General features: G+C 36.0%; 18 protein-coding genes and 2 long non-coding RNA genes across 27 annotated transcripts; 10 read left to right on the top strand and 10 right to left on the bottom strand.

The window, feature by feature from the left end:
* Positions 1–11,269: 11,269 nt before the first annotated feature.
* Positions 11,270–12,483, top strand: LOC140752423 (uncharacterized). Its single transcript, XR_012103436.1, has 2 exons — positions 11,270–11,636; positions 11,814–12,483. It is a non-coding gene; the product is annotated as an uncharacterized LOC140752423 (long non-coding RNA).
* Positions 12,484–15,131: 2,648 nt separating this feature from the next.
* On the top strand, positions 15,132–71,001 carry CSP9 (chemosensory protein 9). 2 transcript variants are annotated; one of them, XM_073086411.1, is made up of 7 exons: positions 15,132–15,359; positions 33,634–33,992; positions 57,334–57,540; positions 59,614–59,687; positions 59,739–59,797; positions 63,237–63,371; positions 69,541–71,001. In XM_073086411.1, the coding sequence occupies exons 2-7, from the start codon at positions 33,788–33,790 to the stop codon at positions 69,734–69,736; spliced, it is 876 nt and encodes a 291-aa protein (XP_072942512.1). In that variant the 5' UTR covers positions 15,132–15,359; positions 33,634–33,787; the 3' UTR covers positions 69,737–71,001. The 2 variants fall into 2 exon arrangements, with proteins under 2 accessions (XP_072942512.1, XP_072942511.1); XM_073086410.1 differs by having other exon boundaries at positions 59,614–59,797.
* A 2,647-nt stretch (positions 71,002–73,648) lies between these two features.
* On the bottom strand, positions 73,649–74,889 carry Dhpr (dihydropteridine reductase). The gene has a single exon (XM_073086482.1). It carries the CDS (start codon positions 74,569–74,571, stop codon positions 73,867–73,869), a length of 705 nt encoding a protein of 234 aa, XP_072942583.1. The 5' UTR covers positions 74,572–74,889; the 3' UTR covers positions 73,649–73,866.
* Positions 74,890–75,830: 941 nt separating this feature from the next.
* Positions 75,831–81,507, bottom strand: LOC140752509 (ninjurin-2). Of its 6 annotated transcripts, none has more exons than XM_073086844.1 (3): positions 79,819–80,102; positions 78,529–78,705; positions 75,831–76,068 (listed from the first exon to the last, which is right to left on the bottom strand). In XM_073086844.1, exons 1-3 carry the CDS (start codon positions 79,936–79,938, stop codon positions 75,889–75,891), a joined length of 477 nt encoding a protein of 158 aa, XP_072942945.1. In that variant the 5' UTR covers positions 79,939–80,102; the 3' UTR covers positions 75,831–75,888. The 6 variants fall into 6 exon arrangements, with proteins under 6 accessions (XP_072942945.1, XP_072942947.1, XP_072942943.1 ...); XM_073086846.1 differs by lacking the exons at positions 75,831–76,068; positions 79,819–80,102 and adding exons at positions 76,231–77,052; positions 81,206–81,507; XM_073086842.1 differs by lacking the exon at positions 75,831–76,068 and adding an exon at positions 76,231–77,052.
* Positions 81,508–82,889: 1,382 nt separating this feature from the next.
* On the top strand, positions 82,890–87,311 carry LOC140752229 (uncharacterized). Its single transcript, XM_073086445.1, has 6 exons — positions 82,890–83,284; positions 83,530–83,647; positions 84,424–84,710; positions 85,199–85,374; positions 86,106–86,238; positions 86,581–87,311. Exons 1-6 carry the CDS (start codon positions 83,162–83,164, stop codon positions 87,226–87,228), a joined length of 1,485 nt encoding a protein of 494 aa, XP_072942546.1. The 5' UTR covers positions 82,890–83,161; the 3' UTR covers positions 87,229–87,311.
* A 428-nt stretch (positions 87,312–87,739) lies between these two features.
* LOC140752592 (uncharacterized) lies at positions 87,740–90,095 on the top strand. Its single transcript, XM_073086936.1, has one exon. It carries the CDS (start codon positions 87,815–87,817, stop codon positions 90,005–90,007), a length of 2,193 nt encoding a protein of 730 aa, XP_072943037.1. The 5' UTR covers positions 87,740–87,814; the 3' UTR covers positions 90,008–90,095.
* A 1,869-nt stretch (positions 90,096–91,964) lies between these two features.
* On the bottom strand, positions 91,965–108,151 carry TER94 (Transitional endoplasmic reticulum ATPase TER94). Its single transcript, XM_073086650.1, has 15 exons — positions 107,996–108,151; positions 107,594–107,699; positions 102,814–103,067; positions 102,168–102,360; positions 101,439–101,649; positions 100,200–100,412; positions 99,603–99,796; positions 98,693–98,857; positions 98,067–98,274; positions 97,533–97,660; positions 96,783–96,948; positions 96,025–96,194; positions 95,217–95,354; positions 94,218–94,372; positions 91,965–93,296 (listed from the first exon to the last, which is right to left on the bottom strand). Exons 1-15 carry the CDS (start codon positions 108,010–108,012, stop codon positions 93,197–93,199), a joined length of 2,418 nt encoding a protein of 805 aa, XP_072942751.1. The 5' UTR covers positions 108,013–108,151; the 3' UTR covers positions 91,965–93,196.
* Positions 108,152–111,673: 3,522 nt separating this feature from the next.
* LOC140752532 (meckelin) lies at positions 111,674–120,642 on the bottom strand. Its single transcript, XM_073086870.1, has 18 exons — positions 120,483–120,642; positions 120,032–120,202; positions 119,427–119,668; positions 119,136–119,253; positions 118,794–118,864; positions 117,645–117,760; positions 117,092–117,245; positions 116,433–116,567; positions 115,902–116,027; positions 115,616–115,703; positions 115,170–115,297; positions 114,474–114,697; positions 114,188–114,265; positions 114,061–114,095; positions 113,879–113,934; positions 113,486–113,634; positions 112,941–113,052; positions 111,674–112,399 (listed from the first exon to the last, which is right to left on the bottom strand). Exons 1-18 carry the CDS (start codon positions 120,640–120,642, stop codon positions 112,331–112,333), a joined length of 2,232 nt encoding a protein of 743 aa, XP_072942971.1. The 3' UTR covers positions 111,674–112,330.
* An 803-nt stretch (positions 120,643–121,445) lies between these two features.
* LOC140752531 (uncharacterized) lies at positions 121,446–123,293 on the top strand. The gene has a single exon (XM_073086869.1). The coding sequence runs from the start codon at positions 121,446–121,448 to the stop codon at positions 123,291–123,293; it is 1,848 nt and encodes a 615-aa protein (XP_072942970.1).
* A 6,793-nt stretch (positions 123,294–130,086) lies between these two features.
* Positions 130,087–166,655, bottom strand: LOC140752312 (atrial natriuretic peptide receptor 1). The gene is made up of 20 exons (XM_073086562.1): positions 165,938–166,655; positions 162,401–162,566; positions 156,499–156,582; positions 155,463–155,625; positions 154,881–155,000; positions 153,761–153,870; positions 149,466–149,654; positions 148,410–148,545; positions 146,507–146,598; positions 142,116–142,257; positions 140,292–140,376; positions 139,795–139,921; positions 138,119–138,298; positions 137,494–137,670; positions 136,920–137,076; positions 136,186–136,333; positions 134,070–134,214; positions 133,494–133,646; positions 133,041–133,161; positions 130,087–130,512 (listed from the first exon to the last, which is right to left on the bottom strand). The coding sequence occupies exons 1-20, from the start codon at positions 166,159–166,161 to the stop codon at positions 130,244–130,246; spliced, it is 2,988 nt and encodes a 995-aa protein (XP_072942663.1). The 5' UTR covers positions 166,162–166,655; the 3' UTR covers positions 130,087–130,243.
* A 13,143-nt stretch (positions 166,656–179,798) lies between these two features.
* Ric (Ras-related protein interacting with calmodulin) lies at positions 179,799–184,882 on the bottom strand. The gene is made up of 5 exons (XM_073086648.1): positions 184,383–184,882; positions 183,891–183,964; positions 182,961–183,155; positions 181,859–181,999; positions 179,799–180,094 (listed from the first exon to the last, which is right to left on the bottom strand). The coding sequence occupies exons 1-5, from the start codon at positions 184,519–184,521 to the stop codon at positions 179,978–179,980; spliced, it is 666 nt and encodes a 221-aa protein (XP_072942749.1). The 5' UTR covers positions 184,522–184,882; the 3' UTR covers positions 179,799–179,977.
* A 132-nt stretch (positions 184,883–185,014) lies between these two features.
* Positions 185,015–189,395, top strand: LOC140752374 (WD repeat-containing protein 91). Its single transcript, XM_073086647.1, has 4 exons — positions 185,015–185,369; positions 187,513–187,662; positions 188,063–188,268; positions 188,656–189,395. Exons 1-4 carry the CDS (start codon positions 185,126–185,128, stop codon positions 188,884–188,886), a joined length of 831 nt encoding a protein of 276 aa, XP_072942748.1. The 5' UTR covers positions 185,015–185,125; the 3' UTR covers positions 188,887–189,395.
* A 305-nt stretch (positions 189,396–189,700) lies between these two features.
* LOC140752376 (uncharacterized) lies at positions 189,701–193,066 on the top strand. Its single transcript, XM_073086649.1, has 3 exons — positions 189,701–190,000; positions 190,847–191,028; positions 192,787–193,066. Exons 1-3 carry the CDS (start codon positions 189,845–189,847, stop codon positions 192,995–192,997), a joined length of 549 nt encoding a protein of 182 aa, XP_072942750.1. The 5' UTR covers positions 189,701–189,844; the 3' UTR covers positions 192,998–193,066.
* Positions 193,067–198,424: 5,358 nt separating this feature from the next.
* Mau2 (Mau2 sister chromatid cohesion factor) lies at positions 198,425–206,544 on the bottom strand. 2 transcript variants are annotated; one of them, XM_073086657.1, is made up of 12 exons: positions 206,297–206,544; positions 205,933–206,112; positions 204,767–204,889; positions 204,207–204,335; positions 203,030–203,138; positions 202,333–202,497; positions 201,705–201,914; positions 201,076–201,185; positions 200,703–200,804; positions 199,949–200,052; positions 199,331–199,533; positions 198,425–198,842 (listed from the first exon to the last, which is right to left on the bottom strand). In XM_073086657.1, the coding sequence occupies exons 1-12, from the start codon at positions 206,519–206,521 to the stop codon at positions 198,661–198,663; spliced, it is 1,842 nt and encodes a 613-aa protein (XP_072942758.1). In that variant the 5' UTR covers positions 206,522–206,544; the 3' UTR covers positions 198,425–198,660. The 2 variants fall into 2 exon arrangements, with proteins under 2 accessions (XP_072942758.1, XP_072942759.1); XM_073086658.1 differs by having other exon boundaries at positions 202,333–202,494.
* A 578-nt stretch (positions 206,545–207,122) lies between these two features.
* On the top strand, positions 207,123–207,990 carry LOC140752310 (uncharacterized). The gene is made up of 2 exons (XR_012103428.1): positions 207,123–207,190; positions 207,369–207,990. It is a non-coding gene; the product is annotated as an uncharacterized LOC140752310 (long non-coding RNA).
* A 1,529-nt stretch (positions 207,991–209,519) lies between these two features.
* RpL12 (ribosomal protein L12) lies at positions 209,520–211,577 on the bottom strand. Its single transcript, XM_073086440.1, has 4 exons — positions 211,402–211,577; positions 211,240–211,313; positions 210,197–210,377; positions 209,520–209,742 (listed from the first exon to the last, which is right to left on the bottom strand). Exons 1-4 carry the CDS (start codon positions 211,436–211,438, stop codon positions 209,540–209,542), a joined length of 495 nt encoding a protein of 164 aa, XP_072942541.1. The 5' UTR covers positions 211,439–211,577; the 3' UTR covers positions 209,520–209,539.
* A 420-nt stretch (positions 211,578–211,997) lies between these two features.
* On the top strand, positions 211,998–213,613 carry TSG101 (tumor susceptibility gene 101). Its single transcript, XM_073086406.1, has one exon. It carries the CDS (start codon positions 212,149–212,151, stop codon positions 213,340–213,342), a length of 1,194 nt encoding a protein of 397 aa, XP_072942507.1. The 5' UTR covers positions 211,998–212,148; the 3' UTR covers positions 213,343–213,613.
* Positions 213,614–216,733: 3,120 nt separating this feature from the next.
* On the bottom strand, positions 216,734–221,695 carry SerRS (Seryl-tRNA synthetase). Its single transcript, XM_073086404.1, has 8 exons — positions 221,290–221,695; positions 220,739–220,955; positions 219,864–220,024; positions 219,390–219,571; positions 218,776–218,866; positions 217,815–218,071; positions 217,317–217,443; positions 216,734–216,963 (listed from the first exon to the last, which is right to left on the bottom strand). Exons 1-8 carry the CDS (start codon positions 221,608–221,610, stop codon positions 216,829–216,831), a joined length of 1,491 nt encoding a protein of 496 aa, XP_072942505.1. The 5' UTR covers positions 221,611–221,695; the 3' UTR covers positions 216,734–216,828.
* Positions 221,696–222,228: 533 nt separating this feature from the next.
* Rme-8 (receptor mediated endocytosis 8) lies at positions 222,229–257,120 on the top strand. The gene is made up of 39 exons (XM_073086407.1): positions 222,229–222,399; positions 222,711–223,060; positions 223,148–223,494; positions 224,479–224,614; positions 225,153–225,271; positions 226,224–226,370; positions 226,649–226,748; positions 227,425–227,463; positions 228,119–228,291; positions 229,439–229,646; positions 230,014–230,169; positions 230,565–230,816; positions 236,396–236,572; positions 237,136–237,327; positions 237,844–238,052; positions 238,581–238,740; positions 238,823–238,923; positions 239,069–239,243; positions 239,843–240,045; positions 241,255–241,375; positions 241,488–241,652; positions 242,030–242,181; positions 242,793–242,994; positions 243,397–243,588; positions 244,042–244,177; positions 244,907–245,097; positions 245,694–245,882; positions 246,637–246,816; positions 247,193–247,354; positions 248,162–248,377; positions 248,549–248,681; positions 249,237–249,497; positions 249,913–250,025; positions 250,525–250,730; positions 251,174–251,402; positions 251,806–251,973; positions 252,897–253,043; positions 253,429–253,654; positions 254,348–257,120. Exons 2-39 carry the CDS (start codon positions 222,722–222,724, stop codon positions 254,422–254,424), a joined length of 6,699 nt encoding a protein of 2,232 aa, XP_072942508.1. The 5' UTR covers positions 222,229–222,399; positions 222,711–222,721; the 3' UTR covers positions 254,425–257,120.
* Positions 257,121–257,612: 492 nt separating this feature from the next.
* torso (tyrosine-protein kinase receptor torso) lies at positions 257,613–270,358 on the bottom strand. The gene is made up of 15 exons (XM_073086403.1): positions 269,892–270,358; positions 267,782–267,815; positions 266,915–267,054; positions 266,346–266,625; positions 265,891–265,967; positions 265,203–265,341; positions 264,696–264,853; positions 264,396–264,510; positions 263,927–264,072; positions 262,953–263,145; positions 262,545–262,710; positions 261,449–261,880; positions 260,831–260,968; positions 259,649–259,849; positions 257,613–259,031 (listed from the first exon to the last, which is right to left on the bottom strand). Exons 1-15 carry the CDS (start codon positions 270,087–270,089, stop codon positions 258,962–258,964), a joined length of 2,487 nt encoding a protein of 828 aa, XP_072942504.1. The 5' UTR covers positions 270,090–270,358; the 3' UTR covers positions 257,613–258,961.
* Between the last annotated feature and the right edge of the window lie 5,924 nt (positions 270,359–276,282).

Genomic DNA, 276,282 nt, shown 5'->3' with positions numbered 1-276,282 from the left:
CAAACATGATTTATATACTAATTGGTATTTACTAAGATTTCAAGTATTAAATTGTGTATGTAAAGAAATTGAACAGGCCTCTTAAAACTCTACATGCCGATCACATTCTCGATATAAAATATAAAGAATATTAACGGTTATTTATTGAGGCCTTTGATACAACGTCGTAAAGTTACTTAATACATAACGGGGCCTCATAATTTTTTGGAAAATATGAGACGTCTTTGAAATATCTCACATCCGATCTTTCTGGTACATCATTTGTATGCAGGTCGTTATTGTTACTGTAGTAAATTATAAAAATATAAAATGTCGATGATTTTTTTATTCCATTAACGTTGTTCCTTTTCATATCATGATTTTATTGGCATTCTACGTCAAGTTCTACTGATCTAAGTTTGAACCATTATAAATTCAACTGAGGGGGTCCGCCGCTAAACGTTTTTTTTTATAATATAGGTGTAGCAGACGAGCATGCAGTCCAACTGATGGTAAGTGGCTACTGCCGCCCATGGACATCTGTAATCAACCCCAGATAGGATTATATATTCCTACCTGAGGTCGGCCACAGATGCGCCGCTACCCCTGAGGACTAAGCTGGAACGCCTCGGAAAAGTCTGCCTCCTTTATCACACCCTTCAAACCGGAACACAGCAGCGCTTAACACTGCTGTAATTAGGTAGAAATAGGTGTGGCGGTGGTGCCGCCGGAGTCGAACCACAAAGGGTTCTACCACCAGTAAAATTTAGTGGCGTTCTACGATAAGTTTTAATGTTCTAAGTTTGAAAGGTAGAGCCATTAAGTTTCGACCGAGGTTGTACCACCGCCAAACAAATTTCTAGTGTGAAGCAGTTCTGCAATTCGGAATAAGGGTAGATTTCATATCTAAGACTTACATATGAGGGGACCGTTTTAGTCTTCAGCACTGGCAATGCAACAGTGATTGCCTTCAGATAGAACCTGGTCTGTATCGCCGTCGGGAACGTGGACGAGTGCTATAAGCTATAAGCCCGACAAAGAGCATCCAGAGGAACATCGTGGGGTTTTAGCCGGTAGGAGTCCGGCATATCCTGTCCGCTGCCCCCACTGCTGAGAGGAACTTATAACAGGTTTCCCAACGAAAACAAGAAGCTGTTCTATTAGGTTATTTAGTCTCAGATGTCCATGGGCGGCAGTGGCCATACCATCAAGGGATATAAGCTTCGATGTACACACGATCGAAATACAACATATTCTGCTAATTAATGCCGACATCAGTGAAATTATAGACAAAAGAGAATGAATATTAAATGCTCTCCCATGAGTTATTAAGGAGCGTATATGTCAAAAATAATATCGTTACAGTAATTTAAATCCATAATCAAGACAGTGCAAATATGCGTGCAAAAATGAAAATGATGGATGGCTGCATGGTGTCGACCTTGGGAAGTCGTTCCACGGGATTCCATTCATAGATAATATATATAACCATGCCAAGCTTTTAACTATGGAAATAAATTTTGGAGTGTCTGTTTGTAATGTCAAACTGTTTTTAAGGACGTTATTAATAATCAAGCTATCCATTCATCCATCCACAAAAGATCGAAATTTGACATTGTCTAACATGAAGAAACTTTCAAATGTCTGTCTTGGGTAGGCAAAACATTAGATGGATTGATTATTAATAATAAGCGTTACTTAATGAGCGTGAAATTATAAACGGTACTTACTTATAAAATAAAAATCATTAATTAAATTTTTGGTTTGTCTGTCTGTCTGTTTCGGCTAACTTCTGAAACAGCTGGACCGATTTTGACATGACTTTCAATGGTAGATAACTGATGTTTCAAGGAGTGACTAAGGCTGTTTTTTTATGGATTCCCTGATATATATTAAAACCCATGAAATCTACTGCGAGGGAACCCAATTTAGTTAAATATACATATCGACGACGAATTGGCAATAACTCGTAACTCAAAAAACGCTACTTTACATAAAAGAAGAAACGCTACTTTAAAACGTCAGAACGTATTGCCACACTTTAATATTTTGCTCAATTTTGAACCTAAGGACCTGATGTCTTAAGGACGACTTGCGATACGTCATTTAAATATGCATAAATCGCTTTTTCAAAAAAAAAAAAATGAGACGAGTTATTGCTACTACAGCGTCGATATGTCATTTCACATTATTAAATGGGGGCGAAACCGCGGGCACAGCTAGTTATCCACAAAATTCTCTTTTTATTCCCATTTTCGAATTATGGAAAGGTTAACTTCATGGATGAAACACAATCAATGGTATATATTGTTGTTCGTTTCGATGACATTAAAGTATTTTTTATACTTAATTAGTAAGGAAATACTGATACGTGGAATACAATTATGTTAATAAAAATACAGGCCAATTATTAATTAATATCTACATTGCATTGTTAAAAACGAAATCGTTAAAAGGTTTATTATTATTTTGTTTTATAAGAGATTTTAACACAAAGTTATTTTTATTATTAACGTACTCATTTTAATAATTATTTAATTACCGTTTTCAATGAAATAATCTAGGATAGCTATTAAACTTTTTAATTTTTTTTAACACGATATTTTTAACATTTCTTGTAGCTTGCTTCGGTTAATTACTATTCCCCTAGCACCCAGACTTGCTATGATTAAACTAAAATTGTAAATGAAATTGACAATATTTAGTATCTTCTAACAAACGTTAAATGTTTAGAAAATATGTCATATTAATCAAGTAACCCTAAATCAGGTATTAAATTAAATTTTAAGTAATAATCTACCAATCTTGACATTGTATTCTTTATTATTTTATTGCTTTTGACATTGTATTGTTTATCATTTTAATGCATTTGAAATTGTAACTATAGCTAGGCATCACCATACGAAAATGTAAACTGTATTATTAACGGATCCTAATTGAAAATGTTATTATTGTTACATTAGCTTAGTATGTTTACTTATAATTAATTTAAATTGCTACACCCTTACAGGGTTTCATGCCAATGTATCAAAATTTGTAACACCTTTATATGTATGTGATAACTGTATGATGCAATAAAGATTATGATTATGATTAGGTTGTAAATAAACCTTCCTTCTTTACTATCGGCCATAAAGAAGATAAAGCATATCAATCATTTCATTCATTTCTCATATATTATTATAATTGGCATGGCGACATGGTGTCGACCTTGAGGTAGCTAAAAGGATCCAACGCCATGTTCATAGATCTCATAAATAACAGGCACGCCTTTTTAAAGTTATTGTTTTTGTTCCCGGCAGCAAACATCGGCTAAAAATAGTTTCCATGTCTCTACAACATGACTTTGTAATATATGGGTACGCTCCTCATATGAATAATTTACTCATATATTTTCTAAAATAAATCAAATTTAAATGACTCTTAAGCCTCCCCAAAATACAATAAATAAATAGATTTTAATTTATATGAATTTTGTAATTTGGAAATAAACTATGCCGAAATACAAAAGACCCGTTTTATTTATTTTAATTTAGAAGTAGCAGACGAGCATGCAGCCACGTAATGGTAAGTCGCTACTGTCACTAACGGACATCTGTTATCAAGCTAAGTAAGATGTTGCTAACGGACATGATGTCGCTAACGGACATCTGTTATCAAGCTAAGTAAGATGTTGCTACCTTTCAGAAACTAAGTTGGAACCCCTCGGAAAAGTTATCAGTTAGTGGCGTCGAGGGGTCCAAGGTTCAAATCCCAGGGCACGCACCTCTGATTTTCAAATTAATGTGCGTATTAGAAATTAATTATCACTTGCTTAAACGGTGAAGGAAAACATCGTGAGGAAACCTGCATACCTGAGAGATTTATAAAAAAAAAATTCTTAAGGGTATGTGAAGTCTACCAATACGCACTTGGCCAGCGCGGTGGACTATGGCCTAATCCTTCTCATTCTGAGAGGAGACCCGTGCCCAGCAGTGGCACAGTAATGGGTTGATGATGATGATGATGATGATAGTGGCGTCAGTAGTAGGATAGTAGATACCCCCGTAGTCGAACCATAAAGGGTTCTATCATCTTCAAGAAAATCAGACTCTTTAGAATCATCATTTCCATTATACCTAAGCGAGTATATAATGGAGTGTTAACTCACAGATGTCAGAATATCAATAATGATACAACGGTAACATATTATTTCTTTGTAATAACAAAGTGTATTCACCTTAGAATAAATCATATTATAAGTATTAAGCATGTTTCCTATATAACAACAGTGTTTTTCAATATACACTTATTTTACAAAACAATTGCATTATTGCCCTTTGTATTCTCGTAACCACAATACTTAAGGGTGATTTAGACCTTACAACAAACTTTAAAAGTTCTATTTTGCACTGAAAATTGCGTTGCACGGGTCACAATGGCCACTGGTCTGCTAAGATAAGTGTAAGATTTCAGTTTTTTTTTTTTATATTTTTTTTTATAATATAGGAGTAGCAGACGAGCATGCAGTCCACCTGATGTCAAGTGGCTACTGCCGCCCATGGACATCTGTAATCAACCCCAGGTTGGATTAGATATATCTACCTGAGGTCAGCCACAGATGCGCTGCTACCCCTGAGGACTAAGCTGGAACGCCTCGGAAAAGTATGTCTCCCTTACCACACCCTTCAAAACGGAACACAGCAGCGCTTAACACTGCTGTTAGTTCCAGCTTAGTCCTCAGGGGTAGCGGCGCATCTGTGGCCGACCTCAGGTAGGAATATCTAATCCTATCTGGGGTTGATTACAGTTGTCCATGGGCGGCAGTAGCCACTTACCATCAGGTGGACTGTATGCTCGTCTGCTACTCATATATTATAAAAAAAATAATACTCGAGATTTCCACCGAAAGTGTCGGTAAGGTCTAAACCGTCCTAGTTTTAACATGCTATTAATAACTACCTGCCTGTTCTAATGAACGAAACCGCAACCACAATGACATCTGTTTACGTGTTTACACGACACATTAGTTATCTTAACGTTACTATGTGTATTAACATCTCTATATATATATTTCTTATGTGCGTGTGTATGTCACTGAATTCCTCCTAAACGACTGGACTGATTTTGATGAAATTTGTTGTGTGTGTTCAAGGGGACTTGAAAATGGTTTAGATTCACAATTTAGTCCGTGGGAAAGGTTTTTTTTATTATTTTTTAATTCGTAAGTAGTTATTGATTTTGGAATGTTTCACATTGGATTTGACAGACTTCGCTACCATCGCAGTTTCAAATATCTATATTTCAAATCCGTAAGTGATAAGGGTTGTTCACCCTTAACATTTTTTTATTTATATGGCAACACAACGTTTGCCGGGTCAGCTAGTACACTGTAAAGTTATAAAAACTGAAAGTTTACAACCATTTAAAATACAACGAGTGTTCCAAATGCGTCAAGTATTAACGATGGTAATTTTAATAGTACTACTACTAAAAATACTACTACTACTACTACTAAAAATAAAGCGTGTAATTACCATAACATTAGCATAAACACAAAAAAATATTAAGACTGAAGTAATAAGGGCAAGGGCTCTATCTGAAGCAGTACCCTTACCAGGAGTTTTTTACGTTTTGACAAATATGGCTGTTGGTTGGCCCATACTATTTCCAAGTTCTGACACAATCCGCTAGGGGCGCTGATTGGAATTTGTATGGGCAAATACGTATACAAATACCAAAACAGTCATATTTGTCGAAACGTAAAAACTCCTGGTAAGGGTACAGAGCACAGACGCGTAGCCACTCCTGAATACTGTCCTAGCGTCAATTATTATTAATAATCCAATCTTTGAATACCAAAATTGGAATTTTGACTTTTTTGACCTACAAAGTGTCAAATTTCGATCTTTTGAAGACAAAAATGGAATAGATAGATTATCCTTGGGGCATCAAAATATTATAATCAGCGAAAAGAGGACCCAGTAATTATTTTTTTTCCACCCTTTCAACAGTACGATCCTGAGCGGGCCTCCGTCGCCTTCAAGACGCATTTAGCATCCCTTATTATATTTAATCTACTTATTAACCTTACCAATATTGAAATTCGATATTTTTACTATAGTCAAATGTCCATCTTTAAAGGCAAAATATTCATTCCATTTATATGAATCATATAGAAAAACTTAAGCATTATATAAAACAGTAAATTCTTACAATGTTCTCGTATCTACAATTATCTCCAGCACGTTGCTTATTTATGGAAAACATTACATTTAATGCATTGAACAGCAATTATTAGAATTACATACGATTTGAAAATCTGACGTGTTGTGCCTAACGATGTCCATTTATTTATATGTGATGCGCAGAAAATTATACGTTAACAGGCTATTTGTAATAATATATGTGCATTTTGCAAGTATGCCTTTATATAAACGGTAACCTTTATAATTTTAAACCTTATTTAAATGTTAAAGGTGATAAAACCCTTGAGGGTCGACTCCGGTGGCTCCATCGCCACACCTATTCCTGCCTAGTTTTTTTTTTTTTTTATAATATAGGAGTAGCTGACGAGCACGCGGTCCACCTGATGGTAAGTGGCTTCTGCCGCCCATGGACGTCTGTAATCAACCACAGATAGGATTAGATATTCCTACCTGAGGTCGGCCACAGAAGCGCCGCTACCCCTGAGGACTAAGCTGGAACGCCTCGAAAAAGTCTGTCTCCCTTACCACACCCTTCAAAACGGAACACAGCAGCGCTTAACACTGATGTTATAAGGTAGAAATAGGTGTGGCGGTGGTGCCGCCGGAGTCGAACCACCTTCAATCAAGTTACAACAGTCTTCAAAATAGAACACAGTAACGCTCACACTGTTCTGTTTTGAAGGGACGCATACTTATCTGGGGTATATGTGACCAACCTCAGAAGCCTCAGTGGTCAGATGATTTATTTCGAATATGAACATAACTTCAAAAAATCAAAAGTAGGCACGTGCTTGAGATACGAACATCAGACAGACAGAGGAGAAATCTATCTCACACTATATTCCACACACAGTTTACTTCCAAAAATGTTTAATTAACGTCGTTTAACTAATTAAAATATCTGAAATACTAAGAATGTTTCATATGTTAAGTTATTAAGCTATTTTTCTCGAGATAATTGCATTAAGAATTTTACATATTTCTTTTGGTTTATTAAAAGAACTGGGTCGCATGACAGATGAATGCGAATAGATATCATATGGGAACATTTTACTGTTTCTTTTGTTATTCAATGCAAAACAGATCTAAGTTTAAAAAAAAAAGGGTTCATTCATCTTGCTTTAGGGATGCCACAATATAACAAAGGCATAGGGCTAGAAGTATAGTCAAGAGAAGATGACTAAAGCTAAGGCAGCGATGATTACATAGGAAATTTCAATTTAGTTCTCAGGGTGTGCGTATTTAGGAGATCTTAGTTAGGTTTTAATTCTCTTTAGGTTATCACAGAGGTCCATGCATGTCAATTACCGCTATCCTTGGACAAAGTATTTCAAATTCATCCAATTAATATTAAAGTGCTTCGAAAAACAGAGGATCCTACCACCTACCGCGTAATTTATAATAACTACCAAAACAAGTCGTAATTTGACACAAGTAAAGCTGTGGACAAATCCTAACTTTACAATAAAGCAACGGGTGTGAAAATATTGGGTAAAGAAAGAAATACGGCGAATTTCAACCATTTTTATTTGATCGTGTTCTTACGTCTCATAAATATAAAATGGGGAATAAATTTTGTCAAAATGTGCTTTTAGTTATTCGCGAATTATTCATTGTAATGCAAACATTGTCAGAATTTTAATGAATTGCATAATCATTATGTACTTTGTGGTGTTGCGTTGATCATATCATTGATTTTATCCAACAGTTTTCAATGAATTATGATGTGTTTAACCGATTATTTGGCTTTATCGAGTGTTAAAGTAAGATTTATGGACAGTATATATCGTATAATGTACATGCAGGTCTTGCGTTGGAATTTTAAAACATAAATACGAAATTATGAATAAGGAATAAAGGTAAGTATGTAGGAAAATGTGTATAAAGGAATGTAACATTTGAATTATTTCCAAATAGGTAGGTAATGGCATAGGAAAAGATATACTTTCCTGTTTTCACTATCTCCCCAAGAGGGTTCTATGTAAAATGTGATTTCACCCTCTCAACGAAACGAAGTCAGTAAGTCAGTCAGGTAAGGGTAAAAAAGGGTCTGTTTATTTTTTCGATATGAATATATTTTTTTAATTCTTTTATTTTTTATGATAGATATATATCTAATACCAAGGAACTATATTAAGTAATTAATGTCGCGATCCGCAGAGGGTTTCGGATTTGAGCCCCGGCCAACTAAATATCTAAGTGATATTAGACTTCTGGGTCTTAGTATATTAGATATTATATATTCGTCTTTATATGAGTCTATGGTACCCACCACTCTGTATTCTAGTGTGAAGCTGTGAGTGTAGAAGGCGTCTTCCTCAATCCAAGCACAAACACAGGCAGAGCCGCGTGCAAAAGCGCTGCTCCTAAAATAAACAAATGAATTAGCATGTCAGGTTATATCCTAATTAAGTTCCACTCGCCTTTGTTACTCCTCAGTGTTTACATTCCACTGCTTACCGTTTCAAAAACATTTGCGATGTCCCGAATAAATAAAACATTGTGTTACTTCGGCTTTGGTAACAGGTCGCACTGTGAGGTATGCGCGAAAGACGATAGATAATTATCGCTATATTTATATATTTTTATCAAATAAATATATCATTATTACCATTAAACAGTACATAAATCTGTATTAAATATGTAGCAAGTAGATTGTAATCCTAACTTGAGCATTAGCGTTAGTAATTTAGTATCTTGTGTCATTTAAAGCTACAGCTGACAGAAATAGGAGTAGGAGTAGTGCCACTGGAGTAAGCCATATAAGGATTTTACAATATAAATTAATATTCTGTTATATAATAAGAATAATTCATTCCATCCATTTACGATTCATTGAAATATGTTATAGTTACAAAAATAAAACTGCCTTAGCTAATGCTATAAGTATTTCCTGCCAATAAATATATTTACACTTACTCATTCTTACTCATAGATATGAAGTAACCAATTAAGCCTTCTGCAAAAATTAAACTCTTTATTAAAATAGATCTATATTACTTAGACTAAAAAATCAAAAAGTATGCCTGAATAAGTCATATTTATCACATTATTGTCAAAGCATTCGGGATTAGATATATACCTCTACCAGAACTTCGGTTACTTATGTTTGTTTGTCCGTACCCGTTCTTGCGTCCTAATAGTTATTGCCGTTGTTAGATACCATAGCCAGACCTATTTCTGTCTAATAATGGCAGTGGTAAGCTGTTCAGTTGAAGGTTGTCGTGTGAGAAATATAGTTATCTGTCGTATTCCAATTTAATCCTTAGTAGCAAAGCATTTCTAATCGATTTCAGGTAGAATTCTAATCTGATTTTGGGTAGATTAGATGTCCTGACGTGGCATTTCCCAGCAGGTGGACTACATGCTAATTTGCTACTTTCATCATGTATATGATGAAAGTTGTGTTATTGTATAATAACACAGTATCTTATGACTCATACCGACTCTTTTATCGCTAACGGTCAGACAGAGCCCGTGAGTTGCATAGTTGCACAGTACTCAGTGAGCGGAACCGCGAGAGAAAGGTCCTTGTGCCTGCCAAATACTTTCACTGGCTTTCTCTTTACACCCATTGGAGTGATAAATGTCAACTGAGAATGGTCCGATCGAGTTTGTTGTTATTATTAATCAAATACAGCATGACCTAGACTGCCTACTCACACTTTCTATATACTTTAAATTGACTTGATTGTATAGACTTCAAATTGATTCAGATCAAATATAATGAAGGTAAAATAAACAACACTTGAATTTGAGGGTAGTAGAACCCTTTGTGGTTCTACCGACGGCACCACCGCTACACCTATTTCTACCTAATAACAGCAGTATTAGGCGCTGCTGTGTTCCGGTTTGAAGGGTGTGGCAAGGGAGACAGACTTTTCCGAGGCATTCCAGCTTAGTCCAGGGTAGCGGCGCATCTGTGGCCGACCTCAGGTAGGAATACCTAATCCTGGCTGGGGTTGATTACAGATGTCCATGGGCGGCAGTAGCCACTTACCATCAGGTGGACTGCATACTCGACTGCTACTTTTATATTATAAAAAAAATGAACTGAAAAAATAACGAAAATAATAGACGAAACCTAGACCTATTAAAAATAATTTATTAATTACAAACGTTAAAAATAATCTGATCCTTATTACCAAACGCGCCAAAAGAAACATGTATTACTTCAAACACTGATAGCCTACAAGAGCGAAAGTAAATCTACATCAAAAAGAAAGTGGTTCAGTTAGTGTAACATAAAAACATTACCTCTCGTAATACCGTCTCGTACCGAACCGAACTTGGGACTTTCGGCATAAAATTATAAGTCTCACATGGAACATTTACTCTGTACAGTGTACAATCAAAAAAAATCAGTATTAAAGTGTAATCTTCGATTGAGAGCGTTGCATAACACTTGTCATCATATTTCATCTCAATACAAGACACAGGGCATAATAATAAGTAAGTTATGAATGCCAGTACGACAATAATCTGATTCACCTTGGTCTCCTGTCTACAACTCTACGCACATGTTCTCATATTGCGTTACATTAAGTAAGCAATATTTATCCTGTATCTGAATTGATGATCGTCGATGCACCGCAATTGCAAGACGCTAAGTGTCTTATTACAAGCAATTCGCTATTTCTATTGAGATTGCGTAATTCTTAAATTGGCTTCTTAAACGGTGGACCTCTGATTTTCCAAAGTTAGTTTTTTTTGAGGTAAGCGGTAAGTTTAAGTTAAGTTTAATCTGATAGTAAGTGTCTACTGTCGCCTGTGGAAATGTATAATCAACCCTGATTATTCACGTTCTTGGCATCGACAACATACTCGTATGCGTGGAGTCAATTGGAAAACCGAATTGAGAATTGGTTTTATGAGGCAGATGCAAAATTACTTTGTTGATACCCTTTTCTAAAAAACTTAAAATTTAGCAGGCAACATAATGGTATCATTTTTGTAAAAAACTCTTGTCATTTTTCCCAAATACTTCAAAAGAAGTGTATCTTCGCAACTGAACTCTACATTACTAACTCTATGCTATTTCTCTATGATCAAAACCGCCGCACGTTTTACAAATTGGGTACTTGACAGTTATAACAATAAAATATGAAATAAGTTTGATATGATAGCTTATAAGTAAACATAAATTATGCAATATTTCGTTTAATTTTTAATACACTCTAAGTATTTTTATTTCTAAAAAGAAATTTTCAATTTTTTATCTGTGGGTTTCAAATTCCAAAACGGCGATAGTGCTGCTTGAAATGTAATGTGACGTCACTACACGCATAATAAACAAGACAAATAAAAATGATATCGTTTGCTGTTAGAGTTGGTTGAATTTATGTTGTGAACCGAAATGAATCCACAGTATATTAAAGCTGATAGCGTGAATCTGCTTAAAGAAGATATGAATAAAAATGAATACAAAAACTTCCGTGAAATAACCTATGGAAATCACAAATAAACAACGTAAGTAAAATATGCTTTATATTTACATTTAATCATTTCGGACAGTTAAAACATTTCTTAATCGATTTCCGATAGAAGAAAGGTTGTCTTTAAGTGATTATCAAGCTTTTTAAACTATACTTATATTCTTATGTGAACTGCTTCAAGGTTATTTATTGGTTATATTTATATTTTCAGATCTTCGCGACAGTCGTATAGTGAGGACGCTATAGGGTATGTGCAGTTTAAGAGGCAGGCAAGTTCGCGTTTCATGAAAAGTAAAAGTTGTCCTGAATACAAGGTACATCAAAAGTCATGCTCAGTGTCCATGACTGTATATGAAAAACAAAGTATTATTAAATGTGATGACTGTCCTGCCTCCCAAGGATGCAGCAAACATGCAGTAGCATTTTTAATGTGGAGTCATAGAAAGTGAGGAACCAAAAGTTTTGAAGGTGGTCAGCACTCTGAAGTACATAAAGTAAAGGAAATGGGAAATAGTAGTTCTTTACTTGAGTAACCTACCCAACAAGATGAAGGAAGGAAAATGACCATACAGTTGCTGTTATTGCACTACAGATTTCTCAAAATGACAATGATAAAAATTATATATCTAGTAGTTACAGAAAATGATTTTAAAAATGAAGAAAGTACACACTCAAGCAGTACAAAAATTCAGCTTAGCAAGAGCTTCAATATACAAGAAAATAACAGCTTCAAAATGCTTTGAGGTTATCTGTAGTAATTATTGTAAATGTAACATATAATGATAAATATATACAAAAGTTCTACGGTGTGTACTCAATAATAGACCCATATAAACCTAACAAACAAAGCAGTCGGTTAATAAAAGATTAAAATTAGCAAATCATGTATTTTAATTATAGTCCTGTAAGTTAATCCGTGCACAAGTAATAATAACTCAGTCATCGAAATAGTTTCATTGCTTCTTATTAATTACAGAATGGGGCCTTAAAATAGAGAATTCTCGTAGACGTCTTTTAATTCATTTATTCTATTCTTAACTAATACTATTCTAACTCTATTCTTATAGTAGACATCTTTATTATATATTACATATATGAATACTTTAACTTGCTGTTTTGTTCTGATTACATCCGGGTTTGATGATTTAGAGTAGAAGAATCACTCCTTATTCTTTTTTCTCATTAATACTTCTTTTATATGTTTGAATCCTCTGTCTGCAAGTTCTTTTAACGTTTATAAGATTTCGGTTAAGGAACGTGTATAAGCAAATTTGTTAGGATATTTAGCGATCGTACTTGTACACATCGTCACTGCACACGTCTTATAACTTGTCATTTATTTCAATTTTAGTTATAAAAGCTAAATAACTCCCTATTTTCTTCCGAGCGTTGTTTATTTACAGTATAATGACGTTTCGCCACAAAATGACACTTGACCACCTGATTTAACGCGACGTTCCGTTCACCGTAAAGAAAGTTTGTTTTTTATTAATAAATAGCCCTTTTTTCGAAAAAGTGATCAATGAAAGGCATATATAATACGTATACTAATTCATTAAAACAGTTTCCCAAAAAGTGTCAAGTAGCCAATTTGAGTACCCTTACCATGAGTTTTTACGTTTTGACAAATATGACTGTTTTGGTATTTGTTTACGTATTTGCCCATACTATTTCCAATCAGCGCCCCTAGCGGATTGAGTCAGAACTTGGAAATTGTACGGGCCAATACGTAAGCAAATACCAAAACAGTTATATTTGTCAAAACGTCAAGACTCATGATAAGGGTACAGGTGTTGAAACCGAGCGCGGCCTATGTGTATACTATAACTACGATTAGTATATACTATATAATTTCAAGAAATATTAACTTAAGTTTAAGAATGTGCTTTATTCCATATGTTTAAAACATAATAAAGTTAAATAAAGGTCTACGTGACTTCTGTCATTCTGTCACAATATATCACAAATAATCTGGCGTCTTGTTTCCTGGATCTGTTTTATCCTTCTACGGATATAACAAGCAATGCGTGTTTCTAATACATAAATACGAGGAACGTTTACCTTTTAATCTGTTTATTGAATAAGGAGCTTCCATGTGAGAATTTTCTATTTTGACGTGCGATTAATTACGCTCAATCAATCTTTTAAATCTATTGCCTACCAAAGATTGGAATTTGACAATTTGTACCTATACCAGTTATTTATAATCAGTCTATCCAATGCCTACCAATAGTAGATAGACAAAGCTTTTTAAACCAAATAAAACTGCATTTTAAAAACTAAATTCTGTTTATTTTATAGAAATAGGTATATGTAATTCGTTCCACTACAATTTTGTTTGTTATGCTAATAATAATTGATTTATTTTAATAATCTTAATATTTGAAGGTTCTAGGAAAAGGCAAATAAGTTATATGCATTTACAACAGTAAAAAGTCTACAAAGCATCGTCGTCTGTGAAGGTAAGTGCATTGTGCATTAGATTTTTAATTTTTATTATCCTTTAATTATATTAAGCATATAATCTAGCTGCCAGTTTTGTATTCCTTAATTAACTTCTCTATTCCTTAATAAGTACGTCTTAGGGAGGTAACACGTGAGCGATAGTAAACTAATATGAAAGACAGCCCGCGCCGGTCGTCCGAACGTGCGACTGTCGGTGACAATCGGTATATTGTCGGTGGTCATTGCTGGTAGCAACAGTCTGCGATAGAAATCGTTTATTCCCTTTCTTATACGTCAGAGTCAATAAAATAGATTTATTCTAAAAGTACATCATGTCAGTCCGAAATTAAAATTTTCGTCAGGGTACATTGTTGCCAAACTGTCCAAGGTAGATTGTTAGGACAGGTACTTAATATACACCAAAAAAACATATCGACCCCCCTACGTATAATATCGTAACCCATAAAGGTACCTTTTCATTTTTATTGCATCAATTGCCTTATTTTAATGTGCTTTATCGACATAAGTAACGTTATAAAGCGTATAAAATAAAATATATATACCAAATATCATAGACCTGAAGAAATGCAGGTTTTATTCGCATTTTAGCATATTAAGGTGGTAGAACCCTTTGTGGTTCGACTCCGGCGGCACCACCGCCACACCTATTTCTACCTAATAACAACAGTGTTAGGCGCTGCTGTGTTCCGGTTTGAAGGGTGTGGTAAGGGAGATAGACTTTTCCGAGGCGTTCCAGCTTAGTCCTCAGGGGTAGCGGCGCATCTGTGGCCGACCTCAGGTAGGAATATCTAATCCTATCTGGGGTTGATTACAGATGTCCATGGGCGGCAGTAGCCACTTACCATCAGGTGGACTGCATGCTCGTCGGCTACTCTCATATTATAAAAAAAAAAACAAAAAATATTCGAAACTTTGAAACGCTCTCCTGTAAAGTTGTCATTTTGTAGTTACGATATTATACGTAGAAGGGGTCGATATATTGCCTATTTATGATAAAGGACGGATGAGGATTTGTCATACTTATAAACAATAAGTAATATCGTAGTGTAACAGTATAACAACTATTGTTAGGCAGTTGTTGTCGCGATGCGGTAAAACTCGGCCGCTGTTGCGACGTAATTGAAAATTTAACGCATAAATTGTGTTTTTTATCGCATTAATTGATTCAAATGGAATTAATGGATCGTATTAATTGGAATAAAATAAATGTTAGTAATAATTAATAGTTATAATGGTGCGTATATGATTTGCATCGGAATTATGGCACAATTACAAAATATCTGAGTGATTGGTAAGTAAGGAATGTTTTGTTTATATTTTCCTATATTTATGCAGTATGTGATTATGAGAAACGTGATAAATTCAATTTAAATACTTAATTTGTTCTTATTACGACTAATTAGTATCTTAGGAATTATTATTGAAGTATTTGTTTATAGGGAAAATAGTCTATTTACTAATAAACCTTATAAAGGCAGGCAAAAGGCATTAAGGCAGCTGTGGAGTTGTAATCGGAATGTAGCTTTCCGATTACAATTCCAAATTCCAATTAAAACAGTTAAAGAGCAAGGGAAGGGAAAAAATATACAATTCTTATATTAAAAGTTAATATTCATCTAGAACATGAAAAAAATAACTACTAAATGAAGAATGAAGCAAAACATGCTTAAACGTTAATAATATATAAGTAGAGACATTAATTACATGATTTATAATCTTTACAACAGATGTGAGCTATTTTTTGAAAGTGTGAGCCAAGATATTACAAACGGAAGTTGAAATTTGCCGTGTAGAAAATATGGAGCTCTTTTTTTATAATATAGGAGTAGCAGACGAGCATGCAGTCCACCTGATGGTAAGTGGCTACTGCCGCCCATGGACATCTGTAATCAACCCCCGATAGGATTAGATATTCCTACCTGAGGTCGGCCACAGATGCGCCGCAACCTCTGAGGACTAAGCTGGAATACCTCGGAAAAGTATGTCTCCCTAACCACACACTTCAAGCAGCGCCTAACACTGCCGTTATTAGGCAGAAATAGCTGTGGCGGTGGTGCCACCGGAGTCGAACCACAAAGGGTTCTACCACCATCAAAAAGCTCGGCCAAATTTTAAGCAAAGGAGGGTCTCATTCAACCTGCGGGCCTACTGTTGAGCAAATATGTTTTTCTACATCGTTTTGGCCAGTTATTTAAACATAATAACATATAATTGACGACCCGCGTGGCGGAGCGGTCACCATGCCGGTCTGACGCGCAGAGGGTCCCGGGTTCGATCCCCGGCCAAGACAGATTTCTAAATGATGAATTTAGATTTCTGTTTCTGGGTCTGGGTGTTCGTGTATTTGTCTCTGTGTGTTTCCATAGCACCCACGATACAGGGAATCCTAGTGTGGGGCTGTGAGTGTATAAAGCGTTTTTAAAAAAAAAAGAAAAAAAAATACTCATAGTTTTACTATCTTTCATATAATCCATGCGGTTTATTAGAAAAATGATTTACCTATCTCATGGACCTCACTTTTCGAAATTAAAAAATAAATCAGTGCCATTGATATATTTATTGGAACTTCGTATTTCTTTTATTATAGTCTAAGATATAAGGAAACAGACGGTCAACCTTGTTAAATGCTAATTGAGACCCATTACTTGGATAAGTATAGGTAGCGACAAAGTGAATTATCTTGATTGATGTAACTACTATAATAGCAAGAGCTTCGTAACTGACGGCAACTGCGATCATAGGGTTTCGGGTTCGATTCCGAGACAGACAGATTTGGATACATTTATAAAAAAACTAGTTACCAGTACCCTTACAATGAGTTTTTATGTTTTGACAAATATGACTGGTTTGGTATTTGTTCACGTATTGGCCCATACAGTTTCCAAGTTCTGACACAATCCACTAGGGACGCTGATTGGAAATTGTATGAGCAAATACGTAAACAAATACCAAAACAATCATATTTGTCAAAACGTAAAATCTCATGGTAGGGGTAGGTTTTTTTTTATAATATAAGAGTAGCAGACGAGCATGCAGTCCACCTGATGGTAAGTGGCTACTGCCGCGCATGGACATCTGTAATCAACCCCAGACACCTTTGTGGTTCGACTCCGGCGGCACCACCGACACACCTATTTCTACCTAACAACAGCAGTGATAGGCGCTCTTATGTTCCGGTTTGAAGGGTGTGGTAAGGGAGACAGACTTTTCCGAGGCGTTCCAGCTTAGTCCTCAGGGGTAGCGGCGCATCTGTGGCCGACCTCAGGTAGGAATATCTAATCCTATCTAGGGTTGATTACAGACGTCTATGGGCGGCAGTAGCCACTTACCATCAGGTGGACTGCATGCTCGTCTGCTACTCCTATATTATAAAAAAAAACTCAAATTCTATGTAGAATGCATGGTTATTGGCTACTCATGTGAAATAAAAAAAAATATAGTTCAATCTTTGATCAGTTCAATAGACATTTATTGGTAATACTTTAACGACAGATAAAATCATATAGGTTAATAGGATTATTACTGGAATAACTGTATTTTTAGTTGTAGATATTTTTTGTTCCGTTGCTTATCAAATAAATCCTTGAAAGTGGGCATTTTAAAGAATCGGAGATACGAAAAAATGTCGTTTGTTAACATTCATTCACTTTTTGTGCGTTACTTCCTAATTCCCATACAGCTACCTATAGTAAAAGGGTTTCGTGAGAACAATCGATAGAGATTTTTCTTAAATTGTCGTAAAGTACATTTTTAATAACTAAAACATAAATAATACATTACAATAATACATTACAAGCCGTATCTAAAGGAAAATTTTCAGTTTCACTGTTCGTCTCACGACAGCGGACTACGTTCGTCTAGAATTCTCAAAGTCAATATTCCACCGCATAATAGTGGTTTTTTCCAGTGTTCCTTCACAGTACAGGCGATACTACTTTGGAACGCCCTGCCCGAAAACATCAGAAAAGCCACTTGTAGGAACACCTTCAAGAGAATGGTTCGGGAGCATTACCTACGCATGTCCTCCAATACTTGAGTCTTCCAATTTTCCTTAGCTCACTGTGTTGTATATATATATATTTATATATTATATTTGTATTATATATTTATATATTATTTATATTTATTATACGTAGATATTGTATGTTTTTTTTCTCTTACAGTTGTATTTCTTGTTTATGTCTACCACATGTTATCGCCATCACCCAGGGTCGACTGGCAGAGAATGCCATTAGGCATTAAGTTTACCCTTTGTAACCCTTACTTTAAGGTGTAAAAAAATATATATATATAAATAAAAAATACATCTATTGCAAAGTTACATTAGTCAGTGAATGTAACGGTTTAAAAACTAGAGACTTATTACAAAAATAAAAATCGACTGCTTAAAAATACGTTTTTCACGGTTACATTTAAGACCATATACGGTTACGAGTAAAATAAAATATATTAAAATCCGCTGAAAAACATTACATTCCACAGTGAAGAAAAATATTCTGTAAAGTCACGGCACATTTCAAGCACGTTTAAGCATATCGGTCCTAGAGTTTAATTTTCATGTCAAAAGACTTATATTAACGGTTATTTTATTACTTTTTGCAGGACAAAGCTAGTTACTTTCTAAATCTCATACGGGTAAAATAAATTGGTCAGGCAAAAAATAATTCTTAATTACATTTTTACGATAACCCAAATTTATCTTAAAGTTATTATAGACATCATGATAAATGTTCTCATTAACAAAACACACTCAAATCTTAAACCGTTACTAATTATAATATTTTATAAGTTTTAAGTGATGGGTAAGAATATATTTAAAAGAGGTAAAACATACCATTTTTATTAATATTCGTAGCCTGTCAATTCACTTCATTTATTTATCATCAAATAAAACATCAAGGTTTAAAGATCATATATGGTACGTTCTAATTCTATACTAATAAACAAATCTGAAATACAATATTAAAATAAGGTACTCATTATCATTCAAAATCATATTTACATACCCATTAAAACATTGAAGAAAAGTTATAATTTTGTTCAATGTCAATGTCAGACATTACGAATATTTAATAATCAATTAAAATTGTACTTACGATACGATTACAATTTTTGAGGCAGAAGGTAATGCTACTGATCTGAAGGTAGCATGCACCTGTCGCAACATTAGAACCTGGAACTTATAGATGCTAAGTCCAAGGCCATCGCCAAGTCGGCATAGGGTTAACTGTCTAATCCCTAGAGATTCAACGTCTTACACATATGCTTTCTACCGTTTGGCGTCGCCAAGGAAGACACCTAGATCTAGTAATGCTACTACTCCATACGACTGGACTTGGCTTGGCTTTTTCCTTTTTGGGGCTTGGTTACACCCGTGAGATACAGTATAACCACTTCCACTGTTAAGTGGAACCACCTAACATTACGTAAATTGTACAACCATTAACTATTTCTATCGTATAAAAATTTGACACGAACAAAAACAATCTAGAACACACGTTCTCGCTAAAATTAAATTATTATGTGGTTTTTGTTAGATAATCGAGAAGGTCAGGTTAGATCAGTGTTCAGTGTTTTTCAACCTTGCTACGTCCTGGGGACTGGCAAAAAAGACACCATAAAGATCGAAAATATATTTTACTAAGTCACAATGTTAATGCGTATGGCGAAGAAATTAATGTAAAATATGTCTGTGTCAGAATTTACGGATTATTAGATTATTAGTATTAGGTAGATTTATGAAAATTGATAACATTTTAACAGAGTTTTCTTTTACAATAAACCCCAGGAAACCTTTTTAACGGGTTGTTTAGAGTTTCGTTGGAGATGATTACTGCGACTAAACTCTACCTGATAAAATTATGTAATTAGTTAACTTTGTGAACTTTCATATCAAGAGACATGAAAGTACAAGAATAAAAGCAAAATTCTAAAATTTCTTGTAAGCAATTAAGAACACAAGCTTGTGTTATATCTCACAACGAAAAAATAAATCATAAGATAAAAACTGCAGATGGTAGGGAGATCCGAGATAAATTTACATGAAAAAGGTTGAAAACCACTGAGCAAAATAATTAATTTCGAGATTATATCACGTCAGGTTAGCGGAAATCCGTAGACAAGTGAAAGTGGTTTACAATTTTGGTATAACTCAGTACCCTCGGTTTTGAGTATTAGATTAAGGTCCGGAAATTAGCAGACCCTGATCTTAGACCCTGTCCGCATCCGGACCGTGAAGGGTATAAAACTGAACAGACTACTTTTTAGCTATTTCCTTCCATTGATTCCTTTGAACAATTTGAATAATGTGATGAATTATTCCATTTTATTTTCGATCGAGTATTATTTAACAATGTCTAAAATAATTACGCCTTTAATTCTTCTACGCAAGATATGTATAAGTAGGTACCTACACTATTAAAGCTAGATCAGGATAGAAAGTGATTCACAATTTGAAAGTAAGCATTTCATTTAAAATTATTTTTAAAATCCTTTTTAATAAATACCAATTGCTTCAATCTATCTGAGTGCAAGTACAAGATACAAAATCCTAAAATAAAATCGAAAAACATCTTTCAGCATTTTATACGACTCGTATTTAATATGAGATTTTAAATGGCGCACGCGTGGAGCCGATTTTTACTAGTATAAAAGTATTTAAACAATTCTATCCTTGAAAAGTAACGAATTTAGTTCAAGTTTTCTAGAAGGCCACATGAAATAAATAAGGAAGTTAATATTTTAAGCTGAAAACCATTCTTATTACTATTTCTGTTACTTATGTTGATTTTTAAGGAAATGCGAAATTGTCATTTAATATATGCCAAATACTTATGAAGTGTGTTCAGCATCTAAATTTACAACACAAATGGAGCAAAAAACTTAACGGAGGTCCGAACAAACATGCGTTACAAAAATAGATCAACAAAAGCTGTGTAGTGTATTGATCATATACCATAGAATTAAGTACAAATAGAAATTACTCAAATTTTTATTTAATATTGAAGAGGAAAATAAGCACTCAGTCCACCATATGTCAATTGGACGTAGTTATGCAAAATAGATCCAGCTACAAAAACTAGCTTTTGGGAAAATAGGTCTTTCAGTAAAAGTTAAATTGCTTAATTTATAGTTGGTATCACTGATATCTGTATATTTGAAAAGAAAAAAATGTACCATGCAGTTTGAATATTTTTTTAATATGAAAATTGATATGGAGATGTGATTTGTGATAGTAACTAAAAAAATGGTTTTTGTGGGTTGGATCCATTTTGCATAACTACGTCCAATTGGCCTACTCTCACCGCCCATGGACATGTGTAATCAATTGCAAACAATACTAATACTTTAGATTGACCAAAGATGACCTGCCACCCCAGAGGACTAAGTTAGAGCCTCGGATAATCATATAACATATCTCTCGGAACACAACAGCGCTGTAAACTGCTACTATTAGGCAGAAGATGTGGCAGTGGTGCCCTCCACAAACATCCTTCATGTAAAATAAGTTAGGTGCAATTCGCTTTTACACCCAAAATCAAAACATATCTCTCATATTAAGTACGATTGATGTACAATACAAATAGTACACGTGCCGCGACCATGCGTCATTTCTATTTGTCAGTAATTCTATGGATATGCTATCGTCACCTTGGTGACTTCCGCGACTACCGTTCACCTGTTACTGGATTTAGTTATCCTGGCAAGATAAAGCTATCACTTTGTACGGAAATAAAACTATACAACTATCTATTGTATTATCAATACGTTCGTGCATTGATCTAGATTCTAGATCAAATGCAGTTTACAACTGGTTTGAAGGTACTTTAAGACCAGTCTACTTAGAGTCATTCATAGTAATATCTTTTTTTTTTCTCGAGGGGGAAACCTTCAAAAGGTACCCGACGACGTGGGAGCGACGCTGGGTTATGTGGGATTTTTACCGCACTAAAACCCCCCCGGTGGCCGTCCTCAACGCTTGTTGGAGAACTCCGGGATCTCCGACGGAACACAACCGGAGCCCTCCCTGGGGGAGCAGTTTTCGCTCCTCCCACACCATGTAGTGTTTACGACGGTATGCGACCACACATACCGCCGTCCTTCCCGGGGTCGCTTGCTGGACGGTTCGAGCTCCCACTCTTGCCCGCAACCCCGGAAGCCCCCTTTTAGTCGCCTCCTACGACAGGCAGGGGATACCGTAGCCCTATATTAGTCCCGGAACTACAGGGACAATTCATTGTAATACCTACAGATACTTGTCTTATAATAATCGTAAATACTTAGTTCCTGTTTGTATATTTAAGTAGCAAACGATCATAACTATCTGTCAAGTCATTAGTATCGTTTAAAGGTATCTGTAATCAACTCCTTACATGTCAAGAGTCCTATGTGAAGTCAGTCACGGATGCATAAATAGCAATGCATCCATGACTGACTGAAGAAAAAAATCCAAATGCTGAATATGTCGTTCACATCATTCGAATTAGAACAACAGTACTACATTGATGGAGATGAGCTCAGTATGACAGTATGACTGCTGGTGTGTTGGATGGCCGGCAAAATATCAGAGGTCTACCTTTAGACCTGGTTATAAGTTGGGATATTTAGACGTAGTTCTCAAGGGTGGTAACGAATCCTGAGGTATTCCCGGAGCGCTATGACATGGGCCTCTTCAAAAAAGGTGCAAAAAGAGGTCTCATACAAAGCCGGCGATGCATTGGCGACTCCTCTGGTGTCGCAAATGTCCAAAGGCGGCGTTAACTACTTTCCATCAGTTGGACGTAGCACGTCTGCCTAATCGTTAGGTTAAACTATAAAAAAAAAAAGAATATGCGATATTTGGAAAGGCTCCAGTTTAGGGACGTCGATTTGAGATCTGATATCGATCCAAGCATTGATTTGTTGAGCCAAAATGTTTTATATTTTTAAACGGTACTCTTTAATGCATTGGTCGCAGATACCTGAAAATCGACATTCCATTTTTATGGTGTCCTTACATGCAAACCTGCTACTTTTATAAAAGATGGCCTTTTTATCGATAAAGGAATCCAAAATAGATTTAAGGAAATCGATCCTTCAGTCCTCTATATTTTTTAGGAGTTTAAAGAGTTCAATTCGTATCGATATCAAAATTCATCTTAGTTAGAATCTTCATGGAGTACATGAGTTATATTTGGAACTTATTATCATTTACTCGTATCTTATTATTACTTATCAGGCATTGCACGTTCACATGAATAGTAGGAAAAACTTTAGTATGTCGTTCAATTCCGTAACTCAATCAACGTCTTTAATAAGGGTAATGCCTGTTATGTTGTAACCATTTTGATATTAATGTTAATCGTTAGAAACACCGTTATGTTAGAGGCAGAAAGTCAAATCTGTAGTTGCATTAGATTTTAATGCATTATAATTTGACCTCAAATTTAAATAGTTGTTATTAGTAGGTACTGTGTAAATTTACTTGCTAGGAAGTGTCTGAGATTTTGATTAATAAGCAGAATTTAAAATTAAGTTTAGTTTTTGTGATAAAAATGCATATTTATGAGATTAAAAATACATTCAAAAGTAGGTTGTGTTATTGTCGTTATTTTTAATTTATATTTATATGAGTACCAAAATATTTTGCTGTATTAGAGGTAATTTTTTTCATTATTTGAGTCTTTAATATTATTAGAGTAACGTTTATAAGATTAATTAAAAGAGGATTCAAATTATTGTGTCCATTAATATTATAATATGTAAATGAATTGAATTATATTATGATGTTAAATATTGACCTGAAATATACTAACCAGTTATGAAAACAAAAAAAAAATCATTTTTGCGTGTTTTTTGCAAAACAAAAAATGTCACCAAAAACATAATCAGTGCAATTACTTATAACTTGAGATTTTGAGTTAGACATTGGAACTAAACCCTTAGAGCTAGCGATACAGCCATAGCCAACCAGGCAGTACTCTAATAACTATAAATTACCATGGGCAGTAGTCGCCACTTACCATGATGTAGGTAGCATGCTCGTTTGTTTTTTTTTGTAATAAATATTTATTAAAAATTGATCAAAATCATAACCCTCATCATCCTTCGCAGTTAAAAGTTTGTTTTATAAACTATATTTATTTTATTATTTTTTAGTATTTGTTGTAAAAAATCTTCTGTCAAAAATCAAATGTCCATCTATTACGGTTTAAGAGATAAAGCCCTGTCACACACGAACAGACAGCGGAGGGTTTCGTTTTACCCTTTGAGTACGGAATCCTAAAAATCATTCTACAAAAGGGCATTATAGATATGTTACAGAACATTTGAGTTATAGGGAAATAAGATTATTATTTTCAATACTAAAAATCACGCTATAACAGTTACTAAAACTAAAAAGCAATAATTGTTGCAATCTAGTAACCTTCTCTAAGGCGCTCGAACAATCTGGCCTCAAAAATCGATAATCCTGAGGATGTCGATAAGGACAATGGTACAAAATTATTAAAATCGTGTATTATCATCGGTTCTTGATAATTCTTCAAAATTTTGAATTAAACTGAACGTTCAAAGTGGATAGAAATCGGGTCAAAGATTCCGTTACATAGTTACATATATACATACATACATACAACCCAAGCTAATAAAAGCGTGTTGTGATTTGTTCCTATAACACTAGATGCCAAAATGAAACATTTCGCTCCATATGTAGCGTTTGACTATAAATAGTAAAGTCCAGTCCATATATTTACATTAGATTTAATCGATTCTGTAACAGGAACTGACTGAGATATTGACGAACGGCACCGGTAAAGCTTAGAGGTCACTCGACAATCATTTATCGACGTCAAGACGTGAATACAGCGCATCACTCATTACAATTGTGTTGTACTTGTCATCTTGTGTTTAGTTTGAGACGAAGCTACACGATTTTGGGCTTTGTTTTTTATTGGCATAAGCAATTGTTACCATTAAAAATAGAAACATCTATTTGTGTTTAAAATCTGCGATAAAAAATATAATCAGTACAAGTGTGAGTCGGGCTTGAAGTTCTTATCATTCTTTATATGTACAGTATTTTTAAACATTTTTTTCTTATGTTTTCTTAATGTTAACATTAAGGCGAGCCCTACTTACACTTAGATGTGGTTACTTATTGCTTAGTTTACCTTGAAATTCACACTGCCATCTCTCCATGTTTCTAGAGTATGTATGATCGTTATACTAGGATGACGTGAAAACAAAAGAACTTTGAAATTATTTTTTTTTAATTTGTTGTTTTATTATTTATTCCATTACATAGTGTGAAAATTACACACTACTTTAGATAAGTAAGTACTTTACTAAGTAAGTATCAAAGTACCTCCTTTGGATGTTTCGGAAGCTCGCAGTGCCTTAACTACAACGAGCTTAATCATCTCATTACGCCATTGACCAGGAAAATACCAAACAATTAAATAAGTACCTTCTATTAGAAGGCGATGAAATCGTTATTTACGAATTATTAGAACCAACATTGTAAAGATTATCGAAGGTTTACATGTTATTTTATTAAATCTTACGATACAACTGTAGGCATATGTCTCAACATATACCTACAGTTGTATCATATGTGGCTTGAAATTTATGAAACCACACGTACCTATTAGGAATAATAGTTGTAATTATAGTTAGTTATTTTTGTGTAAAGTAAATAACTAATAATCTTCATGGTAAATACGTAATACACAACATTCATTACCGGACAAAAGCTAAGAATTGGTTGAGTTATATTAGGTAAGAAATAAAAAATAAATAGTGATATTTCGCTGTTAAATGTGTATATTTTTTGTTACGAGAATAATTATCGATAAATCATTTGCTCTCATCACAAAACCTATAGTAACGCTGCGCTCACTTAACTGCATAAGTACGTACTAATTGTTTCAATCTTATTATTGTAAATGGCAACAAGTTACACAGTAGACTACGCGAAGTGGATAATTACACATAAGTAGGTACAACCTTACAATAAAACTACTATTATATAGCTATTATGTATAGTTATGTAGATGTAAACGCACGCGATATAGCGTACATTGTATTGAATAACTTTTAAATACAAAGAATTCTCTTTAATTTTACCTATTGTTTATTATTATTTTTAGTGATAATTGTTGCAACGGCTATAGTAATACCCAATATGTATAAAATTTAAATTAATATCTATGATGGTTCAATTGATAGGATTCTGTGACAGATGGATAGACTTCGGAGGGACTGATAGAGTTTCGTTTTTACCCTTTGGGAACGGAACCCTAAAAAGGACAAAATGCTAAGACGGTATTCAAACTTAGCAGCATATTATTCGTATGTTACAGGATTTGTGTTTATATTCTTTTTAAGCTTTCTTCCAACGCATTCCGTACAGTTCATTGACTTCAAGTTAGTGATGACAACGGTTTCCGCGAAAGATCGAATTTTAAATCGATTCTAATGCAAGTCTGAATTCAAAACGAAATCGAATACTAGAAAGTTGATTATTCAAAAGTATTTTTTTGAGAATTACTTTATTTTCCACAATGAGAACACATCTACACTATACTATACAGCTAAAACAGATCTTCAATTCAAATTCTAAAATAATCAGAAAAAATCTCCAGTCATTTTCTGGTGTCTGAGGTTTCATTACTAAATATCGATTAAAAAAATACCTGTAATCCAACAAACCGTATCTTCGATTAATCGATATCACATCGCCATCCCTAAGTCACACCTTAGTGTTTGTTTTATTTTGAATATAGAATGAAATCTCGCTTTTGGCTAACGACTTGCCGGCGCCGAATTTAGTTTCATTTTATAACACTATGATTATTTACACATAAATAAAGTTTTAAGACTGTGATTTTAAAGCTACCATCTTCTAATCTTCATAATTAGCATTCTCTAGCATTGATCTGAATGTTACAAAAGCTACGCGTAAATATTAATTAGATATGATTGATGAAACTTTCATCCAAAAGAATGAACAACTTGGAGGGTATGATCTAACAGCCTTTCATAATTTTATTGTAAACCTATTTAAAATGATTGTAAATTTTAGCTATAATAATAACGAATTTGTTGTCTATAAATTACGTCGCTGTCCTTAAGGTATGTATACTAGTACTTGCTGTCTATCGTCATTGCGCTTACTGACTAACTTGGGGCGACTCTCATTATATTTCTGCCTAATCTTCAAACGAGAACATCAACTTTCCACCGCAGTTGAACCACAGAGTTATAAATCTTATTCATAATAACATACTTACATAATAACTTATACGTAATAGTCAAACAGGTACAAAAACCGCAGAGCACAAAGAAAATAAAATACTTACTCTAAATAGTAGTCTTGTGTAGTTCGCGAACGAACTAGTTCGGAAGAGCGCTCCCACAGATGAACTACGCGAACTAGATCCCCGATTTCCAGTTCCATAGTTCGTTAGCTCCTAACGAACTAGTGAAAAAATATAAAGATAGTTCAAAAAAACTAAAAAACACGCTTTTATGATAAAATCAACTAAAAAGTAGAAAAGTATTCTATTTCATTCTTTCATACATGCAGGGTAAGAAAAGGTTGTATTTTGACCTCTTTCTACTGAAAAACGGAGTTACTCGCTGACAAACATACAAGTGAAGCTAATATAAAGCGTGTAAAAATGGCGGTAACCGAACTAATGTCGTCATATTTAATGAATATTTTATATGAATCAATAGGTGAAATAGAGTTCAAACTTAATTATAAATTTAAAAATATAGTGCAGATTTTAAAATGTTATCCTACTACAATATAATATATTATATACTCGTTTAGCCATATGTATAGTGTATAGCGAACCTACATACCTACTTATTAGTAATAATTATACTGAATTAGACAAAAATTGGTTAATTTTTTGCCTAATAAATGATGAATTCTGAGGTAGGTTGTGGTAGGCAAAAATTGGTAAAAGTTATTTCATTACTTCTAACGGGCGTAAGTTATCTGCTTATATATTCTCCCTTAAATCAAACTTATACAATTAAGGTTATGAGGTCATGTAAAAATAAAGTATTTGAAAATAAATAGGTGTGTCACTATTTTAGAGAACCGCTTTCTAAGCACTACGTTACCTATCAAAAGCTGTATTTTCACATTTGAAAATGCGTAAACTTTGATAAAAAATAATTTGTTAAGAATTATCAGTTTTCGATTTTTGGTACAAAAAATAAGTTAGTTTGAATTATGTATAACGGGCATAGAGCTTTTGAAGTTAATAGCTAATAAGTATTAAAATTATTTTCTAATAACATTGAAAAAGACCGATTTTCAAGTTTGTCAGTAGCAAATATCGCAGCTATATGTTAAGTAGCATAGAATTTAACGGTCATTAAATAATAAATACTTATGTGTGCTAGAAAGTGTGGCTTTTGTATGCTTATTGTGACCCAAAATCTTCAGTTTCATTTCCGCTTCGTCAATATTTAAATTTGCGAAAATAAAAATATACTTCCGGTGAATGCTGATGTTTGGGTAATAGGATTCGTTGGGGTTTTAATCAGTCGTTTAAATAGTAAAATAATAATCATTTATAACTTTCATTTAAATTTTATTTGTATATTAAGTAGTAGCAATTGACCATGCAGTCCACGAGAAGTGACAACTGTCGCCCATGCACATCAACCGTAGGATTATAGTAGGACGAGATTTTACGCGTTACGAAGTAATATTTTCATCCCCTATTTTAGCCCCTTGGGGGTAGATATGATCAAAATTCTTTCTTATCGGATGCCTACGTCATAACATCTACCTGCATGCCAAATTTCAGCCCGATCCCTCCAGTGGTTTGGGCTGTGCGTTGATAAATCACTATGTCAGTCAGTCACCTTTGAGTTATGTATATTTAGATTGTAGTCATACCTGCGTTCGGCAATTCATCGTTTCTTACTACATCTCTCAAAACAAAACACAGCGGCGCTTAACATTGTTATGAGGCAGAAATTGGGTGATGATGCTTCCGAAGTCGACGAAGGGTTTCTACCTTCAAAAGTATGTCATCCTGGTGTTTTCAAACCTTGGCTGACACACTGCCGTACGTCTAGACTCTAGATTATATTATACGGAATCTTATTTTCATCTTGACGTAATCTGCTAGATTGCGATTAATATTTAAATGAGCGAAATATGTTTACTTTGCCAATTAATAAGATTTAAGAAAGCTGTTAATTATTAACAAACCAGTGAAACGAATTTACTTCCATTTGAAGAGCGCGGTGCATATGCATGCGACATGCGGTAGGTGCAATGCATATGTATGCAGTGCATATAATTATGTATGTAGCGAAGGCGAAAATTGTGCAATGACATTAGGCATCCCATTCTGTAGGTCCAGAGTTCGAATCAAAAACCACGCTAGTTCATGATAATAATGTAACATTTAAGTAAATGTTTTAAAGAAATACTCAAAATATATTACAATATTAATGGGCGCCTTTAATTATTTTGACCATGTTTTGACCATGAAACTTGAGACGACATCTTAATAATAATCGGAGCGCAACAAGGAATGCAAGGTCGCCGGTTCTAATCCTTTTCTCTTAATATATAAAATTCTCGTGTCACAGTTTTCGTTGCCATACTCCTCCGAAACGGCTTGACCGATTTTGATGAAATTTTTTGTGCTTATCCGGTATCTATGAGAATTGGCCAATATCTATTTTTCATCCCCCTAAGTGATAAGGGTTGTTCACCCTTAACATTTTTTTATTTATATGGCAATACGACGTTTGTCGGGTCAGCTAGTAATGTCATAAAATTACGGTACAGCTTTGTTACAGGATAAGTTCCAGAAAATAGTAGTAGTATTTTCAAAATATTGACGATTTTCTCCTGAATTATTTCTACAAAATCTTGCAAAATATTACCTATTATTAAAAATACTTACAATTCTTCATAATAATATTTAAATAGTTGTAACCATGGTTATCCTACAAAAACACCAATACGAAAATTATATTGTAGGAAACAACTAAAGGATAAACTGCAGATGAGCAACATCAGCTTCTAAGCCAATCTCAGTGATTATAGAGGCACCTTATTTTAAAAACTATAAATAATTAATCTTTAGAATTTATCTTTAAAGAAAATGGAAACTAATTCCTGGTCTAACAAAAGGTTTCACTTAATTGTAATATTAAAAAAATATATATTTAAATTAAAATATATTATCTTTTCACCATGGAAAATTAGTTTAAGGTGAATCATATTAAAGTACAAAATCCGAATGCCCTTATTTCCTAATAAGATGACATGTTTGTGGGTCTCTATTGTTTTGCAAACGCAAACAATTTGATAAGCCTTTGCGGAAACGGTACCTATGGGTAGTTGGGTACCGTCGCAAAAAGATTATGGCTGTCAACTTTATGAAATGAAAACACTTACAAAGTATGGTAAACAAGATAAAATATGGGTTTTTTAGGGTGCCGTACCCTAAAGATAAAGCGGGACTCTAAACCTCGAGTATTTGTCCATCTGTCACAGGGCTCAATCAGTTACCTGAATTGTAGTAAGTAAAAGGGCACTTGATATTTTTACTAAGTACGTGTTACTATAACCTACAACGGCCTGTATTGAACCGACTGTAATGCTTATACTTATTTACCTATGACAACAAATAAAAAATACAAAATTTGGTGGTACGGAAGCCGCCGTGTGCGTTCACCGAGAATAATTTACGTTTTGAAAGTCAGTATAAATTAATTGAGTTATTTATAAAGACTTAATTATTTTTGGAAATGTAATTTTAACTCTAAAATTAAGTTACAAACTTGAAATGTCAGAACCTAAATGTGTACTAACAAAATCTCTTTTATTATTCGCATATTATGCTATGGATTGAATATTGGCATAAAGAACGCTATATACTTAAAAAAAGAACTAAAAAAAATTTCATTCGCACCTTTCAAACCAAAATCCACCAATTGACTACGTTAAAAAGACTTCAAACATTCTAACAAGAACAGGTCAGTGGCAGCCCTAATTACGGTTCAGTGCAGCGTGTTGCAACGTCACCTTAATGCATGTATAGCAATGCTATGTTCCGAATGGCTGCGTGCCCACAATGGGTCGTGGGCACAAAAATACAATACTAAGCCTAATATGAACATTTCCTTCATAGAACTCATCTTTCATAATGACCTGACAGTATGAATGTGTTTGGTTTTAGGAAATGGTAATGTTCACTTATTATATCTTTATGCATATAAACATAGATAAGTATAGATATCTCACCGCGTTGTAATTGAAGGAAGACATTAAATGGCTGACATATGAGTAAAATGACTAACTGTTTTCCCATTACGTCTCCGACTGTCATAGTGTCATTTACGCGGAACAATGCGGACATGTCCAGTTAAGTGGTGCCAACACGAAATCGAAAAAAAAAGTGCAGAGATATCGTTTCATTCGTAAATGCTCTAAAAACTTCATTTTTTTATATTTTTTAAACACGAAAAGAGATAACACTGATAATTTCTATTGTCAAAACTGGTTACATTTTCTTGTTAGGAGTGAGGAATCTTTACTAATCTATGCATGTAAATATAATGACGAAAACTTTAGTGCCCATTTCTCTTTTTTTTCTGACAGCGGAGGGTAATGTTTTTCAAGCGTATGTATGTATGTACGTATGATTGTTTATGTTTGATTTTTGGCACGTCCAACGACTTAACAGATTTTAAGTTTTAATATAAGGTGTCGTTGAATACATCTAAATTGTGGCAATGATGTGGAATGACTTTGTCTGTTTTTTTTATTGTAATGAATAGGCTCAAAAACTACTGGACCGATTTTAAAAATTCTTTCATCATTCGAAAGCTACATTATCCACGAGTAACATAGGCTATATTTTACATGAAATATATATGATAAATAGATTTTGAGGCGGTACAAAGTTTGCCGGATCAGCTAGTAGGCTATATTTTTCTATTATTCTTTTTTTAAGATTATCTTTTTTGTCTTTGTTATTGACGAGTTTTAGTCTATCTATGCAAAAAATTGAAAAATATATTCATGTGATTGAATTTCGACGACTGAGCACCCCAATACTGACTTAATATCTCTTCTTTTATTAAGACAATATAAATAACTATTAACTTTGATGCAATATCTGCATTTCTAGATTTCATTCATTTTCGTGCCAATAGTATCGATGGTTGCAAAATGGTTGATATTTATAAAACTGCATATAAAATAAAACATGTATCACTAATGTAATCTATACAAAGTGATAAAATTTAAGTGTTTATCTATAGTTTCAAAAGAACACATTTCGTAAATTAATTAATCATTATACTTAACTTTGGTCATTTATTCAACTTTTGCTTTTTATTAAACTTCGAAATAGGTGGAATAATCTAGAGATGATACTGCAGTAGCATTGTAAATAAAGTTAGAACTTTTTACTGCAAAATATTTAGGGTTATAGAGCGATTTTTTTTAGCGAAACTATTTTTATAACTGAAAAACGAAACATGTTGTATTTACATTGAATTTAGCATATTTATATGCTTAGTTGAAAAATAGTTATCTCGTAGAAAGATGAAAAAATCGTAGATTTTTGATCTTTTTAATATTTTAACTTTTCATCCAACAAAAAATATAGAAATGATGAGGTACTAACGAATAATTATGTATTAGTAACAATAATATTATTTAAAGATGGCTAAAATATTGATAAAGAAGGGCAATGCACTGTTTAGTACAAAAAAGATAAAGCTTTTGAAAATTAAGATCAAATATTTTTAAATATGCCAAAGATTAAAGAAACTGGCAGCCGCGACCGGAAACCTGTAATCTAGGTAATTGCATTATTCATAATTAAGTTATTTATAATTTTGGCAAAAACATGTCTTGTAAATAAAAAAAACCGTCTGACCTTGACTTCAAACAATTCGAATCTAAAAAGATCCTTCCGACTAAAAGGTGTAAATTTTGTCTGAAATTATTTTATGTATGTTGCGTTTCGATAACATAATGTGTCCGATGTGATCCTAATAAGATTTAGCGGTCTATTTTATTATCTTGTGTAACGAGTAGGTAATTGGATCTCAAAATGTGTTCCAAATTCCTATAAAAGTCTTTCGTGATCTTTAGTTTAAAAAAAATATGGTCAACTGTGAACGACTCCTAATGGCCTTTCAGTTTGTTTTTTTAAACATTATGAGTATTTATAAATCCAAAATCGTTTGCTCGGGATAGGTACATGATTTTGAAATCAAATCATAATGTTAAAAAACAACGTGTTGTCATAAAATCAATATCAGGCATGAAATGTAGCGCTTGACGATCATCACATCACATTAAATATATAGGCAGAGAGGTCCAGAGTCTAGGCTTTAACCGCTAACGATTCCACTACCTAGTCTTATTTCATTAAACCAAACAGCAACAACAACAATTTACTGTCGCAACACCCAATTATACAACACATGATAATATGTACCCAAAATCAATAATCCCGTAATGGTAATTTTGATAAACAAATGCAGTCCGAACGCCCTTGAAAAGGATCTGTTTGTTTCAGGGCGCAGGTTCCAGCAACTGCATATACTTATACCGCGCTCACCATCCCACCACAACAACACAGCGGCTCGAACAGCGCGCACGTGTTGTTACTGCGCGCGAGATTACACGCGCAAATGTTGTCGAAATAACCAAAATAAGGTGAAACCACCAAAATGCGTGCAGTGATCTTCCTGTGTGTGTGTGCGTGTGCCGTCGTGGGGCAAGACATTAACGCTATGGCGAACATGCCCAAATATGACTCTAGATACGACTACTTAGATGTGGATGCACTCTTCAACAGCAAGAGACTTGTGAAAAATTATGTGGATTGTCTAATTAACAATCATCGGTGTACGCCTGAAGGAAAGGCGCTGAAAAGTAAGTATTGTTAAAAGAAAATAATATATCTTTGCCGGTTTTAATCAGTGGTGTTATTATGTGTATGAATACATTGTAACTGATGCGGTAAAACATTGAACGATGTCATTAATAAAGTGCTCTTATAACTAAAAGTCACGCAAAATTCAAAAGATCATAGAAATTGGATTAAGTCCTGATCACTTTTGATTAGATTGTTTTTTTCTAAACAGTGAGTCAAATACATATAAATAAATAACTTTATTTATCAATTTTAAGATAATTTAGATAAAATTAAATTATTTTCAATATCATAACAGAACGTTTGCGCTATTGTGTTTATTTAAGAAAGTGATAACTGAGAGAAGTACAAGAAACTTATTCGAGTCGTTCCAACTTAGTCCTCAGGGAGAGCAACTGTCTGTGGCCGATCAGAGGAAGGTCACTAAAGTTGGGGTTGATTACAGAGTTGTTTACCATCAGATGGATTACATGCTCGTATGTTTTACTATAAAATAAAAAAGGAACAATTTCACTGTGGTAACAATGTTCAGCCTAGTGGTTAAGAAACTCGGCCTCTCGATCGAGGGGTCCGAGGTTCAAATCCCAGGCACGTACCTCTGATTTTTCAAAGTTATGTGCGTATTAGAAATGAAATATCACTTGCTAAACGGTAAAGGAAAACATCGTGAGGAAACCTGCATACCTGAGATTTATAAACAAAAAGTTTCAAAGGTATGTGAAGTCTACCAATACGCACTTGGCCAGCGCGGTAGACTATGGCCTAATCCTACTCATTCTGAGAGGAGAACCGTGGCCAACAGTGGGACAGTAATGGATTGATGATGAACAATGTTCAGGAATGTTTGCACAATCCTGAAAGCCATAACTAATATTATTTAGAAAGCTTTAAACGTTCATGCAATTACCATCAATCAAATCTATTGGCAACTTGCAGATTTCATTGAGCAATCCTAATATGAAAATGAAGATGCAAAAGTAGATTGTAGTGAAAGTAAGGTCAAAAAACTAAAAGTTTTGTAAATATGTTTAAAATATGCAAATTACGCAATTCTTCCTCGTGATGGTGGGCACTGCCACCCAGAGAAATTAGAAACCAAAACCGTTGTAGACTTGGCAATGTTCACACAACATGTATCACTAATGTTGTTGTGTTGTGTTGTGTTGTTTTCCATGAGGACTGAGTTAGAACGCCTCATGTATGTGCTGATGCTTTATTAATCATCCGCAAAGGCTACAAAAGCATCATTTCACACCGCTGAGTAGCAACCTACTGCGTTTCTTTGTATATACAATAATAAAGGAAAAGTTCTACCACATGTTAGGTGTTTTAATCAGTAGTTACACCGGAGAGATATCGTCACACCTATTTGTAGTGCATATTTCTAAAACATTTCGGCGGAAGATTGAGAATAAGACTGACTTACATATTAGGTGATTAGTCCTCAAGAATAGCAAGGAATCAGCCTTAGGCAAAACTTGGATATGGTTTTAGGCACATCAGTGTCTTAAACCTGATGGTGATTTGGATCTTTAATTTTATTGAAACAACAACCTGCCTAATTCAACTTAATCGACCATAGTAACATGTAATAATACATCCGATCTTACAACCGCAACCTTATTTGAACTTGATTAAAGGTTTTCAATATCAATTTAGCACTTAGATGTGCGAACGGGTATGCATGCCGTCTGATCGTAAAAGGTCATCTCCCATGGACATCTGCTGTCACCCCCAAATAGGATTGTCCTGAGGTCACGCATGAAAACCTTCAATGTGATCAAATACTAAGGTGGAAAACATCTTGAATCTAATTTTTCCCTGTGATAAGACCACATCTTTCAAACTAGAACACAACTGAACACATGTAAATATATATAACTCAAAGGTGACTGACTGACATAGTGATCTATCAACATACAGCCCAAACCACTGGACGGATCGGGCTGAAATTTGGCATGCAGGTAGATGTTATGACGTAGGCATCCGCTAAGACAGGATTTTGATCAATTCTACCCCCAAGGGGATAAAATAAGGGATGAAAATATTACTTCGTAACGCGAGCGAAGCCGCGGGCAACAGCTCGTTTTTTATAAAGCAGAAATAGGTATAGCGTCGGTACCTCCTAATTAATACCAGAGAGGTTTCAACCACCTCTAAATTCAACTTTACTGCAAAAACTGTCCGACAATGTCAGAAATAAAACTAAACAAGACAAACGGATTATTACATCCAACTACGAGTAGTAATGAAATAATAACTAGTAATAAGTAATGAAGGTTGTCACGCTGTTATGACGTGACATTGACTTCTCAACAATGCTTTGTAGGTACTTTTCTTTCCTACTTCTATTTAAATAAGGTTAAGAAAAGGGCCATATCTTTCAAATGAAACGTTCCGACTTGGTTCTAAGTAATTGCTAATTAGACTTTCTATACTTATAGTATTACACTAGGTTTCTGCCTCACATACATACTTTTCCGAGGCGTTCGAGCTTAGTCCTCAGGGGTCGCATCTGTGACCGACCTCAGGTAGGAAAAACTAATCCTATCTGGGGTTGATGGACAGGTGGACGGCATGCTCATCTGCTACTCCTATAATATAAAAAGGTGTTCAAAGGACATACACGAAGATAAGATACAAATACCCAGACCTAGAACAGTAGTCATAATTTAGGTGCGCTCTTGCAAATAAACTGAATTGAATTGAACTGACCTCTGTAGCCTTAGTATGGGATTTTACGTTTTGACAAAAATGTCTGTTTTTGTTTATATATTTTCTCATACATTTCCAATCAGCGCCCCTAGCGGACTGTATCAGAACTGATTGGAAAAGTGTTACGTAAGGAAAGACATATAAAAACATTTATTTTTGGAAAATCGTTAAAACTCATACTGATATTTAAGGCCGATTAACGAATTCACGGGCGACAGTAACGAGTTAACTCAGGATCAGGAAGAATACATAGTGATTAAATATTTACTTATATTTAAAAAGAAACCAGCCAAACAGTTACATATTAGCATATAAAGAATTTAGGTAACGTAAATACCGTTATTATACTGCTAATTGTTAGTAAACATAAAATTCAAATGCAAAGTCGGTCGCGTTACGTAGCGATTTAGGTATTTCTGTATTATTTCTATGATTAACGCTTCCTATATTCATAGCCCCACAATAGGTTTTTTCCTGGGTCGTGAATGTCATGAACCCAGAAAAAAATCTAATTTCCTAATTTAGATATCTGTCTGACCGGGATTCGAACCTGTACCCTTACCAGGAGTTTTTATGTTTCGACAAATATGACTGTTTTGGTATTTGTTTACGTATTGGCCCATACGATTTCCTAGTTCTGACACAATCCGCTAGGGGCGCTGATTGGAATTTGTATGGGCAAATACGTAAACAAATACCAAAACAGTCATATTTGTCGAAACGTAACAACTCCTGGTAAGGGTACTGGAACCTACTGCGTGTCAGACTGGCATTAGCGTTAAATTTATGTCGTGTAGTGCCGGTGTAGGATTGCTGCCGCAACGACTTTGTTGAATGACCGGCGATCGATACATGTTTGGTAGAATTCAATGACATCGAATTCGATTCGATTCGAAATGACCTGCGAACGATGCATGTTTGATTTAATTTAAAAAAAAACATTAATAGTTGATTGTCTACGCATCTACATAATCACCGAGCAACTTTGGACAAAAGCAAAGTAAAGCCGTATCAAATTATAACACAATAATACCGATATGGAGTCAAAACACTAGTATCAATTTGAAAATGATTGCATGTTATATAAATGTGTAATAGCCATAAGCTAACAAGTTAAGAATACCTAAGAAGAGTAAATAAATACAGATTTTCTAATCAATACTATACTCGTACAGTTATAACGAGGTCGTAACTATAATTTTAAAGATAGGCTGATGTCAATGAGAATATTAATATGTGCCGTTTTCCTACTCGTATAAGGTGTGAACGAGTTAAGGACGAGTATAATGAAGGATTTTAATGAAGTATTTATTCATGTTGAAATGTCCTTTAAGTAGCGAGAACTTCGATAAGTATTCTCGTTCAAGAGATGAAATACAAAAAAATATATGAGATCTCAGAAAAAAAAAACTTTTTTATCGTTTCATGATGAATGTTCAGGACAAGAGTACTACATTAGACAAATTGGACTGGTTTAAAAGGGCCGGAAAATCCATTTTTCATTGATTGTCATTGATTTAAAAAAACCAACAACATTAATCTTTATTAGGTTTATCTTTAATTATTCATCACACATCACCAACTCATAAAAATATTTATTAAAACACACGGAAAAAACGTAAGGTTATATAATATTATAAGTTTTATTATAAGTAGATTGCTTATTAGCTTCAAATTAAATGAAAAAGACACTGCTTAGTAATCAATTCGGACTTAATTTCCTAATAACCGTTCTGATTGAAACACTATAATTAAATTTAAAATTAAATTCTTGTGTTATAATATAAACTTTTTAACTCCATCGTAATGTAATATTGCAATACAAAACTTAATTGCAACAAACAATTAAACCTTTTCAATTAGTCAATTAACCGATAAGGTCCATCTCACGAAATCTGTATAATACTTAGATTATCTATGAGATGCCGTATTGTTTACATTTTCACTGATCGAATTCCGTGAGCCGTTCGCTGACATAGATTGCAAGGCCGCCATTACACATTCTAGCCACGACCGGCCATTGATCGTAGCAGGACCCGTGGATTTTGTATAATACCGTCATATTCTAAAGTTAGCTGTAAAGGACTAATTTTAGAGATATCAACAAGTCATTTAAGTTCATCATGTCATTATTGTCCCATTGGAAAATTTTGGATTTGACGACCCGCGTGGCGGAGCGGTCACCATACCGGTCTGACGCGCAGAGGGTCCCGGGTTCGATCCCCGGTCAGACAGAAATCTAAATGAATTTAGGTTTCTGTTTCTGGGTCTGGGTGTTTGTGTATTTGTCTTTGTGTGTGTACATGGCACCCACGATACAGGGAATCCTAGTGTGGGGCTGTGAGTGTAAAAAGCGTTATTGGTGGCAACAAATGTTCTCTCAGAGTGAGAAGGATTTAGGCCATAATCTACCGCGGTACGGTTGACCAACTAGTTTGGTACTTACAAACCTTTGATAACTCTTTCAGAACTCAAAGGCATGTAAGTTTCCTCACGATGTCCATCGTTACGACAAATGATAATAGTACATTTCTTAAGTTATCATAAAGTAAGATTATGGCAATTTATATTTCCCTTAATCATAAACTCATTAATGTCTCATTGATAGAAGACTTAGCGGAAGAAAAAGAGTGTATGAGGCTGCCCAATAACAGATAAATATACTTACATACATACTATACAATAATATAATACAAACTTACAATTATATGATATTAGCTGACCCGGCAAACGTTATGTTGCCATATAAATAAAAAAATGTTAAGGGTGAACAACCCTTATCACTTAGGGGTATGAAAAATAAATAGTAGCCGATTCTCAGACCTACTGAATATGCATATAAAATTTGGCGAAAATCGGTAAAGCCGTTTCGGAGGAGTACGGTAACTAACATTGTGAGACGAGAATTTTATATATAAGATTATAGAGAACTTTCGATTAGGAATACTACAATCCACACATTCAAGGCTACTCATAGAAACAATGTTCTTATTTAAGATAAAATACGTAGTATAAATATTTTTTCTTAACCAAACTCTCCATAATAAACCACAATTACATACACATCGCCGTACAACGAACCACGAAGATTTATATCACATACAAATGTAAGGTACATCCATACCTTCGGAGTAATCTATCAAATCTTTCGACCGTAAATTAAACGTGAGCTACTGTAACAGACATTACTTCTAGCCCATTGTTACATGCACAAGCATGATATCACAGTAAATTGGTATTATGTAATGCTGAGAAGATTATAAATCACCTAATAAAAACGAACGCGCGGAGAAGTGACGTTTTTATAAGGTTTAATTGTTCAATCAACTACAAAAAGTACAATGTTGATACAATAAATGAAATACCTACAAACATTTTAATTTGCTTAAATGATAAATTTGTTACATTTTTTTCCGAATACGCGTGTCGTGTGTTATAAATATATAATGATATTTTTGAACGTCTTTACCCTAACGCAGTGGTCGGCAACCAGCGGTCTGCATTTGGAACGCAATTCTGTGGTTGCAGCCCGCGGGTCTTCCTAGACCCTTTCCTTGTGGCCCACGGGTGTACTTAAAATCAAAATTTTCACCCACGCTATTTCAATTTATAGATACGGTTTGTTCTTGACTAGCTTTTTTCGCTAGTGGGAACTAGAATAGGGCTACGGTATCACCTGCCTGTCGTAGGAGGCGACTAAAAGGGGGCTTCCGGGGTTGCGGGTGGCAAGAGTGGGAGCTCGAACCGTCCAGCAAGCGACCCCGGGAAGGACGGCGATATGTGTGGTCGCATACCGTCGTAAACACCACATGGTGTGGGAGGAGCGAAAACTGCTCCCCCAGGGTATAGCCCGTTGGGCATCACGCTTGGAGGGCTCCGGTTGTGTTCTGTTGGAGATCCCGGAGTTCTCCAACAAGCGTTGAGGACGCCCACCGGGGGGGTTTTAGTGCGGTAAAAATCCCACATAACCCGGCGTCGCTCCCACGTCGTCGGGTACCTGTTGAAGGTTCCCCCTCGAGAAAAAAAAAAAAGGTGGTAAGTCTTGCAAAAAGGTTGCCGACCGCTGCCCCAGAGCGAATATCGTGATGCGCCTCAATTATAGCCGGAACGTGTCAGACAATCTAGAGAATGAACGTGAGATAAGCTGCTTAAAATATAACAAAATATATAATTAGGAACTCACGAAACCTTTAATTGCCAACTATCATAATATTATTTTATCAAAGCATTTTTTGTTAAATCCTTTTACAAAACGTTAAATATCCTTATCATTATAATACTAATCAATCCTTCGTTCCAAATTTGACCCTTATTATCTAAAAAAGTGTCGAATTGTTAAATAAACTCTTTCATGATACAAAAATAATTTAAATTGTGGAAACCGCGCGGCATCTAAAATTTGTTTTATAAATATTGCATAGATAAACTATTACACATAGTTACAAGTTGCGTGTATGATGTGCAATCATTTTACATCTACAATAATCTACATTCTACTTTACTAAGCTAATCTCCATTCAATGACATAGATAATTAAGTATATTTCTTAGGAAGAAGCTCACATAACTGCAATCAATTCCTTTTATCCGCATCTATTTATACAATACATTTGCAATTTGTCTAGTTTATCAACATTTGCATATAAAATATTGTAATGTGATTAGGAATTTACATGCACAATAATTAGTTTTGAATTGAGTTACTTGGTGGATTTATTAGGTGAGTAGGTCAGAACCTATTTACTTCTGCCACAGTAATAGTAATACTATTACAGTGCCTTTGCTTAAAATTGTATGAGAGCTTATCCATTAGCCCCATTGCTGGTAACATAAGGCAGCACAAAATAAATAATTATTAAATGATCTATGTGACCTGGAAAACCTTAACCTACTTAAAAATAGAGCACTAAATAAAAAATAGAGCTATTATTAACGTAACAAACAAGTCAAATATTCAGAACAAACTTCACCTTGAATTTAAATACAAAAAGTAAGATATTTTCTCGATGAAGTCAGGTGCCACACGCTCGTGATCGCATCAGTGCATAGAACCAGAGAATTTTAAATCATATAGAAATGCCTAACGGTATTTAAATCGGCTATATTAATTATATGCGATAAAAATTGTGATTAATATCAAATAATTATGACCAATTAATCACTTATAACTAGTTGCAATTTTAAAGGCGGTAAAATATTTTTTGATAAGATTTTATTACTTAAATATACCATACTAGGTGACCCGGCAAAGTTTGTACCGCCTTTATTTTTTTAATTTCCGCCATTTATCAAATATATTTCATATAAAATATAGCCTATGTTACTCGTAGAAATGTAGCTTTCGATTGGTGAAAAAATTTAAAATAAATTGGTCCAGTAGTTTTTAAGCCTATTCATTACCAAACAAACAAACAAAGTTTTCCTCTTTATAATATTAGTATAGATACATATGCATGTAGACCATATGACCAGCAGTCATTACCGCCCATGGACGTCTGTAGCTATCTCCATATACAACAGGGCTTCTGCCTGATACCTGTCACAAATGAGATGGCACTCCCCAGGACTAAGATCCTCAGGATCACATCATATTAAGTATGTACATAAATCAAATGTTACAAAAATTAGCAAGAGACTCTCGAGTAACTTCATCAAATTATGCTGAATCACACTTACTCGTAAAGCCATTATCTCTAGTTGCAAAGAGATTTCTTGCCTATCAATATTTAACAGATTTTTCCACTATACATTATGTCATTTCTATAAAATCATATGTTTAATGCTTAAACGTATAATGATTTTATAGGACAACTTTTTAAACCACGGATTTTATCTGCACTTCCAAATGTACGTTATATTATTATGTAGTACTAGTTTTTGTCCGCGGCTTCGCCTGCGTTTAAAAGAAAATAATATGACATAGGTACATAAAACTGAAAATTCGTACCTTCATTGGAATGACAGTGGCGCTATCTGGCGAAAATTGGTCGTACCAACTCTGAAACCTTCGTGGGCTCATGGACAACTAGATTTCATAGTCATCCAGATGAAACGCTCAAGAAAATTTACTAATATTAAATCATATGTCACATACCTTATGTGTTCACATATCGAAAATGGTTCTACGAGGTCATTCACTGGGGTAACATCCGAGCAATGAATTTTAATCATATATACAGTTAGTTATTGTCTGTCAGTCTTTTATGATCTCGAAACCGTAATGGCAGTTGACAAAGGTCGAACGATGAGTGAATATTATATCATAGACATTCAAGCCTATCCAAAGAATTTTCTTTGTGAAATTTTATACCTATTTATTATTTATACGTTCAAAATTAAAAATCTTAAAAACTATTAAAATTTTAAGAGAAAAAGTTGTCATCATAGATCCCTATATTGACGAATAAATGAACCTGTTTAAAAACGATTAATTTCATTCCAAGACTCCATTATAGATACGACGAAGTGGTAAGAGATTTAAAAAGTAAAGCTTAGAATTATGATATACCAAAGTAAATTTATATTTTAAAAGTATATAATTTTATGCTATTAACGAGTATGGATGAGCCATTGTTAAAATTTAAATATATAAAAGCAGAAGTTAGTTACATTAAGCAGGCGAGGAACTTAAACAGGATATCAAGGGGTTCTTATTTAGTCTCACAAACATAGGAGGTCAAATACCCTTAGGTGATAATTAATTAATACTAAATGTTAATTAATTAAACATCTCTACACTCTCTACTGAGTAAATAAATTACTAACTGTTATTTCACACATACCATACTGTATTCTATTATAAATAGTTTACTTGGCGCAAATATTTACTTATTCGTTAGTAGCGGTTCTCAAGATGACATGAAGTACTCTTTATATACCTACAACATGTTAAATACATAAACACGATCGCATTAACGTAGTTCAATGACTCCGCGTCGTAATTACTTGTTTTTAATATGAAAATCGACTTCAAAACTTGAATTGTACACATGTACTTTGTGAATAAAATATAATACATGTTTTCGAGTTCCAATACAAATATCTGAATTTAATATGCTTGTTTGAACAAGTTAGGATTTTTTTAGAACTATCATGTAATAATCGTTGAGATTATCAATTCGCTTCGGTTTACTTTATGTCATTAATATATTGATAAACACAAATTTAGCACTTTTAATTATATTGTTCGATCACCATCCATTTTATACTCTACTAATATGTTGCCTTATAGACAGTTAGAGCACACAGATTTTTTTTATAATATAAATCTCCCTTACCATACTCTTCAAACGGAAACACACCATAGTCGTCACAATTTAATAGGCCCATTTTGACACATGCCATGCTAATGTCATTAATGTTTTAAACCAACTATTTAGTAGGGAATTTACGACCACGTGACAGCTAGAGCTTGCGGCTTCATATCATTCGGAAGAAACCATAATCGATTATTTTTCAAGTAATCGAAACATAGAATTACCAATAATTCATTATTTATCCCTTTTTCATCATTAGAACAATAAAATAATCAAGACTTTGTTTCTTAGTGAATGACAAAACGAAAAAAATACAGTTTACGAGCGATGCTTTATTTAATCTTCTAAAAATGATTAAATTTTTAAATTACACTAGAATTTATATTATTTTCTCCTTTTTATTAAAATTTTAAATGATTTAGAAAACTATTAAATCAATTCTGTTATATTAAACTCTGTTTACAAAATATTAAGTAATCTATACAATACGATGTGGGGTCGTAATCGATTTGTCGTAAAAATCGGTTTATTTGGTTATCGATTTGTACATCACATGCTTAGAGTTTAAAGATGGCATGTGTCAAAATGGGCCTATTAGATTGTGACGACTATAGCGCTATTCTATTCTATTCGGAAAACTGAGATTTACATAGAGCAGTTACATAGAGCAGTGAGACATAAAAACTGTTGTAGTCGATAAAAGATAACGGTCTTTGACACAATATTACAACCGCGACATGTCAAGTAGCTTGTTAACCTTAAAACTGCTGATAGGAGTCTGTGCGTGGGTGGTTATTGGTTAGTTAAATTAAATTATTCAAACAAACACAATAGAATTAGTTCATGACATTCTAATACTATGTATGTTAATTTCTATTCATACATTTTTATCTGATGTACAAGGAGAGTGGACGATTGAGCCTCGTAGATGAATTATTAGGTATAAATAAATACTATACATCAATATACTCATTTAATAAAAAATATTTAAATTCAATCATACAAACAAATGTACAAAGATATATTATCTTATATATAAAATTCCCGTGTCACAATGTTAGTTACCGTACTTCTCCGAAACGGCTTTACCGATTTTCACAAAATTTTATATGCATATTCTGATCTGAGAATCGGCTGCTATCTATTTTTCATACCCCTAAGTGAGGGTTGTTCACCCTTAACATTTTTTATTTATATGGCAACACAACGTTTGCCGGGTCAGCTAGTATAATTATATCTACATAATTGTTTACGTGCTCTTATATTAAAATTTTCATAAACGCGTTGAAGTCTTTTATTGCTGACATTTTGTTTCTTAATAATATACTATTAATTTAATATTTTAATCTCCCTATGAATTATATTTCTTATGTACATAGAACAGGAACTACTATGAAAACGAATAAAATTATGTAATATTCATCATATCTTATTTAAGAATATTCGGAACATCAATGTTCTGCTGAATGATTTACTAGGCAAGCCCTACTGGAACTTGATCTACAAACTCCTATATAGCTATAATTACGAATTAACTAATTTAACCTTTTTCTGGGTTTATTTTATATGTATATATTGTGTGTATATCTATATATATAAAAGAAAGTCGTGTTAGTTACTCCACTTATAACTCAAGAACGGCTGAACCGATTTGGCTGAAAATTGGTGGAGAGGTAGCTTAGAACCAGGAGACGGACATAGGATACTTTTTATCCCGTTCGACCGCGTTTCCTTGAAGTCATTTTATAACTCAAGAACGGTTGAACCGATTTAGCTGAAAATTGGTAAAGAGGTAGATTAGAACCAGGAAACCGACATAGGATACTTTTTATCCCGTTCGACCGCGTTTCCATGAAGTCATTTTATAACTCAAGAACGGCTGAACCAATTTGACTGAAAATTAATCGAGAGGTAGCTTAGAAGCAGGATAAGGACATAGGATACTTTTTATCCCGTTCGACCGCGTTTTCGTGAAGCATTTTATAACTCAACAACGGCTGAACCAATTTGACTGAAAATTGGTGGAGAGGTAGCTTAGAACCAGGAGACGGACATAGGATACTTTTTATCCTGTTCGACCGCGTTTCCGTGAATAAATAAGAGTTGAAAGTTTGTATTAAAGTCCCCCAGTTTTGATACAAATCTATATGAAAATTGGTATTTGATAGGATTTCGATAGAAAGTAATTAAATATCTATTTTACGATATTTGCAAAATCAACCCTTAAGTTGGTTAAGTAGGGGTTGGAATTTTATATTAAAATCCGTTAATTTGGAAGCAAAAACTGTAAAAATTTGCATTTGGCTTTAGAAGACACTTCGTTTAGAAATCGGCAGATTTTGAAGCAAAGTCTATGAAAATTGGAATTTAGCTTTTTGATTCAAAATAATAGAACACATTTTTCACCGTTTTTGGAAAATCAACCTTTAGGGCCGTTTAATCGGGTATGGAACTTTAATTTAATATCCGTTAATTTGGAGCACTAAGAAAATTATCATAAGACATAATGAAGCATCTGAGTCACTGTTTGTTTTTTTAGATCAACCCTTAAGACTGTTATAAATCGCCTTTCTATTTACACACCTGTTTCAGCATTTTTAGCTATTCAACAACCCGATTAGAGTACTATAAGTAAATAAACTTTCTTTAAAAAAAACCGTTATTGAAGTTATAGGTACTTCTTTTCGCGTGTTTGTAAAAAAAATAACAAAAAATACAACCGACTTCTATGTCACTACAAAGTAAAAAATAATTCGAACGAAATATATTGAGCGCTGACTTCAGAAATATGTACTAAACCAACATTTATTTGAATTATTTTTTACTATGTAGTGACATAGAAGTCGGTTGTATTTTTTGTTAAAAAATTTTTAACCCTTTTTAGTGATGACATAATAACATTTATATTAATACAATATAAAATTGTATAAACGTGATCATGAATTAAGGTACGGTCTGAATTTACATTGATTGGAACCGCCCGCACGCAGGGCGCTGCCGCGCCCTGCCCGCTTAGTTTTATATTGTCTTATGTGTTCCAACCTAACCTAACTAAATAGTTAATGATTTGCAATTTCATTAGAACCTCCTACACCAAATATCTTCAAACACGACTCAATTATTCCCATCGGTTGAGGAGTTACATATTTTGTCTCCGAGCCACATTATCAGACCCTTAAATAGTCAATGATGAACTGACTTTGCAATTTCGTTAGAACTTACACCAAATATCTTCAAACACAACTCAAATATCCCCATCGGTTGAGGAGTTACATATTTTGTCTCCGAGCCACATTATCAGACCCTTAAATAGTCAATGATGAACTGACTTTGTAATTTCATTAGAACCTACAATAAAAAATAACACAATAAAAAAATAATTATTAAAATCGGTTCACTAACGGCGGAGTAATTCGTGTACATACATAAAAAAAAGATACCGGCCGAATTGATAACCACCTCCTTTTTGAAGTCGGTAAAAAAATAACAGAGTGCAGAGAGGTAGAGTGAATTTTATTTAATTGTATTTTTTATTTTCCTGTTCTCCTGTGGCCATTTCCTAATATTTACCAGTAGTTTATGGACATAATACATAAATTATACGAGTGAAACCACGAGGTACAGATAGTCACTCATAATTAGGTGGTACGAAGTTCACCGGGTCATCTAGTATGTATATATTTTATATGTATATATTATGTATATGTTGTGTTTGTTGTTTGTGTACCTCGTGTGCTTAATAAATATAATTCGTGAGATGACAATATATTATTATAAGCCGTAGTAACCGAAACACTGGAAAAATCCTTACAAATATAATTACCAAATTAGTCGTATACATCGCAGTCTCAAAGATCTAGACAGTCAAATGGTTGTTGGTATTTAAATTACAGCAAAAAATAACAAGTTCAGCCAAAACCTTGTGTTTAGCTCCGTTTTTTGCCCAATTAGTTTTGTGTACAAGTCAATTAATAGTAAAGTGATTCTCAAAAGGCAACGATTATTTCATTATTCTTTTATTTTTTGGTATTATATTAACATATTATTCAATAAATACCTTCAGGTAATTGGAAGCATTCTTTAAATTATAAACACCATTTCTTATCTTCTTTCATTCTATTATAAAAGATTAGAACTATATGTATGGAAAATGTATTACGACCCGCGTGTTGGAATGGTCGCTATACCGGTCTGACGCGGAAAGAGTTCCGGGTTCGATCCCCGGCCAGGCAGGCATATGAATGATGAATTTCAATATCCGTTCTGGGTCTGGGTGTTAATGTCTTTGTATATATTCATTGCAACCATGACACGGAAAATCCTAGTGTGGGGCTGTGAATGTGGAAAGCGTGTGTATCTTAATATCACTATTCAGTAATTTAGGTTATCTCTTCTCTAATGTTTGTCATTTTGCCATTAGTATAATGAAATTACATCGGCACGTAATAATTTTTTTATGTTATCGAAATTTCAATCAAAAACCCTCGACCGCACCCATACATCACTTATACATAATGTACAGAGGTATTTATATCTATCGTAACACGGCCGGTCAAACGCGGGCCGTACCATAACTACTTATTTATTCTAGCGCTATTTCTTTCTAGCGCATTCTCTGTGTGCAGATATAATCTTAAACCATCGGTATAAAAAAATGATGACATAAGCATATAATGCTCTAATTTAAGTAATTATAACACACACGCAAAAATAATTACCCAAAAATTACCTACCTATGTAACTGAGATATTTATAATACATCGTCACAATTTACCAAAATATGCGGATATTGTTCATTGCGCCTACACTTTCCCAAAAGTATTAATGTACCGTTAAAGTGCTAGTTACAAGGACCTACAAACCTGTATAGTTTGCCAAAAATAACACTATATAACCCTGCAGTACTACTGTACGATGTATTCTGTTAATTCGAGTCGTTAATTGTACATGATTCCGTTGAGAATAAGTGTACATTACCTCAGTTGAGTAAATAAGAGGTAACATTTATTTATTACTAGCTGACCCGGCAAACGTTGGCATATAAATTATAAAATGTTAAGGTGAACAACCCTTAGAGGTATGAAAAATAGATAGTAGTCGATACTCAGACCTACTGAATATGCATATAAAATTTGGTGAAAATCGGTAAAGCCGTTTCGGGGGAGTACGGTAACTAACATTGTGACACGAGAATTTAATATAAAAGATATTAAGTATTTATTTTAAATAGAATTAGCATATAATTTAGGCAAACATATTTGGCTTAATGGAAACAAAAAAAACATCTTCGATGTCGATAGTCTCATATAGGAATTATACCATAGTCCACCACGTAAGCCACGTTCATAGGTAGATTTCACACACTTTCAGAACATTTTAATGATCTCTAGAAAAAGATTGAATTGCAAAAAAAAATCAAAATTTCATTTTACCTATCCATGCTTTGTGTAATATTACTATATGCGTGTATATACGTGGAATATTTCTATAGATCGCATGCAATCTTTAAAAATCATTATGTTCACGGAAACTTTGCAGCTATCATTAAAATACAATGACTTTATTTGAAGGGAAGGAAACTAAGGTTTTTATTGCATCAATGAAAGCAAGTACTCAGATACTTGCTTTCAAATCTATCAACGTCTTTAATAGTCTACAGGATATAATATATCGTCATGAACTCATTATCCTACTACTGGGCATGGACCTCATGGGCCTTTACTCTAATAAGGCTTAAGTTATAGTCCACCAAGCTAACCAAGTATCCGTACTTACAAGTTTTATGAAGTCTATTTCCCGCTCCGGTGAGAGATAGACTTCACAAAACTTTGAGAACGTTCTTTACAAAACTCTCAAACGTGAAGGTTTCTTTACGATCGTTTCTTTCATCTTTAAAGCAATGAATATGCAGTTTATTAATTTCTAATAAAAACACGACTACGAAAAATGAGAGGTCCATAGGTATACGAGCTGATATTCGTACCTCAGACAGAGAGAATTGAATTTCAAATCACTAGCCTACTCACTAGATATACAATACCCAATACTCAATTAAAATGAATAAAATTAACAGCTTGTTTCGTACGATCCATTCACATTTTTCTGATTGGCCTCCACCTAATTACCTCTTAATACTGCTACAATAAGATGACATAAATGTATCTAATTTGGCCGTTGGAAACGGAGATAAAAGTGATTACTTATAAGGACAAAGTTGTTTGAGTTTCCTTCTACGTTATCTGATTTAGGCAAGAGGCTAATTTAATTCTTTGAAAAGAGGCTCATTCAAATCCTCATAATTTTAGTATAATGGCCAGATTGCATCAATTTTGTATGAATTTCTTGATATTGATGGGGTTGAAAATTGGATATATAATCTGATATATGCATGTAACATTACATCAGATTGTATGATAAAAAATAGGAGTTGCAATTTGCATTTTAAAAATTACAGATAGCAACTTCATTTACATTTCTGTATCTCTATCTAGAGATCCGAGGTTCAAATCGTACGCAAGGACCTCTGATTTCGAACTCAGTGCGTATTAAATTACATATACCTTTTATATACCTCTTGTTTTAATCTTCAAGAAAATCCTAAAAATATTTGCACACCTTAAAGTTAAAAATAGTGTGCCAAGTCCAACAATTCACACTTGACCAATATGGCGTGGTGGTCATTTTCCTAAATTCCTTTCACTCTGAGAGAAAATATTAAAGATGCGCCCAATAGTGGTTTCACCGAATGACCGAATACCGAATATTATTCGGTTTAACTTTTACCGAACCGAATATTCGGCCGAATTATTCCGTTTACCAATTTATTGTTTTGCCGCGTAAATAGGTTCTAATATTTCTTTTATAGTGTCCATTGTCAATTTGTTGTTGTGTCATTGTTGATTTAAGTTTTAAAAAGAAATACTGATTTGAGGTTTAGAATCTATACAAATAATTAAAATTTAAGTGCCTGTTTGTAATGTCAAAATAACAATATTTTACTAATAGCTAATAACATAAAAGGAAAATATAAAATGTGGGAAAATATAAAATAAACGGATATACGAAATTGGTGGTAACGAAAAAAAAAATTATTTAAATTTTGATTTGTTCTGGCTAATCTTCAAAATGGCTGTGCTGATTTTGACGGGACTTTCACTGGCAGTTAGCTGATGTTATAGACAGTAACATAGGATACATTAATTTTGGAAAGAGAATTAGGGATAAGCTCAAAACAGTTAAACCCCATGAAAACTTCAGAGTATTTACACTTATACCGCGGGTGAAACCGCTGGGCACAGCTAGTAAATAATAAATATGTTCATTCGAGGTTTCAAAATAAATGGTGATTTGAAGATTGTTTTATGTTATTAAATTTGTCATAGGATTTCTTTGACTTATAATATAACATAAATCATACATAAGAAGTTTTGTGTTTTAGTTATGTACCGTGTCGTGTATACACGAAAATAGACATACCTACTCGAACCGAATATATTCGGCATCAAAACCGAATAATTCGGCCGAATACAAATAGCAAAAAAGATGCCGAATACGCCGAATACCGAATACCAACCGAATATTCGGCGCATCTTTAGAAAATATGTACCTAGAAGTGAAACAATAATTTTGTAATGGCAATTTTAGAAAACCTTCATTATTCTTAAAAAGAACGAAATATAAATTTTCTTTATTTTGAACAATGCAGATTCATAGTTATGAGTTAAAGTGATAACAATTGAATATTTTTTGAAAACCGAATACATGTACGTGACTTCACACATGTAGGTCATCATTTCTCTGATACATTTCCGGGTTTTTCCACGGCTTCTATCAAGGAACAATTGTTTTGTTCTAGTACAATTTGTATGCATCGTCCTCACCATTACGCAATTATCTGGAAGAAGCTGATTCACTAGACTTGCCTTATTTGAAACGATTTATATTAAAAAAATAAACACATCATGTCCGCTTTTAAAAGGAAAATCGCTGTCGTAAATTGGGTACACATTTATTTCAATGAACTTTGACCATCAAAACATAATTTGATTTACGTATTCCTTTTATAGAGACATATTTTTTGTAGACACGTAATAACGTCTTTTTTTTGTAAAATTTTGTAAAAAAAAACGTTACAGACCAACAAAAATATTATGGAAAATTCGAAAGTGTGACACTTAGAAAGCATTCGTTCAAAAACATCACCAACTCCCAAAATAGCCAATTTTTCCATCTTAAAACTCTAATATACGTATATAAAACATGATGAAGAATTTGCCATCAGGCTTTCAATTTTCCGACATAACAAAAAACAAAACACATAATCGATTTCTGAGTTTTCCTGTCTAGCCAAGCTATAAAAATCTGTTTTTTAAAAAGGTATAATAAATTAAATCTGAATGTTTTCGCAGAAACCAATTCAATTATCAAAACAGTCGAATGGAATTTTACAATGATATAAATATTACTATATTTAGTATATTATTCGCCAACGGGCTAATAAATTACCGTTTAGATTAGTTACCTATGTATCATACATTTTAATCTTTATACTGCAGTATGTTGTCTTTACGTCGCTGATTCCTTTTCGTTAAATTATGTGACACATAAAAAGTAAATAAATCAAACAACTTACAACAAAAATACAATAGTATTTTTAGGAAGTTATTTGATTCGAAATTCATTACTCATAAACCATATGACGTCACTTTCATAAAATCATAACTGATAGTCTTACAGTAATATTGCCATATTGTTTTTTAAGCGAATAATATATAGTCCTATATAACCTTTGGGCTGCCTGCTGACTTTGAATTAAAATTTTGAAGCTACTATCGTTTGAGCGATAGTTACTTAAGCTACGATATTGTCACTTCAGCTACTGAACAGTTACTCAATCTGCGTCCAAACTCATTGATTAAGCGATCGATGATCTGGATATGTTTGAATTTATTTAGAAATATGTATAGATGCATAAGCTACTATATTTTCGCCGAGTAACTTTTGAGTCGCATTAACTACACCAAAAGCGCTCATTTTTCGTTGCTCACGAATAAAACTACATTCATAACATTTACCTACAATATTCGTATTAATTTATGGAAAAAGCGCCGCAAAAAAACAAATATACTTAATGGTAGAAACAACAATTTTATTACAATTCTTGTAACTACGCGTAAATGGACCAGTTTGAAATGACGCACTTCAAAATTATATGAAAATAAGTGTAACATTTATAAAACGACAAGTGACATTCAAGTGTTCAAGTTCATGACAAATTCTTGAGCTTTAAAATACCACTTTAAACAAAAACAACAAACACAAAAAACTTTAAAGATTGTCAACAACGTTGTAGTAGCAATTGATCGGACGTGGAGAAAAAGTCTCATCTACGACATATTAATAACTAGCTGACCCGGCAAACTTTGTACCGCCTCAAAATCAAACATATTTCATGTAAAATATAGCCTATGTTACTCGTGGATTCTGGAGCTTTCGTATGGTGAAAGAATTTTTAAAATCGGTCCAATAGTTTTTGAGCCTATTCATTACAATCAAGCAAATAAACAAAGTTTTCCTCTTTATAATTTTAGTATAGATTGGTGATAGGTTCGTCTGGAATATTTGTGAAACGCCATTCAATTCGTAGGGGTGTTAATCTTGTAGGAAAGTAATTGAATGAAAATCTTGAGAATATCCACTCTATAGCTCTACATTTAATCTCACTATGATAACGACCGCGTTCGCGTGAATAAAGTGGCATAACAAACAATATGCATTTTTCATGTGAAACATCTATAGCCGCACGTAAAACCGATTTCTGGCGTGGCGACGCATGCCGTGGCATACCATCGTATAGCGTCGCCACGCTATACGATGGTCTATATATACAGTCTATATGCAGTAGTGTGTACGGTGTGGCGACGCGTCGCCATGCGCAAAAATCGTAATATTTTATTTTATCATTATGACATATTTAGTTCCTATCACAATATGTTCTTTTCTGCATATTACTTTTACAAAATAATGTCGATGTTTCACATCTGCCAGGCGTCCCGTGACGGCTCACATTGTTTTTTTTTTTCCGTCACAAATCCAATCAGACCAGTATCCATAACATTTTGCTATTATATCGATAGCATGTACTTCGCCTATTGTTATTTAATTCAAAACAACGCGGAAATTGTTAACATAGTCTCGTGTCGTAGCTACACGATTATATTGCCTTACGTACGTACAACACACGAATAACAAAATATTTTGACGTAACATATACGTAGTGGTCGAAAAATTCATGCTCTATTGCGATTATTTCTGGTATAAACTCAAAAATGGAGTTATTTGTCTTCCCTAAACAAGTACGTGTCATGGTTTTACGTCATAATTACATACTTACGAGTATATCTATGAAACTATGAAAAGGGAAGTTATGCTGAGATATTTGATCGTGCAGGATGGATTATTCTCTTTGTGAAAGAATTGTAGAGCCAATATGGTTCGACCGAAGAGGTACAGCCAACGCGCCTATTTCTAGCGTAAAAGCCGTTCTGCGTTTCGGTGGGTGTGGATGGTGGCTTTTTATAATATGGAGTAGCAGACGGGCATGCATTTCACCTGATGGTGAGTGGCTACTGCCGCCCATGGACATCTGTAATCGACTCCAGATAGGATTAGATATTCGTACCTGCGGTCGGCCACAGATGCGCCGCTACCCTTGAGGACTAAGCTGGAACGCCTCGGAAAAGTATGTCTCCATTACCACACCCTTCAAACCAGAACACAGCAGCGCTTAACACTGCTGTTATAAGGCAGAAATGGATGAGGCGAAGGTGCCGCCGGAGCGAACCACAAAGGGTTCTACCACCTTCTAAGTTAGACGCTGACTTACATTAGAGACGACCATCTTAATCCCCAAGTGTAGCAAAGTACGCTTTAGATAGAATTTGTTCTATATCAAGAAGGTCAAGAGTGTCCATGGATGATACTAGACTATAACCATTAGGAAGATAACAAAGTCGTAAATACTCCAATCTTATAAAAAATATCTATGGAATCCTGGGCGCGGCTCTTCCCAATACTTTCTTCTGGTTTTTCGAAGTTATGTCTGTACTACTAATTTTAAAAATATTCATAACTTTAACGGTAAAATACATCATCAGCAAACCTGTACCCAACGAGTTCTTCATTATCATAATTCAAATAGGAAATATACAAAACATAGTAATATTATGCATTCATTTATTTTTAGAACAATGCTTTTAACTGTGTATGTATCATCGAAATTAAGTAACGTTGATAAAATGTTAATTTTTGACTCATAATAATGATTATCTAATACAAGTATTACAAAATAAGAAAAAATATACATTTAATTAAATTTAAATACAAGTCCTCCAAAATGGTGCGCAAAAAAAATCATTTAAATTAGTTGACGCATTTGTCGTCTCAAAGGTTGTATTTTTTATTTATAGAAGTAGGAAACGAGCATGCCGTCCACCAGATGGAAAGTGGCCTCTACCGAATATGGAAATCTGTAAACAACCTCAGATAATGTAAGAGTACTACCTAAGATCAACCACAGGTCAGAAACAGAGGGACTGCATGCTCATTCGCTACTTAGGTAATAAAAAAGTCAGATCCTGGAGTTCTCCAACAAGCGTTGAGGACGGCCACCGGGGGGGTTTTAGTGCGGTAAAAATCCCACATAACCCGGCGTCGCTCCCACGTCGTCGGGTACCTTTTAAAGGCTTCCCCCTCGATAAGAAAAAAAGGTAATAAAAAAGTTATAACTCACTATTGCACGACTCATGATGCGAAGCATCAGAGAGTGCTTTACGATCGAAAATTTTTTTCGCTTCATTTTGGCGGCTATTTTTATTATTATAGCCTTGATAGTTCACGGAATCAAGATATTTTGCATACTATTGTCGAGATAATTTAATGGAGATTAATTCCATACTTTTTAAAAATTGATTTACTGCAATAGAATTGGAAAAAAACATCAAAATAGGTCAAAAAATTTTCCTGTCCGTCATGTGTGAAACCTGAAAACACTGTAACTTGTGAAAAAATCCATCATTTGAGTTAAAAAAAATTTTAAAAAATTCTAATCGACGATTGTAGGTCACTGAATGCGAATGATTAATTAATTCAGTGTCGTTTAATTGCAATTATTAAAAAACGAAACCTACAAGACTGTATATCTATAGATATTATGTACATTTATTCCACCAGGGGCGCTTGTGCAGTACCTTCTTCCTACTACAGCTGTTTTTTCGGCAATTAATTTTGAACGACTTAAGTTTTTTTTTTTTATATATTTCATAATTAAATGAGCATTATGAGTCGTGCACTTTTGGATTTTCCAAACTTTTTAGCATGCTTTTATGCAATATTTACATTTCATGAAGTGGTGAAGTTCATGAGCTTACGTACCGGTTTCGCCATGACCACTATTCACGCAAAAGGTCGATAGCGTCGTTAAAAGTTTATAAGCAGTTACTTATCCGAGTGTCGGGTACCCGTTACATAATAAAATTAATTCCCCGATTATATTACTTTAACACTGTATGCCTTAGTTGTTTTATATACTTACTTACTTTAGACACTAGTTTAATTACGTGCTTTACTACCAATGTTAAACGAGGGAAGCTAAAATTGTGGTCTAATTTATATCCATAAAAAATAAGCCACAAAGAAATCATTACTTGTAAAGATATTTATAACACAAGTTCAGCGTTAACATGTTACGTAGCTATAATATACTAGCTGACCCTAAAAATTTTGTACCGCTTCAAAATCTATTTATGAAATATATTTCATTTAAAATATAGCCTATGTTACTCGTGGATAATGTAGCTTTCGAATGGTGAAAGAATTTTTAAAATCGGTCCAGTAGTTTTTGAGCCTATTCATTACAATCAAACAAACAAACAAAGTTTTCCTCTTTATAATATTAGTTTAGATTATGCGTGCGCGATAACTTAAGACCTGCGTGGAATACGGCACCTCGTCTATTACACGGTTATACAGTTGTATTAAATCATTTAAAGTTTACTAAACAACTGTACCCTTACCATGAGTTTTTACGTTTTGACAAGTATGACTGTTTTGGTATTTGTTTACGTATTGGCCCATACAATTTCCAAGTTTTGACACAATCCGCTAGGGGCGCTGATTGGAAATTATATGGGCAAATACGTAAACAAATACCAAAACAGTCATATTTGTCGAAACGTAAAAACTCATGGTAAAGGTACTGATAACAGATTTTTCTTTCATATTTACAAATATTCCGACGTGTCATTATGCTCAGGTCTCAGCACAGGGTATCAGCGATCCTTTCACCGAATTAACTGTTTCCTTTATTCCAGGGTTACTCCCAGAAGCGCTAAGAACGAAGTGCATACGATGCACAGAGAGACAGAAGAAGACGGCGGTGAAGATAATCAAGAGACTGAAGTATGAGTATCCGGAGGAGTGGGCAAAGTTGTCCTCTCGCTGGGACCCCACGGGCGACTTCACACGCTACTTTGAAGGGGTTTTGGCGAATGAACAGTTCAACACCATACCTGGTTCTGGTAAGAAATATTTTATAATATAGGAGCAGCAGACGAGCATGCAGTCAACCTGATGGTAAGTGGCTACTGCAGCCCATGGACATCTGTAATCAACCCCAGATAGGATTAGATATTCCTACCTGAGGTCGGCCACAAGTGCGCCGCTACCCTTGAGGACTAAGCTGGAACGCCTCGGAAAAGTATGTCTCCCTTACCACACCCTTCAAAACGGAACACAGCAGCGCCTAACACTGATGTTATTAGGCAGAAATAGGTGGCGGTGGTGCCGCCGGAGTCGAACCACAAAGGGTTTTACCTACTTCTATGAACATGAGACGTTTCAATTTAACTCTTCAATACCATTATCATGCTCTCGATTATTTTGATCGTGTACTCGATTGAAAATTTAGACTTAGGATATAGGAAAATATCTTGCAGTCGTAGCTATAGGTAAAATCAGCACCTAGTCATTAGAAAATCTCATCTATCATTCTTCACAAATCTGCTGAAGAAGCGTAACGGCGTATGGAAGTCTCTTTCCCTATTGTGTCGAAGAAATGAGCACACCGTAATGGTAAAATAATAGCCACATACTTGTAATTAGGCAAATGGACACATTCAATTTTGCACATTCATTTAATTAAGATGTTTCGTGCTCTACTGATCTTAAAGGTCATACTCATGACGAAAATCTCAAGAAATAAATTTCATTAAGCATTTAGTTTAAATTTAAATATTTTAAAGATTTTTTGTTATGGACAGTAATTACATTAAAATACAATAATGCGATTTGAACACTATCTTAAGGTATAGCAATACCATAATAAAGTATGAAGACCATATACAACTTCAAGATAAAAACCATTGAAAGAAGGTCGATACAGACAAAGCCATCTGAGTACGTGTAATTCTAGGCAATCAGAATCAGAAATCAGAAAATTACAAAATAACAAGTATAATATTTAAATCCAAAGTCGAAACATGAAGAGTTCTACGAAGTAGACACTTGTCCAAAGCTAGATTATCTGTTTCCACCATTTCTTATTTCAGTATTTTGGACATAGGATAATTTCTATTAAATATAGCAGTACAAAAATAAATCATTACGTAGTAAACAGGCAATTAGCAGATTATTCTGAATTTTATTATCCTTACTCATAAACATAATTTTAAAAACACAAAAGTACAGGAAATTAATTTCTCAAGATTGTTTAGAGGATTGTGCATTATTAACAGTAATTAGAGTCTGTGAAACTGTTTCTACAATTCATAATACGAGTAATGTATGTAAAAACTATTTCCTTACCACTTTTCGTAATGAATCATTATCATTCGCGTACAATGTTTTTTGTGATGACAAAAATATACTTCACATTATTACACAATATACCAACATACCTACTGTCGTTTAAAAAGGCATAGTGATTCATCTCTGTAAATAAGTGGATTATGAATTCTATTTGTTCTGTCCACGTCTTTAGAAAAAATATTCTTTCGACCGCAGCAATAACACTGAAACTGGTATGAAAAAACACGCTAAAAGGTTTGAGATTAGAAGCCGACAGATTTTTATTAATCACATGGGTAATTCTTGGGAGATAACTAGACTATATGACAGATACATCTTGAACATAACTAAACATAACTAACTAAGCTAGCTCTCTTGATTATCACGATATTGACGGGACATAGAAGACTTATAAACAGAAAAGTGATATTCCTGATCTATCCACTTATGAAAAATGAAGAACCCAGGCCTATATATATGGTATGGTATGGTTGCGTTCCGTAGGAGATCCCGGAGTCCTCTTGGCAACGTAGAGGACGGCCACCGGGGGGGTTTTAGTGTGGTAAGAATCCCACATAACCCCGTGCCGCTCCTACGGCATAGGGTACTTTTTGAAGGTTGCCCCCTCGTAAACAAAAAAATATATATGCTATTAGCAGCGGCCCCATCGCCACATTTGTTCTACCTTTAATCTTGACAGATTAATAAAGTATAAATAATATATTAATTACATAGCCATAGCAATTCTTGTAATTATTAAGTATATGTTTAAAACTCCACATTTACATCTTTATTTCTGTTCCTAGCGAGCAACGAAGTACCCAGTTCGTCGCTCCCGCCACCGCCGCCCATCATCACGGCGACCACGCCGCCACCGCCACCGCCGGCCACCGCCCGTCCCGCCGCTCCCACGCCGCCTCCGCCACCGCCGGCCACCGCCCGTCCCGCCGCTCCCACGCCGACACCGCCACGGCCATTACTACTCAATAGGTAATAAATATACTCAAACCAACAAAAAAAAGGTGGAAAAAATCCTTCTAGCCCCTCCAATTTTCTTTTTCAATAATATAGGAGTAGCAGACGAGCACACAGTCCACCTGAAGGTAAGTGGCTACTGCCGCCCATGGACATCTGTAATCAACCCCAGATAGGATTAGACATTCCTCCTACCCGAGGTCGGCCACTGATGCGCCGCTACCCCTGAGGACTAAGTTGGAACGCGTCGGAAAAGTATGTCTCCCTTACCACACCCTTCAAACGAGAACACTGCACCGCTTAATACTGCTGTTATGAGGCGGAAATATATGTGGCGGTGGTGCCACCGGAGTCGAACCACAAAGGGTTCTACCACCTGCAAAACTTGAAAATGTTTTTATTTGCAGTAGCACCTACTCCATACTTCTGAAGTTAGTAGATATTTATTATGTTTTTGTTTCATATTATTTAATAATTAGTTAATGGATGATTGTAAAAATACTAATGTGATGATGAGCGATTTGTGTAATTAATTTCCTTATTCAATTCTTTATACCTACTGTTTGTAGCTATATGGCCGAAATTGTTATAAGTATAAGTTAAGAATATTCTTATTATTCTTTGTTTATTATGCTTAGACTGCTTACAATGTTAAAATAACTATCTTATATTATTATCATCATACGTGGACCTGCAAAATTTTTTGTCTCGTACAAATTAGACCGCTGCTGACAAACTGCTGAACCGGTTTTGATGGCACTTTCATACAAAGATAAAACATTTAACTATTACTATACGACATATACAGTATACACGGAGAATAAATAAATAAAATAAATTTGGTTTTAAAAGGAAATTTGACCATGATCTATAAACAATAAGTCCCAATGTAAATAGAACATGAGATAAAAATAAAACAACACAGGTAGGTGCTAATTTTGTCGTATGGACCTTGTTAATTCAATTTGCTAAATTTATGTGAGTAAAACATTTACTTTATAACATTGAGATAGATTAAGCCGAAAAAACAGCTCTAGAAACATTAAATCATCCTAACGTTAACCTTACAACACAATTACGCAAATTAGGTAATCACATTCTGTAATCACTTCACTATCTACGAGTAACGGTAAGCGATATTTTTTTACTTTGAAAGCTAGCGAATAATATATACGATAGGTAGAAATAAGCGAAATAGGGAAAGTGAGCGTAGAAAAAGTTGTTTCCTTTTTAATTATTTATAGTGTTCCAGTTTGACGAAGAGTTATGACAAATAGGTAAGGGACTCCAAATCAGTCTACCAATGCATCTGTGATATGTTTAGTCTACCTATATAGAGCTGTTTACAGTTTACATTTAAACAGATTTAGACCGCCTAAAATAATGTATAGGTATGTAAACAAGCTAAGGGTTAAATAGTTCAGTATCTTTTTCAATTTTTTTTGACACACCGTTTTTTTGTTGTTACTAACAAAAACCTTAAAATGGAATTATGATGCTAACTTCTCGTGAACAAATTCCCACTTGAAGGTGCTGCAAAAATAGAAATACTATATTTTAAAAAGTTGCACATGTCTCCGTACAAGCGTCAGAAATAAGCTTATTTGCTATTCTCGCTTGTTAAATCGACCGTAGTATCGTTTATAGCAAATCGCTCGCGATGCAGCCAGTCGAACGCGATGTATTTCGCGTGCGTCCATTTAATAAACCAAAACAATGTGGGTAACGTGTCGTTACCTTAAAACACGGTTTTTCTAAACTGGTTCCTTCAGATTGGCAACAAGCCAGTTTATTTAAATGAACATTCGAAACTGCGGTAGTTTTTTTCGCGCTAAACACTTGGCCTTTAATTTTTTTGTATTACGAAACTAATATAACTTTATACAATATTAGAAGTGGAAAATAATTATGATTTATTTGCATGGAAATAAAGAAAACAGGTCCAATTTACGATTTTAAACCTACGAATCTAATAATTGGAAAGACCCCAATTAAGATAAACACAGATTGGGAATCACGGACTAATTTATAATAATAATTTATGACCTTGTTTGACCATCTACCTATAAGTGTTAAGAAAACTCTAGAATAATTTAAAAAATTACCAAGGGGATTTGACCAATGCTTTTTTACTTCTCATCTCTATCACAGTAAATCATATAATAAAAAACTTATTAATTTCTAACTCACTTGATCTCTACATATTTTAAATATAACTATTTAAATAGATATTTTTTCTTTAGGAAACGTTCATCAAGTCATGATAAAAATGGAATTATGTATCTTCATCAGTTTCCTTCTTTGGACCATGCTTACCTTGATTGAACCACTACTTTAATATGAATGGTCATTGAAAAAAATGTCCTAGAGGTTTAATCACGGCTACGCGAGACATATACTTGTGTAACACTTAAAAATAACAACATATTTGAGACCAAAATATACTTACTAAACCCAAAGTAAAGGGTTACAAAGATTAAACGCTCTTGAGATACGAGATCATAAAAAGATCATTTTTCAAGGTATGCCTTAAAAAGTGGATTGAAGTATGTTTTCATGGCCTTTTTCAACCGAGCACAGTTAACGTGCACACAGACTTCAAATTATGTATTGGGATTATGTCTTATTGTTTAATGTAGTATTACATAGATACACCTACTACTGGACGACTGGACTTCATCAACATTCCGGAATATTATTAAGTACATAGAGAGAAAGAAGGCATAACGAAAGATATTTGAAGGTGGTAGAACCCTTTGTGGTTCGACTCCGGCGGCACCACCGCCACACCTATTTCTACTTAATAACAGCAGTGTTAGGCACTGCTGTGTTCCGGTTTGAAGGGTGTGGTAAGGGAGACAGACTTTTCCGAGGCATTCCAGCTTAGTCCTCAGGAGTAGCGGCGCATCTGTGGCCGACCTCAGGTAGGAATATCTAATCCTGTCTGGGGTTTATTACAGATGTCCATGGGTTGCAGTACCCACTTACCATTACCGTGGATTGCATGCTCGTCTGCTACTCCTATATTATAAAAATAATATATATTAAAAAGTAAAAATAATGAGCATATTTTTTTACATACACCATTAAGCTGTATTTAACGCCATCTATTATTATAGAGTTAGGTTAATAAAACACACGTCTGTAAGGAAGTTATGTGAGTCATATAACGGAATAAATAGTTATAACATTGCCAGAATAAATAGCATTTCTTTGATTTTATCATTCCTCTTATAAACGTAAAGTAACAATTTTCGAATTGTTCTTTTTTAAAACAAAGAAGTATAACTTCTTGCTTGTGTACATAAGTACACAAATATTTACTTACTTTATTTAGTGTGTTTACTAAAAGATAGGAATATTTTTCCAAAAGTCTAAAGTGCTATTTAAAATATAAATAAAGAGAATTAAAGTTTGATCACGGCGGTAAACACTATCATTTGTTTTTTTTCAGATTTGACAATGATGGTGAGCTGATGATGGGCAGTCCGTCCTCCGCAGTATTCACTCCTCGGCCGACCTCACCACCTGCTACCATGAGGCCCTCAATGAGAACAATGCCCACTACATTGCGGTATATACCGCCGAGGTTAGTATCCACTAATCTCCGTATTTTTTTTATAATATAAGAGTAGCATTCGAGCATGCAGTCCACCTAATGGTAAGTGGCTATTGCCGCCCATGGACATCTGTAATCAACCCCAGATAGGATTAGATATTCCTACCTGAGGTCGGCCACAGATGCGCCGCTACCCCTGAGGACTAAGCTGGAACGCCTCGGAAAAGTCTGTCTCCCTTGCCACACCCTTCAAACCGGAACACAGCAGCGCCTAGCACTGCTGTTATTAGGTAGAAATAGGTGTGGCGGTGGTGCCGCCGGAGTCGAACCACAAAGGGTTATACCACCTTCAATCCAATAATCCAGCGATGTTAAGATTCCGTACCCAAAAGGATAAAAACGGGACCCTATTACTAATCCTCGGCTCTCTGTTTGATATTTGAAATTTACAAAACAATAAAATTAAATCTATTGTTCTTACAATTTGTGTTAAACGCTTAAAGAAGCTTAATAATGGAAGGGATTTTTCGCCATACACTAAGATTTTTTCCCTATCATATTCAACATTTACATAAAGATAGAACATAATAAAATTAGTCATGTAATGTTATTATGTTCTATCTTTCCGTTTAGGTACAGCGAAATCCGCACGCCATACCTTGTAAAATAAAGTCAGTTACGAGTTACTGTTGCAGCCTAGATATATATCAACAATTATGTCATTTGTATTCAACGCATTTAACTCGTATTTTTTCTTTACTACTCATTGTCTTCAACATGTAAGTAATTACACATCTTTGATCTGATATACCATGGGTATGACGGCATTTCCTTGTTTTAAATTATTTATTTTAATATTTATAATTAATATAATTACTTACATGTTTTTTCTCAAAGACTCTGGGAACATACTTATTCATCTCTCATGATCTATTGTTATTTATTTACGGAAATAGCACGTTGCTCTACCCGCTTGGACGTCTGTACATCGTGTTGAATTTTTTAAGCAAAAACTTACATTTTGATACTAAAAGTAGCTACTTCTCTTAAAGGCCTGCCTGTCTAAAAAATCATTTCGTAATCTGACGAAAACATAACTTAAATTTTGCGACAATATTCAAGGACGTTAGTAACGGTCTTACTTTGTGGAATTTGTCTCGCGTAAATATTTACATGTTGCTCCCATTCTAGTAGACTTACTCAAGAAATAATAAACATATTTCTGCATTTATGTAATTAAATTAATATATCAATTTATTTGTATTGTATTTTTAATGTACGACAGATTTGTCTTCCTCAGTAGATTATATAATTACATACTATATTTAAGTACCTGTTACAAATATAGTGCTACCCATATTATAATGTCAGGGGACTTACAACTTAAATTGTTAAACTAAAAGCGAATATTTAGTAAACGTTATACAATAATTAAAACGCAATCCTCAGAATATTAAATGACGCAACCTTAATTATAGAAACTGCTTAAATATTTAATCTGTGATCAAACACAGTTAATTCATTTATCTTGTCCGTGAAAGCCTTTACAACGAGCTTTCACGGTGACAGCCAAGGGCGTTCTAGAGTTGTCTATTTAGTTTATTTTAATGTGAAAGGGATTAAATTTATTTATATTTATTAATTGCTGTCCAACGCGTGGCGCAATTATATCCAATTTAGTTTGAATTTGAAAACATGCAGTCCCCTGATGGTAAGTGGCAACTGCCGTCTAGGGACATCAGAAATCAACATCAGCTATGATTGGAATACTACCTTATGTCAGTAACGTATGCGTTGCTACCCCTGTAAACTTACGCTGTTTGTCCACCAACCACGATACCGAGCCGATACCGATAATTCATGACGGCGCCGAAGTAGCGTACATACATTTGCTATAGCAGCTTGTCCACCGAACGTCCGCCACCCGAGCACCGTCATCCCATAGTAAATGTATGTGTACGCTACTTCGGCGCCGTGATTAAATATCGGTATCGGCTCGGTGACGGTGCAGTGGACAAACAGCGTTAGTATGAGTTTTTACGTTTTGACAAAAATGACTGTTGTTGTTTTTGTTTACGTATTTCCCATATAATTCCAATCACTTCTAATACAATCCGCTAAAGGGCGCTGATGAGAAATGTATGGGCAAATATGTAAACAAATACCAAAACAGTAATTTTTGTAAAAACTCGTACTAAGGGTAGGTACTGAAGTCTCCGTATCTCCGTAAGGCCTAGAGTCGAAAGCTAAATGAAGCGCCCAGTCTATGAAGTTGATCTAATTTTAGAAGCTTTTTTTTACCTCTTTTTGGGGTCCTTAGCATCAAATACCCAGTACGTACCGCCCCTGCGCTTAGTCCACCAGTGCCCCGTATGAAGCCCCCGAACCCCCTAAGACATCACGTTCAAAGTCTTTCTTTTATTCCAAAAACAATAATTGTAGTGTTCTTTTAATAATAACGCACATTGTTTTTTTACACCAAAACCCAATATTACGAAAACGTGACTCGAACCGGTCGACATTAATAACAAAATGGCGCAAATATTAAAATCAAATTCAAAAATAATTTAATCCTTGCGTCAGACTTAGTTATATCGCTGTCAGGTAGGTACCCCATTGATTTTCTTATAACATTTCCTTACGACTGAGGAGGAATAAATTAATGTAAATTACTGCATGGAACTGCGTTGTGCGATACTCAGCTATTATCTTAAATTAAACGAGTGAATACACGTATCTTAATCTATCTATCTACATCTTTTCTATAATTAGCATCTTTCATTCACACGTATAGAAACGTTAATCTGTGATACATTGTAGATATAATAAATATGCCTGGATTATAATAACCAGTATACTTGAACAAAAACAAATGCTTTTGTTAACTAAATACTACAGGGGGCCTACAACCATCCCTTAAAACAATATTAGTTTAATCTTACATTGAAATTTCGTACCACGTCGTTAAAGTAGGATTGTTTTTATAATATTACAATAAGCAGTTTTGTATGATATCGGTCGAAGTTATTCATTCTTTTTTGCAGTAAATTTATTTTTTTAAGCAAAATATGACAATTTCAGGTGGTGTTATACAATCAATAAACGAAAAATGAATAAGGATTTAAGCTTACATCGCTCGGAAAGAATAAAACAAAAGTGTTTTAAGGAGGTCGTGGTATGAAACAAAATAATGTTGATGCAATATAGAGCTTTTATAATATTTTAAAAAAATGGTGTTAAACGTTGCTGTGTTTCGTTTTGTGGTTAGGGAGACATATTTATAAGAAGAGTTCCAACTGGCCCTAAGGAATGACATCTATGACCAGACTCAGGTGCGACATTAATCCTATCTGAGGACTTTGGGGTTAAACATAAATAATCCAGGGCGGCTGCAGCCCCTTATCATCAGATGAACGACATAAAATCATTAATGATATAAAAAACGGTTATAATACCATCTGATGTGCAGAGAATTCCGGAGTCGATCTCAGACCAGGTACACACCTAAGATAAATTTTGATTTGATGATTTCTCTGTGCGTTTGTGACACACCATGGCACGTAACCCTAGTATAGAAAGTTAAGTATAAAACACAGGATTTGTATCCATAGTTAAACATTATAATTAATAAATGATGACCTCAAAGATCGCTGTTGTATGAATAAAAGTAAACATACGCCCAATATAATAACTTACTCAAATCATAATTATTAATGTCGGCTACTTCTTAGTCCTTTCTATTATGTAAAACGAACATTAACGCTGTTTATTGCTCATAGCATGATGAGAAATTATTTTACTTTCGTTGGCTTTCACGGCTGAGTAGACGGTAATAAAACAAGTTTTAAATTGTATTATATAATAGTAGCTCTCTGGTTGTGAGGAATTGTTATGTAAATTTCCAAGCTCTATCTTTTTCTTTCTTCTTTTTGGCTATCTTTTATCTATTCTGTTGATAGGTACAACTTATATTTATAAGAAAGATAATGCTCCTGTTTTTGCCACCACTCCCCTTCGAATGTTGCCAAATTACGTGTTACTAGCTGACCCGGCAAACTTTGTACCGCCTCAAAATCTATTTATCAAATATATTTCATATAAAATATAGCCTATGTTACTCGTGGATAATGTAGCTTTCGAATGGTGAAAGAATTTTTAAAATCGGTCCAGTAGTTTTTGAGCCTATTCATTACAATCAAACAAACAAACAAAGTTTTCCTCTTATAATATTAGTATAGATGACGTAGTTATGATCGGGTTATCAAAGACGCATGCAGCCTATCTGATATAAAGAGGAATATTGCAACTTCAGACAATTAGACCGTACTTTTTCGTGTTTGAAAACCTGTGTTTTCTAGAAATCTAGAGGATAATGTGACATTCCACGATACGGATCGTTATACGTTTTTACCCACTTTTTCATATATAAATCGTAAAGTATGTTATTATGGATAACTTAACGATCCTCGGTTCATAACAAAAACATCTTGCTTGTGGAAAACCCTCAATACAATTAAAAGTTATTTTTAACAAATTATTCACACGATATTTTATTTAAGAGAATATGGTCTTATTTTTTGAGCATTACAGCAGCATTTTTCGATTAGCAAAGAGACATCATAATTTTAGAAGGATATGTAAAAATATAAACCGTGAACAAGAATATAACAGTTAGTATTTACCTACACCTAACATTTAACACCTAACATTTAAGTAACAATCAAATAATTAAGACGTAAGAAGGAACTTTTAAAATTCTGAACATTGAATATAAAATCGTAGATTTCAAGATGGCATGATATACAAATTGGCCACGTTATTTGAAAACAAAGATCGATATATCATTACATATCTTTTTGTTGTTTGTGTACTATATTAACCATACTATGTTTAACATTCCTTCCCTAACTTCACACACACTTCCCACTTTCCTCACTATCCTCTTTACCTTTTCCATGCATAGGTTGTCTGGAAGAGATCGCTGCTTAGCGATAAGACCGCCTATTGCATACAATTAACCTATATAGTTGTGTACTATTGTTATGATCTATTGAAGTGTGCAATAAAGAATATCTATCTATCTATCTATTTACGTAACAGTCTTAAAGAATACGTTCACACTCGGCGTTGTTTATTTAGCATGTAGACATGCTCTTCCACACAATAAAAAAGCGAAGTCACTGAACGCAACTTAATGTGTTACAACAAAACTAGTGCTTGTAATATCGAAATAATTGCCATGAATCTAGACCATGCTACGTAAGAACTAATCAATCATTTGTCCGGAAGTGGTTCTACATGACTAATGACTGCACTGGCTTCATTACAACATTTGTTGACCACAATAACATGACAGAAACGACTTGTATGCGGTTTTTCGCGCGCATTTCCGTGCGACGGAAACATAGACAATGAAATTTAGCCATGAAGTCCACAGACAAAATAATCACTTTAATTTAAATAGATTAAATAATAATTATTGCTTGATTTTAATTTATGTGCTTTTTATTATAAACTTGAAAACTTATATCCAATTTTGATTTAAGTGTTATAGATGTAAAGTGTCACAAAACTCACAAAATATAATGATATAATGCACCAGTTAGTCCACCACGGTCAAATTCTTAACATAACCATTAATCATTAGCAGTCTATTCCTTTAGTTATTCTTTGTTCGGAAGCACTTTACTAAACTATTGGGTCCGAGCGGTTATAAATATGCAACAGTTGTTAAACCTTGTCGGATTGGTTAGTTACAAAGTGTAAATACGACATTAATTGTAGTCTACATGCCGCCATTAGACTTAACTTCAGTTTACGATACATGATGTTTTTTTTTAATTGGCAGAATAAAATGAAAAGCAAAGCGTTAAAGGCGCAATGGTGCGGCTACATTTAAAATATGAGTTACATTACACTTATATCCCTACACTAATATTCGTTGTGTAGTGGAGCCTACGGAAAAACTAATAGGTACATTAATACCCTGACCCATGACAGGAATCTAAGATGATCATTAAAATGTTCACCTGGCCGGAGATCGAACCCGGAACCAATTGTAAGGCCGACTGGTATGGTGACCACTTCTAAGTAAAACTAAAAGTGGATCGGAAAACAAATGTCTGTTTATTTGACAAATGTCACAAAGTCAATTCTATAGGCACTCAGTCGTTTCATTTTAAATATATTTCTTTTGCAGACCAACTCCAGTGTCGTGGGCAAGCGTGACAGCAGACACCATGCCAACAAGGTTCTCCGTGCGCCCTACAGCTGAGCTGCCACAGCCCTACTCCACGGCCATCACACTCATCGACCAGATAGGATACAAGATCATAAAGACCACCGAACTCGTCACGGATATACTCAGGAACACAGTCCGAGCTGTCGTCGGTTGATTACCAATACATTCATTCAATGACCGAGTGTCCCGGCACTATTCTAAATTGTAACTTGAAAGGGAAGGGCCGTTTTTGCCACTAGGAGCACGACCAATGTATGCCATAATAAGGTCGTGTTATGAAAGATAATGGTTTGGTTTATAGAGTGATATATTTTATGTATCTAATGTCCAATAATTTAATATTATTATATGGGCTCCAAGACAAAAAGTTTAGCCCTTCCCATTAAAACATTTTAGAGAAAATACTCATAAAAGGATTGAGAATGAACAACAGAATGAAAACAAAAATGACGTGCACTTTCTTTTGATTTTTATAAAGTTTTACATAGTTTCGTAAAATATTAAATTTTTAATTTTCTTGAAATTACTATCGCCGATTTAAATATTGTTTACCTTAAGAGATTATAAACGGATAAATGACAAATAATACGTAATATATCTATGCCTCGTAATTAGTTTTTAATTAAATAATAAATATTCCCAATGAATTAAATATTAATGAAGTGCTCGTAAATATAATAACTTGTTACTAATTATGTTGTAAGAATCAAGATTATGCGTTTAATGTACATACGTACTTTTAAGTATTAGATACTACTAAGCACTGTTGGCCTAAGTCAGCTTTATATTTTATTAATTCGATTTTATTTTACGATAATCTACATTTTATCTTGAGGCATGTCAATTCAAAGGTTTAATTACCTACTAGATAATTAATTGGTGAGCAAGTTAATTCATAGTAACATCATCTCTAGAAATAGCTCTGTCATATTTCTCACTTTGTAATGACGTGCAAATTTATGGTTAACTAACCGCAAAGTTCCATTCTATTTTCCAGCTTCTATTTTCTATATAATATGCTAAGTAATGTCAAAATTTCGTTGAATGTCTTTTATAACAACAAATTAGTCAAAAATTATATTTATGTCAAGGAAAGGTCTAAAGAGGAAAAATGTTTAACTCAAAATTGGGGAAAACTGTTTTTAAACTAATGACATTTGTAAATTTGCTTTTAGATGTAAGTATGAACAACACGATTTCGAATTTATTGTTCTTAGACAAGGACAGTAGGTTAATATTTTAAGGGTTAATTTATTCCTAGTAATAAAATATATTTAGGTACAAAATTCGAATTTGTAAAGATATTGATGACGTATATACTACCTAGGAGATATTTGATATAGTGAACTCGTTTTTATAAGTTTAGTTCTAAGATTTTTATACGAAGTCCAGTGACTTGCAGTAAAATATTAATGAAAACCTTGTATTTTATTTATTGAACTACCCATTTAAAATATTAGTTTTATCATGGCTATTTCTAACAACTCAGTTTAAAATTTCATTTTAATGTTACCTCAAATGTTGAGATTGGCACATCACGCGGGACGGGAGTGCGGGATTCCACTTTGCGTGACCAGGTCTATGTCTCCCTTAAAGAACTTTGTGGATCTCCGCAATTATTGCCTCTGCATTAATCTGATATCTGATAGATCTGTTAATAATAATAAGTGTGATAATGTACTTCGGTGATAGAGGGACTTAATCATTGTAAATAAGTATTTAAAAATTCTAATCCTGAATAGAATCCGCCACCATTGTGCTCCAAATTTTTATAAGTTTTTTTATAATGCACCGTGCATTATAAAAAACTTATAAAAACCACATTACATTACCACATAACATTTTATACCTGACTTTGAAGAATATAAAAATAAGAAATGCAATTATGTTTAGGTAATATTAATTACAATACTGTGTTCTTGACAAACAAAAACAAATCGCAAGCGCCTAGTTAACATATCTTAGCAATTACATCCTCATAAAAACTTTAATTAGAATTACATTTAGGTACGGTCACACTTCGGTCAAGTTTTTTATATGTTTACAGCATAGTAATCTATGGTTTACAGGCAAAATATTACAGAAATAAACAATTCATACCTATTTACCTATTCACTGTAGCCATAGGATGCCAGTTATTATCTTATATTTAAAATTCTCGTGTCACAATGCTAGTTACCGTACTCCTCCGAAACGGCTTTACCGATTTTTACTAAAGTTTATATGCATATTCATTAGGTCTGAGAATCAGCTACTATCTATTTTTCATACCCCTAAGTGATAAGGGTTGTTCACCCTTAACATGTTTTTATTTATATGGCAACACAACTTTTGCCAAGGCAGCTAGTAATAATATAACGAATTCGTTCTTACTAAGAACATGAGGCTTGACGATATTGATTTACAATGGCAGACAGGCAGAGTCCAGATTCAATTTTACCTGACTATGGAAGGTAGTGTTTCTCGAGAATAATTCTCATTTTTTGACATGCACTGTAGTCCCAAACGGCTTGATAGATTTTAACATATGTGGTGCCGTTGGGCATAGGCTAATTTTTATTACGCGTAAATTGCAATAACTAACATAAACTTGACTCTGCTTATCTAAAAAAATATACGTACCTACGGACTATAAGACAAAAAAAGTGAATTTATAATCAGGTATCTGTTGCTATACTTATTACGGAATGAGCAACTTTAGACTACTTTCGATCCAACGAGAAAGTGAAAGTGGATACTGGTTTGTTCTGGTATTAGTATCAAAAAACAATTTGCGTTCACCGTCCATTTGTTTAGTATGTGACAATACAAAAGTGTACTAGAAAAAGTGCATTTGTCGGTCATTATTTTATATTTAGACGTAACATCGGTACCCTGTATATAATAATACTCTATGATCGGTACACTGTACCGTCACATCTTTCGTTGCATAGATTACTATATTTGGTTGATATCAATATGATTAGGGTTGCAGTGCTATGCACAAAATCATGCAACCAAAATACCTATGTTAAATAAACTTTTTCGCTACAACTGTATGTAGGTACCTAAATGTACAATAAAAAGTAGCTAACCAGTTTCCAAAGAATATCTCGTAATCTAGCAGAAGGAAAAAATAGACATCGGGTCGGGGGACATAAAATGCGAGTAAATCGATGGAATGCCATTATATGCAGGCATTAAAAATGTCATTAGGTTTAAATAATTTCTACAAAATTCTACCAACTTAGCGAGTTCGATACGGGCCCTTTACACTTCTTTACCTTTCAAATTTAAAATGTGCATAATTTTATTGGTTTATTTCAGTGACGTAATATTAGCAGATACCTACTAAATCGGATTTTAACAAATTATAATAGTTTTAATATGGACAGGACAATCTATGCTACAGGAAAATTAAATGGAAATAGGAATTTGAGCACAGTAAAACCTATGAGTCATTTTTTTAAGCTTACATGCTTGAGGATTTACCACCATATTCTTTGAAACCTTTAAAATGTATTGGTTTTATTACTTATGTATTTGTTTTTAAAACCATTTTGAGTGATCAATTTGAAAGAAGGCGTTTTTTTTAAGACGCTTTCTACACTCACAGCTCCACCCTGCCATGAACCCACACAAAGACGAATACATAACTACTGGGTAGTTAGTTAGTAATTTAGAATATATATCTGGCCAGGGTCGTACCCCGAACCCTTTGCGCGTCTGACCAATATAGTCGCCGCTCCGCTACGCGGGTCGTGTGCCTAAACAATCCCTTTTAATATCATAAGTAATAGGTATACAATCATAGCATTAATAACACATAAAGTTTGCATCATACAGTAATTATTATTTCAAGGTGACTTAAACAAGTTAGCTATATTAAATATGTCACTTAAGGTTACTATAGGTATACTTTACATACTACACATACCAACATTATTTAAAAAACATAAACCATTACCATTTTATCTCAAAAACGATTGAATAAAATGTATAAAGGTTATGTAAACTTTTAAGAATAAGAGTCTTATCACAGCCAATTAAATACAATGATAAAGAAATCATAAAGAAAACACAAGACCACATTAATATCATTTAATGATTTATCACATCAACATTGTTCAAAAACGCTCATCTAACATACATATCTTGTATAAATAGACACTTATTAATGAGATTGTTCCCTACTTTTAACAATAAGCATGATAACACTTTGAAATAACATTGCATAATAAGTAGTAACTTATAATAAATCTTATAATAATTTGTGTATTCGAGTAGTAATGTATTTTGGCAAGATTACTGAACGATTAGTTCCGTTACATTATCCTTAGTAACAAGGGCCACCAAGCTGCCGCTGGCCGGCCTTTCTTGACCCTTCATCCACTTGTCAAAGAGCTCCGCAACAAAGGTCAGAGGCGTCCATGAGCCGAAGTCGGCTTTAGGCATCCACTTCCTGTTCATTTCAGTGTCCAAAGTGACAGGCATGATAGCCACAGCCAAGGAGTTGTCTGGTAGACCTGAATCCTTAGCGCCAAGAGACTTTGTTAGTTGGTGAACCGCTGCTTTTGCAAGACCGTAACCAATCATGCCGGGTGTTCCTTCTAAGGCTGCTTTGGCACCAGTGAGGGCAAGTAATCCACCAGGGCTGAGATACTTAGAAGCGACAGTCGCCGCAATGGTGGAGCTCCACACCGATTGCCGCCACATGAGGTCGGCTTGCTTGCTGAGGTCCTTGGCCGCGTTCCCACCGGCCCAGCCGCCCGCCACGCAGATCACCGCATTCACTTTCTGGCCCTGAAGCGCGGTGCCGAGTTCGTTCACGACGTGCTCCTCTTGCTGCACCCACGACGCGTCTTTCGGTACCGTGATGTTGACATCTGCGCTCTCGTTAGGGTTCAAGTCGACGCTCGCTACCCAGAAGTTGTTGGTCTTGAAATGCTTGACAACCGCCGCGCCTAAGGCTCCACGTCCACCGTAAACGACAATCCTACCGCTGGCCATGATCACGTCTATCTCCTTTCACTGAATGTAACTAACTGACCACAGTAACGAGCAAGTAGCAAGTACGGTAAGCTATCTCATTACGTGGTAACCTCGACTATCACTTTTTTTAGCGGCACGAATGATAAGTGCACGCTAACGATGATTGGGGTCACGAATTATAAGTAGTTTACGTGGGAAACTTAAAAATGACCACTTTTTATAAGTTAATTAAATATTCAGATTCAAACAGGTTGCTTTACTTTGCTCGAGATCGAGACTGAAAAAACAATCAATAACTTAACTTCTTATCAGAATTATCACACTGACGTCTTTGACAGGTGACATTTATCAATATCATTCATTCATTCACTTAAGGTCGACGTAAACTTAATCTTGCCGAAACGGAGCATAATATAGCAAAAATACAACTGATTATAAAAATACCATAGCTATAAACCCATTTTGTTTAAATTTCATTTGTGTGAAACGCATGCCTTTCATGATTACAATAGTACAAGCTAAGTTTAGTAGGCGAATAATATTATAAATCTGTGAAAAATATTTAGTCCAAAAATCCTCTGTGTCAGAAAATGGAAGTATTTGACCAAATCGTGTTGCCAGGAGACGTGTTCTTTTACTATAGGCCATTTCGGATACAGCTCCGGGGAATATTGTTACTTTTTCGAGGAATTCAATGTCATTAGCACGGTAAATTTATACTTTGTTAAGTTTGGTCATTGCATAAAACCATTTACAAACAGCGTAGGTCTAGAATAAACAAACTTGGCAGTGAACTTCTAAAGAAATATACATATAATTGGATGATAGCTTTCTCTGGTTCTTATATGAAGTAAAAATAATTGTTTCGTTTTCTTTTTGAAACAAAAGATGTATTGAGATGAAACTTGGAAAATAAAACAAATTTATATATATTATTATTTATTATTATATTACTATATAAAGTACATATTTAAATAAAGAAACAAATAATTTACTAAAGCAATACCTCAGAGTTTTTATAATTATTGTTTAAAATATTTTTTATCTAAGAGTTGTATCTATAGTCGAATTCAAAAACTTCGAAGTTAAAATTACAAATAATTATTTTGTCATTTCATAAAACATATACATTACCTATCTACGGCCAAGTATCTTATAGTATTTGGGCAGAGGATGTGTGTATATTTATAATAAAAATATTTATGACACGACATAATATCTTCGTTGTTTAACTTTTCTCCACTATAAATACGAAGGAAAGTGCTTACAAAAATAATAATACCTTAAAATGACTAAGTGCTACGTGAAAAATAATGTGGTCATAAATTATTACATTTAAATAGGTATATTATCAATATTTTGCACAGTAAAAACTGTTATAAGAATATTGACAGGAATGCTGACGCTTTTAAAAACTAATGTCGTATTGTTCAATATCTCGGCACCTCGTTGGTGATGTACGTTGTTAATATCGAGAATTATGCAGAGTATCATGGCCACCACGGTTGATATCACCTAAACAAAACATAAAATAACATAAATAAAAAAGAAAAATAAAAAAACAGGATGACAACGAAAACTGAAAAAATAAAAAAGTATAAAAATGTGTTAAATCATATTAAAGATCTGAAAGAAAATTAAATTAAAGACCTAAAAAAAATAAAAAAAAATCCAAGATAAAAAAAAAGTTAAAGAAAACTAAAAATACCAACGGAATGTGAATAAAAGCTATTGGTTGTCTGAAAAAACATTTAGGTAGAAAAGCTTTACATTAGTCATACATTTATAATGAACTAAGTGTAGGTAAACATTAAAGGTAGCTTACATTTGTCATCAATGTGAAATTTAAGAACGAATGTTTAACTTAATTACAAAACGTTTATAATATTTTGAGAACAATTGTTTTATTTATTAAATTCCCACACTTATACTTTTCAAAATGGGGCACTAACCTTTTGAACCTCAGCAATTAAGTATTATACGTAAATTATCACACAAATGAAGTAATCATGATTCATAGGCTGTATTTTTAACAACAGCATAAAGACGGAAAAAAATAAGTTGCTAATGTGTTCATTGAATTAATAATAATTTGGTGCTAGATATTAATTTAGAAATTTATCTACATTATGTTTAATTTCCTTTTCAATTATTGCTTCCCCAAATCGTACAGTCTAATTACGTGTAATTATTAATTTTAAAATCTCAAAAACATTATGGCCTCTCGAAAATCGCCGCGTTTCGTATATAAATTTTGCCACATTAACATTTCTATTTCTATTAAAACAAGCCCAAAAAACTCGAACTCTTATTCCCATTCAAATCTTGCTGCGAAACAGCAGGATCCAAACCGAACGTCATTTTGATGACGTCACAGAACACCGCTCCGGTCATGAGACCGACCGAAATGTGATAGAGCCAGTCAGCGATCTTCTTTTGTCTGTGGCTGTTATCCGGATCCATAGAGGATATGAGTATAGCCAGGATACCCGCGCCCGCCTGCATTATAAAAAGATTATAATGGGAATAAGGTTTCAAAACTATGACCTTCAACAAAATGTTGAAACGATCAATGTTTTATACAGTCACAATCACAAACATTACAGATCGATAGTTCATTTAACTTTAACTTTTCATGAGGCACCTAAATCTATTAGCTGATTACATTTTTTAAAATATAATTAACTACTATTACAAATGCAAAAATACTGTAGTTATCGTTGGCATTTTACCTGTAATTATCCTATAATTAACAAAAAACAAGTAATGTCAATTCCTTTTCAATAATACATCATTAATTTACGCAATAGTTATTTAACTAAACTAATCAGTATATAGAAATGTGCCAATTTATTACATACTACAATACTGTTAAATTTCCTTTCCTCAAGTATTCGGTGTTGATATACTTGAGTCGCTCCAAGACAAGAGGACTGTTGGAATACTCTATGCCGAAAGCGGATATGACGATATTAGTTATGGAGATGACGAATATGAATATGACAATGACGTCATTGAGGACAAGCGCAGACGGCTGGTCGGCGTGGTCATTGAGGTCCAACCCGCCGATTATTACGAAGAGTAACCCAACCAGAAGCTAAAACAATATTTCCTTGTTACACTTACATTGAGTTTTGGGATGGAATAGTTAACTGTAGTTAGTAGTAGTTAAGTACAATCAGACATTTAAATATAGACACTGATACTGATTATAGTGATTATAAATAATGATGAATGTCTACGTTAAATTTTTTGTGTGTGCGTGTGTAGAATATACGTGTAATAATTATAATCAACATGATGCCAGGTGCAAAGTCTGAACTAACTCTTAGCTCATGATTAGATCTACAAAATGGTCTAATCGACCAATACTCGAAGCATTATTTGCCAACCATTTGGTAAAGATAATTAGATAGCTTCCATTTCGAGATATCTAGCGAGCGAAGAATCGAATGCAGATACTAGAATGTTAAATACAGTGACAAGAAAAGCAGTCGCGGTCGTCAGGTAGTTGATGTTCAGCGCTGATGTCTTGTGGCGGGGCAGGTGGAAACGGCAGTCACGGAGCAGGTTCAGCGAGAGCAGAACAAGACCCATCGCCACCTAGGAACCTTGGGCTTTAGCTGCTATACACATAAAGATAAATTTAAAGAAATTTTCAGAGAATGGATCACGATCTCTCCCTGGCTTATAACTATCCTATGTTAATTAAAACTTAAAAGTACCTTAAAGGTATCACTGAAATCGGTGATGAATTTACTGATGGATGATTTTCGAAATGTCGTTTTCTTACTAAGTTTTGAAGTGTAACATATCTGTGACTGACTTTATTAGTGGGAAGATGGTCCCGTCTGAAGTTACGTTACGAGTACACTTACAAGACCCGTTACACTTACGAGAAGTTGTCCTTAATTAGTAAAAACGTAACAATTTTGGCCACGTCGTAAAAACTAAAGTCCACATTTGCCAACTTACCTGTAATACCATAGAGATGGAAATGAGCGTAACGAGCAGCGTATAAAATTCGTGTTTAGGGCCAACTTGGAGCACATATTTCAATTGAGATGCGTTGGAGGTCAGCAGAGCGATGTCCAGCATGCCCTGCGCCACCGTCTTCTTCGTCGCATAGCGGTTAGCATCCAGCCCCTTGATCTGAAAAATAAACAAAATGGCTGCAGATTATGCCTAGCAAATTGGAGCAAGGACTAAGGACTGACATTCTTGATTAATTTATTTTAATGAAATTGAACTAGAAAATCGCATCCACCTGATGGTATATGGTAACTGCCAGCCATGGATATGTGTATTCCATCCCAAATAAATCAAATCCTTCCTGAGGTGCGGCAAATGTGTTGCTAACTCTGAGAAATATTTTGGAATGACTCATGTAATAATAAGACAATGGTGCTGAGATTGTATTATGAGGTACCTATAGGTAGGTAGTATAGGTGAGGCGGTAGTGGCACCGGAGTGGAAATAATTTTACCATTTAACCTGCTTGAGAGACACCTCTGAATTTCAGAAGTTCCAGAAAGAACGAGCGTCACATATTTATCGCATTAGTAAGAATTTGGAGCCCCGATTCTTCTTATAGTTTATACTATACAGTTAATAAGACACTTCTGGGATAAATAATAAAAATAGCATAATCCTGAATTTAAAAGTAAATACGTGGAAAACTAATAATTGTGTGAGCTCCTTATGGTGTGTGTATGTTGGTTTCACATTTAAATTATTCGTAAATACAGAGATAATATAGTAAAATTGTTCTTTTATTGATCTTTCTTTGAAGTAGATTATTTATATTGAAAATACTTTTTAAGTAACTTTCTAAATGTTATTCGAGGATAAATTGCCGTTATTTGACATGATTTTTTCGATCAATCTTCTGAATTAGTTAAAAATACAAAACATTTTTCATTAATAGACAGTCTGAAATATAAAGAGAGTCTAATGAGGTATTTTGCTATTCTCTAGACCAAAAAACTCAATAAAAATATATCATCAGTCACATTCAAACTTTGCCGTAACGAGAATCGAACTTGGAACCTCCGAAGTAAATTTAATAAATCTCTTTTATGTAATAAATACGAACATGAAAAGATTATTGTGCGCGATGCATTGAATGTCTTGATTATTTATTATTAGTATGACAAAGAAACACGAAAACAAAGAACCAAAAACCGTCTTTGTTACACCGTTGGATTAGGAGGTATCACGATAAACTCATTTCATAACATTAATAGAAAGTTTTAAAATAATTACTTCACCGCCAAACACCTCCGTTGGAGTTTCTTCTTCTTTCTTGGATATAAGATCGTCAATATTAATCTCCTTCACTTCCGACGCCCCAGCCAATTTCCCGCCGTTATTATTCTCAGCCATTTTGTCTCGAATCACTGTGTTCTTAACAAGATCGCGCGTAAACACGTACTGAATTCACACTAAACAATTCACGTACAAATCAAAAGTATCTGAATTAGTAAGAAACCGTTCATTCCATTGAGGGTTTCCTTTTTACAAGGTAAGTAAAAATCGGAAGGCACTAACTACAGACAATAAACAAAGTTAATTACGATTCCGGCTCAGTGGATTGATTTAGGAAATTGATATTTAATCTTTGAAGACGTGACTTTTATTAGTTTTTAAATACAATGCAAGACGTAAGAAGTGTGTTAATAAATGTGTAATGATGTGTTTCATATAACTTTAGACGTGGTAGATATTCAAAAAGTCGAATACACAAACAAACTCATAATAGGCATATAACTGGCTGGGGATCGAACCTGGTACCTTCTCTATGATAGGCGTGCCTTAAATGATCGCTCTGCCAGTACAAGTGGTAACTTAAAGTAAGTTATTTACAAAGATCGCTTTTAGCTTGAGATGATGATTTAAATTAAAAATATGATAATCTTATCACTTTTCCAGAAAATTATCTTATTTCTATCAAATTTAATAATGTTTCGAATACAGCCACACAGCTGAACCTTGAAGTCATAATATTCGTACTTATATCGTCTGTCGTGTGGGCGGAGCCCGACGGGGCACCGCGCTAAGAGGACTCCGGTTGCGTTCCGTTGGAGATCCCGGAGTCCTCTACGCAGCGCCGAGGACGGCCACCGGGGAGTTTATAGTGCGGTTAAAGTCACACATAACCGTGTGTCGCTCCCACGGCACCGGGTACCTTTTGAAGGTTCCTCGTTAACAAAAAAAGACATATCGTACGGCCTTCTTATTCAAATTTTGAAACCTGGTAGAATAATTTGTAGTTCCACTCCGGAGGCACAACAGCCACACCTATTTCTGTCTTATAACTGCACTATTGTGCCACTTATTTTATGGTTTGAAGAGTATAAAGGAATTATCCGTATTTAACTTACCTAGTCATCAGGCAAAGCATCTGTGGCCGACCTCATGTGGTACTCCAATCCTATTCAGGGTTGATTACACTTGTACATGGGCGACAGCGGCCAATTACCATCAGGTGAACTGCATGCCCATTTTGTTCAAATTAATCGTACGTTCAATGAATTATGTACTAAACATTGAAACATATATTCAGGTACCTTTATGGAATTTATGTGTTTTCTTATAAGTAATAGTAATAGATTCATGAAATAGTGCAATACATAAAATATTCAAGTCTTACTCCATTTTGCAGTCCTGTTGGGATGATCGATGCCATCTTTGGTAACTTAACTTTATCTTATTTTTTTTATTTTATGCACAAAATTATCAGCTGACTTTGAACATCATAAGTTAAGAAACGTACACTTAACACCCTTAGATAAAACTCTAGGTTACGGCGACAATTAAAAACGATGTGTACATTATAGAGTAGGAAACCGAATGATTAAAAAATCGATTTCGTTGCTAGACAACACGAATATCAACAATATACCTTCTTATATTATATTCAACATTATATTGACTTGTACTACCAATTTTGAGAGTTCATCGAGTATGCGTGAAGGGGTCGTTGCCTCACGTGTTTTAGTGATTGTAGCGTGCTCGCCACGTATTAATTACAGTCACTGCCTGTGGTCATTGATATCAACATTTACTATAACTTAACATTAATGTACCTTTTTTTTTAAAAAAAAAGCATTAATGTACCTAACTGAAGTCATCTAGATGATATATAAATGAAGTCATCTTTTTAAATGCGCTATTCTCTGACTCTCAGAATTGAATTGTTGAAGACGCGCCAAATCATATTTGAATACACTGACCACTCATAAGGAAAGGAACGCATCGGCAAAATATTTTCTTATTCCCTTTGCTGAGACTTAAAATGTTTTTGCTACCATTACACTATTACTAAAAAAGCTGCTACTCAAATTAGGGAGTTATTTGTAAGTGTCTAAAATATATTTTAGCAAATTTTAGAAAAAAGTACCTACGTAAAAATATCTACCTACCTATGAGGCTTTTCAAAGTGGCGGAGAATCTGCAAATGCAATAATTAAACTCAGTAATTAATAAATACATTCCTACATATGGACAACTTTTAAGGGTAAATTATTGAAGATACTTAAAAATTTGTTCATACTATTAAGCACTACCAAGTACAATCTCCATGCCTATTTTTATCTAATGCACTGCATAATGTTACCATAGTGAAGTGGATGATGAAACCAAATAGGTACACTAAAGCATTATAGAGTAGCACTGCAAGTTAATCCCCAGGATTAGCACTGGTAGCATCGCCTACTTTAGCATGTGGTACTGTTCCTATACGGCAGTTGTTATATCCATGCCAATATAAGCACTGACCACAACATCTATGAGGATTCTGTTGCTAATTCATTTGATAAATACTGACCGACCTGTTTTTATTTAAGTTTAGAAATCGTCTATAAAAGTAAACTTGCTAAATTACAGCCTAACATTAAGTGAAACAAAAACTATGGAAACTTGTGAAATAAGTAGATAATGACTCCAAAGCATTGCACAATACGTAACTCGCAAATAAAATGCTAAATGCTTTTATACTGAAAGATTTTAAAATTTAAATAACATAATTGTTATCATTTTTGTTTCCTCCTAAAATCGTTATAAAATAATAATTATACCATAGTTTAGCCCATTCAGTAATTGCAATTTTATTTTTGAATCGTGCGTAAAACTTTCGAAAAGTCGGCGCGTAACTTTAAGTTAACTATTCAGTCCTATTAATTGAATGGAAAATTAAATATACTATCATTTCTTCACTTCTTGATACCACAATATGTAAATAATGCTACACCAATAAAATAATAGAAGTATATAATAGATACATAAGTATTTATTTAAATCATTCTTTGTTCCTAAAATGAAACGTCTCAACAACTCTACTCGCGCTCCTTCCTCCCGCCGCGCTTTCGCGTCGTTGTGTCTGTCAAACAAAAATATTTCTTTAAACTTTGTTGGTTTTTATTCACAAAATATTTGAAAACATTTAATAATGAGTAGTTATTTATACTTCCTATATTTTTTTTAATTTAGATAATGTTTATACAATGTTTTTACCGTGTTTTGTTTGGTGAACTTTAGAGTTTAGAGAGTGGTAATCGTGTCGATAAGTGGATTTGTTTTGTTAGAAACAAGCTCATAAATCTTCCAAATGTTGCCTTCGATGCCAATTTTATTTACGAGGGAAAGCCAAGATGCCTTTGGGAATAAAATTGAGCCAAGTACAAGCTTTTTCAACCCAAATTCTGTTTCGAAACCCGCCATTAAAACTGAGGTGAGTCAGTTGAGATGTATGCGTGTTAATTTATGTAACTCTTTGAAAACTATTAGTGAACTAGATTTAAGATGATATTTATGTCAGATATCGGGAGTAGTAAGACATCCTTTTGAGTGCAATTTCAAATTATTTTATGCGGTTTTAATGAAGTAAACAAGCACAAAATTGCGCCTTATCTACACGTTAACAATGTCTGCCATTTTTAAGTATAATTTTATAATGTGACTTTGTTTATTTTTCAGACAACTATATGTAAAGCTGAGCAAGGTCCATCTACATTACAGACGAAGGAAAAAGATAAAACCCAGGCCATAAAAAAAGAGGAGCCTCCCAAACCTAATAATAATGCATTGGAAGCAGGTATGGTAATGACATCCATTCTACTACAGGAATGTTATTTTTTATTTTTGGTATTAAGTTATTAATGCCTTAATATTAAGTAAGGTCATGATGCAGTATTCTAGAATTTATAATTTAAGTATTATTTGATATATATTTTCTTTATTAGTTTGAATTCTGAGACCTACTAGGTACTTATATGTTCGAAGACTAGTAAGTCCAGTTTCGTTTGGCATATGACCTTCAAATTGAGATATTGAGTCGGCAGAGCTGATAACTTATGATATTATTCATAGAAGTATAAAAGTAACAAAATATTCAATTAAATTAAGTAAAAAAATGTGTTGTCATTTTTAAACACCTGTTGCATTCGGTCATGGGAATTTTTTGTAACATGTATTTCCAACTCAATTAAGATTAGTGCAATGATTATTCTAAAAAAAAATGATCAGCCAGGATACTGACTGCATGTATATAAGAATACAAGGTTCTCACCAGATAGTAATGAAAAATATTTATCACTAACACATAAAGTGACAAATATTTTGGCCCATAAGTACTCTAAAAACAACTTATACTTGTAATGTTTTTGAAAATACATAACTAATTTGAGATGTTTATTGCGTTTGGTAGTCATTATAAAGTCAGGATTATTATCCTGTAGTATCATATTCAGTAGATATACAATATATTTATTAACCCATTTTATTTATAAATAAAAAACATATGAACATTGCCGTATTAATGGACATATGGAAAAAGGTTATATGTAATTGTGTAAATAACTTTCTTTTCAGCACTTGTCAGATCCTACTATGCAAAAGTGAAATCAAGATTTGGTACAAATCCATCAGCTCCTACCAACAAATTTGTGCAATTCCGCGAGTTACTAAAAACATTTGACCCTACAAAAGAGACACCTGTGGATTTGTACAGAAAGGTGGAGAATTTACTTGGTGAAGAACATAAAGATATAGTAGAGGAATTTCTGCTATTTCTAAAGCCGGGCCAGGCAGCTACAGTTGGCAGGTTAATGGACCATCTGGTGCAGACACAGATTTTAAGTTTTATAGAACTCTTACAAGTAAGTATAATATAAATTATTATTTTATACATTGTTGTTTCATAAGATTGGAGTCCACCTAATATTGAATGGTCACTGTTGTCTATGCACATTTGTAACTTTCTCCATATATCAGAAATCAATCATGTATGTAATGCCGCTTATGAGCAATGAGATGGTCATGTATGTAAGTCAGCTGGCACCTGCCCCCTTTCACAGAAAATCAAGAATTTCTCACTAGAAATAGGTGTGATGGTGGTACCTTGAGCTTTACTGATTCTACCACCTTTGAAAGTCTTTGCAAATATTACTCTGTTCTTATTTTACTATTTGGGTTAGTGAAAATAAAAGCAGGAGATATTTGAATTTTGATTTTAAACATTAGCTATTTTGTGAATAAGTCATGTCATTACCTATTATTATGTTACACGGATATAAATATTAACTAGAAATAAAAAGAGAAATATGAAATTACCAATGAAAGTCAAATTTTTATTGAATATTTCCAGAAATCATTCAGCCGAAAGCCCACAGTGCTACGCAAGGTGCTACGCGCGCTCACCACTGGCATCAACAGTGGCAGCAGTCAGGAGATGAAGACCAGGGTGCTACCACATCTGAGATCCAACCCCCGCCTCACTCAGATGTTCAAATCATTGTTCCCAGATGAAAGGCCGCCAGACAGGTGGGTATCTTGTGACTTTGTAGCTGTAAAGTCAGTTAGAACCAATATTAAATAAATATGGAGGAATGTTAAGAACAGCTGTATTAATATATTTATAGATTTCTATTGTCAACAAAAAATAAATAATGCTTTTATGACATGCAAAAGTGAGGTTGAGGTTACCTGTAAGTGACCTCGAAAGGAATTTAATTTAATCTACAAAAAGATATCCTAGATGCATTGTCTTAGCAGTAAGTCTTTGGGGTTATCCAAAGGCTGACTTGGGAGTTATTTAGTATGCAAGCTCCTAAGCTTTGAGTGGGGCATCGTACAGGGTAGTAGCACTGTGTCAAAAAATGTACCACTTCCATAGCGTGGGGAAACTATGTTTCAAACAAACTTTGCAATAATGTCTATTTCTACATTATGACGTTCGGGTGCCGATTTTGACGGTGCTACACAGCACTGCTTATATGTATGTCGGCTCTAAGAGATGTTGTGTTAAAACTAGCTGACACAGCAACGTGTCAGCTAGTTGTGTTGCCATATAAATAAAAAAATGTTAAGGATGAACAACCCTTATCACTTAGGGGTATGAAAAATAGATAGTAGCCAATTCTCAGTACTACTGAATATGCATATAAAATTTTGTGAAAATCGGTAGCCGTTTCGTAGGAGTATGGTAACTAACATTGTGACACAAGAATTTTATCTATAAGATTAGCGTGTATTAAAATTCTATTTTCTTTCAGTGTATACGAGACAGGGACAGATATTATTAACGAGAGCTTCTTGACGTCTGACAATGGTTGCGACGTCTGGGAGTTTGAAGAGACTAATGATAACAAACGGAAAATTGAAGTGAAGGAGAGTCTTGATACAGTGGTGAGTGTTTATTTAATAAGTATTACCCTTACTTTTTTTTTTTTCATTTATTTAATAAAGAAGACTTACAAAATAAACATAATTTGAAATCTGCCGAACTGTAGGCCAGTTTGTCTGCTTTCTTGCGTTCATTATTTATTAATTTATCAAAAAGAGTGGGAAGAGAGGTGTAGCACACTGATGATTTACCTTTTTACCGCAGTATGAGTTCATCCTCTGCAGCATGCTGCCAAGCGTTTTTAGAACATTTCTCTAAACATAGGATACATCCATCTTTAAAAATAAATGACAATAATGTACCTACTCAAATATGAAGCCTTTAAAAATATGATATTGTTTCAGTATCTCCATGGGAGAGTCTTCCTGCAACACGGCAGGATGCTCAAGACAGCATGCGTCACATATCCATACAGCAAGGAGCCCTACCGGGCCCACGTCAGGCGCCTCGCACCCAACCACTGCCGCCTATCACCCCCAGAGTCTGACGAAGAAAGATCATCACCCAAGAGGACCACAAGGAACACGTGCAAAATTCCGCCTAAAAGAACAAAGAAACAACTGAAATCGCCCACTAAGCAGGTTAAGGACGTAAATGACAACACGAAACATAAGGAAAGTCTACCACAAACGATTAATAAAGCCGTGAAAGGCAAAGCGCACACAAAAACGAAAAATTGTAGAGACAAGAAGGATGAAACCAAAACAGAACAAAAGAAGAAACAAGAAAAGAATATTATTTCGTTGAAGAAAGACGAAGGTAAAGTGAAGCAAGCAGACAAAAAAGTAGAGCCTCCTAAAGTAGAGAGTAGGAGTTGGACCAGAGAAGAAGATAAAACAATGTTGCAAGTACTGAAAGGCGAAGCTAGGTCCGAACAAATCTTCAGGCGGATCAGCGAGTTGTTACCGCACCGGTCTGCGACGGAGATCAAAGAAAGATTCTGTTACGTCATGAACCTCTTACAGCAAATGGCGGTCAGCGAAGTCACATAACATGCGGCGACTGAGTTTTTATTAAATATAAGCGAAAATGGTATTTATAATTTTGTATTAATAAAAGTTATTTTTAACTTTTATTCTGTTTTTATTTTATGACCGACATTGAACGACAATCGAAAATTTTCTTGTTCTAAAACAATTGATCTAGTAAATGTTTAGAGTCTTTTGGGGCTAAAATATATTTTTCAACTTTTATATTAAACGTTTTATATTACGAAATATTCTTAATTGGTGGCAGAATTAAAGCTACGAATAACACAAACTATAGAGAAGTGATCGAAAGATCAATGCATGCATGCAAACATGCATGAAAACGGCAGTACCCTTAATATAGCTTTACAACCCATCACACGATCTTGGCTAACTCGATATCAAAGATAGATTCTAGTGATAATCAACAATTTTGATCGAATAATGTAATTTTGATTGAACAGATGCCATACATTAAATTGACTGACGTCAATAACTTCATCTTGACATTAGTGACCCATTTTTATACAAACCATTTTGCAATTTTGTTCTATCTATTCATATGATTATTTTATAATGTTATTGAATTTTTAATTGAATTATATTTAGTATGGCTACTTTAGACGAAAACCACTACCTCCGTAAATATTATATCAAACATGAAGAAGTACCTACCCAGAGTGTTATGATGGCAAAAATGTCTCCACCCCTCGCTAAAGTGTACTTTAAATCCATGACACCTAAATTAAAGATACTAGCCGGCCTGGAGCCACCCATGAAAGGCGGTGGTAGTGATTGGTTTGTACCACCCAGCGATCTACTCCAGAGTAAAGCAGTTCTTAAGCCGGTCAAAAAGGAATACTTGTCCAAATTAGGTTTCGATGGCATCGCATTTTACGGAGAAACCATCGTGAAAGCACATCAAAAGCAGATGGAAGAAACAAAAAGACAGGTTCTTCAAGAAAACGATTTGAGATGGAAGAGGGACATAGAATTAGCTTGCCGAAAGCTTTGGGAGGATAAATCCAAGGAAGCAGCACAACAAAACACGTCGAAAATAAGACAAGCGTTCCATGAATTTAGGATGCTGTTTTCCACATCCCTCAATAAAATAGAAGAATTACTTTTGGACGCGAGTATCAAGGAGATTCAACGTGTAAAAGAGGCAGCTAGTGATAAAATGTCGAAACATTACGAAATCCTCCTAAAGCAACAAGCGACGATGTTGTATGACAGGTATACAGAGCGATTGGCAAAGGAAAACGAAAGACACAAATCCAAATTTATTGAAAATCTAGAGAAGGCCCGAATTAACATAGGTGATCGCATACACGATATCAATGTTGAAAAACATATAGCCATAGAAAAATTGCGATGCCTACTCGAAAGCCAAAACTTAGCTTGTCAAATATATGTAGCGTTGAAAGAAAGAGAGGAATGCAAGAAGGAAATGAAGCTATCAAAACACGAGCATGAAAAACGAATAAAACTTTTGAATGAAGAAATTGCAATAAAAGGCTTCGAAATTCGCCTCGCACACGAAAAGGAAAAGAAACGTCATGAATTCAATACAATATGGCTAAAAAAGATATGCCACGTAGTCAAAAGATTCCAAGACTTCGTTTGTTATTGTCTAAATGCACTACCGGAGCATGCAGAATTCTTTATAAACATGGAAAAGTTAATGCTACTACAACTAAGTGAAGCCATAGAAAATCCTGAAATCGAAAGTGTTTTTATTCCTGAGGAAGAACCATTTCATACGCCCATTCCTAGGCCACATCCCTTTTACCTTTTTTGTGATAAAGGATACAAACCGCAAGTTGAACAGAATTTATGTCCAAAACATTGCACATCTAGCGCCAGTCAATTGCCTGTAGTAGTCGTAAATAAGCAATGCATTTATTCTGCATGTGACAACTTAGAAGTATTCGCTGACAAGATAAAAGGATTCATCGACGGCCGCCGTGGCGACGATACTGATTTTGAAGATGATCATGATTATACATATGATATACCCGTAAAATACACGCCTTCTCAACAGATGACTGAATTAAAAATGGAAAATTCCCTAATGCAGGTATTGCAAAAAGAATTTCCCAACGTTAAAGAAGTGCCTATCGAGTGTTGTTTAAAGAAAGTACCGTTTTGCTTCTGTAGTCCTGTGCGCCCATCGACAACATCAGTACAAATTAAGGAAGAACCTAAAAAGGTGACACTTATAGAATCTTTATCTCCAGGAGAAACCATTTCAACAAGGGATATCGAATTAGAACATGAACGGCAACCGAAATGGGAAAGCTATTTGAAATACATAAAGCCAAGAAGATGTAAGTGTGCTAAAATTGCAAAAAAACACCTGCAAGAACATTTGCCTTCCTATATGAGAACTATGTCTATGTTTGAGGCTCCAGAGATACCTCATTATGAACCATGCTCGCTCAAAACTTTGAAGAAATTAGTACGCAAAGCCAGAGGTATACGAACTCCACCTCCAGAGCCAGAGAAAGCAGAGTCCAAGACTCGAGATATCAGCACGCAGTATTCAGATCAGGAATTCGATTTCCTCTGTACGTGCTTCTCCGATGATGAAGTAGATAAACTATTCAATGAGATATTAAAAGAGCCGAAATTATTTACTTCCGAAAAGAAATTCAAAGTGGTAGACGGATGTTTATCACCATCAAACTTAACGAAACACTCCAGTACATTCGCTACGGAGAGGGCCATATCTTTGAAGCAATTGCTTGATGATACGCCAGAATTAAAAGAAATATTTAGAAAAGATGACTGTAAATTCTAAAGGGCATATTCCTGGAAATTGATCTGCGCCTCCTAATGTAATATTTTATAATATCATTAATATGACTAAAATTAAACTTCACGCAATATTGTAGCGCTATTAATCTTTTTTAATCATTTCTTTTACAAGTGACGTGCAATATTTTTTTTAGTTTTACTACGACACGGATCTGTCCTTTATGTACGGAAAGAGAACGGAGTCCAACAAAAAAAGTTGTTGGACGAGGTAGGTATAGTGGCCATGTCCCTGTAGTTCCGGGACCAGAATAGGGCTACGGTATCCCCTGCCTGTCGTAAGAGGCGACTAAAAGGGGGCTTCCGGGGTTGCGGGCGGCAAGAGTGGGAGCTCGAACCGCCCGGCCCCGGCCCCGGGAAGGACGACGGTTGGTGTGATGAGCGTCAAACTCACCTGGACTGAGGCCGACGGGGCAACCCGCTAAGAGGACTCCGGTTGCGTACCTTTGGAGATCCCGGAGCCCTCTACGCAGCAGAGGACGTCCACCGGGGGGGTTTTAGTGCGGTAAAAATCCCACATAACCCGGCGTCGCTCCCACGTTGTCGGGTACCTTTTGAAGGTTTCCCCCTCGATAACAAAAAAAAAAGGTTTGGTGGCCAAGTGAGATGTCAATGATTTCAAATGTTTTTTAAAAATTTATAGGTCTATCTGGTTTACAAAAATATTAACATAATATTATGCAAAAGCTTGTTGACCAGTTTCCACCAAAACACAGGAGGGTAGACATGTTATTTTTACATCTTTCTACTTTAACTCTGTGAATACCATTCAAATAGCGAGATTTTTAGACATATTTTTGGACACATTTTTAGACATATCCAGCGGATATGTATGCGGTGAGCACAAGGACGTTTCTTTCTCCGCTGCACACACACTACAACTTGCTTGCTAGAAAATCTTGCCGTCAACCAGCTCCCTTCTAACTAGCTCTGATCTCTGATCAGCATTGGTTGGAATATTCTGTTGTATAGCGGGCGTCTCCACTGTGCTTTGGTCGATTTCATACACGTACATCAGGCTTGGTTGAGCTCGTAAACTTACAATATAACTAGAATTTGGAATTCTCTATTTCCGCCATAGATTAGTAAATATTACTCTCTCCTAACAAGAAAATGTACCCAGTTTTGAGAATTGAAATAGTTGCGTAAAAAAGTTTTGCCACGTCTCCGTGCTAAAATGTCCCTAAAATATTTGAAATAATTATTTATTTATTATGTAAATTACGCAGTATTAGTTATTTATTCGTAAATTTTCTCTAAAAATGTTTTCATTTGTCAAGAATTCAAAAAAGAACTTACTCATAAGCCGTTTGTGGCTTCATTCAATTTCAAGGCGGCGAAGTATCTTTACTAATCTATGATTTCCGCTATAAAGAAATAAGGTGGATGTGGGGCCTTATATCATTGCTTCATTTTAAATACAAATGGTATACAGTACACGAGGTCGTTAAGTAAATCTTAAACGTGCAAACTCACATGCAAACGCATAACTATAATAACTTTCTAGTCCATTTTTTGTGTAGTTATCGCAGTATGCGGGCGAGCGTGTAAACGATCGCACGGGCTTCCCACACTTCCACATGAATTAACTTATCGAACCTCTTCGCAACTAGTATGTATGAAACGACGTGAAGTATAAAATATAGCATCGATATAAGAAAGTTGCACACATGCGGTTGGGACTTACGTGCTATTTATTAAATGTATAATTTCGAGGCTTCTAGAGAAATGCGTAATGGAAGCAAAATAGTATTGTAAAAATAATATGAACAAAATTTTAGTTAAATCAGTTTATTTGGAAATTACATAAGATACTTATATTAAATCGTGACTTTGTATACTGCCACTATATAATTCACAATATTAACTTTATAGTAAATAATTGCTAACATGAGAAATGAATTAATCTAGGGGCGTAAGGTAAAGAAAATGAAAACAACCCGTAGCCTATAAAAATCTTTTATTAAAAATCACTGCGATACTGTGTAACGACGTGGCCTACGCACGATCCGGCAATGCAGGTAACAATTACTCTATCATAGTGTTCATACACGGCCGCCGGCCCGAGCGCCGACGGCGACGTTCACAAACAAGTACAATTACAACTAAACACAAGCGAAACGAACCAAATGCTACCGAATGATCGACTTACAAATAAATACATTTACATATTTATTAGACATAGATCGGTGATATTACTTTTGAATGCTCGCGCAGGCTCACCGGCGGATGGAAGGTTCCGTGCCGGCGGAGCTGCCACCCCGATTTCTGTCCGATGCCCCGTTCGGACGTACTACCCGACCAAGCTAATTAGACGAACGGGTGGAATGCGGTCTCCGTCCTCGAGTACCGCCCCATTCCCCACTCACATCCTAGTACTGTTCGCAGCTCAACTCTCACAATTGACAAATAATTTCTGTATTATATTATTTGTTTAGTTATTGTTTCTTTGTTATTTAGTACGTTATTTATTGATAAGTTTTAACTATGTCGTGTGCTATGACAACATCAAAATGGGGAAAAATAAGACTATTAATAGCGGAAAGCGAACAATAATATTGCGAGTTTTACGTTTTACATTATTTTTTTGTATTCATTAGTTTTCGTAACAGACATAGTATAAACTATTAGACAGAAAGTTATTACAATTTACATTTCATAGGTATAAATCAACATTCACAACAAGTATTTTTGGCAGCGGTACGCATAGTCACGTTTTAGTCTAGTTGGCTTGGTCGAGTAGGACGAACTGCTAATCTTAAGTTAAGATCGTTTGTCCACCGTACCGTCACCGAACCGATACCGAGAACGAGATTATTTGGGGCTGATTTTAAGATGTCGTGACGGCGATAGTTTGTCCACCGCGACCGACAGCGGTTTATTTTGTTTTAGCTGTCATGCGTGTGACAGTGTATGGACAAGTACCAATGTGTTATATTGCCGGCACATCGGCCCGTCAAAAAATCGGTGCCGATCTAGCGGTCACGCCGATCCACTCGAAATACCGGGACGACGGTGCTCGGGTGACGGACGTGCGGTGGACACGCGTCTACAGTAAATGTATGTACGTTGCTTCGGCGCCGCCATGAATTATCCGCCGGTGCCGGTGCCGGTGGCGGTGGACAAACGGCGTACGGGTGTGAGTGAGGGCGGGCAGCGGGGCGGGGCGCGGCGCCTAGCTGTAGAGGTCGTCGTCGCCGCCCTCCTCCTGGAACGTGGGCTGGTCGCCGCCCGACGTGCCCGTGCCGCCCGCCGCGCCGCCGCTCGCCGGGAACCTGCAATAGTCGTAAACAAACAATGCATTTATTCTGATCCTTACCAATCCTTACTAATATTATAAATCCGAAAGTAACTCTGTCTGTCTGTCTGTCTGTCCGGTTGTCTCTTCTTCACGCCCAAACCACTGAACCGATTTTAATGAAATTTTGTACAAAGACAGTCTGAGACCCGAGAAAGGACATAAGATAGTTTTTATCCCGGAAGTCTCACGGGAAGTAGAGATGGCGATCTAAGATCGATTAATCGGAGAATCGATCTTTTGGACCAAAAACATCGATTATTTTAATCGATATTAGTGAGAATTGAATAGGAAACTATGCATTTGATCAAGTGATGATCTTTAGCAAAGTTGTTGTCCATGAGCCCATGAAGGTTTCAGAGTTGGTACGACCAATTTTCGCCAGATGGCGCCACTTCCATTCCAATGAAGATACGAATTTTCAGTTTTATGTATGTTAGTATGTCATATTATTTTCATTTAAACGCGGGCGAAGCCGCGAGCAAAAACTAGAGTGTTATATACATATTGGAAACAATGCAGCTTATTTTTATCCCAACAAATTCTTGCTCTACTATGACCCTGTTTCTATTGACAAAAATTGCACGTGACAGATATAGGCAGGCAGGCACGTCACAGAAAACATAATATTTTGTCTATCGTAGAAAGGCTGCGCAAACGCAAACCATACCTTACAAAATATCATGCTTTCAATGCCTGTAAATAAACCCTAAGAGGTGTCCCATTTATGAAAATAAACAACCAACGACCTAAACTGCCTATTTACTTCCTCTATTGAAAGATAAACTTATGTTTGCACGTAACGTAGCGTGTACACAATCATGAACTACTACACAAGTGTATACTAGTCAAAAACCCACTATCGCTATGTACAAAACACATTGTTCAAGTGTATCACCTGAAGTTGGTCCCGAAGCCGCGGCTCTGCTGCAGCGTCTGCGCGAACATCTCGTACTTGCGGATGTCGTTGTCGGACACTGAGCGGCGCGCGAACTTCATCGCCTCCTCGAAGTGGGCCCGGCTGATCTCCGGCACTGGGTCCTCCTCGTCCATCTACATGTACAACAGTGTTTAACGATGTTTAACTAGTTAATAATAAATAACAAATTAAAACCAGACTGCTTAAAAATATAACCTATGGTCACTCTCCCATTATGTAGGAGATTCCAATGACGCTTCATATGTTAAAATCCATCAGACGTTTGGACTGCAAGGCATGCCAAATAATGGGGCATACATACGTTAATAAACATTACACTTTGCAGTTGGGTACCAAAACGAAGAAGTCACGATATGGTATGCAAATATACAAAATAACTGAATTTATAGTTTTCGCTTCCGTTGAATAAAATATATTCTAATAAATAACTATACAATTAGAAGAAGGACTACAAATAATTATTACATTACTTAGCTCTCAAGTTTTTTTTATCAAAATTATTTTCATAAAGATGGTGGAGCTGTTGTCGAGATATCTTTTGTGACAGGACATAACTAAGTTTCTCTAGTTCAGTATTTCTTTATTTATTAAAGTTTAACCAACATAGCATTTACTTATATAAATTACATTGCAAATGTTTAAATAAACAGGCTGTGTACCGATAATGGGCATGATGACAAATTTTGAAGCCACTTTCTATAATGTAGGTACTTGTCTACTGATTCCAAAAATTGTATTATTTTGGCAATAAATTCAGTATTAACGGAAATATTAGCAGTTTTTATTAAAACTGGGCTATTTTTGAAAATGCTTTCAACATATTGTTTTTAAGTAAATCATTTATTCTTTGATTTTACTACTAATACTGTCATCATGCGCATTACAGGTGAAAACGGCTTTGACAGATTTGACGCTCTAATAAATGAAATCAATACGCTCTAATAATAATAAACTCACGTCCATAACAGCGGCGGCCTGTTGCTGCTGGCGCGCGCGCTCGCGGTGTATCTCCGCCTCGATGGCTTGCCGGATGGCCAGCTTGCACGCGCGCTGGCAGATCTCCGTCAGGTCGGCGCCGCTGAAGCCTTGCGTCACCTGTGTGGACCAAATGGTTTTAATAACTAGTACATAGATAGTATAATTATAAGGTTCCAAAATGGCTCCAATTGCTTCGAGAAAAGAATGGAACGGCCGTGCCGCTTTTTTTTGGCTCGACTTGGCGGAGGCAGTGCCGTGCCTCCATATATAGTTAATACATGCTGGATATTTACTAATACATATTTTTTGGTGTAAAATTTAACAGATCGATTCAAAGTAAATGTTCTACAACAAAATATGGTCACGAATCTACTTAACAGAATTGACATTAAGAATAGGGAGACATTTTTTCTATATACATTATGAGTGCGAGTTTCTTACATCAAATAATAAACAACATACATTACTATGTTTACACTATAACAAAAATCATTTTGTTACTGATATGAAATTGTGGTAGCAATTTTTATAATTTTTTATACAATCGACTAAACATGTTCGTTGCTGCCTGTGAAGACCAAGTTAGAAGTCTTCTTATAATTTCTTTGCCTTTTACCGCGTCTTTCAACGAGATCTCTGTAGCAATACAGCTATTATTAGATAGAAATAGATGTGGTGGTGCCTACTATAGTGGAACTACAAAGGATTCGACTATCTTTAATTTTAATTCAGATGTATGTAACCGCAAACCCTAAATTCGTTATACGATGGATCAATGGTTGGTTACCTTAGCGATGTAGGACAGATCGACGTCCTTAGCGATGGGCGACTTGCGCAGGTTGGCGCGCAGGATCGCCTCGCGCGACTTCTCGTCCGGCAGCGGGATGTAGATCAGCTGGTCCAGCCGCCCCGGCCGCAGGATCGCCGGGTCGATGATGTCCGGACGATTGGTCGCGCCTGCACATTGTGTTATATTCGATAAGAATTAGTTCAGTTTTGATATAGATGTGTAAGAAATATCGCAATATTGTGTGATTTGTTCGAATTTAAGTAAGAAGTATTACTACATTATGTTTAGAGCAATTCGTTTATGACTAAAAAAGTCATGTCCATGTCTTTATTGCCAAGATAGATGTAATCTGTAAGTTTTTAGTTTTTTAAAGTGAATTCAGCCTGATCATTACAGCTAGATAAAAATAGAAAACATATTAGTTTATCTATTCTATCTATTCTCTACCTAATTTCAAAGTTATATGTTGGATTTGTTTACTTTTTCGTACGCCACTATTTAAAAAAAATGTGCACCTACAACGGGGAATCACCTTGGCTTGTCTTTAGTATGCACTATCATAATACACAGGAGGTTAATTACATTTTTTTTTATTTGAGGAATTTGGGTAAGTTAGAAAGGGGAGTATAGAAGTATGGAAAGTAGAGTGACCATTTTTAAGCGTACATGAATACGTGTGACAAAACCAAGTAACATACCAGCCAGCAGGGTACAAATTAACATCCATTTAAATGACATGATGTAATATCACATACCGATAATAAAGACGTTCTTCTTAGCGCCCATGCCGTCCATCTCGGTCAGGATCTGGTTGATGACGCGGTCCGCGGCGCCGCCCGCGTCGGACACGGAGCCGCCGCGCGACTTCGCGATCGAGTCCAGCTCGTCGAAGAACAGCACGCACGGCGACGCCGAGCGTGCCTGAGCAGATCGATAACAACGTGAGTGTAATCTTGTTTTGTGGTGTTTAATATGTAGTTATCATCGTCTGTTACATTAGATAGATATTTAGGTCACATTTAAATGTACCATCGAATAATGTGCCAGTACATCTCCATGACACTCAAATCAGCAAAACCATTGATTGTAACTAAAACTTCATAGCTAAATGTAATATGCCAAACTATTAATTTAAGACCAACATTGTTGTTAAAAACGAGTTTAGGACAAACTGAGACAATAGCGCATGATATAATATAATAACAATCGATAAAATAACAATTAACCATAATATTTTTTTAGACATTAAAAGGGGTAAGTACATCCATATAACTGGTTTATCATTATCTCTCTATTAGTCCATTGAAATGTGACATTTGGATTGAAATTAGCAGAGAATGCAATTTTATTTTTTGGATGTCAAGAGGCGCAAATCGTTTTTATACGCTCTATCATACAAACTCTGACAATTGAAACCCAAAATATACCATTTCAATAAACTACAATAGAATTTACAAAACATTTCACTCCTATGTCAAATAAGAAGACAGCAGCATTGAACTCACCTTATCGAAGATGTCGCGCACATTGGCCTCAGATTCACCGAACCACATGGTCAACAGCTCGGGACCCTTGACAGAGATAAAGTTGGCCTGGCACTCGTTGGCAATGGCCTTGGCCAACAGTGTTTTACCTGTGGACAAACATAATTGCATTTTAAAATTGTAATGTAAACATTCTCAATCATAATCATTAAGTCTCATGTAAACATGCTCAATCACAATCATAAAGTTTCATTCGCGTAGAACACGTATACATCCTCAAAAGTAAGTAATACACGAAAATTCGCACGTTCACACTCAACGTGCACACATTCTCAAATGAACATAACCCACAGACACCCACCCGCACTTACTCAACACACACACCCCGCATATAGTCCGCGTAAAACTGCTAATCCGCTCTGAATGTAGAAATGAATCGCGTCGCCATAGCAAATGATCTCCGATGTTGTTGCGAGCTACACTTGCTCACAACAACATCAGAGCGGACTAGCAGTTTGGCGCGGACTATACAACAGTACCCAACAGCGCACTCACCGCAACCCGGCGGTCCGTAGAAGAGCACCCCGCGCGACGGCTGCATGCCGAACTTGAGGAACTTGTCTGGATGCTCCACCGGGTACTGCACCAGCTCCTGCAGCTCGCGCTTCACGTTCTGCAGCCCGCCGATGTCGCCCCACGTCACGTTCGGCACCTCCACCACGGTCTCGCGGAGCGCGGACGGCGATGATTTCGTCATCGCGTACTGTGGGAACGAGTTACTATTACTACACGTAATATTGGTTGTTGGCGATGTAAATGCACTACTTACAGACTTACACTTATCATACTTCTTTAACTAGTAGAGAATTGAACTCAATATTTTTTTTATTCTTTGCAAAGAGTTGCAAGTTAGCTATAAATTAAATATTAGCTTCTCCAATTTAAAGGAAAACTTCGCGAGAAAAACCCATATGTCCAACCAGGAGAGAAATGATACTTATATGCTTTCATAATATTTTAGACAAAACTCTCAAGTTAGGAAAAAAAATAACTGCTACTTTATGCCTAAATTAGAAATTGAGGAAAATATAGTTGCAAATTTTTTCCTAATCTCACACTAACTTTACATAACAATCTTGATACACAAAAATAAAACAAGTTGTATACAACAAATAACTCACGCGGAAGTTGTCCATCGAGACGGCGAGCGAGTTGAGCACCTCCGCGTCGATCTGGTCGTCCTCGAGGTCGATCAGGTCCATCTTCTCGCGGATCTGTTGCAGAGCGGCCTCCGAGCACAGCGACGCGAGATCAGCGCCCACGTGGCCGTGCGACTCCGCCGCTATCTGGTGGACGGAAAACACATATAAATAAATAATTCGCTATGAAATTAAATTAATTTGCGGTAATAGCGGTCACAATAAGATGTATAAAATAGTTGTTAAGAATCTCACAATACAACATAGTGCTTTTTATTCAATATAGTTGCTAAGAATCTCACAATACAACACAGTACTTTTTATTCAATTTTGCGATGTTTACAGAAAAACACCATATTTTTTCTCATATTACCGTGACAGTATAACAAGGGTAATCTAATTGAAAAAAATGAATACCACCATGCTATGAATAATATTACAATGATGTAAAAAATGGGTAATGTTTCATCCCAATGTTTCACACTAACGTCTAAGGGATTGGCCAAATTTTTCGTTATTATACTGTCATCTACTATCAGGATAAATAACTTATTAATTTAACTTTTGTGTAAAAAAAATAATACTCGCGGTCGAAGCGACGCAACGCCGCGTCGATCGACTTGGGCGGTTGGTAGCCGCCATTACGATGATATTGGATGTATTATGTATCGCTTGTGTTCTAACAAACCTGCTCAAGATCGACGTCGTCGCCCAGCTTCATGTTCTTGGTGTGTATGCGCAGGATCTCGAGGCGGCCGGTGGCGTCGGGGATGCCGATGTCGATCTCGCGGTCGAAGCGGCCAAAGCGACGCAGCGCCGCGTCGATCGAGTTCGGACGGTCGATGGCCGCACTTACTATCACGTGGGATGTATCGTTCGTGTTCTAACAAACCTGCTCAAGATCGACGTCGTCGCCCAGCTTCATGTTCTTGGTGTGTATGCGCAGGATCTCGAGGCGGCCGGTGGCGTCGGGGATGCCGATGTCGATCTCGCGGTCGAAGCGGCCAAAGCGACGCAGCGCCGCGTCGATCGAGTTGGGGCGGTTGGTGGCCGCCATTACGATCACGTGGGACGATTTTTTCATACCTGTCGATAGATACAGTTTAATAACAGAAACAATGTTGTAGACGTGGTGATTTTATTTTAATGAGGTAATGGAACCAGTGTAGTATTCTGGTTAAAAGGGTAGACACAAACTAATTAACTTAACTAAAAAATCATATTTAATGCATGATTGATTAGTTCTAAGAATGGGAGTCTATTTCAAATGCTAACAAAATTTTTAATTAATAAAAAATGTTACATAAGAAGTAGGAAAATATTAATTTTCCATCGATTAAAAAGCGTGGTACACAAACAAAGAAAATAAAATAGACATTCTATTTTTGCCTTATAACGAAATCGATATCACTGTTTTCAGTCCGACATCCTTCATAGTCGTGTACTACACTGATTTCTTCCTTCAATTACATTAAAACCCACAACTCACCATCCATAAGCGTCAGCAGCTGCGACACGATACGACGCTCCACTTCGCCGTGGGTCTTTTCACGCTTCGGCGCGATCGCGTCCAACTCGTCGATGAAGATGATCGCCGGGGAGTTCTTGTCGGCCTCCTCGAACGCCTTGCGCAGGTTCGACTCCGACTCGCCGGCCAGCTTCGACATGATCTCCGGACCGTTGATCAGGAAGAAGAACGCGCCTGTGGGTGTTAAAATTTTGAATTGTTTATTTTTTGAACTTTTTTAATCACAATTGCATATGAAAATATACTTTACTGGCTGAAACACTGTTGTGTAGGATATTATGTTTTACAATCTTTGACCATGAAGAAGAATGCGCCTGTCAATATTAAAATTTTGAATTTGATGCTTTTTGAACTCTTCGAATTACAATTTTATATGAAAATATATTTAACTGGTTGAAACAATATTGAATTTTTGTGTTGATATTCATTTAAAATTTTGATCCAAATTTTCATCAAAAAAATGCTTTTATATCACGGCGTGCGTAAATTGACGTTTTACGCACGCTTCGCGTGCGCAAAACCCCCATTTCCGACCCCGTAATATAAAATTTTATACAACACGCGGACGAAAAATGTTTTTCTGACTCGTGTGATTGCAGTCCTCGCCTGCGGCTCGGCCTGCAAACTCACACTTGTCAGAAAAAAATTTTTCGTCCTCGTATTGTAATGTACTATAAAGCTATTAATGTTAGAGTATATTTTTTATAACTGATTCGATGTATAAATCATTTAACATAATACAATTCTATACTCAAAACCAACATAAAATAATGTACTCTACATATTATTAATAATTGAACCAAAACCAATTACTCAATTAAAATAATTATGGGTATTTACTCTCAAGGGTAAATGTACAAATGGTACAATGTCATTTAATTTGTATTTCATTTAAAGCTTATTAGTTGAATCCACGTGTCTGAAGCAGCTCAGAATGTAAAATGGTCACGAAACGCTTGTGATGCAAACGCCCGAATACAGACGAAAGCATCCTAAAAGTTCACGAGCGTATGTTTCGGCTAAGCCGAAAGTTTTGGCAGATGTTTTCCCAAAACCGGAATTTCTGTCGGTAACACCACACGCCAGTCTCATTGGCGACGCCGCGGGCAATGAGCCAGCTGCTTGCGGCAACCACCGATGTTATAGCTCATCCTTCAGCACCATCTCTACTATTTAACCTTCATTATTTACAACACTCACCAGTCTCATTAGCGACGGCGCGAGCGATGAGCGTCTTGCCGGTACCGGGCGGACCGTACATGAGGATCCCGCGCGGCGGCTTCACGCCGATCGCCTTGAACAGAGACGGGTGGCGCAGCGGCAGCTCCACCATCTCCTTGATCTGAGCCAGCTGCTTGCGGCAACCGCCGATGTCGTCGTAGCCCACGGCGTTCAACGCTTCCTCTTCCTCCTATTATCAATTTTTAACATATGAATCTTATAATTATTGCTGTCCCACTGCAGGTTTTTGTTTGAGAGGGGTCACGAGATGAATAGGATTTAGATCAGTCTATCATTATTACAAAGGGTAGATTGGTAAGTTTTTAGAACATTTTGCAGCAAGTAGTGTTTAATGCTATTCTTACATAAAACATTTTAATGTAAGACATGTTTGTTCTTATCATTAAATAGAAATCTTTTTCTAGTTCTATTCGCATAACAAATGACACTGAACTAGTGATTACAGATAGAGTACATACTTGTTTACAACTTTACACTTCTAAGAAAAATCATTTTTAAATGCATAGATGTCAAATAATTCCTAATAGACACACATAAAACCCAAAATATGTGTTTCTTCGATTGGATCTTGGTCCCATGACTAATTCTACGTAGAAATCATTTCTAAGGTAATTAAACTATTTAAGCTAGTTAGCTGCAACAGACACCTGATCTAGTCCCAGAATTCCTATTAAATCTACTACCCACCTCACGCTTAATCGGCTCTCCCTCGCAATGTATCACTGTATCCGGCGCCACGATGCAGTAGGGCACGGGGTCCGTCTCCACCACCTTGAACTCCACCGCGCGCATACCTCCGCGCACCATGAACGTATCATCGCGATGGATAGGCCGGTAAGCCTCCATGAAGTACGGCTTCAAGTACACCTCGAAGAGGTTTCTGATGGAGAAAAAATATTGATGTTCAATTGTTTGTTGTCAATAAAGGTTAGCGATGCACATGGCCTTACTGAGCCTTAAGGAAAATTTTGACCAATAACTGCACAATCTTTAAATCTTAAATATACTACAAAAATCAAAAAACTACAACTATAAATATCTGCGATTTTGTTTTTAATAATTATTTTGTAAGTTACAGAAAATTCTGGGTTAAACAGGTTGTCCTACATCCATTTACAATAAAAAATAAAACAATAATTTAAAAGATATAATAGTAAATAAATAAATAATTAATGAAGAAATTCTCGCTGTTGAAAGTTGTTCTTAACCGTGAACGTTTTTGTGAGATTATATTTAAGATAGCAATGTTCTTCAAATGTGGAAACGATCACCAAACTCTGTCAAAATCACTATTAAACTGCGAGTATTAATAGCCTCTTTAGGCCCAACTTACCCAGTCAAACCCTCAACGGAGTCATCAATAGGCAGTATATGCACCCGCTTCCCGTACTTGACAGACGGGCAGGGCGCGATGGAGACCACGTCGGAGAGGCGCACGCGCAGGTTGTTGCGCACCACGCGGTTCATGCGGATCTTCTCGTCAGGGCAGTTGTCGTCCGAGAGCACGATGCAGACCGTCTCCTTGCGACGCTTGCCCTTCAACAGCACGGTGTCGCCGCGGAACAACTGGAGTTGCTCCATTTTTGCCTGTGAAAAACAGGAGAAATGTAGGAAGGAGCCTACTGAACTAAATGTACTTTTATATGTAGCAAAATAGGTGACGCAATTGCTTTTCGTGGATAGATTGCTGCGATCTCCCCAGCTCCTCCGACCTATTTTCGATTTGTAACTTAAGTTAAGGCATTTTTGGCAGATTTGTAGAATGGAGTAAGCAATAATATAAGTGTAACTTGGTAATTAGAGGTAGTGTTTCGTATTTAATTAGGTTCATTAACTTCTTGTAGAACTTTGCCTTATTTGGAATCAATCACAAATGTCCATAGGTGACTATTTAATATGGGTGTATTACAAATAAGAAGGTATTTATTCAGTATTCTAAATAAATATGATTTATCTATATTAAAAAAATAAGAAAGTGTTAAGACGTAACACATTTTATTCACATTTGTAAGTATTAAATCAGTAGTATGCTTTTTAGTGTTAACACTTAAAAAAGCTATAAATAATATTAGGTCTTAACAAAATTAAAAAAGTAGAATATAAAGGCGGTTAACATCTTTGCTTGTCCTTTTATGCGCGCTTCTTGTAACTACTTCATTCACGAAACGCTTTAATATATCGTAAAAAAACGCCGCGTGTGACCGCGCTAAAGTGATAATAGATATGAATTCGGTGACGTCTGCTTTTCTAAAAACAGTAAGAATGTATAATTTTTCCATACGTATTCATTAAATGTATTATTATTATCATCACAGACTATGAATCATTCATTTGGGCCTGATGATATGGATTCTAGAACGATCCCCTATTTATACTCATATTGTTATTTAATGTAAAATGTGTATATGACAAAAGATATCTTTAACATTTAACTATAAACTTTTATCCGTGAATTTCAAATAAATATGTTTTGTGCGAATTGTTAAGGCCCCGCCTTCAAAACAGATAAAGACTGCACGCTGATTACTCTTACTAATTAGCTGTCGCACATAACATAACATAACATGTCGCTAATTAGTTTGAAGGTGGTAGAACCCTTTGTGGTTCGACTCCGGCGGCACCACCGCCACACCTATTTCTACCTAATAACAGCAGTGTTAGGCGCTGCTGTGTTCCGGTTTGAAGGGTGTGGTAAGGGAGACAGACTTTTCCGAGGCGTTCCAGCTTGGTCCTCAGGGGTAGCGGCGCATCTGTGGCCGACCTCAGGTAGGAATACCTAATCCAATCAATCTGGGGTTGATTACAGATGTCCATGGGCGGCAGTAGCCACTTACCATCAGGTGGACTGCATGCTCGTCTGCTACACTTATATTATAAGAAAAACATATATCGCGGTATAAGAGTCAGATAAACATATGTACAAAAAATCAAAAAACGTTTTTTTTTTCACAAAACGGTTCACAATCTAGTCCTTTATGAAATGGCAAAACGACGTAACGCTATATTCAATATTTCACAAGTTACAAAAGAAGAAATAACATAAGACCAACTTTCGATTGAACCAGAATAACGTATTATGAGTACCGTTAAATTAATTTTAATTATCATGTTAACTGTTAGACCTATAAGAACGTATTTGCAAAAAATACGTTTTTAATCATAGATTATTGTATGTCCACAATATCATCACTGTATCATCACAATATGATAACTGTAATATAATCTCTATTAATCAGCTGGCAAAGTTTGAAGTGGCGAATTGTCAAACTATTTTTGCTCTCCTATAAAATTGACAAAATGTAGATACGTTCATCTGACTCTTACACCGCGATATAGACATCAATATTATTTCTAAGCCCGCGTATAGTATGTAAATCACAGTTTAAATAATAATTATACTTTAAAAATTAAAACCACGCTAAAATCGTACAAGGAAACTCATTAATCCTGACGATCCTAATGAGGAGATCGGGACACAATTATTAAAATCGTGTATTGTCATCGGTTCCTGATAAGTGTTCAAAATTTTAAATTAATCCGAATGTTCAAAATGGGTAAAAATCGAGTTCAAAGATTCCGTTACATACATACAGGTCAAGCTAATAAAAGCGAGGTAAATACGATCTGTTTAGGAGTGGATTCCTTGATCTAAAATATTTATATAAATGTGGTACTAACATGTAGGTACTCCTGAAAAAACTATCTTGAATAAGAGTTAAAGATATTGACTTATTAATGTAATCTAAGCAAAAATAGAAACTTTACAAGTTTGTAACAAAACAAGAAACATGTCATTGTTAAATAACATAGTAACCTATCGTATGTTACGATAGTAACCTATCGTATGTTACGATAGGTTACTATGTTATTTAACAATGACATGTTTCTTGTTTTGTTAGTAACATACGATAGGTTACTATGTTATTTAACAATGACATCTATTGTATTTAAATATTACCAAAATAATTCTCACGAACAAAAAACACCAGAATAACTTATACTTCTTGTCCTTTATTTTAAATGACGTAGTCGTAAAAAGTATAGGCTAAAGATATCATAAAAAAGACGAAAATAGGGTACAAACATTTGTTTTTACCCGTTCTCCTTTTTAATTTCTTTCCTAATTCCATTACTAATCTATGTCTAATTCTAAAACATCATCCCGCGCATCGTCGCGTATCTAAGTACATATTTATTTAAACTTGCCGCGAATAACATTGCAGCTTCACAAAATGACGTATCGTGATTTGAGACGGCCACGGCAAATATATTAAATCTAATCAATGGAAATTATTATAAGGAAGTAAAATATACGGATAAAATGGCGTAATTATGCCCGTTGGTCCATTGTCCATGGTAATATGACGCAAGAGATACAAAAATTCAAAACAAAATTAAATAACTCATTTGTTGGTCCACAGATTAAAAAAGGGAATACCGTTAGATGCGAAATATTGCGAAGATTGATAACTGTTTGTGGTTAAAAAGATGATAAAACTCTAATTCTATGATTAGCATTCGAAGTCGTATATTTCTATGGATGACAATATCTAGACGCCATATCTGGGTTGAGGTCAAACACCTCACCATACTTTATCATTGTAATCACTATAAAAGCGCGTCCATACAGACGTCAATGATAATTTAAGTCAAAACCTAAGGTCAATTCATTCATAATGTATGAATTTTTACCATTTTTTTTTCCAAACTAGGTTTGTACCAAATTAGACTTTCTGAGACACACTATTACTTTTTTTTTCATTTTAGTGGTACTTGTATATTAAACATATATATTTACAAAATAGAAGAAATAATTCGAAAAATAAATAATTTAAGTGTACCATATTATATTTTATTTTGCAGTAATATATATTTTTTGTAAATAACTGGTTTTAGAAGGTGGTAGAACCCCTTGTGGTTCGACTCCGGCGGCACCACCACCACACCTATTTCTACCTAATAACAGTAGTGTTAGGCGCTGCTGTGTTCCAGTTTGGAGGGTGTGGTATGGGAGATACGACTTTTCCGAGGCGTTCCAGCTTAGTCCTCAGGGGTAGCGGCGCATCTGTGGCCGACCTCAGGTAGGAATATCTAATCCTATCTGGGGTTGATTACAGATGTCCATGGGCGGCAGTAGCCACTTACCATCAGGTGGACTGTATGCTCGTCTGCTACTACTATATTATAAAAAAAAACTATGTTTCTATAACATATCATAGTTATATATTGTATTTCATATGATTGGCAGCATTATACTCTTAAATAAAAGTACCAAATTTCAATGGTTAAAACCTCTGGCATGATAATATAACATAGAAGATGTCTAGTTAAACAAAATGGAGGTTAAAAGTTTGCAAGTCATCATAATTTGATCATGTTTTCTCAACAATAGGTTTTTCAGTGGTTGAGTTAGATGGTTCGAGGAATGTAATTGGGGTTGTACTACCGCCATACAAATTTCTAGCACGAAGCAGTACACCTGACTTACATATGATGCAAACATTTTAGTCCTTTGTAGCGACAATGCATCTGTGATCAAGTTCCAGTAGAATCTGTTGTATATAGACTTGGTCATTAATGGTTGCCAATTATCATGAGGTGGAGATGGCATGCTCTTTTTATATTACAAAAAATGCTTGTCATGAGCCTTTAATAAATTTTACATCTGCCCATAAATAATAGAATTGTTGACATTTATCTAACCCTATCTTTAGTGATGTTTGTAAAGTAAAAAATTCCAATTGAGCTTGGAATTTTCCAAATGTCGACTTCATACAACTTTATATTTAAAAAAATATGTACAGATATTGCACCATCTGACTTTTTATTAATGAAAAGTCATCTTATTTGAATAATATATGTTAAAATTGAGTTCTTAAGATGTGTATGTATAAATTAACTTATATTTGTAATAATGACACTTCTTGAGACAATTATGAAATATGACTAGTAAAGTGCACATACATGATGTGATGCCAAATTATTATTTATAAACCAACATATATTTTTTGAGTGACTGGCCCTCTGTTCTGAATTAAAATCTTAAACGATAATGGCGAGATCAGATGATGCGGCAATTAACCTGATCCTCCATTATAGACAAAGGGGCTCACCTGTGACAAAGACACGACAGAGTTGTCATCGCTGACGGCCTCCTCCACGATCAGACGGTTGGGCCTGTCCTTGCGGCGCAGGATCGCGGTAGACAAATCATCGGGGCTACACAAAATAATTACGAATTAGACGACCAAGGGTACATACAGTCAACATAGCGTCATTCACACAAAGAAACAACATATAATCACACCAAATCGTTCATACCCATCCATTCCCGAACAAATCCATCAAGAAACTCCATTTAATTACTGAACTTGCAAAAAAAATACGAATTCTCATAATGTTAGACATGATGACAAGCCAAATTCGAACACTGGTTTGCACTACACACCACAAACTTCCGCTCGAACAGCCGAAATACAATTCAAATACGTAATTTATAGTAATTGAGTCCTCACCTTTTATTATCTGCCATTTTTATCACTAATTAAAGTTAAAATAAGTAATTTACAAAATTTCTATAATGCCGAATCAATCTCTCAAGTCTCAACTCCACTTCACAGGTGCGTGACGTTGCCGTATTTCATTTGTTCGCTATCGATGACGCCAGTGTTGCCAGAATACTAAGTTGGAAAGCATCTTTGATTTACCGGTTTTTTATCGTTACATTATTTTATAACTATAATAATTAAAATTCATATAAAATAAATGGCGAATATGTATTAGGCGAATATATTAGTACTAGCGCTTATAGTGACTATTATTAATTAACCAACCAAAATAAAATAAACAAAGCTTTCAACGCAGTTAGTGGATACTCTAATGTAAATAACAAAATCAAAACAAAGCTTGCATGAATTAAACACGCCTAATTAATTAAAATGATAAATTTATTATGATTTTTTTTTTATATTTCAGGTAAGCAGGTATATTTAATTTATAACTTATTTATAATTATAAGTTTTACTTTGAGATAATAGTGACACCTAGCGGATTGTAACATTTTATTTTAATACTTCTGACTTCTAGTGATGTTCTTTGCAAAAAATAGTACCTACATGAAATCCATAGAGTATTATTATATACATGTTATAGAGAGGAAACTCTATGTATTTTTTGTCTCCCCTAAAGCGCCCCTAGTGGCCTGCCCCAGAACTACTCATGGGTACATATCTATAGATACCTATTATATATTCATTATTCATTATATGTGTTAAAATTAGGTAAATTATAAGTTGTATCTCCAAAACACGAACTATAAATGACTGTGTTCCAAAGATTCACATTTGCATTATACTTTTTCTTTCTTAATTTGGATACAAGAACAAAACTACATTTACATACTTTATAAAATTTCAGAAAGATACAAAAAATTGTGACGATGTGAATCTTCGAATCACGCTCCTTTACAGTTGATGTTAAAGATACAACTTACGTGGGAGGCATCAAATATGTACAGTTGTCGCAACGGTGTCTCTCTGAAGTGCAAAAACAACTATTTAAATTAGAAACGACTAACGAAGTTGCGGACATTTGACAACAGACACATCATTTTGACGGTTAACTGTCACTCCGTAGTCATTTTAATTTGAAGCTTCCGGGGCGAGTCGTTACGTGGCGCTAGTATCTACACAAAAAGTCATTTTGTATGGAAGTGTGCCCCCCCTGATGAAATCTTATTGTTGATTGGCTACAACAACAATCACTGACACAGTGACAATCTTTATAGGGGAAGTCCGAGGAGTTCATGTACAAAATCCGTCCAATAGTCTACCACCACGACTATTATAGTCGCTAAATATAAGGCCACTTACCTTACATGCCTTACAATAGTGATATGCCTACCTAAATACAATCATAAAGTTGTTTTGATTTCATTGCAATTTGAGACTGTCAAGCAAGCAAAAGTTTATGACGATATTATTTAGAATGTTTACATGGGATTTATTAGGTTATGGTCGCTCTAAATGATTTCTATCAATTACAAGCAGGAATCTGGTTTTATAGGTAAACATTAATTTATAGAGTTGAAAATACTTGTAATATTTTGTAGTCACACATATATTTGTATAATTACAGTACATGTCCGCCGAACGTTTTGCAGTGTTGCGAATTTTATACATAGTACAGCTGACACTAGTTATTCATGAGAAATAAGTTGGAATCTCTTTGCTACCGCGGAGTAGGTCCTAAGTTGGAACACCGAGTAGGCTTCACTACCATACCACACTCTTCAAATCAAAACGCAGCAGATTTGTTATAGAAATCGAGGCTAAGGAATATTTCAAATAAATATATTATAAATATAAATCCAATCCAATCAAATATAGGTACTATTACCTACTATACGACGTAACATAAGTTCTGGCCGCCCAGAGTACAGGTGGAATTTGGCGCACTCTAAGAATAAATAGATCATCAAAAAATAGGTACATAAATAACCTATGCACCTGAATTAACAATTCTTCTATAAGATACCCACTTTGCATGGACAGCTTGCCTTTTTAGTATTTATAAGCAGACAAAAATAAAAGGATAACAAAATTAAAAAACAACTTCAATTACTGAACTTAGGTATATTGTTAAAATACACAATGGATTAAACTTAGATCTATATTTACATCACATTATAACTTTACACATTACTAAGTTACGTACCTCCTAACTTATTTAATCTTATAACTTTCCTTGTCGAAGATGAAGATTAATAATTGTCGATCTTTAAGGATTGTATTAAAGTTAAAACCACATTTAATATTGAAGTTAGTGTTAACAAATTAGTAAAATAGCATTCTATTAGTAAATTAGCATTCTATAAATGATTTAGTATCTATTTTATTTCGTTTCATAATACTTGATTGATTGATTTAGTAATTTTTTACATTCTTAACAGTCTTAAGACGAATATAATACGAATTAATTAATGAATTTTAGCATTACAAATTTAACTGTTTTATTACAGACTTATTAAAAGGGAGTTTTAGATCCGGTCTTGCTGATGAAACTATACTTAATATTTTCCACTTGCACAGATTGTCTCACCACTTATTATACTTACTCAAAATATAGTATTGAATAAAGTGTTACTAATTATTTCTTAAAATATATACCTAATTACATATAAATTGAGAATCTCAAACCAGAACCTACCTACGACTAAAATATCCACCATAATGATAAATAATAATGATAGCATAGCAATGGGCTATGATGGCTTGAAAACTTTGCTATACTAGCTTTAAATAGTTTCAGTTTAGGTCGAGGAATACTCTACTCCCGTAAATATGATTATGAGAGTTTTTTTAATAAAATATTTAACATTCACAGGGATGTATATTCCTTAATAGCTTCTCTTAATTTTTTGAATAAACTCTTCTGATCCCGTTCGCTAGCTTTAAATATACTTCCGACTATAACGTCATTTAAAAGTTTCTTTGTTTCTTCATCAATGTACAGCTTATCTCCGTTTCCATAATCTCGTAAATCGTAGAGATAATCTTCAAAGAGCTGGTTTTCTCGCAATGTGAATATTTCATTCATAGCCTCTATGAATTCTGTTTTACGCGGCAAGTTTTTGTCAAACTCTTGCCTATATGTACTAATCTCATTCTTTAAATCATCGCGATACATTCTAGACAAATGTTTTACATGTTTGGCCAACCTTTTCGTATGTCGGAACGCCATATTCTCGAGATGATGAGCCAATACTCGACAGTACCTGGTAAGTTTACGTTCTGGGAAGGTCGTCGACAGAAGATCCAAATATTTCCTTAAAAATCTTTCGAAAACTCCCTCTGATCTCACGCCTTTGGATAATTTCATACCCGGTAATATGAGAACTGGGTCGTTAGAGTTATTTGGATCGAGTATTCCGTTGATTTGGGTACATTCAGACAAAATAAACACTATCAAGGAATATGTTAAACAAATCCATTTTGAACACGTTAGCATTTTCAGTTGGTTCTACTATTTAGTGAGTCATACAAAGTACCTAATCGAAATAAAATGACTTTTAAATTTCATGGTATGACTTCGGCGAATATCCATTAAAAACCACTTGTGTTATTAAGTACTTTTCCTTCCATATATTCTATGACCGCCAATTTGAATTTGAGCAAAATATCGCCTTTCACAGGTTCTCTTTGCTTTCTAATTGTGTAAAATATAACATAATCGAATACTTTTCGTGTCCATGCGTCGATGTGCTTGACTCTCCTAGTACCATATTTTTTCAGTTGATAGATATAATCATCCATTTTTCTATCTAACGATGAAGTAATAATCGAATTCAGTGCAGAAAATAATTCGTGTCTCTTTGGCTTGTCTTCTGTTATGATTTGTAGGAATTTGTTTACTTGTCCTTTTAATAATTCTCCTCTAAATGCCGACAGTTTGTATAGCTTTTTCGAAAATCTCCGTACTATTTTTCTCATTAAAAAACCTGATCCAAGATGCCTTAGGCTTCTGCTGAGGATTTCGAAGTATTTTGGAACCCTCGAATTGGAAAAATGATTTATTATTATTTTACAAATGTTTACGATAAAATTGTATAGAGACCCAACAGGGGCGTTCGAATTGAAATAGATTTCTGTAGTAGTTGTAAGAACTGTTGTTCTCGTGGTAAAGAATATCGCACTCTCAAAAATTTCACGTTCAGAACTGCTATCACTCTTTTCCTTTCTATTTTCTTCTGTTTCTCGGCTACCAGATAAAGTGCGAAAATTCAGTATCAGAATAAAACTGTAAACAATTGCCATGTACATAATGAATGGCTTATATAACTATTTTTTACATTATACTTCGACTTCGATCTTTTCTTTAATATTTCTGATCCCAAATACTGTTCTCGCCACTTTCATGATCTGAAATCACGCGATAAATATCACAATATTACTACCATTTTTAAGTTATTTGATACAAAGAGTTTGTAGTATGTGTATCTACGTCGTTAAAATCAAAAATTAAAATCACACTAAGCATATTGTATACTCAATCGTAAATTCAAAACTCTAATCTAAATGCATAGGATTCAAATGTAGCGTTGAAAATTTAAATACGTACTTGAATATTTACAGTCGTAATAGTGTTTTTGCTACAATAAAAATATGATACAGGACTTACCAGGTATAGTCCGCGTAAAACTGCTAGTCCGCTCTGAATAAAGAAACGAATCGCGTCACCATAGTAAATTGTATGATTACACCTGCTCGTAACAACTTCAGAGCGGACTAGCAGTTTGTCGCGGACTATACGTCTTTCAAAATATTTTCCCAATAATATCTTGTCTCCGAAATTAAATTATACTAAAATTTTACGTGAGTCAAAAAAAATCGGACCAATCACAATATTCGACTACAGAATTTAAAAATAGTCCTACCATAACTTTAACTACAGAAATTTTACCTGCCACGCGATGAGTGTAGCTAATGCAGCTGATAGAGCATGGTCAGTAGCTAGCAACGCACACCCAAAGAGCATGACGTCAAATGTTGCCAGCGTCCATTCTTCTCCCCACCTATAAGGAATACAAATCACAAGGAACGCCTATTAATAACGACGATTAACATTTATGGACAGAACAGATCCTCATAAGAATTTAAGTTTTAATGTTATTATTTCATAATTTATTAAAACACAATTAATATTGGCATGGTATAAATAATATCAGACGTCTATAATATAAATTATCTGGACCAAATTGAATTATGAATTTTCAGTTACGTCCTCGAGGGAATATGTGGTCTAAATATCGTCAAGCTAGCCAGCTGCATGAATTATAAATTAAAGGTTTCCAATGATGAAATACTAAGAATAATGTACCAAAGAGTACATAGTACCAAAATTGTACCAGTTTAATTCACCGACAATTAAAACTTATCTAATAATGCTAATACTAACGAAAGTTTTTTCTAATGATTTACGTATTTTTAATCTATAAATTCACTTACCAAGTGACAGCGAAACAAGATGGCGTAGTATTGTTGGGGTCGTACAACAGCGCGCTGGTGGCGCCACCTTCCCGCGCAGTTACTTCTACGTCGAACAACCGCTCTACTATCGTTCGCTCACTACCCACCCAATGAAGGCCATCTAACGCCTGAAAAAAATAAACATCGGAAAAAGAAATAAATTGTCAATACTTAGTTACTGATAGATTATCTATTACTTAAAAGATTATTTAATTTCAATTTCAAAGGACAAATCATCTGATGTAGGTTTTAAATATTTTATAGGATAGATTCCGCTAATTTTAAAAAAACTTTAAGGATCAAGGGGTATCGGAGAGCGATAGGGGTTTTGCTATTTGTTTTGCAGTAAGCAACGTTCTACAAAATCTTTACCCTTTCAAAGAATGCAGCCAAAAACCTCGTAAGAAGAATTCTGTTCGGTAAATTGCCTGAAAAATTATATCATATTTATTTTTCTACAAATACTTTTCTTGCCTTTTAAATAACATCAAAAGTGAAATGGAAACCCATGGAAACCATACATTTATCTTACACGATAAACAAATTTTACTAACCGTAACCTGGTGTTGCTAATTTTTTGTAAACAGCCCTGAAAAGATAAACATTTAATTCTTATATCAAAATAGCTAACATAGAAAGGATTTTTTTGTTGTGACCCTTGCAATATCATCTGTAAAGTACCTTAGTTGTGGAGCACAAACGACTCTACACATAGCCAATGGACCTGCCATAGACTTAGAGTCAAATGAGTCATCGTATCTGAAAACAAAAACATAACAGAAATATTATTTTACATATTAATTGAACAACTCCTTACCTAAATTCATAACAAATAATAACTAAATAATTCCTCTTGAAATAGCTACGAAGAACGACAGACCGACCTTCCTGCACATTTTGGGCAGCACACTCGTAGGGGGTCAACTTATCTTGATATATACTTACTTAAAACCGAAACAACTCTCACCGTCCATGCACATAATGCGCATACAGATCCTCTTGGAACACCAGTAACGACAGTCCGACCCCCCGGCACACTTTGGGCAACACACTCGTAGGGGGTCCACGTATCTTGTCATATACCATCTGCACCAGTAAAGTAGTGGTATACGCACTCCACAGCGCTATATTAGCCACTGCCCATTTGTACCCCTCGCTTTTCGGTAAGTAGGACTGCCAGGGGCCCATTAGCTGCAATTAAGGGATCGTTGATTACCGTCATTACGGTTTTATTGTTTTTTCATGACAAAAAGGACTGGCTGCGTTTAATTTCAAATGAACCACCATTTCCTACCTCTTTTTTGTCCACTATAACGAGATATGTTTGAATCTACGATTTATCAAAATAATAACGAGCACCGATTATGTCGAAATTTTTAAAGAAAAATAAGTAAACAACTTTATAAAAATCAAAGAAACTATTTTCTACGCTGAAAATTACTATGGTATAATCATAAAGACTGTAAATTTAAATTATGTACTCATATAGATGACAAACAAGAATGCAAAGAATGTTAAAATACCATTTACATATTGATATCGTATAACTAATCATAATTTATTATGAGTTCTAATTTCAAAATATTTGGAAATAGCTCGAAGCAGTTATTTTGAAACTACACATAAAAGCTCATTTCTATAAACATTTCTAAATATTACTAACATGTAACAAAATGAGAGTCAACGTAACAGTGACTCCGGGTGATGCCCGCCGTCTCGCCTGCATGCTGATCAATTCCTTCGCTAGTAACACAGTCTTCCACTGTTTTGATTGTTCATACACTAATGGGTCTGCGAAAAGGTTATTAAACTTAGTTCTTACGAAGCATAGTTGACACAATTAAGATACTTATTATAATATTTTATGAAAGTTAAGTAGCAAATAAGCTTACACTTGAAGACAAGCGTGCCTGTAATACTCGATTACCGAGAATTGAGGCCACCGATACAAAACGAAGACTGCTTTTATATACGAGTATAACATATAGCAAAATCGTGTCAAAATATCGTGTCACAAATTACGAAGAGCTCTATTTTTTTTAATTTGCTTTATTTTTTACGCATTTTTATATTAAATTTTGTTACCACACATACCACAACACATTTTACCTTTCAATGGAGGGTTGTATTCAGACCAATCTATAAAGAAGATGTCACAGCGACATTGGCACCAATTTATCCATAATACTTTCAAAATCTGCAAAAAGTGTAAAATATACACACACATTATAAGTATACTTACTAATAAATGTGTTTAAAAATGTAAACAAATCTGTATGTCAGCACGCTTTTTAAATGGTTTTAAATATGATATTAAGACACCAAATCATATGATAAACAGCTAGTTTCACGTAAAAAGCATATATCATCTACAATATCTAGAAGTGATACTTACCTTTAAAGATACAACAGTGTAAGCAAACGCTCTGATGACAGTTTCCTCATCGTGAGATAATGGTAGAGCTATTCCAAGAGTTCCGGCTTCAGCTGAGAGCGCGTAGACTGTGGAAAATAATGCTGCCTGCAACATAGAATCAATATATAACTGAAATAATTAAATATTAATAGGAGTTTTTCGTACGTTATTCGCAAAAATAATAATATGCAACTGTGTAGATCAAAAGCTATATTCCTGCTAGGGGTAAGACAGTTTTGGATGCCACGTTAGGCCGTCACCGTATCGGATAATATCACTGGAGAGATGCGTTAAACTTTTTGGAATCCTTTTGGGTAATCAGTATAATCCGACATGGCTGTCGCAAACCCGTAAGTCCCTCCACCAATCCGCATTGGCAGAACATACTCTCCAGACCTCATCCGGTTTTGTGAAGATATCCGTGTCCGGAAATGACACTTAAAAGGCCAATTTGTATAATTGCAGCTAATGTACAAACCCAAAAACTGAGTCGCACTCAATAAAACTTACAAAATAAAGTGCGTCAGCCACAGCGCCCGATAAAATAGGCACCAGGGCAACATGAAGGCCTCCTCTGCGTACGACGCCACGCCACTGCACTGCCGCATACAATAGTGACATTGTTCCAAGCAAACCGCCCCATATCTGTTAAACATACAAAAATTGGGAAACTAGAAATTTTATAATGCGAAATCGCATCGTCGTTAGCAGATTTTTAAAGAGTGGATTTTGTGATTAGTTAATGCAACTCATAATATTTTTTGTAATATAAGAGTAGCAGACGAGCAAGCAGTCCACCTGATGATAAGTGACTACTGCCGCCCATGGACATCTGTAATCAACCCCAAATACGATTAGATATTCCTACCTGACGTCGGCCACTGGTGCGCCGCTACCCCTGAGGACTAAGCTGGAAAGCCTCGGAAAAGTCTGTCTCCCTTACCACACCCTTCAAACCGGAACACAGCAGCGCCTAACACTGCTATTATGAGACAGAAACAGGTGTGGCGGTGGTGTCGCCGGAGTCGAACCACAGATACTACTTCTACCACCTTTGAAACTATTTTTAACTCGAATTTTAATTTGGTCACAAACGTGTGTGATAAGAAGCATGCTTAGTATAAGTACAAAATTTTTAAAACTTATTTTTTTACGTTATAAATATTTACCTCTAGACCACGTAGTACGCCAGCGACAGGCATCTCATTCTCAATCCTAAGTGTCATAGTTATTGTGTCTGAGAGTGGAGATTTCGTTGTATATTGCGCTACAATTGATATCAGTAAATGTAGAGAGCCGACACTGTGTTTATCACGTTCAATCCTGTAAGTAGAAGTAGAATAAAAATGCCACGAATTTGGTAAATCTGTTCTAATTATTTGTACCTTATGAAATTTGACGTAGGAATATGTTCCGAGTACTTACCTACCTAGTATTTTATTCATTTTACCTTATTTGCAGAGTAACTAATATTTACCGAACGTACGTAAAATTTCACTTTTTCTGGAGATCTTTTTGTTTTTCTTTCATTATCCACGATTATTATTATTCGATACGACATTATTCGATACAGCTCTACCATTTATTGAGGTTCTCAATAAAGCATAGGAACTTTATAGATAACATTGCTCTTTATTTTTCTCCAAAACCCTAAAGAATTTCCATGTTAAAATCTATAAACTGAGGGTACTTAGCATCTATAAACAAATAAATATTACTTACTTTACTTGTACAGTAAGAGATCGTAAATATATCGTGTTGGTCACATTGGCAATCGTTGAGAGAAAAGAATCCATTATGAAAAACTTTTTGAATTTACCGGACGACCACGCTCCTTTCTGAAATAACTTTATTTGTTAAATAGTTGATCAATTGAACATTTCTGTTGCTATTTCAAATTTAGTTATAAATGACGCTAAATAAAAATGTACTTTTTTTGTAAATCTGTTCTTATAAAATTATACTATGTTTAATTTGACTTTACATAATTTGGGGGACGAAATTAGGAAACAGTACCTACAAGTATTTTTATGATTATTAAGATATGACGTAGCAATTTTCACTTTTTAAGGTTTAAAAAAGCTTTCACTTATAAAGGTTTGTATTGTTGTTACCTGTACATAGTATCCAGTTGGCTTTAATATTGCTACTGGTAGAGTCCTAAAATCGTCATTTGAGTGAAGGTACAACTCATAAACATCTTTCATATTCGTTGTAGGATTCGAAATATTCACGTGACAGTCCTGCCTGTAGTACACAACGATATGTATTATATAATATGTAATAAGTTCGTGGCCATTATCTTTAATAACTTTCATTTTCACTATTCAATAAGAGATGGCGCTAGTTGTATTGTAATTATACAAAGTTTTTATGATAAGAAGCATCACACATACCTATAAATTTTATTAAAGCTGATTTATAAAGATGTTTCCTATCATACACGATACATAATGTATGTATCGTGTATGATAGGAAACATCTTCGTTTTTAATTTACCATTTTAATACAGAACTGAACTCAAACAATATTATTATACATAGAAACTTACGTCACATCGTTACCTATTGTAACTTGGATCGGGGGCAAACAAGGAGAAACATTATGACCAGCATCTTTTAGAAATCTCAATCCACCTGATTGAGTATGTACCGCCATAACTATTAGTAATGTTTTCTGAAAAAAAATGTGCTTATAAAAAAGCAAGTAAAAATTAAAAAAAGATAATATTAAGAAAACAGTCATTATATATCATTACAGACTCAGTACAGTTTTCCTCACAGTCTAAAAGTACAGCGATAGAAATTGAAAAGGTATCAAGTACTTAAATAAGTGACTTATTGTATGTATGTATTATATACAAATACAAACCTGGCCGACACCTAAAGTTAACTCTTCAGCATTCTTACTGCTTATACTTGGCAAAGTCATCATTGGCAACACTATAAAAGAAAACATTTTTACCTGTGCATACATTTTTAGCGAGTTAAAAATGTTAGCGGTGCTTTGTATAGCGGTACAAAGTGACCTTTTAGCCTTAAAAATGGTATATGTATTAAAAAAAAATATTTAACCACATATTTCGTTTATAACAACGCCAGACTTGAAAAAATCTAAGTAACTTTTTTGTAGAGCCGAAGTAATAGACCATCCTATATGCTTTACATAGTTTATTTCATATCTCAAGCGCGTAGTAAAACTTTAGTTTTTTACCTCCCGATAATGTAAGGTTAGGCTGTAACCAAAGCCTGCAAGGTCCTGCGGCGTCAGAACCATAGAAATTCTTAACACACATCCGAGCCAGAGTTCGACACGCTCTCAAATCATGTTTCTAAAAGAAAAAAATAATTAATTTCAGAATTCGTTTCTAAAAAGGTACAAATTTATTTAACAACTTTGACGTTATGTATGTGCGAAATATTACTATCAGGAAAGGGTAAAATGATGAACACTACTGCCTCATTTAAAATAATTAAAGAAGAAAAATAAGAAAAATTAACATACAGTACACAAATACTCTTGCTTCACTATCTCTAGCAAAGTGGACGGATGGAGCACGCTCTCCTGATACTTCGGTCTGTCATTCACGTACTTCTTGGGCACGCAAACCCCATGAACCACTGCCTCGTTCTTAGTACATAAGCACGCTTCGCACTTGACGCATTTGTTGTCTCTTGCCTTGTAACCCCGCGCGCATTTCACGCAGAGGACTTCTTTCAACGCTGCCCCGTCGAAACCTTGAGTTACTGCCAAATATAGTAATATAGATATCAAAACGAAATTAAAAAGTTGTTAAAAATGTTTTGAACGTTTAGTAACTACAGTTAAGTATCAAATATGACTAAAAAAATAAATGTACGATGCCGAGCTTCTGCTATTCGGTAACAGATGGCGCCACAAGTTCTAAAATGGCGCTAACGGAGTTATTTAAACCTATTGCGTCAATATTAAACATTCTTTGAAGTAAAATTAACTACATCGTTATCACAAAATATCACTGAGCATTGAAATCCATTAATAACTTTGTCAATTATAAACTTTAATTATGATTTAATTAATTTAATAAGTATCACTACCAATAAAATTAATAATGTGTCTAAATAACTAACCTAAAATATAGTCATTAGGACATTTTCTGCATACGATCCTGCCAGATGAGACCTGGCATCGTCTTGGTACACAGGCTAAGCCATCCTCCGACACCATCTCCACAGCATTACATGGCTTACAACGAGCTGAGCCAACTGGTACACTATGCTCTTCGCAACTACATGCGAAACCTAAAAAGAAGGGTAATTCTTGACGAAAAGGCAATAGATCTGACAGGCGCGTTATACTTATTAAACTTCGTTAGATACCAATTCCTTAGCAATATAAGTAACAATTCTTGGTAAAGTAAGTCAAGTAGAATGTACTAGAATCTATTACATTCTACTTGACTTAATTTCAAACAGGTATAATCTCTGTCTTTTATTTCAAACAAACTTTTGCTATTTTGTTAATTTTTTTAAAAGGTTTAACATTTTTTCTTTTTAAGAAAAAATAGAAAACGTTACTCACCATCATCTGATACGACCATTGAAACATTCGCTGGGCAGCTCTGGCACTCCATTGACCCTGGATCAAAGAACTGCTCAGCAGTACATTCGCCGGGCAATTTTAGACCTTGCGCTTCTATACTTACTACAACAATCAAAGAAATTGGTGCCAAAATAAACATTCCGCTTTTATGCCCTACTGACGTACGCTTGTAAACTTTCTTTTGAATCTAAAAGTTCTCAAACAAATACTACTATATTTTATTTACTTTTATTATACCCTTCATTTATTCTTAACACTAATCTTTAAATATATTTTTATTTCTGTTATTTAATCCTTCATTTGTTTTCACAAAATATAAGGCCAGCATAAGCCCACTGTTTATGTAAGTTACGGTTGCTAGGCAACCGCTTAGAGGGGACGATAGAATTATAATGCAAACATTTCTATCGCTTGTATAATTTGGTTGCCATTTAAAATTAACGTCTATGGTATAAAGAATTATTTGCGAATTCAAATTAGTGGAATTGAATTGAATGCATTTAAAATAATGAATGTAGTTTGCACAAAATTACGTAATACGTATAATGGAACGAAAAATTAATATGTGTTAAGCAGTATATTCTTATAGAATCATGAAAATATACTTAAACAGTCAAAATACGTATTTTTCAATATAAATCCTCTTATGAAATATAAAATTTTAACTAATCAATCATGTATTTGAAATCGGTATACCTATTATGTTTGATATTGCATATTTTTCCAATATCTAGATTCAAATCCTTAATGCATTTGTGACAACTATTAGTCAATGCATTAGAGGTAGATAGTAAAAGAACTTTAAAACAAAACATGATTTATAGCAGCCATACATCACTAAATTATTGCGCACAACAGAAACATATAAAAGACCATGTTTGCGGTTAGTTTTAATTACTTAAAATCAAATTTTCATGCTCCTTACTTATTGCAAAGATTAAAATGCGTTTCATTTTCAAACTTATTTCCTTAATTCTTAATTTAATAAGTGCAGAATGTAAAATAAATTATGTGACGAACGAAAACCCAAGAACCGACCACATAATCGAATGCGCAATAGAAATAGCTAATGTTAATTTTAATTACAGAAAACAAACAGTGATATTAACACGAGACGTAGATGAAAGTATTTCAAACAAGTTTTTACAATATTACGAAGGTACAGTCATCGTCGAAATGAAAACAGGCGGACAACCCCCAAGACAACTGGTAATTATTCTTGATTCGTACTATTCTTTCATGAGGATACTGGGCAAGCTGAAACCAGATCTTAAAGGACACAGTCTTCTACACAGCGCTGTCAAAATTCTAATAGTATTATTATCAAAGCCGCATAGACTCGAGCGAATTAATAAAGTTCTATGGGAGTACTACGCAACTGACGCTGTTATAATTATTGGCGATAAAACAAACAAAATATCCATGTATACCTACTTCCCGTACAAAAATCATAGAGATTGTCAAAACGTCGAACCTAAATTCATCGGGTACTGGAATGAAACCGTGGGCTTAGACGTGGAAATCTATCCAGATAAAATGAGAAATATGCAAGGATGCCCGATGTATATTTCCACTAACAAGGTTTTCCCAGCGACAGAACAGAAAATAGCTTTGCAGGTCATAAAGAAAACAATAGTGAGACTGTTGAGAGAGGCGTTAAATTTCACATCGATTATTTCGAGCAGAGATTACGACAGCGTTGACTTTGATCGGCCTAAGAATTGGTCTGATTGCTTGAATGACGTCATAATTGGAGCGACAAACATATCTACATGTAGCCATTCCTTTGGGATAGATAGAATAGGACTTTTAGATTACAGCATGCCGTATTTCAGAGTGAGTCTAGCGTGGATGGCTCCGCCTACATCGCCTGGCCCGATGTGGTGGCGTCTACTGTCACCATTAAACGGATATTTATGGCTAGTCCTTCTTATCGTAATCATATTCGTAAAGTCGCTCCCATTTATAATGAAACTAAAAAAAGTCAAGAGGTTTTGTCGGCAGTACTTCAAAAATATAGACAAATTACACAACGTTGCGATTAGATCTTGGGGAGTTTTGGTGGGGCAGACTATACGAGTTGCTCCGAGACGATTTAGAGATTTCTATATTGTGGGTATGTGGATTTGGTTTACATTTGTCGTGAGAAATGCTTATCAGAGCGTCCTAATAGGTGCCTTAAAGTACGACGGGATAGTTGGTAACTTTCTTGATTTGAAGGAGACTGTTGACGAAGGGTTCACGTTCGGAGGTCGCGCGGACATGTTAGCGCACTTCGAGCATGATCCGTTTATACGAGATGGCTACATAGTTGTTCCTGAGGAGAAATTCGAACAAGTATTCCACGAAGTTTTGGAGGGTAAAAGGAAATTTGTAGTCGCGACGTCTTTAGAATTTGCTTGGACCTACTGTTTGTCTCGAGGGCTGGTCGAAAATCAATGCGGGCACGTCCTGCCTGATTCAATTATGACGGTCCCGCTGTTTGTTTGGACAAGAAGAGACTCCCCCTTTACTCGGCCCTTGATTATCTTGTTGCCAAGGTTATTGGAAAGTGGGTTATTAGAGCGGGATACGATGAAAGAAATAATACCGAAAACATCAAAAGCGTCGGAACCAACGCCATTGACAAGTAATCAGACATTGAGTTGTATGCTTTGCTTACTGCTTGGGTACACGATATCCACAATTGTTTTTGTATTAGAAGTTTTCAACTACAGATCGACTACACTAAAGGAATTAAAGAAAATCCAGTCCATTAAGATTACAGTTGTAAGGCGGGCGCCCAATTGAACACGTATTAGGCTGCTCACACAAGAAATTACAAAAGAGATGCCTCATGTGAATATTATGGAAAAATAAACTAGATATAAAGATGTCTATTCTAATACAAGATGTAGACTTTCTAGGAATATATCAGTCATATACTTAGCTTTATGTAAAACAACGCTTACGAAGACTATATTGAGCTCAATACGTGGGGCGCATATCTAAACCAATCACTGTACGGTTAATACAATCAGTTTTCCGTAATAAAACAAATCAACAATGTTGTTCATGTCAGCCATATACTCGTATAAGTAAAGATTACTCACTCCTAACAAGAAAATGTACGCATTTTTGAGAATTGAAATAGTTGCGTAAAAAACTTTTGCCACGTCTCCGTGCTAAAATGTCCCTAAAATATTTGAAATAATTATTTTAATTATTTATTTATTATGTAAATTACGCAGTATTAGTTACTTATTCGTTAATTTCCTCTAAAAATATTTTTATTTGTCATGAATTCAAAAAAAGAACTTACTAATAAGCCGTTTGTGGCTTCATTCAATTTCAAGGCGGCGAAGTATCTTTACTAATCTATGATGTCAGCAATAAGTAGATACATACTTACATTACTTACCATGCTTAAAAAAATAAATGAAACATTATTTTAAAAGCAACTGTATTCTCTAGATATTGTATAGGTAATTACCTACTTATTATTTTGCATTTTGTGACTACCTGTATATAGAATTATGTGTACTGAGCTATTTATGAATATAATATTAAAATTGCTTATGTACCATACAGTTCTGTTGGTAGACTAACCAACGACTAAAGACCAACAGAACTACATGATAGACCTTATAAATGGTAGACTATAGTTAGTTGTATCATCAATAGTAATAAAGTCAATGCATAAACCGAGTATTATAATGTAATAATATTACGCGTTGAAAGGGTTTGAAATAAAAACACAAATTTGCCTGGTACTAAATTTTATTAAACATTGAAATAAAGATATTAGACAGTAATTGACGTATTACTAGTAGATATAGACCTCTCTTTAATCTACAGATTGGTGGTGTTTATAGATATTACTTATAAACATTCATATAAAAATATATCAAGATATTCATGTTGAATAACACGCCATATAAAATCTTTGTAAATCTAACCACTATATAAACCTTTTTTCATATATTTGACACAAGAAACACAAAGGATCAATGAAAAGTTTAACATATTTCTCTACTCTAATATCTAAACACATATTTTTTAATGTAAACACATTAAAATTTAAATATATCTTTCATATAAATACACATACAAGCCCCTACTCATATTTTAATTTAAATAAATTTCAATTAAAGACAACTATATAACCTGAAAATGCACATGAATCTAAGTGAGAAGACACATAGCTACATATTTTTCATTAAAAAGTCGGTTTTCCTCGAATTCGAATTTCTATCTTTTGGATCCGAAAGGAAGAGATCCAATCTAGGTTGTTTTACTAATTCTTTACCATACTAAATTGACTACAAAACATAGTTTCTAAAAATCATATTTCTTTATGTGGTAGGTACTTAATTATACAATCACAATATATAATGTCACATCTATATCTAAAACTTTATATTTAAAACTTTTAAATGTATATAAAGCACGAAAGCTTTAGCTAAAATACGTTCTTCCCAAAAGGCGCTATTTGAAGTTTTCTAGGGGTAAACTAAATAAGAAAGTCTACATTTTAAATTAATGTTAAAATTGTATATTTACTTATTTAAGTAAGCTAGATAGACATAAATACTCTACAATATAGCACACTATACGCATGTATCTAACTAATACTTTACTTAAATAATGTTAAAAAACGAAAACATGTTTATTACTATAATGAACTTGCTATTTCTTAATTAAAACTTAAGTACCTACTCTTTGTTTTAAAAAGTAGAAAGGTGATTAAAGAATTCCACAAAGCTCCAACAACGACAGTGTTAGTTCAACTTTATTCCTTTGGTCTACAAAGGATCGGTTCAGGATATCGAAAAAACGCGTAATAATATTTTTAAAGCATTTGAATTTTATAACTAAAGACATTTTTAAAGCTCTTGCTTTTAAGTTATTTGAGTATGTAGTGAATAAAAGTAAATATATAATATTATTAAATTGTTAAAAAATATTAAATTTATTATTAATCGAAGTTCGTGGCTGATCTCGTGACTCTCTAATGCTGGATCTTAAATGTCCACATTTAAACATTAATTATTTGACTCTTGTCTAAGGATGAAATTAACAACGCCTTTTCCGAGGCATCAGGCGAGGCGAGGCGAGGTATCAGGTATCTCCTTTACCACATCCTTTATAGGTACAAAGTACTACTACTATAAGCAAAAATACAGAAAGCTGGGGCGTTCCGGGTCAAACCACAAACTGTTATACCATCAAAAATGAACAAAACAAAGTTCAAGTATATAGAAAAACTATATTTTTATAAAAGTAACCTATCACGTTGACATGAACCAACGCTGCAATCAACACACAAAGCGCAGTTAACATTGCAAGCAATTATCTCCTTATGGTCGCGTACATCCGAATGGCGCTACGTTCATTAAGGCTCGCTATATCTCAGGGATTCTCAAACTTTTCAGTTCCCGACGCACTTACAGGTTTTGTATTACCTCTTTGCGCCCTTAACTACTCGAAATACTGGGAAGGTAAGCAAAAAATTAAAACATATACAATATGAAGTTGTTTTTAAAATATTAATTACATTACAACAACTTAATCAATGTCACCAGTAAGCTCGGTGATATCCCCAAATTTTAGTTTAGTCTAAGTTTAGATCCCATAGAAAGCCTAACTACGCTCCTCTTTATTATACGGCACACACTTTGGGAACATCCGCTCTATACAATTAGGCGTCGAAAAGTAAAATTTGGAAGCAGTGGATATTTGGTTATATTTCCAATTACGTATCATATTGTTACACCAAAATAGATTTAAAAAATCAAATTATACGATCATCTCCATATTTTATCAATAAATGTGCATATTTTATGTGCTTATAGAATGTAATCCAAAAACTAGGTAGACCAAATTTAAACTAAGTTTGTATAAAAGTGACCTTTATTCACGCTGACCTTAACCAACGCTGCAATCAAACGACACACAAAGCGCAGTTAACATTGCTAGCAATTATCTTGTTATGGCCGCGTACATCCGAATGGCTCGTTAATTAAGGCTCACTCCATCCCAGGGGTTTTCAAACTTTTCAATTTGCAATGCCTTACAGGTTTATTTTATCTAGGCGCCGCTTAGCTACTCGAAATGCTAGGTAAAGTAGAAAAATTAAAACATACATATGTAATATGAACCTAATCCTATGGATTCCCAAAGTTTTCAGTGTCCGACGCACTTACAGGTTTAGTATTGTCTCGACGTCCCTTAGCTGTTCGAAATACTAGGTAAATAGGCACAAAAATTAAAACATTTGTAATATGAACATAATTTTATATTACTGAAGAAAAATAGGAACTAAAATACAATGAAAACTGTGAGCTTGATTATTTCCAATAATTTTAATTTAGTCTAAGCTTAGTTCCCAGAGAAAGCCTAATGATGCCCCTCGTTACCCTTAACGGCGCTCCAGGGCACCGCAGCGCACACTTTGAGAACCCTCATTCAATCAAAATTTGCACGATACTTTGTGTGACCAAATTTCAACTGAGTTTGTATAAAAGTGGTCTTTATTCACACTGACCTTAACCAACGCTGCAATCAAACGACACACAAAGCGCAGTTAACATAGCTAGCAATTATCTTGTTATGGCCGCGTACATCCGAATGGTTCTTCATTATGGCTCTATCCAATTAGGGTGACATTGAAAACGGAAATTCATAAGCTGTGGACATTTGGTTGTATTTGCCATTAACATTGTCAGGCCGAAATAGATTTGAAATATCAAATTAGACATAACATTTTGCAGATATAGGTGACTAATAATAAATTACAATATTGCAACAATGTTTTATTTATATGACATTTTATTTACTATAAAGTCAGGCGAAAGTACCACAAAAGCACTATAAAGTGGTAGTTAGCCTTTCAACATTTTAGCTTCAAAACAGATTGAGAGTTGGGTTAGCACACGTAATCTTAGTAATTATAATTTACCACGAGTATTACCGTGACCACATGCAATATTTAAAACATTTACAATTACGCGTTTTCTTATTAACTACTCAGTGCCTACAATTAAATGTGTTGGTTTTCTAATATCGTTGTAAAGTAGGATTTAAATTAAGGCGCACCCAAATTCTACTTAAATCGTAGCGTAGCCTTGTAGCCCGTAGCCCGTAGCACATAGCCCGTAGCTCGTAGATCCCGTAAGTCATAAAATGCAAATGGCGTCGCTGTTCCGTTAAACTACTGACAAGATAATCTTAAGGTCGGGTCGACTATACACTGAGGTACAGTTAACTTCCATTGTGATGGAATTGATACGTGAACATACATAAAATTACTGTATGTATTAATATGTTCATACAAACTAGTGGATTACAATAACAAGAATTTATGAATGAATTTAGAATAAAAATGAATTTAAAAAATGCAAGATTCATTTTTTCTGATTAGTATATAACTAATCTTAAATATTTATTAGATCACGGAATTACTACATATTTTATAATTATTATAGGAACAAAATTAGTACTTTAAAACATTTTCGCGCTGAATATTTTGATAAAGTATACATCGTATGTAAACAAAGTACAAAGTTATATGGAGTATGTAAATACTCCATATAACTTTGTACTTGTATGTAAATACTCCATATAACTTTTTGAAGATGATTTCGAAGTTATAATGTTGAATCACTTTTGACAAATGTCTCCTTATATTTCTTAAAGAAGATATCTTCAAGTATTGATTAAATCTCCACTTTATTCAACGTAGATAAAATCTCGTTAGTTTCAATATCCTTGAATAGTAATGGAGATAAAAGAAAACGCCATAACTTAGTAAAAGTATAAAAATGCAAATAGAATTGTCTTCGCGTTAGTGCTAACGAGATATTCTTTACAGAGCTGGCACTTGCCTGCACCGTTTTAATTAAATGCAATGGATTCGTAGAAAGCTATAACTCAGGCTTACTTAACGGTAATATCTCTTAAGACTCTTAAGTAGAATCTACTCTAGTCATTGTAACAATACTGTTTTTTTATAAGAAAAGCAAAGAAAAGATGTAATGTTTTCAATTTACTTTTATAAGAAAGTAGTAGCAAAGTGCATACAATCCAATTTATGGTAAGTATTTACTGCTACGGTCCTACGGATGTATATGGACGTCTAAAACAAATACCTTAAAGAACAGAGGTTGTACCTGACGCCGATCTGACTTACTTTGTGACTCCTGAAGTCCTGGGGCTTAAAATAGTCGCCTTTAAATCAACCGGTAAAATTTCACACATACTTTTTTTTATACATAACATATCTACCAAACATTTCGAACCGGAAGATCATAGCGCCTAGAGCAAAATTGATATATTTATAGAGGTGCTAAATGGTAAGGACTTGGATGTCCACTATCATAAGTTAAAGTAGGTAATATATAATACCATAGTGTTTCATTAGGCGAGTTATACGCACATTTCGGGCCACAATAGATAACGTGATTTTGTGCTGACCTTCTGAATCTTTTGGCCATAGCTAAGAAGAGGCCTATTCTGTACTCTCGTGAGCGAAGTTTCCTATTAATTTGAAAATTTTGCGACATTACGTCGCCGACGATCCATAAATTGTAATTTAAACGTTTTCTCAGTTTAGAGCCATAAACAGTAACACAGATAATAAGAACAGGTAAGAAAGAAGAATTAATCATAATAAGAGTTAGCTATAATAGTTTGCCTGCCAAATTGTTTACTTCCAAGCTCCTCCGCACGGTCAAGATTAAAACCGTATAGTGACTATAGAGTATAGTTCACGCATCATCATACAACATACTGAGAGCACAGTTCTAAGCTGCCCGAAACTTTGCACGAAACTACGGATTCGTGTGACCAGAGTAGACCCTCAAGCTGAGCTCGTCCGCCCGTAATTTATTACGTTGCAATATTTCACACTCGTTCCATCTTCACTTACACGGAAACATTCTACACGCTTGCCTAGCGAATATAACGTGACTGATGTCTAGCTGAATTAGAATTAGTATCTTTCCTCATGTATGTACGAGGTAACACATGACAGAGTTATTCTGTTAGACAATACTTACGTACAAAAAAACAAATAATTGTTTAGTGTTCCATTTTCATTCGCATTACTGGCACTAATAACATTAAATGGTATAACATATTATTTAATGCTGTTTTCTGAGTTAGAGCGTTTAGTAAGTTAATTATAAAGTGCCTAACTTTTTTAAAAGATTGAAGTAGTAGTCTCCTGTCGCCCATAGGCATTTATAACCAACTCAATGTATAAGAGGAATTCTAACTAAGAGGAAACCGATAAGAGAGAGACGCGTCGCTACTTTCGCACTTAATCCTAACATTAAAAAAAATGTAATACTGATAAACATAAAGCACTGCTTAACTCGATGTACTTATAATCATTATTTTTGCTAAAAGGTATAGAGCGATAAGATACAACGATAATAAGCACTAAAGAAAAGATTTCGATAATACATCCGTTAAAATATAATACTGTAGCTTATTTACACAGATCTATATTTAGATATAGGTCTGTGCTTATTTAGTACATTTAAAATACGAATATATCTAAGTATACCTACATAACACTTTCATTTCATATTTACCACTTGAAAGCATTAATAAAATTATATATGAATAATATTGAATAATCAAATACAAATGAAGCAAAACATTTACGATTTTCTACTTTCACGCAACTGACTTACGACATAACTATTCTAATGTCCACGCGACCGATGCCACAATTCCTCCCTCGCTAAACATATCTAAGCAGCTATCGTAGGTGGTTCTACAACTAAATACGGAGTGTGCAACATAGCTGGTTGCAGCGCGGCTGCAGCGGGGAACAGGATGGGGTACTGCAGCGGCGGCTGCGGGCACTGCAGCCGCGCTTCGGGCTCCGAGCAGTGCAGCAGCCAGTGCGTCAGCATCCGCCCCCGGCCCTTCAGCTCCACTTCGCCCCGCCGCTCCACGACGAACGTTCCCCACTGCTCCAGTAACGCTCGCGTGCTTTCACTCAGGTGTATGCGCAGAGCTGTTGACAAATGAATTTTAAAGATTTTTCTGATGATAATAATTGTAAAACTTTGTATAACAAGACATATTTTATTATTGTAGTAGGTACTCGTATTAACGACATTGTATAAACAATAAATTATAGTTTAAAAATTGCGCCGTATAGTTAATCAAACTAAAAAGTACCTACTACTAAAGTTACTGATTTATCTAGGGCATCAGTAACGTATACTACCTTTCTCTGCCGCGTGGAGGGAAAATCATCAATCATGATGAGCTTGAAGACATGTGTCAGAATTATTTAAATCGTTTGTTGACATCAGTTATTAACATTTTTTTTATGATATAACTATTAATTGTGTCTAAGTCTGAATAAAGTCTACGTATACACAGCGTAACGAAAAATTCTAAGTATATGGTATAAATGGAATATTAGCAAGAATATTCATGTGTCTCTTTAAAAAGATCAGATATTGCAAGATTTAATTACTTACCAGCTGTAATTTTAAAATACATTGTTCAAGTAACATTTTAATCAAAGACGTGAAACTTAAAATCAAGCCAAGATCTCAGTGTAGAATCATTTAAATATAGTGTGGGCGGAAACCCACAGGGAAAACGTGAGTCGAGATGAAAAAGATCTGCATACTGAATTTTAAACAGGTTTTAATTAAAATTATCACTAGCTCGGTATTACATGCATGCAATGTGTATACAAGTAAATAACTTGTAATTTTCTACAAACTTTGCATAAATTTGTTACGTGGGTATACTTAGAAAACTTATTTTAAAAGTTATTGTCGACCCACGACTACCTCCGCGATGCTCAACATTCTAATTAGACATTTAGTTATACTTTTAAATGCTATTAAGATATTTTGTTTTTGTATTCTAAAAATACAAGCCACAAGAAAGAAGAAATTAAATGTAACTTGTTTTAAAAGTAAAGGAAAATATAGTAAAAGACCTAACACGCCTGGAGTAATTAAAAATAATTCTCAAAGGTGTTTAAAGTCTACTAATTCGTACCTGGCCTCTTGGCCCTATAGCCTTGATCCCTCTCACTCTAAAAGGAGATATGTATCCAGCAAAGGAATGGATTGACGACTAATCTACTGTTTTGGCTTGTATTCTACTACTACTAGTAACTTACGCCTGACCGACCTAAATGGCCACCATTTTAAATGTGTATTTCTATTTTATTACTTGTCATAAAGCATTCGATTTAAAAGTTTTGTAATTTAAATTATTCGGCAATTTACTTGTGACGGTCTTCCCCAAAATTGTCCTAATTCCAGTATCTAATCCATTAGATAAGATTCTCTAATTTCTTTAGCTAATGACCCATTAGGCAAATGAATCTTAAGGTAGATAGGCCAAACAGAAGCGACGTGCGACGATGTCAAACACGTTATATATTTTTTCATAGTAAACAAACAGTAAGTAACGGAATCATAAAAAAACTAAAACAAGTAAATAAAAGCTGCACCTTCTTGGTCTACTTTTTTATTTTGATGAAGAAACAGACCATTTTCCTACAATAGGCGTTTATCCTATAACCGTTTTGAACCTACTGAATATACGGTATAATGACAAATTTTCAAATCACCAATAAATAATAATTTTAGTTTATAGACTGATATAATTTTCAATACATATTTTTAACATATCCTATGTTAGTTACTTTACTTCACGAATATGTTTACAACAAACAGTCCTAAAACTGACCGAAAGTGCGATTTTACTTAAAACAAGTTTGTTTTAAGTACAATCGCACTGAAATGGGCGTGGGCGCTACGTAGGCAAATTGTAAATAAAAAGTTTCCTTGATAAAACACAAAACTAAACAAAATTTGTTATTATAGACAGAACGATAATGAATGTAGCGAAAAATAATTGTGAATATATTTACTTCTATACAACGAGTCCAACAACTTAGAAACACGTAAAAATAACTTTGAATTACTTTAACTTCTGTCGTGGCGTCAAAATGTCGTTATGTGTTGTTTACTTGGTGAAGTAAGGGAGAAAGGCACGAGGCATTTTAACTATTATGACGAAGGCTACCTTGAGGATAGAAACTGATCTGCTGCCGATCTCAGGTCTTCCCCAATCATATCTGAAGTTGCTTATAGGTTTGCATGGCAGTGATACTCTAGTGGTTGTGGAAACTCGGCTTCCCGATCGAGGTTTCCGAGGTTCAAATCCTAGGCCCACCTCTGATTTTTCAAAGTTATATGCGTATTGGAAATTAATTATCACTTGCTAAACGGTAAAGGAAAACATCGTGAGGAAACCTGCACACCTGAGAGATTTATAAAAAAAAATCTCAAAGGTGTGTAAAGTCTACCAATACGCACTTGGCCAGTACGGTGGACTATGGCCTAATCCTTCTCATAATGAGAGGAGACCCGTGTCCAGCAGTGGGACAGTAATGGGTTGATCATGATGATTATAGGTTTCCAGAGGGTATTTTACATCAAATGGACTATAGCTCATACATGCTCGTTTGCTATATGTATATCGTAAAAACTATTAAAAACTTACGTTGTCCAGTGGACTCCATGCGACTGGCTGTATTCACAGTGTCTCCAAATAGACAGTAGTGTGGCATCTTCACACCGACCACTCCAGCACACACCGGGCCCGAATGTACACCTACTCGTACCTATTACGAATTACTTATTCAATTACATATTGTTAACTTTAATGATAACTTAATAGAGTTCTAATCACTGATCTTTAGGAAAGATTTCGATGATTTTGTTATTTTTTCATCTCAATTTAGCAAAATTAAAAACATACGAAGCAAGTTGCACCGTGCCATAGCAGCTCTTTGTATGTCAATCTGCTAGGCGCTGGCTTAGATTGCCTTGAAATATTTCACCATGTTCCTTAAATGCGAATTAGTGCAAGCTTTTTGAGGTGAAAATCGATTCATTGACTTCTTCTACTACTAACTGATAAGGCTACGTCAGTTATTAAAAATCTATTCCCCACCTCAAGCCGATGAGCAGGTTTGTGCCTCACGACGAAGCTACGTACAGCCTCAACCACCGCGAGCGCCATGAGGCAGATCTCACGCGCGTGCATGTCACCATTCCGCTCCGGCAAACCGGACACTACCATGTACGCGTCTCCTATCGTTTCCACCTGACAAGTTTTGGGTATATCAGAGATTTATCCTGGCTGAAACGTTTTTATATCCCACTGCTAAGCTTCTTCCAAAACTGGGGGAATTTTCGTCAATATAATGCAGCTCTAATGCAACTTGGTTGATTCGTAAAGTCTGAGATTGTAGTTACAGGTGTTTCTTTGTCTATAATTCTCTTAATTTGTAAACGGAATGTTACATAGAAGAGACGTCGGTAGAGGTTAAATGAATAAATGTTTTCTAAAATTGTTTTTTTTTTTTTAATTTGAACTAATAAAATCTTATTATATACGGTGACAAACGACAGATATGATAGAAAATTTAAGTGAGTGACAATAAAATAGAATCTTGAAAATTAAAAATCGATGACTTTTTACGAAACAGACTTCAACAAGCAGATAGGTCTCTCAATTAATATGTACCTTATAAACATCGTAGAACCCGATGATCCTGTCAAAAGTGCTATAAAGATCGTTGAGCAGATCCACAACTTGCATGGGCGTGGAGGCCGCGCACAGCTCGGTGAAGCCGACGATGTCACTGAAGTATACGGTCACGCATTCGAAGCTCTCTGGCTGGACCACTTCACCCGCCATCAACTGTTGAGCTACTGGCCTGGGATATTAAACGTATTCGATTTGTAGGACCTGATTTTGGTTGAAGAATTCTATGGTTAAGTTTTAAATATCTACATTCCACACTTTATGTAACGGTTCCTGTTCTTATATCCACTCTGGATCTACTGCTGGACACGGGTCTCCTCTCAAAGTGAGGGGATTAGGCAATAGTTCACTACACTGGCCAAGTGCGTATTGGTAAAGTTCACACACTTATTAAAAACATTTTTTTCAAACTCTCAGGCGTACAGGTTTCCTCACTGTTTTCTTTTACCGTTTAAGCAAGTGACAAATAATATCTAATTTGCAAGTCATTGCACATAGCTTAGAAAATTTAGAAGTGCGTGCCTGGGCTATGAACCTTGGACCTTCCGAATTTCCTGTGTGTGTGGACATAAAGGCTACTGCGAAGAATAGGGTAAAGAACTCTAAGGCAATCGATCAATTAACGACCCGCGTGGCGCAGCTGTTACCATACCGGTGTGTGCGTTCATGGCATCCACGACAGGAAAACCCTTGTATGGCTATGAGAATAAATCATTATTATATAGAATTCCCTGTCCTGATATAACTATGAATGAAGAAATTGTCAAACATCTTATCAAATATCTCATCAAATTTAAGTGTCAAACATCATACCTTGGAAGAACCTGATACAACAACTCCTCAGAGCGTCGTTTCTCCAGTGATAACTGTTCCGTTTTCTCCTCAACGAGCGACTCCAGGTTATTTGCGTATTGTTCCATGCGACGCAGGAGATCGTCCATCAAGTTGTCACAGTATCCCCTACGGAAAACTATTTGTGTAACTGGTTTCAGATTACGAGAAAGGATTTTGTTGACTCTATTAGATTATATGCTAAAGTGCGTTTGAAGTGAATCAATCTACTTTGGTGATTCCTTTATACAGCTACAAATGTAGAAAAGTATAGGAAGTGAAGAAAATAAAGTTCTACTTAGAACCAATTATATGACGGGAACGTACCACCGGCGAGTCTTTAGTAATTAGTCAGTGATCGATATTCTACAGGCATGAATATACCTATATACCATGTGAAATTTAACAACAGATTAAAATATTATTACATTCGATAACAATAACGATAACACATACATAACCACAAACCTCATGTCATAACATTTTGTAAACTATTTTTTTGGAAGGGGGGGGACTCGCGGACACACGTGGAAGACTGTCTCTGTGATCGATACTCACTTGATGTAGTTAGCGTTGATGGTGTCGAAGCTGGGCCTGTCGTCGGGCACCTCGGCCCAGCAGCGCGCGGCCAGCTCCAGCAGCTCGGCCGCCGCGCCGCCGCCCGCCGCGCTCCCCTCCGGCCCCACCACCGGCCGGAAGGGGGGCGACTCGCGGGCGCACACGCGGGATACTATCTCTATGATCGATAATATCAAAGATCAAAAGGGTAGGATTGTTTAAATGAAGCATTGGAGGCTTAGTGAGAAACTCGCCCCGCCCTTCATATGTAACAGCAGCTAAAAGGAGATGCGCGGACGCACACGCAAGACTCTACTTCAAGCTGTTGATAATTATTATTGTATACTACAAATACTATAATACGTCAGAAATTGAATGTGCCCAATGACTGGATACTATATACTTTAACTTGTGGATTCTGTGGATCCTTAATGTAAACTTGCCGCATACTCTTTCAGAGCGGACACTGCCTTCAAGATCGGTGATTGATGTTATGATCGACTTTTGATGCTTTCAGCAAGAAATTGTTTCTGATAATAAAAATCAAACCATATAAAAACACATCCTACATTAAAATTTGTAAATATCGTGTGAATATTCACAATACCTAAATTTTGGAATTCCTTTTTGCTTAAATTGTATCGATATTTCCAAACTGTGATTTACCTATGTTACGAAGTTACGATCATATTAACCTTTATTAGACATGGATGTGGTGTAGTGATGGAACGGTCCGGCTCGCAGTACGATCTCCTCCAGGATAATGCCAAAGCTGTAGACATCTCCTTTCAGCGAAGCCACAGCGCCGGGGTAGATGCTCCCCGCCACCAGCTCTGGTGCTGTCCATATCAGTTCTACGAGAGAATATACTTAAAAGTAGTACTTTTTAACATGAGTACAAAAGAACTACTAAGTCTACCACAAAAATATTATAAGTTGCGAGATATATTAAGGCAATAAAAAGGAAATAAAAAGATTTACTCTATGTCCCCAAAGTGGAATTTAGGTAGACACATTTTATTGCATTTCTACTTTTTCTCTGTTTATCTTTCTGTTTACATTACTATTTATATACATATTATTTATTTAATAACTTACGTTATTACATGTAAAAACAACTAAAGATATATATGTATTATAATGCTACTTGGCCCTGTGGTAAGAATATTTTTTATCCGTCCATTATATCTATGCTTGCTTGCTTGAGATTCCCAAAGATCACGACATTGAGAGTATTCAAATAAAACAAAAGGTGTTCTAAAAATAATATTACAAGAATTTAGACCTTAACAGGTTAATTGCATTACCGAAAAACCGATACGTGTGCAAACGTGTGGAAACCACGTCCTCGGAATAGAACCTATACCTCGCCAATACCATTACGAAGGGCCCATTACGTTCCTAATAGGGAAGGGATGAAAACACATTATGGATAATTACTGTAATAATAGGTGTCGTCCTTAATCAAGTCTGTGGGAGTGCAGAGGGTGTGGAGGCCGTAGTCGGAGATTTTGAGTACGAAGCGTCCATCGATGAGGCAGTTGGATGATCGCAACTTGCCGTGCGCTCCCAGCCCGCTATGTAAGTAACACATTCCCTGGAAATTCATGGTGTGTTTATGCAAAGTCGTATGTGAATTAGCGTAAAATTTCAGTATACAAAATGTTGATTCAAGCGAAATTTTTTTGTCAATTTGTCTTCTTTATAGGAGAAGATACGAATGGGGAATTACCCACCTTTGAGAATTTGTCTTTTAAAGTACTCCAGCTTTCTTCGCGATGTTTTCTTTTATCGTTAAAGCAAGTGATAATTAATTTCTAATATTTACATCACTTTGAAAGATAAGAGGTGCGTGCCTGGGATTTGAACCTCTGACCCCTCGAGTTTCAACCACTATACTAAACTTACCCATCTGTTTAATAAATTGAAACTATATTACCTATATCAAATTTAGTATACTAAAAATATCACGACATGACGACATTATTGGACATATATTATATTTTCGGTTTACCTGAACGATATCATGCACGAGCGACGTCCTGAAGTTCCAGTCGAGCTGCAGTTCCTCATTCGCTAGAACGTCCTTCAAGGAGCCCTTCGGACAGTACTCCGTCAACACGAACACCAGTGGACAGTCCACACAGGCGCCAATAAACCGCGCCGTGTTCTCGTGCGATACATTTCTAGCCTAAGATCACGAAAATGTCAGTAAAAAATTACTTTAAGCGGTAGATATCACGGAGGGCTTTTCTTCTGCTTGCGCGCGCTGATGCGGAATTGCAACATGCGTAGAAATATGAAAATGTATGGAAATTACAGTTGAAGTACGAGTATTTCTACTGTGACGTGATTGTCGACTGTTTCAACTGCGACGTTGAGCAATATATATCGATCTCTTTCCATTCTACAGCTACTACATTACCGCGGATCCTACTGGATCGTAGAAACCTGCGGTCTCATATCTTTTCAAACAAATAGCTAATCCGCGTTCGCGGCGGAGGCGGAAGAAAAACTTTCCGTATGCTCTCACAATAAATCATCACATTCATGACAAAAAATGTTAGTTGACAACTAACATGTTTTTAATATTCACATTGAAGATTAAGACATGACGACAAAGTTATTCAAGTACTCGCCTGTTTTATCTCCCAAAGCAACTTTTTGTTTAAATCCAACTTCTTCCTGTGTATCTTCTTAACAGCGACTCTATTGCCTTTGTACAGGCCGACGGTGAAGGCCGACAGAGTGAGGGACGGCGTGCTGCCGAGGCCTGACGAGGCACTGGTACTGCCACGAGCACTCCATCCCAGTGACAGCTGTTAAGGATGTACTTCTTCTACTTAGGACTCCAACAATTTGGTTCAATTGGAAGGATCACCGCCACAATTATTTTTAGGCTTGTACGTTTTAATGGTTGGATGTGAATAACTTACATATGAGGCGACAAACATTAGCTTCAGATAAAACCCCTGTTCTAAACTTTAGTCACAGATGGCCATGAGCAGTAGTAGCCACTTACTTCTACATAAAGTATACAAAATATAAAATATATTCAAGCCTAATATTCTGTACGAAAGGTATGAGGCTATTAACAAATGTAAACCTGGACATAAATATGAATGTTACCTTCATCGTTTTACAAAAGGGTTGAGTCCACAATTGTTCAAACATTTACAATTTACACTTGCGTGCACGGTGACAATGAATTACGGTAAAGTATCATGTTTACGTGGTTTTAATTAATTTTATTTCGTCCGCAGGGAGTGCTAATACGCTTAATTGATTAAAAGCGAGCTTTTAATGTTTGTTCAGTTTTTACCTTACCGTGTTACCGTTTTTACCTACATTTATAACGTGAATTTCAATTTTGTATGTTTCAAAATACATAAGTGTTCTAAGCCTTTGATTCCAATATGAATAACGCCCGATATTAATAATGAATCTACCCTGCTTATCAAAGATCGAAATTTAACAACTGTAGTAGGCAAATGGTTGTCAAATTTCAATCTTTGGTAAGCGCACACTGGATTGATAGTTTATGAATAACGGACGTAAGTTGGCAACTATATACTTTTCTTTTTTTAACATTTAACCTAACGATAAAGCAGACGGGCTACCTGATAGAAATATTTCTATCTATATATAATAGATAAATCTTTTGTTTGCTTTTCTTTTGAATAAATCTTGAACATAGTAGTTTTAATACTGCTGTTATAAGGCAGAAAAAGGAGTAGCGGTAGTGACTCCGGAATAGACCCACGAAGGGTTCTAATACCTTTAAAGATTCGTAGCATTCCTGACGCCGGTTTGTCTTAATTTATTAATGACCACATACCTTCTCTTACGTGACAGACTGAATATATGATTATAAGGACAGAATATATTAAACTCCTTTACTATGTATGAGCTTAGATCTTTCAACCTCGAATTCAAGATATTTATGCCTTTTAAGCCATATCAACTCATTACTGTCCCACTGCCGGGCACGGGTCTCCCTGAGAGAGAGGTTTAGACCATAGTCCACCACGCTAACCAAGTACGGATTGGTTGACTTTACACAATTTTGAGAACTTTTTTTGAAGAACTGATGTGTGTAGGTTTCCTCACCGTTAACTTCAGGCATCAGAGGTGACTGGGATTCGAACCATGGACCTCCTGGAGTTTAAGACGCCGAAGTTATGTGCGAATGAGTAATTAGTTATTACTCCAGACCTGTGCCCAGCAGTGGGCCAAAAAGGTGAAGATGATAGGTGAAGGTGGAGATGAAAAACGGCGTAATCAAAAAATAATTCAACTTTTAATATAGCCGTACCTTGAGAACTTCATTGATGCTGTGCAGCGCTGGGCTTGCCCCCAATCCTGTGCCCACTTCAACTAAAACTTCTTCGGGGCGCACTCGCCAAGCCATGTTGTTTAGTTCTGCGTCTATTCTCATTTGCCTATGGACACAAAATACAATGACTTACTTAATGATATTTAAGTAACTGACAGGAAATACATTCCTAATGTAAACTTCTCTTGTATTAATTAACATTTCAAATTAATTAACAATTGCTTTAACGTATTCTTAAATTATATTTTTTTTTTACTTCAGGACTTAAAAATAGGCTATGTGCCAAGGAATGCAAGTAGTCATAGACACTAGACAATTATCCTCTTAATGAAGGTTATTGAACCACAATTGAAAATGGTGGTAACGATGTGCCATAAAACAAAATATCTGTGAAATAACGAACAAAGACAATAACCTATGCTGTTTTCTTCAGTGAATATCTTTCAATGCGAATCGTATCTCTATGTAATACTTACTTGTAAGCAACGCAAGCAGCTGTTACTGCGAACACCAAGAACACGGCCAGACCGATGAAACAATATATAATAACGGTCTGAGCCTCTGAGCAGCGTGCAACAAACGATCAATACTTACTTATCTTTATCATATTCCAACACATTATTGTCCCACAGATGGTTCTCCTCTCAGAATGAGAAGGGTCAATCTAATAGTCTACCGCACTAGCCAACATGAAACATAGACGTTCCTCATATTTTTTCGTTCACCGTTAAAACCCGTAATTATTTATTTCTTAGTCGTATCTAGATGCACGGCTATGCGCCCATCAAAATCTAGTTCTAAAATGCGAATGTCTTTATATAAAATCAGAGATAATATTATTATGTGCCTGTTTCCGTAAGCCTGTAAGATGAAGTAAAAGTATCCGGTAACAGTAAAGAAAAGATATAGTAGGTATTATATACAGGAGCCACGTAGGTATATAAGAAAACATTTAAACAGGTACATTTCATTCGTAAAGTTAGTCTATCTTACAGAAGCAATTTAATACTTCAGCTACAGCTAATTCGTTTGCGTTTGGTTGAAAGCGATAAGACTAAAATACTTAAACGGGGTGTTCGAACTTAGTAAGGGCTAAATGGGTAATAATACACCTGTGGTCGGTTTAGTATTTAGGGAGCACTTAACATCAGGTGTGCAAACAATTTGCTACGTGTACATAAAAAAGTAATGTCAGTTTGAGCAGCGTAAGTAGGTACCTACAACCAAAAATAAAGTACACTGAAATAAGTCCAAAGGATTTTTCATTATAGTCTATATTAAGTTCTTCAATGTAATGTGCTATTCCGTAAGTTACTTGTAGCCGAGAGAAACTTCTTGAATATCCTACAAACTGTATAAATCTTAAAGTAACTGCACATGTTATTAACAAACTAAGCAACAAATAATTATTTCCTCTTATTTATACTATGAAACAACAAAGAAACTTTCTTTACTTTTCTAAAATCCTAAAAATTCTATTAAAAGACACCATAACACATTATAGGTACTGAATTTATAACTCTAGCGACAACAGTACCCTTAGTATGAGTTTTAAGTTTTGACAAAATGACTATTTTTGTTTTTTGTTTACGTATTTCCCATATATTTCCAATCAGTTCTGATACAATCCTCTAGGAGCGCTGATTGGAAATCTATGGGCAAATAGGTACGTAAACAAATACCAAAACAGTCATTTCTGTAAAAACGTAAAAACTCATACTAAGGGTGCAGAACAATATTCCCGATTCATGTTTCCCTTCAAAAAGAAACGAAGAAAAATAAAAAGCAACATATCAAACTTTAAAGTGCATTTAAAATTGAAGATACAGTGCGAGTGGCCTTGACCGTTGCAAGATGGCGTTGAGAGCGAGACAAGCGATAAATTATACGAGAGCACTCGTGTGTTTTACGAGCTTTTACCGCCATTTTGTACGGGCGTACGTGTGTCTAGCGAAGAAACTATGAATATTACAAGAACAGCACATTAAAGTTTAGTTAAAAATATTGATATTGGGATATTTGTCCACTTTATTACTTTGGAAGACTGTATTCTAGTACGCTGTTTATTATTGAACTGACATTATTTTATAATAAAAACTGAAGCATGCTAAAATACCTAGGTACTTAATACCTACTCATAAAATGACCTAAAAGTCTCAACGTATCTTGTAATGCCTTGAGTTACAATAATAAGTGCTGCCTTTGAAATGGTCCTTAAACTTAAATTTAAAAATCAGCAGTACATAGAAATCTAAAGATTACAAAGTTACAAATCAATAAAAGTTCAGTTTAAAACTTACCCCCCTGGCACATAGGGTCAGTTCCCAGAAATCCACAGCGCGGCGTATCGGGGGGTGGCGCCCGTCGACCCCCCGGCCAATGTATCGCCTTCCCAGCAACTGGCTTGTAACTGCTGTTTAATCCGTGGTAGAATGCAACCACCTAAATACAATAAGTTTTGTGAACCTAAATACAATAAGTTTTTGTGTATATTTTACTGTAAAAGCCCGACTAATCGGTAAATCTTAAGATTAACCAAGGTGAATTGGTAAATGTCCCAATTTATTTAAAAAAAGACACAGTTTCGGGCTTTTACCATGATAGTTTCGGGCTAATTTTCCTCCAACTAACAATAAATAAATCATTAATCAACTTCAAATAGCCTACAAGTCCTATTGGGCTAAAAAAATTATAAAAAATTAATTAAGGTCTATGTTCCTACCTGTTCAGTCACATATTTGTTACTTCTGAAAGAATTGGAGTTGAAAGCATTTATTTAACGTTGCCTTTCCGCACCCTTTAAAAAGGACAAACATTGCTGATGCAAATGCAAAAATATATTTTCCCGCTCTCGTAAAAGAAAAACTCTATCATGTCTAAAATGCACTCTATGCAACCATAAACACTCATTGCACAAAGTAATTCACTTTGACTTACGAAAATATTTCATATGCTACGAAAATATTTCAAACTCCGTCTACAAATAATAGACAGAGTTTTTTATTATAAAAAATATAACAGATATTACGTTGCGTAGCGTTGCACAAAGTGAATTACGAAAATATTTCATATGCTATATTATACACACGGATAAGCCGTCAAACTATTACAACCTTTCATATAGAGCCTTTGTTAGAGATTGGAATTTAATTAGGCTACAGCTCGTTCTCCATGGTCATACCGTTAACATGGATACAAATTGATTACATTATACTGAAGTATGTGCCTGTCTCCTTGGTATATCTAGTTACACAAATATAGTTGATATTTACTGCAAATTATGATTAAGAATGGTCGAAAAATAGAGATTACATGTAATTCAAATCTTTTTTTATGACGTACGTATAGCAAACGAGAATGCAGTCCATTTGATGGTAAGTTACCCCTGACATGCGTGGAAAATGTACCTACCCCAGATAAGATCATATCCTACGTAAGGTCGGGCACAGATGCATTGCTACCCTTTACGCGTACGTTGGAACACCTCGTGTAAGTCTCTCCCTTATATCTCCCTCTTCAAACCAGAATACAGCCGCACAGAACTCAGTTGTTATTAGGCAGAAATTGGTATGTCAGTGGTGCTTCTGGAGTTCAATGACTAAGGAATTTATTTTCGTGAAATTTTTAAAATTTTACTTACACTTGTAAATCTCTACGTATTGTTTTAAAACGAAGATTACAATAAATATACAAGTACATAACAAACATACAAGTTCTGCAGAACCATGTGTGGCTTAACTTTAATAAAACAATATTGTAGTCAGGTCAGTAAGTCCAGTGTACACGTCACATAACAATAACAAGATCGTCACACCCCATAAACTAATTCTAGCGAAAGGGGTTTATCATCCCATAAGCAATAAACGCTCCATGAATAGTACATAATTATGACATTTTATGGGAAGTTTGTATATTCTTGTTATTTTGGATATCGGAAGAGGAAAATAAAGTTTCGTAACTACAATTTGTAATATAAGTACAAGTAGATACTTTAATGTAATTTTTAATTGTTTAATGGAACTCCAGCATGGATTCTCAAAAGAATAATGGATGGAGGCACAATTCAATTAATTAACGATAACGCAGTGTATCCGTCTTTAATATTTCAAATATTTGTGTGATAATTGATGCTCAAAAACCTATAAATATCAATCAATTAATGAGATACTTGGTAAAAACTTTGTCTGAAAACCATTTTTAGCAATAGTCTTTATTCATAAAATTTAAGTACCAAACGAACACGCAGTTATTTGATGGTGATGTAACCAAATCCATGTTGAACATTGATTTTATCGGAAGTCAGTAACGGATGCGTAAGTTAGTCAGCATGGTTGGTGGCATTCACCAAAACTGTTTATCTACAGGGTGGCGCAAAATTAATCACCCTATTTTGTTTTAATAACTTTTGTACTGAATAAAAAAAAGTGATTTTGAATAATACAAATCTTTACCAGGACCTGTAACTTTTTTTTGCTTATTAGAAAATCTGATATCTGACAAGCGTCTTCCACCAGCGTCGATTCAAATTTGTCCCCTTTTTATCATATTTTCCACGACTTTCCATAAGATTTCCGCCGGTAACACTTCGCATTCCAGTCGAATATTGTTCTTGAGAGCTGCGATTGACCCGTGACTTCAAGTAGTCCCAAGGAAAGAAGTCTGTGATGGTTAAATCGGGCGATCTTGCTGGCCATGCCTAATTGCCAAAACGTGAGATTACGCGACCAGGAAAGACGTCGAAAATCGGGCGCAAATTTGTGTCATCGCTGGTAGAAGACTCTTTAAAAAATGTTACAGGTCCTGGTAAAGATTTCTATTACTCAACATTCGTTTCTTTTCTTCATTACACAAAGTTATTAAAAAAAAATAGGGTGATTAATTTTGCGCCACCCTATATAACTTGCGAGTTTATATTACTAACATATGAAAATATCACACATTTTTCCATTATCACGAGCTATTGAAAATATAAGTTCATCTTTGGTCGTGTTTGTTCGGATTGCAATATTTTTCCAATAACCTTTCTTGTCCATACAGTCGGTATCTGGCCGATCTCAAATGAAATGGAGTTGGTGTTTTATTTCAGAATTGCAAATGCTTTTCATACGATATATGCTTGTCAGATATGATTTATGTTCTCAATGATAGATTTTTAATGCTAGCCGTAAAAAGTGCTGTTTGCCCTTTGTTTAAACTACCGAAGCATGGACATTTTAGTTTGTTTAAAATCTTATTTATTGGACATGTTTTAGATGTATCAGAATGTTTGATTTATTATGAATTCATTGTTTAAAAAATGAGATAGACACTATTGTTTGTTTGTCCCATAGATAAGTATAGATATCTCACCGCCTTATAATCGAAGGAAGTCATTAAATGACTTAAACAGCTGACAATTCTGTCAGCCGTTTAATGGCTGTCGTGATGTAATTTACGCGGAACAATGCCGACATGCGCAGGTAAGACACGAAATTGAAGAAAAAGTGCGTATAAATATCGTTTATTTCGTAAATGATGTAACAACTGCATTTTTTAATATTTTCCAAACACGAAATTAGATGACAGTGACATCTGTCAAAGGGTTGGATAAATTTTCTTGTTAGGGGCGAGTAATCTTTAGTAATCTATGGTTCGTCCCTAAACAAATTATTTTGTCGCGACAGCTAGTCGCAAATAGTCTGGCCCGGTTGTTGTTATTAGAGTATCTAAATGCTGTTTAGTTCGTCTGAGGTTTTAAGAACATATAAATAAATATATAAGTGATTACCATGCCGTCTTACCATGCATGATTCTGAGTTGACCCAATACGGCTAATAACGTTAGTAACATACGACTAAAATAAATTTTGTTTTGTGTCCTCTGGAGATACATCTGTCACACCTATTACTACCTTCTAATAGCAATAATATACTGCTCTGTCTGATTTGAGGTAAGGGCATGACTACTTAATTCTCAAGTGGGAACGCATCTACGAGGGAGCTAACGTAGAATTCCAATAACATCTGCGGTTGATTACAATCAAATGGACGACAAGCTCATTTGCTAAACTGCTAAATCTATACTAATATTATAAAGAGGAAAACTTTGTTTGTTTGATTGTAATGAATAGGCTCAAAAACTACTGGACCGATTTTAAAAATTCTTTCACCATTCGAAAGCTACATTATCCACGAGTAACATAGGCTATATTTTATATGAAATATATTTGATAAATAGATTTTGAGGCGGTACAAAGTTAGCCGGGTCAGCTAGTATAAAATATAAAAAGAATATTTCAATGTTTAGCATTTGTATTCTCCTTTTTTTTGTCGCATGTGCAAGCAGTATAACATTTTAAGGAGCATCTAAAATCTCAAACTTCAATTAAATTTATCTCTATTTATATTGCCTCGTCTAAGCTATCCGCCGGATTACGTTTTCGACACGCAACATCAAAGGCACGAAAATTTAATTTTGGATCATCAAAAAGTGTATTTTGATATTTATTCTAGTCTATACAAATATAGGTGCCTAAAGTCATATTTACATGTATAGTGTAAATTAATTTTTTTTTTCAAATGAAGAAATATAATTTAAAACGCTTTTATTAATAGTAACAAAAGAAAGAACTAAATAATTTAATTTTTTACGAAATTGCGGAGGGTAATGTATTTCGAGTTCATGAGCGTAGATTTAAACGACATTCCTTTACCTCGAATTTTCCGGTGACGGGATCTAAATCCAATATGGCGTAATCTGCATCTCTGTCTCCCACGGCGTCAATCCGAACATGGCCGGTGATTCCTGGGAAAAATAAAATTTATTTATATATAACCTTTTTTAAATTCCACTATATACCACCGGTTCAAAACTATTAACCGCTTTAAACTTCAGCCAATTAGGGACAGGTTTACGACCTTACGAAATAGTACTTATTAAATCTTTATATATATATTTCTTATGTGCGTGTGTATGTCACTTAACTCCTCCTAAACGACTGGACTGATTTTGATGAAATTTGTTGTGTGTGTTCAAGGGGACTTGAGAATGGTTTAGATTCACAATTTAGTCCGTGGGAAAAGGTTTTTTAATTAATTTTTAATTCGTAAGTAGTTATAGAATCGGAAACTATGCATTTGATCAAGTGATGATCTTTAGCAAAGTTGTTGTCCAAGAGCTCACGAGGGTTTGGGAGTTGGTAAGACCAATTTTCGACAGATGGCACCACTAGTTATACTATATTAATTAAATCATAGAAAAACTGACGACAACTGAAATAAATTGTACATAATATTACCTAAACAGATACCATGAAAAAAACTATAAACGAGTACCCAAACACCCAGACATAAATTAAAAATCTTAAATAAATTAGGCTTAAACAATTTAGGCTGTCTGGCCGGGGATTGAAACCCGAATCTCTTAGCGAGTCAGACCGTTATGGTGACCGCTCGACGCAGTTCGTCTGCTCCAAAAACCTTGTCCAATTCTCTAGTATACTTATGAAAACTTTTTAATCCTTACGTACCGGCTAAGAGGATGAAGTTCAGAAGTCTTAAGGTATTAAAAATCTTGTACTTTTATCTTTATGTAACAAACCTTTCCGAAGACAAAGAGATAAAGCAAATACCTATCTACAATACCACAAGTAACAAAGAGCTTAGCTTCCAAATCGGGGTCGTCCTTCGTATATTTAGGCGGTACAACCGGTACCAAATTGAATACACAAAACTTTTTGATCCTATTAAGGCCGTAGGGTAGATGAACTTTTAACTCCGTAAGATTGTAGTTTGCATTGTTTTGCCCCCGTTAGGTAAATATTATGCCTGACAAGCTACTGATTTTAATTTCCACTTCAACTGATTACTATCACACTGCTGGCTCGGAACTTCTCAGACTGAGAAAGGTTAAGCCATAAGAAAAAGTTTATTGCCATTTGTTTGAGCCAAGTAAACTTTATGCCTTTAAGCCTTCGATCAAGCTTTAAGCCATAGAATAAAATTGTTTTTCTAAGACTTCTTGGGTTTCCCCACAATTTTTTCTTCGCCGTCAGAACAATTGGTAATTAATTTGTAAGACATTGGTACAAAAATTAAAAAATCATAAGTATTGCTACCCTACCTACCTACTTGACTAGGATTCAAACCTCGCACTGTTAATTCTGTAAATGTTTTTCTTTTTCTGTAAATGTTTATGATAAAATATATTTTAAAGATATTTTAGATTAGATAATGAGTGAAAACATTTATATAATACCAACTAGGGAATCACTATAACAAACACGAATTACACGTTAGGGATAAACCCTTTTCAACCCTAAATAATAAATAACTAAATAATAATAATAAATAAATTATCCCACTGGACCTGAATTCGCCCCGAAAACACTTCTTTAATAAAATATATTAAGGTTCTGATCATTATGTAGGTAATAGGAGGGAATGTATCCCAAAATAGTAAACATTACATAACATAGATAAATGTTAACCGGATTCACAAAACCTATCCTTAAATTTATAAAGCTTAACATACCGAAATGACGATCTCTCTATCACTTTGTCTTATGTTAGTTTAGAACGTATACCAATGGTACTAGACTAAGTTACTAAACTCACCATGAAAATCTCGCCCCCACATTCGCCGTGTTATGTTCCGACCATCGCGAATATCGCCGCCCTCGGTCAGCGTCTCATTCAACGCCATGCCCAGTAGATACACACCGTCGTAGAACGCACCAATGAAGAAGTTTACCTGACAAAAGAGAAAAATCTTTAAAAAGAAATAATGCATCATGATTTTACAGTACATGGTCAAAATAATATGTCTCCGTGGCTCGTCTTCGTCTATTTGTTCCAGCTTGTCACTAGCAATACTAAGAAAGCTGTTACCGACCCTAACGAATAGCTAGAATTCCTGTGCTATTAGGAGTTAATTATTTATTTAATATTTTGTTCCCAACGAATAATGGGAAATTACTAGGACCAGCTTACTCGTATGATCCACCTTATTCAAGACAGTGTAAAATTTGAATTCACTTTGCACTAAATAAAAATAAATATACAGTATTACAAATGCGTAGGGGTAACTTTTTGATAAGCCGTAATCTTCTAGCTAATAAAAAGCAAAGATACCCCTTTTCAAAGCAATCCTCAATCAAAAGCCTGAAGGATACATAAATAAACACTTCACAAGGGCTTCATTAACAGCTTTGGTAATGTTTCTGTCATTTCGGAACACACCTCTTCACCATCCGAGAAAGTATCCTTGAACTCGTTTAACTCAGAGATCAGTTGGAAGTTTCGAGAATACATGAAGTAAAGCTTCGTATCAAGCTACAGCAGCTCTACTTCCTACCTTCATTTTTTTATAATATAGGAGTAACAGACGAGCATGCAGCCCACCTGATGGTAAGTGGCTACTGGCGTCCATGGACATCCGTAATGAACCACAGATAGGATTTTATATTCCTATCTTAGGTCGGCCACAGATACGCCACTACCCTGAGGACTAAGCTGGAATGCCTCGGATAAGTATGTCTCCCTTACCACACCCTTCAAACCAAAACAACAGACCTTAACACTGCTCTTATGAAGTGGAAATAGGTGTGGCGGTGGTGCCGCCGGAGTCGAATCACAAAGGGTTCTACCACCTTCCACCATTCTTACACTTACCTCTTCTCCATCCGAGAAAGTATAATTATAGTGTTGCTTCGCCCCAGCTCGAACTGTATCCGCGAACTCATCAAACCGATCCCCTGTCGGAAGCTTCAAGGATACACGGAGAAGAGCCTCGTACGCGGCTCTGGCAGCTATGTCTCTATCGTCCCCAGCTGCCCAGCCGGTCTCTCCCCAATAACCACCCTTGAACAAACGTATATAATTAACAAAGGACCTTTATACTGCTTCAAAGTATTTATTTATTCTGTCTTTCGAGTTATCTACGTTTTACTTACTGAATAAAATTATTGATACTTAAGCACGGACTGTCAACATATAAAAAATAATGATAATTAATAATAATACATTTAAAATTATTTAAAATATTAACTTATTGCAACGTAGATCAGCTGTAATCCAGGATTTTTGGGAATGTATCCCTAAAAGAAACTATAAAGGGGAAAAAGTTACGTTACAATACATACTATATTATTTTTTTATATCCATAAAGAAATATCCATCCATCCATCCATCCATCAGCCTTTTGAGGTCCACTGCTGGACATAGGCCTCCCCTAATTGGCGCCACTCCAACCGGTCCCGTGCCCTTTGAATCCAGCGGTTTCCCGCCGTCTTCTTCAGGTCGTCGGTCCACCTGGTCGGGGGGCGGCCTAAACTCCTTTTGCCTCCGCGTGGTCGCCACTCGAGGACCTTTCTTCCCCATCGGTTATCGGTCCTCCGAGCGATGTGGCCGGCCCATTGCCACTTCAGCCTGCTAATTTTGAGAGCTATGTCGAGAAGCTTAGTTCGTCTACGGATTTCATCATTACGAATCATGTCTCGTAGCGAAATACCAAGCATAGCTCTCTCCATAGCACGCTGAGCGACTCTGAGCTTTCGAACGAGGCCTACGGTAAAGGACCACGTTTCGGCGCCGTAGGTCATCACTGGCAACACACATTGCTCGAATAGTTTCGACTTCAGGCACTGAGGAATTTTGGACGAGAAGATGCTCCGTAATTTCCCGAACGCAGCCCAGCCGAGTTGGATTCTTCGAGTGACCTCCCTCTCAAAGTTGGACTTACCCATCCGGATCGTTTGTCCCAGGTAATTGTACTCGTCGACAACTTCGAGAGGAGTGCCATCAACAACTACCGGTACGGGTGTGACATGGACATTGGACATGATTTTCGTCTTGTCCATGTTCATCTTAAGACCCACACGTTGTGAGGCACTGTTGAGGTCTCCTAGCATTTTACTGAGGTCCCTCAGCGAGTCTGCCAAGATGACTATATCATCGGCAAATCGAAGGTGTGTGAGGTGTTCACCATTGATGTTAACGCCAAGACCTTTCCACTCCATCAGCTTGAACACATCTTCCAACGCAGCGGTGAACAGCTTCGGCGATACGACGTCGCCTTGTCTGACTCCCCGCTGCAATTGGATAGGGTTCGTCCTCTGGTCGTGTACTCGGACTGACATGGTGGCGGCTTTGTATACACACTTCAACACCTCGATGTACCTATAGTCGATCTGGCATCGCTGAAGGGACTCCAGCACCGCCCAGGTCTCGATAGAATCGAAGGCTTTCTCATAGTCCACATAGGCAACACATAGCGGCAGATTATACTCCTCGGTCTTCTGTATAATCTGCCGGAGCGTGTGTATGTGGTCCATGGTGCTGTAGCCTTTTCGGAATCCGGCTTGTTCGGGAGGCTGAAAGTCGTCAAGCCTGCGTGCAATACGGTTAGTGAGGACCCTCGAAAAGAGCTTATAAACATGGCTCAGAAGCGCAATGGGCCTGTAGTTCTTCAGTAGGGTTTTATCGCCCTTTTTGAGGAACAGTACCACTACGCTTCTGCTCCACGCTTCCGGGGTAGTTCCGCTATTGATCACGGAATCAAACAACTTTTGGAGCGCCACTAGTACGGGTTTCCCGCCAGCTTTTAGCAGCTCTGTTGTGATTCCGTCATCTCCCGGTGCCTTGTTGTTTTTAAGCTGTTTGAGAGCCCCTCTAATCTCGTACAGGCTGACTTCCGGGAGGTCTTCGGTGTAGTGTCGGGTCAGCTTGGCACGTTTGTCGTTCACCATCTTACGGGCTGGAACTCGTGCGGAAGTATACAGCTGTCCGTAGTAATTCTCGATTTCTCTCAGAACTTCGGGCTTAGACGAAACTATGGTGCCCGACTCGGTCTTCAACCTCGTCAACAGACTCTGCCCAATGCACAGATCTCCTGCGAACACTTTCGAGCCGCGGTTTCGCTCAATAGCGTCTTTTACGCGATTAGCGTTATAAGAACGCCAATCGCGTCGCCTACTTTGGGAGATCTGTTTATTAAGCAGCCTGTATTTCGACATTGAGGTTGGAGACTGCACACATAGTTCTCGTCTCTCCCGCATAAGACCGAGAGTATGCTCTGAGAGAACTCGAGACTTACCACCGGAGGGGGCCTTGAAGTACTTAGACCCTACCTCGTGGACAGTTGCTACAACCTGGGTGTTAATATCGTCCACGGAAACGCAAGAATCGAGGCACGCGAAACGGTTTCGTAACTCAATCTGAAAGTCTTCGGAGCCCTGGATCTGGACAGGTGTTGGGCGGAGCGTAGACTTCATCAGGCGTGACCGTTCGAGCTTAACGTTGATATTTAATGTGCCTCTTACCATCCGGTGATCACTTCCGGTTTTCACCCTGTTGATCACAGAGACATCATTAAATATGTGCCGTTTGTCTGCCAAAATGAAGTCTATCTCGTTCTTAACGGTACCATCGGGACTTATCCAAGTCCACTTTCGCTGTGCCTTCTTCTTGTAGAAGGAGTTCATCATAAAGAAGTCTTCCCTCTCCAAGAAGTTGGCAAGCAAGTGGCCTCGATGGTTTCGTTGTCCAACTCCAAAGGGCCCCACCTTCAGTTCGTCACCATTCCGCACGCCCAGTCTTGCGTTAAAATCCCCCATAACAACGGTATAATGGTTTTTTGAGGTATGTATGGCTCTACTTATGTCCTCATACATAACCTCAACCTCATCGTCTGGGTGTGTCGACGTCGGCGCATATACCTGTATGACCTTCAGCGAATACCGTTTAGATATTCTGAGTATAAGGTACAAGTTGTTTACGAGGGATTTGTGGACGAGGAACCCGACACCTCCTTGAGACAGGTGTTCGCCCTCCCGGTGATAGAACAAGTTACCGGATTTAAGGATTACCGTGTCCTCCCCCTGTCTTCGGACTTCTGATAATCCTAAAACACTCCAGTTTAACTTGTCTATCTCTTCTTCCAGCTCCTGTATCTTCTCATCGGTCCTCAGTGTCCTGGTATTGTATGTTGCCAGGTGCAGAAGTCGTCGTGTGTGGTAGCCGACTCTCTTCCGGGGATTCTTAGCACCCCCTGCCCCGCCGTTACCTTGGCCGCTACCATAGCCCGGAATAGCGGGGCCGCCGGGGACTGGGGGCCGTGGCTTTTCTGCACCTTTCATAGGGGGTTTAAAGAAATATAACGTAAATAAAATATATACATCCTAAATATTTATTTATGTATGTCCATCGGTTCGTGTTGAACAAGTTAATGAAAATCTTTTTACGATTTTCCACACTTCAAATATCAGATAAAACTAATATTTTTATAAGTGCTACGTTTGATGTTTTTTTATGAAAAACTGCTATTAAAACATGCAGTACAATATCATTTGATTTAATATGTATGCATGTATGCATACCATTCGTTTTATATCAACAGTGTGGTTGACCATTTACATATCTACTGTATTTTTGCATACTAAAGGGCAATGAACTGTTAGAAGCTTGTGTGTAGCACTCGTAGCAATAATGTAGAATGAATCTGCAATTTTAGTAAACACACAAGAACTCAAATTTACATACAATAACTATTGAAGATATTAAAACTATGTTTGTATAAGTATCTGGAATAGGTGCCCAACGTTTAATAGCCACTTTAGAACGAGTTCTCTAAACTCATATAAAAATAACCTAAAAATGATCTGACGAATCTTAACTGTTATAGGTACACTATGTTAAATCTTTAGTGCATGTAACTGCTATTCGTTTCTGGGTATGACTGAAACGAGCCCTGTCTCAAAATTAGAAGGATTAGGCCATTATCCATCACGTTGGCCAAGTGCTGATTGGGAGATTACACATCTTTTAGAACTTTTTAAAGAACTTTTAGACATATAGGTTCCTTAACGACGTTTCCTTTTATCAGAGATGCCTGGAATTCCGGAACACCTGGCGTGAATGGTCGAATTTTATATTAATTTTAAAGTTATCGCTGTTTATTTACGACATACCTGAAATATTTCCACGTCAAGGAAAGCCCAGTCGCCCCTCGTCATGCCTAACGCGTGAGCAGCCAGCAAGAACTCCCTCACCAAGGAGCCACGTACACTAAGAATCACAACTGTTGACAAAAGGTTACGTCTTTAGTATGTTAAGTAATAATACAATTAGAGCAAAACAACTTTAGCAAAACATCATAAGCTACCTCGTAATATTCTATGAGCGTCGTAGAACAAAAGTCCGTTACGCTTCGTTCCTTCTTAAAACAGCAGAGTTATGCTTCTGCTTTCTGGCTTGAAGGGTGTCATAAGGGAGATGGCTGACACATGGACTGACATAGCATAAGTGCTACCGCCAATGGTGCGTAATGAATATCCTACTCAAAACGAACATTAAAGAACAATCAGTTGGTATAATGCGTTTTTGTTCAATATTTTTTTGAAATAAGTAAAACGATTATAACACAATATATTTTAAGTTACCTTGGTACGATAGTCATTTAAATATATCAAAATGTAAACCTGAATTCCATGAAAACCGAAATAATCAATTGAACATTCAAGGTGAGTGAATAAATTTGTTGTTATGATATTGAATATTAAACAGGATTTTAGTTTGATGTTTGAAGACTTAATCCTCATACAAGAAATACATATTAAATACATCTTCGCAATTCGGATAATGTATGTCAACCTCCAGCGAATTTCGAAGTATGGATGTCGCGTGAAAAGTAGAGATCGAGAAAACTACTTTTACTACGAGAGATTCATTTTGAAACGTTTAAATAGCCTCTAATAATATATTAAACCGGTATATAAAAAATAACCATGTCACTACTATCCGACCAATATGCACGATCTATAGATAGATGAGTAGACAGAGAAGTATTACATTCCCACTAAGTATTTAATTCTAGTCCTGAATGTTTCCAGAAACCATTCATTTTCTTAATTGTGATCAAAACAAAATACAAAATACGACCCTGATACAATTTTATTATAAATATATCTTTATAAACAAATATACTTAACACCTAAGTAACAAAAACAAGGACAATAAGGAAGATACCAAAACCCAAAAAAATGGTACGAACTCTTTTGATTAAAAAAATGATGTCTCTATTATACATACCTCGCGCGTACATGCTGACATCCCGTAAAAGCGCTTCGCAAGACTCCCTTTCATTTCCATCGAGCTCTCTGACAGCTTTTAACACGCCTTTCTTTCTTAAACCCCATTCTAAGCTTTTACCTGGAAACAAAACTAGGTTTACGGATGTACAGATTACCTACCTATACCTACATACATATTTTGTATAGATATAACATGACTTAAAAGAAATAATGGATTGATTATTGACAATTCTTTTGTACCTTACCTATGTATATATGTTAGTCTTGTAAAAAGCTTATGTACTGAGATTTACCCTGCATCAAAACTACTGCCTTACCTGTCGTGAACTTTACACTTAGACCATAATAAAGCTATTCCTTCGGTTTCCTCAAAATTATTTTCTTCATCATTAAAACTGATCAATATGCCAAGTGAATACTTCTCCACTTGCGTTCCTTTGAAGATCTCGGAGCTTTCTATGCAGCGCCAAGGACACCACCGAGTTTTAGTGCGGTAAAAATCGCTTTAACCCTGCGTCGCGGTACCTTTTGAAGGTTTCCGTCTCGTAAACAAAAAAAGGACGAGTGAATAGCATCATACCAACAGTAAGCGAGAACAAGTCAGACTTGTCCAGTAGTAACGCGACGTGTGCCCATCCGAAGCGCTCGAACACACTCGTGAAGACACGGGGTAGCCGGCACTGGCAGTAGGACATGCGGGTCAGCGTGGGGTACTTGCCCTTGTCGTTGAACAGCGTCTGTGGCTGCCAAACAACCTTTATTGTTACAAGGGGGCCAAATGTTTGGTGAATCATAAACGAGAAAAGTAAACGTAGATATATATAGAGCCGTTAACTATTAAAATTCAAACGAATCTTTTTCTGAAGCAATGCTAGGATTACTTGCAGGCATTTCAATAGGTACACAGAGTATAAGTAGACCTCCCTTCACTTCGGCATTACAAATCTCCTGATATGGCGTAGGAAATCTATCTCTACTTTTTATATAGGGTCTTAAGACATTACATTACTTGCTATACTATAGTTCTTTCTTTCTTTATTTTTATCGATATTGTAACTCTTTCTTAATATAATTATCGTGTTAAAACAGTTTGTGGTAAATAAATCCCTATATACATTGTTTGTAATCCGGAAATAATAGATGTAAAGTCTAATACACAGAATCATTGGTTCTTTACTATAATAACCATCTGTTTCTATATAGCGACACGGCGTCTTGACTTATGATATCATAAAATAAATATACCACGACATAAAGGAGGAATTGTTTGTCACTTCCTTCATAATAAAAGCTATAAATAGAAGTTAAAGGAATTTCGTAGAGAACTCCACGGTTCAGCCGTCATCAAATATGTTGCCAATGTTGGTTGTGTTGTTGTGTATGATGATGGTGATAGCATTGATGATGATAGTAATGTGAAGATGATTATAAAGATCAATTTTGATGTTGTAAATGTTGGATGTATCGGTGATGATAGTTGGATGCTGCTACCCGAGATTTTGATGATAACGGTAAAAGTACCGTGTAAATGATTTATGATGTGTAAATGATTGTAATGTTCGAATTGATAATACGTCAGAATGTTTATGAGGAATACAGTATTGAATGACACTCACCCTAGTACCTTTACGAAGGTTTCTCAATCTATGCATACGGCTCACAACGCTAGCTGGAGCTGCTAATTCGCCTTCAGATGGTGGCTATAGCAACAATAATAATTATTATACATACATGAATAATTAACAGTAGGACAAGAGGAACTAAGATGGATTTCTTTGATAAAACAAGTAAGTAATATATTCGTTATATGAGACGTTATAATTTAGTCCTCTAGAATACATATCAACATAACTGTGATTACTTTCAAGTGGGGCTTCAGTAGCAACAGTCACCCATGAGTGGCAGCAACAATTCAACGTCAGATAAATTGCTTGTGCATCTACTACTTCCACTGTATAAAAAAATCAACCCCATTTTTTGCTGCTGTATTTTAGATTTAATTAAAAAACCAATATTCGATAGTCATTTAAATTTTATCCATTGGCAAGTAATATGAATTCCCAGCGCTGTTTCCGACCTTTCAATTCCGTGACCATGAATATATCCGATATAATGAATATTATTTTATCTTCCAACTTCATTAAAGATGATTATTTTCAATATTCATTATTGTACAGTTGCAATCAAAAGAGTGCATATCTCAAAATCATGCATCGCACGCAGTACTGCATACAACACGAGAGGTTTCAGCGTGTTTTTCCCCTATCAGCAAATCAGCAAAAAAGAAATTTAGATACACGGAGACAAGAGATTTTAGGATTTACTTAAAGTTAACCCAATATAAAGAGGGATAAATATAGACGGTGCGAAGGTGTCACAGATACGAAGAGCTTATAGAGCAGTTCGGCACAAAGGCAAGGCAGCTACTCGTAAACGTGAGATTAGACGTGAGCTGACAACGTAAGGAACACTCACGCGCCACGACGTGACCTACAGGATACGTAACTTAAGGGTGATTGAATTTTGAAAACCTACTCCATGCCCAATGTAACATGAAAAGGACTACGTAGTGAAACATGAAATGCATTTAATAAATATACTCATGCCTATTAAATTGTTCTTGTTAAACCTATGGAAGGTACAAAATGTTAGTTACAAATTTATAAATACTTAATCTTACCCGCGTGGCGGAGCGGCATGGTGACATGCCGGTCTAACGCGCAGAGGGTCCCGGGTTCGATCCCCGGCCAGACAGATTTCTATATGATGAATTTAGATTTCTGTTTCTGGGTCTGGGTGTTTGTGTATTTGTCTCTGTGTGTGTCCATAGCATCCACGATACAGGGAATCCTAGTGTGGGGCTGTGAGTGTAGAAAGCGTTTTTTTTTTTTTATTTATTAGAGACAATTAATTTGGAAAATCAACTTTTTGCTTGTAAGAAGTAACCCCTTTTACCAAATTCGACAATAAAATCAAGTTTTTACCAGATACTACCACGAAAGTGCTTATTTCGTATTCTTTTTGAACATGAATAAATGCTAGAGACCCTAAATCATAGAATAGATTAAGAATAAAAAGGTTACTTAAACAGTTAGACATATTGTGTGAAAAAGGTCTAAAATGTATCCAAGTGGCGTAGTACATCCAACGCGACGTAGGTTTGACATAAGGGTTGAAGACGGGTTGATGAAAAGGCGTGAATGTTCACAAAACAGTAGGGTTTTAAAGTGAACCATTTTTGTGTAGCAAAAAGTGAAACAAAAAACGATATTCATATATCTAAGACAACGTAAACGTGATGAGGTGAAATGCTATGAAATCTGATACATAAAAGCCGGCTCAGGTAAATATTAGATTAGGGATGATCCATAAGTTATGTCAAACGTTTCAGAGAGGGTGGGGTCTAAAATGTGACGTGTATAAAGGGAAAGGTGAGATATACCTTTTTAACGACACATCACTTACAATGTAATTGTATTTGGAATACAATTACTTATTATATTTATACTTATAAAATATAATGCGAAGCGAGGATTTAGCGATAAATTGCAGAGAATGATGCAAATTTTTACCACGCTTTTATTGGCTTGACCTGTATGTAACGGAATCTTTGAACTCGATTTTTAGCCACTTTGAACGGTCTGATTAATTTAAAATTTTCAACAATTATCTAGAAGTGAAAACAATACACGATTTAGATACATTTATCCCATTCACAGGAATCAGGATTAACAACACAGGAATCAGGATCATCAGGAATCAGGATTAACAATTTACTTTGTGCGATTTTAGCGTGGTTTTTAGTTTTTAAACTATAATTATATCAATTGTTTTAATCAATCGCAAAAAAATCTTATTTTCAGTATTATTTACCTATTTTGCGGAGCTAAAGCCCTAGATTTAATGCTTAGGCGCCCTACTCAAAAGCTCAAGCCTCAGTGCTAATGCTAACGCAATTCATCTAAGATAATCTAGTATAAGCTGTCATAATAGTAAGTTCCAAATACCTACTAAAGTAAATAGAATGTTGGAAACACTCTCTACTATTTCATAGATTTTGATTTGTTAAGTAATTTAACACCATCTAAAATAAAATAAAAGTAATACAATTAACACTAATTTGTTAAGTTAAATTATGTTTATATATTATATTACACTTAATACATCCAGATACATTTTTTTAAGATACAATACAATGTATTTTATTCTATTGACTTTCAAATATAAATATAGGCTACTACCTATATCTCTAATGAAAATAAAAAAGTAATTTTTAGTTAGAATTTCGACGTAAAAAATAAATAAATAAATCCAATATCTATCACAAAAGAATAATCCAAATGTCAATAATTACAAAAATGAATTACGTAAATAAATAAACTGGAGTTGAACGCAAACCCATCTCTCTGTTCTCGAGCGTCGTGCCTCATTACACGTTTCAATTCAATCGGATTACGACGCTCAATGCCAAGTTCGCCGGGCAACATTCCTCGTCCTCGGGGACTTTCACTCTGATTTGTTTATACCCTTGACCAGAGACCACCGGTCAGCAAATCGACCGAGGTAATGACTGCCTTAAACGCTCCTGGCACGTGACAATTCAGTTAGAAATGTTGCGTGTATGCCAAATTGTATTCTATTCTCCGTCCAATTTTATCCCAGCGTTTACAGAATAAAATCGGCTAAGTGCGAGTCAAATTCGCAAATGGGTTCCATACCGGCATAAAAATTTTACACTACTACATATTTCAAAGATCGAAAAAGCCGATAAATATCCACTGAATTTGGTCTGCCTCAATTTTTATTTTTATTTTTAACATTTTTACAATAGGTAAATATACGAGTAGCTACAGACGGACAGGCGAATAGACGAATAGATGAAAGGACGGATACATACACAGTGGAGGCTTAGTAATAGGGCCACTTTTTTACCCAGATACGGACGGTAATGTTTTACGAGCGCATGTTTCATTCTGTATCACGCCCTGCAGACTAAACGGCTTGACGAATTTTAACAAAGTATGACATTAAAACATTGTCATTGATTTTGTCTTAATTGTAAAAATGGCATAGACTGTATTTATAAGCAGTCGAGTTTCTTATTTAATAATTCTCTAATTACGCTTTGGATGCGGAACCCTAAAGACGGAGGCGCCTGGAGGAAAATTGCCGATTGTCCTATAATTCAGCTGGGATTTAATCTGGAGTAAAAAGTGTGAGGCGTTACGAAATAACCCTTATCCAGCTATTACGCGGGATTAAAAGTTTTTTAAATATAGGCGGGATTAAAAAAGGATATATTTATTTAATAAAACGAAAAATAATATGGTAATTTTAATGGAATTTTCAGTCTATAATGGTTTTAATCTGTAGTAAAGTGTTGGGGATAAATGAAATAACCCTTAATAACTCCCAACGATAGCGTAAAAAAATAACAAAATCGTTTAATTTGTTATGAATAAAATCTGTAGATTGGTGCTAGTTGGATGGCTTTTGGTTTAATTGCGTAGGCATCACTTTTTTCTGCTTTATAACAACAATTTTAAACACTGCTCGGCTCTAGTATGAGAAGGGAAACGCACTTATATAAGGCGTTCCAATTTAGTTCTCACCTGGCAGGCCACAGGTAAGGCTCTAATCCTATTGACGATTATTATATCCATGCGCGGCAGTCCTACCATCATCTAGAGTCTAGATTCTAGACCTATCATCACGTGGGTAAAAATAATGTTCTGCGGGGGCGTTTTTTAAAGAAATTTGATTAACCCTTGTTTAAAGAAATCTTATCGTTGTTCATTGCAAAAAATATTTCAAGTAAAGTAAGGGAGACCATTTAACAATAGTCGCCTGATTAATAGGGTACAGGGTAGGTAATTGTTTGACCTTTCACTAAACGTGGTTAAGTAATAAGTGAAAAGTTAAGGATCCCTTAAGCCTGAGATCTCCTTGGAGACAAACCGATCGAGGACGTTTTTGTCTAATTGAAACCCGCATGCCACAGATTAAAAGGTATCTATACAGTTTTGATACGTAAATTAAGTAAGGATACTTCGCCGTCTTGAAAATGAAACCACAAAAGGTTGATTTGCCAGTATTTTTTTTAATTCTTGACAAATAAAAAACATTTTTAGAAAAAAATACGAATAAATAACTAATATTGCGGTAATTTACACTACACTTACATTATACTGTGGTATTTGAAATACTTATTTATTTACAATAAATAAATAAATGTTTCAAATATTTTAGGGACATTTTAGCACGGAGACGTAGCAAAACTTTTTTACGCAACTATTTCAATTTTCAAAACATGTTTCTTGTTAGGAGTGAGTAATATTTACTAATCTATGCTATACAGCTATATATTTGTATACCAGTAGTATCGGATATATCAGAATTTTGCTTTTACTTGTATTTAGCGTGATATGCACGATCATAGGTATGCGAAATTACGTACACTTATCGGGAAGATTATTACTTTGGTTTAATATTTACTTAACAAATCTTGAAAGGCAAAACCAAAGGAATAGACCTATTTCATTTCATTGTTATTATTACAAACGTCGGTAAAAATGAATTATTACATAGATTATACTTACCTAATATTGCTAATTATTTAATTAAGCTTATTGTAATTTGTAACAGAACATTATTGTAAGTATATTTATTTTTACCAACGTTTGACTCCTTTTCGTCTCGATTATTTTATAAACATAAATATACTAAAGTAGTTGAGTAAAAATAGAAATTAATTAAAATATAGGGAAAAACTCTTCACCGCTGACTTGAAATTGAGGCTCTTGAAGAGCGCCTAGTCCAGGAATACATTACCAGTCCATTACCAGTCCAGTATACTTACAGTAATAAAGACATGCTAAATATAATATTTGTTAATAACAAAAGTTGCAATAATACAGTCAATACAGTCGTAGCATTACACATCAGTATGTAACCACAACATGTAGAAAGCACGCTGGTTTGCTTTTTCATCGCAAAAATACTATAGATATGTATTGAATATGTAATGAATTCAAAAACTTTTTTTTTGAGAAGTCAGGTGTGTATTCAAACTTTTAGTATAAAATTCCATTACACAAAAGCCCACAGTCGAGACTCACTTTATTCTCAGAAAAGACCCCCTGTGACACGTTACACAGGCTTATGTTCTTCATTATTCACAAGAATCACAAGTCAAAACTCGAATGTTCGTAGTCGATCTACGACTACGAACAAACGAGTTTTGACTTTACTCTTTTATGTCTATGTGATATACAAGGTCACAAGCGAAACTACGCAGGTACATTTGTGGGCAAGATTTTAGTATTAGTGATCGTATCCATTCGTAATCCTATTAAGCAGTAATCAACCGCACAGCACAGAGAAACAATATAAATATTAACTGAAAATATAAACTTGTGATTCCCTCTTATAAAGAAAAAACATTATATAAGACTAAAAGTAGAAATAGCAAAACAAAAGAAGTATTAGAGTAGTTAAAAGTGTAAAGTACAGACTCACTTGATCCCCCATTCCAGTGATGATGGGCGTGTTCCAGTAGGCTGCGAGGCGGGCAACGGGTTCCAGGGCGAAGGCGCACGCGGGACCCACGAAAGCAATCACGTCGTCCTTAAAGTGCATGTCGGCTGCCAGCCCTGGGGCCACGGCACCAGAGCATGACGGGTAACTGTTGGACAATGAACAGGGATTGTTGAAATTGATAATGGAACATATTGTTTACCAATTTTCACTTTGCCAGCGCGGTGGATGGCCGAAACCCTCAAACTTTGAGAAAGCTCGGTCAGTAATGGGTTAACGTCAAATCAAATCAAATCAATACACTTTATTGTACCCAATAAAAGAAGATACATATAAAAATAAACAACTAATTTTAAAGACAATACAAAAGGCGGTCTTATCGCTAACCAGCGATCTCTTCCAGACAACCTTTAGGTAAGAAGTTATAGTAAGGATGAATAGAAAAATAGGTAGGGTTCAAATAATAATAATAAATATAATTATAGGACTAAGATAGCATAAACATGTTGGAATAAATAAAATATAGCATACACTAAGCACCAGTAAGAGAAGGAGACTAAAATAGAATGGGAGAGATGATTGAAAAATAAAATAGCAAAGGAAAATAATAATAATAATAACGTCTATAGTAAAAAAAACCAAATTATCTGTTTGTGCCGTTATGGTGCCGTTACTAACGTGTCAGTCCTTACGCGCTCTCTACCTGTAACATCGCTGAACCGATTTTAATTAAATATATGGTTGGTTCCACCTTGAAGGATAGGATATTGTTAGACCTGCTAACTGGTGCTGTTTTAGTGTCAAAACAAAGTCTGCCCTGCTTTTAAGTTATAAAATAATTCGTACTTACCTACATTTTTCTTAATTACGGGTAAAATATATTTTCGTTACACGTACCAATAAAAATGAAACTCCAGTAAGTACTCGTAATAGGAACACATTCTAAAAAAATACTTTCAGCTAATTTTAGTCTAAAATCTCGATCAAAGCAGATGGAAGTAGAAATAACTGGTTTGGATCTCGTACCATTTAAATAAGGTTATTTATAGTTGAGCAATCCTATCATGATCTAAGCCCTTGTTTGATTCGAGTGGTATTCGAAGTAATTACTTGGAAATTCTTGAAGGAAATTGAACGAAACTTTATCGTATAAGAAACGTAGGTACTAGCTTCCAACCGCGACTTTGTTCTTAGATTAAATCGATTTGATCAAATTATTTGACTATTTACAAATGAGTAGGCTGGAGCCTAGTGCGGCAGATTTTTGGGTCACTAAAATTAGGGCCAATACGCAATTTATCTTGCCAACCTTTTTTATCAAAAACCTAATTTCATGGACTATTCATACTTTTCCGCGAATAGTTTACTGGTGGATAATGTCAACTCCATCACTGCCAATCACCCAAAATATAGAACAAATGAAAATATGTTCTTTCGGACTCTATGCAAAGATATAACACTGTATGTACATATTATTATATATTTTTTATAATATAAGAGTAGCAGACGAGCATGCTTTCCACCTGGTAGTAAGTGGCTACTGCCGCCCGGGAACAACCCCAGATAGGATTCGAATTTACTACCTGACGTTGGCCACAAATGCGTAGCTACCCCTGAGCACTAAGCTGGAAGACATCGGAAAAGTATGTCTCCCTTACAACCAGACCCCTCACATCCTTCAAACCAGAACACAGAAGCGCTTAACGCTGCTCTTGTGGGGCAGAAATAGGTATGACGGTGGTGCCGCCGTAGTCGAACCAGAAAGGGTTCTACCACCTTCAAAATGTAAAGTGAATGTTTGTAAATAATTTAAAAATACCTGCCGTTTTCCGCAGATCGTTAAAAAGGAACATACAAGTAGGTACAACGAAAGCAACACGTGAAGGATCATAGTGAAGGTCAAAGTTCAAGTAAGGCTTAGCCGACACCGCGGTGAGTGATGTGGTGTCTAAACTTGTTGAGAAACTGTTCAAGGAAACTACTGTTGTATAGCAATTACTGATACATAATTTATAAGAACAACATGGTGTTTATACTTTCTTTGTTTATCCCAAATCATATTCAATTACTTGAACTTGGGTTTATATAAGATGCGAGGGCGAATGGAGGTTCGTACTCTGAGCGTAGCTGTGACAAAAAAAAACTGTTGTTCGCCGACAACTTTCAGTTAATATTTATTCGAGAAATCTTCATTGGCGCTTCTCTTCCCAATCTCCTTAATACAGCTATAATATATACCTATACTAGTTTTTGCCCGCGGCTTCGCCCGCGTTTAAAAGAAAATAATATAACATACTAACATACATAAAACTGAAAATTCGTACCTTCAACTTTTCTAAAAATCATCACTTGATCAAATGCGTAGTTTACGATTCAATCCTTACTAATATCGATTAAAATAATCGATGTTTTGGGTCCAAAAGATCGATTCTCCGATTAATCGATCTTAGATTTCCATCCCTAGTTCCCGTGGGATTTCCGGGATAAAAACTATCCTATGTCCTTTATCGGGTCTCAGACTATGTTTGTACAAAATTTCATTAAAATCGGTTCAGTGGTTTGGGCGTGAAAAAGAGACAACCAGACAGACAGACAGAGTTAATTTCGGATTTATACTCGTAATATTAGTAACGATTTACTTATAATATATATATTCGGATTTATTTAGGGTTATAGCTTAACACAGCTATAAAAACAAAAATATTTTTTATCAATGCCCGAAAGTAGCTTTATTATTTCATACTTATTCAATTTCGTAAAACATACTCTCTTGCACTCACGGAATCGTCCTTAATTTTTATTAATTAAGTTTCGTAAAAATACACAATTATGCTCTTTGAACTATTTTGCCTTCATAACATTATTTTCCTAAACCATTTAGTACGAACTTTTTGTAGTTCAGTTCGGTAATAATTATGGGTTATATTCAAATGAAAGTTTTATTCATGACCCTGAAGGTTCTCATCTGCACAGCTACGCGAATTCTTAATAGCCCATTCATCACCTTTAGAGGACCATTACCGGACATACAATTCGTCTATTTTGTGCCATTTCAACTAATTTTGGAGTTGTCGTAGCGAATTATTTTTTTCTGGTCATTATTAATTTTGTGGTGAATTATAATTGTGATTATTATACTTATAATATTAAAAACCAATTTCCGCACATTGAATCATGCAAACGATAGTTTGCAAAAAAAGAAACGATAGTTTGAAAGTTTAAATTTTAAGTTAAAGAAATTAACAGAGTATTAATGTAAAAGTTTCTTATCAATGCTGTAAAAGCTTTAAATGCCCAATATTTGATTAAATGTGATGTATTTATTCATATGTTATAGTTTATAAATAAATACATATTCCATGTTCACTCTAAGAAAGTTTCACCGTTATGTACTTGCATTTAAATGAAGTTAACAAAATGCATAAACGCTGAAACACTGACTAGTTTTCCTTTTTACCGGAAAGTGTAACCTGAGGGCCTCAAAGCGTGTAAGGTAAATAATGCATTTTTAAAACTGACCTGCCTTGCACCTTTTCCAATTCAATGTTATGATGCGCCAGAAATTTATTGTTAACTTTCTCCAAAGCGAGGTCCACTGCCGGCCCACAGCGCTCCAAATCGAAGGGAGAATCCAGCCGAGAAGCCATTAACACACCAACTTTATAAATTGTTTTAGTTGAGAACACTAAACTTGACAATAATGGGATGAGAAGAAAACACCGAGCAAGTTTTATTAAAAACATTTCTTCTCCAATAACGAGGAAACTTTGTAATTTTATCGCAACTCGCTGAGAGGTCGTATCACTCGCTTTCAATTATTATTACAAAAGAATAAATTTCAAAGTTTATTCACGAGTATAACAACAATTTTAGAAACAAGAATTACTTCAAATGTATTATAAAATTCGATTCAAATAGAAACTATTCTTAACGCGAAAGTCGTAAAGTTGTAGAGTATCATGCGATCAAACGAGCGTCTCCCAGCCTGCTTCACGGAGACTGGCCGGAGGCTGACTAGCAGGAGGCACATGATGACTCCCTGGGGGTGGGGTGGCGCGCAACAGGTTGCTTCCCGCGCCATTCTCCGCCATTACGCCTTGATGAGATATCATGAAATTAATGCGCTCGGACTCGAAACCATTTAAACTTGTATACATTTTACAAGTGTCTGTTTACACAGGACGATTGAGTTTCAAGATGGTCGTGAAATTATGGCTTCAAGGGTTATCCGAGAATGGGAAAATTGCTTTCTACAATTAAAAGGCATAATTATAGCTTGATGTAGGTATATCATTTAGCAAAAAAAATGCTTTCTGTTACATAATTATAATAAAAGTAAATAAATAATGTACTGTTAAATACTTTGTTAAGTACTTTGTTAGGATAAATATTTTGTTTCTACAAAAATTGAAGTCAAATTCGATATTAAATGTTTTTATAACTATTTGTGTATACGCATTATGAGGTAGACTAGTAGGTATACCCACCATTAAAAATATAATTTAATACACATAATACCTGTGACGACCAAATAGACGTTTGGTATTTAGGAAATTGGGTATGCCGATTTACTGAGGAATTGTTCAGTTCATTGCTGTTATGGGTACCTAATACCCCGATACTTGCTTGACAGTTAACTAATGTAAAGATTATTGACATCAACGCTTGTATCTTGTATATTACATACATTTAACGACATCTATAAACGCCTTTATCCATGGCAGAGATATTATCGGAGAGGCACATAAAATGTCTGAAATCCCTTCAGTTTACGACTGAACGAGTGACCATAATATGCGGTTCACCACGTCGCACTCTCAAAACAATACATTTTTGGATAAGTAATATTGAAGCAGCAAAGGAGCATTCAGTCCACCTGATGGAAAGTGATTACTTCCATACCTACGTAGTCATCTGCAACTTGCATTAAAGGAGATCTACCTAAAGCTAGGGGTACTACCATCTCTTAACACAATATTATTTTAATCATACTTTTACTTTTTTGCAGGAAATTTAACTTTTTAAGCAAAATATGACAATTTCAGTTGGTTTTATACAATGGATAAGCGAATAATTAATAAAGGTTTTAGTTTGTTCAACAGTACATGACGGAATATTTTACTGTTTAAGAAGGAAATAAAACTTTCCTGAACTATGATGGTTTTACGTTTCCACTCCTGAGAAAGTAAATGATCGTTTTACGCTTACAATATATGTAACGGGTGTACTCTCTACAAAACATAGTGTTTCTACATTTTAAGGCTTAAGTAAGTTATAACTTTATAAGTACGCATAATGAAAATTTCTGTCAGAATTTATTAAACTTTATTTAAGTAAATCGCCTTGTATATAGTGAGATTGACTCTACATAGCGCCTACGTCAACTACGACAGGGGGATTCAATTCCATTGCAAAGGAAAAATGGAGACTATTTAAGATCAAAATCCACCAAGGTGGTCTCTGGTTAACGTACTTTTGACAAAATAATGGGGAATACTTAAATCTGATAATTAGTTAGTCATACATTTCAAATCTTTGCAATTCGAATGCCAAACACACAACTCTGACTTAGGCTTAACTAATTTTGTGTCAAAGAAACGTACATCACGCACACTCAAAAAACTTTACCCTCTGGTAGCATTCGGGTAACAACACAATACTGAATACAATGCGAATAGCCGTGCCATACGAGTACTAACATAAAATAGTCACAACGAACAAGTGTTATGTGCCATCGTATTAAAACTCGTGCTCTATGATACAAGTGTTCGGTTTATGGCGCATAACGACATTATTATACAGTGTCCACTGAACGCCGTGACCCGATGTCACGTTATACCGTTTTTATGGTAAGTACCTACGCAAGTTTACTGTTTGCAGCGTAAGTGAAGATCGTGTTGGTAATGTCGTCACAACTGTTTCTGTCGTAAAACGGGAACTGTCTTAAATGATGCTTTAGGATTAGAACTCACGGAGCGTTTTTTAGTCGCCACTGCACACGGAACCGCAATAACATATGAAAATATAGGAAACATATAGTTACCTTTTTTGGCAATGCCCTAGCGCCGTTTACTTCCGTGAACTCGGTTGCCTGCAGAGTGCAGTATCTTGCAACGATTGGCAGCTTATTTCGCTCTCTTTTCGCCCTTTCATGTTATACTCCTACGAGTGGTTATGGTAACCACGGCGGTTACATAACGAGTTGCGATGGTACCTCCACTGTGATCCCAATAGAACCATATTGACTCTACCACCCTTCTAAGTCATACTTGCAAGAAACCTTGTGTGAAATTTACATAAATCTTTAAGAGTAAACGCTATAAATACAATTTAATAATGTGCCTAATTTTAAGTTTCAATCAATTCAACATTAATGTAATGTTAAGAAATAAGATAAAATAAAACACAATTGTTCAAAACATGACATTTATTCAACAAAACCGCTACACACTGCTTACAATTTCGCATAAATATACTCACAAATCTGCAAGGTACTATTTGGTGTTATAAATTAATACACGTAACAAAATAGGTACACAATATTTCTATAAATATTTAGACTAAACAAAATGTACAACAATTTTCAACGTACCACATATTTATACATAAACACCACATATATTATTGTTCCAATCGCCTACAATAGAATAATAAATAATTTAACATACTACTTATAAACGGTAGATATACATATATTAAAATTTGTAATAAATTCAATATTATTTTTGGATTAAATATTTTTTCAACACACATTATAGAATATTTTAGAATAAACAATATAAGGGCCACTTTCCTGTCACGCAAGTTTGCTACCGCGGGCGAATGTAGCCCGTATAAGTATCACTTGCTTTCTAACTCCCTATCTTGTAATCATAGATTAGTAAAGATTACTCACTCCTAACAAGAAAATGTACCCAGTTTTGAAAATTGAAATAGTTGCGTAAAAAAGTTTTGCCACGTCTCCGTGCTAAAATGTCCCTAAAATATTTGAAAGAATTATTTATTTATTATGTAAATTACGCAGTATTAGTTATTTATTCGTAATTTTTTTTCTAAAAATGAAGAATTCAAAAAAAGAACTTACTAATAAGCCGTTTGTGGCTTCATTCAATTTCGAGGCGGCGAAGTATCTTTACCAATCTATGCTTGTAATAAGTACATTTTAATCATGCATGCCACATGCACGCGGTTCATGAAAAATGCAGCAAGTTAATTTATGCGTACGCGCGTACCCGCGTGACAAGAAAATAGGCCCTTCACACACTTCACTTCTAAAAGAGTTGGTCCTTAAGGTTATAAACCATACATTGTATCCTGGTATTCATGTCGCAGTGATATAAAGATATCAAAAACAAAATTATGACCTTACACCCACTTTGTATGACATTAAAAATCTGACAATCCGATTACAAAGTATCCTCCATTTCTCTAATACTTTTTCACAGTTGTAGAATGAACAATAAAATGTATATTTTTACTAATTTTGACACGTAAGAAAATCCCAAAATCTCTATACCACTGCGACAATAATACTGAAATCAATAAAATAAGAAACTTCTTTAATTAATCTTCTATTATTATTATAAGAAACACAAATTAGGGTATACGGTACAACAAATACCATAAGGAAAAAAAAGTATTATCGTCCATACAATATGGGTTTTTCATTTGTCATACTTGCATCCAAGTATAAGTTTACATCTATATTTAGGCCAATTAAGCGAGAGATTACATTACAATAAGCATTCACAGAAATAAGTTTTACATAAGGGTAGGGTACACTTGCATCACTATTTAAATTAGGCTTTTAGGAGCGGCCATACCGATTGAAAGATTGAGGGACATTGCGATTTCGAGACACCTAAACATAATTTTATGAAGGTGATAGAATTACTTGCGACTTATTCGTTTATCCATGTCTATTACAAATTATGTGTACAACCGAGGTCTTATTGAGATAACACCATTTTGGAATATGTCATTAACAAGTAGTTATATTAATTATTACAGATACATCAAAGTGATGCAAGAGTAGACCAATCTTTATGTGATTGTTTTATGATTGTCGATGATACGACAACTTTTCTAAATTTCTGTATTTATATTTTTTGTGTTATTGGCAGTTAAACATATTGCATATGCAACAATGTTATATATTTTATTTATTTTAGGTTATATAGGTATTACTGATTTTATTTTAATATCATTTATTATAAAGTTTTATTTCGGCATGACGGTATTTTAACATGTTATTATAAAGAATTAAAATGTGATTAACAATAAATAAATTATAACACACACATACATCGGAAACTAAGATGCCTCTAAAACTGTAAACCCATTCTATTAATAACGAGGATTGGTTCCGTATAACGCTAAAACTACTACATACACATATAAACATGTTAATATATTAAGTAAACAGCAACTAGTAAACCAGATCTAGAAACTGTTGATATTAATAGGGAATTTCCCATTCCTGTGGAAACTTTGTGATAGAAACGATATAAGAACACATTTTTATAGAAATAAAACGTTGTGTAAAAATCTCACAATAAACCATTGATTACTTTTTGAGTTTTGCGGTTACAAACAAATTTAAGTTGATTTATCTAAATAATGTATAGAATATAAAAAAGCGTGTTAAATACGTGCTCTTCTTGAAGCAAAGCTACTACGTAGGCTGAACGTACTACGGTGTTTGTAACCGTAGCACATTTGATTTACGAGCTTAGCTGTGCTACGACGATATTATAAGTACCCTTACCATGAGTTTTTACGTTTTGACAAATATGACTGTTTTGGTATTTGTTTACGTATTTGCCCATATTTCCAATCAGCGCCCCTAGCGGATTGTATCAGAATATAACGTTACATTAAATGTCTAAATTAACAAAATGGCGCTTTATGTTTTGTCTCTTTTTTGCAAACATGTGAGGCAGACAGAAATACTTGAGTACTTACTTATTGTTACGTTTACTCGAGTCTCGTAAAATTGTGAGATGTTTTGAAAACTCAAGGTAAGGGTACTATTAGATACTACATCGTCTACGACTCTACGTAGACAGCTACTGTAGCCTTTGGAATAATATTATGTAAAAATATTTCGTTCATTTCGCGTATGGGCAACAGCCTTATACACGAATTATAATCATGTACTCGAATAGGACTAGGATATTTCAATGAGACATGGAGGAGAGAATGCTACGTGTACCAACATATTAGTCGCCCAAAAGAAACCATTGCACACAGCTAGCTAACAACTAATATGCATGACGTTATTACAGCTAAGCCACAGATCTGGTCTACTAGTTCGAAAACTACGCAAGACGAACATCTAGGCTAAAACAATAATGACTAGATTAGAACCTATATTAAGCCAGCTTATTATGACCATGGAACCTAAATTGCTAATGTCACCCTGAACAAAAAATGCATATTACTTGTATGGCATCGAATCAAATACAGATTCATATGACAAACTTAAAAAAACAAGGCATAAATATTGATGAAGTAACGTACCACAGACCAAATATAAAGTGGCAATAAGGAATGTAAGTAACGCGTTATCTTGTGTATTTTTTTCTAGAACACATATGTAGTTATTTATGTCGTTTTTTATATATTGTATAATATTTTTCGAGTCACAAAAATTAATATAAAATAATTTTACTTATTTCTCTTCGTAGTAGTTTCCAATTTAAATAAATTAAAAAAACAATGCCTATTGAAATTATAATTATCATTTTTGTCATAATTTTATCTATGACACTTCTACAAGAAATGTGGTCTGCGTTACGTCACCAAGTTATATAAGGTACAAACCGAAATCAATGCGTAAATGAAAATAAATTCCATAAAATTAAACATAAAACGATTATGCAATATTTTCGTCCATCTATTTCATGGAGCAGTATTAATTAATTGTAATTACATAAACTATTATCTTGACATTACGATTATTATGGCATAAAATTAGTTAATCTCTTGTTAGTACAGGCAATGTTAACGTTTAACGCCTCAAGCTCGTGTTGCTTAAATGTACTTCAGTTAAAATATGCACATATACAGACATTGACTGCGCATAAACTCCGTCTGTCAGCGCCGACATTCGGCGCCGATATCAAAATATTAGGCCCATGGCATCGCGGAATCGAGACACTAGTACATGATGAGTATTCAAGATACGCAGTTTTACCATTAACAACGTCCTCTTTGCCAGTGCAGTTTTAACGTGACTACCATCCATGTGATCTTACGATCACATGGATCGTAGTCACGTTATTGGATTTGGTAGTTGGATCGTAGTCATCAACCCATTACTGTCCCACTGCTGGGCATGGGTCTCCCCTCAGAATGAGAAGGATTAGGCCATAGTCCAACGCGCTGGCTAAATGCATGGGCGCTCCATGTAACTGGGTCGAAATATCGGCAAATAAAAATTAAAACCACGAGAATAGCTGTTACATATTGGAATCCTGATATCATTTTTACCCAAAATTACATGCGTACTGCGTTTTCTGTGTTCACACTTAAACAGCTGTACCTACAATACCAGCTTGAATTACTCCTTCAGCCAAAAATACTTGTAGCTCAATGTAAACACAACTTTTTCGTTGTAATAGTCATATAAGCTACAAGCTACAAAACATTCATCGATACATACTTAGCATGTAGCTACTAAGACGTTAGCTAACTTTGGGGTAAACATAGCACGAACACATAACTTGCCGTGTTATCTAAAATTTACCACTTATTTAGCAAGGTACGCGAAAGTTTTACGCTTAAACTACATTGAAATCTGCTACATTTATAATAATTTCAATTCCAAAGCATATTTTTAAATTAAACACCTTTCAATCTACAATGCAAACTACTTTTGTAGTTTTACAATTAACTCTTTAGTCTACTTCACACAAGACTCGAACGATGAGTGAGAAAATCGAATACGAGAACAGTATAGGACACACAGACGAATGTTACAAACTCGAAAACAGTTTACAGATGTTCGAGAAGTTACTGTTACGAAACATCAGTTCAACTGCACGCCAATTTCCTACTTTGAATACATATAGATGCAAAGGACGCATGCGTTCGAGAATCTCGTATACAGGGTGAATTTTTCAAACGGGCCTACAGGGCCTAATCCGAATCTATAAGGATTAGCGAAAAAATGCTGAAAGGAGTTCCCGATTTTGATAAGAACTTAAACTGCATCATACGTGTTTCAAAATATCGTTTTCCCTAACCGGGAATTGAACGGATTTCGTATGTTTCGGCTTTGGCTGTGAAGGCTCATTTGAAAAATTCACCCTGTACGTCGACGAATTATTCCAAGTATATATTCATATTTTCGATTATACATAGAGTAATAATTTATATATATCCTTACATAATCACATCTACTTCTACCTTATACTTGGTACGGCAAATCCTGCAATCTATACTTATCACACTTACAAAAACGCTCGAATATACATAGTAACAACTACACTAAAATTTGTGCGTATCTTTCTAGACGTTACAATACATTAACTCCACACCCCCCACGACACTAGATTAGGGAACATATCCATACCACGTGACCCTTTAGGGGGGGAGTGGGTCTTTAAAGAATCCACGCTTGGTCAAAGGGCGGGGGGTCTTCTTAGGTTGTCGTCACATAGTCAATTAGAAGCAAATGTGAGTAAAAGAAAATAATACTTGTACTTTAGTAAATTAAGTTTCTGAGCGAATTAAACTTTTTTTTTAGATTTCTGGTGGTAAAAAAAAATTAACCATATGTTTGTATTACTATGTGACAACTCGAGGGAGAGGGCATCTTAGCAAATACTACGGATGGTCACCAAGAGGGGATGGGGTTAAAAAATAGTAAAATTGGGTCACGTAGTATAGGTACGTTCCTTTACATTACTCTGATTAAGTTACATATTACACACATCGAATAAATTATTACAATTACATTAAAATATACATAAATATATTTTTATTTTTATTAATTTATAATCTTATTGCTGTTTCTGTCAAACAGATAAACGAAGAGCTCGATAAATCTCACTTACACTTACTTAAATTGTACTTGAAGGTCAACGAATACGTTATATTCAAATTATTAAAGGTACAGTAATACCTCGAGTTACGCTACCGAAGCTTACGCGAATCCGGAATTAAGCGAAACCGGAGTTAGGCGATTTTTAAATCTCGTCGATTCGTCTTTTGTTTCAGGACATGCTACTCTCGATTACCGATTATAGACTTACTGCTCCCACACTATTGCACATCTTTATATATATTGTATATTTCTTATGTGCGTGTGTATGTCACTGTACTCCTCCTAAACTACTGGACTGATTTTGATGAAATTTGTTGTGTGTGTTCAAGGGGACTTGAGAATGGTTTAGATTCACAATTTAGTCCGTGGGAAAAGGTTTTTTTTAATTAATATTAATTCGTAAGTAGTTATAGAATCGGAAACTATGCATTTGATCAAATGATGATCTTTAGCAATGTTGTTGTCCAAGAGCCCACGAGGGTTTGGGAGTTGGTAAGGCCAATTTCGACAGATGGCACCACTGTCATTCCAATGCAGGATGTCATAATATTTTTTTAAATGCGGGCGAAGCCGTGTGCACTAGTTTAATGTAAATTTTCGCATCGTATTATGAAATTATACCATACGATTGGAATTTGCACGCCTTACAGGCAAAAAATAAAAGGAAATTGCACCTATTGACTTAATTAATACCAAATTGTACCTTATTTTTTGCAAATAAAGATGATTATTATTATTATTATTATTATTACGATGTTATTTATATTACGGTTATCACTCGGTCCCACCTACCGCGTAAGTACGAGGTATTACTGTATTTACGAATAGCGCCTACCCGCGCGGGGACAACTAACGATAAATACACATTACAAGCTTAATTAGTAAATATTAAAATTGTATTTATTTTATGCCTTTTCATGTAACCATGCTCTCTTTGGACATCCTTACAATGCACCGCATGCAATAATATAATAATATTTATCATTATAAATTTGAAATCACAGAACAAAGTTAATGCGTAAACATCGTTATTTTTTAAAATAAGTCACAGATTATTATTTGACATTAATATTCAAAGTAATGTGCATCAAAACGGGGAAGAAGTTGTGTAAATGTCAAGTTACTATTACATACATTTTATGGGCCTGAATTTACGGATATCCTCACTAAAATAATTGTAACTATAAGAAATTTAATAAGATTTATAACAGCTTTCAATTCTACTTCAATTGCAATTAAGTATATAGTTTAAAAAATGTGTATCTTCAAAAAATCACAGTAAATGTAATCCGTGTTAGGCCATATTATAAGCAAACAATTGTATTATATTATTATCGATTAGTTAAACGTTGTTGGAATGCCGAATAATATTTATTTATTAATTTATCTAATATATAAAATTCTCGTGTCACAGTTTTCGTTGCCATACTCCTCCGAAACGGCTTGACCGATTTTGATGAAATTTTTTGAGCTTATCCGGTATCTATGAGAAACGGCCAACATCTATTTTTCATCCCCCTAAGTGATAAGGGTTGTTCACCCTTAACATTTTTTTATTTATATGGCAACACAACGTTTGCTGGGTCAGCTAGTAAATAAATATTATGCTTTTTATGCAGTACATTGCACGAATGTCCCATCACCAATACCATATAGCGTCGCCTCTGATCACATTATAGCTTTTAGTAGCTCAACAAGTTATCACTTGCAACTACGCTAAACGATCAGAATTAAACATGTCTCACAACACAATCTATGTTATATTTTATTAAAACTACTAACAAAAGCTATATGGCCATCTAATGTTACTAGACACCTACGGTTACATACTTAACGTTATGCGTTATTATTGCATGTTGTATACCACAGAAACTCGCATACGAGAAACTTGCGAATGCGATAACGCGACACGCCACACTATCCCTCGATATTCATTTTATGTCGAATTGAAATTTATGAATTCATTTTAATACTTATTAGAAAACGAACATGTAGTCCATCTGACGGTAATTAAACTAAACCCGCTGATGGACATCCGTAATCCACCCCCGATAAGATAAGATTCATACCGGAGGTCGGCCACAGATGCGCCGCTACCCCTGAGGACTAAGCTGGAACACCTCGAATAAGTATTACCACCACCGTTACCACACCCTTCAAACCAGACCACAGTAGCGCTTATCGCTGCTGTTATTAGGTAGAAATAGGTGTGGCGGTGGTGTCATGTATAATATAATGAGTTTTGGTCACATCCTCTACACGTGAGTTAATTACATGAGAACTTGTAAATTTACTTATAAGAGATATCGACGGGGTCACGTGTCGCCGACAACTAGTAGGCGTGGCTTTTTCTAACAATAAACACATTATCACTCCGCTATATAATCTGTTCTACTCCATCCCTCCTACGATCCCTTATGCTCTAACTGACCGAAACAGCTCTATCGCTAGTTTTAAGTGCGAATTAATTAGTATCTGAATTCCTATAGTTTATTACAAGACAAATATATGCGTCTGATGGCAACCAACGACTCATCTTTGTAAAAGTGTCCAATATTCTCGTTATATTATTTATTTATCTTCTATTACCCAGTAGAGTTCAACGAATAATAGCACATACTCCATAAATACATCCTATTGAATCTAGATTATATAAGAGATATAAATGTACAGAGTTTTGACGCCATAAGGCGTAATTTCTATATACAAACATCTACTAATAAATTCGCACCAAACAATATTTATTATTAATATAAGCTAAACATTTAAACTCATCAAACAAATCATAAAATTTCAAATTTATATAACATCAAACGCTAAAATAAGTACTATAATTATTTATTGCTTTTTTGGGTTCCCTTGCGGAAGACTTCTATATCGCATTACTTCAGGCCAGAATTTCACTTAAATACATAAAAAATATAATAAATATGGAAACATTCCTAAACTAAATTCATTCGTTTACAACAATGCCGTAAAATACACATTACGCACACATAGAAAGAGCATTCACGATTGGTCGAATTTTAAATTTAAAACGAACAGCGATGTGATTGGCCCTAATAGACCAATAAGGTGTCTCGCACACGCGTATACCATTTGTATTCAAATGTCTGTGACTTTTCATTAGAGATATGCTTCCATATTTATCATATTTCGACACTAAATAGGCATTACTTGTTGGCATATTTTTATAAGTGTTTAGACAACTAACCTTAAATTAATTATATTAAGGTTTCATAAAATTGGACATATATATGTATAAAGGTTATTTAGTTTAAATTGGTTGATATATAGTATAAATACACATACATATTATGAAGATAGAATATGACAGCTCATGACAGAGGCAGATAATCGGAACAGGCGAATGTGGTAGTCGTCTTACAAGGCTGTTCTCATGAAAATTGTATCTTCTTTAACATAAAAATACATTGATGCCAGATGTAGATACTCGACGAGTATCGACGAATAAACGGGAAAACGAGTATGTGAATTATAAACTTGGTACTCGCCTCGCCTCGTCTGTTCCTTGAGGCATGTAGATTTTTTAGCAAATCAAAGGATTTCGCATCTGTTATCGGGCGAAGCGTTTACATATTCGTGATAATTCAGCGAGTTACTCGCCCGATTATTCGCGAGCATCTCACCCGGAATGAGGGGATTACTTGCAAGTTATCAAATTTTCAAATATACAATATGTATTAAACCTTGATTGGTCTTTCATAGTACATATATGTAACGTTAAGTACACGAATACAAACATGTATAAATAATGTAGGCCTAATTTATATCGTTACAAGAAAGGGATTTTATAGGAAGCATCAGGTAAGAACAAAAAATACATTTGAATCCCAATAGTTACGATTACAGAGCTCCGTAACATATCTGCTTCAAACCCGTATTAGCCAAAAAAATATATTTTATATAAATTGTTTCAATAAAGATAATAATTCATAATGAACAATTCAATTTACCTCTAACTTGTTCTAGCTAGTCAACTTAGGGACGTTAGGAAACTGATAGTAAAGCTACGGTTTTAAATTACATTCTTTGTTAAATTTAGGTATATTTAATAATCAATAAATTAATAATAAAATTAAGTGCCTATAATGGCTTCAATATGATATTATGAATTCTAAAATGTGAGTCAAATGTATTCTTTGTTATATCAAGGTAGAAGATTATCATAAATACAATATAATATTATAATAGGTATAGTATGTACATACAAATGTTTTTGAAGACAATATTTGACAGTGGCAACACTTTATATAGGAATAAGGTTATTTTAACAGCTAAAATAGAACCAGCTACGACAACACAAGTAAACTATAAAAAGCATCAACTTGAGGTAGTGGAAGGTGAGACAAACCAGTCTACGTTATATATATTACTATATATTTATATTATTTCATATATTAATTCCTCTCACAGATCAATAACAAGGTCTCTCAATTTTAGATTAAGAATCAGTAGACAGGCCACCTAATAGTGTAACCAGTAGCAAAATAAATAAATAAAATAAAGCTGTACATTCACTAGGCGATATGATCTGTTATATCGTACTATATCTCCGGCCATATTAATGGAAGATATCGTTACCTTGTGAAAACGCATTACACGACCACGGCGACTATAATGAAAACAACTTTGACATCGCACAACAATTATCGTCTAATGAATAGCGGCTTTAACTTTGTAACAAGAACAATAATGCACATTGAAAATTCAACTTTAAAAATATTAAACTTTTTAGTGCATACTAAAAAAAAAACAATTTTCAATGTAATTTCAACAATCGTAAAATCATTTTTAACCCAGATCAGAATCAAGTGTAACATTTGGATAAAAATCTGCATTGAGGCTTGGGCTTTTGACCCGATTTTTAATTCAAGTGTGTTCGGCCGGTCGAGGCCCTCATTATCAATTCTAATTATGTCCCATTTGTATTATACATTGAGTTCATATACTTTTATATTCTTTTGTGATAGTGTGAAATTGAAATTAAATAGCATATTTATTTTTCTACCCTTTCATATGACTTTTTTGTAAACATTTTCATTACATGTCTTTGTATACGAGAAAAATCAACTGAATACAACAGTTCGACACTGTATAAACACTTTTCACATCAATTCTATGCATTTTTCAAACATTTTTATGTTTGAAAAATTCACAGACATTGTACATAAAACAGTTGTTACTATACCCATTGTACATAGTACAAAAAAGTACATTAAATAGACGCCGATAAACATCTAAGAGAGTAGAGTTCTATTAAATATATGTACACAGAAAACATCTGACTTGTGTTGTGCACTTAAACATCGTCGATGCACGTAGACATAGGAGGTAAAACAAAAGCTGGTTTAAAGTTGAGAGACCTTACTGTAGACACAGAAGGTAAAACAAAAGTTGTTATAAAGTTGAGAGACCTTACTGTAGACACAGAAGGTAAAACAAAAGCTGGTATAAAGATGAGAGACCTTGTAGGACCGTGTGGTTCATGGCGCGGAGTGGTGCCGGCGGCGGCGGCGGAACACCAGCGCGAAGATGCTCCGGAGCCGTCTCCAGCGCCGCCGCCCGCCGCTCGTCGATATGCCCGTGCCCAGGATCGATGCCTGCAAGCCGATGGTAACACGTCTTCAACACTACTAGCGTATTTCATCATCATCATCTCATCTCAAAAAAAATGTAACAAAATAGGACTTTCACGATATTTAGAGAACTCTTATCACGTTTTGGACGTGTTATAGTTGTATGAGTAGTCGTATGAGATAATGCATTCTAATAATCTGACAAACTAACGATTACATGTACTTTGTAATCAACACTTTCATCCCATTCACTTAATGATTTTTTAACCTAAAGTTATGGATACATTTTGAAGGTACGTACTGGAACCAATCGGATATTATTTATTAAATTTTGTTTTAAATTTATTAAAAATTGTCAATCATTACGTCACAGCGCTATCAAGATACTTCCAAGATAATGAGCCCAATAAAGAAATGAGTGACCGGATGAGTATAGAGATAATAGATAACGAATACTAGAAACACAATAATGTTGGAAGCTTATAAACACAATGAGGTCACATCATAATAAGATCTTCGTAGCCCGTCCATAAAGATCCGCCAATTTTGACGTTTAGCTTTTTTAGCCATGAATCGCTCCATAACCAAAAAAAATGTTTCACTTAATTTTGGGCCAAATCCGATACATTCCTACTAAAATGATAGTGTTCATAACAATGTTATGTTATGTTCATAAAAAATATCTTATGCAATGCATAATGAATCAGCTCAAGCGAGACTTAAAACTAAGACACGTTAAGTACCGATGCTTTGTTTTGGTGGGATAATAATATAAGTTTCCTGCACTTCAGAAACGTTTAAATCAAACGATTAATTCAAAAAATATACATATATATACGCGACGACTACTAGGTTTCGGGTTCGATCCCCGGTCAGACAGACAGACACATTTCTGAGTGATGAATTTACATATCTGTTCTGTCTGGGTGTTTGTGTATTCGTCTTTGTGTGTGTCCATGGCACCCACGACACAGGGAATCCTAGAGTGGAACTGTGAGTGTAGAAAGCGTTTTTTTATAAAAGCGTGGGTTAAACACCCGACCAAAAACAATGCGTTTCAAGAAAATCGCGAAATTCGGCAAATCGTGTGTTGATTTTCAGCATTATAATATAAAACCTCGACACGAAGTCGTACAAGATCGCCTCACGTGTAAAATGTTCTTGAAGAAAGATGCAATCCCTTTAAGAACATTGAGCTCGGCTCACACTTCGGATTCGAGGATATAATATTTCATCGAGAGTAAGAAATAATTATGAAAGATTTCGTGACATTATTTATATCGTACTTGGTTAAAACACAAACTGGTCGAAAACCGAAAATTTATTTAGAAATTACATGTTGTTAAATTCAGAGTTTACCAAATCATGGAACAATGTATTTTAACAATTATATGTATCATATGTATGTATATTAATTTTTACACGCTAAACCTTAGATAATCACAACTCAGAGTTGCTGAAAGAAATAAGCAAACCTTTATACTGTATCTACGTCTATAATGTTTGTTAACTTTCGATTGACTGTATACAAAACCTTATAAATAAAATAATTATACTTAGTTTAAAAACTAAAAACCACACTAAAATCGCCCAAGGAAAATCATTAATCCTGACAATCCTGACGACAAGAATGGGATAAGATTATTAAAATCGTAAATCGTCATCGTTTCTTAATAAGTGTTTAAAATTTTGAATTAATCGGACCGTTCAAAGTAAGTTCAAAGATTCCGTTACATACATACAGGTCAAGCTAATAAAAGCGTGGTAATAATAGAAAATAATTGTTACCTGTCTTTGTCTTTCAAGCCTTCGTATCTCCCGGACAAGCGCGTGGAAGGCGTCGTCGACGAAATGGCGTAACGCCGCCGAAGTCTCGAAGAACGGACACCCCAGCTGGATAGCGAGCGCTTTCCCTTCCTCTGTTGTTACCTGATAGGAAAACAATAGCTATCATAGAGGAATAGGTCTATCATAGAAGCTATCATAGAAGCATACGAATTCGAATATGACGTACAAATCAATCCTAGAACCTTTTTGGATGTTCAAATTTCCGTAATTTCAGGCCGTTAGGGACTTTTCATACGAAGAGATCTCCCACAATAAGATAACAAAAAATATTATCGTATATATAGGGGTCCGACCCGACCCCCTGATAATTAATATATGGGGAGGTGTGGTCCAGCAAGGTGAAGTAAAAATGTTGCTCCAATACCAATTTGTAGTTGGCCATAGAACCCTCTATGGTTCAACTCTGGCAGCATCACCGCCGCACCTATTAACAGTAGTGTCAAGTGCTGTTGTGTTCTGGTTTGAAGGTGTAGTGGCGCGTGGACGACCTCCGACAGGAAGCTTACCTTATCTGGGATTCATTACAGATGTCTATGGGCGGCTGTACCTACTTACCATCAGATGAATTGCATGCTCGTCTGCTACTACTATATACTATAAAAAAAACCTAGACTCCTAGATAAGTATAGATATCTCACCGCCTAGTAATTGAAGGAAGCCATTAAATTGCTTAAACGGCTAATAATTCTGTCAGCCATTTAATGGCTGTCATGGTGTAATTTACGCGGAACAATGCCGACATGTGCAGTTAAGTGGTGCAAAACACGACCTCGAAGAGAAAGTGCGGAGGAGAAAATATCATTTCATTCGTAAATGATCTAAAAACTACATTTTTTTAATATTTATCAAACACGAAAATAGATGACAGTGACAATTTCAATTGTCAAAACTGGTTACATTTTCTTGTTAGGACTGAGTAATCTTTAGTTATCTATGACTACACAATATTCAGCTGCCGGTACCACAGCACGAAGCCCTCCCCGCAACGCATGTACTGCTCGCGCATCGACACGGTTCACAAGCCAAGCTACACAATATTCACCTGGCGGTACCGCGGCGCGAGGTCCAGCTTGTTGCCGACCAGCACGAGCGGGAGACGCTCGGAGGGCCGCGCCTGCGCCAGCAAGCGGCGGTACTCGGCGGCCGCGCGGAACGAGCGCCGGTCCGTCACCGAGTAGCACAGCACGAAGCCCTCCCCGCAACGCATGTACTGCTCGCGCATCGCTGTGAACTCCACCTGCGTGGGGATTGGTGCTAGGTAGCTTGTGACTACTTTATGACTGAACATCGGCTACTATCAGTTGAATAACTAGTAGGATTAGCAAGTAGTGGTTAACATGATTGTCAAATGTTAGTCAGTGGCTATTTAGTAGCATATGCATGCATGTATGTAAACATGTAGACAACTGACTGTTGACAAATTTTTCGAAAAAATTTTTGGCAACTCAACCAACAAATTAAATGCCTTAGTGGCAACAGATTAAGCGACTGCTTAAGCGTCAAATTGGTCATGCAACTATCGCTCAACATATTAGTAGCCAGTAAGCTTTCGACCTAAAGGTAAAAAACATCTTTACGTTGATTGAGGCCAACACCAAACCCAAACCAAAACCATTTCACTATGACAACAGTGGGCTGTCACCATTGCTACCTCTAATTCTTCATCGCAACTGTGAGTAGATAACACTGCTACATTAATTTCTGCATTACAATTATAATAGTTACTGCAATCTGGTTTGAAGTGTGTGCTAAGCAAGATACAAATTTGAGATTTTGTAACTTTGTCCCTATATTTAATTCAGATACACTTCTTCTTGTGACAATCATACATAAGTCAATCATAACACAAGTAGTGGAAGCATTATAGTTTGACCAACCTTCACATCTATATCTTGACTGTAAAGTATTTCTTGTTTCGGAGGATGGGGTGGAGGCTATCTGTATCTATAGGTGGTAAGTGTTAAGGGCTTACCTGACCAGCAGTGTCCAAAATATCCAATAGAGCAGGCTCTCCGTCAATCACAGCTTGTTGTTGGTATGAGTCCTCTGTGTCAGAGAACACAATTCAATGTAGCATTATTATATTACAAATACTATTTTGATCTTCATTTGATATTATATATTTTTTCGAAAACATGAAATGAATCTGTAATATAAATTTGCCATATTACAGTAAAGTTGGCAATATGCACAAGGAAAACATTTACAGGATTTTTAAATTCAGTGTCTTTTCCAATAGTTAGTCTAACCATAACTCCACCGTATATGGTCCATAAATCCATGGTTTTCGGTAACTTAACTTTCCACATCAATGAGCAAAACAGAGCATTAAAATTGTAAATTAATTCATGGTGTATGACTTCAAGGGCACAACATTTTAGTATGTTTCTACTTTCAAATTATAAAAACAAGGTCCTGCTAACTTCAGATAATAAACAAACAGTCTGTTGCGTTGAGCAGGTACCTATAGTAGGGTCATGGTAGTCCATGAAGCTGTGGCTGACGAACTGCAGCGTGACCGCGGACTTGCCGACGCCGCCGTCGCCGAGCACCACGATCTTGTAGACGCGGAGGCCGCGCGACGTGCCCGCAGCGTCCGCCATGCCGCCGCATGCCGCGCCCGGGGCGCCGCGCCCGCCCTCACCCGCGCCCGCCCGCCATCCGCACACGCCCCCGCCCAGCACCACCACCGTGCCCGAGTAACCGCTTCACGACTCAAACCACACCCCGGTCGCTCATCTCGCTTTGTTATCCGCGAAACTAAAACCAGAATTGTTGCAATAAATCGACAGCTGATTGCAAGCTGACAATACTAAATGTCATTCGCAAAGTTGGTTTGACATTTATTTTTTTTTGCAATGTTGGTAAGGATTGCTAGTGGTGACCGATTTGAAGGTAAGTTTGTACTTTACCGTGTCATTGTACTTGTAATAATCGAAACAATATAAAATGCAATAATGTTAAAATTGCATTCTCGCCTTCACTTTTAGCTAGGACATAGATTTTTTACGTTATTTAATTATTTATTTTAAAAAAACTTACATATTGCTATTTTATTCATCCAGAATCCAAATTCAGATTTTATCATGTTTTTGTCAAAATGTGTATAGGTGTCAAACAGTTGGACAACGTTGTCAAACAACAAATTGCTAATAGATAAATAAATAACAGGAGTGTTTCTTGCAATAAGTTAATTATTTCTAAACAATGGCACACATACAGTTCGTAGACGATTTAGTACGAGAATATTTGCTGTTCAGAGGTTTCACGTCTACTGTGAAAGCGTTTGATATGGACTTGAAAGCTGATAAAGACAAAGGTTTCAGAGTGGATAAGATTGTGGATCAAATTCTGCACTATATCAACGTTTCAGACCTGAATGGCCTGAAGGAATACTGGGCTCATCTCGACAGCTTAGTGTTCTCCAAGTTAGAGATTCATGTACAACCTGGTATGTTCACAAAGTTTTAATAAGAGCAAAATTATTACAATGAAATTTCCATTTATTTGGTTGTGGAAATGATCTTTGTTAATTCCCTTGTGATAGATAATCTTTTAATATTTTAAAGGGGGGGATTACGGTTCTTACGGCGCCAAGATTTGAATGCGGATCCGTATAGATTTCGATGAGAAAAGACGAAAAGTAAGAATAAATTTTTTTGATATCTCGCTTAGTTTTCGAGATATCGATACTCAAAAATTATTCGAAAATTTCGATTTTTTGCGTTTTAAAAGTGAAATTGCCGAGGAACGGCGCGGCGGAAACGGGTGCGACTGGTATCTCCGGATAGGGGAGGACGTGCAGAATACGGTAGAAGAAAAATGAAGAGAATTCGTTAAGAAACGGCGGAGGAAAATGAGAAAAACCAAAAATCGATTTTTGAAAAACGGAGAAAATTATATTTAAAAATTTAGAAAACGGAGAGAAACGGAAGTAGTATGTGCGAAAAGGTATCGTTGAGACGAGTACGATGGTATAAAATAATTAGAAATCGGGCAAGGGACAACGAAGTTAGAGGTGATTGAAATTTGAGTTGGTATTGGTTAGGTTAGGTTAGCTTAGGTTTAGGTTCCGGACCTCTCTCTCCCCGCCGTAGTTAAAGCCATAGTGGGGAGCGACAGGTCCTGGAAAGGTATGAAATCCTTCTGCGAGGAAGTCATCTCACAGAAGGAGGCTGCGGAGAGGGAGAGAGAGAGAACCTCAGACCTTCCTATCCGCAGCCGGAAAACCGGGCGTAGGAGAAGGGTTCCCCACGCCTATCTCCTACCCCTATAACGGAGGCATGGCGTAGGACACGGGGGTGTCCTGCGTCATAAATAGGCCTCGAGGTGGCGCGCGCGGTGTTCCCGCGCGCACCTCAAAGATGAGGGGATGGAGCAAACTCCAACTCCATCCCAAACGGAGACGGGCCCTGCTGTGGGCAAACGCCGCTGGGACCGCGGACGAATGCTATAGCGTACCCGCAGTCCCGGCAAAGGGCGTCCAGAGGAACACCGTGGGGTTTTAGCCGGTAAGAGTCCGGCATATCCTCTCAGTTGCCCCCGCGGTAGAGAGGAACCCATGAGGGTTTCCCCACGTATAAAAAAAAAAAAAAGGTTAGGTTTAGGTTAGGTTAGGTTAGGTTTTTTTTTATTATTATTATTATTATTATCATAATAATAGTGATAATCATAATAAAGGATAAAATATATCTTCAAAAAATTTTTTCAATAAAATTCCAACATTTTTAATAATGTATTTATTAATATCTTGAAAACTAAGCAACATATCGAAAAAAAATATTCTTTGTTTTCGTTTTCTTTTCCAAGAATCTATCGAAATACATCATTAAAAGAATATTTTTTTTTTATTTTTCGATTTTTAAATATCGATATCTCGAAAACTAAGCGAGATATCAAAAAAAATTATTCTTACTTTTCGTCTTGTCTCGTCGAGATCTATAAGGATCCGCATTCAAATTTTGGCGCCGTAAGAATCGTAATCGTGCCTTTTAAAGTTTTAAATTATCCTACCACAAGTTAAGTTTTAACTTAAAACTAAACCCGTGCGGTAACTTAAAACTAAGTAATGGGTTTTCTCATTGCCAAAACATTGACTTAATAAAGATTGGTAGCCTTCACACACCTTTAAGACTTTCATAGATATGTTTGTAGAGTGTAAGGCTCACAATGTTTTCTTTTTTTTTTTATAATATAGGAGTAGCAGACGAGCATACAGTCCACCTGATGGTAAGTGGCTACTGCCGCCCATGGACATGTACTCAACCCCAGATAGGATCAGATACCCCCACCCAAGGTTGGCCACAGATGCGCCACTACCCCTGAGGAATAAGCTGGAACGCCTCGAAAAAGTCCGTCTCCCTTACCACACCCTTTAAACCGGAACACAGCATCGCCTAACACTGCTGTTATAAGGTAGAAATAGGTGTGGCGGTGGTGCCGCCAGAGTCGAACCTCAAAGGGTTCTACCACCTTCAAAAACCTTAACAGTTAAAAGAATATGTAATTTATAGTATGCACAAATTATAAAAAAATAAACCTAGGTTTTAACACTACATTCTGAACAATAAAATTAATTTTTAAATCTGTTACAGCTGTGCGCAAAATAGAATATAGCTTATACAAGCTATACTTAGTGACTGCATCTCAGAGCACTGGCGGAGTGAGAAATGAGAAAGTCGCTGAATTCCTCTCAAAGATGCTACCAGAATTGCAGGGGCAAAATGAGTGGAGGGATTGGTTCAGTAAGTTAATAAATAAATTAATTATTTTGTTTATAAGGCAGTAATAATATTCATTTCATGATACCATCTATGATCTATCTACCTCAATAAAAAAATGTACTCCAAAACAGTGGACGCAATATGCTCAATGCTTGTGCAATATCTAAGTGGCATATGAATGATGCAAAGAGTCTATTGTTTTTAAGTATTGTAGTAGAATAGTATATTTTTTATTCCTTAAAAATGAGATTCCTAAAGAACTAACCAATTGTATTTGTATGTTAAGTGTACATTAATTGTTTTCAAATATCTTAAATCAAAATTCAATTAAACTTATATATGTGGAGCTATTTTATTGTCAAGTAATTTCAAATATCCATTTTCCTACAGAATTTGACTAATTTCTTCAATTGCTTTACAGTGCTACCATACATACAAAGACCAGAAGAGAACCCCACATTTAGTTTGTACTATACCCGGGCCTGGCAAGACAGTGTGCTGGTGTCTCTCCACAACCTGCTGGCCACGGTGTTCCAGTGCATGCCGCAGCCCACCCTCACCAGCTATGAGAGTGACGCTGCGCTTGTCAAACGGTTGCAAGATGAAATCTCTACTTTGAGGGGAAAGGTAAGTTTATTATTGCTGTGGTCACATTTCAACACTTTACTTATACCTTACAAAAGACCTTTCTTGAAGTCATACTTCTTTTAGGGTGTTTAGAAAAAAAATTATGAGAGCTTTTTATAAAAACTGTTAGATAATCAACAGCATAACGTTGGCTAGTAAATACTGTAAGTTTTGCAGAAAAGTTTATTTTATGTACAAAATAGGAAATGTTACTTTATTTCACATGTTATGTGATGTCATTTTGTAATAATTTTACTTCTTGCGCATATGTTCACATATTGATACTTCTGATGATCTTTTTAGTTTTCGAGTATCATGTATATTAAAAATTTCCTATAAATAACTTCATTAAACGCACTACACTAACAAGAATTTTTAAATTTACAGGCGCAACAGCCCATAGAGAAAACGTCGCCAATAGGGCACCAATCCCGCCTGGCGCAGCATTCCGAACGCCTTAGTGGGCCACTGCCACTCGTCGACGACTTCTGTGCGGTGCCCACGGAGCAGTTGGAGAGCGGTTTGCGAGAGGCGCGCGGGCTGCGAGGACTGCTGCGGCAGATGGGCGGCAGCCCGGTCATGGGGCGGAAGTCAGGGAGATCTCAGAGTCAGAACTAATTTAAATTAACCAAAGTAAAAACTAAATAATATTAGTAAACGAAGGGTTATATTAAGTAATTGTTATGGTATTATGTCGCGGAGCATCCGCAATGCGTGCAGCTACCGAGACAATAATTTAAGCAAACTTTAGGCTAAGTTATGATACATGTTGCACGATGCGAATGTTTGCATTAGATAGGCGGTGTCGCCCTTTTTCTTATAAAACTTCTATGTATTTCAGCCCGTAAAGTTGAATTGAATCAAATGGCTCCTCAATTGCTAGCCCCTGAAATTGTCAAATAAAGATAATTGAACATTTTGATAATAATTTAATTCTATAATTGTTAATTTAAGTAAGTTACTTTAAACTCACATATTTTATTTTATGTTTGAATAAAAATATCTGTCTTTGTAAATAGAAAACATTCCACGGTACCTATGTATCTATTTGTAAAAGCATTTAAAAGATCTGTTCATTGTTTAATATTTAATTGAATAAAATATATTTACTTTAATTTGGCATTGAATTGGTATTATTATTTACTCCACAACCAACCAGTATAGCTAGGAGACGAATCGTTCAGAGGGCTTGTTTTGCCGACCGAGCTCATTAGAATCCTCGACGTTTTTTCTGCGTTTTAACCCTTATCCTCGCTTGCTTTTGTGAGTCAAAGACATTGGACCATTTACCATAACCCAAAGATGTTTTTTTTATAAAGAAATCATTATGAATGATTATTCTACCAATCTTCCTTACACGTTTAAACTTTAAAGCCAGAATTTTTATTTGAATTGTTACATAATGAGATGCATCCTAAGAGTGCATTAGCATGCGTATTGAAAACAAAAACAAATGTCAATTACCACAACATATTCCGACTTATTGATGTCAAATTTATAGTCCCTAAACATTTAGAACGCAAAATTACTGTGGAAATCTAAATTCTCGTACGATATTTCAAATTTATTTAACAAAATGACGCACGCATTCTTCGCAGACGCATGGAAGAGATCGGACCGCCGGAACCGGATGTGGTATCAGGAGTACCTGATGAAAGTACTCGAGGCGTGTAAGGAGAAGCAAGTCAGGGAAATAGACGCCTCCATCGCACTCGGACAGGAACTTATGCGAGTAGGTGATGGTTAAACAAAGACTCGTTAATATAAATACTTAACACCTTTTTTTTTTTTTTTTGTCGAGGGGGAAACCTTCAAAAGGTACCCGACAACGTGGGAGCGACGCCGAGTTATGTGGGATTTTTACCGCACTAAAACCCCCCCGGTGGCCGTCCTCTGCGCTGCGTTGAGGGCTCCGGGATCTCCAAAGGAACGCAACCGGAGTCCTCTAAGCGCGTTGCCCCGTCGGGCTCTGCCCAGGTGAGCTTGACGCTCGCCACACCATCTGGTGTATACGACGGTATGCGACCACACATACCGTCGTCCTTCCCGGGGCCGCTGGCCGGGCGGTTCGAGCTCCCACTCTTGCCGCCCGCAACCCCGGAAGCCCCCTTTTAGTCGCCTCTTACGACAGGCAGGAGATACCGTAGCCCTATTCTAGTCCCGGAACTACAGGGACAAAATACTTAACACCTTACTATTCCATTTATTTGACTAATGTATCTCAGATTTAGGTCAGTACGATAATTAGTAGACCTTTATAACTTTATGGAGACTACTTAGGTGTAAAGGTTTGCTTTCATTTTGACTCTTACAACTTTTAAAGTTTCCACTACGGCAGAATGCGACATCACCAATTCTGTGCTTATTTATGCCCTAACAATTTAATTCTCAGAGGAGCATCGGTCTACATTATTGGACCTCAAGTACGAGTTATTGAAGGGCAATAGCTACGTATAATGAGATAGGTTTCATGTCATTGGTCCTATAAAAATAGGGACATATTGTATAAGATATATTTATATTGTACATTAAAGGAACCTCTATTTTTTTATCTTATGTTGGTTCCAAAATCTTTTAGAGATTGGATGAACCAGTTGCAGTGCCAGTGCCAGTGGCCCTACATGACGTAGTCCCGTTTGAGGACGACAGTTTAATGAAGCCAATAGAACCACAAGTGTTGGATTTATTATATGGAAGTACGGAAAAAGGAGCAGCCGAAAGATATCTCAAAGCCAGATATAAAAAAGCTCCTGAAGATAAGTAAGTACTTATCTAAAGAATTAATTTTCATATTTTAACATTGCATTTCACACGAGAAAAGTGTTACCTAAAAATCTCATTTAAATAAACTTTTCTTTATCTGAGCATAAAATATGTACTAGAAAAGCAGCGATGAAATGGTTTTACGGATAGAATTTCGGCGTTCTACTTCTAAAATCGAATGCACCAACCGAATGAACCACTTACATACCTACATGCATCCTACACGCCTAACATTTTTGGAAATTTAAGAAAAATAAATTAATTATGCCTACAAATATTGTTTACATAATACTAAAATGTATACGAAAAAATTTTTAACAAAAAATACAACCGACTTCTATGTCACTACAAAGTAAAAAATAATTCAAATAAATGTTGGTTTAGTACATATTTCTGAAGTCGGCGCTCAAGATATTTCGTTGGATAACGATGTAAACAGCGTGTCTAATATGTGTGCGTGTCTAAGTCGGCGCTCAATATATTTAGTTGGATAACGATGTAAACAGCGTGTCTAATATGAGCGCCGACTTCAGAAATATGTACTAAACCAACATTTATTTGAATTATTTTTTACTTTGTAGTGACATAGAAGTCGGTTGTATTTTTTGTTAAAAATTTTTTTTCACCCTTTTTAGTGATGACATACTAACTTTTACATTAATACAATATAAAATTGTATAAACGTGATCATGAATGAAAGTAAGGTCTGAATTTACATTGATTGGAACCGCCCGCTCGCAGGGCGCTACCGCGCCCTGCTCGCTTAGTTTTATATTGTCTTATATGTTCCAACCTAACCTAACTAAATAGTAAATGATGAACTGGCTTCGCAATTTCATTAGAACCTACAGCAAATATCTTCAAACACAACTCAATTATTCCCATCGGTTGAGGAGTTACATATTTTGACTCCGAGCCACATTAGCAGACCCTTAAATAGTCAATGATGAACTGGCTTTGTAATTTCATTAGAACCTACACCAAATATCTTCAAACACAACTCAATTATTCCCATAGGTTGAGGAGTTACATATTTTGACTCCGAGCCACATTATCAGACCCTTAAATAGTCAATGATGAACTGGCTTTGTAATTTTATTAGAACGTACACCAAATATCTTCAAACACAACTCAATTATTCCCATCGGTTGAGGAGTTACATATTTTGACTCCGAGCCACATTATCAGACCCTTAAATAGTCAAAGATAAACTGGTTTTTCAATTTCATTAGAACCTACACCAAATATCTTCAAACAAAACTCAATTATACCCATCGGTTGAGGAGTTACATATTTTGTCTCCAGAACCCACTCTGATCCTCATCATATTTAAATGGGACCAACTTGTAGCAATTGTCCACACACGAAATGAAAGGCATTAAAATAGGTTCATAAATGGCGAAGTTATGGCTGTTATATTTGAGTGGAGGAGTTCCCCTCTTTTTCTCCAGAACCAATCGATGGATCCTAACCATATTTAAATGGGACCAATTCGCAGCTCGTCTCTACACAATAAAAAAAGAATTATTAAAATCGGTCCACTAACGGCGGAGTAATTGCTGTACATACATAAAAAAAAAAAAAAAAAAAAAAAAAAAGATACCGGCCGAATTGATAACCTCCTCCTTTTTGAAGTCGGTTAAAAATTCTGCACAATTCTTAAAGGTCTAGACTTTGCAGACCAAGCCCTTGCGCAGTCTTACTTGATTGAGAGATCTACATTACCAACAGTTTAATGATTAAAAATGTGTTTAGGTTCTATTTCCGCTTGGCATCTAACTGGGACTACGGTTGGCAACAAAAGCAGTCCCGTATCCGCGCGCGAGAGTGTAACCGCGGCCGCTGCGCCATCTTGCGGGACACGTTCTACCGGAAGAACAACCTGGCGCCCGACCCGCTGCACTACTCGCAGCCCGCTGGCGGGGAGATATCTATATGCAGCGAGTACTCTTGCAATTTCACTTAGGAATACTCGATAGGTTAAATTTATAGCCATGTAGGGATATTTTCCAATATTAACGACAATAAAATTGATTTTTTTCAAAGAGACAACGTTGCTACAATATTGAAGCTGTCATTAATTAGTGTAATTCTTATTTAAAAAGTCCTAGTAATGGTTTTCGTACTAGAAAAAGACAATTTCCCTCAAAAATTAAAATGAAATATTATTGATACTGTTAATTTTGGCAAAATTATGTAATAAAAGTGTTATTTAGCAGTTAAGAGCATAAGATATTGTTAAGTAAATAAGAAGACAAAGTATAGCAAAAAACATATATTTTATAATTTTATTATTTACAATAATTCAACTTTTATTTACATATTAACAACAGCAAATGCACCCCTTAGTTAAGGCCACATATCACTGTTACATCGAAAATTAATCTAAATAAAAAATGTGTACAGATTTATACTTGTTTAATTTACAACATAAGTTCGGGATGGGGGTTCATGGAGGTCAGTATTATACTATAGGGACCCTTCCAACGGATGGATCCTCAACAAACGTTAACGAAAGCAGTCATTCCCTACCTACACTAAGTTACAAAAATAATATTATCATGGAAAAAGTTTAACAACTATTGTGACGAATCTAATTATTTATATTAACAGATCCATCCATTGAAATGTCCGATCAAATTATAATTACACCTAAAATTAATCAACCAGACAAATCATCAACAACATTCGCTCATTCATCTACTAACTGATAACTAAGAAAATAATAATAATTAATTAATAATAAATATGAGACGTCTTTGTTCTATTCTCAAGTTCACATTTGACACGTATGTATTTACAATTATTATATCAGTCCTTTGAATTTAGCGAAACCATTTTTACTTGAATTTGTTTATACATATACAGTTGTGCAAAATAAGACGATACTATGCTCCCTTTGGCGTGATATCTTATTTTACATATGAATTGCAATATGAACATGAATTGCGAAAAGTGGCCCCAAAACCTCTTGAAGAAAATTCTGCAAACCTATCAAATTGACAAAGAAAATAACAAAATGCTTCTGGATATCAAGTAGCTGGCCATCTGTAACAGTTTAAATGTCTACTTTACCAAGGTAATTGTTTCCCAAATTCATTTTATCTGTAACGTAATCACTCAAGAATTATTTTTATAAGTAATAAATAAGTGAAACTGAATGATTAAGTTAATCACGAAGGTATTGTAATTGAGAAACAATGACCCAGCATGACAAAATTATTTTAGTAGCACAAATCGCTATAAAGATTAATCGCGTAAAATTACAAAATTATTAGAATTTCGCGTGCTCAATTTTATCAATTAGCACTCGCCTACCAATTAGTTGCCCCTTTGAGATTTCATGACCTAGAAATGTGTCTCACCATAGACCCACAGCTTTAAAGACTTATCAGTGACAAGTATTACATTACATTTTAAAATTCCACCATTTGTACTCCCACACCTAGATAGTGAATAATTCAGACCCGAAAAAATTGCTCAAAACGGTGTCATCGCCCTATTTGATCAGCAACATATTTCCAATGAAACGGAAATAAAATTATGTACATCGCCGTTACGAAGCTCGCTATAATGTGATGTTGCATGAGATCAGACTACATTTACAAGGTTACTATACACACATATGCACCGATATATTGCCATTTCAGTACTAATTCCACATGTACAAGTAGACAGGCTTACTTACAGATATATAATTTGAAATCATATTATAATTCGAAATTATTACCCACCCGTTTATTAGGAACAGAATTTAAATGTGGGCAAATATCTTTACATAATTTCATAGTAAATAGGAATAAACAGTATGTGAATTAAATGAAATTAAATTTCTCCAAACTTTATATCCGCTCGCAGATTGTCATACCACTGATAATTTATAATATTTAAGATATAAGCCATGTATAAAACTACAAATAACCAGAATATACTAAGACACTACATAATATATTTAACAAATGTCTAGAGCGATGATAAAGTTTGGCGAATATAACAACAAAAAAACAAAAATGTAATCAAATATCGGTTTCAACATTTAGCATTCAGAAAAGCCATATGGAATTAGACTTCTTAGATTAAATTATTACTTCATACTATCTCAGGGATCACAAAGAATCGTACCTGATATGATTTTATTGTCAATTTTTATCAATCAACACAAATTATCCAATCAAGTTTGCAATTACACTAAACAATCATACTAAGGTTCAGTGTTTGGACCACTCAGTAATGGGAATTAACTGTGCCGAACTGTGAAGGAAGAATGGTGAAGGTTTTTTTTTTTATATATTTGAGCCTAACACTAAAGCAGACGTGCTACCTGATGGAAAGTAGTCAACGTCGCCTATGGACATTTGCAACACCAGAGGAGTCGCCAATGCATCGCCGGCTTTAAAAGAGAGCTCTTTTTGCACCTTTTTTGAACTTAAACTTAAGGTAAACTTGATTGGCCTATGCTCCTCTCAGACTGTATGGATTGACCACAGCTTGCTGAACCGAAACAACTACTTGATAGTTTCAAACTGATATGTTTTTATCTACATCATCTGGAAAAGGTTTTTCTAAAGTATCAAAATTTGAAACATCCGTAGATACCCATATTTTTCTTTCCTAGTGCTACGTTACACTGTTAATTTGCTATCAATTAAGTGGCCCAAAAACCGAGTAAGACATGATTAGACACAAATAATAATTGTTGCAATATTTTTACATAAAGCATAATATGAATAACAAGATGCATGCATGATTTGGTACATTATAAAAATCTTTGCTAATGCCCTATAAAACTATTGTATTGTAATATAACAAACATATATAAATAATTTCATTCATTTAGGCACGTGATTCTGTTTGTATGTGTATGCACTTATTCGATGTCAATGTATACTAGTGTCGAAGTTAAAATTGTATCTGAAATTTTCTCTGAATCTGATCTGAAATAATAATTACACAAATCTCAATGTCTTTATTTAGCATGTGTATCCTATTTTTGTATTAGTGGTCGCATGTAAAGAATTAATTCGTATTGGCTCTAATTTCACATATCCATTTTACATTATAAAATTGTATAAAATCGTCTTCATCATAAGTCACAGATTCATTTAAAAAAGGATATATTTTAAAATTTAATTCAATATTATTGAGTTATTGTAATCCTACAAAGATAACCACACAAAGCCCAAATCAATATAATTACCTATATATTGTAATCAATTTTTCATAAGTATATGTCAAAATTACAAAATAATGAATAATCTCTGCCCCATAATAGTTTTAAGCCGATAATATAATTGAATACATCAAAACAATATTTCGCATTTACTATTTGTATATAAATAATAGCTATAATAATGTCTATTTTGCGTGCCATATGGATCGGAATACCGTCTAACTTTTACAACTATGTGTTAGTAACAAAATAAACTACTCACTATGGAGTGTAGAGATGAGGAGAACCGTCTGTGTATTTGTCTGCGATTAATTAGAGGCATTAGTGTAGCAATATTTACGAAATTATTTTGAACTACGTAAATAGTACTGCAATTCTATAAACTAACTACTCTCGTCTAAAAAAATATTAAAATATTCAATTCAGCGCACTTCATTCAGTCTACAACTGCTATATTTATTTTTCAACCCTTTGCTACACTAGCGCTATTTTGAAGGTATTTTTAACTGTTATTTACTGCTTACAACTGTAACCTTTCAACAGATCCCCAATATGAGATGCTTCTCCTTACCTCTACCCTCCATACTACTCACCTTTCATAACAAAATGCCCTTTTTTACCCACATATATACCTTCACTTCACCACTTACACAAAAACACTTTTGTCATTCCACATTTTTAAGGTATTGTTCAATAATTCATGTTTGTCAATAAAATGCTGCTATATGATAATATTTTGAAGGCAGTTATTGTTTCAATGGTCATCTTCCAGTTCTACTGAACCCTTATTGAGTTTCAAACAGCTGTTCCTGTGGCTTATAGTGTATTCAACAAAGGTATTTTCCGTGTGTGTATTTGTGTGGTTATATTAAGTTTTAGGGGTGCTATAAATGCTGCTTATTCCAAGGATATCTGCATGAGGATTGTATTAACATTACTATTACACACCTTGCCCATTATTGCACTTTACTCATTGCTCAATATAACATTATTGTTATTGTAGATTTTTTGTTGAACTTCACATTTGCTCATCTTGGCTTGAATACAAGATATTCTGCTCGGCTTCGATACAGCATTTACAGGTGTCACATAGCTCCTTATAGACTTCGGACCTGTTGTAGTACATTTGGTGGAACATTTTGATGTCTCAAAATCTGGGAGTATTACGTTAAAACGTTAAATTACGTAAAAAACAATAATGTTATATCTGATGGTAGAATCATTTCGGTTAATATAAAATCTGCCAATATTCCAGGAAATATAAATAAATTATAACTTTGATGGTGTGTCCAGTCATATAGGATGAATTGCAATTTAGGAATAAGTCATCCTTAAAGTCCATTCAAGTGTCATCTGGTGGAACATTTTCCAGGGAAATGATGTAAAAGTGCAACATCTGATGATAAAATGTTCTCAGTAGGCCAGCATTTGTTTCCATCATGATGGCGTAGAACCAAGTGAAGTAGTACTTGAGGTGACCTGGTAACCGGCAACCACTGCCGACTGTATACTTCCAGTACATTAGGTAGCGTGCCTGGCGCATACTGTAACCGAAACGGCGGACGAGGTGTATGTACAGTTACTGCCACCACATATCTCCAGCGTATCGGACAGGCCTATCTCGTCAAACGAGGGAGATGTAAAACATGGCTATCAGTATACAGGTACAATGTACGGCTTGACCGGGCAGACGCACTATGCGGGGTGATCCAGTTGGTGTAAGGCAGTACGAGCATACAATGGCTACGTACAATTGTATATTTCCAGTGTATTGGATAGCGCTGTGCCTTGCGCGTTTAGCAGGCGGCATGTCGATGGAGCACTTACTGAGCTTATAGTGCCTGGAAATGGCCACAATCGCCCCTACATTTCCACCATGTATAGGATAGTGCTGTGCTCGACGCGTCCTGTAGGTAGCCTGAGGTGGACGGGTACTAAACCATACTGCCGCAACTGCGACCCCTGGTAGTGGCCACCATGCACTATATATTTCTTGTGTATTGGAAACCGCTGCGCTTGGAGCGTATAATGGGCAGCACCTACGCCAGGAAGTAGCCAATACACTGTTTTCAGTGTCTGATAGTGCTGTGGTCGTCGTGTTGGCCGGGCAGCCTGTCTCGAGCTATCGTGCCGGGCGGGGTGTCGCACGAGCTGCGACGTTTATAAGTGACCAGAATCAAGTACATTCCCTCCAAGTCGTAGGGCGGGTGGTGTGAGTGGTGCGGCAGGGCGGGCGGCGCCCCAGCTGTCCAGTGCACGAGCGCGTGCTGCGGCAACTGCGACACCCAGAAGTAGCCAATACGGACTGTTTATTTCTAGTGCGTCAGGTAGCATTGTCCCCGTCGTGTTGGGCGGGCGGCCTGTTTTGATCGTTCGTGCTAGGCTTTACGCACGAGTTGCTGCGACGCTTATAAGTGACCAGAAACGTGTACATTTCGTCTAGGTCGTACGGCGGGCGGCTAGGCGGGGTGGTGCGGGTGGTGCGGCAGGGCGGGCGGCGCGCCGGCCGTCCAGTGCACGAGCGCGTGCTGCGGCAGCTGCGACGCCTGGAAGTGGTCCTTCAGCAGCGCCTGCGAGAAGTTGCAGTGCATCTGGTACGCCTCGTTCTCGCGCTCCGTGTCACCCGCCAACCGGTACAGATCTGCAATGAATATAATATGATTAAAGTAAATAATGCATTAAGACTTTTTTCTATTGAATTAGCATACGAGTGCAGAATCAGCCTAATAACCCAATCGATTCCAGATAAGATTAGAGTCCTACATGAAGTCACCTCCAGAGTACATTAATATAAATCATGCCATATGCTTGAGCAAAGCATGACTTATTTTATATTCCACCACAGTGATAGCCTTGTAATATGATTAACTCTCATGTAATGGGGGACTAAGGGTTAATCAACTTTTTAAATTCTATGTGCATTTAAAAATAATTGTCACATGTACTTAAAAATTAAAGGAAAGCATCATGAGAAACCCTTAGATTTCTTGTGATTTTAAAAATATTTAAATATCTCAAACTAGCCTGGACCATAATTCGCCATATGGTCTTAATCCTTGTCATATTAAAACCAATATCTAGCAAATGGCCACTAACGATTTAATAATAATACAACATCTAACAGCTCACCTTTCAGTATAGCGGAGGCCCAGAGCTGCACGTGCACGTCGGGTATCTTGCTCGCGAGCTGCATGGCGGGCGTCACCATGTTCATGCTCTCGCGCGAGTTGTTGATCGAGAGGAAGATGTGGCCGAGTAGCACCAGCGAGCATGACGTCAGACGGTTCAGGTCTTCAGCGTTCGCCATCTTCAACGTCTCCCGAAGGTACCGCCTGGGGTAACAAGTATGTATTATATAGTTACATTTTCATTGTATAAGACTGAAGTATAAAGCATGCAGACAACATAGTAATCGAAAGAAAGTAAGAATTATCAGTTAATGAAGTATCAATAGCAAGGTTATATGGCTCAGCATTCTTGATTATATTCTTATTATTTTTTCTGAAGTCTAAAAATCTACATTTATATGTTTAGTAAATGATGGACCTAAAACCCTTCCTATTTTAAAAAAGACAAGAGACCGAAGGTTGAATAGCAATGGGTTAATATTACATCATACTATACATGTATTGTTGGGTTATTTTATCATTTTGATTCAAGTGTGAGCCGCACTATCATTTAGGCTCTTGCCATTCAGAATACTTTAGCACACAGTAGCATATCGTAAACAAATGAAACATGTCTCACTTGGCCTCGTTGTATCGCGCCTGGAAGAACGCCTGCAGCCCCAGCACGTAGTACGACGCTGCGCGCAACCCGTGCGCATACGCGGGTAGCGCTTCTGGCCTCACCTGTAAGATAAAAACTTAGTAAAGAGCTAGAATTGGAATAACGAAAACCCCGTTTAAGTCGGATCAGCTTTTGATAAAATCGTTGACATAGTGACAGAATACACAACCTCCTTTTTTGTGAAGTCGGTTAATAATTACGTATGTAACATAAGTTTTTACGCCTGTTATTGATAATGCAATTTCTGCTTTCCAAGTATCGAAATTTGACGAATATAGCCATCTGTCTACATTTTTCAGTACTTTTCATACCACGTTCCATGCCTTAAAAGTTTTGCCTTATTAGCTCAGAATTTGTACAATTATCCTCCATTAGAAGTATGCCATTTGGCAGAGTCCACGAAATGCACAGTCCACGAAAATCGTTTTACGAAAATCATATCATTATTTTACGAGTTGGTTTCCTGTAGTATATTATCACATCCCGACCCGCGGTCACCATACCGGTCTGACGCACAATGGGTTCCGGATTCGATCCCCGGCCAGACAGATATTTGAATGATGAATTTAGATATCTGTTCTGGATCTGGGTGTTGGTGTATTCGTCTTTGTGTCGTGACATGGCACCCACGATGCAGGGAATTCTAGTGTGGGGCTGTGCGTGTAGAAAGCGTAGAAGGCGTTTATATCATATCTAGATCATTGAGCCAAACCTGTTCCATGAGTTGCGCCAAGTCGTCGTCCCGCCGCCCCCGTAAGTAAACAATAGCCAGATTCAGTTTTGCGAACATGCATAGATCTCTCTCTTGTGACATCTGTAAGTGGTATTGAAAATAGTTATACAAAAAATTACAACTACACACATGTAGACAACTAAATATAAATCACATATAAATTAATTTCTAAAAAAAGATTTGTATGAATTCTTTACTTTAGTTGTTCATAAGTCTTTCGATCAAATCTATGTTTTGCATAGAGAGCTTATTTTTCAGATAGTTAAGAGGGCTTGTTGTTAGCTCATATTGTTTGCCTAATTTGGTTTTACAAATATTATGGTATAAGTCTTAGGACATGGGATATACTAACGTGTATGGTGGTGTGGAACTGCGCCTCGGCCGCTTCCATGCAGTTCATGGACATCGCGTACAATCCCAGAAGGCAGTGTAATTGTGGCGTGTGCGCAGCCGCTGTGCTCGCTGTCAAGACAAATAATAATTGTTTATTATCCAGATTATCCAGAATATTGGTTATAAAGTTTTACCATTTTAGACAACCAAAGAATTCACCCAGTTGTGTTTTTGTTACACGTGCTGATATTTATGGCGTGGGCGTTCTTTTATAATTCTGGTATTTATTACACAACTCGATGTCGACGATGGTAGCAATGTTCGTAGATATATTATTATTACGTATGCGCCAGGAAACATGTTCTCCATTCGACACTTCTGTTTTGTTTCAACTGTATTTCAAGTTCAAGCAAATTACATTACCATTTGTAGCATAATTTTGTTGTCGCCATTAGGTATTTGTTCTTAACGCTCGGCGGTATTGTTTATAGTGCGGTGCGAGTTTTCTTAAAATGTTTCTGTAAGAGGCACTCAGGATAGGTGCACTCATTCTTATGCGTTAGTGCCTGCAAATGCATATGTGCCGCGAGTGCGATCTCTCCGTGAAGATGCACCACCACCAGCCACCACATGGCAGTGTGTACTCACGCGTGGGCGCCTGCGAGAGCAGGTGCGCGGCGCGCGCGATCTCGTGCAGCGCGTGCGCCTTCCCGCCGGCGACGAGGCGGCAGAGCGCGGCGTGCTCCACCAGCGCCATGCGCAGCCGCCACGCCAGCGCGGCGCCGCCCCGCGGGCCCGCCGACGCGCCGCTGCTCACCACGCTGCCCGACACGCCGCTCGGACCGCCCTCCTCGCTCGCTGGACACAACAAAACAATGTATGATATTTAAAGCTGGTTTGGCAAAGGGAGATCTCCCGACGACCTAGGCGATAAAGCCCGGGAAGCCGCCGTGCTTCGACAGTCTCCGAACTGAGACTGTATATGCAAGACTGTATATGCAAGCTTGTGTATATGCAAGATATTTAGAAAACTTCGATAGCGTGATTCCAAATACTCGTGTCGCCATCTCTTGACGAGAACGGGAAGTCGCCACAGTACTAATCGGTAATCAGCAAAATATAACACACCAGTGCAAAACATTGCTGTCATTGAGCTCGAAAAGGTGTGGATATAATTCCTCTGAAGTCAACCATAAAGGGGTTTTTATAACCATGGTAGCATACATGGTCCTTCGAACTTGATCCCTCATAATACATACAAACACAAGTCACTCACACGTAAGCTTGTCAATCTGCGCGAGCGCCTTCTCGGTGTACTTGTGCGCCTTGTCCATGTAGCCGGCCTGCGCGGAGTGCATCACCGTCACCAGGTACACCAGCACGTACAGCTGCTGCCGCGACAGCCACACGAACGACTCGCCCGGCGCGGTGCCGCACACTGCTGTAACGTTTCAAAATTCTATTGTATGCACTAATAGCTTTGAGACGTTGACGTTTCGGTAACGATATGTCACGTCGTAAGTGTTACGTAAATATTAACGTCGGTCAAGGAATTTGTGGCTCATACTAATATTTTCTTTTTAAACTTCTGTAGATCACATTCATTAATTGATCCCAGAATTGTTCGTTTGTTATTTACTTTTTAAGATTTTCGTTAGAAATGTTTTTATTTTGGGACATTAAATGGTCCTTCAAACCAGAAGTCTAAACCTGTCTAAAATAAAACCCCACAGGTTTTATATATACAATCAAGTTGATACAAAAAAATAAAATAACTGTCGAAATTTATCCAGCCGTTTGTAAGATCGGATCAAATAAAGAAAGACAAACATACAAGATACGTGCGAAAAACATAACCCTTCCTAGGCAGTTGGGTAAAAAGTGTTACTACATAAGTAAAATAGCAACAGCACTATAAAAATGGGTGTATCAAATCAATGTTGCAGTACTTCTTAGATGAAAATAGGTCTTACTATCGTCATCCGGCCACGTGGGCGCCATGATGGTCTGGATGCTCTGCTGCAGCTGCTTCAGACATGGCTTTACACTCTTCACCTGTCCTGCCATCAAGTAATGACATACCTGTCACCAAATAATAAATTATTATTGACAACCTGTAACTCATATGTCTACCTCATTAAGTAGAACATTTATACATAAAGAGATGGGAAATTTAAATTTCGTCAATATCTATAAAAATGAACGTAATAAGAAAATATAAAAATGTATGCAGAATTTCGCATTTTTTTATTAATTCTATAAAGCAAAAATTAGTCTAATATTTGGATATTTTAAGTCTCCCTGTCGCCTGACTTTCGGAGTCTTATGCGATAACAGGAAGTAAATGGTATTTCATTAGGCAAATTATATAAGTAACGCCCGCATTGCGGCGCCTAACGACAAGAGTCTAACAGTATTGTAAACAGAACCCACATCATTGAACCAAGATATAGATTGATCAAAGAAAAAAGACTCAATTGTACAGAACAAATAAAGTAATTATATTATATTATTATTGTATTATTACATGTGAAAAAGCGTGTGGTTTGGTAGTAATAACAAAGACCTATTCAGGGATTAATTGGGATTTATTCTACTGATTTTGTAGTTAATAATGAGTAAAATAAATATGACTGGTTTATCTAATTGTTAATGGTATTAAATACGCGCTGTCAGAGTGGATGCTAGTTCCATACTAATTTATATGTCATCATCAACAATCCATTACTGTCCCACTGCTGGCCACGGGTCTCCTCTCATAATGAGAAGGATTAGGCCATAGTCCACCGCGCTGGCCAAGTGCGTATTGGTAGACTTCACATACCTTTTTGAGATTTTTTTTTTAATTATAAATCTCTCTGGTATGCAGGTTTCCTTACGATGTTTTCCTTCACCGTTTAGCAAGTTATAATTAATTTCTAATACGCACATAATTGTGAAAAATCAGAGGTGCGTGCCTGGGATTTGAACCTCGGACCCCTCGATCGAGAGGCCGAGTTTCTTAACCACTAGGCTATCACTGCTTCAATTTATATGTATAAGAACTAAATTAACTAAAGAGATTACACATCAAATGCATCTTTGCAAAAATGCGTAATCACTGATCTGTTTCTTGCAACTATCAACAAGATGCACATATAAAGTACAAACCTGTAGGACGAGAAAGAACACCTTAAGATATTCTTTTTGGTGTGGACTACCTGTCCACGAGTCAACTAAGTGACCGGCTTGATTCAATAAAGGGAGCACCTCTTGGATCTTTTTATCTATTAACAGCAACTGTAAAATAATGAAGACACTTAGTCATATTTTATTTTAGATCATAGCAGCCTGTTGTATAGGTTGCAATGGTATGAAAAAATTATATGTTGTAAGAAATATATATATATTTTATTTTTATAATATCTCATATTCTTCTGAGTAGCAAATGAACACACCTTGATTGTAAGTGTAACTGGAAACATCTGTTATCAACTCAAGATTAAAATCGTACCTGACGTCAACCACACAGGTGTTTCTACCACTGAGGACTAAGTTGAAAAGTTATTCACAAGATTGTCTCCCTCGCCACACTTTCCAAACCGCAGAAAATAGCAATAATTAACTCTTCTATTATTTGTCAAAAATAGGTGTGGTGTTAGTGCCTCCAGATTTAGACAAAGAGCTCAGATCTTATTAATTTCCCAAATGACTAACATCATTATACTCACCATTACCCTACTAAGTAAAAACAAAACTCTTGTGTATGCCGCATTTGATATCTGCGCATAGTCCACACCCACTCCGAGTAAACTACTGGCCACCTCATATTCCCTCTCCGTTGCATGGATTTGCTGAAAACATACATTTACATATTTACAATACTTATAACGAACATAAAATCTGATCTGTTTTCTTGCCATTGAAGGTATATTGTCTATTGTTGAAAAGATCATAGAGATGACTTGATTTTATCTGACCCTGACCTCAGAAGGAAACTAGTGTAATAAATAAGTCTAAGTAACATTTAAATTGAAATTGATATTTTATTACCAAATATCTTTCATGAGAGAAATTGTAGAAAAATAAAATTACCACATTTTTTTAACAAATTGGTTTAGTGACAAATTTAGTAAGTCAAACTTAATGATATTATAATTAGCTTTCACATGTATCATAAGCCTCTTTGTAGTTAATTTAATAATTATGATATTTCAAACTACATAACTAATACCAATTTTATGTAGTGTCAATGAAGTATAGTATCATTTAGTCTTTCATATGCTGTCTCATAGAAAATCATAATTACTGTACATCATTAACTGAAAACAAGTTATATTTTATTGACATTATAAATATGTACAATCATAATAATATAAACCGATAAAGATAAACACAATAACAAGTAATGAATTATCTTTGTATTATCAATTAATAAATGTAAGTCAACGCTATTAAACAATGCCCATAAACATATGCTGCTAGTAAATAAAAATAATTATTTATGCATTTTTCTGATTTCATTCACATTTTAAATATGTGCAAATATGTAAAAATATTTTTGCAAGTTAGATATTTCCTGTTATTGTATGTTAACAACGAACAGTTTTGCAACTTATTTTTAATAGCATTTCAGATACTTATTGTTTTTATTTTAAATAATATGTTAATACCTATAACATCCAGCTGTCTTAAATTTTAATCATCACTTTGAGGTAAATTACATGATGCTGTCTAGTTGTCTTTAAAGTTTCCTTACTTGGTAAGCCATTAATAATAATATACAGTCGTCAAAACTTTACCTCATACCTACTTAGTATAAAAAGTTCTCATTCCTTTGCCTTAAGTATCTTTATGATAGTGTACATGTACATCGGCTTAAAACAAAAGTACTCACTGCCAATTGGAATATTAGTCTACAGTGCCAGTAAACACTATGCTGTGACAACTCAATGGCCTTCCGTAGAATGGGTTTGGAGTGTGTGGGCTGGCCCTGCTGCTCGAACAGCTCGGCCAGCACGCTCGCCGCCTCGAACTTCACGTCATCGAACCCATTGATCGTTTGAGATAAGCACCACTGCAACAAAAACACAATATGACCCACTTCTACATCATTGTTTACATTCTATGAGAAAGTTGTCATACGAACAAACTTATTTAAATCAATCACCACACTCTTCAAAACAATTCCCACGCACGTAACACACTCGAAACAGCCCCACGAACCTCAAATCGATTACAAATAACAAAAAAAAACTTACACTCTGCTCTAAATGCGTTCTCGCCAGGTCGATGTTTTTGGTGTGTGTCAAAAGGATATTCCCAAGTTGTAAATGAGTTCGGGCTTCGACTCTTTGTGGAGGTTTGAAATTAAATACGGCTTGTAGGCACTGAATACAACTTTTTATGTCAGGAGGATTTGATGTGCGGAAATGTTCCGCTAAACCAAGTAAAGAAATATACCAAGCGTCCTGCGTTGACGCCATTTTGACATTTCTGCTTGGAGGGAACAGTGTTGACAGCACTTCGAAACGTAAAAGTTTCAAGTTTGCAAACTATTTTTTATTTTAAAAAATAAAACTTATTTTAAAGTATAAAATTTTAATTTTTTATATATATTACATAAATATATAGAGATTTTCTTAAACTATTGGTTTCACAGTAATATTATTTTTATTCACTCTTAAAAATACTGCATTGATGGCTTGTGTAATGCCTTATTTAGAAACTCGGCTACTGTCTAGTAACTTGCCGAACTTTAGACGCGAAATAATTCGATTGCCTTTCAAAAATCAACATTCTGCGAAGACTGGTACAGCAATATGGCCAAAGAGTATATATAGTATCTTATATCTTCGTATGTAGGAAGTTAGAGAGAGCAGTAGTAGTAGCAGTATCGAGTAGGTTATTTCTATAATATACATACTCATATTCGCTTATATTCGTCTTCACTCGGCGAGTATCAAAATCTAGCATACTACACTTAGGTACATTGCAAAATTGGGTACTTACTACTTGACACCTTGACAGTTATAACAATAAAATATGAAATATGTTGGATATGATAGCTTATAAGTAAACATAAATTGTGCAATAAATCAAAATGGATACAAAAACTTCCGTGAGATAACCTATGGAAATATCAAATAAACAACGTAAGTAAAACATTCTTTATATTTACATTTAATCATATCGGACAATTAAAACATTTCTTAACTGACTTCAGACAGAAGAAAGGTTGTCTTCAAGTGATTATTAACATTTTTTTAAATATACTTCTATTCTTATGTGAACTGTTTTAAGGTTATTAATTGGTTATATTTATATTTACAGATCTTCCCGACAATCGTATAGTGACGACGTTATAGAGTATGTGCAGTTTAAGAGGAAGGCAAGTTTGTGTTTCATGAAAAGTAAAAGTTGTCCTGAACACAAGGTACATCAATGAAAATGAAAATGTGATGACTGTCCTGCCTAGAAGAAGTGAGGAGCCAAAAGTTTCGAAAGTGGGCACCAGTCTGAAATACATAAAGTAAAGTACACGGGAAATAGTACTTCTTTACTTGCGTAACCTACCCAACAAGACGAAGGAAGAAAAGTGACCATACAGTTCCTATTATTGCATTGCAATTTAATTCTGAAAATGACAGTGATAAAAATATATATCCATTTATTACGGAAAATAATTTTAGTAATGAAGAAAAGCAGACACGCAAGCAGCACAAAAATTTAGCTTAGGTGATCTGTAGTAATTATTGTAACTGTAACATATGATAAATATATACAAAAGTTCTACTGTGTGTACTCACTAATAGAACCATATAAACCAAATAAACAAAGAAATTGGTCAATAAAATACTAATATTAGCAAATCATGTATTTTTAATTATACAGTCATGTAACTTAATCAGTGCACATGCACCATCAATAATAACACAGTCATGAAATATTTTAATTGTGTCCTATTAATTACAGAATGGGCCCTTAAAATAGAATTCTCATAGACGTCTTATAATTCTATTCTTATCATAGACATCTATATAATATATTAAATATATGAATACATCCACTTGCTGTTTTGTTTTGATTACGTCCCGTTCCAATGATTTGGAATTGACGAATCACTCGAGAGTTACTAAATTTATTCCTTTTTTTCAATAATACTTCTCTTACATAGATAGTATAAAATGTCATTGCTTGCAAACAGAGGATTTAAACATATAAGAATCTGCAAGTTCTTTAACGTTTATGAGATTTGGGTTTAGGAACTTGTATAAGCAAATTTGTTACGATATTTAGCGATCGTACTTGAACACATCGTCACTGCACACGCCTTGTAATTTGACATTCTTGCAATTGTACTAATAAAAGTTAAATAATTCCCAAGATTTCCCCTGAAGTATGTGTAGCGTCGAAGTTTATTTGAATTTCTATATTTTCAATGTGTTGACGTCACGCTACGAAATGACACTTGACCGCCTGTTTTGGCGTAACGTTCCGTTTACCGTAATAAAAAAATTGTTTTATTAATAAATAGCCCTTTTTTCGAAAAAATGATCAATGAAAGGCATATATAATACGTATATGAATTCATTAAAACAGTTTCCCAAAAAGTGTCAAGTAGCCAATTACCTTAACGAGGATTTTAAACTGAATGCAAACAATACATTTTACCCAACACTAAAGGTTGAACCTTAGATAAATAATTTATCTATCAAAGTTAAGTATTAGTTACAAAATCCATCAATAGCAATTTATAAATGAATTAATTTCGTAAAAGTAATAATTTTGCCTAACTACGCTTATATAAAAGCGAAAACGTTAGTGACTTTTTAATAAAAAAAGCGAATTCAGATATTATGGTGTTAAATATTCGTGTAGCAATTATGCCGTATTTGTTGAAATATTTGAGTAATCACAAGTATGAATTAAGCAGACACTTGATTGACAATTAAATTGCCATATTATATTTAAATGTATGCGATAGCAAGCTTTGGGCCAGTTTTTACCAAAGGGCAGCGTTTGTATTAAAATGTGTTCTGTGATTGCAATGATAACAGCACAGAACACCTATACTCCTAACGGAGGATAACAGGCGGGAAGGTTTAAATAGGAATCAGGTCAAATAGGAGCTACGTAAATAAATTATACTGGACGAGATAAATGGTATAGTTCGCGCCACACTACTAGTCTGCTCTGAAGTTGTTCAGAAGAAAGAAAGAAGTTTAAGGCGACGAGATTCATTTCTATATTCAGAGCGGACTAAGTTTTACGCGGACTATAACCTTTTACGGGTGAAAATGGTTTACTGGCAAGAAATCTGATATCTATATTAATAACATCTATAAACCCACATAAATGCACTTGTATCCAGGATTTTGAAAAAAAAAACTTGTAAGAATTATTAAAAGAATTTGTAACTATATCTATAAATACATATTTTTTTAAAGACATACTAATGGAAAAGAAATTGAAACAACAATATAAAATTTAGTCCTCAATGTTTATTCATCAATAGTAAGTGCACCACTGTTGATATCATTGATGAGGTCATGTGGTGGCCTTCCTTCAACTGTGCATCCCACAGACTGCGCTGTGCCGAGGATCTCCTTCACTGTGCCAGAGAGTTCTCGCGCCATTGAGCGCGGCCGCATGATCTTAGCAATGCCAATAACATCTTCCAATGTGATATTGCCACTGTGTTTGACTGAAAAAGAAATAGATTATTCATTAATTTTTATCAAGTATTTTTATTGACATAGCTTAGTAGGAACTTACTTTAAGATGTTGTAGTTTGAATGAATGAACGAATTAAAATTTTGTATCTGGATTAGAGGATTAGATTTAGGATTGGTTATTGCAAATATGCTGTGTTGTAAATACTTAGACTTATTTAATGTGTAATGTAATTTAGTGCCACTTGTGAATATTCCATTTGTTATCCAACCCCAAATAATCCATTCAGATACATGAATAAAAGAGTGTAATAATAGTTTCAGAGTTTTTGATTGAAATGCTAATGAAACTATTTCAGCCCTTTAAATCAGCAATCAGTAGCTTACTACTGTTACAAAGAAGAAACAGGCCACAGTGATACTGTATTTATGTGCCATACATAAATAATACATGAAAAAATGATGACAAGTCTTAATAATACATACTGTTCTTTTGCTTCTTGCGGTCTCGTGGAGGTTCCTTCAGAGCTCTGATGATAAGGGCAGCTGCAGAGGGCACGACTGAGATCTGAGCCTGTCTGTTCTGTACGATCAGCTGGACAGTGATCTTCAGACCCTTCCAGTCACCTGTGGCTTTTGCGATATCATCACCAACCTTCTTGGGGGACTGTAGCATAAAGATTCAATAATTATACTATTAGTCATGTGTTAAACGTTATCAATCAGTAGAATATAGATTGAAATGACATACCTATAGACAAGAAAGGAATCCTAATTCAAACTAGACTTAACCATTACAAATATACTAGCTGTCTCCAAGTAGATTTCAGTGTAATAGTAAATATAATTTAGGTAATGAATTTTTAACAATGTGAAACATTGATTTACCAATCTACACTTGTATTGAAATAAAGAAAAAGAGAAAGAAATATTTATTGTTATTCTTATTACAGTAAATAACATATTTTGTACTTATAATGGCTTAGTCTTGTTTAAATTATTGTAATGGGCTGTTCATACCAATACTAAATTTGCAATAATAAATCATTCTTACACAGTTCATGAAGTCAATCGCGGTTGTCTAATATTCTAAAATGTAGGCAAATTTTTATTTATTGCAAAAGTTATTGGTATGATCAACCACAACGCGCGGCAGTCTCACAGCCTGGTCCGCGACTCCTTATTGGCCATTCGGAGTAGCCGCGACAGGGAAAGGATCCTGAGTCGCGGGTTCCTTCCATCCGCCACCCGGAAGGACGCGCCTGGTAGGGAGGCACCCCCCAGGATCATACATCAGGACGAGACAGCTAGGATAAAACTGTACCATCACAATCCCATAAAAAGTTACCAACTTTCTATGAAGAAGATAGCCCTCTAGGACTGTCCAGTCTAAACACGTGGTGCATGTAAACCACGCGGCAATTAAGTTCTAAATATAGGTTTAACCAGCTAGCTGCCTCGTTTGAAAGGTTCAATATCAATAGACTGCCATGCGCATGATATAGGTTACATTAAAATTTTGTACTCACGAGACCAAGAGGACCAATTTTAGGAGCCAAAGATGAAGTGGCACCGACTTCTCCACCAACACATCTCAAATTCACTGCAAACACAGAACATAACTTCGTAAATAACACTTTTTAACACACATCTCCGGAAAATCATATTTTCAATCCTGTAAATTGTCTTACCGATTTTAATTTCATTAGGATCGAATTTAGGCGGCATTGTGCTGTGTTATTTCAATACGTTTCACTGTAATTGAAATAAATCCAAAAGGATTACTTTGGATTAAAAGGGCGAACTGCTGCGAAACGTTGTGTTAACGTTGACAGTCCGCCAGAAAAGAAAAAGAAAATTAAAAGCACAGAAGTCACAGAATGACAGAATGCCACTCTGGCACAGATTAAAAAGTAATAATATGATAAGAAAATTAACCTATGGGTTTGGTTTTTGGCCATTAGCATTGCCTTTTATTGTTGCCATATTAAAGGTACTAAAAGTCCCTAATTATAAATTGCCGGCGGTACGTTGTTAGTAATTACATACTTACTTTATCGTGCCGTAGTGTAGAGCTGCTCTGCTCACAAATAAAATATTAACCCAGTCATCTTTGCAATTTTATTAATTGATAAAATATTTCTACATCTACGAATATAGAAATGGCTCTGCTAACATAATAAATAAACAGATCCATATAACAATAACCAGTTGTTTATGCCTATTATTGCCAAAAAGCAATAAAATATGTAAGTGGCAACATTCCTGATAACGAAACTAACAAAAAAAAAGAAAAAAACATGAAGTGACAATTTGTGTTGATGACAAATCGTTCGTCAATTCTCAGTTTCTTAAAAAATTGAGAATTGCGTTGTGATTGTTCTCGGAGTGTAGTATTTATTATTAATATCTGGTTAGTGTTCACAACAGAAATCAAGATGAATAAAGTGTATCATGATGAGGGAATGTTAAAACAATATTTAACCAAATACAAGCATCGTGACTACACTTGTCGCGAAGTTATCCGCTTGATGGAAGTGTATAGAAGCTTGACTTACCGAATGGAAGTCTTTGTGTTCAATAACGGCTCCAGGAAAGATTTGTTGAATCTCGAAGGTACCTTACCAGTTAAGTACAAGGGAGCTTATTACAACATACCCGTATGTATTTGGCTAATGGACACTCATCCGGAAAATGCCCCATTGTGTTTTGTGAAACCGACATCGGATATGTCGATCAAGGTGTCTAAATATGTCGACAGTAATGGCAAGGTTTATTTGCCGTTCCTTCACGAGTGGAACCAATCTTCGACAATGCATAAACTGGTCGAGTGTATGATCAACGCCTTCGGGGAGCTGCCGCCCGTGTACTCAAAACCTCGTAACGAAGTGAGACCGCCGTATCCAGTCAACTCCTTCATGCCGCAGCCGGCCGGCTACCCCTACCCTCAGGTGAGCCAGCCTGGTTACCCAACTGTTACACCGTATCCTACAACATCGAATTTACCGTATCCTAGTTTTGGATCTCCTTACAACGCAAATGGGACGCCTTACCCTTCAGCCACTCCTACACCATACCCCCCTGCTACGGCTTATCCGGGCCCCACTCCGGATATGACTGGGGGGACTATTACTGAAGAACACATTAAGGCTTCATTGCTCTCGGCCGTTGAAGACAAACTGAGAAGGAGGCTCAAGGAACAGTCTCAACAATCTCAAGCTGAGCTGGAGACACTGAGGCGTACTGAGCGAGAGCTTAATGAAGGAAAGACAAGGCTTGAAGACATATTGACTAGACTGCAAAGAGAGAGGGCTGATCTTGATAAGAATGTGTTAGTGTTGCAGGAAAAAGAGAAAGAATTGGAAGCTGCAGTGGAACGTCTAGGTGAACAGGAAGGAGTAGATGTTGATGAAGCTGTTGTTACCACTGCTCCGTTGTACTCACAGTTACTAAATGCCTTTGCAGAGGAAGCTACACTTGAAGACGCCATTTACTACATGGGAGAGGCTCTACGTAAGGAGGTGATAGATTTAGACACATTTTTGAAACAAGTACGTACATTGGCACGACGGCAGTTCACTTTGAGAGCTTTGATGCACAAATGCAGGCAGAAGGCACAACTTGCGTGCTAAACGACTAACTGTGAATACAGGGCAATGGATACAAACATAGTTGCTTATTGGATAATTACAAATAAATAGCTGGTTTTATATCAATACTAAGGTTACACTTCACTGCCGTTTGTGAAGTTCATGTATGTAAGTTTAAGAGTTAATATCCATCTGTTCGTACCAACTACCAATTGTTAGATTATAAATCTTTGTTATGAATATTGTTTGCCTTATTTCATTTTGCTATACATTTTATATCCTAGTTGCTTTCGCCTATTGTTAATTTATTACTCAATTAAATAAAAATATGTTACAAAAATTTAACTACTATTAAATAATTGATAAATTACATAAGAATTGATATTTATGTCAGATTGTAAATTAAATCCAACAATTTTGGCAAATGTATCGGAAATAATTTGTCCTTATTTATTTACCTTTTATAGCAATTATATGCAATATATGTAAAGGATTTTTAAATGGCTTGTATAATCTATGTATTGGAACATATAAATATTTAGTCAACACTTATTTATCCTGTATCGAAAATTCAATGATATTTCAACACTATAGTTGTCAATGTGTTTTATACTCATAAATACTATAAATATACAGTAAATATATACCATAATATAATACTTATAATATTAATTGTATTGTATAGGATATTTTGCGAACACAAATGCACATACACTCAGAGCCGGATTAACCTTAAGGCAGAGTAGGCAATTGCCTAGGGGCCCAGGATCGACACGGGCCCACTGCAGTCCGCAAAAAAAGTTTTATGGATCGAAAATGATAATCAACAATACTATTCTTTTTTTTTCAACGCATGTAACACTTTATACATACAGAACCATCTAGTTTTCTAGTATCTAATATTATAACACGCAGCCAACCCGTGAGCGCGTTGAGCACGCATATGTCCGAACCCGCCCTTAGGACGTCATCCGTGCCTATATCGGGATTTGTATTCAGGAATGTAAGTAGAAGGCAAAACAATACATCACATGATTTAGTCAGTCCGAGTAGGTAAAGAAAAGGGGCCCGAAAATTGTATTGCCTATAGGCCCATACAGGGTTAATCCGGTTCTGCATACACTGAATTTTTTTAATATCTAGTTCAATTAGCTACTGATAAATTGATTTCGATAAAAAATAGTGTATGCACTGCAGTTTATGTGTGATAGTACGTACTGAACAATCCCACTGTAGTGTCTGTAATCCTAAGTGGTAGTGCATTTGTGAGGCTTTGATGGGAGACTTGTTATATTTGTAATCAAATTTTTTGTAATAATGTTATAAGAATTTGTCCATGGGCTTATTGTAACATGTACTGAACATTTTGTCGCTTATGAACATAAGGTTGGAAATGAAGGTATTAAGCGCTTAGGACCCTATCTCATTGGGATGCCATTGTGACATTGTTAGCTATGCAGGCGTAGCTCGCTAACTATGCATATGTGTATGCTCTTCAAATAATGTTGCCAGTTTCAGCCAGTGCTCATAGTTTACAAAATTCAATTTGTTGGCATTGCTTATCATGAATGGAAGGAAAATTGCAGAAAGATAAAAGAAACATGAAGCCATATTAGCAACATTGCCAAACCATCACAAGTGGCTTGGTAGTCATATTTCTATGTTTTGGTGTTTGGCGAAATATCCCATGAGATAGGACCAAATAAGGTCACCAGTAAATATAGTATGGTGTCAAATAAATTTTGTATGTAAATCATTATGTATCATTAGGCCTTCTAAGTGGAATCTCTTATGAGATTATATTATGTGTATATCAAATCATGAGTATACTATTGATTTGAGTATTATTGTTAAGGTGCTAGACAATAAGGTTCATATTATATCATTAATGTGATTGTTGAATGTAAATAAATATTACTGCATTATTTTGGGTATTCTGTATTTTTCTGTGCCATGATAAAAGAAACAGGTAAATATTTCCTGGAATAAGAGTTGATGAAACTATATAGTGATTTGTATGTATTTAAAACAAATCTTATTATTCAAGGGAAAATTAAGAAAACTTAGGCACAACCACTTCAATTTGCTTTGCTTGGAGTAAAGTAGGCAACTCAACTATGAAATAAATAATGTCTAAATAAATATAACTATGTAAGTAAGTATTTATTGGATATCTTGAAAGTGATTAAATAAAATGGTATTATATAGTATCAATCATATACAATATCCAATGAAATCACTAGTGTTGTTTTAATTTTAAGCTTATGCAAAAACAAATTCAGTTCATATGAAACAGTCTTACACATAATTATATGGTTTGAAGTAATTAAATTGCCCAGATATAATACTTCCTTATCTTATCAAGAGTTGTACAGTTCTAATTGGACCAAGGTTCTAATTGGACAGAACTATACATTTTATTACAGTTATAAAATTGGAAATGATTGTCTAATTTTAAGTTTTTCAGTTATTTTACAGGTAGTAAAACAAATCTTTTGAAAGTTATCGACAACTTTTAATAAATTATCACATAGCATCATGGTTTTACAAAGTGTTTATAAAAGCTAAGTGCATGTTCAAACCAAAGGTATTGTGAGCTACTATTCGATTCATATTCAATTTTGATCACAATGAACCGAAAATAGGCCACTACACTATGAATAGTCTAGTACGCAATGCGTATTTTCGTCAGATTTATACATATTGGGCTTACACTCAGCGTTCGACAATACGTTTGGTGTGAACGTAGCCTAATTGCCAATATCAATATTGTTCATCCGTTCACTTAATTTTATTTATATTTATCTATTTTTAGTAGTAATTTGGTGAAAAATTCACCAAATTACTACTGCAAGTTGCTTTATACTTTGTTTATGACAAATATTTGACTTATAAGTACTGTAAGTTTGTATAAGCATGGAGTGGAGGCTTATTTTGTCACAATAAATGTAATGAATTATAATGCTATATTTCATTTAATGGTTTTATAGAAGCTACTCTGCAATGTATATGGCTTTAGATTTCATAGCTGGCACGATAATAAACGAGTGATAAGATACACACACATGTAAATATCGCAGTTAGATCAGAGGGGATGTTTATATAACACAGGTCATATAAATGCTGTTGTAATTTGTATGCATAAGAGCTGAAATACATGCAAACGATACGTTTACGATTTCTCTTAAAATGATTTCTTTCATGACATAGTGGCGGAAAGAAATATGTAGATGCTCTTTATTTTCTTGAATGAAGGACTTTCAACGATGTACGTTTCATATTTCCATGCCACAACATCATTTTCCGATATGACGTGGTAATGCGTTATTGGGGCATTGAACCGTTCCTGTATTTCCACCCTAAATACGTTCATTTACGGTATTACTTATCGTGTGAACTGTAAATTTAACGCAAGGGAAATAAAACTGCAAAGTAATAGTATATTCTCATTTATCTGCACAAATGCAATGCTTAGCATTAAAAATAAATAAAAGCTTTGAAATGCGGAATGAATCTATGCACTTTGAGCTATTTCTTGTCTTCTTTTTGTTTCTTTCCTTTCTTGGCGGCGGCGGCGGCCTCCACATCGATGGGCGCGGGTTTTACGAACGGTATAAGATCCTGGTACTGCTCCGGCATCCAAGGCTTCAATGCTTCAGGCACCTGAGTAAAAAATAACAATTAGAAAATTGTAAATGTAATGTAACAAAAGTGAAGTTGAATTTCTGTTACAGTAAGTGTTGATGATTTAAGATATTTTTTTGCATCTGAATATTTCTGTTGTCATGCATTGCATTGTAGGCGTGGTGCCAAAGGGTGCATGCATATTATTATTTAATTATTAACTTCTCCTTACACTCCACATACCAATGTTACAGGCACAATAGTTCTTCATGGTAATCAGGGAAAGACCTGTCCTGGTCCGACACTTTGGTATTAGCTATAGTAATCACTTTATTAATGCACATATTTCCATGAACATCAAGTTAAAATACGGTGTTTGTAAGAACACAAACCGTGATTCCTTCCTCAGTCTGATTGACTTCGAGCAGCGCGCAGATGACCCGCGTGGTGGCGCACATGGTCGCGTTGAGCATGTGGACGTACTCTGTTGCCGCATTCATCTTCTTGGTTTGACCATATCTGGGAATCGTTTAATAACGCTATTATTATTAGCTAAGAATATTATATCACTAAAAGTGTTTTGTACTTCCAGCCATTTTTTTAGTATTGAGGTAGATTCTTCAAATAGAGATAAGTTTTAATTGACTTCAAAAATTTTTTTTATTTCATTTAATGAGTCTAATGCACAGTAAAAGCAAAATTTCGTAGGTTACAAAAACGAAAATTAAATAAATATTTACTACGTAAACAACATACTGTTCAATTCAGGATTTTTATATCTGGTGGCATTCTTCTGTCAATAAAATTATTATAAAGACAACTTACAATAACCGTTATAGGCAGGCGAAACCGCAACGGGAAGTTTGTCTAAGTAATACATTTAAACCCACCTAACAAGTAGCCGGCGTGCCTGATATTCCAAGCAGTTGCTGCAAGACACCAGTTCGCGGAAGGCCCCCGAGCCGGGGAACCAGGCCTCCAGGTCCAGCTTCTTCGCAGCGGCGTGGTTGAGCGCGCCCGACACGATGTTCACCACGCGGTACGGGATGCCGAGCACGCGGCAGAACTCCTCCGCGTTGGCTATCATCTCGTCCATCATCTTCCATGACGCGTCATCGTGCGGTGACGTCAGGACAAATTGCTCCACCTTAAAGAAAAATAATTATTCAATATTACAATAGCTGGCTAGCTAGGGGTTTGGTCATTTTTATGGCTGTAAAAATGACTAAAATGAGGTAAAATTCTCTTCAAATCATTCATTCAATCAATCTCTGGTTAAAGTGACCAGACGTCCCGTAACGGGACCGTTCCGTCTTCCAGTTGTCCGTCCCGGTGTCCCCGGGACTCAAAAATGTCCCGTTTTTTCGAAATTACGTGAAAATTTTATCGGCCGGACCGCGCTTCGTCGCGATACGCCCCTGCGTTCTGTCGGTTGTCTAACAACAGGGCGGAGAGGGGGAAGGCGACTAGTATGCGTTAAATTCCGATTCATAATTTAAGACATCTAATTATGAATCAGACTTATAAGGTCACACATTAGACGATCTTGTACATGTTGACCTTGAGTTCGCCCTTATCACCATAGTAATAGGCGCTATATTTGCAGTGCAAGTGGAGTTTTTTTTCGTCGTGAAACTACTAATTGACGAAAAACTCAATGTCCCGTTTTGAGCCGAAAATAAAATGGTAAGTTTAGTTACGATATTTGCTACATGCATTTATCTGCACTCTGCATTGATTTTTCACGCAAAAATATAAGATTATTCAAAGAATCACTATGTAAATAAACTACATACTTATTTGTAACAATAAAAGTACTTTAATAACATTCACATGAATGGTTATATTCACCTTTTCGAACTGATGTACCCTGAAGATACCGCGTGTATCACGCCCGTGGGATCCAACTTCTTGCCGGAAGCAAGTTGATAAACCAGCGTATCTGAAATATAAGCATTATTTGTAATTCTTAACAGTTTAAAATTACTTCTAATACCCAGAATTATGAAGCATTCACCCTATAAGGTTTAAATACAATTCATGTAATATTAAATGGTTACAGCTACTCATGGATTTCGCAAATTTATTGAACAGTTGTCCAAATAGAATAACACTAATATACAATGCTAGCAAACAGACAATGCCACTGCAGCCATACGATAACAGTTAAATACTACTGATTATATAATAATTAATTATATAATAAGTTGATAATTACTTTATCATTATTTTTTATTTTACTTTTGTGTAAATGCCTACCACATAATGTCGCCATCGCCCAGGGTCGACTGGCAGAGAATGCCATTAGGCATTAAGTCCTCCCTTGTTACCCTTAGTTTAAGGTGTTTCAAAATTAAATAAATAAATAAAAATAAAATAATTTTAATAAATTTAACCCAACGGAGAGAAAATAAAAGGTGTTGCACGAAGTTCAACCAATAAGTAATAATCAATAAGTTTAATACCTAATTGGTAAAGAAGCTTCAGGCAGCCATTCATCCCTGTGGTAGGCAGCTATGGGCTGTTCTGAGGTGGCGATGAGATACTTCTCGTCGATGGCAGAGTCCCCTTTGTTCTCAGAACCCTTACCTAATACCTTGTACAATTCCTCGTCAAACTGGGCCAATTGCGCTACTTCTTGCATTACCTGTAAAATTGAATATTGGTGTATTTCAGATGATTGATGATCAAGGATGCCATACTTCTTGAACTCTTTTCTTTATTTTCTCTAAAGTTTCTTTTCACCTCTACCATTTTGTGCATTGTAATCATAAATCATGGTATATTATATGAGCATTATACTATACAATTATATTAATTAGTTAAACTTTATACCAATATACAAATACAATATATACAATTATACCAATAAATTAATTTGAGATTATCATGATTTTTATGAAAAAACAACATGAGGCAACATGAAATATCATACCAACCTCTTTCCGCATGAAGAATGGTGTATACAGAGGTGTGTAACCCTTTTTCAAGAGTATCCTGAGTGACAGCTGGACTAAGGCCTGCTCTAGAAACACCGCAGCACCTTTCAGGTAGTACCCACGGCCACCAGCTACCGCTGAACCTCTTTCACCATCCATGCCTACAAATATAAGCAACTATTATTTAACAATGTCTTAAAAATCTTATACTGAGTCATCCTTTAACCAATTCCATGCGGATGGCACCACAGTTGTGCCAATCACCCACTGTTGTGCCACATCCGCACGGAATCAGTTAATTAAGTAATTAGATGTATCAATTTAGCTGTATTAAAATAGATTAAAATAACTGTGTTTTTAATAAATATTTATTTAACATGGTTTAAATGAAATATGAATGGACAAAATACCAACAAAATGCCATGGAACATGTTTGAATATTAAATCTTTTATTGCTCATGCAAGCAATGAAAATAAAATATAGTGTATAATAAATTGGTTATTGCTTCACATAAACTTTTTATTATCACTTTAAGTGGTTTCTCAAAGTATCCAGTAATATGTTAAACAAGCATATGCACAAGTTTTGTAATCCCATTAGTCATTTAGACTGCATCTAGAACAGTTTATAGACATGTTTCATAAGTCCCAAAGATGAGAGTTTCAACCCAACCTAAGTTTGGAGGTCCATATTTAACTTCCAAAACTTTTTTTTTTAAGCTATTGCATAGCTTTTATCGCGGGCTTTGAGCGCGGCGACCGAATCGAGAAATTCCGTAACGAAAATAAGTAACACCTTTCAACAACTCGGTTGCCTGGAGACTTGATATCCAACTATCAAGTCTCCAGGCAACCGAGTTGTTTATTATTCTCACCATCAATCATGCAAATGAGGTCAACATGAGAGTACTTCTGCCTCTGTGTGCAGTCCCCATGGGTCCTCTCAACGAGATTATGATCCTCATCATCATCAACTGGCACCGAGGAGTGCAGGTGGTTGCCGACCTCCCTGAGCGCTGCTGAACGTGCCTTCTCTGCTGTGATCAGACCTTCTTCATTTTTTGTGATGGCTTCGTCTATTAATACCCTCACCTGAAATTTTTGGAGTGTTACTAATTTGTGAACTAAAGAACAATTATCTAGTTTCTATATCAATAACTACATATAAATGAATCTCATTTCATATAAGACAATTGCATTGCATATCATTTGTGTACCCCTTTACACTGTATAAATAAACAATGTACAAATACAATGTATACTATGTATAAATTCCAGAATAATATTACTCTGTCTCAATTTTTTCACAATTTTATCACAATTAAACATTCAATCAATGTAAGAAATATTCAGACACATTCATTTAATTTTGTTTATATAAATTTACGATAGCTAGAATTATTACATAAACTGGGTAAATACTAACTTTTTTAATTTGGTTCACTGTGAGTGGCCTCAACTGTTCGCCGGTAAGATTGATCAGGTTATCCGCCACCTCTGCCGGCACCGGCTCGTCCTCCGCGCCCACCGGCTCCTTGCTCTTCATCTTCTGCCCTATCTCCTTGCTGCACACATTCTTCAGCTTATTCAAGTTGTCGGCGTCATGGCGCAACCTTCTCCAGAGAGTGTCCTGCTCGACCACAGCGTCCACTAATGCTACATCTTTGAAACGCTTACGCTGATTCTCGCGAATCTTATCCGGATCACCATCTTTGTCTGCACGGAACAAGTCCAGGTCAAGTACCATATTGATTTGTTGTTTTATTTGTTATAACCCCGTGTGAAACACTACACGTCGCTCGCAGCAAGATGACGAAGTTCAAACTGCATGCGCTAGTGAAAGGTTACGTTCAGAAAACAAACTTTTATATCGTTGACCTTAATTTATTTATAGAAATAAATGCGTTTGAGATAATTAAATAATATCCCTTTATTCACTTAAGCTTTTAAAATTTACATAAAATATTATTAAATTTAAGATTTTTGTTTAAGTAAATACACTGATTTTTGAGTCTAACTGTATGTAATAAATCAATTTATATGTAGAATAAGATCAAAATTTAAGTATTTGAACAACACCAACGTCACGAAAGTTGACAACTCATATACTGACACTGACATTACAGATGTTTTCATTTCACATCGATCAGCTGAAATATTAGGGAGAGCTAAAGTTTTGTTGGGGTTATTTTAACAATAAGGCAGAAGTTTAATTCGTCCAGAAGTAAAATCTCCGGTTAGTATTAAACTACAGGTAATTTGAAGTTTATTATATTATTTATATTACCATTTCTGATTAAATCCTTGTCATCCGTATTATTTTACTCTGTGAACAAAATTAAGTTGGCAACTCGACAACATGACAACATCGCTGAAACGTCAAACGTAATGCGATTGGGTCGACGATTCTCATCTTTTTGCTATTTTCAGATTGTTTTGCTTAATATGTAGGTCTTCTGGGACCTTAAAGAAGACAAAAACTATTTGATATTTAACTCACAAACAGTGAGTATCACCACAACGTTTTAATTACTCGGTAAAATGTTATAACGATTCCTTCTATCCCTTGTTTACACGTCTTCAGTCTGTGTCCGATCTATTTACAAAGGGGAGGATACTTACCTATTGAATATTCTTTTAGCAGTGCCTTTCTTTTACCAATACTTTGTGGGCTTTATTATTTTTTTAGTAGTACCTACATGTTTCCAATATTAGAACTGTCTATAATCTATTGTCTGTGCTTTTATTTCCGCATAATACCGACTTTGTTATTGCGAATAGTTTATAAAAACACCAGCGCAATTTCTCTTCCGGATGTTGTCGATTATTAAATTTCGCAAATTGCAGGCAATGAAAAGATGATTCCATTGAAAGATAATCAGGATGTGGCGTCTTTCCTCGTCACGAAGCACTCGTGGAAGGGCAAGTACAAGCGCGTGTTCTCCGTGGGCACGCACGGCATCACCACATACAACCCGGACCGGCTGGAGGTCACCAACAAGTGGCTGTACTCCGACGTGATCACTGTGGCATCGGCCAAGCACTCCAACTCCGCTGCCAACCATGACTTCACCCTGGTCATGAAGAAGGACAAAAAAGTTGACTCTATGAAGTTCTCTTCTGAGCACAAGTGCCTCATCTTAACTGAAGCTTTTAAATACAGGCACTTGTTTGCTGAAAAACCAAAGGACATTTTTGTGAGTAAAATGGAATAACAATTTGTATATTGATAACAGTTTAGTATTAAGAAATTATTTTATTATTAAATCCTAATTTATTTTTAGCGATACCAAGCATACAAACACCACTGGAGTGGTACACGTCTCCCTATAGTCCTTGAAGTTGGTCCTTGTTCTCTGGAGCAGCTGGACCCATCCACCCACACATTACTAGCAAGCTACCCCTACAGTGACATACAGGGGATACTGACTGTCCGTGATGTCCCTGGAGGATTTGTTCTGGCTGTAGGAGGCTACAGCCGTCTCCATTTCTTCTCCAATACAAAGGACCATCAAATAATAATAAATAAAATGCTTGAAATGGCAAATTTGATTATGAGCATCAGCATTAAAGTTCTTTCAGCAACAATTACTTTGGATGACTGTCATAATCAAAGATTTGGAAAGTACAGGTAACATTGTTTTTACTTCATTAATTTAATAATTACCATATAATATTATGTTGAACCATTTGTCTTACAATTTTAGTATTGGGCGGATTGTAAGAGAGCCTAATTAAATAATGATTAAGGAGAAAATAAAATGTGGTTGTATTAATATTTTTATGAAGGGTGCAGTAAAGTTTCATTCAATGGTCCAGTGGTTTTAGCAGTAAATTGAAATATTACATAAAATTTGTGCAAGAATGACTCAATGTGAAGTTACTTTACTAGGAAAGATGAGCTGTGCAATTTTCAAGTATTGTTACTTGTGAATGTGTAACACTTTCTAACACATGAAAGATGTGATTGCAGTATAAAGCATAAAAATTAAAACGCCTTCATGCAGTACATTTTAATTATGAGGGAGAACTTTAATTAGATGAAATGTTAGACAATTGAAAAGTTTCAGTGAACTAAATTGTATCATGACTGTTTTAGTCATTGTTATTATGATTCAAATGACCTTCCAGTTTTATCTGTGCTATGTGGTCACTGCTATGTAATATGATAATTTTCTGTTTGTATGTTTAGATATTAAAATATTGTGTGTGTAGTTATCAAATTATGATTTAAACTTCTTATTGGATTTTAACTGTTATGATAAGAAAAAAATAGGAATGTTATGAGATTGATAAATACGTTCCATATGTATGCCATGAAGTTAGTAAAAATAATTGATCTCTTGTTTAAGAAGTGATCTTCTACTACGGTTAAGAATGCAATGTTATTTTCAGATCAAAGAATACTTAAAAGATATGTTTGTCTAAATACAGCCTTTGGAGAGTCATTATTGCACATAAAGATAACTTTAATTTGAGTGAGAAACATTATCATAGGTAGCATACACTTGAATCCAAATTATCTTAAAATAATTAAAAAAATAAACATCATTCTAGAAAAACTGTTCTTGTCTGCGTAATTTTGTTGCTAGATTGTATTTATCTTTTTGTACAGTGGTGACCAACATCAAACGTCGCTAAGTGAGTTCATAGTACACAAAGTGAACCCCGCCCGTCACATGGAGCCCATGCGCCGAACACTCTGCTTGTCAGACAGCTGCATACTCGAGAGAGACCCACAGACATATTCTGTAAGTTAATGTTGTTGTATTTCGATATTTACGATAATATTGTACATCAATTACCTAATGAATTAAAATGGATATTTAATTTATTCATTGGAACAAAATGTAAAGATACATACATTATCTTAAATTTACATATGAAAATTTTGGATGGAATTATGACTACACGAATTTAAATATATTTGCATAATGTAGTTTTAATCTGATGCATCTTTCAATTATTGCCATTTGCCACACTTTAAGCTGTAGCGAAATATTAAATATATTTAATTTTGTCATAGTAGATTTGTAAAGATTTTTACAATAGACCTATAAATTAGAACTGCAAAGTTTATGTTTGTGTGTTTTATACATCTATTTACTGATAGGGAATACACATTATTATTTGCCAGTGATCTGTGAGAAAATTGCTTTCATATTCTGAGCTGCCTTATAAATCTGGTATAATTCGATAAAACGTGTGCCAGATGCACAACACAATGGGTTGCACACATATTTACATTGTTTAAACAAGTGTATTCATACGTCGCGGCCTTGGTTCCAGGTGGTGTGCTTACGTCCGCTTAGCGACGTGTTCGCGCTCGTACGAGATCCTGATCATCCGCAGAGATTCTCCATTGAGTATCTGAATGGACAGACGCGAACCTACTTGGCTGGGGAAAGGTTTGTTTGTAGTTTTTGATATCTTAAACATGTAGTTTTTTAGGAAATAAAGAAAGAGGTAGGGAGTGGAAAGAATTTTGCTTATTCTATGAATCTTATGCACAGCAAAAATATAATTGGATTTTTTAAATGTTGCTTAAAAATTGAAAAACTCTTAGTATATATAGATACCAGCCAGCCATGCAAGAAGTCTGGCTTGGAATTATGGGTGTTTCCATGTGCGAATTAGTTATTAGTATGACTTGAAGTATGATTGCAACAAGTTTTGAAAATATATTTACATTCTTCTAATTCTTACATTTTCAAAATTTCCAAATCAGTTGTAACCTTTTTTATACGAGACCCATGCGCATCAATGAGAAATAGAAAGTCATAATTCTCATTTGTTTTTCAAAGTCACGTCTAAGCTATTAGGAGTATTAGGACTTACTAACATTTCTTGAAGTCACTGTATTGTCACACTGTATTATTTGTCTTGATCACAGAACACTTATAAGGTTTCTCTTTTATAGTAATCAATACTATCAGACTATAATCAGGCGTCGGTTGGATTTTAATTCAATTATGATTTCATATCCATATGTGGTATTTGAAATATGAGACACCAACTCAACAGTGTATGTACAAATTATATTTTTATATCATACATGCGGTATTTAGGTTCCACATTTTAACAAGACTTTTTAATGTTAGGTATATGTTAGATAATGAATAGTGCTACACTATTTGGTAAAACCTAATTATCATAGTATATAACTACTCCTGAGGGTTATTTTAGGGAATTTTAGCTTTTTACATGCAAATGGCTTTGCATCACGCTTTTAACGTATACTTAGTTATGGCGGTAGTGCATACGTATTCTACTTTTGATTAATAGGTCGGTCTTCCCAATGGTGAGATAAAGAATAAATGTATTTATTTTTACGTAATAACAAGTGTTTTTGTTTGTCAGGGATGCATTGTTGGCGTCGCTGGTTGACGGCGTCCGATCGGCGGGGCAGCGCGACGTGCACGTGCGCGCCGGCGCCACGCCGCGCGGCTACCGCCTCGGCCCGCTGCACCAGCCCGTCGACGAGGAGACCGAGGCCAACCACCTCAGGTACTGCCGTGGCGAGTGTGGCGGAACAGCGCGACGTACATACCGGCCAGGCCTGATTGAGCTACCAGCGCCTTCGATTATGAGTCAGCCCAGAAATAAAAGAATTTCCATGGGACCATGGGCACTTGGTAACAGCCCAGTCGTAATATAGCTCAGCCCAGTCGAGGTTTGAGCTCAGACCCGTGACTTATATTCGACTAAATTAAATGAAAATTGTATTTTTCCATTCTACAAAGGATTTATAATGATCGACAACTAAACGATATTTTTTTCTACAGGTTATTTCAAAATCCAGTGGGTATGTCCCGAGCGGAGGTGATAGAGCGTTTCAACGCGAATGTCGGCTACAGCGGGCTGATATACTCTGTCAGTCAAGACGTAAGAACTGTTTGATTTGTGCATGTTATGCTGCATACTATACTAACAATCATGATTTCAACTATTTTATATTCTAATTTTAATTTAAATATTCTCTTCATAGGATTCTTTCAAATTCCTAAATACATGTATATTGTATCGGAATTGATTTGAATATTCCCTTTTATGTAAAATGTATTTATCCTCCTTCCACAAACTTATCACGTCGTTCTTTATTATCTTTTTTATATTTCGTTAATAATAACGTTTTTTGTCGCATCTACATATCTATCTGTCTTATACATGCAAATGTTAAGTACTGAATTTTCGTAATGTTCTAGCCAAACTTAGTCGCTGTATTAAAAAACTTACATTAACTCGTTTATATTGTTTGTAAATTCATATTATTTAAAGTATTTTACTCAGCTTTTCAAAGAAAAGAGGTTATCTATTCGTCGCGTATACTTTTCTTAGGTTGCAGTCACATTGTGCGCGTCACTATAATAGTAAATCTCAATTAACTTTCTTATAACTACCCAGTAAAATATAATTTTTTATTTATGATTTTTAAGTAGCATGCAATTAATTGTTTTAATTTGTTAATTATATAAGCTTTTACCCATACTAAATCACACATCTTATCATTTTTTATTTGTTAATTTTTGGGCAAATTAATTTTGTTTTGTATGCCTTGTAGGCTCATCCCCTGTTGTGGCTGTTTCTTACGTGGGATCTTGTAAGTCCCTCCTAATGTTTATTATTTTCAAGCCTCTTCTTCCATCTTAGTTTGAGGGTAATAAGAGGGTTCAAAAAGTTGTAAACAATACATGTAAATAAGGTTAATTTTTCGTTAATAGATGCATGCATTGCAATGCGTTTTTCATATTCAAAAGCATCAGAACATACATAACTGCTATGTTACATATTATAGATATGCAGTATGAAATAGCTGTTTGATATCTTATTTTCGCATTGTCAAATTATTGTAATATACTAGCTGTAAATATTTGATTAATTGTAGTCAACAACGTTTAGACGTGTATAAAGTTTAGCTTGTGAAACGTTTGGTTTTTGTCTACGTTAAATAAATTCACCCTCTCTTTTAGTGCTTTCTTTCCTTACATCTGTACTTTGACTTGAACGATTTACATTTTAAAGCCATTAAAGATTTATATTTTAAAGCCATGGGTAGCAACTATGAAATGGCAGTAACTGTAACATTTACCGAATAGCCCTATGGGATATTACAATAATAAATATATAATAATATTGTGCAGTGTTGAGCACTTGTAGATAGGTCATTGATTTTTTCAATCTTACCCGTTGCGCTCACCCAATCTTTCTAAAGGGTAGTGTTGTTGTGAAACTCCAAATATAACGTGATTCCCCAGCGCCTGTTCGCGGAGAACAAGGAGAAGTTGATAACGGGCGCGCTGTCGGCGATCATGTCGTGTCCGGCGGCCGGCACCGCGCTGGCGCCGCGCGAGCTGGAGGCGCAGTTCCACGCGCTGCGCAGGCTGTGCGCCAGCAAGGTCGGCTTCGCCGCCTTCACCGCTCTGCCCGGGTGAGGCTTCGATTGTTCATTTGTCTATGAAACGAATTGATGTGTTTTTTTTCTAAGAGTCTATGGAGCAATTCACAAATTGTCAGTTGATAAATGCTAGTTATTTTCTTTTTAATCTGTCACCGGATGCGAAAAGAAATAAAGAAATAAATAAAACACATGTTATTAAATTTTACATTTAATTTTAGATATATTGTTAAAAAAAATTAAAGTGATGGTAAAAAACTGACATGTTTATGATTTTTTTTATCTAAAGTCCAAAAAACTGGGTTTAACGGCTAAATTAAGTTGTTAATATACACGCGCTTTATAAATTTGCGCGTGTACGTTACACATGATACAACTAATGCATTTTATGTTTAATTTACATTTTCATTCGTACCAATAATTTTATGTCGCTCTCTCTCTTTATTACATGATGTCATATCCTAAAAAAACTATTCTCCAGTTTCGTCCAATAACTAATATAATCTGAAAATTTTACTCTTAATTACCCATATTACCCGTTAATGTACCCCACATTGTTCGTGTTAGGAATGGTGGGTTACAATCAACTCAGAGTACGCCGAGAGTTCGCACTAATCACGTATTTAGTAAAACACGTGTTTAGCAAAATTGTTGCGCGGTGTAGCTCATAATCCGGAGGTACTGTGTCGCCTGGAGCTCTGTGCCCCAGAGGACTATGTATGTAGACGCCGGCGCCCGCCGCTGCTGGCCGTGCCAACAGCCAGGACCGAGCTATTGTCTAAGTCACCTCTCACTCGAGCACTCTGTACACTCAACCAGGCGCATGAACAACTTGACGTATTTTCATGTAACTTGAGTGAATTCGCAATAGTTGTCCTTAATATAATATGTTCAATGAAGTAGGAATGTAGGTAAGAATTTAGTTAAGTGTTTAAAATAAGTCCTCTCTAACTCTCTATCGTATTGGGTGTTTAGCCTGTAAGGATAGATGTAATGGTGTTTTAAGAATAAATAAAGAAATAAATAAATTCTCGTCCACTTACTAATATACTGAATCATCGCTAAGTAAACCGAAGTAAGTTTGTTTTGTGTCCGGCGTTAGCGTAGCTTGATGTGTCTTACGTAGTACATTAAAACCAACAAATTAAGTTTTTTTTAATGTATTATGCGCTCGTTGTAGTTTCCGCGAGTGGATCGGCAGCGCGGTGGTGGGCGCGCTGCGTCGCGAGTGCGCGGGCAGCTCGCACGCGGCGCTGGAGGCGGTGTGCGCGCTGCTGCAGCCCATGCACGCGGAGCCCGACCTGCGCCAGGAGCAGCTCAACAAGGCCTCCATGCTCGCCTCGCCCGCCTTCCTGGACGGCTTGCTCGCGATGTGGGCGCAACACGTGGTATGTAGTCTTGTTATATTTATTTGAAAAAAAAAAGAATTTCGTAAACGGATTCCTTTAGAATATGAAGTATGTCAACTTAGGTCCGGTTTATAGAAATCCTGCTATTAGCAAATTTTAATGGTCGCTCAAAAACTTCTTTACATGAGTGACGTAACACGTTGATAAGCAATCTCTGAAAGGTCATAAGTTGCATTATCAAGATTTTTTTGTCTTATTGTTAACACAGTTGAGACTTTAGTACACGAATATGTGATACAAGATCAATTTTTCAATTTGCAGTTATCTCTTATGATAGAAGTCAATAAATTGTTATCAGTGTAGAGAGCGTTTATTCCTTTTATTACATTTCTTTCTCCCTTCGCAGACGGCTGGCAGCGGTGCGTTAGTGGTGGCCGCCATGTTGGATTTCCTTACGTTCGCGCTATGCGTGCCTTACAGCGAGACAACTGACGGCAAGCAGTTCGATCAGCTGCTGGAAATGGTTGCTAGCCGCGGGCGTGTCATCTTCAAACTGTTTGAGGTGAGTTAATGTTCTATAAACACACGAATTAATGAATGAAAGACAGGGCCAATTAAGTGTAGGATTGCATGGTCCTTTAAGCCGGATTAGAATGCAAACGATCATTATATTAATATGAATGACTATTTGAAATAATTTCAAAGTACGTGTTCTGTAAGTTTTTGTCTTAAAATAGTATCGCATATTCTTAATGGAAATATTGAGGTTGTTTGTTGACTTCTTTGTAAATCTTCTGGGTACTATCTACTATCTATCTACTAGAATCAGTATTCCTCTTTGATTTATTTTGTAGTTCTTATATTGTATGACAATATACCATATTCATAGACCATAAACAATATAAAAAGTGTGATTTAAGCATAGGGCAATAAATGTAACCCATTGCTTTGTCCCAGCATCCGTCCCTAGCGATCGTGAAAGGCGCGGGTTTGGTAGCGCGCGCGCTGGTCGAGGAGGGCAGCGGCGGCGTGGGCGCGAAGGTGCAGGCTCTGGCGTTAGCGGAGGCGGCTCTCCCGCGGCACCTGCTCCACGCGCTGTACGCGCCGCACGCGCCAGCCAGGCTCAGCCATCAGCTGCTCGCGAGGCATCTAGTCGCGTTGTGGCTCGCGGATCACGCGCCTGCTATGGACCTCATGAGACGGATCATGGTAAGTCGTTTATAAAGTTTTTATGTGTGTTGTTGTTATATTTGTGTGTCATTCGTCTGGTAAATAGCAAATGAGTGTTAAAATAAAATACGTATAGTACAATATATGAACAGGTCACTGGAATTGGGAAGATTAATAGAATCAATAAAAATATTTTATTACTTTTTTTAACCGACTTCAAAAAGGAGGAGGTTATCAATTCGGCCGGTATCTTTTTTTTTTTTTTTTTTTTTTTTTTTTATGTATGTACAGCAATTACTCCGCCGTTAGTGGACCGATTTTAATAATTCTTTTTTTATTGTGTAGAGACGAGCTGCGAATTGGTCCCATTTAAATATGGTTAGGATCCATCGATTGGTTCTGGAGAAAAAGAGGGGAACTCCTCCACCCAAATATAACAGCCATAACTTCGCCATTTATGAACCTATTTTAATGCCTTTCATTTCGTGTGTGGACAATTGCTACAAGTTGGTCCCATTTAAATATGATGAGGATCAGAGTGGGTTCTGGAGACAAAATATGTAACTCCTCAACCGATGGGTATAATTGAGTTTTGTTTGAAGATATTTGGTGTAGGTTCTAATGAAATTGAAAAACCAGTTTATCTTTGACTATTTAAGGGTCTGATAATGTGGCTCGGAGTCAAAATATGTAACTCCTCAACCGATGGGAATAATTGAGTTGTGTTTGAAGATATTTGGTGTACGTTCTAATAAAATTACAAAGCCAGTTCATCATTGACTATTTAAGGGTCTGATAATGTGGCTCGGAGTCAAAATATGTAACTCCTCAACCTATGGGAATAATTGAGTTGTGTTTGAAGATATTTGGTGTAGGTTCTAATGAAATTGCAAAGCCAGTTCATCATTTACTATTTAGTTAGGTTAGGTTGGAACATATAAGACAATATAAAACTAAGCGAGCAGGGCGCGGTAGCGCCCTGCGAGCGGGCGGTTCCAATCAATGTAAATTCAGACCTTACTTTCATTCATGATCACGTTTATACAATTTTATATTGTATTAATGTAAAAGTTAGTATGTCATCACTAAAAAGGGTGAAAAAAAATTTTTAACAAAAAATACAACCGACTTCTATGTCACTACAAAGTAAAAAATAATTCAAATAAATGTTGGTTTAGTACATATTTCTGAAGTCGGCGCTCAAGATATTTCGTTGGATAACGATGTAAACAGCGTGTCTAATATGTGTGCGTGTCTAAGTCGGCGCTCAATATATTTAGTTGGATAACGATGTAAACAGCGTGTCTAATATGAGCGCCGACTTCAGAAATATGTACTAAACCAACATTTATTTGAATTATTTTTTACTTTGTAGTGACATAGAAGTCGGTTGTATTTTTTGTTAAAATTTTTTTTTAAAGTATTGGTGATAAATTTATCCATTTTTGTAAATTGATTTTTTATTGATTTTAAGACTATATAATTTTTAAAACGACGTTAATATTTCAACGTTTACCTCAGATTTATAAGATAATATAGTATGGGTATGTAGATTTCGATCTGTAGAACTTATTAAAATACAGAAATAGAACATCAAATTTCATGGCAGAGAGCTAACCATTAAGCCTTTCGGAATTGTATTCAAATTCAAATTCAAATTCAAATTATTTATTGCTCATGCTTATTATTATATAGGTCTTACAAATTAAGTATAGTGCAAGCATGCACCCTGCTAGGGTATTGCAATTTAATATTTACAATTTTTTTTTTTTTAACACGAAATGTCTTATCATTATTAAACAATTTTTAAAATTAATAGAAAAAATTATATCTATTGTAACATTGTCGAGATAGAATTAATTTTACATGTCAATTATTTTAAAGAATTAATATAATGTAATAATCATAATAGTTAATTAGTCAATTATTTGTATAGGTCAGAATGTCTCTTATGTTAATAATATTATTTAATTGTCAATTTGGTTAAAATCAAATAAAGGAAATCATTAAATAGAGGAAATCATTTGATAATCATTTGAAAAACTCTTGTAGGGAATAATAACATTTGGTAATTAATAGTTTTTTTAGTTTATTTTTAAATTGTACCAAGTTTTCGTTTTGAATATTTTTCGGAATTTTATTATAAATTTTTACACACATGGAGTAGGGTCCTGAGCCACACATAGCCAGTCTTGATGGTGGTACTGCGAGTTTATATGGGTTTCGTGAGCTATATTTATTCATTTCTTTAGAATGGACAAATAAATTGTTATGTTTCTTTACAAAGATGCATGTTTCCAGGATGTACATTGATGTTAACGTTAATATGTTTAAATTGGTAAAATGTTTTCTGCAACTTTCTGTTTGTCTAATGTTTGCTAGTATTCGTATGCATTTTTTTTGTAAAGTAAACACCTTGTGTGTGTCTGTGCTATTACCCCAGAGTACTATGCCGTATTGGAGCCAAGCATGCGCATATCCGTAATAGGCAGACTTTGCTGTTTTTAGATCTGTGACCTTTTTTAATTCATAAAGGGCGTATGTAAATCTAGATAGTTTAGTTGACAAATATTGAATATGATTTTTCCAATTTATGTGTGTATCGATGTGTAGCCCTAATAGTCTTACACTATCCACGCATTCTACTTGTGTACTTTTTATTTGGTAGTTAATATTTAAAGGGCTTTTTTGGTGTGGTCTAAATTGCAATATCTTTGTTTTATTTAAATTTATTTTTAAATTATGATCGATTAGCCAGGAATTTACATTATCCAAGAGCGTATTCAGTTGTTGATTTAGTTGAGAGTCTTCTGAACAGGGGAGTACTAAAGAAATATCGTCCGCAAATAATACACACGGTGTGTTGACGCATTTTGGCAAATCATTTATATATATTAGAAATAATATACATCCAAGTACGGATCCCTGCGGTATTGATTTTTTAAGTTCAATTACGCTTGATTTTTCTTTAGTAATGTTACCAGTTTCCATATCATAATGCTCTATTTCCGTGTACTGGGTTCGATTACTTAAGTAGGAGGCGAACCAGTCGTATGCTGTTCCCCTTATACCTATTCCGTGTAACTTATTTAGAAGTATATTGTATTTTACCCGGTCATATGCTTTACTCATATCCAATAGAATTCCAACGGCGTATTTTTTATCGTTTAATAATTTTAGAATTTGTTGTACATATTTAAAAACTGCCAGTGTTGTCGAACGGTTTTTTCGGAAGCCGTTTTGACTCTCATCTAGGACATTATACTTCTCACAGAAAGAGTAGAGTCGTGTGGACATGATTGTTTCAAATATTTTTGAAAAGCTTGGCAAAAGAGCTATGGGACGATAGTTATTGCAGTCTGTTATGTCACCTTTTTTGTGAATTGGTGTAATTTTAGCTATTTTTAGGAGATTAGGTACTACTCCTTCTGAGAGGGATTGGTTAATTAATATGGTAAGGGGTAAAGTCAATTCATTTACGCATTTTTTTATTAAAATCGGCGGTATTTCGTCACATCCGAAGGTATATTTACTTTTTAAATTTTTTATAATGTATTGAACTTCTTTACTTAAGACAGGCCTTATATAGATTGAGTTTTCTGTGGGATTTATAACTGATCTACCATGACTTATTAAGCTGGCATCACTCCCTGTTGTGGCAAATAAATCGTTGAAGTAATTGGTTATTATAGAAGGGTTAGTTGTAATTGAATTATTTATTTTTAGTTTTAAATTTTGTTTTGGTTTTTTAATGAGTTTATTTGTATTATTTTTTATTATATTCCACATGGTTTTTGCCATGTTGGGAGATTTTTTTATTTTATTTATGTTTTGTATTTTTTTCGATTTTTTTATAATTCGCTTTAATAATCGTTCATATACTTTGTAGTAGTTTTGTAATATACTATTTTTTGTTTGTTGAGTTAGTATTTTTAATAGGCGTTTGTGTTTACAAGAAACTCTTAATCCACGCGTCAGCCACTTCTTTTTATTTTGCGGTTTTAATACTATCTTTATTTTTGGTATTTGGTTGTTTAAAATGATTTGTATTTGTGTATGAAATATTTCGTAACTTTTATTTATATCTTTATTATATTTAAGAATTTGTTCCCAATTTATTTTTTCTAACTGTGTTTTAAACTTATTAATGTTTTCTTCAGTAAACTGTCTTTTTTCTACGTACCATTTATCTCTATATTGTGATTGTGACTGTGTTCGGGTCATGACATATACCACACATTTATGATCTGACAACCCATATTCATGAACTGATATTACGTCGTGTTTCATAGTTTCGAAATTCGTGAACAGCAGATCTATACAGGTGGAACTGGTATTGGTTACTCTAGTGGGCGTTTTTACAAGCTGGTTATAATTATGGCTAATCATTAGGTTTAATAGATTTAGACTATGACTTGATTTTTCTAAAACGTTTATATTAAAATCACCTCCTAAAATAATGTTTTTTTTAGGATAGTGTAAAGCTAAAAATTTCAAGAGTTTTTCCAATGAGCTATAAAAGGTTTCAGCGTTACGGTTTTTTTCTGGCCAGTATATAACTACTATAACTAAATTTAAGTTAGATATTTCAAAACCGCACGTTTCAAATACATATTCCACTGACATTTTCGATATGGCATTACATTCAGTGTAGTTCATATGTTCTTTTAGGAATATACATACGCCGCCACCTTCATGTCGTTGTCTGCAATATGAGGCAACACACTTAAAACCGTTTAAAAACAGTAGGTCTCCTTTTGATTGTGTTATCCACGTCTCGGTGAAACAGACCACTTTTATTGATTTATCGTTTCCCAGTGTAGCTTCTACTAGATGTCGCTTATTGTTGAAGCTTCGTATGTTCTGGAATATGATTTTAAGGTTATTTGCGAAAGGTGCGAGGTCTTAATAAGGGTTTTGTATTATTTCCTTTCGACTGTCCTGGTTGTGGTATAGTTCCATCATTGCCATGGGTTGTTTCTGATATATTATTAGGGTCTTTTGTAGTATTTTCTGTGTTGCATGTTTGGTTTAGGGCTGAGGTTAGGGAGTTTGAACATTGTGTGGATTCATTATTCTTGTAGTCTAATGTGTTGATTGCTTGATTTGGTTTAATTTCTTTTCCATCAATAAATAATATGTTATGTCTAATAATTGCATGGTGTCCCTTTTTTCGGGCTTCAATCATAGTATTTCTCATTCTTTTTTGTTCTAATAAGGTTGTTTTATCCATAAGTTCTGATATGGCTAATCCGGTGTTTCTTAAGTTTCTTTTGTTTTTAAGTAGGAATTTCGTCATATTTTTACTCAAAAGTTCTATTTGTAGTGGTCGACGGTGGCCCCTTTTTCCGAGCCTCGAGATTTCCTTGTATTTTAAATCCAGCTCATATTTCAGTACATTCAAGTTGATTGCTTTGTTACACACGTGCGTACCATTCCAGCCGACGGGTCTACTCGCGTTTCTGGAGTCCATTTCATTACTCCCGTGCTTATCTTCCAGCAGTCTGGCCTGCTCGCGTTTCTGGAGTCCGTTTCATTACCCACGTGCTTATCTTCCAGCAGTCTGGCTTGCTCGCGTTTCTGGAGTCCGTTTCATTACTCACGCGCTTATCTTCCAGCCGTCGGGTCTGCTGGCGTTCCTGGAGTCGTCGGAGGTGCCCCCGGCGGCGGCGCTGGACGCGGCGCGCGTGGCGGAGCGCGACAACCTGCAGCTGGCGCAGGCCGCCGCCCGCCCGCGCGCGCCGCACTGGGAGGCCATCGAGCGGCAGGTCAAGTACGTCGAGAAACATCTCGAGGTGAGTGTGTGTTGATGTATGTAGGGAATGTATCTACGTAACATACATACGTAGGGAGCGTACGTACGAACGTATACAACGTACGTAGCAAACGTATGCACGTAGTGACATTACGCAGGAACAGTTTAAAACGTATCTGCACAACGAATCGTATGAAGAAATCGGTTCACTCGTTCTAGATGGGAATAATTTATTTAAAATATATATTGGTGGATTTTTAAACTTATTCAATAGACTATAAAAAAGCATTATATTGAAAAACAGGTCAAAAGTAAGGAAACGTGGCTTAAACAGAAGAATTGGATATAGGTAGTTTTTTTTACTCTCTTGTATAAAGGTTAGCTAATACAATTACACTTTAACTAATGGTCAATCAAATGTATTTAAGAGTCATTTATAATTCCAATAAATTCGTGATCTTATAAGATCTGGTAAATAAATCAGTTTATAATGTTTCACGCTGCTACTTGCAGTGCGGAGCGAATTTGCTTAGAGCATTGCTAGTCGTGGTCCTCTAGTAAGTCATCGATGTAGTATAACGTATAACTGTCACTTGTCTCCAGCACTATGCATCGCTGGCGCTGCAGCACTGGGCGCAGAAGAGCCGAGCGGCGGAGCAGCGCAAGGAGCTGCAGAGCCGCCCCGTCGTGCTGCGTCGCAGGCGAGAGCGGCTCAAGTCCACTGCTAACTGGCCGCTGTTCTACTACCAGTTTGGACGGGACCATGCGTTGCCTAATCTCATTTGGAATCATACTGTAAGTTGGACATATAGATAGCACTATAAATATGATAGAAATTTTCGTAGTTCAATTGCAACAGCATGACTGTCTTATTTATGTTTGATTTATAAAGGAAGCCTCTTAAGTGTGTAATACAAATAAATTCAAAAAACTTAGTAATTGTAGGGCAGCCTAACATTAGGTATTCGAATTAATATTAATTAATTAATGAATTAATATCGAGATAGTCGTTCGTCTTACTTACGATGCTTGCACTTTTTAGGGTTATAAAAATATTATTTACTTTCCATTTTCATGTGGTTGCCGTTGTCGGCTAACTTACACAATTTTAGTCTTCAGGAGTACCTACATATCTGTGTTAGATTTTAGGTAGAATCTCTGTTCTACATGAAGTTACATAAGTTTTTTTTTGTACTGACTACTTACCATCAGGAGATTGCATGCTCATTTGTTTCTTCATCTTATAAGATAAGTTATGACTCACGAGCATTTGTCCGTGATCTACATCAACACCTATCTTGTTCGTCCCAGACGCGCGAGGAGCTCCGTTGCGCGCTGGAGAGCGAGCTGCGCGCGTTCACGGCGGACCGGGAGGCGGCGGGCGGCGTGCTGACCTCGTGGAACCACGCCGAGCTGGAGCTGCACTACCAGTGCCTGCAGAACGAGGTCAAGATCGGCGACTACTACCTGCGCGTGCTGCTCGAGCAGCGCGACAACGACGACAGCCCCATACGCAAGTCGTGAGTGACAGTAACACTAAATAAAACTTATTATATTAACTGACAGTCTCCCAATTATAACGACTGGCCTTTATTACAGATAAAGGTCGTGAGTAACGATATACATAATATAAATATGGTGCTTCAAGAACCTTAACATATCTATGGTGCTTTTAGTATCAAAAAAATGTTGTGCAAATTCATAAAAAATGTAGTGTATTGTATTCTACAAGTAACATTAGTAGTAAGTTATAAAATTATTATTAGTTTTGCATTGCTTTTGAAATTTCATAAGCACATAATTCACAATATACAGAAAATATACTAACAAGAATATATACAATATATACATTAAAATTTTACCTATTACACTGTACCATACTCACTATATGAACGGACATTACCGATTATATTTATTTATTCATTTATTTCAGACAACAAGGTCCATATTACATATACCTTACAGACTAACATACATACTAATATAACTTGCACTCTTATACGTTGTTTAAGAATGACGAAAAAATAATACATTTTTTTTTGTTTCAGATACGAATTTTTTAACGACTTATATCATCGGTTCCTATCAACGCCAAAAGTGGAAATGAAATGTATGTGCTTGCAAGCCATGACAATAGTATACGGAAGATATTATGAGGACATAGGTCCTTTTGCCGACACCAAATATATTGTTCAAATGTTAGATAGGGTAAGTAAATAAAATAAAGAATGATATGCATATTATATATATTATAGAAAAGTAAAATTATATATATTAATTTTTTTTGCAGACTGTAGACAGAATGGAGAGGGATAGACTAGTGCAGTTTGTAGCTAAATTAATTTTACACAAGAAGAATGTCAGTGAAATATTAGAATGGAATGGCATCAGGTATTGTAATTATCGCAACATTTTTTATAATTATTTTTCATACTAATTGAATATAAATATAAATGATTTTTTGCTAATGTTACTTCTATCTAAAATTTTTAACTTGTGGATATTTTCGTCATTCTTATATTAATATTTTTGGCAGGATATTAGTGGACCTTATGACGTTAGCGCACTTGCATACGTCGAGAGCTATGGTTCCTACTCAAACGAACGTGATCGAGGGTCCCTCACCCACCGGCGACGGCGACCGCGAGTGGTACTATAATCTAGAGCAGGGCGATAAGGTGCAGAGGAAAGGGCCTATTAGTTTTCAACAGGTAATTATTATACTTCTTGTATATGCGAAAACTATTAAATGGTGTAGTATGTAATTATATTGTAAGTAACTTAGTTTTAAAGCACTGTATGTTTTCCGAATAAAATAAAATAAAATAAAAATATAAGTAAATAATGTATAAGACGATAAACAGCTATTTAATTTCTGTTTCTTTTTTATTTTCGTTTATTTTTTTCTGTAAATTTTGTGTCACTATTGAAAAATTAAGACTGGCTCGGGGAAAGAGTTAGAGAGAATGACAGAAAGTGAGATAATGGGAGACGTGCAGGATAAAACCGAATGTGTGCGTACGCACGCGTTAGCATATGCGTATGAACGTGTACGGTACGCGTACGTCGGTAGGAAGGCTCCAGTATTGGGACAGTAAAATATGGTAGTTCACCACTCTTCTATAAAAGTGGCAGATTCAAAATTTGAAAGTAAATCATTTAAATTTTTGCAACGTCCGTGAAGTATGAGCGAGAATCTTGACGAGTACCGAATTGACCCGAGTATGTGACTTACATACTCGAACATGCGTCTATTAATCAGTATTCTGCAAGGGCCTAAACATTGTATAACACGTATGTTTGTTGACAGTTGAAGGACCTGTACAAGAGCGGCGAGATCACAAACAAGACGAAGTGCTGGGCGAACAGCATGGAGGGCTGGCGGGCGCTGGGCGGCGTGCCGCAGCTGCGCTGGACGCTGGCGGCCCGCGGCGCGCCCGCGCTGTCCGAGACCGAGCTGGCCGCCACCGTGCTGGACCTGCTCGTGGCCTGCGCCAGATACTACCCCAGCAGGTGCGAGCCGCCAGGTGTCCCGCGCCGCCGAGACCGAGCTGGCCGCCACCGTGCTGGACCTGCTCGTGGCCTGCGCCAGATACTACCCCAGCAGGTGCGAGCCGCCAGGTGTCCCGCGCCGCCGAGACCGAGCTGGCCGCCACCGTGCTGGACCTGCTCGTGGCCTGCGCCAGATACTACCCCAGCAGGTGCGAGCCGCCAGGTGTCCCGCGCCGCCGAGACCGAGCTGGCCGCCACCGTGCTGGACCTGCTCGTGGCCTGCGCCAGATACTACCCCAGCAGGTGCGAGCCGCCAGGTGTCCCGCGCCGCCGAGACCGAGCTGGCCGCCACCGTGCTGGACCTGCTCGTGGCCTGCGCCAGATACTACCCCAGCAGGTGCGAGCCGCCAGGTGTCCCGCGCCGCCGAGACCGAGCTGGCCGCCACCGTGCTGGACCTGCTCGTGGCCTGCGCCAGATACTACCCCAGCAGGTGCGAGCCGCCAGGTGTCCCGCGCCGCCGAGACCGAGCTGGCCGCCACCGTGCTGGACCTGCTCGTGGCCTGCGCCAGATACTACCCCAGCAGGTGCGAGCCGCCAGGTGTCCCGCGCCGCCGAGACCGAGCTGGCCGCCACCGTGCTGGACCTGCTCGTGGCCTGCGCCAGATACTACCCCAGCAGGTGCGAGCCGCCAGGTGTCCCGCGCCGCCGAGACCGAGCTGGCCGCCACCGTGCTGGACCTGCTCGTGGCCTGCGCCAGATACTACCCCAGCAGGTGCGAGCCGCCAGGTGTCCCGCGCCGCCGAGACCGAGCTGGCCGCCACCGTGCTGGACCTGCTCGTGGCCTGCGCCAGATACTACCCCAGCAGGTGCGAGCCGCCAGGTGTCCCGCGCCGCCGAGACCGAGCTGGCCGCCACCGTGCTGGACCTGCTCGTGGCCTGCGCCAGATACTACCCCAGCAGGTGCGAGCCGCCAGGTGTCCCGCGCCGCCGAGACCGAGCTGGCCGCCACCGTGCTGGACCTGCTCGTGGCCTGCGCCAGATACTACCCCAGCAGGTGCGCGCCGGAGCGGCAGCGACGCGAGCCGCCAGGTGTCCCGCGCCGCCGAGACCGAGCTGGCCGCCACCGTGCTGGAATCTAAATCTAAAAATAATTGAAAATAGAAAATGATGCCCTCTAACCGACAAAGATCTTGTATGCAATATAATAATAAAGCAAATTTATATTACAGAGATGAAGAGGACGCAGTAATTAGGCCGCTTCCACGAGTGAAACGATTGCTTTCCGAGCCGGCGTGCTTGGCGCATGTCGTTCAACTGCTACTCACGTTCGATCCTGTTCTTGTGGAAAAGGTAAAAATATATACTGCATCTTTTTTGAGAAACCTAAATGTACAAAAGTTTGTTAAAGAGTGAATTTGTATTTTTTGTCTCGCTTTAAGTTTAAATGATGTTATAATTTCAGGTGGCAACACTGTTGTATGAAGTGATGCAAGACAACCCGGAGATTTCTAAATTGTACCTGACGGGAGTTTTCTACTTCATGCTGCTTTATACCGGATCGAATCTGTTGCCGATTGCGAGGTTTTTACGACTAACGCATATGAAACAGGCATTCAGGGCAGATCAAGTAAGTTTTAGAGTACTATAGACCTAATGATCTGTAATAGTGGCCATAGTAGACCGTAAAAATTGTTTTCAATTTCGGATTTTTTTTATTATATGTAGGGTTAAATATATTTTATATCACGGCGTGCGTAAATGGACGTTTTACGCACGCTTCGCGTGCGCAAAACCCCCATTTCCGACCCCGTAATATAAAATTTTATACAACACGCGGACGAAAAATGTTTTTCTGACTCGTGTGATTGCAGTCCTCGCCTGCGGCTCGGCCTGCAAACTCACACTTGTCAGAAAAAAATTTTTCGTCCTCGTATTGTAATGTACTATTAATTGTAATGTATTTTGTTAAGATATACTTTTTAATTTATTATTATTTATTTTCAGTCAACCTCGGATATTACACAACGATCTATATTGGGTCAATTGTTACCAGAAGCGATGGTTTGTTACTTAGAAAATCACGGCCCCGAGAAGTTTGCTCAGATCTTCCTGGGAGAATGGGATACGCCTGAGGCTATTTGGAATTCTGAAATGAGGTAATATGTACACACCGTATTATTATTACATGACGTTTTATTACAAAAAAGCGTGTGTGTACGCACGTAAGAACAACGCATGCCTAAAAAAGTCATTTAATCTTGCAGTATTTATTAGGCAACATTATGGAGTCCACTTTTATCTGTCTGTTTAAAAAAAGGAAATCATCGTCATAATTTTTCCCGAACACCTCAAGGATGTATAACATAAAAAAATGCACCAATTTCTTGACACCAGTAATGTTTATATGTATAATACGATAGCATAGATTTTAGTTCATTTTATTCAATTTGATAAAGTATCGCCAAATTATCGACAAATATCCCCGAATATCTTCGCTCACCTGCGACTAATGTGCTTTATTCACATATTTGTTAATATCGCCTTGTTTGGAAGAGTGGGGTACCCAGTAACACAGGTATTTCAAGCCAGTACAGGGCGCTTGCCACTTGTTTTGTAGACACCATTTGAAAGAAATAAACAATGTTATTTATTTATTTTTATTTTACTTATTTATTTGTGCGATATAATTATCGCAAGGATAAATTTACCCGAATAGGCTATCTACTGCTTTTGATCTCACTAACGCATCCCATTACGTCATCAACAGACGCATGCTGATAATGAAGGTATCGGCGCACATCGGCGAGTTCACCCCCCGGCTGCGGGCGCACGTGGCGGCGCGCTACCCCTACCTCGCCATCCCCGCCGTGCGCTACCCGCAGCTGCAACAGGAGCTGTTCTGCAACATGTTCTACCTGCGCCACCTGTGCGACGTGCAGCGGTTCCCCGACTGGCCTATACCTGACCCGGTACGTTTGCGCTCGACGTCGCTAAGTGGAACATTGTGTAATATTACATTAGCTCGTATCCGCTTGGCTTATACACGGTCACTTTGCAAGGTTATGTTTATCAATGATTACTTCCAGAAATTTTAATGTTAAACAAACAGTAACAACAGCTATTTTACCAAATATATCATCATTTACTTAGTGATGAGCTATGAATCCACAAACTCAAGTTGAAGTCTTTAAATATCAGTTCTATTTAAAGGTGTGTGTCAATAGTTTGTTGTTAACTTTATCCTGCACAATAAACCATGTTCAGTTTTTCCATTTCCACCATGACGCTCAACTCAAACATTGAGAACGTTCAGATCTAAAACTCTTACGCAAAAATTGAGAACAATCTAGCCTTTACTCTACCTTCGCCAGGTGGGTCTCCTGAAAGCGGTATTGGAGGCGTGGCGTCGCGAAGTAGAACGTAAGCCGGCGTCGATGACGTGCGAGCAGGCGTACGCGGCGCTGGGGCTGAGCGCCGCCGCCGCCAGCGACGAGGCGGCCGTGCGCAAGGCGTACTACCGCCTCGCGCACCAGTACCACCCGGACAAGAACCCGGAGGGGCGGGTGAGCGCTGTTACCTTCACTGTAGTTAAGCTTTATTCATATCTACAATGAAAGTGTCGTGTCAGACAAATGATATTTTGCTTTACTATATTTTGGCATGTACTGCTCGTATGTGCGCGGTCACGTTACGGATGATATAAATACATTCATACACATTGTATAGAATGATATAAATTCGTTTTGCCACGGACTATGACTGACGTGTACGATATCTGTACAATACTAAAGGTAGTGTAGTGGTGTGACAATACGAAGTGGGTTGCACGACACTGTTATAAGGCAGATATTATTATTAGCAAAAATATAGCAGCAGAAATGGACATGAGCAGGGATATTATTATTTTTTTTAATACAAAGAGATATGTTACAGACAACGTCCGTATTCATAGGTTTACTTGATTTCTAATTTAATTTATTATTTATATTATTCTCATATTAATAAATATTTTATAGGATCGTTTCGAGGCAGTAAACCAAGCGTACGAGTTCCTGTGCAGTCGCAATGTATGGAACGGCGACGGGCCTAACACGAACAACATCGTGCTCATTTTGCGCACGCAGACCATATTGTTCCAGAGATATTCTGAAGGTAATAAATAAGTGATCAAATTTAGAGAAGATTTAATTATCTAAATTCCGTCATGTTTTTCTGTTTCTCAAGCCTTTTCTTGGGAAATTCTGTGGAGAAAAAAGATATAGAAATGCAAGGTTGTTTGACTATTTTAGCTTCATTCATCGATTGATTACTTTTCGATTTTAGCGGATTTATTTTTGAAAAAATGAAAGAATGAATTGAAGACGTTATTAGTTTGTTTTTTATTTATTTTTATACGATTGCGGTGGGTGATGTTTTTCCAACGTATGTATGTGTATGTCTCATTCATTGGTACATTCTGCAGTAAAAGTAATATTAATATACGAAATTAGATAATTTTGCGATATGTCATGTGTCAGATGCGCGTTTGTGTGGGTCATAGATTAGTAAAGTAGATTACTGACTCCTAACAAGGAAATGTAACTAGTTACAATTAAAATTTTCACTGTCATCTATTTTCTTGTTTGAAAAAATTTAACAAAATTGTAGTTTTTAGATCATTTATGAATGAAACAATATTTCTGTCGGCGAAACTGTCGGCAACTGTGCATGTCGGTATTGTTCCGCGTAAATTATACTATGACAGCCATTAAATGGCTGCAGATCTGTCAGCCGCTCAAGCCATTTAGTGGCTTTCTTCAATTACAAGGCGGTGAGATATCTATACTTATGTATAGTGTATATAAGAAGTCTTACTTAACTCGTGTGTGTGTGTGTGTACAGTTCTGGCGCCGTACAAGTACGCGGGCTACAGCCAGCTGCTGCGCACGGCGCGGCTGCAGGCGGCGTCCGAGCAGCTGTTCGCGGAGCGCGAGGGCGCCGCGCTGCTGCCCGCCGCCTGCGAGCTCGCGCACGCCACCGTGCGCTGCTCCGCGCTCAACGCAGAGGAGCTGTGCCGGGAGGGCGGCTTGGAGGTACGTCAATGCAGTGATCTGTTTTGTAGTATTTGATTCGTTTATATTATAATTGGTCGATTTTTTATACAATTCGACTCTTCATTTTATTTTACTTCGATTTCTTTTTAGTAATACTTTATTCTTACGTATGATTTTTTCCCTTATAGAGGCTTTGCGGCCTCCAAGTTTTACTATTTTTTTGGGTAATATAAATTGCATAGAATTTTTTCTTTTTTATAATTCTGAGGTATTATTTTAATTTAAATCAGACTTACGATTGTATATAATTTTTTAAGTGTGATTTAAAAAAATATTTTGACGGTCATATTTACCATTATTTAATCATATTGCTATTTATTTACTTATTTTTAAGCAATGACAATTTTAAAATTAATCTAGCAAATAAGCTTAAAATTCTCATATCGATGTTATAGTTGCATTGTTTTATTTTTTTTAAATGTTTGTATTTTCTCCTTTGCGCTCTTGAAATTCCAAAGCATCGATATAATGTCAGAATATCTGATTTGAAAACATCAACAAAAAAATCTTAAATATTTTTCTCAAGCATACATTGTTGATGCCTCACCAAGTATTAACTCAGCACTATGCGTCAGGTGCTGCTGGAGGCGCTGTCGCGGTGCGTGGCGGTGCTGGGCGGCGCGGCGGCGGGCGGCGCGGCGGCGGCGGTGTGCGCGCACTGCGCCCGCTGCTTCGCCGTCGCCGCGCGCTTCCCCGCCTGCCGCGCCGCCGCCGCCGCGCTGCCCCGCCTCGCCGCCGACGTCGTGCCTCTGCTGCACCGACCGGTACGTACATCCCCCTCGACGTCAGAACACATAAACAACAGTTTTTCATTAATAAATGCTTGCTTTTTTAATTTGTATTGTATTTGTTAATTTGTATACCTCGTCTATTTTTTATATTAGTTAATTTGTATACGAACGGTGCCGCTGCTGCACCGGCCTGTACGTACACCCGCTTTGACTTTAGAATATATAAACAACGGTTTTTCAATCCAAAGAGCTTGTTTTGTTAGTTTGTATGGCTCATTTCGCCCCCGATGTCGTGCCGCTGCTGCACCGACCGGTAATTATAAATACATAATAATTAGTCTAAAAATACTAGTCTTACTTCGGCTAATTAGTAGTAATTTTACAGTAGGAAATATAGAAAATTTGGGGATTTTTTATTGATAACACTAAAGTTCGTTTATAGCTACCAACACAAAACAAATACAGACATAAGGAAATCGACTGACAAATAGAAATGAATAATTCTTCAATAAACTAATTTCCTTTTTAATTTATTAACCGGACTATGTTTTTATTATTGAGATTTCTGGGTACAGTATGCCGCGATATCCTGTGCCTTAAAATTGAAATGTAATGCTTTAAAATAAAAACAATTATGTCATTTTTTCCCTGAATATTTTGTGGTTAAATTCACCTCCTTTCACATTCGTAATTGGTTATTCGAGTTTAATTACAAAAATCATTTGCATTGGTCTACATAACAGGTCTAGATGCCTAATCTAATGGATTTGTCTTTTATCTTTTCCAGAATCTGGGCGACACGGCGTGCGCGGGCGCGGAGGCGGTGGAGGCGCTGGCCGCGGAGCCGGAGTGCCGCGCGCAGCTGGCGGCCGCGGGCGCCGTGCTCGCGCTGCTGCCCGCCGTGCTGCAGTACGACTACACGCTCACGGAGTCCGGCGTCGAGGCCGAGCCGGGCGCTAATAAACAGGTACGTGTTGAGTTGTAAAGATACTTGTGCCGCTTTTTGACGTTAGAAACGAATACCATATCAATTTAAGTACTAAAGATAAAAAAGAAAAAAAAAGGTAAATCTTCTGTGATTCGACCACGGCATTCGATCATTTATTTCTTCATTTTAATTTTAAAAGAACTTTGTCGATGGGCTAACATATGGTCTTGCAAAACTACAATACCAAACAATACATCCATCATAAATAATTAATTTAATATCACTATGTAATATTGTATAATATTTACCCATTCACACTTTAATAATTGTCATATGCCTGAACCTTGGGAATTTCAGGGTACGATGTAACGTTCATAGTCCGTACTGTGAACTAATAAGGGTTTGATCATTGCAGGAGATAGCCAACCGTCTGGCGGTGCAGTGCGTACGCGCTCTATCAGCGATGTATGGGCCCCACACGGCGCCGGGCACAGCCGACGAGCGCGTGCGGAGCACGCTGCACGTGTTGCTCACGCCACACCTGTGCGAGCGACTCGCGCTGCCGGACCCGCACGAGGTGAGTCGCTGGGGGACCGATGGGGGCCACCGACGAGCACGTTGAGAGGAGTGCTTACATATTTTATCAACATCAAATTCATGCTGTCGTCGCTGTTGAATTGAATCGTTCCGTTAATAACTTAAATTTTATCATAATTTTATTCTGAGAGGATTCATTATGATTGATTGTTCGATCGTCTACTAGTGTAACTCTGTCATTAAAAATATTTTCTAGTTTTTAGTTCCATTAGCAAAACAGCGTGTTTATTTTGAGTTTTTTTTAAACTATTATTTATTAGTAACTAATTATGTTGATATAATACTTAAAATCGCAATTTAATGTAATATCGATAAAATCGGGAATATTTTTCATGTATTTATAATATATTTAAGAACAATAAGGACATTTAAGAACAATAGGTATAACTGCCCATTTTTCTAACCAACACATACATTTTCAGTTACTAAAAACCCTAACGTCGAACTGGCGGACGCCGTTAATAACTTAAATTTTATCATAATTTTATTCTGAGAGGATTCATTATGATTGATTGTTCGATCGTCTACTAGTGTAACTCTGTCATTAAAAATATTTTCTAGTTTTTAGTTCCATTAGCAAAACAGCGTGTTTATTTTGAGTTTTTTTTAAACTATTATTTATTAGTAACTAATTATGTTGATATAATACTTAAAATCGCAATTTAATGTAATATCGATAAAATCGGGAATATTTTTCATGTATTTATAATATATTTAAGAACAATAAGGACATTTAAGAACAATAGGTATAACTGCCCATTTTTCTAACCAACACATACATTTTCAGTTACTAAAAACCCTAACGTCGAACTGGCGGACGCCGTACCTGGTGTGGGACAACAGCACGCGCGCGGAGTTACGGGAGTTGCTCCGCGACGCGCGCGCGTGCGACGAGGACGGGCCGCTGGTACCGGACTTCGCGTACAGCGCGCACGACGGCCTGCTGCTCGTCGGCGGCGTGTACCTCGACATATACAACGAGCAGCCCGACTTTATTATAGAGGTGTGTAGCTGTATTGGAACCGGTTCAAACTAGTATGAAATAACAGTTGCGCGCGGACAACCCACTCGTGTTAGACTTCTCGTACAGCGTGCATGAAGGATGTTCTTCGTAGGTTTCTAATTGATAACTCTGAAAATATTATTGTATATTAATAACTCATTACATTTCTAGAATCCACAACAATTTATACTGGATCTTCTGGAGTTTATTCAAACTGAAACAAAGGAAGAAATGACCGAGAAGAGAGTGGAGCACGTCGCACTAGCTTTAAACGCATTAGCCAATTGTATAATAAAGAACCCTGGTAAGCATTCTCTTTTTTTTTTATAATATAAGAGTAGCAGACGAGCATGCAGTCCACCTGATGGGAAGTGGCTACTGCCGCCCATGGACATCTTTAATCAACCCCAGATAGGATTAGATATTCCTATCTGAGGTCGGCCACAGATGCGCCGCTACCCCTGAGAACTAAGCTGGAACGCCTCGGAAAAATTTGTCTCCCTTACCACACCCTTCAAACCGGAACACAGCAGCGCCTAGCACTGCTGTTATTATGTAGAAATGGGTGTGGCGGTGGTGCCGCCGGAGTCGAACCACAAAGGGTTCTACCACCTTCAGTGGTCATTCTTATTGATAAGGAAGATAAGGAAACAACTTAGTATTGGTCCTTATTAAGCCTTGTTGTACGGCAAGATCCGAACAACTAGTTGTACCTAATAGCAATTCGTATGTCAAATGTTGCATCTTATCAACCAAGCACATTTTTATATGACTACCCAATTTATTTCTTTATACTTTATTGACCAAAATAAAGTTGCGGTACATAAGGCGGACTTAATGCTAAATTTGGTGTCCCTAGGCGTTGAAATCCAGTGCATAGGCCACTTCGGCCTGATATTCGGGTTGGTGTCTGCTCGCGCGCACCCCGCGATATCCCGCGGGGCGCTGCGCGCGGTGTCTGCGGCGGCGGGCAACCGCGACTGCGTGGAGGACGTGGCGGCCAGCGCCGTGCTCGGACATCTTCTACCGCTGCTAGCGCGCCCGCCGCAGGACGACGCGCTGCCGACGCTCGCCGCGCTGCTCGCTAACACCTCCATCGTGAGGGAGGCGCTCGCTAAAGGTACGCTAAATATTGGTACTCTGCTCTCTGATCCTAACGATTACCGCTGTTCTTACATACATACACTGTAATAACACTCTGTAATAACACTCTACTTATTTGATCTTAAATACGTTCCCTATGCACAATGCGTATGTGATTGGTGTAGTGTAGAACGCATATGGCATCATCTACCTTTATCTTGTTTTCGCTGATAATTAAATTAAATGCTTGTTATAAAATATTGCCAATTTTTTTATTCAAATATCTAATTAAATTATTAAATGCATCCTTTTAAATTTATTAATAAATTGAAATAAGACAAATTAATATTTTTAATAAATTTGAAGAAGCATCAATAAAATTAGAAATACTTATTTATTTTTTAATATGCATTGTTTAGATACAATTTAAAACGTGTTGTATTGTTTTTCAGGTGCTGTGATATATTTATTAGATTTATTCTGCAACAGTAAAGTACCAGAGACAAGAGAAGCAGCTGTCGACTTATTGGCGCGAATGATGTCGGACAAACTATACGGGCCTAAGGTATAAAGCTTATAATTTTTACTAATTCCTATTACTATGTTTTTTTTTATTATATTGTAGTAATTAATGTATATGTGGTCCACCTGATGGGCAATGGCTACTGCTGCCCATAGACATCTGTAATCAACTCCAGAATTTATTAGATTCCTATCTGAGGTTGACCATAGATGCATTTTTTTCTCTGAAGACTAAGCTGGAACACTTGGGATAATTATAGCTTTCTTGCTAGCTACCCCATTCAAAGTAGAACAGCAGCAGTGCTTAACATTGTCGTTATTAGGTAGAAGTAGGAGTAGCGGTGATTCCTCCGGAGTCGAACCAATGGGTTCTACCACCTTCAAATTGTTGTTGCTGACATTGTTGAGGTCGACAACGACGATGATGTTGTACGTGTTGCCCAGGCGCGGCTGACGATGTCCCGCTACGCTCTAATATATACGATAAGCTACGATGACATCGTTGACGACGTCGACGACAATAATGACGTATGCGTGTGCAGGTGCGGCTGACGATGTCCCGCTACCTGCCGGGCGTGTTCGCGGACGCGATGCGCGAGGGCGGCGCGGCGGGCGCGGGCGGCGCGGGGGGCGCGGCCGCCGCCGCCGCGGTGCACGCCTTCGACAACAACCACGAGCACCCCGAGCTGGTCTGGTCGGATGAGGCCCGGAAACGCGTGCAGGCTAACCTCGCCGAGCTTAAGGATAAGTGAGTCTCGTCTAAGACGTTTCTTTATGAAATTTAGTGCGATATTTCGTTCTTCAAACATTAGGCACATTAGTACATAATAATATTTTGCAACCCTGTTATTTGTGCTCATATTTTATTATGTCATAAATACCAAAAATGTGCAATAATATCGCATTTGTTGTAAAACACTTTTATTTAATGTATTTCACATCATATTTAATTTGAAAAGTACTATTTCAAATTTACAAAAACGTGGAGAATCTGAATGGTTTGTAAAATACACAAATGACATGATCATCAAGAGTTCGTTAAATTTTAATGATGAGTAGATTTCTGATTTACTTTTGTTGCAATGTGAATGTGGTAAATGGATGTTCCACACCATGAGGACTTCTCGTTGTGTAGCAATAAGTAAATAAAGTGGTTAGCCTACAACTGTAGAAACTAACTTTATTTGACAGACATTACGCAGAGCAGACCCGTTCAGCAAGTGCTCAGTTCGAGGACCGCGAGGCGCTGGAGCGCGGCAGCGCGGAGGAGGCGTGGGCGCCGGCGGGCGAGGTGGTGGTGGGCGGCGTGTACCTCAAGCTGTTCCTGCAGAACCCGCACTGGGCGCTGCGCTCGCCCAAGCGCTTCCTGCACGAGCTGCTCGCTGAGACGCTGGCGGCGCTGCACAAGGACGCGTCAGAGGTGGGTGGGGTTGATTAGTACCCTTAGAGTTTCATTTATAAAATTCAAGCTCAGAGGTACGTACGTACGTAATCGGTTAAGAATTTGGTAAGTTTTGCAGGTCTAGTTGACTTCTATAAAGTGAAACAAAAATTACCGCATATAGCTTAGAATTAATGCACAAGTTAGTAAAGAGAAATTGAAATGTGAATTTGGTGTGAAAGAGTAGTCGAATGACTACCATGTCTCGTTAAGACGCAGTTTTTTTTTCACAGTTTGAAAGAAACTTTAAATATTACAAGTTCAGGTAATGTAGTTCGCTCTTCTATAGTTTTATTTAAAACGGATTAATAGATATAATATGCTTACTTTTATACTCTAAAGGATAATTAAAGTGTTTAAATGTGTGATGTTCGGCGTGCAGGGCAGCCGCGGCGAGACGTGCGCGCTGGCGCTGGCGGTGCTGGTGCGCTCGCGGCCGGCGCTGGGCGAGGCGTGCGCGCAGCTGGGCGAGCTGCCGCGCCTGGCGCGCCTGCTGCCCGCCGCGCCCAAACACGCCGTGCCCGTGCTCGCCGCGCTCGCCACCACGCAGGTGAGGCGCATGTCCGGCTCGGAGGACCGACTTACTTATATTTTTAATATAAAGTTTAATATTAACTTATGTACTTACTAAGTATTAAAATTACTATACTTACTGTAAGGGTTTTAACTCCCTTAGAAATGATAAACTGATAATTGTTGAAATAGGAATTTATTGAGGATCTTTATGTAAAATGGTAATGATTGATAATGATAATTATAATTGAGCACGCGCGGCACTTGTGCTTGCCTATAGCGATTATATAAAATCGCTATATAATTAATATTAAAATTTACTAAAAAATAATATTTTGGATGAAAAAAAAACGATGTACTTGTAATTGCAATTCCTAATATAATAAAAAATCTAAAGTTGATACGTTTACGTTGCAGTCTACATAGTCTAATATATCTTTTTTTATAATATGGAGTAGCAGACGAGCATGCAGTCCACCTGATAATAAGTGACTACTGCCGCCCATGGACATCTATAATCGACTCCAGATAGAATTAGATATTCGTACCGGACTAAGCTCGAAAAAGTATGTCTCCCTTACCACAGCCTTCAAACCAGAACACAGCAGTGCTTAACACTCCTGTTATAAGGCAGAAATAGACGTGCCGGAGTCGAAACACATAAGATTCTACCACCTTCAAAATATGCCTAATATACTAAGTTTGAATAGAAAAAAAACTACGTTTGACCCACAATATTTTATCAAAACGATTTATTTCTCAATAGACACTAGATTTTTATTGTAATTAAATTCGTGAAATATAAAATAACTATATAATTTATTCCTTCATACTTTAATTTTTATTGCAGTATTATTGCAGTGAACAAGTATTATGATTGTAGACTGATTCGTAATCTGGTTCTTGTGAAGCATTTTATAACTGTATTCCTAATTATCAACTCTACGGTATGTTATTTAGGCGTGCGTGTCGGCGCTGAGCCAGACGGACGTGATGGCGGGGCTGAAGACGGCGGTGAAGACGTGCCGCGAGGTGGTCGGCAGCGCGTGCGAGGCGCTCTCATCCATTTTCAACAGCAACATCAATACGGACAGACTCGTCTTCCAGGTATACAACGTATAGCGTTACAATATTACAAATCATTCACATTATTTATTACAAAGAAAAATCGTCGCCCCTTCGTATCTTGTATGAGTTATGTCGGCTCTAATATGAGTGACTTTATATAATTTAGGATTCATAATGGTCCACTTCACGTATTTCAAATTTGATGCAATGTCATTCAAACATTGTTATTTTTCGATGTGATTTATACGTATGATCTGTAGTCTTGATATGATACAGTTTATAATAAATTTAATCGTATATATTACGCAGTATTATATAATATTGACACTTTTAACTGCTAATTGCTTTTTTATTATTTAGAATACGATCGTAAGTTAAAAATTACTTAATTTCATTACATCAAACCTCTTGTTCCCTCAAACAGGCTCTAGAGACCGACCTGATAGGCGAGCTGCTCTCCCTCCTGGAGACGCGGCTGGAGGGCCAGACGGCGGCGCAGCTGGTCAACGCGCTGAAGGCGATGGCGCGCTCCACCGCCCACGGAGAGAGAGTCCGCGCGATACTAGCTCGTAGCCGCGTGTGGGAGCAATACGCGGCGCAAAGACACGACCTGTTCATATCGTCCGCGCCGCAGCATCACTCACTCACCGGTCAGTTGGAGCTTGTGTATTTAATAGGTAGTGCGCTGAATGCGAAAGCGCGCTCTACAGCCCGCAGTAAACGAGTCCGCGCGATACTAGCTCGCAGGCGCATGTGGGAGCAGTACGCGGCGCAACGTCACGACCTGTTCATATCGTCCGCGCCGCAGCATCACTCACTTACCGGTCAGTGGGAACTTGTGTCATTAATAGATGACGCGCTGAGTGCGATGACACGCTCTTCAGCTCACGGTGAGCGTGTCGGCGTGGTGTTAGTACCCAGTCGTGTTTGGGAGCATATGCAGCGCAGGCATGACCTGTTCTGTCGTCCACACCGTAATCATTCGTTCATCGGTCAGTTGGAACTCGTTTTTTAATAAATGACTCGCTAAAGATAATGACGTGCTCGACAGCTCACGGCGAAGGAGTCCGCGTGGTTATCCATGGGAAGACTGACACGGTGTTCATATTTATTTCATTTTGTTTCTTCTTCACTATGAACATGATTTGAATTATTGTAATATATAAATGGTATTTTGAATATTGGATTTTGTCATACCATCCATTGTCACAAACAATATACAAATTGTAGTTTAATAATGCAGTGTATAGTACAAATTTCTTTAAAGTTAATTTTAAGATGACTGTATTTATACATGTATAGTGTATACATATATGTATTTTAAAGTGTCCCCGTGATCCCAGGTTCGACGCCACACTCAGCGGGCTACCTGACGGCGCCGCCCGCCTCGATCCCCGCGCAGCCGCCGCCCATCGACTGACCGACTGCATCCGCCCACGCACCGCACCTAGCGGACCTGCACTGCATCACAACCGTGTCTCATTAGGGAACTGCCGAGGGTATAGCAGAGCTGTGTATGCACTAGGCCAGTGGTCGGCAACCTTTTGAAAAAAAAAACAGTTCTCTGAAAATAAATTGTTTCTGGAATTTGTCGGCAAAAACGTCCTCCCATTTGTAAAATTTATTTTTCATGTTTGAAACGAACGTGGGTGGAAATAAGGTACTTTTAATTAAGGTACATAAGACTTTCATTTTCAAAATCGCCGCGAGCCTCTATAAAAAGGGTCCGGTTGCCGACCGCTGCACTAGACATAGCCTTGTGCAAGGTGCAGAAACTGCTGAAGGGATAGTAGGAAACGGGTCAAGTTCCAGTCGTTTGTCGGCTTAGTGTTAATTCAAACAGTGGCGGCCTGTTGCGTGCTTTTATACATTTATACATTAACGTGGACAATTTATCGTATCATTCAATATGTTGGGTGAACGACTATTAAACCAGATAAGTACGTATTAATAAATCGTAGTGAACGTGTGATAGATAGATCTAATGTGCGTTATTGTATATGCGATTGCTGCGTTTGTGTAAATTGTTAATGTTTACTGCGATGTACTTTAGATATACACTCCATGATAATGTTCGATATTAAATATGATAGACATCAATTTTAATTGATATACCTATTGAATTATAAAAGTTTTATTGTAAAGGAAAAATATTATGTAAAATGTTTTTATTTTTTTTAACATTTATCACTTTTTGTTTATGTATTTATCAGTATTTTTTTATTTTATCATGAACACTCACGCTTCTTAATAAGTTTAGATACTAAAAATAATATGGCTGTTGGGTATATATTCTATAAATTATTAGATTAAATGTTACCAAATGAACTAGGCGATCCATAATTTTTGGAAAATGTTATCTTTTGGATATCTTTTTTTTTTTTGCTCTGCCAGCGTGTTTTAAGTTACTTAATTGATCTTTGGTTTCAACATAACAAAACAATATGATCATGGTATATTATATTTATTTCATTATACTTTCTTTAAATTAGATTGCACGCAAATCTGTTATGAAACTATTATTTGATTGGGATTGCAAGAAGAAAAGACAGGCAGCTTGCATGCATATGTGTGCGAGTTGAGTACGGTGCGTATAAAAAATCGAATTAAAAAAAATGTAATACTCATCAAGTAGAACACATTAAAATTAAATACATACTTGCAAGGGTATACAAATTATGCTAACACATAATTACAACTTCGTCGTTACTTCTATAAAGATACAATTAAAATGATATGAGAGAATGCACCAGTTGTATAAAATATTTAGAATAAAAAAGAGATAAAAAGTATTAAATTTTAACCAAAGGTATGTCACTTTTGCTATTAAATATTATTGTAATCTATGATATACATGTTTTATCAATGAGGATTTTAAAAACGACAATATAAAATCTCCTACCTGCTATTACATTTTTATTTTATATTTTTGGCTCGTCGTGTAAATAAAAATAATATAATTATTGAGTATGCAATGTGAAATGGTTTTATTATGCATGTAATTGTTTCCTTATTTGTTCAGTTAATTAAATAAACGTACACAGGTGTGTTAATATTATATAAACTTAAATACATTTATGTTAAAATATATCATATTATTATTTATGTTTTCGGAAAACCTATATGTTAACAGTACTTATACATATACATTTCGGTATTAAAGAGGCACTAGACTCTAATGCAGAATGCAGTGACATACCATAGATTAGTAAAGATTACTCACTCCTAACAAGAAAATGTACCCAGTTTTGAGAATTGAAATAGTTGCGTAAAAAAGTTCTGCCACGTCTCCGTGCTAAAATATCCCTAAATATTTGAAATAATTATTTATTTATTACGTAAATTACGCAATATTAGTTATTTATTCGTAAATTTTCTCTAAACATGTTTTTATTTGTCAAGAATTCAAAAAAAGAACTTACTTAAATAAGCCGTTTGTGGCTTCATTCAATTTCAAGGCGGCGAAGTATCTTTACTAATCTATTCGACATACAAATATTATAAAAAAAATATTTTGTATGCGGCTTATTTTTCCACTAATTGTTTCAAAAATAGCATTGATATATTTTGCGTTAAAATTATCTTTATTGATATATTACTCACCATTATATAAATCTGTTTTCAATTTTTTATGGTCTGAGCCCCTTAGCATGTAAAATAATTTCCCTTAATATTTGCCTTCCACCTTTTATAACTTGTATTTTATTATTTTATAAATATTAAATCCATGAAATATTTGTATTTAAATCCAATAGGTGTCGGTATAATACATTAATCAGTATTTAAAACGGATAAACTCTTCCATCTTTTTACTACTTCGTGATCCCCTTGTGAAGACTTTGTAACCCCCAGGGGGTCGCGAGCAAGACTTTGAAAATATTGATATAAATCACGCTCGTATATATTGCATACAATTAGTTACTGTCAGACAATACATATTTACACCACTATTATGAATACAGTTGAAAGTACATAATGTAATTCCAAATTAATCTATTTTAGTTGTTTACGATCTTGCCATTCCTTGTTTTTCTTCTCAGTCATAACTGTTCTAAGACTGAAAATTCATGAAATTTCAACTAATATAAATAGACTGTAATTTTTAAAAATTAAGTACGGTTTCATATGAATAATTGGCATCTGCTTTGTATTTTATGTAAGTACTAACTATAAGTTAACATTTTATAAAAGTATTCAATAAAAACGATCTGATTTGTATACTTGATAAAATGAAATCCTGTAGAAAATTGAAATGCTTACTTATTGTTGAGCAAAATTGTAATAAAAACAAAACTCGGTTGTTGATGCGCAGTGCATTGGGAACAGGAAGTCGTAACTAGTTTCATTCGGTATATGTCGCACTTTTGTGTTGGTTATTTTCCACTCGTTAATAAGATTTATGTACTCTTAATCGTGACCAATTATTTACAAGTGTTATACCTGTTTTAATGTTGTCGATTATTTTTTGTTTCTCCGTTCAATGAAATAATGATTTCCGAACGCAAGTGGCAGTTTTAAATGTAAAAGTATAACGACTTTAAAAAATAAAAGCTTCTTTACGCATTAGAGAGATAAATAATTATTACAATTTTCATTATTATTATTTGGCATAGCGCCGAAGGACCGATTAAAACCGATTTCTATTCCCAATGTCATATTATCGATCGGATACTATACATTATATTACTCGTTCGTAAATTTATGAAGTTTCCAACGCATTTATTTGCGTTCACGAATTTTAGTGTGATATTATATTATATTAAAAATAAATGGTTCTTTGTTAACGTTAGTCATATCATAGTTTTACTGTAACGTTTATTATGGAAACTATTCGCGCTCTTGTGTTGCTCAGGTTTGAGTACGTCCTTATTCTAAATATGAAACGATGGATGGGTCTTGTGTGTTCCGAGTTTTACAGAATTGCATCTACAACTCGACTTGTATAGTGAACTAGTGTAAGGCGAATGATGTGAATGATTAAATATGTATTTCATTCGTTTCATTCACTCATTCGTTCGTATAAAATCATTCCTTCCCTTATAGGTATTTTATTTTCGTCAGTACTTCACCGCTCAAAGCTTTACAATGATTCTGGTGATGTAAATATTCCCAGTGATGTTAATAATATAAGATGTGCAATGTATGTAAAGCTCGGAACACATCAATGAATGGAAAGGCTGAGGCAGCAACACGTGATGTTAAGGAACGTAGTAAATGTTCATTACATTTAATATTTTTATATCTAGCTGTAAGGTATATCATTGCAAAGTAATATATTAAATTAATGTCTTATGAAAATGGTTTATTTGTTTATTATTCCAATTATTCCTTAAATAAAACACATTTAGTTTCAATATTTTTATATTACAGTCTTAAAAACATACGAAATACAATTAAGCACTAAATATATAAAATACCCTGCCAACTAGATTGTATGAAAAATACATCAAAACCTTACAGTTAAACGCTATCGAGATCATTGGTATTTCCAGCTTTTTTTGATTTGAGTTTTTTTGATTTACACAAAAGTTAAATTAATAATAAAATGTTACAAGAAGGACTTAGTACTACCTATATAATTTATTAAAATAATTATGTCATTTACTTTTCTTTTCCCGTATCACATATTTTTCTTTGTAGTTTTCTCTGATAGAAATACTGCTATAGTTGATAGTGAGACTTTTGAGAAACCTATTAAATATACTTTATATGGGTTACCCACGAAATTGTATATTACACATGAAGCTGTCAATTTGGACATTTAGGTTTGTGGACGGATTTTATATCTGGATTTGGATAAAAGGAGTGCCTTACGCCGTAGCTTAGTTTCTTGGTAAGAAGAAGGGGTTAAGAGATTTAAGGGGAGGAGTATAAGCGGTTTACAGGGGTATTTAGCGAGGCAGTAAAGTATCCAAGATATAATATCGTTCATTTCGTGGTCGTCATCAGCGGTTCAGTTACGGCAGGCGCGTGGCGGCGGCGGGCGCGGGCCGCTCGTAGCTGGGCGTACGTGGCCAGTGCTCGCCCCTGAGGACACAAGTGATACAGTAAGTTCGTGTACTTATAACGTATGAAATTTTACATGGATGATTAGCTGAATGGAAATGGTGCATTGAATATATTTTTGAACATTATGTACTTGGGGGGCATACTTATGTTTTCCTTCAATGTTAAAACAAGTATTTCAAATTTATTTCTAATATGCATATTATTTCAGAGATATGTATTGGGTACTAAGTACTTTTTAAACCAATTTCATTCTATTATGAATGAAAAAACCTCGTAACTAAGGGTTAGCAATAGTAACATTGTCAAGGGTTTTTACACCATTGCTTCTTGCATTTCAGTGATTGATTTCAGCTTGAACATTTATCCTGTATAAAGTCGAATAGATGTCCATGGGTGGATGTGTCTACTTACTATCAAGCAAAGTGCTTGCTCATTTACTATTTCCATGGTATGAGAAGCCCGTTTTGGCCTTAACTCCAACACAGTACGAAGCCCCGAAGTCACTTACCCGTAACAACATGCGCACGTATCGATGCGGCGCTCGTAGGCTGGCGACGGGGCGGCGCAGCTTGTCGGCGGAGCCCGTTTTGGCTTTCGCTCCAACTCATTAGGTACTATAATTCAAAGCTACTCACCGTAACAACATGCGCACGTAACGATGCGGTGCTCGTAGACTGGAGGCGGGGCGATGCAGTTCGTCGGCGGGCGGCGGCAGGCTCAGCGGCAGGTAGGGGTGCGCGCACGCCGCCAGCAGCGCGTCCAGCCGCGCGTGCAGCTCCGGGAACGTCGGCCGCGAGAGGGGCCGCTCGTGCCAGCACTCTAGCATTAACTCGTATCTGTATGTATCATAGATTAATAAAGATTACTCACTCCTAACAAGAAAATGTATCCAGTTTTGAGAATTGAAATAGTTGCGTAAAAAAGTTTTGCCACGTCTCCGTGCAAAAATATCCCTAAAATATTTGAAATAATTATTTATTTATTATGTAAATTACGCAGTATTAGTTATTTATTCGTAAATTTTCTCTAAAAATATTTTTATTTGTCAAGAATTCAAAAAAATAACTTATTAAAATAAGCCGTTTGTGGCTTCATTCAATTTCAAGGCGGCGAAGTATCTTTACTAATCTATGGTATGTATAATAAAGTTACATTTTAATCTTTCAATTAGGCAGACATTATTAGGAATGAACACTCAAAGGTGTAGTTTTTTAGTGTAGGTAGGGACGACCTGAGAGGCGATTTTTGAGGCGGCAAAATTTTACAGATTAGATTAATTGATTTGTCATTATTATCATTAACTGATAATTTAATGGGTAAGGTAAATAACAAAATTTCAGCAAGCAACAATAAGCAAATCAGTAGTTCAATAAAAAAATATTTTTTATTGGATTGCTTCTACTGTCAACACCTTTTGAATCTTTGTAAACGTTGCGATTCTCTTTTTGCTCGGCTTTAAAGCTTCGGGCGATAACGTGCGTTAAACCACTGTGATTCCTTGAGAGGTAAGTAAGTAAAAACAGTTGAGTTATAAAGAAGAAACGCGGTGAAGCTTTGTTATAAGAGTAGCAGACAAATATGCCGCAAACGCGCCGTTACCCTCGGATAACGGGGATAACTATAGGATAAATGGATACCTCGGAAAAGTATGTTTCTCTTAGCACACCCTTCTAACCAGAACGTAGCAGCGCTTAACACAACTGTTATTAGGCTAAAATTGGTGCGGCGGTTATGCCGTCGAAGTACACACAGAGGCTTCTACCACCTTTAACTTCAGTACGCTTCGAGTTTACTAAAATAGTTCGCTAAGAGCTTACAGTTGCGGATCGCAGGCGGGCGGGCGCGGCATGCGGTACCCGGCGCGCAGCAGGCGCGGCAGGCGCGCGCCGTTCACCGACGCGTACGGCGCGCCGCCCAGCGTCGCCACCTCCCACATCACAACGCCGAATGACCATCTGCACGTACAACAATTATTGTTTAGAGACCCTTAGTCCATAGTCAACTTATTAGTACTTACAAAAGGTTTTTAAAGGAATAATTCTTTTTTCGTTATTTCTGAATCATTTTGAACAATATATGATTTTACACTAAAATTATCGCGGAATTGAGATATTTTATTATGTAACGGGTACTCACGATATGCGCTTTATAATTTGTTTATTGCCGATATTTCGACCCAGTTGTATGGATCGTGGTCACGGCATATCGGCAATAAATAAATTATAAAATGGTATGCATTTTCAGTATCCGTTAAATAATAAAATGCCTTTTGAACAAGTTCAATTCAGCGGATCTAAAGTTGTATGGCAGTTCCACAACCGATCCCCTTACCTAGCTCACATCTCCTTTCACCTACTCATAGCCCTACTACTACTACTTTGAAGAGAAGAGAAGAGAAAGAGAAGTAGGTAGTCAAGATCCAAAAATATACTTACACATCACTTTGAGTAGTATAGACCCTATGTGTTAATGATTCCAATGCCATCCACTTTATTGGTATCTTTCCGTTGCCTTTCTGTTTGTACTGATTTTCCTGATATACATCTCTTGATAGGCCAAAGTCTGCAATCTTTAGCGTCCTATCTGCAGTAACCAGTACGTTCCTTGCTGCTAAGTCTCTGTGAACCACTCTATTTGCAGCGAGGAACTCCATGCCCATTGCAATTTGCCGGCAAAATGATAGAAGGTCAAGATTCGTAAGCTCTGTATCACAAACTCCCTGAAGATCGTAAAGCCGATTCACTACAATTTTGGGTGGTTCCTTCATTTCTTTGTCCTTGAATAGATCGTTTCTGTAGTCAATGATCTCCTTGTTATTGTTGTGGTACTTCACGTTGCGTTTGGACACCATCATATCCCAGGCACATCTGTACAGAAATACAGGTTATATTAGTTAAATTTATCAACTTACCTAAATTAAGATTCAAGTCTCGCATCGAAATGTTATCGTGACGTGTGGTAATCTCTGTATGTTCCAAAATATTGGCGACAATTATTTTTAAAGCTGACTTGAAAATATTCAGTAGCAAGATTAAGGTCAGGATTTAAACATGTTTTGGAAAGTATTATATCGGTATAAAATATTATTGGTGGTTTTCAACGTTGCTTTACAAATGTGTCATGCCCGAGGAAAGAGAGCAGGAGCCGATTATGGATTATGTCCGCGCCAAACTTCTAGTCCGCTATGAAGTTGGTGCGCGCAGGTGTAGTCAGAGATCCAATGTGGTCGAACACAACTACAAGCATATATTCCGTAGAGTCCGTAGTAACAGTAAGGGCACACTAACTGCGCTATGTACCCGTGGGCGAGAGCGGGCAGTGGAGGGTTCCGGGGAGTACGGCGCTGTCTTCGTCCCGCTAAAACCTACAATTTGCTATTGCGACGCGACTCTTCTATATTCGGAGCGGACTAGCAGTTTGGCACGGAATATACGCAGCGGACAGGTCAGGTCAGGCGAGGTTTTAGTGCGGACTCCCACATAACACTGTATCGCTCCCATGGCATCGGGTACCTTTAAAAAAAGTGGTCACCTGAGGAAGGAGAGCAGGTCTCCGCGCGCGCAGTACTCGGCCACGAGCAGCGGGCGGCGGCCCGGCGCGAAGCCCAGCAGGCTCACCACGTGCGGGTGCGCGCCCACGCTCTTCATCAGCTCCGCCTCCGCCACGAACGACCGCACCTCCTCCGTCGACGGGAAATCTGCACGGGCAATGTTTATTATGTGGAGTTTAACTTGTAAGTGCAGAAGTGTCTATGTCAAAGATTTTGACAAATAATGATACTACCTACTACATGAACATTTTGGCTTCTATGTTTAATCACACTTGTTTAAATTATGTATAAAGATATGAATATTTTCAGCAATTTTATTAATTCGTAACTTTTACATTCGTGATTTCTAGTATGGTCAAATTTTGTTATGTATTTTCTACATTCCAAACCTTTTAACATTTTCACAGCGACCTCCCGAGATCCAGGCAAAAGGGTTGCTCTTCGCACTACCCCAAAGGCACCTTCACCGATAACTTCATGAAGAAGCATCCTTTCCGGTCGAATTTCCCATTGGTCTTCTGCAATTAAGTCCTGCGCCGTGTCCGCGTCGCTGAATGGATTTATGGACATATCTTTGAGACCCTGTAAAATTTAATTTATATATTGGTAAGGACTTACTGCTTACTTTCCATAGCTTAGCAAAAATTTAAGATAATTGCCGATTTTATCATTCTTATTGCTGAGAATGAACTTAAACTATCAATACAAATGGAGTGGTAGCGAACCAGCCAATTAATTAAGAAGTAAAATTCAATTTAAGTCACTTACTTTAGCATGCAACAGCAACTGATATAATTAAATAAGAATATATGGACTTCAAAAAACTGCTAAGGGCGGTCAAAGGTATCTAATGGCACCGTGCATCTGCTATAGCTTTATATCGTCCAAACCCTCGCGACAATTCATGAAATTGCTCATTGCTGCCTTGGCTCTTACATTCCCTAATAGAAATAAGTCAGTAGAAGCTAGGTACCGCGTAGTATTGTCCCTGTAGTTCCGGGACTAGAATAGGGCTACGGTATCCCCTGTCTGTCGTAAGAGGCGACTAAAAGAGTGGGAGCTCGAACCGTCCGGAGAGCAACCCCGGGAAGGACGGCGGCATGTGTGGTCGCATGCCGTCGTAAACACCAGGTGTGCGGGAGGAGCGTAAAGTGCTCCTCCCAGGGCAGAGCCCGACCGGGGCATCGCGCTCGGAGGACTCCGGTTGTGTTCCATTGGAGATCCCGGAGTTCTCCACCAAGCGTTGAGGACGGCCACCGGGGGAGTTTTAGTGCGGTAAAAATCCCACATAACCCGGCGTCGCTCCCACGTCGTCGGGTACCTTTTGAAGGTTTCCCCCTCGAAAACAAAAAAAAAAAGGTACCGCGTAGTATTGTCCAGTCTGCTTGTCGTGTTTCCAGCGCCGCCACGACAGCAGGCCGGAGGCGAGCGCGGCGGCGCCCAGCGCGCCCAGCAGCGCCACCATCCACGCCAGCCCGATCACCATGCCCTCCGATTCATCTATCCTCACTGCGAGTAACGAAAATTACAAGTTTGTTTTTATCAAAAGGCGCTGTTGAATGTCGTTACTCACGACTGATGTTAAGCAATATTGGGAACGAGTCGGAGTTCAATAGTTTAATTAGTAGTAAAAATTATAAGGGCACTTCAAGCCTTTGGTCGTAGTTGTTATAAAGTGCTTAATACTCTATGGAAAATTACTTAGAAAAGTACGAAAATTGGACTTTGGAAAACTTGGAGTATAAAACATTCATAAAATCATTCAAGTTCCTAACGAAGAAAATAATTAGAGATTACGCTCAGCAGGACTTTAAATTGTAAAGATTACCCACCTGGGATAAAACCTTGGCCAATGTTGAAACTTCTGCCACTACCAAGGACAGCGATCACTTCGACCTTGTAGGAGCCGGTCCCGCCAACTCCTCTGAACGTCGCCTTGGTCGAATTCTATAAATTCATAACATAATATTCATTAAAAGCTCTTTTTCATTATCTACTTTCGATTACATTTCAATTACCTACGAGATTTATTGCCGACCTATTTCTCGGGCGGCAAAATCAGCCTGCCTGCAAGGCAATTAAACCCTAGTCTAAGTCACCGCATGCTATTATTTTCTATAGTAGCGACTTACCCCATGTACTGTAATGTTCTGCAATACTCTGTTATCGGCGAATAAAGTTACGATGTATAAGTCCTGGTCGTATTTAGGTTTTTCCCATTGGACTTCGACTTTCCAAAGTCCATCGTCATCTTCAATAGTGCTTATGTTCAGTTTTATCTCCACTGGAACTGTAAAATTAATTATGAACCATAAATAATAATTCATGGATGATACTTTTCCTCTCCATGTCCTGTCTATGGCTACTATATATAATACTGTTGAATATCTTTGTCATACTCAACTGTTGACAATATTATTGCATGAATATCATTTATCTCATATATATTTTTTGATATTGACACAAATAAACGTTCATGCCTAAAAAATAATATTTAAAATTGAGATTATAATTCAAAATGGCGGCGTCTATTTACTTTTTACACGTGTTCTATAACGTCATCTTTATTGAACCAAGTCATACCACATGATGATTCTCAATAAATTATGAACTATTCTGGTCTTTATAAAGGTACTCACGTGGCTCGCAGCCAGGCAGTTGGTAACACTCAGGCGTGTGGTATGCTAGCGAGGTGGTCCCGTACTTGCCCTCCACTGTGAAGGTGCAGGCGTCATCAAGTGGCAGTTGTCCCACGATTACCCAGGGCTCGTCGTTTGGCTGGAAAATCATCAAAAGTTACTCATCATCAGCAACCCATTACCTACTGTCCCACTGCTGGGCACGGGTCTCCTCTCATAATGAGAAGGATTAGGCCATAGTCCACCGCACTGGCCAAGTGCGTATTGGTAGACTTTACATACCTTTGGGTTTTTTTTTTTTTATAAATCTCTCAGGTATGCAGGTTTCCTCACGATGTTTTCCTTCACCGCTTAGCAAGTGATAATTAATTTCTAATACGCACATAACTTTGAAAAATCAGAGGTGTGTGCCTGGGATTTGAACCTCAGACCCCTCGATCGAGAGGCCAAGTTTATCACTGCCAGCCAAAAGTTACTATAAATATTTTATTATTTTATTTTATTTTGCAAAATGAGAACTTTGGTTCCAATAAGATGGTAGAACTATTAGTTAATTGATTTTGGAGGCAATATTGCCACAAATATTTCTGCCAACAATGTTAAACGCTGCTGTGTCATGGTTTGAAGGGTATGGTAATGGTAACATACACAAGGCATTACAAATTTGTCTTCAAAGGTAGTAACTTACCTTTATTGATTTTTGAAAAAAGTTTCCCAGTGTTTGTTTATTACATGTATTCGTCACGTAGAAGCATGAATCTAAAACTGAAAATATAATGTAAAATTTTAATACCTCAAACGTGAGTATTTATATGTAATACAATAGATGTTATGATTGTTGCTAAGGTAGTTTAATACATCGTGGTTAAAATGTCGTGTAAGGCACATAAAATATTTAAAGAGGCGTTCCACCTTAGAATTCAAGGGTAGTAACTTATCTATTTATTTGTCCGGCCATGAGTGGGGCTCTAGACCTAGCAAGAATTGATTACAGATGTCCATGGACAGCAGTAAACATAAGTATACAGCAGCAACATGATTTTGAACATTTCTTAAAAATACGCATACATAATAATCTTCGTAACAAGAAAGAAAGAAAGAAAAGAAAATTGTCGTAAAGATAAATCACAAAGTGAAACTCACCATCACTGGTATTCCAAGAAAACATTGCTTTAATTTGATGCGTCTCATTTTGATATGAGGCAAACAGGAATTCAATTTTAATGTAATATTCCTTCTCCTCTAACTGTTGGATGACTTCCGCCCATGGTTGGATGACAGGGCCCTTCCTCCACGCGGAGTGTGCTCCTTCCTTGTCCACGACAGTAGTCCAAAACGTAAAATTCCTCTCTAGTTCCCCCGTGAAAAGATAATTTATGATATTGTTACTGCTTTCACTTCCTCCTATTACACTGAAAATTATCTGAAAATAAAATTAACAATCAGTTGTTTTTCGGAGTGTTTAACAGTCGCATATTAAGAATTAAAGTATAGTGAAGTAGGTACATAGTGAAACCTTAAGTTTCTAGTATAGTAAAATTGGATAAAGCTTTTTTCTGATAAAAGGGATAATCATACGGTACCTACAAAATAAGTTTTAAAATTAGTTACAAAAGGTCGTATCTTCCTTTGATTCGGTTACAGATGTACCACCTTTAATATAAAACGGTAATTGGTGTTTTTCATATATAGTATTAACATTTTTTACTTACAGGTTCTCCTTGAGTTTCTTCGTTTAATAAAACGACCACTTGAGAACTTTTAGTCGGTGTTGTTGAAAACCAGACGTCCTGTTTTGATTGACACCTGATTTGCAATTCTGGTGGGGGCTCGCCGAAGTTTCCACCGTGTTCTGAAATTGTACATTTAAAGTAGGAAATAAATCAACAGAGCAGTGGCCCAGTGTGTGAATTACCAATTCTGAATATAAGGCCCGCGTGCAACCCTGATTTTTAAATTTATCAGTGTGTTTTTGTACTAAATCGAAATTTGAATGGTAGTGGTAGAACCAGTCTGGTATGGTATGATCGGGGATCTCCTCGGGTAGCACCGCTACATCTGTATCTAGGGTGAAAGGTGTGGATGCCACCTGACATAACATAACGCGACCATTTAGCCCAGCTAAAATTGACAGGAGTTGACGTGGAATCTATCGTCGTCGTCAACTCATCACTGTCTCTGAAGATAGAGGGGTTTAGGCCGTGGAATTCATGCTCGTTTCGAAGTGGTTCGTAGAAAATATTGTAGGGAAAGCGACATGATTACCCTTGAATCATTTTATATCTTTATTTTCTCATTTAGCGTGAGAAAATATTTGTACTTTGCAGTGGGACAGCAGAAAGACTATAATGATGGGATCCGACACTTTCTAGGCGCACGACTGCGCGTCCAATGACATAGGTAATACATCTATGGTACGTCCACCAAATTCAGGGAATGCACTCAATTCCAGGCACGCACGCAATGTGTATACTACAGGAAACGTTTCAGAGCTTTCCCCCCTGTAGGCATATTATTTTAAAATTGAAAGTAATGTATGTATATTAGGACAACAAAAAGTTGAAAGATTAAACACTTACCTAAGAATTTCTGCTTGCAGGTCAGGCGCGAAGTCTGGAAGTAACAAATATACTTAGTGTATTTTAAAAAATAGAAATGACGAACAAATATGATAATGAAATATACATCATCTGAGCTCTTTAACAAGCCAATAAAAATATTCTAAAAAGATAATAATTTCTTATTCATAATTAACTTCCTACTTCTGAGTCAAGTTTTATTAACTTCTTCTTTTAATTTCAGTTCTAGTCTGAAAACAAGGTAGGCATACATGATTTACAATTGAAATAAAAAGGTGTAGTTATCGGAATAGTATACCCAATGGTATGTCGTACTGACTAATGATTGTTGACGTTGCGACAAATATTTCATACCTATAGTACTAATTAGTTAGCGTTTGGGACGAAAATAAAAATGTCACAATTTGAAAGTGGCACAAATTCTGAGAATAACTTGCAGTTACAAAGAGGAAGGCAAACAAATGATTTCTTCTAAGCTACCAAACTGCGTTCCATGCGTGTTTGTGAATTATGACGATTTCGATGTTTTGGCGTGCCAATTGCAGTGATTGAGTCATTGTGGTGCCTTGTGACCTATTTATCAACATTTACGCCGACATAAGCCCTCGTTGCAAAGTAGAACGTAGATTGGTCTATCAAACCTAAATTAAAACTGTGTCTCTTTCGCATTCTTACTTATTAGTAAATACGATTTTTACTCACTTATTTTGTAAACAGTTTTTGATTTAGTTATAATTAAAACAAGGAATTGTACGTAGAAAACTGGCAGTAAAATGATCTGTGATAAGTAAGTGTTGGTTATTTATTTTGCATCTTATTATACAATTAGCAATTTGATATTAAAAATATTAATGCATCTTTGAACTTGTAAACCACAATGAAAGGTCTTTCAATGTTATCTTTTCAAATAACTAATCGGTCACTAAAAATAAATCAATCAATTTACTAACTACTTGTGTCTGTTATTATATTCAAATAATACCTAGTATTGTAATAAATATTGTAAGAATCTAAGTATATTTTATTGTTACCTTAAATAATGTACCAGCAAGATTGATCGGTGGTCCAAGGTTCGAGTCTCAGGAACAATTCCCGATTTTGAAAGTTATGTGCGTATTAAAAATATAATTGAAATTGAATTGCTGCAACGGTTAAGGAAAATATCGTAAAGAATTCTATGTTCAAGAGTTGTAAAAAAAGATACCAAGTGTTATGTGAAGTATACAATTCCCACTTGGTTAGCGTAGTGAACTATGACCTTAACGCTAAGAGGAGACCCAATCTGAGCAATGGGACAGTAATGGGTTAACGATAAGCCTTTTGTAAACTTTATTTTTACACCTAAACTTTTTTCAATCAAATATTTTTTTAATATACCTGTACCCTATTGCGTCCAGTGCATAACATATGGTGTCAATATTCGGCTTATTGATTAAGGATTATCTTGATATCGTGTATACCGCAGTTTGGAGTAGCTATTTGGGAGATAGCTAAGTAAGGTCACCTCTAATGCTTTCCCGTATTAATATCTGTTTGTGGCTTTAATTTTTATGAGCCGCAAAAGTTCATAGAATTTGCTAATAAGTAGGTTTTAGTATTTTTTTGCGTTCAGACTATTTGTTTATTGTCCATCAGTAAGTACAGATCTTAAAATTATCTCATTTTCTAACCTTACGTACTTTGTGAACTTCTAAATAGATTTTTACGAAAACTAAAAGATTTCGCAGCCTAATACAGGCTCCATGATAATGTGGAACAACAATGAAAACTCGCCCGCGAAATTCTTGCATACCGATAAGCTGCGCGGAAAATGCAAATAAATAATATTATTAAGAACATATTTTACTATTGAATAAAATTTATAACAATTTTAACTATTTTTTATATCATGTGGCATGGAGGTATTTGTATTCATCTACTATTCGCATTTTTATAACTACTTGCTTGAGAAGAGGCAACTAGAGAATTTGCTAGACATTGACTTTGGACATTAACAGCATCTGGGTATAATAGTAGCAAATTTTTAGTCTACTTAAAAAAACCTCAAAATACCAAAATATAAAAGTGCCATAATAAACAATGCTTTAAATAGCATACCTTACTTACTTACCACTTCTAATTCTTCGCAGACATCTTCTGCCAATTTTTTTTCATTTCCTTGGTCCATATGAACAGGAAAATCTTTTTTCCACTCTGCATTCACCTTTAAAGGGCCAGCAATCACACATAACGTTGTATACGCGAAAAAAGTCACTAAAACCATCCGTCTCTCAAAACTACGAAACATAATGTACCAATACTGTATCATTTAAAAATTTTGAACACGCATTTTCGGTTAAACATATTTAATGATTTTATCTGTTTTATTTGTAGATTAATATTATTATAAAAAAGTTTTTATGTTTTTATCTCGAGTTGAAAATTAGTATTGTCTTCTAATTCTTCTAATTCCACGAGAATGAAGTAGGTGCTCGAATCGTAACGGTAACAGCGTTCGGAAAAGTGTGGAAATGTGAAAACGCGAGGCGTGTGGCGATTGCGGTCGCGGTCGCGTGCGGGTGGCGGGCGGCCACGGGCTCCTCTGTGCGGAACTGGGGCGCCGGAGCTTACGCCACTGAACCTCTCGCTTTATTTTTCCCAACCTTCAAACTTGGAGACTCGTAGGCGCGAAGATATTTGTATGACTTTCAATTAAAGTTTTTTTTTTATTTTTTTTTAATTACACGTGTTTATAGTAGAAAGCATAAAAATGCATTTAAAAAATTAAAAATGAAAAAAAGTAAGTAGTATTTTTTGTAAAAATTACTTGATGAAGCAAAAAAAAAAAACAAACCAAGTTATCCAGAGATGCTGCATTTTTCCCAAAACTATTTTTCCGTAACGTACGAGTAGGTAATTGATTCCTTTATTAGAATGAATTTTATTAAAACATGCGGTCACGAACAGACGGAGAGATTAAAATTAAATTTAAAGATTTATATTAATCTTTTAAATTGATCTCTTAGTACCAAATTGCACTTTTTGTTGTTTTTGCTTTTTTATTGCTCAATATTATTTGTATTACTCTGTCGCTCATGGACATCTTTAATCCATCTCAAGCAAGATTCCTTCCTACCTGAGGTCGGCCAAAGATGTGTTGCTACTCCTGAGGACTACCTAAGTACCAACGCCTCGGTAAAGTATGTCTCCCTTAAAACGTCCAATCCATAACACAGCAACGCTTAACACTACTGTTATTAGACAGAAGTAAGTCTGGCGGCGGTACCGACGGAGTCCAATTATTCTATATTCGAAGGTGGTAGAATCACAAAGGATTCTACCACCTTCGGTTCCAGGAAAAACTGTCAATATCACAGGTTCAGCGTATTAAGTACGCCACGTCATCCTGACCGCGCCGTTAAGTAGGTACCTTTTAATTAAGCTGCACTTAAAGCTTCTGTAGCAATTAAACTCATTCGTATGTCTAGCTTTATTTATAAGTGTAATGTTTCATTTTCATATAACAATAAACAACTCCTATACACTTATAGGTATATTTATTTACAATAAAGGAATCTTATAACTATAGATTACTTACATTTAAAAAGTAATATAAATGTACAAAAAATATTTACCCTTGAGTAATTAAGTCTATCAAGAAGCAAGGAGTGCGTTACCAAATTCCGGTATATTGTCTAGACGTAAGGCTGTGTGTCCACCAAATTCATCTTATATTTACCCTAAATATTTCACAGCTTGGTACATACGGCTTATTGAATAGTTAATTTTATAAGCCGTATGTGCATTAGTAGGTTAGTTAACTACTATAAACAAATCTTCACATCTACCATGTGTAGTGTTAAGTATGTGCCTTTTATATTAAACTAGCTGACCCGGCAAGCGTTGTGTTGCCATATAATAAAAAAAATGTTAAGGGTGAACAACCCTTATCACTTACGGGTATGAAAAATAGATAGTAGCCGATTCTCAGACCTACTGAATATGGATATAAAATTTAGTGAAAATCGGTAAAGCCGTTTCGGAGGAGTACGGTAACTAACACTGTGACACGAAAATTTTATATATAAGATATAATAATATGACATTGCTCTAAAGTCTAAAGCAAGCAACGGACCACAAAACGTGAACTTTAAAATCTAATTAGGTATCAAATGATCGAATCTAAGGTCATTGCTCGTGCTACTAACACCTCCCCTTCACAGGTGGCCGGCTAGGTGCGGAGACGGTCACCTTGTGCAGATGAAATAACGTTTATCATACTTACTTTACCTTTGGGAGAAAATTAAGAGTTAATTACAGAGAGATTTTTCATACATAATCATAATAAGGTGGAGTTTATATAGTTATGACGGTAACAGGCAAACTTTGACTGTCTGATTGAAAATCTCGGCTTGTCAGACGATTCTAAGATTTACTATAAATCATCACTATTGTAATATTGAATTGTTGTAAGTAGGTAAGATATTTCCCACCCACCATTTTAGGGTTACGTACCCAAAGGGTAAAAACGGAACCCTATTACTAAGACTGTCTGTCCGTGTGTCACAGGGTTATATCTCCGGAACCGTAATAGATATATAGACACATGAAATTTTACCCATTGTCGAATGGCCGTAACCACTAACCAGATTTTTTCTTCAGCTTAAACTCTGGTCCGCGTATCATGAAGCGTTTTCGGAGAGGGCTTGGAACACCTAAAACATCCCCTTTAGTTGTGTTTATGAGGAATCGTAGATAGCATGTCCATGCTCTTCTTTCATGTCATGCCAACATTCACATACATAAATTATCCATACCCATAATAGAAATATAAACTTTGTATAAAGGTAACAGCTAAGTTACCTTCATACAAAGTTGAAAATATCCTACTTTAGTCAAATATTCGTATTGGAAAATAAGCAAAATATGAACCTAGAAAGTTGCATTTATAAAACATAGACAGACATACAATAAATCTAAAAAAGATGCATTAAAATTGTTTCTCTTGTAAACGATAACTGTTTAATAATTCTTGTGGAACAGTTACGATTACCAAGCACAGTTAATGCTTGTATTAGAGATTTTGTAAAGACTTTGTAATCGTAAAGCATATTAACTCTTATTTGTAATGCAGTATGACGCCGTTCTATTGCGAGAATTTTTGTGCAGATAACTTTTAACTTGCGTAGTAAAAAGGTCGAGTCGCCAAACCAATTTATTGTACTAAAAGACGTGCATTTAGTAATGGCAAGAAACTGGACATGGGGAAGAAAAGTAGAATCCACGAGTTACTACCAATTGGTAATAAGTCAAGCTGTTTTATTTAGGTACAATTAAGTGTCAATCAATCCGAAATTATGTCTGTGATGTACGATGAAAGTTTTTGTATGAAAATCTTGACAATGTCATCTCTATAGCCCTATAACGTTAATCTACTTTATTGTACTCGCCTTAATCTGATTGTAGTCGGTCTTTACTCGACAACGGTTAAGGCTACAAACACGTATCCACTCATTCGTATAGATAGTTTAATTACGCAATAACAAAAAGAAAAAATAATTGAGGCGATAAGTTCTATGACCGAACAATGTGCTGTAACAATACAGCTTTTATAACCAATGATTCGACATTTCTCATAGTATATACTATAGCCACTATGTATACAAATGCTTAAGCAAAATTGAAGCGTCTGTCTGTTTTTTTAATCAATTTCTGAATGCTATTTTCTAAGCTGAAATGCATACTTGCACGAAACGTAAATAACGGTGTTTTAGTATTTTTGTTTGTTTGTTTGTAAAGACTGAAAGCAGTGATAGCCTAGTGGTTAAGAAGCTCGGCGTCTCGTGCAGTGGGTCCGAAGTTCAAATCCCAGGTACGCACCTCTGATATTTAAAACTTTGTGCGTATTATAAATTAATTATCACTTGCTTAAACGGCGAACAAAAACATCGTGAACAAAACCTGCTTGCCTGAGAATTCGAAAAAAAGCTCAAGGGTGTGTGGTGCACTTGGCCTGCGCGGTTGACCTAACCTAAGCCCTTCATTCTAGGAGGAGACCCGTTCCCATCAGTAGGATAGTTGATTATAATGATGATTGTAAATGTAAAGTCTAATAATAAAATATTCTGAATCATTATTGTACAGGCGTTCTCAGCGAGTCACGTAGAATATTTTTATATTTTTAGATATCTTATCTAGGGATTCTTTGCAAAAATGATGATCTGGGGATGCAGCAGACAGAGTCGCGTGAGGAATAACGTTAGATCTAGAAACGGTACCTCGTTTCAAAAAGCCGCAGGTTGATAAAAAAGTGTCGGGCTTGAACGCGTTTTTACGCGAAGTCATTAAATAAGTTTTGTATGCATACTTTTTCTATTTAAATATACAATTTACTCAAGTAACTAGTTATCTAAATAAAAGTAGTTATTTATACATTACATTTAAGGTATTTGAGGTTTACTTTTTTGATAAATCGAACACAAAGGAACTCCATATTGTTGTTAAATAGGTAAACTATGATTGTATTACGTATTTCAGGTAAAGTAAGTAGTCTCTATAGTTTTTCACGATTTAAGCAGGTAATGTAGCTATGTTTTATGCTTCAGACAAACCTAAATGGTTTGTCTGAAGCATAAAACATGTCGGAACATTCAATTGAATAATTGAAGTGTTTCATGATCCTTATCAATAACACATTACCATCACTGCTCCACTGCTGGCCACAGGTTTCCTTTTACACCTTCCTCTTCCTCCCTCTTAGTCCACCGCGTTGGCCTAGTGCGAATTAGTAGACATCACGTACCTTTAAAACATTTTTTTTATTTCTTAGGGAAGCAGATTTGCCCACGATTTTTTATTCATCGACCACCGGTATAGAAAATGATAATAAATTCCTTATTAAAGTCAAAGGTGTGTACCTGACATTTGGACCCCTTGCTTGAAAGGCCGCTTTGCAACCACTAGGCTATCACGGTAAGTATGATGCATTAAAATAAAAATCAAATATTAAAACGAGATCGAAACCGCAGCGTGAAGCTAGTTTGAAATAACTTTCCATAATAGATCCATCATTTATTATATTATGTCGTTGATCATGCGGATATGTCTAATTAGTTAACGCATGCCTGTGTGTCGCTGTTAGTGTGACATAACGTTGTCGTGAGGAGCCTTATCAAATCTTGTCAATTTTGCATTCTAATCCTTTTACTTTTTAATTTTAAAGGAAGCATTAATACAAGAACCGTCGACCAATCGTACTATGGTTAAGTGAAAATTGTTTAAAAACACGTTATCTGAAATCTGCGTACGACCAGTAAGTCCGGTTTGTGAAAGAAATTATGTAATAAGCACATTTAATACATTAAATACCGTGTGACAGATAAAAAATGGTACAAAACTTAGCAATTTTTTTATGTTTTATTAGTACTTTTATTTATAAGTGCATGTGAAAGGTCCATACTACCAAATTCTGCGAGTCCTCATTCAATCAACAGCTTTAAAAGCTGTTTTATTTGTTTGGCAGAAAGAGAATGAGTTAATTTTTTGAGTGAATGGTTTACTAGAATTTTAATTACAGATCGATAACTTGACAAGTACGTTCGTACTTGTCAAGTAATCGATCTTAAATAAAAATTCTTAAATAAAAATATTTTACGTTTAGATTTAAGAGATGAATAACGCCGATCCAAGCTTAGCTCTTAACATTTACTTATATCGTGTGAGTATAAAATTAAATATCGTGTACAGTTGAATTTGTTTTCGATTGAAGCTCTTATTTTTATTGAATGAGAGAGAAAGTTTTGATACGTGACCGATATCATATGTGGTTATGCCATCTGGCGACGTTTAATTTCGATAGTAATATCTGATATGAAATTCTTGCTCATACAATTGACAGAATGTGGTAGATTGAAGGGTTACATAATAAAAACTGTTGAGAAAAATGAAGAAAAATATAAATGGAGATAAATAAATCATTATTACAAATTGTACATAGGAGTAGGAATGTGTGTATTTCATTTACTTATTTTTATGTAATAAAATGTAGGTATATTGCTGCGGTTGTACCTGAAGCCGATTACAAATGCGCTGCCACTTCTGAGGACTATTATGGGAAATCCGAAACTTAAACGTAAGTAGGTACTTGCGTAACTCCTTGTGCGTCCTTGTAGACCCGGGACTAGAATAGGGCTACGGTATCCCCTGCCTGTCGTAAGAGGCGACTAAAAGGGGGCTTCTGGGATTGCGGTTGGCAAGATTGGGGGCTCGAACCGTCCAGCAAGCAACTCCGGCAAGGAGGACGGTGTGTGTGGTCGCATACCGTCGTAAACACCAGATGTCTGGGAGGAGCGTAAAGTGCTCCTAGAGCCCGATCGTGCTCGGAGGGCTCCGGGTGTTCCATCGGAGATCCCGGAGTTCTCCACCAAGCGCTGAGGACGGGGGTTTTTAGTGCGGTAATAAATCCCACATAACCCGGCGTCGCCACCACGTTGTCGGGTACCTTTTGAAGGTTTCCCCCTCGT

Source organism: Epargyreus clarus, unplaced genomic scaffold (assembly GCF_041222505.1).
Source record: "Epargyreus clarus isolate Ecla_fem2 unplaced genomic scaffold, WU_Ecla_fem_2.2 ptg000024l, whole genome shotgun sequence".
Lineage (NCBI taxonomy): Eukaryota > Metazoa > Arthropoda > Insecta > Lepidoptera > Hesperiidae > Epargyreus > Epargyreus clarus.
Note: the sequence above shows the minus strand (reverse complement) of the source record. Positions and strands in the feature narration are given on the sequence as shown.

Coding starts and splice junctions, on each gene's coding strand:
- RpL12 (XM_073086440.1), bottom strand. CDS start 211,438: ATGCCGCCTAAATTCGATCCTAATGAAATTAAAATCG. Junction 210,378..211,239: donor AAATTGGTCCTCTTGGTCTC/GTGAGTACAAAA, acceptor TTTATGCTACAG/TCCCCCAAGAAGGTTGGTGA. Junction 209,743..210,196: donor CCGCAAGAAGCAAAAGAACA/GTATGTATTATT, acceptor TTTCTTTTTCAG/TCAAACACAGTGGCAATATC.
- LOC140752229 (XM_073086445.1), top strand. CDS start 83,162: ATGTTGCCTTCGATGCCAATTTTATTTACGAGGGAAAGCCAAGATGCC. Junction 83,648..84,423: donor TAATAATGCATTGGAAGCAG/GTATGGTAATGA, acceptor CTTTCTTTTCAG/CACTTGTCAGATCCTACTAT. Junction 84,711..85,198: donor GTTTTATAGAACTCTTACAA/GTAAGTATAATA, acceptor GAATATTTCCAG/AAATCATTCAGCCGAAAGCC.
- CSP9 (XM_073086410.1), top strand. CDS start 33,788: ATGCGTGCAGTGATCTTCCTGTGTGTGTGTGCGTGTGCCGTCGTGGGG. Junction 57,541..59,613: donor CAACACCATACCTGGTTCTG/GTAAGAAATATT, acceptor TTCTGTTCCTAG/CGAGCAACGAAGTACCCAGT. Junction 63,372..69,540: donor TTGCGGTATATACCGCCGAG/GTTAGTATCCAC, acceptor TTTCTTTTGCAG/ACCAACTCCAGTGTCGTGGG.
- LOC140752531 (XM_073086869.1), top strand. CDS start 121,446: ATGCGTTTCATTTTCAAACTTATTTCCTTAATTCTTAATTTAATAAGT.
- LOC140752374 (XM_073086647.1), top strand. CDS start 185,126: ATGGCACACATACAGTTCGTAGACGATTTAGTACGAGAATATTTGCTG. Junction 185,370..187,512: donor AGAGATTCATGTACAACCTG/GTATGTTCACAA, acceptor AATCTGTTACAG/CTGTGCGCAAAATAGAATAT. Junction 188,269..188,655: donor TCTCTACTTTGAGGGGAAAG/GTAAGTTTATTA, acceptor TTAAATTTACAG/GCGCAACAGCCCATAGAGAA.
- Rme-8 (XM_073086407.1), top strand. CDS start 222,722: ATGATTCCATTGAAAGATAATCAGGATGTGGCGTCTTTCCTCGTCACG. Junction 241,376..241,487: donor ATCCTGTTCTTGTGGAAAAG/GTAAAAATATAT, acceptor TTATAATTTCAG/GTGGCAACACTGTTGTATGA. Junction 247,355..248,161: donor CGCTGCCGGACCCGCACGAG/GTGAGTCGCTGG, acceptor ATACATTTTCAG/TTACTAAAAACCCTAACGTC.
- LOC140752592 (XM_073086936.1), top strand. CDS start 87,815: ATGGCTACTTTAGACGAAAACCACTACCTCCGTAAATATTATATCAAA.
- SerRS (XM_073086404.1), bottom strand. CDS start 221,610: ATGGTACTTGACCTGGACTTGTTCCGTGCAGACAAAGATGGTGATCCG. Junction 220,956..221,289: donor CAGTGAACCAAATTAAAAAA/GTTAGTATTTAC, acceptor CAAAAATTTCAG/GTGAGGGTATTAATAGACGA. Junction 217,444..217,814: donor GCACGCCGGCTACTTGTTAG/GTGGGTTTAAAT, acceptor AACGATTCCCAG/ATATGGTCAAACCAAGAAGA.
- TER94 (XM_073086650.1), bottom strand. Junction 94,373..95,216: donor AGGCCGCCGCTGTTATGGAC/GTGAGTTTATTA, acceptor TTGTACATGTAG/ATGGACGAGGAGGACCCAGT. Junction 93,297..94,217: donor GGCTTCGGGACCAACTTCAG/GTGATACACTTG, acceptor CGACTATTGCAG/GTTCCCGGCGAGCGGCGGCG.
- LOC140752509 (XM_073086841.1), bottom strand. CDS start 79,938: ATGGCTGAGAATAATAACGGCGGGAAATTGGCTGGGGCGTCGGAAGTG. Junction 78,706..79,818: donor CGGAGGTGTTTGGCGGTGAA/GTAATTATTTTA, acceptor TTTATTTTTCAG/ATCAAGGGGCTGGATGCTAA. Junction 77,651..78,528: donor CCATCTCTATGGTATTACAG/GTAAGTTGGCAA, acceptor ATATTGTTTTAG/CTTCTGGTTGGGTTACTCTT.
- LOC140752312 (XM_073086562.1), bottom strand. CDS start 166,161: ATGTTTTTAATAAAACTTGCTCGGTGTTTTCTTCTCATCCCATTATTG. Junction 162,567..165,937: donor TTGGAAAAGGTGCAAGGCAG/GTCAGTTTTAAA, acceptor ATTGTCCAACAG/TTACCCGTCATGCTCTGGTG. Junction 140,377..142,115: donor TGACCCTATGTGCCAGGGGG/GTAAGTTTTAAA, acceptor CACGCTGCTCAG/AGGCTCAGACCGTTATTATA.
- Ric (XM_073086648.1), bottom strand. CDS start 184,521: ATGGCGGACGCTGCGGGCACGTCGCGCGGCCTCCGCGTCTACAAGATC. Junction 183,965..184,382: donor CTACCATGACCCTACTATAG/GTACCTGCTCAA, acceptor TCTCTGACACAG/AGGACTCATACCAACAACAA. Junction 182,000..182,960: donor TCGCGCCGCGGTACCGCCAG/GTGAATATTGTG, acceptor TTTTCCTATCAG/GTAACAACAGAGGAAGGGAA.
- TSG101 (XM_073086406.1), top strand. CDS start 212,149: ATGAATAAAGTGTATCATGATGAGGGAATGTTAAAACAATATTTAACC.
- LOC140752376 (XM_073086649.1), top strand. CDS start 189,845: ATGACGCACGCATTCTTCGCAGACGCATGGAAGAGATCGGACCGCCGG. Junction 190,001..190,846: donor TCGGACAGGAACTTATGCGA/GTAGGTGATGGT, acceptor AAAATCTTTTAG/AGATTGGATGAACCAGTTGC. Junction 191,029..192,786: donor AAAAAAGCTCCTGAAGATAA/GTAAGTACTTAT, acceptor AAATGTGTTTAG/GTTCTATTTCCGCTTGGCAT.
- Mau2 (XM_073086657.1), bottom strand. CDS start 206,521: ATGGCGTCAACGCAGGACGCTTGGTATATTTCTTTACTTGGTTTAGCG. Junction 204,890..205,932: donor GACTAATATTCCAATTGGCA/GTGAGTACTTTT, acceptor GTATGTTTTCAG/CAAATCCATGCAACGGAGAG. Junction 198,843..199,330: donor GGCCTCCGCTATACTGAAAG/GTGAGCTGTTAG, acceptor TATTCATTGCAG/ATCTGTACCGGTTGGCGGGT.
- Dhpr (XM_073086482.1), bottom strand. CDS start 74,571: ATGGCCAGCGGTAGGATTGTCGTTTACGGTGGACGTGGAGCCTTAGGC.
- LOC140752532 (XM_073086870.1), bottom strand. CDS start 120,642: ATGTTTATTTTGGCACCAATTTCTTTGATTGTTGTAGTAAGTATAGAA. Junction 116,028..116,432: donor TGGCTGACGCACTTTATTTT/GTAAGTTTTATT, acceptor TCTATGTTGCAG/GCAGCATTATTTTCCACAGT. Junction 115,704..115,901: donor ACACTGTTGTATCTTTAAAG/GTAAGTATCACT, acceptor CACTTTTTGCAG/ATTTTGAAAGTATTATGGAT.
- torso (XM_073086403.1), bottom strand. CDS start 270,089: ATGATACAGTATTGGTACATTATGTTTCGTAGTTTTGAGAGACGGATG. Junction 267,055..267,781: donor CTGCAAGCAGAAATTCTTAG/GTAAGTGTTTAA, acceptor GTACAATTTCAG/AACACGGTGGAAACTTCGGC. Junction 259,850..260,830: donor CCCGCCTGCGATCCGCAACT/GTAAGCTCTTAG, acceptor TGATACATACAG/ATACGAGTTAATGCTAGAGT.